The sequence below is a fragment of the Gadus macrocephalus genome, chromosome 11 (assembly GCF_031168955.1).
Source record: "Gadus macrocephalus chromosome 11, ASM3116895v1".
Lineage (NCBI taxonomy): Eukaryota > Metazoa > Chordata > Actinopteri > Gadiformes > Gadidae > Gadus > Gadus macrocephalus.
Genome location: NC_082392.1, coordinates 6,307,840 through 6,550,339, shown reverse-complemented (window position 1 = coordinate 6,550,339; position 242,500 = coordinate 6,307,840). Strand labels below are relative to the sequence as shown.

Here is a 242,500-nt window from a genome sequence, read left to right as displayed (position 1 = left end):
AGTTCCAGGTCTGCTGCTTCAGCTCCCACTGCGTTTGTTAGACTCTGAATGAGACATTAAGGCTAGCCAAACTGGCTGCTGCTGTGCTACAGTGCTAATGCTAATGCTAATTACTGTGATAGCAATATAGCTAAAGTTAGCTAAATGCTAGCTAATAAATAATGCTAGTATTGCTATAATAGCAATATAGATAATGCTAGATAAATGCTAGCTAATAGTTAATGCTATTACTGCTATAATAGCTTTATTATAATGCTAATGCAACATATACCGTGGTTATGGTTATTGGCGGTTAATAATGGTTAGTTATTGAAATTATTCCACTGGAGCTCCTTTGTAGCTATAGCGATCAGAGTGTACAAAAGAAAAAAACCTACTTTAACATACGTTAGATCGTCTGAGACGAGGGTCAGCTCAATGACTGTAAGAGGCGATTGTTTCCCCTCTGCAGGTGTACACACACCTCCACGTGATAGAGGAGAGGATGAACCAGAGTCTGGCTCTGCTCTACAAAGTCCCCCTGCTGGCAGACGAGCTGCACCACGACATTCGTAAGCTACCTCATGCTAACCCTGTGAAATATCATGCTATCCCTGCATCGGTAACCTCTTTAATAGTTGAATAAGCAATGTGTGCGCATCTAATATCAAAACCACCAGACCGCAATGTCGTAAATTATGGACGTTGTAATCTGATGCCCCCCCCCCCCCCCAAAAAAAAGAAAAGCTAAACCATGTCTTGCAACACTTCAGCTCATATCCACTCCAGCCATGAAGAGAATTAGTCGCTTATATATGGCTGAGTAGTAGTTGTAGAGCAGTGACAGCATTGTAAGTAAAACATCAGATCCTTACTTAGCATTCGATCCTTAGCATTATATCCTTCGCATAATATCCTTCGCAGAAGGATATTACCCCTTGCAGAAGATCCTTAGAATAAGATCCTTAGCATTAGATGCCTAAGGATAATATTCTTCGCGTAAGATTCTTAGCATACATTTCTTAGCGTTACAGAACCGGTGCCATTTCTATTTTATGTAAGTGTTTATTTCCCCAAAATTACTTTTTAAAATGTAGACATTTAGCAGACGCTTTGGATGGGCTGAGGGGACCAACCGGTGTGTCTGAACACCAACCCGCTCTGTGGTATCGCTCTCCCCTGGCTGAATGTTGTTGGTATGCTTCGCCGTGCTTCAGAGGAGCTGGTGAAGGCAGAGCGCGGAGACATCAGCGAGCTGATGACCACTTCCTTCTCTGAGACGCGCACCACAGAGGAGCTACTTCCTGCCGAGAGCGAAGAGGAGAAGGACGACGAGGAAGAGGAGGAGCGGGCCTTCCAGAACAGGCCCTACCCTCCCCGCATTGGTACATACACACACACGCACACATGCATACACACACAAACGTACACATACACACACACATACACAAACAGATACATACACACACAAAGACATACACATACACACATACTGTCTCTCATACACACACACAATTTAGGCCCTACCCTCCTCGCATCGGTGCGAGGAGGCACACACACACACACACACACACATACACACTCCCACTCACACTCACACTCCCACTCACACACAAACACACACACACACACAAACACACACACACACAATGTTCAGAATTGCTACAAAGAATTGCTCAATCGTTGATCAATGAAATGAGTTCTCTCTTCCTCTGTGTTTTTCCACTCCATTACTCTATTCACTCCATAGAACCTCAGCCCAATAAGAAAGGTGAGTCCCATATCTCCTCTAGTCCCTTACACTGCCCTGTTGCTGTGTTCTCACAGGACAAACTGTAACCACTCTAAGTCATTCCATTTTGAACGTCAGCTGATCATTGTCTCCGTCATTGTCTCCAGTGTCGGCCATCGAAGATTACGATTACACCACATCCGAAAGAGCCCCTACCTACGAATACGAAGAGAAGGTACACCACTGAACAGGGCATTGATAGGTCATCCTGTCACCCTGAATACAGGCTGAATCCTCCGCTGAACTCCAAATGTTTCCCTAAAGATCCAACGCGTTCCACCTCCTTCTGAGTGCTACTGCATACCCCCTCTCCCCCTCTCTCTATACCGCAGATCAACACCTCAGTGGAGCTAAAACAGGTTGTCTACAAGTCTCCAGAGATCCAGAGAGATGAGTTGGTGAGTGTCCCTAACCCGTCCACCAACCCTTCCTCGATTGGTCTAAATAATAGCTCATACGTCGAAGGCCCACAAACCGCACGCGTGCCGAGTGCTGTGAAGCTCGCCTTTTTGTTTTTTTGACCCTCTCTTCTTCCCATAGCAACCGGATGCCCTGGAGACGTTTAACCGCGGCGCCATGGTGGGGCTGCTGGTGGTGGCGGTGGCCATCGCCATGGTGATGGTGATCAGCCTGCTGCTGGTTCGCCGGAAGCCGTACGGCACCATCAGCCACGGCATCGTGGAGGTACTGTAGGCGCCCCGAACGACGTTCACTAACACCGCCGTCACCCCACCGACTGTACTACCGACGTCCTTGTAACTTCCGATCACGAAAATCACGACACCTGCCAAAATACCTCGATACCGATCGGGAACGGGCGACGCGGCAAAAGCCCCACAAACGTGCAATAACGTACAAATAATTATTGACGTAGAAGAACAGGCCATGATTGCAACTACGTGATTCATCACGTTTTCATTCATTATTCTTGCTTTAGTCGTTTGATTCTTCACCCGTCCAAGGAGTAATACGTTTGGGTCCCAAGTGTGACTGCGGTTCTTTGACTGCTCTGCGGCCCTGGGAGTGCAGTCCTGAAACTGCAGCCTCCTGGGACTGCTGGCAAAAACAGGGCAAAAAACAGGAAACAGGAAATAGAGATATGCACGCACACACACTCACACACACACACACACACTGGCGCCGTTGACGCAACTCAAAGGGAAACAGGGCCTAATGCACTCTGTCATTCTTTGAGTACTGGTACTAATTAAATGGGGGGTTGTTGGCCTCAGGCGACCAAGGGGTCGTTGCGACATCTTAGTTGCAATTTCCTTCACAGAGTGCCCTATTCATGTGAATGTAAGTCTTATCTAGTTGTATTTCATGGTTATAAATCACCAATACTTTAGCTTGCTTCATCGTCTCTGTATGGGGATGCCCCTGGTCTCACTCAAATCAATCTTGGTCTTGCACAAACCACTCATTGTTCGGTGAGTCTCTGATACTTCAGGCGGCATGTGGCTCAGGAGATAGAGTGGGTTGTCTGGTAACTGGAAGGTTGCTAGTTCGATCCCGGGCTCCTCTTAGCAGAGTGTCGAGGTGTACCTGAGCAAGACACCGCACCTTGCATGGCGGACTCTGCCGTCGGTGTGTGAATGTATGCTTGAATGGGTGAATGTTGGGCAATGTTCAAAAGCGTTTTGAGGGGCCACTGGTTATAAAAGCGCTGTATAAATCCAGTCCATCACCTTGAACAATGAACCACTCTTGCAGGTGGACCCCATGCTGACCCCGGAGGAACGCCAACTCAACAAGATGCAGAACCACGGCTACGAGAACCCAACCTACAAGTTCTTCGAGCAGATGAGCTAAGGGGCCCAGCGTATCTTCCCGGTAGTCGTCATGTCCTTTAGTCATTTATATTACCCCCCCCCCCCCCCCCCCCCCCCCCGCGCGCCGCCTCCAGCCCCTCCCTCCTGCACCCCTCCTCCTCTCCTCCACAGCCTTATCGACCCCCTCCCGCCTTCATCCACTCCCTCCCTCCTCCACCAGGGGGAGCTCCAGCAACCCCCCCACCCCCCTTCCACGTTGTAGTTATCATTCATGCTACTTTGAGGTTTCTCGGGTAAACCCGGAGGCCAATGTAATTGTAAATGGACCCGCCCATTGTCACCTGAAATGATCATCTTCTCTGCTCTCTGAGGAGAGATACACCGGACCGACAGTTAAACACACTCAAACTAAAGAAGTGTTCATGTTGACCAGTTAAACACATTAAAACGACATGTTAACCTAATGTTGAAACAGTGCCACTCATCCTTAAGGACATGTTAGTGTTGAACCGTTTAACGCTTTAGAGTAAAATACATTTTTGTTCATTAGTAAGGTTGTTGTTAAAATAATTATGTACTGAAGCTGAAAATATGTGTTTGTATAGATGACTGCGAATGAGAAAATGAGTGTAAAACTCACCTAGCGTAGCTGAGAGACTAGCAGCGATAAGAAGATACATTGTCACGTCAAGCCCACAAATTAGAGCTTACATCTCACTTCTCTGAGCCATGTGGTGGATTACCTCTTAGACTACAACATTTCTATGAAGTTAACCGTGTTCAGTTTAAGTGTTTGAGACACCTAAGTTGGCTTTTGATTCAACGTATAGTTAAGCCGATGATAAAATAACATCCAGTGAAATGTTTTTGGTGGTATTTACAACATTGGGCTCTCTGTGTTTGTGACTTACTGAAGCTGTCATTGGTTCATTAATATATCACTTAGTTGTTGATAGTTTTTTTTATTCTTTATCCTGCTGCCTGAAGACCTGTAAAACAAAAATACCCACAAGTCCATTCTTTTATTGAACGCATGAAAATTTGGTGTACGATACTGCTGTACTTGTGTTGTTCCTGTTATTGCTTTTCGAGGAATTTGGAAACGTCACCATTCCAAAACAAAGTGTAAATAACGTTGGCCGAAAAAATAAGCGTACCAGTAGACTATAATTATTATACATATGATTTGTATGATTTGTTCGCATTGTGTAATGGAAAAAAAAGTCGAAAAAAATGAAAACAAAAGTGCTGTTCTGAGAGGGAGAAACATTTCTCCTAACATGGCTGATTGCAAACGGACTGTTGTAAAAACCAGCACAACGACACAGTTACTTCTGACTGAATGTACTTAGGGAAAAGCGGTGAGAATCACCTTTTGATTTGGAGTAGTTGCGTCCCGTGCATCGTAGAAACCCCCACACACACGTAGTAGTAGGCTAGTAGTAGTAGTAGTGCAGCCCACCTCGGGGCCCCCCAGAGAAGGTCCTGCATGCCTGAGGGCCCCGGGTCCTGGACCGCAGCACCGGGGGGTCCCTTACATCCCCTGGAGGTAACCCGTGTCCCTCTGACACGAGCATAGGCGCGTCACCGGGCGTGGCCGGGCTTGGTCGGCCATAGCGATGGCCCCACCCGTTGTTCCGTGGAACGATCAAACCCATGGTTCACGTACGAGAATAAGAGGCGAACGTGGGGGACAAAAAACGATTCCATTGCTTCATTTGAGGCTTTCCAAAACTGGGAGCAATGGTGTGTGGCGGTGGTCTCCGATCGAGCTCCACAGCCCCCAGCCCATCGACTCGTAGTGACTCACACCTGATGATCAAATAGAAAACCGACGAGCGACATGTAGGACGCTGTCCATACCCCGCAGTGAGTCAAGAGGGGCTCTTTTTAAAAACCAGCTAACGCTATCAGCTGATTGGTCTGTTGACCTCGTCGCTCGAGGGAAGGCCTTCTGTCGTTATTGTTGATGATGCAACAACCTCCGATTCATTTGGTCCGATAAACAAAAAAACAATCGAGAGAATCTTAATTCCATTCCTACGTTCAGCCTTTAATCATAACCGTTTGGGGGGTTGGGAGGGGGGGGGGGTATTTTTCTTCCCACGTTGTCATAGTCACCTTATAAGCCGGAGTAATCATTTGGTTAGGGCTGCATCATCACTTCATTGATCAGGATCACGACAGAGAAAGGGAGGAAATCATTCTTGTATAATTTGTACAGCTTCGTTAGTGAATGAAAATGTATCACAGTGTACTTCAGTGGATCTTGCATTGATACTGAAGGGATAGCTGAGAATAAGCTTGCCTATTTTATCCCCTAACCACCGACGGTTTCCTACCAGCATTTAGCAGACGTAGAACGGTGTATATTGTAGTTCAACAACAGCGTATATTGTAGTTCAACAACAGCGTATATTGTAGTTCAACTACGGTTTATTGTAGTTCAACAACAGCGTATGTTGTAGTTCAACAACAGCGTATATTGTAGTTCAACTATGGTTTACATTGTAGTTTAACTACGGCCTATGTTGTAGTTTAACTACGGTGTACATAGTAGTTCAACAACAGCGTATATCGTAGTTCAACAACAACGTTTATTGTAGTTAAACTACAGCGTGTGTTGTAGTTCAACAACAGCGTATATTGTAGTTCAACAACAGCGTATGTTGTAGTTCCTCTATGGTGTATATTGTAGTTTCACTACGGCATATGTTCTAGTTCAACTACGGCGTATATTGTAGTTCAACTACGGCGTATATTGTAGTTAAACTATGGTGTATGTGATAGTTTTACTCACATTTGTATGTTTGTCCTGTCAAATTCAATACTCCTTTTTGATTGCTGTTCTCTTCCTTCCCCGATGAAATATAACAGTAGTTATTACAATTTTAATTGCTGCATTATTGCCTTTTACAATGCTGTGTTTTGGATGTAATTAATATGTATTTTTTATTTATATGTAATAATAAATTGGATCAAGGGTCAAGCATTTGCAACTGTACTGTAGGATATAGAACTGTATATTAAATCATACAACGTTGACCTTGTGAAACCGAACAGGTCGAGAGCCGCCATCCAATTGAAAAGGTAAAAAGCACAACTCCAGAAATTAATCCAACAGAACGTGTGTGCAGGCTGCTTACAGGCTGCTCACATGAAAACCAAACTCTCCGGTGAGGCTGCGTCTCCTCTGTCTGCTTCCTCCAAAACATCCATGGTATAGAGATGTCCTTATTTTGGCTCATGAAAACCAAAAACAATCTCATTTGGCAAAATTGTTCATGTAATTGTAATAGCAACAGATATTAAACACTGAAATGTGATGATGCTCTTCAAAAATGTAATAAAATTTACAAATGGCCCGTGAAACACTTTTTGCCATTTGTTTTCTTATCACAGCCTCCCACACTCCTCACTCCCATCATGATCCCTGAAGTGTCAATGTGGAATGTTCCCGGTTCACTGAAACGTCTCCGCATCAGACTTCACTGATAAAGTTCAGAACCATGGAAAAGTGTTCACATAGTATGGGATCTGTGATAATGATTTCAAACTAACACCCAGAAGATAGAGACAGGCGGCTGCAGCCAGTTCGCATGAGAGGCTGCCCGGAGACCGACGTGCAAAAGCGCGCAATTTACGCACAAGAGAATAGATTTCGCGTGTCTTTCGGGAGAAAAACATTCATCGCAAGAACACCATATATCCATATATGATGCATTCATAAATCAAGCGTTTGTAAAATGTCAACGCTTTCGTTCTCTGAACAATTGCGCATGTGTCCCCTCCCCTCAATTCTGCCACCTGCCAGCCGCTCCTCAATGATCGGTCCCTTTGAACCCTCCTCACCTTCATCTCTGAGTGAAGGGTTATAAAAGGCTGCAGGGATATTGATAATAAGCTTTTACTCCAGAAGCAGGAGAATGTTTGGCCACTAAGATGACCGGTTTCCTAGGATCCTACCAGCTTACCTTGCTAGGTCTTTCCCTCCCTTTCTCAAATAAGCCTATTATCTAGCCTTTTGCCCTAATGGGTTGTGTGCGTGTGCGTGTGCGTGTGTGTATGTGTGTCAGTTGTCGTTAATGCTTTAGGGTCTGAAACATCTTAAAAAGGAGGAAATTAGTGAGTGTAACACATACAACCTTACCTCAACAATAAGGGGGCTGCCGTTCCCCTGTGTTAGCCACAGCCCTCATGTTGCTAGCAGCTGGAAACCACAAGCTAGGTGACGCTGTGCTGACGGGTAATCCTACCTATTCTGTTTACTGAGAAGACACTGTGACTGTATGGGAACGATGACTCCTTCAAAGTAAGAGCCGAGTGGAGGTCACAGCTCCTCCGGGGGGTTCTGCCCACTGCCCACTGAAAGTTCAACCATGATCATCTCGTCTGATACTGTCTCCTTGTCAGGGTGAATACTGTACTATGTATAGATATACCTATGTCTGAGTGGGTCGCTGTCTGGTGTCTTGCTTGCAGAATGACAGGTGACCCCAACATGTCTTGGAGTCTTGAGTGGAAAACATAAGCAAAAACGATACCGATGTATGTATTGCAAAAAGCAAATTAAACTCCTTAGCGTGATGAAATTGAGCTGCAAAACCTTGCAACCGTGTACTTCTACTGGTGTGCTATCTTGGTCAGGTCCCTTCTTACCATAGATTTGAATCTCAAGGGACTTCCTGGTTAAAGGTTCAATAAAATAAAAAAGGACAAATGTTGGGCTTCAAACAGGTGACACGCTGGGAACCGACTGGATAACCAAGGGCCAAAGACAGATATGAAGATGCCTTCTGCTCGATAATCAATGGAACCATCAGGAAATGATCTCTCTGTCTCTCTCGCAGAGGAGGGACTGAGAAGATAGAGGAGGAAACCAACCTGTCCTTTCCTCACCACAGCACCAAACACAAGTCACTTCAGTGCTGAGGCGGCTCACTGCTCTCCACACAGGACCGCTGGAGTCACTCGCACACACTGGTGAGTCTCACTCTCAGAAACGTCTGTCTTTAACATTCCGCACGCAGACACCACCAGCTGCTCACACCACACACCCCATCTGCTTCTTCTCGCTCTTTTAGTTCCCTTGGACTCAAATGTTGTTTAATTTGCACTTTGCAACTGTGTTGGTGCACTGTGTTTGTGTTGGGGTCAGACCTCTACACACATCTGGGGAAGCCCCTGTGCTAAGCCAAGTGGTGTCTTAATACTGGAGATGATGCGCCCAGAGTCCCCTTCCCACCTGTAGATGTGCTCAGACAGCTCGTCTTTACTTCGCTACGCTGACGAGTGATGTCTTGCAAAACCTTGACAGAAAACAATCAAAGGACCCCTCCTCATTCACTCAGAGACGATGTCGACCAATCAACAGTTTGTACGCTTCACGCTGGCAGTAGTAGACGTTTGACCCTTGACTTCCTTCTGGGTTTGTTCTGAGAGAACTGACTGAAACTGCCTTCCAATATGGTGGGAAATGATTGATTGTTTGATAAAGTCTGTTGCTGCTTTGAGTGATAAATGTAAAGCACTGAACAGAAGTGGAGGCCCAGATTCATGGGGATGCTGAGCGCGGATTCCTCCAATCAAATGGTTGCTTGTTCAATTTCCTATTGTCATCCATTGTTGGTGAGCATGGCGCATAAAACTGCTCCACATAACATCACTTCAGGACAGGCATGCATATTGGAGTGGCTAACGTATATTTATTATATTATTATAATAATAAATTAAATATTATTACCATATTAGTATAGATTTCGATGGATCAGAGGGTTCTGCAGCATTTAAAGGAATATTTCAAATGGAACAAGATAGCTTCCAAAATTTTCCTTCCTTCATTTGAGTTTTAATTTCAATTTCAGTTTTAATTTATTTCAGCCAAATTGACATTCAATGAGCAGAGAATTATCGAGAAGCTCCAACTTTGTAATAATGGGACTACTATATTTGATCAATTAAATGGCTTAATATGGGACCTTTAATTTATTTGTGATGGCCACTGTTGAATCTTTACACAATCATAAAGGTGATGGCAAATAAGTGAATGATTACTTCATAGAAATTGTAAAATATCTTCTAATGTCTTTATATATAAATATATATATATATATATATATATATATATATATACAGAAATATATATATATATATATTTCTATATATATATTCTCTCTTCTCACATTTTCTATTATGACATTTATTGGGACAATACATGGCATTAAATGCGATCTGATGGCTTGCAACTGCAAGTTCATTTATGCTCAGTTTTGAGCATAATTAATCCCGACATTTGCTAGTGAAAAATGTATCGAAAACAAAACAGTGTTTCACAACTTCGGGTTGTTTGCTATTTACCTTTACCCGAGTTGCACTCATTTCGTGGATTTGAAGCACCTCTTGTGTGAAGGTAGTACAGTTATTAGTCATGGTTTCATATACAGTCAAGAGGTTGTGGCTGCATGGTGCGTATAACTGTAGAATATCAAAGACTCAGGATTGCTTCAGCGCTGACACACAGCATTACAAGGAAAACCGTGTTGATCAACGTTTTTCCACAGAACTGAAACACAGATGGTGTGCTATTCACACACAGGCGATGAAGAAAAATAAGATGTAAAAAATGAAATATATATATGCAATTTGTGTCTTGTCATTCTGATAATAAGAGGAAACAACAAGCGAAAGCATGTTGAGGTACAATCCAAAAGGGTCAAATATTGACCTTATACTCAATATGTGGTTTCCGTGTTGATACGCGAGTACAAGTAGGTAATGGCTAAAAAATCCCCCACCCTTTATCACTTGTTCACACTGACATCCACCACTGCTGAGAGTCCGCCCTTATGGAGAAACGGCACGGCTATTTTTCCATCTGCATAAGAGCAGTGATACCAATGATCTCAAATGATTATCTGCCGGAATATAGAAACCAACCTGTTTATCAAATGTTCTTGAATCCTTGGGAGACTCAAAGCTCCCTAGCTTTCTGGAGGAGAACAGTATTCTCCTCAGTGGTCTCGCTCAAGACCTATACTATGAGTTTGTACGTCCTTGCACTCTCAAAATAGTACTTTTAATCGTGTAGCATCTTATCCTACATATCTTTGTGTGTATACGGGGAATGGGTTAACCTAACAATTGTTAGAGCTTGGCACTTGGTTCCATGAACATCCTTATTGTACCGACAGCGATTTATAGTTGTTTCTCCTTCTGATAAATATATTTATTGTAAGTCACTCTGGATAAAAGTGTCTGCTGATGCCCTAAATATAAACGTTAATAAGTTACCTGGACCCTTTACTGACTTGTCCAAAGCTTTGCCTCCGTTGATCAGAGTGTTGTGTTGAATAAGTAACTTGCCCTGGGTTATGATGCTTATAACTGGTTTAATTAATCTCTTACTGTTAGAACGCAAAGTGTGATCACTGATTGAGTTAAATTAACTCAGGTCTCATTAAATTACAATCCTAATATTGTAATATTCATAGTTTACATGGATAGTCAGCCTTTAATGGCATCCAGAAATCCTAAATTTGCATTAAACTCTGAAAAGACACACACTAGTTCACACAGTGTTTATCAACAATTATCCTTTCAATGGTTTTTGGATCAAAATTGTTCCACCCTGCAAATACAGTGGTAGGCATAAGTTTAGGCACCCATGCTAAAGTTGACAAAAATTAAAATACAGGGTGCATAAGTATGTTAAATTCCTATAGAGGCAGCCAGATTTTTATTTTCAAAGGCCAGTTATGTGGCTATTTTAATTCCAAAGGCCTAGCTGAAAGGCCATAGTATCCTGGATCCATGAAATAAATTGCGTTTAAAATTAAAATCTGCCTAAATCTATTTATTTACAATACATCATTCATTCCCAAAGAAAATTGGTGTCCTTATAGGTTTTCCTCATTTGTTTAATTAAGGCATTAAGATCAATTTCCAAAAAATTGGAGTCTTACCAAACTCATGTTGAAAATCTAGCTCATAAACTAAATACTGAAATGTGTTTCCTATACAGAAAAAAGGCTTGACAGGAAAATAATAACACTTTGGACCTAATATGATGCTGTCTAATCTCTTAAATCTTTGCATACTATCTAACAAACTGTCATCAGAATTATTACACAAGACCGATTGCACACCCACATCTCTGAACTATTTCAGCCTTGGTTGTCTCCAGAGGCGTCGTCAGCCCCTTTTTACTGGGGCACGTGCCCCAGTAAAAGTCTCCAGTGCCCCAGTAAAATTCCATTGATCATTATTAAATTCATCTGCAGAAGCGCCGCTCTCGCTATGGAATCGGCAGGATTCATCAAGTGCATCTCCTGCTGCCTCGGGAGTCTTCAGTCGAGTCTGCCTCTTACCAGCCAATCAAAAAACGAAAGGGGCTACATAAAAGCCAATCAGAAAATAGCCCTATTGTATCTGGGTAAGATTTAACGCAACAACCAATGAAAAAAATCAGTTATTTACGGATTCGTCCACGTGACTCTTCTGAAAGTGTGTAAAGTATGACCAAGTGTTTCTTTCTGTTCAATAGTCTAGATAGAACTTTATCAATCCCCTGTAGGAAAAATTTGTTAATAAAACAATAATGGTAAAAAAAATAAGGAATCTCCCACTTCCGGCTTCCATGAAAGAGAACCATACTAATTCACACAATAGCGTTGATGCAAATCTAGCATTAAAGGTTAATTTAAGGAAGTTCTCTCCAGTCACGCTGAAACTAGTTTGCTAGTAGTAGCGCTTTAATTTGCAGTGTAAGAGAATTCTGGGAAATCTGAATGCTGACAAAATTCTCAGAATTCTGACACTGCAATTTATTTGCACGCTACGACTAGTGAACTACTTTTAAAAAAAACTCGACACTGCGACCAGGCGACAAATGACTGGTGAGAACCTTCTTAAATGAACCTTTAATGCTGGATTTAATTATCAGAATTCGGATTTTATCCAAGTATTCTGACTTTATTATCAGAATGCTGAATTTTATCTCACAATTCAGAGTTTATTAGCCTATTCGATTTCTGAATTAAAATTCTTGTGATGAATAATCTACATTTGTACAGTCGATTAATTCCCGTCAACTATGTTTTCTAACACCAGCATTTCCACAACTATGCTCATGTTTGTGACTGCTATACAAAACCATTTATAGTGCATCTATTTTTCTGCTGGGTAGTGATAGTCGCCCTAAATGCAGCTTTAATTTGGGCTCTGATTCTGAATAAATGCCGCTGCTGAACTGTGTGAATAAATAAAGGGAACTGAAATCTAAAGAAGACACGTGGTTTTGATGTACCGTGAATTCCAGCTGAAAGTGGAACATTGCTGCCATCAGGGGAAATGAATGTAACCTAGGCATATTGTAAGTAGCTTTCAATTCCTTGTTTTTTTGTTGATCATGTTTCGTTGGAAACCACGGGAGCTGGAAAAAGCCCAGAGTAACTCATCTCCTTTTTTAACGTTACAACAAATTCACAACTTGTTTGACACAAACAATGACAACTTGATTGCTGTTAAAGAATGTTGCCCACATAATTAGCACCAGTTTTCAATACTGAGCATCTGTAGCCTGTAGTTTTATAGCACACACACACACACACACACACACACACACACACACACACACACACACCATGCGTGCACGCACACACGCGGAAAATGAATAATGAATGAAAAATTGTCTGTCTTCAAAACTTGAGGAAGTTTTAGACAAAAACTTCCTTAACACAAAAAAGGAAATTATGGATATACAGGGTGTTTTTAACATACTGGATCCAACAATGATCCCAACATTGACACAGATAATTCAGATCATTGCACTCACAATTCCTGTAAACAGTTGTAGTTGTGAGCGATCTTTCAGTGTGTCGAGAAGGCTCCACACCTGGCTTAGGTCAACCATGGGGCAAGGAAGGCTTCACCAACTTTCTCTTTTGTCCATTGAAAAGGAGCAACTATGCAAAGTGAGTCAAAGCCACGTTATTGACCGCTTTGCCACCATGAAGGCGCGGCGATACAGCTTAATAGTGAAAAAATAATCATTTAAAAAGGCTCTATGCAGTAGTGTATGGCCTTATTTAGTTTAATTTAAGAGCTTTGATGGTTCTATAACATTTTCCAAGTTGATTGGTGGCAATGAGCCACCTCACCTTAAGTCAGAAATTCTATTAGTTTTAAACCTTGTTTCTTGCCTTTTTAGTACATGTCGTTCTGGCAAAATGATGCTGTTTCCACACAGCTTCTAAATAAATATAGATGTGTAGACTTCTCCTGATAAAGAGGTGAAGGTCATAAAGAGACTTTTTGTTTATTTGTCAGTTACCTTATTTGTAAATCTTTGAGATGTGTATGTGTTTAAATAAATATAATTGTACGGTACTCATGAATCCATCTTTGCGTCTTTAAAAGACAACCATTTTGAAGCTCGTACATACCCTTCTGTATCCATATATTTCATATTGTGCACACGTAAAAAAAAAAATGTTGGCAGTTGGGGGCCTGTGCCCCAGTAAAACTCTAGGTCTAGCAACGCCCCTGGTTGTCTCACCACAGGAAGGTTGCTAGTGCAATCACCAGCTCCGACCTAGCCAAGCGTTTGAGTAGTATTAGTATCCGAGATCAAGACACCTTGCTCCCATTCATAACCCGCATCGTATTAATCGGTGAATGTGAGGCATGAATTGATGTGCCTAGGTCTGAAAAGCTGCTATGTAAATGCAATCCATTTAACCCAATTAAAATGGCACCCACGTAACAACTCATGTTACGCATTATGCACCTGATCTCAGGAAGGAGACAGGGGAATTCAGAATCTTCCATTACTCATAAATGTAAGGGACTTTCAAATACAGTGATAGCTAATAATCTTGACGTGTGTCTGTCTTGCAACAGAGATTTCGATCTTGATGAGACTTCCTGATAAAATAAAAGCAAACCAAAAAACGAAAAAAAACGAACGCATCATGGAAGACGTTGCGATCCTCATCATGCCGTGACATTCACCTGAATTACCAGAGTGCGTTCTTCCCACGGTTGCCAGTGTCACATTAAGACCCCAGCTCCCCTCTCGTCTGTACCCTCCACCAGGACGCCCCCCCCCCCCCCCCCACCCCCTACAGCGCCGCCTCCCCCCAAAGAGATGATCCGCCTGGAGCCCCCCCACCCCTCCCCTCTCCTGGTCCGGGCCGACGCCCTCCGCCACGCCGGCTCCCTGTGTGACGTCGTCTTCTCCCTGGAGGGCCAGACCTTCGGGGCCCACTGCCTGGTGCTGGCCTGCACCAGCCCCACGCTGGCCCCCCGGCTCCTGCAGGGGGGCCCGGCGGACCGTCCGCTCCGCTGCACGCTGGACTTCTGCTCCCCCCGCACCTTCCAGCAGGTGCTGGACTACAGCTACGGCCAGGCCCTGGCCGTGCCCCCGGCGGACCTGGGCCCCTTGCGCACCGCCGCGGGGCTCCTGGGAATGAGGCCCCTGGAGGAGCAGTGCCGCGGTCTCCTAGGGAGCCTGGACTGCAGGGCGGCGGAGGTCAGACGGGCGCTGGAGGAGCTGGAGGAGTCGAGGGCGGGGCCCGGCCGACGGCGGGAGGGACCGCCGTGCCGAGGGGAGACGGGACGGAGGGACTCCTCTGCTGAGGGGGAGACGGGGAGGGAGGAAGAGGAGGAGAGCAGCTGCCCTCCCACGTCTTCTCCGCCGCCTCCCACCGCTACACCTCAAGGCCAAACAAGCGTGGTTCTGTCCAGGAAGCGGGCGCTCCCGTCGTCCCCGCCGGCGGGCCCCTACGCCAGGGACAGCGTTATCAGGGCCTCTTCGCCCTGTTCTCCGCGGGCCTCCGTCACTAGCCATCCTGCTTGGGCCTCCGCCAACCACTGGCACCATGTGACCCTGAGGCTGATGGCTCAGCGCTACTCCGACCTGGTGGCCGAGCGCCAACACCCCTTCTCCCAGGGGCCTCAGTCCGGGCTCCTGGCCCAAAGGGCCCCTGACTTCGCCAATGTTCAGTCACAACGCCCCCCTGATCTGGAGGACCTGGTCCGACGAGACCTGAAGAGAATGGGTGCTGCGAGCGACGGCAGTGAGTCCAGGTGAATACATGTGATGATGTGATGATGGTAGGATTGAATAATAAGCTTGTGTCGATTGATCTGATGGCCCTTTCCAGTTCAGATGATTCAGTGTCGAGAGGAAGATGTGACTGGCCAACACCTCTACTGAAGACCTCTACTCTACTACTCTACTTAACCTCTACCCTAATCAATACTTTCATTGTACATTTTACCACAAAAAAACCTTTTTTGTATTGATTTATATTTCGTCACTGACGTCATTGGAAAGTTTGAATGTCTTTCGTTAACCAATAAGGTTAAATCTCACGTATGCCCCCGTTCTCTTTCACCTCTGAACCCGAGATGACGATCCATCATTCTATCAGATTAGATCAATATCATGAATTATGACCTCAGATAAAACTTACTATTATAATCTTAACATTGAAACCCATTTCTCATATTCTCCCCAATATGGTCCACCGTAGTAACATCTAAAGGGAAGCCCCCTCGTCTTCTCCCTTCCATTGAACACATCACAAGTAAAAACACACCCACGGCGGCGTTTCACTACTAATGCGCTACAAGTGCTACGTCAGATCACTATGAACACGAACAAAAAACACGACCCACACTGTCGCACATCGACAGAGCCGTAGGCCTACGCTTTTCTCCGTCAAAAACGAGGCTGGGTTCTACTGCCTCGAGAGACATATCCTGCCCGTGTGTGTGATCTGCCTGAGCCGCGCACAGAAAGACCTATAAATACTCTGTGGCGAAGGACACAGAGGAAGTAGAGAATGATAAGAGATGAACGGTGGAGGCCTGCGCTCTAACTGGTTGTTTTTGCCGCTCAAAGCAACCAAAAACCAAATATCGAGAGTAAAAACGCTGTTGTTTTCCCGCAGGTACTTAAAGAGAATTCCCGGCGCTCAGCACGTCTTTGTGAACCCCCATCATGCATCCCTGCTGACGGAGAGGTGTACCGCGTCCTCAGGTAAAAGCACCACCCGCACATCCTGGAACAGCAGCACCACCCTGAACATCATCAACACCACCCTGGATGCTCTGGTCCGACACCATCCTCAGAGTGATAAGATGTGAGGGAGTGTGATGAAAAAGTCAAAAAGCTGTGTCTATGCGTGTCAATTTAAATTTTAAATCTAAAAAAAAAGATTGATTAGGTCTCCAAGACTTGTGGGTTTCTCGTGGCATTCTGCATGACAGCACACAGCAACCCACTAATAAGATACAATTACATACAATTTAAAGTAATTTAACAAAGTAGTATGATTTCTGGGTGCACCTTATATGCTCTGTTTCTAGCTCGGCAACGCAGAGGAAGCAGCTAATGAGGGCTGTGGTTAGAGAAGCAGAGTGCAGGCTGAACAGCATTGTGGTTACTATTCATACAGCCATAGTACAGTACGTGTTTCAATGCGCCGTGGTTAGGCACGACAAAGTCAGAGGACGAATGTACCATACTAATGTTAGGTTAATAGTAGCGGTAAAAACCTGAACCGTGTATTAATGGATGTATGTGTGTGTGTGTGTGTGTGTGTGTGTGTGTGTGTGTGTGTGTGTGTGTGTGTGTGTGTGTGTGTGTGTGTGTGTGTGTGTGTGTGTGTGTGTGTGTGTGTGTGTGTGTGTGTGTGTGTGTGTGTGTTTGGGTACAATTCAAAATGAGTCTTAGTGATTCAATGATATCTAGAAATCATTTAAAAGGCGTCATGGTGGTTGAACCACATGTTGTCAACCATAACACTAATTACGCGTCTGTTCTTTGTTATCATTATGTTATGTTAGTGAAGATATGCTACTTTGACACCTCTGTGAAATTATGATAATCTTTAGAAGGCTGTGTTGTTTAATAAATACAAATATGTCTCATATTTTATTATTGAGGAAGGCAAGCAGTGCAGTGACATTAGTTATAGTTTTATGGTTTGGCTTCAGCATATTATATAATAATAATACTTAGGATAAAGTATTAGTATTATTATTGTTGTAATTATTCTAATTATTATTGTCTTCAATAGCCTTAGCATTAATTGTGCATTGATTTTATCGTATTAAAAAATGCTGGGTTAAAGTGAAGACACCCCTTAACTCTTTTCATTCCTGTTGAATGAAACTGTTTAAACCTGAATACAAACTGGAAACTAGTCTGGTTAGTCTAGTTCGTTCTAGGTCTTGGCCAGGAGACTTTTCTGTTAAATGATTGTGATCTCACCGTCAGCTTCACACCTTTTTAGGATGACACCGTTTCCTTGCAGATGTCAAGTCGTGCACAGGAAGTACATCCTTTAAAGGGGACATAATACGAAAACATCACTTTTCCTGGGATTTGGGGTGTTGTTTTGGGTATCCGGTGCTCCCAAACGCATACAAACTTTGAAATAAATCTGTATATGATTTTTTGAGTGAGATATGCATTTCTGAAAGTACCCCGCCTACAGTTACCAAACAAGCGAGTCAGTTTCGGCGCCTACTACTACCTAGGAAGCAGTCACATTTGAATGTTACCAACCCCTTCCCCACCCCCCTCCAATCAGAGCAAATATAGGATTATGTAGACCAGCGGACGAGCGCTTGGCGGAGATGTTTGCGCATTTCAGAAGCAGGGAGATTCCATGCAGAAGAGCTGGGGGGGGGCTCCGACTGCAGCTGCCGGACCGCCGGCCTCCGGGGGTACAATCCCTTTCTCCTCCATGTCGCTGTTCAATCTGAACTTCAGAGAGTCAAAGCCAAAGTTTCTGTCTCCCAATTCTTCTGAACCATTGCCGAGATAACCCCCACTTCGAGTCTTTACTTGTTGTGGAAGTACCAGAAACATCAGACGCAGTCTTTATGATTCATAATATCATCCGAGCGATGATAGCTTTTGGCCATGATATCGGATATGATATAATCTAGGTACCTTTATATTATATTATTATTATCATTATTATTATTATTATTATTATTATTATTATTATTATTATTATTATTATTATATTATATTACATTATATTATATAGATAAAGAGCTCCGGGAGTCCGCATGCGGCAACAATCACTTCTCCTCCATGCTGTGGTTTACTCTGGCAGCTCATTTGTATGCAATGGGCAGCAGCTCATTTGCATTAAAGCTACAGACACCAGAAATAGCACATTCTGAGATGACTGAAATACAGGGGAATAGCACATTCTGAGATGACTGAAATACAGGGGAATTTTTCCTAAAAGTTATTTCCTGCAAACAGCTTCAAAAACATGTTTTCTTGAACTCATATACAATGTTTACTTGTTGGGAAAACACCATAATATGTCTCCTTTAATGTCATCTTAAATGTGATTCCTCAAATGACCTTGTCTTGTCTACACAGCCATGGTTATTCCAGAGCCGGTTATGAGCCCGGCAGGTCATTAAATCACAAGCCAAGTTATAAAGTAACTCATGACTAAAGTTAATGAAGTTAGACATGCCTTTGTTATACAGCAAGTCAAACTGAAAGGCTTGCTGAATAACTGGCTTGTGTTATTATGGCCACACAGAACCGTTAAAGTGTAATTCCGGCGGAAATTGAACCCAGGGTCTTTGTTTTAGCATGAAAACCAATCAAATAAGCCCTCCAGATACCTTTTTCATTGAAAGTTGAGTATTAGAGAACTTTACCTCAAGTCTATCCATATCCACTTGCTGCACTCGTGGAATAGCATTCTTATGAGCCCGGCAGGTCATTAAATCACAAGCCAAGTTATAAAGTAACTCATGACTAAAGTTAATGATGTTAGTCATGCCTTTGTTATACAGCAAGTCAAACTGAAAGGCTTGCTGAATAACTGGCTTGTGTTTTTACGGCTCTTCAACAAGCAAACATCTGTGCACTCTCAATGTTTACAATGTTTACCACAAAACGTTTTGCTAACAAAAACAACTCAAGCCTTGACAGCAACATACCTCGGCAAAATGTGAAGTGTTTCGGAAACACAGACTTCAAATCATCTTAGAAAGAAAAATGTTTGTGTTTTCAATGATCTCACCTTATGTTTGCACAATCTTAGGGTCAGAAGTGCTGAGTGGTGAGGTCATTACATTGCAATGCTTGCTGAACTTAATGCCCATATATTTCATTCATCTTATCGCACGATAGACAGCACTTTATTAATGTGTCTTATTTAGAATGATTACTTTTTAATCTATTTCATTTCAATATACTTTTATGAATTTCTCTTATTTAGATTAATTACCCTTATTAATATATTTTATTTAGATATAAAGCCATTTTCTTTCTCTATATTTAATGTCTTGGCAAATTTAACTATTGGGCTACTTTTTTCTCTTTTGTTCCAAGACCAATAGCAACACAACCAACAAACCGACAATCAAAGCTGGAAATGAACCCCCAACGAGGTGTCCTCTGATTGGTCGATTGATGTACGAGAGGGCGGGAGACAGGTGAGGAGGCCACACCCAGCCTCACCTCCATGTTGTTCTTCCCAGGTGAAGCCTACCATCGCTACAGGACCGGTGGTGAAGGAGGAGGTCTGAGTCCTCCCCAGCCCGGAGCCAAGCCCTTCCAGTGTCTACGGTGTCCCAAGAGGTTCAGTCTGAAGCACCAGCTGGATACTCACCACAGGGTTCACACAGGTAAAGGGCTGATTATGGTTCCGCTTTCACGCAACGCAAGGGGGTTATGGACTCCTTACGTCCTTGCAGACCCTCCTTGCGTTGCACCGCAAGGGCCTGACGTGCGCCTCCCAAAAATGGTAACCTTCCGTCAATTGGTCCGCTTACTAAAACCCGACGCAGAGCCATGAAGGTTCATACCTGCGTTGAAACGTCTGCGTGTCATTGTGTTGCGTGACCGTCAAAACCATAATCAGCCCTTAAGGCCTCATCGCTGAACACGGCGACCACGCCCACGGTCGCCACAAGATATTCCCCTGTCGAGTAATCGTGTGCGTTTTGTATGTGTGTGTATGTGTGTGTGTGTGTGTGTGTGTGTGTGTGTGTGTGTGTGTGTGTGTGTGTGTGTGTGTGTGTGTGTGTGTGTACAGAACAGTACATTGACTGTAAACACACACAGAGTGGTTATTAATCTGTGTACAGCTTTTTCCCCTGTCTGAGAGTAAGTGGGTATGTGTGTGTGTGTGTGTGTGTGCGTGTGCGTGCGTGTGTGTGTGTGTGTGTGTGTGTGTGTGTGTGCGTGGAAAGCCCCCCTAACCCGTGTGTCCTCGGCAGGTGAGAAGCCGTTCGAGTGCCGCCTGTGCGGCCAGCGCTCCCGGGACTACTCGGCCATGATCAAACACCTGCGCACGCACGGGGGCGCGGGGCCCTACCAGTGCACCGCGTGCAGCGACTACTGCAGCAGCCTGGCGGCCATGCAGAAGCACGTGGAGCGCCACGCCCCCCAAGACTTCCCCCCCGACTGGAGCATCCGGCGCACCTACCTGTACACCTCGCACGTCTGACGACAGGAAGTCGCGCGCGGGGACTCGCGCAGGAAGTCGCGCGCGGGGACTCGCGCAGGAAGTCGCGCGTGCGGGGACTCGCGCAGGGACCCGGGGTTGGGACTGGCCACGCAGAACCGTTAAAGTGTAATTCCGGCGGGAAATTGAACCCAGGGTCTTTGTTTTAGCATGAGAACCAATCAAATAAGCCCCTCCAGATACCTTTTTCATTGAAAGTTGAGTATTAGAGAACTTTACCTCAAATCTATCCATAGCCACTTGCTGCACTCGTGGAACAGCATTCTTCTTCAATGACACTTTCTTTGGGTTCTTTGGGTCGGCAGCTCCTTTATGGATGATAAAGTCGTCCTTATCGAAGTGAGCAACGGTGATCCTACTGCATCAGCACGTCTCCTGTCCATATTCAAAACAATAAGCCACTGGTCTACCAGAGATCGGTCATTGTACCGCGATGGCAGTCTATGGAAAGTTTTTGGAGTGTAACTTTCCATTTTTTTCCCGCAGCCGGGCAAAACACGAAACATCTCTCTGTCATGAATTCGAGCTGTAGATGGGTCGTCTACTCCGGTGCTTCAGCTGTCCTTCACATTGTAGCGAACAAATATTTTGTAACTGTGCATTCGGTCACTCTATGTGTCAATCACGTGTGCAATGTGTCTTCTGTCAACAACGTGCCGTGCTTTATTGTAGCGAACAAAAATGTTGTAACTGTAACTTACATATGCAAGTCCTTTCATTTTTGTGTCAAAAACTTTCCTCCTTGAACTGAACTCTGGGGTATTCGGTAATCAACTTGCGTGGACTTCCTGTAAACACAGACCTACCGGTAATGTTTGTTAAACTGTCTTTTTAAATAAACTCTTGGTTTGCAAACTAAGTTGTTGGTGCTTCGTTTTATGTGTAGGGACCCTAGTCATGCTACTGCAGAGGTTTGGTGCTATCTTTAACAATTTTAGTGGTTCAAAAATGCCGATTTGGAAGCGAAACTCTATGCCCCAAGTCAATAACGTGAACGCCAAATATTGCGCCGGGCAAACTCTAATATTCGATTTTCATTGAAAAAGGTATCTGGAGGGCTTATTTGATGGGTTTTCATGCCAAAACAAAGACCCTGGGTTACATTTCCGCTGGAATTACGCTTTAACTATTGAAACCGGTATCTACTCTTTGCACTGGTTAAACCGGGTTCTACATTTCTGGAACCGGGGAGCAAAACCGTCGAATCGCAAAACCAACGAACAAATGCGGTGTTGAACTTCATCCACCAGTAAGACCGGTTGCTTAGTTGATTTATGAAGCACGAATCAAGTTCTTTAAAGAGTGGGGAAATGTAATTGCTTTCAAAAAGGAAAATCGTATGACGGGTTTAAAAACAGAAAAGGTAGAAATGTAAAATACAATTAAAGAAATGTATACTAATGTTTAGCACCCGGATTTAATCGATACATTTGTTGTGCTATACAAAGTTAGAGGCTATGTTTGGATAGCCTAATTTGGATAATTTTTTGGTGTGATATATTTTGGATGATTGACATTAGAAAGCTTATGTTTATTTTCCATAAATGATTTGGATAACTATCAAACATGAACTGCACTTATTGGGTCCAGCAGCAAGGTATTAGGACTATCAGTTCAGCAGCTCTCTTTGTGGTTAGGTAGCTGATATGATAAGTTGCCTAAACAGGATGTGGACATAATAATATAATAAAAATATAAAACACGTTTGTTTTATTGGTTAATTTGTTAAATCAACATCTGGATGCTACTGTAATATAATGTGTGGACAAGTTGACTCCAATATAACGTGTGTACACACACACACGCACACACACACACACGCGCGCGCGCGCGCACGCACACACACACACACTGTGGCATCCCGCCACGTGGTCCTCGGTCTGGACGGGCCCGGGGTACCGTAGAGGACGGGGTGTACCACCCCCACCCACCAGCCGGCGAGAGAGAGCAGCCCTTTCGGCACCCCAATCAGGGTGATTGGGGGACACCTGGCCGAAAGCACGGGGGCCATTTTAAAAGGAGGCACAGCACAGCACAGCACGGGTCGGGAGCAGGAAGGAAGGGCTCGTGGCAAGGAGAGAGCCTAGAGGCCCACGGAGGCCCTAGAGACCGCGACTCCTTCTTTGGTTTGATTGTTTCGTTGTTGTTACGTTGATGTTAAATAAATGCCTGAAATGGCTAAAACCCCACAGCCAAGCAAGTCTTGTACGTGGATTCCGGCTCAACCGAGCACCGGGATACCACACGTGGTGGAGAATGCAGGCAAGAAGATCCCACTACGACCCCCCGCAAGAGATGCTGCTGCCGCCGCAAGAGACGCTGCTGCCGCCGCAAGAGACGCCGCCGCCGCCGCAAGGGACGTCGCCGCCGCCGCAAGGGACGTCGCCGCCGCCGCAAGGGACGTCGCCGCCGCCGCAAGGGACGTCGCCGCCGCCGCAAGGGACGTCGCCGCGAGAGAAGGCCGCAGCGCGAGGCCGGGACGGGGCTGCGCCGCCGGCCGGCGCGGACGTGCGGACGGGTCGGCCCTGTATGCTGGCGACCTGCTGGGCGCAGGGAACCTCTGGTAGTCCGACCATCCCGGTGCGGGTGATGAACCAGGACACGCAGGCCGTCCTGGACACCGGCAGTGCGGTTACCCTCCTTCGCCCCGACCTGGCGGGTGGGAAGGCAGGGGAGCCGATGGAGGTGGCCTGCGTCCACGGGGACACCCGGACCTACCCCACGTGTCACGTGGTTGTCCGCACCACACACGGTGTGTTTACGATCCGGGCGGGGATTGTCCCCCACCTACCGGTCCCCGTGGTAATCGGGAGGGACTGTCCGACTTTCCGCCGGTGGTGGGACCCGGTACTAGAGTCCCGGGGCAGGAGAGATGCGGTCGCCGCCGCGGCAGGAGAGGCAGCTGCCGCCGGCGCAGCGGGAGACGAAGCGGCGGGAGACGAAGCGGCGGGAGACGAGGCAGCCGGAGACGAGGCAGCCGGAGACGAGGCAGCCGGAGACGAGGCAGCCGGAGACGAGGCAGCCGGAGACGAAGCTGCCGGAGACGAAGCTGCCGGAGACGAAGCTGCCGGAGACGAAGCTGCCGGAGACGAAGCTGCCGGAGACGACGCGGCCGGAGACGACGCGGCCGGAGACGACGCGGCCGGAGACGACGCGGCCGGAGACGACGCGAGGGACGCAGCCGGCGCCGCAGGAGACACCCGGCCCCGGCGAGATACCATCCTGGGCGGGTCCCTCGGCTACCTGGGGCTTGGACAAAGGGTGGAGTAGTGTGGCATCCCGCCACGTGGTCCTCGGTCTGGACGGGCCCGGGGTACCGTAGAGGACGGGGTGTACCACCCCCACCCACCAGCCGGCGAGAGAGAGCAGCCCTTTCGGCACCCCAATCAGGGTGATTGGGGGACACCTGGCCGAAAGCACGGGGGCCATTTTAAAAGGAGGCACAGCACAGCACAGCACGGGTCGGGAGCAGGAAGGAAGGGCTCGTGGCAAGGAGAGAGCCTAGAGGCCCTAGAGACCGCGACTCCTTCTTTGGTTTGATTGTTTCGTTGTTGTTACGTTGATGTTAAATAAATGCCTGAAATGGCTAAAACCCCACAGCCAAGCAAGTCTTGTACGTGGATTCCGGCTCAACCGAGCACCGGGATACCACAACGCGCACACACACACACACACACACACACACACACACACACACACACACACACACACACACACACACACACACACACACACACACACACACACACACACACACACACACACACACACACACACACACACACACACACACACACACACACACACACACACACGACTCAGCGGTGGTCTGCGGCATCCGAGAGAAAAAGTTGAGCTGTCTCGGACACTTGTGGTCTTACGCCCCTGTGCGTGTGGATCGCGAGCTCCCTGTGAGCAGTTTACGCCCCGCTTTTCCCTAAAACTTTTAACCACATATACATTATTGTTTTAACCTCATAGTGTTTCCGGATTCCATATGAAGCAGTCCATTCAATGGCACATAATGGTCGACGAGCCAACTTCATAACCCGCATAATAACTTCCAATTATTTTAGCCGGCAGAACGACGACGTGGCACGCCCTATACTCTTCCTCTCATTGATGAGATGATGCGTAGTAGCCTGTCAATTGTTTTTGTCCATTGCAATTTCCAAGTGTAATTTCCTCAAAACATTTTTTTTTACAAATAAACTTTTTGACCGCTGGTCTTGTTCAAATTTCATTTTGTTTTTTGGATTCTCTTGAGCTTCATGCGTAAAAGATATCAAAATAGTTCTGAAATTCTAGTTTTCGAAAGGCAACATCATGAGAATGTTGGCTAGAGGTAGATCGGGTTCACTTGTAACCAGTGGTGTAGTCTATTTTATTGTAGTGGGTATACTGTGATGATTCCCTCCCAGCCTCGTACAATCCCGTCCCACCGGTACGTGTACGTGTGTGGCGCTTATGGGGTGTCGCACCACACTCACCAACGCAGGGGTCTACAACCCACTGATTTAAGAGTATAACGATTATCAACAATCATGGAAAGCTGAGTAGGTTTATCAGTTTTAATAACAGTATGAACAAATAGAACACAAAAATTACGAGTTGTCCTTTGTATATCTATAGTAGCAATAGCACATGCTAAACAAGGACAAAATCTACTCAAAATAATTTAATGAACTCTTTACAACCATGCTAACCAGTGCATGAGAAGGAGATGACAGGAGACTAATGTTTCACTTTTTCAATTGCTCTAATTTGAGCTCTTACTTTTGTTATCTAACATACCATACAGTAATTGAATAGTGTAAAAGTGTGAAATTACTGCACCTTAAAAATGACCATGAATTAGCTATACTCTCATTTGCATAGTGATTAACATTATGAATTTCAATTGTGTATACCAACTGTATGTTGGCTGACATTTACCTAACTCTTTTCCCCTCCACTCTAACCAAGGGTGCCTGTTTTTAAATTCCCTAGCCTGACACCCAGTCTGAAAGGCTGGCCAGGGGTTCTCATCTAAAAGTAACAAGGAGATATAAAGTGGGATTAAAACATTGTCTTCTGTTGACTACTTATTATGTGGTTTACACATTAATATGGGAGGACTGGACACACACACACACACACACACACACACACACACACACACACACACACACGCACACGCGCACGCGCGCACGCATGCACACGCGAGAAGGAGGGGCTCGGCCCGCCAACTAACGTGCAGAGATGCAGTGGCAGCTTCGCGCTTCGTAACAGAGACAGGGCAGAGCGCGAAGGGGGGATTTTATGAATGGTGAATGTAGGAGATAACTTCCCCTGCTTAAAGTATTTTATTGCAGTTATACCCAACCGGTATTTGCGAAAAATAAACACAGAAGTGAAAGATCTGTCACAAGACGATTGATACGTATCCGTGCACATTTTTAAGTGGGTATACGCAAATCCTGGTGCGTTCCTAGTGGGCATACGGCGTATACCTGCGTATCACGTAGACTACACCACTGCTTGTAACTGAAAGGCTGCTAGTTCGATCCCCGGCTCCCCCTAGCTGTGTCGAGTTGTCTCTGAGCATGACACGTCATCCTGATATAGTAGCAAACCTGCAAAAGAATTCTACCAAAAAAAAGTCCTCAGTAAATCATTGCTCCAAGTCTACTTTTAATAATGTGATTGTCACATTAACTATATACGTTTATGTATAGGCTTTCGGGCTATTTTTGGTCTGTTGACATCAAATGTTGGATGACGGTGGCGATTAGTTGAGTTTAACGTGTCATGCAATGTTAGGGCAGGGGAGCTCAGCGACCGCGTTCCTCCGTATGTTTATCGTATAACCCTGCATGCTGCAATACGGATTGCAATCCGCGCTAAAAGACGCCTGGTCGTAAAGTAGTCTACCCCGTGGTCATATTCAAGAACTGTTGGTATAACTCAAATGAAACCGCCAGTATCTTTCGTCGTATCTATGCAGATATGGCGAGCGGCGTATATAGGCCTACATATTAAAAAATTCTGCCCAACTGAAATTTAGGGTCAACGCACACTACTGCCCCGACGAGCTGGCTGTCGCCTTGCATTATTGACTCCAGTCGGTGTGTGAGAATGTGTCTAAAATGTATAATGTACATAAAATGCTGTAGATGTAGATCATAAGAAGATAAATAAGAAGAAGAGGAGGAAGAAGAAGACGATATAAACATAAAGAGAATATACATATATTGTAGGACTACATGATAATATCAGACTTAAAGGGGTGGTCCTACTAGATGACGGAAAGCAGATCTCGATGGACCGGAGTTGAGTTCAAACCTCTCAGTTGACAGCATCACCATGTCCTACTCTTATCTGTGCACCGATCTGCAGACGCATTATAACCTTCACACGAAACAATGTGTATCGTGTGACATGACATGGATAAAACCAGGTAACAATGACGTGAAGGCTTTTAGGACTATTCATTTCATATTGCCAACTTCACCACTTATTGGTCTCCTGTTGCAGGGTACGAGTTCGTCCCGAACTGTGGATACGCGGACAACGGCGGGCGACGAGACAGCCACACTCAGAAGTGTGCGGACAATTACTGGAACGACGGAAAAAGTGGGAAATGTCGAATGTGTTCGGCTTGTCCGACTGGGGTACTAACTGTGCGCCAATGTAACGCAACCGTCGATACGTGCTGCGGCTTTGGGTGAGTTGTGGGGACGCAGAACAAGAAGTTAACTTTGCATCGTGAGACTTTTAATGAGCCTTTTTATTAGGCTTTGTCTCCAAAAGGGTCTACAGTAGACTCCTACATGTTTTAAGAATCTCATTCACTTATCCATCAGCTCGCCTCCAGACATGTAGCCTAGAATAACTGACCAAAGAAAGAATGTGGAAAGTCATGTAGAATAATCTGTCCTACAATCTTTGTTTGGTCCATTTAGTTAGTCAAATAGAAGGAGGATTTACAACAGGTGAATGATCCGGCTGGGTGTCTTTTGGTTTAATATTTCTAAGGTTATTGGTTACCGTTAAAAATATTTTTTTATTAATTAGGTTATTCTACATAACGAAGTAATAAAAGTAGTTGTAGGCCTATTTCTTTACAAGGCTACTATACTTTGTATTTTATTTTAAATGTTTCATTTGTGATTTGTGTGTGTTTATTACAAAGTTAAGGGCTCTTTATGGTTCCACGTTCACGCAACGCAAGGGGTTACGCACCCCTTACGACCTTGTGGACCCTTCTTGCGGACCCTCCTTGCGTTCACCGCAAGAGCCGGACGTGCGCCTCCAAAAAATCTTAACCTTCCGTCGAGGCGACGCCGCTTAGTCCCGATGCAGAACCATAAACGTTCACGACTGCATCGAAGCGTCTGCGTGGCAGCGTTGTCATTTCGTTGCAGTGACGTGGGACCATAAAAATAACTATTTGCTCCCTGCCACACAAAGGGAGCCATCTTTCTGGGCCAGAGTGGTCATTAGCAGAAAGTCAGAGTGGGGATTACGCAACCAGGCAAATGCGAGACAGTGTTTGTTGTGGGGCTCAAATAAAGCGAAAGAAACAAGTTTTAAAAAAACGTACGAATATTGAAAACAACAACTCTTAAAGGTGCCATGTCATGCTATTTTATGGATGCTTTAATATAGGTATTAGTGGGCCACTAACACAGTATTCAAATACTTTCCCGAAATTCAGCCGTGGTGCAGAGTTAAAGCCACTCCGAGCCAGTCGCACATTGAGCTTCCCCCAAATGCTCTGTTTTGGTGTCTGTAGCTATAATGCAAATGAGGAGGAGCGAGGCGGGTCAACGAGGAGGGTGGGGGTGTGGCCCTGAGCAGCTTGCAGCCACGGTACCATGCGCTCTGTTTACAGTGGATGTATCGCAATGGCGAGGCGCACACAGCCTTTAGCCGTGTTCTGTAAATATTCTAGAACACACGGGAGTCCTGGAGCTCTATATCTAAATAATATCATATAGCATACATAGATATCTATATCATATAATATAGATTATCACGGCCAAAAGCTGTGTGAGCCGATATTATGAATCTCAAACGACCGCGTTGGGTTCTCCGACGTTCCTGGTTCTTCCAAGTCAACATCAATGTGAAGTAGACTGAACCGCGACAAGGAGGAGAAAGGGTTTGTTGTGGGCAGCGCTTAGGCACCTCCGCATCCTGCAGCGCCGAGGCGGTGGTCCCTCGGCAGCGGGATGCGGGGCTCAAGCGGGAGACATTCGCCGCCAACAATCCCTTTCTCCATGTCGTGGTTCATGTTCTTGAGGGAGTCAAAGCCAAAGTTCCTTTCCCCAATTCATTCTCAACCATGGCTGAGATAACCCCCACTAGGAGTCTCGTTGTAGAAATACCAGAGCCGAGAGTATGACGTGTTATGCGCCATAACACCAAAAGCAGAACGGTTATCCAAATAACAAGGAAGTGTACAACACTTGCGTTACAGTCCTGGAGCTCTATTTCTAAATAATATCATATAAAACATAGCTATCTATATCATATAACACATATTATCACGGCCAAAGCTGTGTGCGCCTCCAGACGATATTATGAATCACAAACGTCTTCGTCGGGTTCTGCGACCTCTCTGGTTCTTCCACTTTCACATCAATCTGAAGTAGACTGAACCGCGCGCTGCCTGCTGCCGGCTGCCCGCTGCCGGCTGCCCGCTGCCGGGCGGTGGTGCTTCGCGGCGGTGGTGCCTCGCGGCAACCGGCGGCATGTCGCAGTTCATGTACTTCAGGGAGTCAAAGCCAAAGTTCCTTTCCCCCAATTCCTTCTCAACCATGGCTGAGATAACCCCCACTACAGTCTCGTTGTGGAAATACAAGAGACGTCAAAGAACCGACAAGAAACACTTGCGTTACAGTGTGTGTATTCACACACACACACACACACACATGTGGCGCTCGCACGGTAGTGTCTCATTGGCGGGCCAAGTCTCTGGGCGGGCCAGGCACAGTAAGGGGAGGAGCTCACTGCATTGTGACGACATAGGAAACCACATTCCAAATCAGCGAGCTTGAGCCTCCGTTTTTTTCAAAGGCGAGCAGAACACCTAGTGCTCGTTTTACACCGAACGCAAGTTTTAGCCACTGGGGGACCATAGGCAGGCTAGGGGAACTCATATTTATGTTAGAAAACCTCATAAAGTGAGATTTTCATGCCATGGCACCTGAATTCCCCAGCTTTACCCAGTTACAGGTAGTCTGTAATTCTATTGCCGCATTTCCACCGGAGGGTGCGGGTCGGTTCAGTCTGCAAAGGTACGGCACGGGTCGCGTTTCCACCGCCAAAAGTGGGCGTGATCCGGACTAAGCCGTATTGAGCCGTACTCGTCTCGCAGTAGCCTACTCCTCCAGACGGTAAGTAGATTGACGAACACAGAGCTTGCGTGTTGCTGACGGATGTCACAATCTCTGTGTTCGTCAATCTACCTATCGAGTCTTAAAAACAAAATGGCGTCCCCGGGTGATCTACCGATGGTATTGTGTGTTTAAAATGTCCTTTTTAATAAACAATCTGTGCACTAACAAAGTTCTCAATGCCTCGTTTTATATGTTAAGACCCTTATTATACTTCCAAAGAAGTGTCAGGCTACTTTTAGCCTTTTAAGTGGTTTAAAATAGCGATTTAGTTTTTACCATAACCAGTGCCCCCATCGTTCCAAGTTTATAGTGTTTTGATAGAATCGGCTAAAAACAGCAAACTAAAGAAAGCGTCTATGCGGTTTTTGTGCTCCAAAACTAACGTTTCAACTCGTTATCTTACTAAACATATCCCAAATCCATTTTACACTGGAATTACCCTTTAAAGGGGAACTATGCAACTTAGGCCACTTCTTCGCTGTTTTCTTGGTTTGCACTCGCATTGAGCTACCCCTACAGCTTCGGAGGAGATATTTTACGACACTGTCGTAAAAACTCGTTGACGACCCTTCCCCATCCACTTCTATGTAGCCATGTGCATTTGTTTTCAAAGAAGCCGCTGGATGCGTGGAGCCATGTCCGCGGTAGATGTTTATAAAGAGTATACAAGGTTATACATTTTGAAAGGGCGTATGTGTTACAATAAACCCATCCCTTTTTATAGTTGCTGGGGAGATGTTATATCCTAGATTAGAATTGTTTCATCTTTGGTTGTTGAACAGAACGATCAGTGTAAGAGTGTTGGCCAACATAATACATAACGATAGCATGAACAATTTGCGCATCAATCGTACATTTATGTATCTGCTCAAGTACGTCCCTTGTGTACGGAATTACAGGGATTTCTTGGATTTATTAGCAGGCTACACTGTGCCGGGCTGCTATGAGATCACGATGCTTACATAGCTGCGGCTATCGCCAATTCGCCATACGGCTCAAACCTTTAATAGGTCCATGCTTAAACACCGCCCTACTTGTTCACACTACCTCCGACGGATCTCTTTGACTTTGCATGGGGCGCTCGCAAAATGAATTGTGGGTCCGTCCATCCATAGACCTCTGAAGAATAAGTTCCGCCTCCGAGGCTCCTGGTTCCATCGGTTAAATGTCTATGGGAAACAACATTAAACAACGTTAAAGTAGCATTTATAACCGTTGACTACTTACGGCACCGACAAATCCAAAACCCGTGGATTGTCGGTGCCGTAAATCGAGATGGGAAAAGTGTTCAAAACGTGAGCAGCTTTAATTTCTTCGCCACCTATAGAGTTTGTTATGTACATCATTTATAAAACCCCATGTTATTTCCCATAGACATTTGACCGATGGAACTGGAGCCTCGGAGGCGGGACTTTCTTCAGAGGTCTATTTGGCTCAGTGGCCCTCGTCAAAAAGTTGAGAAATGTCCAACTTTTCAGGCAGCACCGGATCCGTTGGCCAATCAGATTGCGTTCTGCAAATAATCTCCACACGACTACTGGATCCATTTTGCAATAACAAGCAGGAAGAAGCAGGGAAATATCCGGACGTTATATTTTTTTCGCCTGTTGTTTGTGTCATCTTCCATTGACTCACATGTGCACTTCTATCGACATCAAAACCAGACCGGGCTCCACAGCAATTAGAGCCAGACTTTAGAGAAGTGTCTGTCCATTAGTGGATTTAATTTTGGAAAACTAGAGCCATGAAGGAGAGAGAGATGCTGTGAAGAAAGGGAAATTATCGGTATTCATGACTTCAAAGTTACGTCTAAATGAAACCTTAGCCTGGGCCAAATAAATAGGACCCTAAAACTGAATAATCCTAAGAAAGGCTCAACAGAAAGACAACAGAGGAGCCTAGCCTCCCAGCTGAAGAGGAAGAGGAACTTGGCCACCAAATGAAAGGCGACCACATCTTGATCTAGCCCACCAAATAATTCCCAGAGGCCTACAGTGGAAACAACCCACTAATGGTGTACTGACACTTGTCTGACATGGAGGAGGGACAGGAAGGCCAGTGGGTTGTATCTGTGTGCATAACACAACTCCCACGTATACCTCAAACGGCTGCATAGCACATAGCAAAGCAAGAGTCTCCTTCACAATAACAGAATGCGTCAGTTGGTGTTTAATACAATCAAGTGGTCCTGGTAAGCATTGCCGTCAGGGCCATCTGCTGATTCTGTGTAACATTTGGTAGGTAGCAGGTTCACCATGCATCCCCAAGGCCACTGTCAAGACAAATGTGTACCGGGTGCCAAATTTGTACCGGGCACGTCATCCATACTTAATCCATTCCAAACCTGCCTGGCAACAGATGATCGCGTCGAATGACGTGAAAGGTTCACGAACATTCGCAAACCTTCTATCTAGCGATCCGTTATCTGTATTGTGCTATTTCGTCCTTGACCTGCTTTAAACACTCAGTTTACTTGCTAAATTTGATTAAACAATTAAATACAATACAAATATAAAGTAAAAACAAGTGTTATCTAGTGATCCGTTTTCTGTATTATGTTATTTCGTCTTTGGCAACATGAGCGCGAATGTTTTTTGAAACCCGCTTTAAACACTCAGTTTACTAGCTAAATTTGATTAAACAATTAAATACAATACAAATATAAAGTAAAAACAAGTGTTATCTAGCGATCCGTTAACTGTATTATGTTATTTCGTCTTTGGCAACATGAGCGCGAATGTTTTTTTAAACCTGCCCGGCAACAGACAACCCTTACGTAATCAGCTGTCCGTTGCCTGGCAACGGACAGCTGATGACGTGCCCGGTACAAATTTGGCACCCGGTACAAATTTGGCGTGACACCACCACCATTTATTGTATTGTTTGTATGCAGAGTTCTGCAGCACGGATTGAAGAGGAACTTGCAATTATCCTTTGAGAAATCTTTTTTTTGTGACATAAGTGGTAGAGCTTCGGTTAACCCCCATGCATTGCGAGGGGGATTCATCTGGAACTGTGAACTATTTTACTTTATGCTAAACTCTGCATAATATGGCATTGCAATTGTTTAGGGAGTTAGAAACACCACTGAATGCCAGTGATACAGCAAAGTCGTCGTCATCCTCTTGTTTTTGTTCTGGGGAATGGGATGAGAAACTTGGCCACCCGTCAAAACCTCTGTGTTTGGGAGTCAACCCCAACTGTTGATCTGTGGCACGCCACCGCGAGGTGCCCTCATCCCTATCATCTATCAGGATCCCACGAGAGTTAGCAAACATGAACCCTGTAATCCGGCTGGCAAGACCGAGCCGCCGTCTTCTAATCCTAGTGGCGCCTCTTCGACTGTTTTGACGAGAGGCTTGTGTGAGGCTTTTGCACGAGAGCAGTCCTGATGAAGACGCCCTCTGAGCTGACTGACAGAATATAATACCTTTGCGGGTGCGTTTGGGCCAGTACACATCCTCGAAGGTTCCTCGAAACCTTTGAGGATCTCATCACAATCTTGCGAGCCTGCGAGGGAGAGGGGGAATTGGCAGTGGGGTCGACCCCCTGACTTGTGCTCCGGTATTCAGCTGAAACTAGGGCTGGGCAATTAATAGAATTTTGATCGCAATTTCGATTTTTGTGTCAAACGATCACAAAACGAATAAAGTATAGTTAAGGTTAGGACAGCTGGATACATATTTGAAAAATTTCTATTTTAGGCTAAAGTTCTCAGTTACAAAGGTTTTTTTGGGAGAGACATGCTGAATAAATACATCATGTTCTCAAACATAAAAATAATCGTTTGAATCATCGTGATTTAAATATTATAGTGATTATGATTTTTCCATAATCGAGCAGCCCTAGCTGAAGCCGTACACAAAGCCGATACCAGGGGCAGCTCCTGCACTGGCCACTCGGTGGCGAGGGGATTCCTTCAAGCACCAGCAAGGGGCTAGAATTAGATCGTCTTCCACTGTTATTAAAATTAACCCTGATTTAGAGAAAACAGTTGTAAAATAATACAAATATATTTCATGAGCAAAAATTTGTATGAATGTATGAGCAATGCCAGTGAAAGTGCAAGGGACTGTCTTCAAAGTGCAAGCAGCATCCTTTGAGGATACTGAACGTAAATGTTGGATGTTTTCACACCAAAAAACCAGAGTGAAACATATCCTTTTACTTCAGATCCTCCGTACAGAACATATTCGTTGGTTCTTGGTTCTTCAATGTTAAAGAGATGGTTGTTAAAGAAGCTTTTTCTCTCTAATCCCATTCAGAGAAAACAGTGACCCAGCAAGGGTGAGTTTAATGGTAATTACTTTTTTAATTACTCTCTTTGGCTTCCTCTGGTTTAAGCATGAGACACTTTTAATTATACATTGCTGCTAGATGAAAGTGAAAGGCCTGCAGTGTTTCTGGTCACACATTCCACAAAGTGAAACACTGTTGAAACACTGTTGCATAAACATAGAAAAATGAATGTACATTCAAATGTACTTCAGGAATATAGACCTACTACAATACAAAGGATTTGAAATCCCTTGTCCATAGCCATGTTCAAACTAATGATGAATGATGATGTTTTGTTTGACTTTCAGGTGGACAATCGGATGGAAATCAGTAAGTCATTCCTACATTCCCAGCTGATTGATACCAGCAGAACCATGTGTTTATTGCTGTGTTTCTTTATTTATTCCAGGGGTGGCTATCATTGTCCTCTTGGCTTGCGTCATGGTGGGCGCGTTAACCTACTTCATCTACAAAAGGAAAAATAAAAGCTGTCAAGGTAGGCCAATTAAAGATGCACTGTGTTTTGTTTATGTATATACTTTTTCTTACACAAGGGTGCCTCTGTATGGGACCCTGCAGTCTCCAATGCTCTTCAAATCCAACGCTTTTTATATTGATCTGAAATGGAATAACTTTACCAGCACAGTGCGGTGAGGGGATGATGACAACAAGCCTTAGAGGGTCATAGTGAAGGGTTTAGAACTGAAGAAAGGGTTAGAGGAAAGGGTTTAGAACTGAAGAAAGGGTTAGAGTAAAGGGTTTAGAACTGAAGAAAGGGTTAGAGTAAAGGGTTTAGAATTGAAGAAAGGGTTAGAGGAAAGGGTTTAAAACTGAAGAAAGGGTTAGAGTAAAGGGTTTAGAACTGAAGAAAGGGTTAGAGTAAAGGGTTTAGAACTGAAGAAAGGGTTAGAGTAAAGGGTTTAGAACTGAAGAAAGGGTTAGGTGAGAGTGGGGTAAGTAGTGCCATTTTTTACTTAAAGTGCCCTTAAAGCACGGGGATAACAGTAATGCCTCCAACTAAGACATCTACATAGTGTTTAGGATGTTGTGCATCCCTGGGAAAAATTACTTTTGATCTTAAACAAACTGTTTGAGAAATACAGCTTTAGAAAAAAAAGTTTTGTGGCACAACATGCCCCCGGTACGGGGTAAGTTGTGCCATTAGAGAGAATACACTGGGGTAAATTGTGCCATTGATAATTTAAGTAAAACAGATCATTTTAAAATCACAAATGATAATTCTATATATATATATAAAAAAAAAAGCAAGACAAATTCAATACAAATTACTTGTTTAACTTTTATTTTAAGTTTTAACAACATCAAAGGCCACTTTTGGTGGAGTTTTCTTCTGAGTTACTTTGCACGTTGTTTTCTTCTTGGTTGTTTTCTTCTCTCTTTTATTCTATTTATTTTCCAGTTCAGCCTTTTTACCTTCTTTTTCTTTCTTTATCTTTTTCTTGTGTGTCGGTCATGATTCTATTTTTCACTTCCTTTTTTACAATTCTGTTCTTTCTTTCTGTGGCTTTTGGTAAGGGAAGAATGACTTCTGGAGACACATAACCCAAGTGAGCAAATTCGTCACACATCTTTTTATGGTCATCCTGCAGATCTTCATCTCCTTTCCAACCTGGCGTATGGTATTCCCCTCTTACTCCTCTTTCACTGCTCTTTCCAACTCCTCTTGAGGAGTTGGAACTCTGTCTGTCTTCCATTTGTATTTGCGTGGCATGATGGTCTAAGAATATCACATAGTTTTAGTGATCAAATGTAAGAATACAATGTACAATAACAATAAAATACAATAAAGTAATATATAGTAGAAAAATCATAAGCTGGGGTAAGTTGTGCCACTGGCACAACTTAACCCAGGCCCTCTGGCACAAATTACCCCAGACCTGCCATTTTGAAAAAAAATGCATCCCCCCGCTGTTTTGAGCAAGCATCATGCTAACTGTATGGACTCATGCTGTAGCTTACTAAAGCAATAAAACATGTGTTAACTGTTTTCAAAGTTGTCTATAATTGTTCAAACACAGCAATCAAAAAACCTTAATCATAGAAATGTTACTTTTGACGGCAAAAAATATTTTTTTTAACTTAAAGGTGCTTACCTCTCAAGTCATGTGTCTCCCATCTTTGCAGGATGAGTGAAATGGATGCCCCTTACAAAAATATGTGGTCACATGAACAACTTCTTCTATGGTTTTCTAGGAAACAGGGGTGGCACTACTTGCCCCCTGGCACAAATTATCCCACTCTCCCCTATAGTAAAGGGTTTAGAACTGAAGAAAGGGTTATAGGAAAGGGTTTAGAACAGAAGATAGGACCATATGCCCTTTGACCTGTCTGTCTTTTCATTGAGTGCTACCCTAACCCTAACCCCAGAGCTGAGGCAGGTGAAGCACAAGAATAAGAGGCTGAAGACAGACGGACTAGCGGCTACGGTCGTATGCACAACATATTTCATCCTGAGCTAATGTTCCCTTCTCCGCGTTGTTTACACGTCACACGTGACTAGGGCTAATTGCAGATGGAAACGGTAATGAGGCTTTTTTGAGTCAACGTGACGGCCAGGAATGGAAAGCGGTTCTAAGTAAGTCCTAAAGATGGCCTCCGCTGCCTTAGCTCAACGCTCAAGCTACGCTAAGCTTGTGCCAAAGCTTCGGGCACACAGAACAAGTCCCGCCGCAGCCATGGAACGCTGCTTTCTCCAGTACTGCCACCATATCGCAGATATTGCGTCACTTTGAAACAATGTCGTGATTGTTTCCAACTCAAAGGGCCCATTTTGTACCACCAAGGTGTCTTCGTCATTTTTCAGGACCAAACTTATTAATGTGCGCTGTCTCAAAATATGGGCCCTTTAAGTCGGATGTATTTTGTGTTGCTACTTATTAAAGACAACATGAAAAAGCTTTTCAGGGATTGTTCTTACTTCCCTAATATGCAGTATGGGAATATCTACAAAAAACGCATTTGGGATTTAAACAGACCAAGCCAAATTGACAAAGTGTCCCCTTCCTCATATAGCTGTCATCAGCTATAGAGGATGAGACATTTAGTGGATGTAAGGTGTACTGTCCGTTTTCATGTTGGCTTTAACGTACGTCCGTGTGCAGTCGCTCTGAACATCCCTCAAGACGCTCGACTTTGAATCTCATTCCACGTGTAATGAAACTAACAGTCCCTGTTTGGTACACCTGTTGAACCCCACCCACTTAAGTTCCACAGGTGACTGCGGCCCCCCTGCGGATGGTGCTGGACGATCTGGACGTCCTGGAGGAGCTCATAATCCTCCTGGACCCAGAAGGCCACGGGGTGAAGTGCACCCGACACCTGGCGTCGTACTGCTCCTTCCCGTCCACCTGGATCAACTACACCTACTCCATGAGGGACAGCAAGAGCCCCCTGAAGACCCTGTTAGAGGGGGTGACCACCAAGTACCCTGAGTGGACGGTGGGGGACCTGGCCCGGTTGCTAGGGGAGATGGGGCGCACCGACGCTATAGTGGTCCTGGCTAAACTCAGGCCGAGTGTACACACCGTCTGAAGGCCAGTGTGTGTTCTTGCGACTTCATCTCGTAAGCAACACAACAGGGGGTCTGCACCACACACAGCCTAGAGACTTGAGTCTCAAGGGCTTGTGGCGTGCGTGTCGAACCAATTCAGAATGTGAATGCAAAGGCCACAAATGTTGCCGACCAGTGAGGGGTGTAGTGAGAGGGAGTGGCAAACATGTACCAGGGGACAGTGGGACTTCATGGTCTTAACTTCATAACATAGCATTGAAAGTAGATTACATAGAAAAAAATAATTACAATTTTTTAAGTATTTTTGTATGTTGTACCAATATTGTATTATTGTATATATTGCAAAAATATATAAATGTATGCAAGTGTGTTTGCAGACGCGTCTACTTCCCCCATACTGTATTGCAGTTACATTTTTTCAAGGTTTTCCAAAACCTTGAAAGAAATCTGAAAAACCTGTATACCCAAAATCTGGTCCACATATTCCTCAATATCTCATCATCATTCGATCAAACACCAATCCGCTTCAAAGCCTCATTAGCCTGACGAGCTAGCATGTTTGCAGAATATTGCTCACATGATGAGTTAGCTCAATGTTACCACAGGCATTTTCTTTAGAAAACATACATACCTAGTTTAGGATGCATGATGCTGAATAATTATCTTTCCATTTTATTTTACAGATTTGTATGCCTTTTTTTATGCGTGAAATTTTATTTCACTTTGATTCAATAAAGTACAATGATACAAAATATTTGATTTGCTCAATGTTTGTTCAAACATCTTTACATCTTTATTAAGCAAATAACATTATAAATAAAAAAGTGCATAGAAAAATTAAACAGGTTTAGAAATATGTATACAATTATTTACAAACTCAGGGTTTATTTGTACAAGGTAACAAAGACACGTTTAAAGTCCACACATTTTTCTAATTTTTATGTCTTTTACACTTTTATACTTTAAAATAACCCTACTATATATTTATATATAATAACATACAGCTTTCTGAACAGATTCTGGGAGCGATGGTCCTGGTAACTTCAGGTTTTGACTAGTGCTTTGCATCCTTCATTACACACACACACACACACTCACACACATGCGCGCACACACATACACGCACGCACACACAGGCCAGCACTGCAGGACATTAACACCAGCCTACTCTTTCATCCTCTTTTTTGCAGTATACCAAAAAGTCCATCTGAACAACTGAGGTAGAATCCTTGAAAGCAGTTGGGAGTGACTCTTGTTTTGCAAATGGATGATTGACATGAACATCTGGGCTCCATCCCAGTGATTGGACATGCAGACCGAGGGGGGGGGGGGGGGGGGGGCATAACACACTTATTCTTTTCACAAGGGACCCTCTAATGGGCTTGTGAATTGGGGGTGTTCCATTACAACAATGTGTGTTGTGGGAGGAAGGGCAAACTGCTCACAAACTTACTCGGTGGGTGATTCTAAAGTTGTCGGAATTCTGTCCAGGAAAACTCAATTAAGAAAAGAAAAATTAAATAAATAAAACATTTTTTTTAAAAGACCTGCTTTAGAATCATTTGTCCATAAATCACAACCAACATCTGACCTGAAGTACGATTCAAGTAAAAGAAAAAAGGAAACAAATAAAGGAAGAAATGCAAAAAAGGAACATAAAAAATCTCACCGAAAATCTCCCATGATGCATCTATACCTACACAGAAAAAAACGCCAATTAGGCCATCCCATAATCTGAATGGAAACATTTATAAATAGGATGAATCCGAATAGTGTGGGTTCACCATCACCACGAACATCGACCCAGAACCACTGGTCCTGGTCAGCCGTAGCAACATCTCTAGACTGTCCTCAGGGTTCTCTCAGGAGAGCCGAGGTCCGTACAGCGAGTCTGTCCCGATACCAGTTTACCAGCCGCGGAACACGCTGGGATTAACATGACTGGTGCCCCGTGATTGGATTACACACAGGGGGGGGGGGGGGCTGCTCCCATTGGTCAGCAGAGATACTGCAGGAAGAAAACAAGTGACATTAAAAAGAACACATCTTAAAAAAAAAAAAAAAAGCGTAATGTACAGATTCGGTCTTGAGCGTGGGCCTGATTGATTAGTGTTTTCTACATACACTTCTTTGCCCTAAAAAGTTACCGATTTTTTAAATGACAATCTCCAGATGAAACCGTTGCACTGAGATAACTCGCTCGTCGTTGACGTTGAGTAAAACCAAGCTGAAATGGGACTGAAATGGGAAGAGGATTATTTAATGCGTATGATTCGAATAAACGGCAGAGAACGACATTGATTTTTAGGGAAATCTCTCGTTAAAGACCCTTTCCAATCTTAGCACCAGTTTCTTGTCATGAATAAACACACACGGATATCCACGAATAAAATGAACTACGACGCGACAAAATGAGTAAAACAAGTTGAATGAGGGGAGGGGGGGGGGGCAGTGGCGCCCCGATGGCGAGAGGAGAGGATGGAGCCCACATGATCAGGCATTTGGCCGGACAGGAACCCAAACAACGACATCAATCAAACATAAAAAAGGAATTCCTTCTCCCCGCCGGTGTACAAGTTATCGTCTGTGATTGAATCAAATAAGGCTTGACGTGTGCATTAAAGAGAAGATCCAGGTTGCAGAAATAGAGACGCTCCGTTGGCAGGTTCATCGTGAACCCCCCACCCGCCCCCGCCCTCACTCGCTGCTATAGCTACCTCCGTCCCGACCGGGGGGTCGCGGCCGTTTGCGCCCGGGTGTGTTGGCAGAGCGGCCGTGGCCACAGAGCGTTTCACCGTCCGCGCAGAACATAAAAGCAGGCGAGACACTCGTCGTCCTCGTCGTCATCAGCAGGTAGGTTACGCTCGCGTTCCTCTGGTCTGACACCCGTCTCCAGCACTGGCCCCCTCCCCGCTCTGCTCCCAGTCTCCCCTCCCAAGTGGCTTACTCCCCTGCTGTGTGGACCAGACCATCCCCCCCCCCCCCAAGAGCCTCCTCCTCCTCCTCCTCCTCAGAGAGAGAGAGAGGCGGGGCCCTCAGTTGAGGTAGCGGCGGCAGCGTCGCGCGCCGCAGTTACAGCCCAGCTTGTTGCTGGCGTCCTCGATGGGGAACTTGTAGTCGTACGTGAGCTCCTCGCCGCGGTAGATCTTGCGCAGGGCGAAGATCACGATGTGCTTCTGGCCCTCCACGTTGATGACGCGCGAGTAGCAGTTGGGCTCGCACGAGTGGTTGATGAAGCGGGCCGCGTTGCCGTGCATGGTGGCGTCCACCACGTCGAAGTCGTCGATGCGGAACATGTAGCAGCCGATGCCCTGAGGGGGGGGGGGGGGGGGGGGGGGGGCAGGGTGAGGATCAACGACGTCGCAGAGTAGATACACACCTTACTCAACGCACACATCGGCCATAAAAAGACACAAACACACAACACAAACACACACCCGCACGCCTCGGCCATAAAGACACACACACCATGGCCATGAAGACACACACACGCCATACATACTTTGGCCATAAATACAGACAGACACACACACACACACACACACACACACACCATACAAACGTTGGCCATTAAGACACACACACACACACACACACACACACACACACACACACACACACACACACACACACACACACACACACACACACACACACACACACACACACACACACACACACACACACACACACACACACACACAAACACATAAACACCGCCGCTACGATTCGCCCTAGCAGGGACTAGCGGAGCTGTCCCTCACCTTGCTGTCGTAGTACTTCTCCCGTTTGTCGGTGAGCACCGAGCGGATGACGTTGCCGGCGTACTCGATGACCATCTCTCCAGCCTCGATGTTCCGTTTGCAGAAGAGGCCGCGGCCGTGGATGGCAGATCTGGGAAGGGGAACCGGGGGTACTCGATCAGAAAAAAACAGCATCTCAAGCAATGGATCCCAATTGGTCTCTTTGTAAATGGATTGCATTCATACCGCGCTTTTCCAACCAGTGGCCCTCAAAGCGCTTTACAATATTGCCTAACATTCACCCATTCATGCACACATTCACACACTGACGGCGGAGTCAGCCACGCGAGGCGATAGCCTTGGGGAGCAGTTAGGGTAAGGTGTCTCGCTCAGGGACACCTCGACACTCAGCTAGGAGGAGCCGGGGATCGAACTAGCGACCTTGCGGTTACCAGCCAACCTGCTCTACCACCTGAGTCACATGCCGCACATTTATCATTTGCTTATCAACACATTGCGACGGATTTAGTATATTTTTGTACAAAGACACGATTGGATGTTAAAGATGAGCTGGTCTAAAGACACACACCAGCAGAGGAGAAGGAGATGCTGACCTGTACACTCCTACTGCCTCCTTGGATGTCTTCTCCAGATGTCTGAAGCGCATCGCCATGGGCAGCTCCAGGCTGGTGGCTCTCCTAGGTGGGGACAAAACACAGGACACCAGCTCAGTATGGTTCTAGAGGACAGAACTCTAGCTCAGTATGGTTCTAGAGGACAGAACTCTAGCTCAGTATGGTTTTAGAGGACAGAACTCTAGCTCAGTATGGTTCTAGAGGACAGAACTCTAGCTCAGTATGGTTCTAGAGGACAGAACTCTAGCTCAGTATAGTTTTAGAGGACAGAACTCTAGCTCAGTATGGTTCTAGAGGACAGAACTCTAGCTCAGTATGGTTCTAGAGGACAGAAATCTAGCTCAGTATGGTTCTAGAGGACAGAACTCTAGCTCAGTATAGTTCTAGAGGACAGAACTCTAGCTCAGTATGGTTCTAGAGTTCTGTAGGTCAGAGAATTGATTTTAAAATCATGTTGCTTACCTATAAATCCCTACATGGTTTAGGCCCAAAATATTTAACTGATATGCTTCCACTACATCAGCCTTTTAGACCACTAAGAAGCTCTGAGACCAATCTGTTAATTATCCCCAGAGTAAACACAAAACATGGGAAAGCAGGATTTAGTTACTACGCAACAAATAGCTGGAATAAACTCCCAGAGGATTTAAGACTTGCCCCAACTCTGAGCACCTTTAAAACAAGACTGAAGACTTTTATGTTTGCTTTAGCTTTCTGCTAAATCTTAAATACACTGCACTTTCTAAAAAGCTTTTTTAACTTTGCCTTTATTTTCTATTTTAATACTAAAATGCCTTTTTAACTTTCTATTTTTTGCACATGTTTTTCTTTTACTTACCTATTATTGTATTTAATTGTATGACAATGTTTATATGTGAAGCACTTCGAGTCTGCCTTGTGTATGAAAAGTGCTATATAAATAAAGTTGCCTTGCCTTGCCTAGAGGAGCTCATGATGGTTCTAGAGGACAGGGCTCTAGCTCAGTAACTAGTCTGATAGGGTTCTAGATGACAGTACCCTTGTCTGATATTGTTCTAGAGGACAGGAAACTAGCTCAGTAATGGGTCGGATACTATCTAATACATATTATAAATCTATAGAACTGTATGATGGGGGCTCCATTGAACCCGTCCCTCACTCCGGCTCCGGAGAAAACCTTGGACCCGTACCTGGTGGACTTGAGAAGGACGTCGTCCTCCTCGTCGTCGTAGAGCTCGATGTCAGGGAGCTGGCGGTGCTGAGAGGCCAGGAAGTTGAACATGTCAAAGGTCGACTTCCTGTTGAAGGAAGACAAAGTAAACACTCAATAAAAAGTTTTCCGTTGAACGGTTTCATGGCCTGTAATTAATAAATACACGTTTATTAATATTTAGGAGAGCGTTTTGTTATTAATGAAAGATACAAATAGAAATAATCCAAAACCACAAAAACAAGACACAACCGGTAGAGGTTGGTGTGATGGAGAGATCTGAGTAGGCGAAAGGTAAAGAGCAAGAAACAGCCACATCCTGTTAGTTCAAGGAGTCATGGGTGAGAATTTAGTCAGCTTCAAAGCTTTTCCCTTTGTAAACGTCACTATAAACAAACACGCTTTAATTTAAAAGGAAGATTCTTTGGAACTCGTACAAGGTCGATTCTTTGGAACTCGTACAAGGTAGATTCTTTGGAACTCGTAAAAGGTAGATTCTTCGTAACTAGATTATTTTGGAACTCTTTGGAATTCTTTGGAACTTTCCATTGTGCACAGAAAGTGCACAATACGGCTCATCAGGTATTAAAAGAATAAAAATATGTTGAAAACATAATTGAGTTACAGGGGTAGGGTAGGACATATGAGGGTAGTACGTAGAGCTGGGCGATATGGCCTAAAAAAAAATCCCCAATTATTTCACAAAATCAGATTTCCGATTTAAATCGATTTACATAAAAAGGCATTATGGCAGACCCTGTCATTGTAAACAGCGTAACGTTTGATAAAATGTGATAAAAAGTAAAATATGAAAAAACACACACGCATCTCTCTCCTTCACTCGTCTGTATTGAATGAGGAAGAGGAGCGCGATCCCCCTACTGGAGCCCCGAGGCATTACCGACAGATCGACGAATTACCAACAGATCGACGAATTATTAAACCACATACATATATTTCAAATGAATTATGTTTACTTCAAAATAGATTATACATATATGAATAAATTGTTGGATACAACTTGTCACACTCGCTACCATGTTTGTGTATCACTTTGGTAAATGCGCGCACTGTGCGAACTACGGGAGCTGAGAGGGAAGCGCTGGCGGACGTTGAAGAGAAAAACGATTTTCATGTAAAACAAGTCGACGTGAGCTACACACTCGAGTTAATCGATAAAATCGGTTTATCGCCCAGCCCTAGTAGTACGGTTGCGAGGGTACAGCTGGGGGTGTACAGGCATGAGGGTAGAGATGAGCGTTGGACCACGTACCTCAGGTAGAGCTCCGAGCGGGCACAGCCGCTGGGGTTCACGGGCAGGTCGTCCTCCTGGTTGAACTGCTTGAAGAAGCGGAAGTTGTGGCGCTGGCAGCGGCCGGCTCCCTGCAACTGCTCCACCAGGAACACCACCGCGTCGTGCACCAGGCCCAGCACGCGGGCGCCCGTCATCCCAGAGAAAGTGAGCTGCCTCAGCCTGGCGATGGCGCGCGCCTCCTGCACGCCCTCCATGACCGCCTTCCACGCCACTGCGGAGTAGGGAGGAGGACGTCAGTGTCACAGAGTGTCGGGGTCAGCCCGGCTATTGCCAGGCCAAGATCAAATCGTAGATTGCACGTTGGTCTGGGGAGGCTGCCGTCATTTTCTTCAGCACAAGAGGCGTGATCAACGGGCCTAGTTCAACTGACGCTGTACACAATTGGCTGCTCGCCGTCGCTTCCCTGTCGTCATGGTGTTAAACCAGCCAATAGCGCGCCAGGGAGGGAAGTCAGCTTGGTTATTGGCTTCCGCAAAAAACGTATCGGAAGCAGAAAGAAATGTATTGCACTTCTCAAAACTCTTCTGCAGGGCGAATTCAAAATCGCCGGCAGAACGGGCTGGGGGTATCCAGTCTATGTTGGGGTCACTGAACGTGTGCAATGGGTTCCCCCACTGCAGGAAACTTGGAACCAGTGGTTGCACGTGTGGCCATTCATTCATTCATTGATCATTGATTCAATGATAAAAGACGAGTTGGTAAGAATGATATCGTATTAGTTTAGACTCCTATTCTGCACCAAACAATGCATTCATCAGTATTTGCAGGGTAAAAATGTATAGATAAAATACTTCAACAAAACGTATTGACTTAAAGGACAATTCCGGAATTTTGAACATTGACCCTTTCTGGTTTGTCTAGGATGAAATAAAGTGGTCAACACTGAAATTTCGAATATTGGTCCCGTCTCCAGTATTTGGCTAATTTCGAATCGCCCCTGCCTGCTTCACAATGGCTGGCTATGGGCATTCACAAACACCCCATAACCTTAGTTTTCAGAAATGTGAAACTCATCGAGAGGTGAGTGGTGTTCGTTGATGTTCCTCATCAAGTATCGTAGCAAAATACCGTTTCCATCGTGTTTTATTTGGCATTTTGTAAATCTGCATTTTGTAAATGAAATGGAAACCGGGCCAGAACCGGAAACAGGGTAGGTTGTAGTCTTTTCACTTGGTTCTCCGTATCAACGGAAGGGCTAGAAACAGGAGAAAAGACTCCAACCACTCCCCGTTTCCGTTTCCAAAATGTCGGTGTTAACCACTCTATTTCATCCTAGACTAACCAGAAAGCTCAATGTTCAAAATACCGGAATTGTCCTTTAATTACCATGGGTATAGGGGTGTACGGTATAAACGGTTTAGAAAGCACCCCGGTGCGAATTTGCGCTACGGTATGGATTTTGACGTTACCGTGTGACCGGTATACAGTGTTGTGTGTAACGCGTTACAAAGTAAGTAACAAGTTAATACAGTAACGTAAATACCTTTTCCAGTAAACAAATGCTACACAAAACTACAAAAAATATGGTAACGAAACGTAGTTCCTTTTTCAATTCGGCGCAATGTTACTTTTCCCAGGGACAGATTTGACAGTGATTCTGCCAGTGCCTTCTCAGGCAGTATGCTATTCTGCAAGCTTTCTTTCAACACCGTAGGAAACAGACGCTGGTAGCGTGAAGCTGTCTCTGCATCTCTTCCACAGACATCGCTTCCGCCGGCATTTTCCAAAGCCAGTCCTTACGACCAAAAAAGCCAGTGGTTGAACGAGATAACAAACACCGTCACTGTTTACCTGTGTAAGGACATGGTTCCATTTCAAAATGTCAATAGAAAGGGCTTTAAAGAGATGGTCAAAACACTCGATCCCAGGTACGCGTTACCTGCCCGCACACACTTCAGCCAAATGGAGATGCTAAAACTATACGGCAAGGTCCGCGAGCAAGTGGAGAAAGAAATCCATACTATTAAACATTAGTGTTTTTCAGAGATGAAAGTAACATGAGAAAAGACTTTGCAATTTTTTTTTCATGCAGTATTAAACCCCTTCAGAAGCATTTTATCGAAATTAGAAGATACAATTAACATACTGTGATATAATACATCAATGCCTCAAGTCATACCGTGATATACATTTTAGTCCATACTGTACAGCCCTACATCGGTAACACACCCACATTAAGATTAAGTGATGCTGACAGATTCTGAGGTGCAGGCTTGGTCACATGAAAAGTTTAAGAAAAAAGGAAAATATAAAAAATAAAATAATGTGTCAAAAAAGTCGGGTTACAAAGACAAAACCTCTAGCCTATTTTGATTCCTCGTCGGGGTCGTGGGTTTCGTCGTCAATTTCCCTGGTGGAGGTCACTGAGGTAGTCCAACATCTGCGCAGTGGCAAAGCCCCAGGGATTGATGAGATCCAGCCAGAAATGCTAAAGGCTCTGGGTGTTGAGGGGCTGTCATGGTTGACACGCCTATTCAACATCGCGTGGGAGTCGGGTACAGTGCCAAAGGAGTGGCAAACCGGGGTGGTGGTTCCCCTGTTCAAAAAGGGGGACCAGAGAGTGTGTGCCAATTACCGGGGTATCACACTTCTCAGCCTCCCTGGTAAAGTCTACTCCAAGGTGCTGGAAAGGAGGGTTCGGTTGATCGTCGAACCTCAGATTGAAGAGGAACAATGCGGTTTTCGCCCCGGACGTGGAACTACGGACCAGCTTTTCACTCTCGCAAGGATCCTGGAGGGGGCCTGGGAGTATGCCCATCCGGTCTACATGTGTTATGTGGATCTGGAGAAGGCGTATGACCGGGTCCCCCGGGAGAAACTGTGGGAGGTGCTGCGGGAGTATGGGGTAAGGGGGTCTCTCAGGGCCATCCAATCTCTGTACTCCCAAAGCGAAAGCTGTGTTCGCGTCCTCGGCAGCCAGTCAGTTTCGTTCTGAGTGGGTGCTGGTCTCCGCCAGGGCTGCGCCTTGTCACCAATCCTGTTTGTGATATACATGGACAGGATATCGAGGCGTAGTCGTGGTGGGGAGGGGTTGCAGTTCGGTGGTCTGAGGATCTCGTCACTGCTTTTTGCAGATGATGTGGTCCTCATTGGATCATCGGCCTGTGACCTTCAGCACTCACTGGATCGTCGAGTGTGAAGCGGCTGGGATGAGGATCAGCACCGCTAAATCTGAGGCCATGACTCTTAGCAGGAAACCGGTGGATTGCTTACTCCGGGTAGGAAATGAGTCCTTAGCCCAAGTGAAGGAGTTCAAGTACCTCGGGGTCTTGTTCGCGAGTGAGGGTACTATGGAGCGTGAGATTGGCCGGAGAATCGGAGCAGCGGGGGCGGTATTGCGTTCGCTTTACCGCACCGTTGTTACGAAAAGAGAGCTGAGCCGCAAGGCAAAGCTCTCGATCTACCGGCCGATCTTCGTTCCTATCCTCACCTATGGTCATGAGGGTTGGGTGATGACCGAAAGGACGAGATCGCGGGTACAAGCGGCCGAGATGAGTTTTCTCAGAAGGGTGGCTGGCGTCTCCCTTAGGGATAGGGTGAGAAGCTCAGCCATCCGTGAGGAACTCGGATTAGAGCCGCTGCTCCTTTACTTAGAAAGGAGTCAGCTGAGGTGGTTCGGGCATCTGGCAAGGATGCCCACTGGGCGCCTCCCTTGGGAGGTGTTTCAGGCACGTCCAGTGGGGAGGAGACCTCGGGGAAGACCCAGGACTAGGTGGAGAGATTATATCTCAACACTGGCCTGGGAATGCCTCGGGATCCCCCCGTCAGAGCTGGTCAATGTGGCCCGGGAAAGGGAAGTCTGGGGCCCCCTGCTTGAGCTGCTCCCCCCGCGACCCGACCCCGGATAAGCGGATGACGATGAGGATGAGGAGGATGAGGTCGGGGTCGTGTCTAAACAACCTTCTTATATACACAAAGCAAGCCACGCTGTTTATCTTCCCACGGAATGCGAAGAAACGTGCCGAGCGAAACAAATAACTCTGAGGACATTGACGTCAGCAAAATTAAAAGTGAGTTTCACCCCGGTTCCCCCCTGTCCTGTCCCCCTCCAATGAGAAAGCGTGCCTGACGGATGACGGGGGCAGGCCTACCCTCTATGCTGTCCGCCTCCACGCTGAAGCCGTCGTCGCTGGTGATCTGGAAGCGCAGATGTGGCTGGTCTTTGTTGGGAGGGCTCTCTTCGTCTTCTTCCGATGGTAGTGGTTCGTCGTCGGAGCTGGAGGCAGCACCTAGCGCAAAGACACACAAACAAGGGCTTTAGACGATATACTTATTGTGTATTTGTTGAACTAGGGCAGGGGTTCTCAAAGTTTCGACAGCTGAGGGCCAATTTAGGAACCCAAAATTTGAGTGAAGGCCGCCAAAGGAAAAACAATTAGGCGGGAAACGCAGTCAGCATCCCAGTGGTGAAAGAAAACATTGCACCGTGGACCTCTGGGAGTGAGGTCTAAATCACGAAACTGAGGTTCATCCTTTCAAAGTAATTTACAGTCGGATTAAAACTAACAACTGTAACAGGATTTAATTAAAAGCTAGAGAAAGTCGACTTTTCTCTTTATATTTATTTATTTATTTTTGTTTAAATTAATATTGATATAATAATCAATTGTTTTCTTTGCTTTTTTAACTTGCATCTGTATGTCATTGCGGGCGTCCAGGAATGTTTCTGCGGGCCGCCATTGGCCCGCGGGCCGCACTTTGAGAACCAATGAACTAGGGGTACCAAGGTACTCCTTGTGTATTAGTCGAACTAACGAATCAACAAATACGAATACACAAGGAGTATTTAAGTAATCAGATGAACTAGGGGTGCCAGAGTACTTCCTGTGTGTTCGCTGAACTAGGGGTACCTGAGTACTTCCTGTATTGGCTGAAACTGAATACTTCATTTTGGTTAGCGGAACTAGGGGTACCTGAGTACTTCCTGTATTGGCTGAAACTGAGTACTTCCTGTTGGTAAGCGGAACTAGGGGTACCTGAGTACTTCCTGTATTGGCTGAAACGGAGTACTTCCTGTTGGTTAGCGGAACTAGGGGTACCTGAGTACTTCCTGTATTGACTGAACCCGAGTACTTCCTGTGTACTATCTGAACTGGGGTTAAAACCCAAGAACTCCCTGTGTGGAGCTGAACGAGGGCTACCTGAGTACTAGGGGTGGGAATCTCTTGGCACCTCACGATTCGATGCCGATTATGAGGTCAACGATTCGATTCTGAAGCGATTATCGATGCAACAATTTTTTTTATGTACGTTTCCATTCGTGATTTTCAAAAATGTATATATTCATCTGGGTTTGCTACTCAGAGTTTGCTAATCACTTCCTACTTTTGTGATGATCATTAAAGACATCAACAGATGACTTAACTTAACTAATATTTCATAAGAGAGAAAGCTTTTGTCACAAATATGACTTTCTATGAACAATGCAATAATCAATGCAGCTTGCATTATAACACAATATGGAAGCATGCAAAAAATAGGTTTCAGTTTTATTTTCTTCCTAATCTTTCTTTTCTATGTCATTAAAGGAAAAGCTGCTCTTGAATTAGGAGTTATTGTGTCTGGCTGTGAGTTTGCGCACATGCCATGCGTAGGCTGAATTGCAATCGTGTCAAGACAAATCAGATTGGCCAATACACACTGAAGATAAATTCAATAATTTTAAAGTTAAAAAAATTATCCCTCTCTGGCGAACAGAATGTTGCAGCAGGCAAAAAAATAAAATAAATCTACATCGGGACAGAATCGTTCTTGCGAGAATCGCGAAGCATCGAAGAATCGATTATTTTTTCCCACCCCGACTGAGTACCTCATGTGAATACTTCCTGTGTACTAGCAGAACTAAGGGTAGTACTTCCTGTATACTAGCTGAACTAGGGGTAGTACCTGAGTACTTCTTCCAGTCCGTGAGCCCGCTGTGTCCGGTGGTCTCCCAGGAGGGGGGCTTCCCAGGGTCGCCCCGAGATGCTGCCAGAGCGTCCCAAGACCTGCAGGTGTAGGACCTTATTGTTACACAAGCAAAGGATATACATTTACATGAACATTTAAAGCATTTAGCACACACTTTTATCCAAAGCGACTTACAATAGGTACATTTGTTGGAAAGAAAGAGAAATTATATACATTAAAGGTCGGTACATTAAAGGACAATTCCGGTATTTTGAACATTGAGCCCCCTTTCTGGTTTGTCTAGGATGAAATAGAGTGGTTAACACAGAATTTTTGTATATTGATCCCGTCTCCAGTATTTGGCTAATTTCGAATCGCCCTTGCCTGCTTCACAATGGCTGGCTATGGGCATTCCCATTGACCCCATAACCATTGCTTTCAGAAATGTGAAACTCATCGATTGGTTAGTGGTGTTCGTTGATGTTCCTCATAAAGTATCGTAGCAAAATACAGTTTCTGTCGTGCTTTATTTGGCATTTTGTAAATCGGCATTTTGTAAATGAAACGGAAACCGGACCGGACACGGAAACGGAAAGGGGGGTGGTTGAAGTCTTTTCGCTCGGTTCTAGCCCTACAGTTGATACAGAGAACCGAGTGATAGACTACAACCACCCCCCCATTTCTGTTTCGTGTTGCCCAAGCCGGACTGGAGCCCGCCGCTTAAAGGTGGGGGGGGCGCAGACCGGTCACAGAGCCCAGAGTTAAAGTTGGTGGACTGTAACCTGTAAAATCCATAGACTAGGAGGTCCCCTAGTGGCCGTTAGCTGTAAAAATCCATAGATTAGCCGCACCGTTATATAAGCTGCAGAATCCAAAAACCCCCTGTTGACGACCTCTGCTCTAGAGTGAAATATACTGCTCTTGATCTATCCACTTTGTAAAGGTGAGTAAAATGCCGCTAAACGCCCCTTTTATGTGAACGCGAATTGTACCGAAAGTAGAAACCTGGATTGACAAATCGAATCCTAAGTGAGCTTCGTAGTACCATATTACTCTTATCGCGGGTTGCGTCCCTGTCGATCCAGGTTTTCCCAAGAAAGCCTGGGTATGTTCAGCGGGGTTCGTAATACAGGGCACTGGTGGAATAATTTATCCCCTTTAAGTCTACCTTAAAATCACGTTTAAAAACCAAACCCAGCCTCACCGTGAGCTGTCCGAGTCGCTGAGCCGCTCCTCCTTCATGGTGTCCAGGTTCAGCACCCCCTTCACCGTGGGGGTTTTGATGCGGACCCCGGACGCCCGGCTGCTGGCGAAGCTGGGCCTGTGGTGGTCCTGGGCCTCCACGGGGGCCTCTGGCTCCAGGAAGTCAACCTTCGACTTCTTGGTGACGGTGCGGTCCGAGAGCGAGGACACCCTCTTCATGCGGACGTGGGTCCGTGGGCGCGACATCGACGACGGTTGGGGCGGCTTCGCAGCCGGCACCGGGGGTTCGATGAGCAGGCCTGGGGGCAGGACCAGCGTGGAAGGACTCAGGGTGCGGGGGCCGCTCCACTTGGGGGTGTAGTTGCTGGCCATCGCTTGGTTGATGATGGCTTGGGCACTTTCACCAGGCGTGATCGGAGGGTTCTCCTTCAAGGGCGTAGGAAGCACTGGATCCTTGACAGTCTTTGGCTTCCTGGCTGCGGTTTGCTCCTTCTTCCTCTTGGGCTTCTTGCTCTCGGGGGCCCGGCCCTCGCCCGACGCCTTTGCGCTCTTCCTCGGCTTCTTGGCTTTAACGGAGGCCGAGGCTCCGTTGCTGTTATGGGTGAGCAGATGAGCGATGGTGGTCTGGTTCTGAACCGCGGGGGTCCCGATCTGGGGGAGGGCCGTGGCAACGCTCGCTCCGGGTGCAGGGGTGAGGCTGGCGGCGCCGGTGGCAGCGGGGGTGAGGTTGCCGGCTGCGGCCAGCGTGGCCGAGAGGGCGTTGTTCTGCAGGAGGCTGGCAATCTGAGTGACGCAGTTGAACGATGCGGAGCCGGTGGTGGGCAGCTCAAAGTTGTTGCTCTCCGGGTTCTTCACAAAGATCTGGCCCAGCCGGTTCACCAGCAGCACGTGCGGCGTAGAATCCACGTTGGGACCGCCCACCTCTTTCACGGTAAGGATGGCGTGGCCGGGCAGCGCCTGGTGGACCAGGGGCTGCTGGGGCTCCAGCGCCGGCCGGGGACTGGCGAAGTTGATGGAGAACGAGGTGGCGGCTTCTTTCTGCAGGGAGGACGTGCTGTAGCCGTTCAGCAGCACGGGACCGGCGCTTGGCTGGCCCAGCGACAGAGTGGATGGACCCTGAGTCAACAGTCCAGTAGGCACAGAGGATATGGAAGGAGAGGCGGAGACGATGCTTATTGCGGTACAACCCAGCGGCTGTGCTCGACTACATGGGTACATGGGCAGAGGAACCGATCCGTATATCCCGACTGAGTGGATGGTGCTGGACGTGGCGGACAACAGGGGGTCGTTTTGAGGGACGAGGTTCAGGGGAATCTGTGTGACGTCCCCGACCGCCGTGAGGGTGGTCAGCTTGTCACAGAAGGATTCCAACGGCGGCATGGACATCGAGCCTTGTGAGGACGTCGAACTCTGGAGCGTTATGTTTGGCAGAGGGGGCTGACTGAAACTAGGCAGTGGTGAAGTCATCTGTGAAGGGTCGACGTTCACTGGAGACGGGTTGGGGAGGTCAGTTGCCATGAGAGACGAGGGCTGCAGGAGATCCAACAACGACCCCGGTTTACTCACGGGAGGACTGGTCAACGACAGCTCTCCGCTGTTATTCGCCAAGTGGTTCATGTAAACCGTCGACACATCGGTGGTTGGGATGTAACCGCTACTGTCAGGACCCAAGAACAGCGGCTTGGAGGCTTCAGATTGGTGGGTCTCCAACTCAGTCAACCGGGTGTTGGGAGAGGCATGGTCGCACCTTTCCAAGAGGAGCGGCGTTCCAGACAGGTCTATACTAGACCCTGGGAATAACTCCTCCTGATACACGCTCCCAGGGCCCTTCATGTTCATGGGGACGATCGAAGAGAAGAGGGTGTTCAGGTCGGCGTTTTTCAAATCCGTAAAGTCCTCGGACTTGGGCGGGTCCAGAAGAAAGGCGTCGCTCGGGGTTTGGCTCGTGGATGACATGGCGGCGGAGGGGGCGTCCGTGAGCTTGGGCAACGCTTTAGGAACCGGGCTCTCCGCGTCGGCACTGGGCCCGTTGCTCGCAGTTGGGGACTCGGGAAGCATCTTGAGGTTCTTGGCCGGGATCTGGGCGTGGCTGGAGGGCTTCAGTTTGTCCGTGTCCTCGCTGTTAGCCATGCTGGCGTCGCTCTCGGTGCCGTCGTCCACGCCGTCCAGCTGGGGGATGGGCCGGACCGAGGGGGAGGTTGGGGACTTGGGCTGCTCTCTGGAGGCGGGGCAGCTGACAATCGTCCGGGAGAAGTCAAAGTAGTGCTCCATGTCGTCGTCCGACGAGTCTTCCTTGACGGCGCAGCGGGAATGGGACGCCACACGTGTCCTCTTGGGCGCCTCGCGGGTCCCCCTCCAGAACTGATCCTGGCCGTCGCCCTCAACAACGATCTGCCCGCCGCAGTTCATGGCCACGCCCTCGTCCAGCAGCGTCTCCTCGATCTCCAGCTCCGTCTTGAGCTCCGAGCAGAAGGCCGCGTCTGGCCCGAAGGGGAAGGCCTGGTCCTTGTGCGCACCCGACCCCCCAAGGGGCGACGCGCCATTCGCTGCCGACACCTCCTCCGGGTCCGGCGACGCCAGGAAGTTGTGCGGCACCTCCACGGAGTCTGGCTGGCCCAGGTCGAAGGTCAGGCGGGGCCGGGGGGAGTGCTGCAGGGCGACCGGGAAGGACAGGCCCGGCGAGGGAAGGCCTTCGGAGCCTTCCTGCCACGACGACGAGTGAGGGAACAACGCTGAGGTAGAGTGGGACATCGTGTTCCCCGGGCAACGGATGGAGGAGGCGGCCCGGCCTCCGACGGGGCGGGGGGACGGAGAGGTCAGCAGGTTGTCAGTAGCACCGAGGGGGAAGGGGGCCGGGAGGGAGGACTTCCCGGTGGCGCGGAGCGTGATGGGCCCTGAGAGGGGGGGCGGGGGGAGGTGGGTTCGGAGCGCAGGGGCTTGGGAGTGGGGGCTGTGGCGCCGCGGCCGGCGCGTCTCTTCCAGGTCGCTTATGGTCAGGATGTGGTGGGGCTTCTTTATCTGGATCACTCCTAAGAGGACACAGGTGTTTATCAAGGTTAGTGCTTATATTTACATTCATGGCATTTAGGAGATGCTTTTATCCAAAGCTAACTATTTACATTTGTCCGAGATAAGAGAAACTATACAATATATCACTCTCAGTCCGCTAAGGATAGAACCAAGTGGCAAGCACTAACAATTAGGGGTGTGACGAGATCTCGTGCCACGAGATCTCGCGAGATTAAACTCGACGATATTACCCGTTGCGTTAACAATCGGTCTCGCGAGATTTGTGATTTATCCAAACTTCTATTTGTCGCCTGTGGGGGCAGTAATGCGCCTTTGCTACATCTAACCTGCCAGAACCTAAAGAAGGAGAAGGAAAAGAAGATGAGGAGAAGGAGGGGAAGCAGGGGAAGCATCGAAAGCAGCCATAAGCTGTGTTCGAAATCGTTCCCTATCACGAATATAGTGTACTATTTAGGGTGCTCGCCATTTTGTAGTGGTGTTCGAATAGTGTGTTTGAATAGTGCACTTAAAATACCCAAAATGTGAGTGTACATACGATGTAGCCTACATGTTACTCCCGTATACCACAATGCAATGCGGTCGTGTTTTTCCGGAGGAGAAGAGGCTGAATAACCGCGAAAACGAATACCTTTAATCAAAGTACATTTTGGGTACTTTGATTTGGTTTTGCACATAATATTGTTTGCAATTGAAAAAAAGAGAATTATTTAATTTAATTTATTTTAATTTAACTTTTATACATTTTAGTTTTAGTTTCAATTTCATGCATGCAAAGAGTTATAATAAAACATTTCAAAATACATGCGCCACTAGGTTAAATAAAAGTCTGTTGGTCCAGTCATATAATTTGCCATTGTAGTTTTCTTAAAATCTCGTCTCGTCTCGTTCTCGTGAACCCAATATCGTGTCTCGTCTCGTCTCGTGAGCTGAGTGTATCGTCACACCCCTACCAACAATCACTAGGTTAACACATTCCCCGTACACAACAAAGATAGCTAGGATAAGATGCTACACGATGCCAAGTACTATGTGATGAATGTTTATGTTGAAGAGATGGAGTCAGGGTGGGGGATGAGGTATACCTGGTGATGGGAGAGGCCGGGACATGCCACCAGCTGGCCTCCTAGCCTGGGGATAACTCGGAATCTTTGGCTTGGCTCCCTGTTCAGGCCGAGGTGGGACCTCCGTAGAAGACTGGATGTCTGCTCCGTCGGGCTCTTGGGCTTTGATTTCTATTAAAGATAAATACAGATTTAGTTAACATTTCTAAAGCCATTCCTTGATTGAAACTAAAAGGGCTGCACAAAGATTAAAGAGATGGATTCAGAAAAGAGCAGGATGGGAAATTACACGTTTGAAGCCTTTTTTATTTTTTTCTCAGATCCCCATTAGCTTCCACAGCTGTGGTCGCTAATCTAATAAGGAGAAAAGTGAGTTCTAAAACAGACAATACGCAATACAAGTTAACATGTACATCAAGTATAGAGTCATTCCTGTTGTGTAGATTCCCTCAGCATCCGTTTTAGTGTTTAGTCTATATTTACCCATTCTTATGCTGATGGAATTCCCAGCTACAATAATAGTCTGCAGGCAACCATTTAATTCCGCTCTCCACAAGCATTAACATATCACGTCGCCACACCGGCGGTCAACTCCCACGGCACACGCAAAAGTACCTGCTGGCTGCGCGCTCACGAGAAACCCTCTAAAAGCAATACAACTAAAAGAATAGAGGCGCCAACAAATTAAACTTATCAATCTCCTCTCTTTAAAAAAATAAAAAATATTTAAACAGTAACAGTCTATAAAGTAAGGGCAACAACCAGAAATGGTTTCAACAGTCATTTGTTTGGTTTTAGTCAGTCTTTTCTCTGTCACAGACTTGGTGGACTTGATGGCATCCACAAGAGAGTAGTTGTCTGTGACACATTGGTCAGCTACAAGATGCCCTTTGTGAAATTTCCTGTGGTGAGTTCAGAGTAGAGGGATGACAGAAATATGGCATGGTCAATCCCATCAGCAAGAGCAAGTGTTTCTCCTGCCAGTGCACTCCGAACCACTCTGCTGATCCTCTTCGATTGCCAGCAAACAGGTGAGAATATCCCTTCCTTGCCCATCAGTATAATGAGATGCCCCCTTGTGTTCCACGTCAGGTAGGTTTTCCATAGAAGCATCACTGAAAACAACAAGTTTCAAAGAGTCATCATCTCGTAAGTTCTGAAATTTTAGGGTTCTTACTAGGGATGGGCATAATTAATCGATGCTCGATAATTGATCGTTAAGAAATGCGTCGATCAATTTATATTGTTATCGATTAAAAGGACGTTGTGTTGCATACTGTGAGTCTTGAAGCATTTAATTTAATATAACCCTGCCGACTGGTGGAAAGTGAATGGAAGAAGGTTCCCCAGGCTGTCAAAGTTAGCGCGACAATACCTCTGCATCCCCGCAACTTCGGTCCCGTCAGAGCGGGTGTTTTCTGCTGCTGGACTGACAGTTACAAGGCTGCGTTCGCGTCTGACCCCCGAGCATGTTAACATGCTTATATTCCTAAACAAAAATATGTAGGCTGGAGTTACTGTATGCTATGGACGACAGTCACCACCGTATGTGAGTCGCTCTTTTCTTTCTTAATGTGTTGACTCTCGCTCCGCTTGGTGCCTCTTGGAGTCGTTACATTTTGCCAAAACTGTGATATTTTAGCAACAAGTCCAGCCTTATATATGTTCAATAAGGTATTGCTTTTAGATAGACTAATTCATGCAATTGTTTGTAAATGGGTGGCTCATCTTTTTGTTGCGAGCCTTTTCCGCGCGCCGGCTGCAGGCATTATATGTCGGCCTTTCCCCCCCCTTTTTTTTCATAACAGTTATACAGTTTAATGCCCACTTTTAGCCTACTGCCTTTGTTTGATTATTGTTGTCCGATAAGTTCGCTACTTATTGTAATTGGAATAGGCTACAGATTTAGTCTTGTTGAATCGTTTCCAAACCTTTAAGAGCGCCTGTAGGCGCATTGTTCGGACTTTACGAGCGCCGCATAGGCCTATAACCTATAATGCCTGTATTTATTATTTTAAAACTGTTAAACAGTTGTAGGTCTTAACTGTATTGTATTAATTTTGGCCCATACATTATTGTTGGAATAAAGATTTCATTGATAAAAACATTAGAAAAAAAACATAGAAAAAAGTTAATGATTAATCGATAATTGATCGATAACTCTAGCGATGCTCGATCAAGAAAATTTCTTCAAATGCCCATCCCTAGTTCTTACTTTAGTTTCTTTATTTGCACAGTACCATGTTGTGTACAGGTGGTGGTTAGTGAGGTCCCCCCTTCACTTTAGGCGTCTTTGAGTGTTAATTATTATTATTATTCTTCATGTTTAACCTCTGTTTTCCTTTTATTCCTAGTCTGTTTTACATAGTTTTGAATGATGACTATATGCTCTGTAAGGTGACCTTGGGTGTCTTGAAAGGCGCCTCTAAATTAAATGTATTATTATTATTATTATTATGTTTTAGGGTGGATGCAAGAATGCACGTATCAAACATGATATCTGGGCTGCTTTGTCTAGCCGCCCATAGCAGCTGACCTATCTTTGACCTCAGCTGGTCAGTCTCACAGTCTGTGACAGGAGAATCACGCTCCAAAGCTCTAGATGAGTCCATGAGAACAGGCTGCAGATTCTTTATGCATACGTCTTGTTGCGAAAGCGATCATACTCCTCACGTCCCACTTGAAAAGCAGTTTTGATCTGAGGAATGACTGTAGTTGCAAACAAGTGAGAGCCCCCCCAGATGAAGTCATCCACGTGACAAGCAAGGATACCATTTACACTACCTTGTTCGTCAAGCCAGTTGAAAACAGCAGGATCCACTTGTGACATTGTGGCCCAAGTTTTCAGCATTGTTGCTTTAACTTTGTTGTACCAGTAAAGCGATGCATCTGCAAGCCCATAGACATATTTGTTGAGCTTCCATACCTTTCCTTTACTTTCGAATTCAGGAGGAGGACGAATGTGAATGTTCCGAGACAGCTCCGCCCCCTGAAGAAAAGCTGACTTGAAGTCCATGGAGTGCAGCGTCCACTGTCTCTGACATATAACTGAAATGAGTAACTAGAGTGACTCCGATGAGCACGTAGGAGAGACTTTTGGAAGATCTGTAGTTTTAAATTCTTCAAAACCCCTAGTGACAAGACGTGCTTTGGGTACTATACCATCAGGTTTTGTTTTTTGTGTACACACCCACCTGCTGGGCACCTGCTTTTGACCAACGTCGTTTACCTCCACAAACACTCTATTTCTTTCCCAGTTACTGATTTCATCAAGTATTGCAATATCAAATCTACTGTGACTAACACATCATTTTCATGCACGTCAGAGCATACTTCAACATTGTCCAGAGGCTCAACCTGAAGATCCTCCACCTGAGTAAGATCAATAAGATGGAGCCTCCCACTCTAATGTCAAGTGGCTGTTGGTCATCTTGATGATTGTCACCCACAGGGTCAGCAACAGTGTCAATGTCCACATCGCTGTCAATAGCAGATACATCAGTATTTCCACCCGTGTCATTTTCTGTAGGTTACTGTGGACTTTCAGCACCAGCAACTTCACTGGAGTCAGTATTAGCCTTGAGCGGTGAATCCTGACATAGGTCCCACCATGACGTGCAAATATCACGACTCCATCTTGTCCCATCATAACTCCAGGGCCTTCCCATTCAACACAGTCCATCCTGTTGTAATAGACTTTGTCCCCGATTTCATAATTCTCATCGTTTGAACAGAGTTGCTTTCTCAGAGGTCTCCTTGTTCTCTCTGAGCACTCTGCCTCAGTGAATGCTTTTCTTGCTGTTATATGTTATCCCACCCATGCACTGATAGTGTTGCCTTCCAAGGCAGGTGGCTTATCGACTAGTACAGATGGAAGATTTGTATTTTGTCCAAATACAAGCTGGTATAGACTGAAGCCGTGGACATTGTGCATTGTGTTCTTCGCCATGAGTGCCCAATCCAGGGCCGTTCCCCAGTCACATCTGTTGTCGCTTTTAACATTCAACAGTGTCTCCATGAGTGTTTGGTTATCGCGCTCCAGCAAACCATTACTCCAAGGGCTGTAGCCAGCAGTAGCCTTTATCTCAATATTGAAATTCTCAGCCATGTCTCGTATTTCTTCATTATTAAATTCCCCTCCATCATCACTGAAAAGCCGCTCCGGTGGACCGTGGACACTAATCCATGAATGAAGTGTTTTACTATCACGCTTGGCTTCTTGGAGGTGACGAGGCTACCAGCGCTGAAGCAACTAAAATGATCGATAATGTGAAGGTACCACACATTTGGTTCTAGTTCATGTAAATCCACTGCTAATCTCGTATCGAGAAGCCATGGGCAGGCACACAGCAGGCTTAGGCTTTGGCTTGTTGTTTCAACATAGTGGCTGCATCGTTCTCCAAGTCTAAAACAGCTCCTGCTCTCTTTAGCAAAGCTTTACTTAGTAGTAGGGCTGGGCGATTTTTTCGGATTAAACGATTAATTTGCATTTTTACTTTGCTACGGTTTGTGAAATGGCTGAACCGAAAAATCGCGTTTTTTTTGGACGTGAAATTTGACGTGAAAGCCTTCCGTGGTTTTCGAGGAAATCGCTGTGTTTCAATCGTCCCGTGTTTCAATCGACCCGGATCTCCCCCATAAAAATGTCCACGAACACAGAGAAGAACTCATTCATAAAAAGGATTCTACTTCAGTTGTATGGAAGTGGTTCGGGTACAAGCAGTCAGACATAGAACAAACTGTTCCGTGTAAGGTTTGTAGAAAGTCGATCGCATTTTACAAGTTTTTCAGGGATGGCCTACAAGATCTTTTTTTTTCAGTTTGATATAAAAAAATCTTTGCACAATAATGACAGCCAAGTGGTGCTGATTTAATTTTTTATCCTCGAACAACTGATGGTTCACATAGGCCTAGATTACTTGGTAATCTCATTTATTTTTATTGCTTTAATAAAGAAAATATGTATTTAAATTTTGCCTTGGTCTTTTTAATTTGTTTAGAGAAAAACAGAAAAAAAAAAAAAAAAGAGGTTTAAATCGTAAATTGTCCATTAGTTAGAAAAAATCGAGATTTTATTTTTATTTTTCCCTACCTTGGCTGGAATTGGCTTCTACCAGACAGGGAAACTAGCTCAAGTCACAAAGGAGATGGAAAGCTATAATTTAGAATTAATAGGAGTGAGTGAAACAAGATGGACTGGTAGTGGAAATAGACAGTTAGCAACAGGGCACCAGATAATGTATTCTGGAAGAACAGACGACCATCATAGTAGAGGAGTAGCCATCATCACAACAAAACAGGTTCATAAATGCCTGTTGGAGTGGAAGCCCGTTAATGAACGGATAATTAAAGCCAGGTACAACTCATCATTCGCAAAGTTGACAGTCATAGTCTGCTATGCGAGAGCACCATGGGGAAGCAAGGTATGGGAGAGATAAATGACAATGGAGAGAGATTAACAGCATTATGCCAGGAAAACAGACTAGTGATAGGAGGAACAATCTTTGAACATAAAAACATCCATAAACTAACTTGGACATCCCCAGATGGTAATACCAGAAACCAGATCGATCATATAATTATCAACAACAGATGGAGAAGTAGCCTTCAGGATGTAGTGGCAAAACGAGGAGCAGATGTTGGCAGTGACCACACACTTGTCGTAGTGTGTGGATGTAGCAATGAATGTAGCAAAACTAAAAGATCCAGACGTGAGGAAATCCTTCCAAACCCAGGTGAAGAACAGGTTTACAGTTTTACAGAACCAGCCAGAACTAGACCTGTACAACTTCAACAAAGCTCTGCTGGAAGCTGGAGAGAAATGGCTAGGACCTAGAAGGAGAAGAAAGGAGGTCTGGATATCAGACGAAACATGGAGGAAGATTGATGAGAGAAAAGAAAAGAAGAAGAAAATCCTAACAACTAAGTCACACAGACAGAAGGCACAGCTACAGACATTATACAGTGCACTAGACAAAGAAGTAAAAAAGAGTGCTAGAGCAGACAGGAAGGCATATATTGAGAAGATCGCAGAGGAAGCAGAAGCAGCTGCCTCAAAACAGGACATGGGCACACTCTACAAGCTAACAAAATCACTTACAAATAGATTTCAGGCAACGGACATTCCAATTAAAGATTCAAACGGAAAAACCATGACAAAAGAGGAAGACCAATTAAGGGGCTGGAAAGAACACTTTCAGAGGGTACTTAACAGAGATGACCCAGCAACTGAGGCAAACATCACGCCAGCAGTAGACCTTTTAGACATAGAAACGGAGCCACCAAATGTAGAGGAGGTAAAGATTGCCATAAAGGGTTTGAAGAATGGAAAGGCCCCAGGAATAGACAGAGTCCAGGCAGAATTGCTGAAAGCGGAGGAACATCAAACAGCACTAGCCCTTACGGAAATTCTCAGGGACATCTGGACTTCAGAAGAAACACCACAATCCTGGAAAATGGGCCTCATCGTCAAATTACCGAAAAAGGGAGATCTGTCAAATTGCAAGAATTGGAGAGGAATCATGTTGCTACCAGTCACCAGTAAAGTCCTAAGTCGAATCATTCTAAATCGACTAAGTGACACAATTGACCATTACCTTCGAAAAGAACAGGCAGGGTTCAGAAAGGGAAGATCCTGTGCAGAACATATATTCACACTGCGACAGATAATTGAACAGAGCAATGAATGGAGGGCAACCATCTACATTAACTTCATTGACTTTGCTAAAGCATTTGACAGCATCAACAGAACAGCACTGTGGAAAATTCTAAATCATTATGGAATTCCCAACAAAATCATCTCTATAATCAAGATGCTATACAGAGACTTTGGTGCCAAAGTTATCTGTGGATCCAATCTCACTGAAGAATTCATTATAAAAACAGGAGTCAAGCAAGGCTGTTTGCTATCGCCACTACTTTTCTCACTTTGCATAGACTGGCTTATGAAAGAAACAAAGGGAAACAACAAAAGAGGAATATCGTGGACAATCACAGAAACTCTGGAGGACATTGATTTTGCAGATGATATTGCTTTGTTAGCCCATCGCCAAAAGGACATCCAAGGCAAAACAGAAGACTTAGCAACATATGGCAAACAGATTGGGCTAAATATCAACAGTGACAAGACTAAAGTCATGAAAATAAACTCAAAATCCAACCAGCCGCTCACCATCAATAACATGAACGTGGAAGAGGTGCAGGAATTCACCTATTTAGGCAGTAAAATAACAACAGATGGAGATTCAGGGGCAGATGTCCAGGGCAGGATCAATAAGGCTAGGGGAGCGTTTGCAGCACTAAGAAAAATATGGAAGACTTCAAAGATCAGCATAAAGACAAAGCTGAGGATATTCAAGAGCAACGTCCTCGGGGTTCTCCTGTATGGAGCAGAATCATGGAAAGTGACACAGACCATCTGCCACAAGCTAGACGTATTCCAGACTCGAAGCCTTAGGAGGATACTGGGAATATTTTGGCCTAGGACAATCTCAAATGAAGACCTCTACAGTAGAACAGACATGAGACCCCTGTCAAATGTTATCAAAAACAGAAGGTGGATGTGGATCGGACACGTGTGCAGAATGGACCCAAGCGCTATCCCAAGGGTGGCCATGAGATGGACACCACCTGGGACAAGAAAACAAGGCCGACCAAAAGAGACATGGAGAAGATCTGTGGAGAAGGAGATGAAACAACTGGGATGGTCCTGGGGCCAAGTGCAACATTGGGCAACAGACAGGCAGCATTGGCGTTCGTCGGTGAAGACCTTATGTGCTACCAAGCACGAAGAGGACTAACTAACCTTGGCTGGAATCTTGACCTTTTTAAAGGAGTGTACAACTTTACTAAAGGCTTGCTGCTCTCTATGTTATTATTGTCATGTCTATTCATGTGACTATGCCTTGAGCCTGTCTGAACAAGCTGTTCTGAAAAAACAAAATCGGGCTTCCTATCAACAACATTAGAAGACTAGATGTTAATTTAGCCTCAACGGTGGGTCAACCATGACAGACTGTTGTGCCTCTTCATGAATTTAGTTCTAAAAGAACATTGAAGATCCAATGTTGCAGCACTATTTAACCATGTTCGCCACTCAAAGTGCTTTACAATCATTGCCTAACATTTACCTCTTCAAACACACATTCACACACCGACGGTGGTGTCAGCCATGCAGGGTGACAGCCAACTCGGAGGGAGCAGTTAGGGTGAGGTGTCTTGCTCAGGGACAGCTTGACAGCTCAGAGCCGGGGATCGACCTAGCAACCTTCCGGTTACCAGCCAACCCGCTCTACCTCCGGAGCCACATGCCGGCAGAGGCTGATTCATTGCATTATCTTTAGGTGTTCTCCACCTCGACGCAGCAGGGAGGAACGTACCAGACGGCAGGGGGGGGCTGTGAGCAGTAGTATGGTTGTGCCCTCGGTCGGGCGTCTCCTCTGGAGGGTGCTCGGGCACGGGGGGGCGCAACTCCTGAACCGTGCAGGTGTACTTACACCGTCGCAGGGGGTTCACTGTGCTCCAGTACAGACGAGAGCACCTGCGGGAGGAGAGACCACACGCATCGTCAGTCATTGGCTGCTTTCTGATCATGGCTGAACGATTAATCGAAGTCAAACAGACATTGCGATGTAATAGAACGCGATTGCAAATCTCAAAGGCTGTGTTAAAAAGTAATAATCGTGAATATGCGAGTAATATGGAGCATAACGAACTTTTAAAAGAAAAAACTAAACTAAATGCAAACTAAATCGCAATTTCAATATTGGTCCAAGTTATTATACTGGGTAGCCCAGCCCATTCTAACGGCGATTTGAGTTCGCCCTGCAAAAGGGTCTGGAGAAGAGCACTACAATTTTTTTGCTTCCGATACGTTTTTGCGGGCTGGTTTAACACAATGACGACAGGGAACGACGGCAAGCAGCCAATTGCGTACAGAGTCATTTGAACTAGGCCCATTGAGCACGCCTCTTGTGCTGAAGAAAATTACGGCAGCTTCCCCAGACCAACAGGCAATCTACGATTGAGCTTGGTCTGGCAATAGCCAGGCTTCCAAGAAATCGCAATAAGATGAATTCCCAGAATCGTTCAGCCCTATTCCTGATGAGACAGAGGAAAGTTAAAGGAGGTGAGTTAACTTACTGGAAGCCTACAGGAAACAGCTTATTTTTACTGGCTGACAGCTCTGTAAGTACGCCAAGCTCTTCAATCTGTAACGAGCCTGAGAGAAGGAAAAGGAAGCAGAAAGGGTTAGCGATGCTTCCTTAATCATAATGGTGTTATAGGGAGGTCCAGAGCAGGAAACTGAAGAGAGGACCCATTGTCGCTTACCAATCACCATGTTGATTGACTCTGGCTCCAGCCCCGTCAAGAACTTCCTGCGGAGGCTGATGCCCTCAAAGTCCACATAGACCCGTCTCTTCACCTCGAAGGCCTGCCCTGTCACCATCTAGAGAAGAAAAGAATGGAAAGAAGTGAGGAACGGCAATGTCCACACACGGATTCTCTTTACATATTCACTGCTTTTAGCTTTTAGTGTTTGGGTGATGTAAGGCGGATTATGGACTACAGGAGCACTTGCTCCTTCGGTTTTTGGTTACAACCCATCACATGTTGTTCAAAAGTAAAATTTCTGTGCTTTTAGCTGCAGAACTGCAATTCCGTTGTGGGTTTTTCTAATGAGAACCGGTAACCATTAATTTACAGTTCATGATCAACTCCTAAGTCACGGGCTGTTTCCCAAAATGCCAGTTCCAGCCCCAGACGGTCGGGGTTAACCCCCAGTAGTAGAACCAGCCCTCACCTTGCCGCTGAGGAGCTGCCGGTGCTTGTAGCAGTACACCTTCTTGTCGTCCTGGAACACACAGTGGCGGGACCGGGCGCACATGAAGTGGTAGTTGCTCTGGCAGGAGGTTAGGCAGCAGCCCACCGTGGCCCCTGTCTGGTTGCAGCGTTCGCATCGCTGTGGAGCATAAATTATCATCAAAAACAGCTCAAACCGGTCAAGTCCGGAGTTCACCTGGACTCTTCTAAGAAGAGTCCAGTACCTTTATTTGTTTCTCATAGTAGACAGTAGGGCCCGACCGATTTATCGGCCTGCCGATTTAATCGGCCGATTATAGCCTTTTTGAAAATAATCGGCATCGGCCAAAAAGACGCAGATTACAACCGATTTTTTTTTTTTTTTTTTTTTTTTTTTTTTAAATGTTATTGCGATTAGTATCCTGCAGATTGCGCTCCTACTCGCCTTGCTAACTAACAACTTTAGCTGGAGTAAAAAAGAGGAGATTGAATTTTACCATACAACATGAAAGCACGCTCGCTCAGGCAGCTGCGCGCTCACCTCACCAATGTACACAAGACGCGTTGTTTGAGCATGTTGTGCCTGTTTTTCTTTAGGTCCCAGGCCATGTTAATTTGTTATACTGTAGACTCTAACGGTGAGACCATAATGCTCAGCACGCACGTGTAAGTCACTGCTCACGAGCGCAGCACATTGGGAGTTAGTTATTTATTTTACATTTTACATTACACTCATTTTTGACTGTAAATGTATTCTATAACACTCAAAGGTTCTGCATTCAATTCAATTCACATATTCGTCAAAAGTGTTTAAAGTATATTTAAGGTATCAAAAACTACGTTTTATATGTTTTTTTTGTTTTTTTATGTTTTTTTTTGTTTTTGTTTTTTTAAATCGGCCGATTAAATCGTAATCGTAATTTTTCTCTGAAAATAATCGGCATCGGCATCGGCACTCAAAAATCAATATCGGTCGGGCCCTAGTAGACAGCGCTCCCAACTGATAACGACCAACTGATAATTATTTCAGGTGGAAATGTTATCTTCTACTTATACTGTGTTCCATGGCTTTATTCACTTTAACCAAGTATTATCCACATTGAATATTTCACTTCAACAATCTATCTTTTGGCACAAAGATGACATCATCGCCCTTGCAGTTGTGGAGATATACTCTATTTACTTTGGGTACGTTCTTTTCTGAAAAAAACTTTAAAGTAAAGTATTGAAGTTAGAAAATCCAGTATCATGACTGACAACACTACTAGAAACGCGATTGTGATTATTCAGTTAGACCTACAAGAAACGTGAAAGTTCAAAAAGACATATCTTTGCTACTACCTTGGACATTTAGTTATGTATATTTGCATAAAATCATGCGGGTCTACATATAACTGGGCGATAGCTTTAATAGGTTGCAACGGTGGACTGAAATCACTTCATAGCACGATGTGCCCATTCGATAAATAAGTAAACAAAGAGAAGTTTGTTATTTTTAAACACAACATGTGTGGAAGCGAACATTCAGCTACAGTCTGAGGTAGGATGAGTTTTCTGAGCCCCCAAAAACCAGGCCGGGTGCCTGGCAAAAAGAGGCCCGTTCACAATTCTGATTATAATTTGGCACATTCACATTCGGGCAAGTTGAACATGACCTGTACTTGCCCGATGGGCAAGTGCTTTTGAAACCTAAGTGTCAACCGCTGTATACACATGCTAACATTTGCATATGGCGATATGTATATGCATAACGGACGTACCATCAGGCGGCCGCGGGTGACAGCGCTGTGGACGTGGAGCAGCGAGCCGTCGTCCTCCTCAAACACCTCCGCCGACCACAGGCAGCAGTTGACGTGGGCCCAGTCGTTCTGGCCCAGGTACAGCAACCGGCCCGCTTCCTTTTAGGACAGACGCACAGGAAGGCAGAGAAGTCAGGGAACAGTATGGAAGAACAAACACGTCCCCTTTGACAGCTGCCAAACTGATTTCTGCTGCATGCTCAACAAACCGAATCACATCATAGGACTGCAGCATGCCAGGTCCGACATGTCTTTGCAGAGCACACATTCATGCACATGATAAAGTCTGTTATTTGTCAATAAAAGTTAACGAGTCCGTCAAGTTCAATCCAAATCGCTCCGACCACCAACCATCAACATCATGACTACAGAAGGAACCATGTTGTATAGCACAGCGAGAGGAGGTTCAAAGCCCGTCTAACGAGGTCTGGGAAACTCACATTGGGTTTGGCGTCTCCATACTTTTGGCACAGGGAGCACTGCCTCTCGTCTTCTTTGGACCACCCGGTGTCGAGGTCCGCCTTCGAGAGCCGACCCCGTTTACCTGCGTAGACAAAAAAACAACCCGCCATGAAACCACTGGCGAAACGCTGACGAGGGGGGGGGGGGGGGGGGAGGGTAACGCATCGCGTTACCTTTGAACTTGAGCCTGGAGGCCTTGCTGTTCTTCCCGTGGGTCCTGAGGGGAGAGTCGCTGGACAGCGGGGAGGCCACCTCCTCCTGCTTCACCTGCAGGGTCTGCAGCACCCCGAGGGGGGGCCGGCACGCCCCGTCCCTCCGGACGTCCTGCAGCGCCCCCAGAGGAGGCCGCGTCTCCTCCCGCTCCTGCCACTGGGCGTACACGTGCTCCGTGGTGGGGGGGTGCACCGCGTGGGTCAGCATGCCCCTGCAGCACAAACACAGCGGGTCAATACGGTAGAGGCTAGACAGAGGGTCTGTGGGGGCCGTCAGGAGGGTCTAGGGGGGCTACAGAGGGCTTGAGGCTGGTTTATCTTCATGTTAGATCGTTAGACCTTTGAATTGAAGTATTGTAAAATAGTATCCTTCGTAACTCTTCAAATATGATACGTTTCTCAAATGATGTTCCTTTTGTTACAGAACCACATTGAACAGTGTTAAAGTGTAAATCTAGCAAATGATTGTCAGTGAAGGAAATATATTTCAGTGAGAAAAAAACGTCAACGCCTGTTTTTCAGTTCAGAAATGGAATCAAAAAAGATAAAAAGATTTCAGTTGAGTAATTTCCCAATAGGCCCCCTCAACGAACAAGTTGTACTTTTCAGTGGTTCAGTATAAAAAAAGCTAAAACATATCAGTTCCTTGAATCTGCCTGGATCATTGGTTCAACTTGTGCAAAGGGAAACTGAAACAGTGAAATTTAATGAACAGAATAATCTGGTTAAAAGTGCCCAGAAATAAATTATAAGTGGCTGTTTAATAATTAAAAAAATCTGACTGAATGTTAAGAAGGCTTTGTGATTTATTTTTCTCATCTTACCCATGAAAAACCCCCCACATTGTAGACCATGACAGCTTATGACTACGCTCATGCTGGTGTGAAATCTTGGCTTGAACAAGGCCTTTCATACAAACTATTCCACAGAAACTTACTCATCGCTATGGAAGGCTCATCAAGACAGCCATTGAAACCATATTTTTGTTTAATCATAAAGCTCCTAAATTCCAAAAAGACCCACAGGACATGTATCCGCCATTGCATCACCACAGAAGAAGAATACTCTACTTTCAAGAGCCTTTGGTAAGAATGAGTAAATGTACAACAAAGCATTGATTCTAGATTTCTTTCTCTATCAAATTTAAAGTCGCCGATATGCGCCGTTTGTCAAATGAGCAGAGATTCCACGCGTGGGCGTTTGTTTGATTCGTTATTAAATTAGCAGGAGTCTACATTTCCTGTATGCACTTTCCCCTTCTAATAAATTATTCTGTCTGTTCTAGCATGTCGCTGTGACTGTGACTAGGGACGGGGATCATTCATATTTATTGATATCGATACCATTTTCAATGCTCCTTAACGATCCGAGTCTTTATCGATACCACTATCGATACTTTTCTATTAATTGGTGGAAATACGACACGTTTTTAGTGATAAGGAAAATATTTAGGAAATAAATAATTGTATTTTAAATTAAATATGTCATTCTTAATAAATATTGACATCAGTAGTTTTAATTATATATACTAAAACGATTAGAGCACTATACAATTGTATTAGTAATACAGAATTACTCATGTTTCTCACCAAAAACTCAATTTACCGTTTCTTTATTTTACATTTGAACGCATCATGATAACCGTTGTTTTACTGAGCCAACCTCAACACATCGTCACGCAGCAAATCTGAAACTTAATTTACTTTTTAAGATAACTAGCTTGTATGCTACCGATTACAACACCGAATTCACAATTGGATTACTATTTTTAACTGACGGGACTAGCGACAATGTCTGTGTGTGCGATTACCGTTCATACTTTGAGTGGATGATTAAGACAGGCCCGTCTGTGGTGCGACAGGAGACGGAGGAGACAGTCGAAGGTCTTTATTTGATGCACAATGCTAATGTGCTTGGCCATTGAGGTTGTGTTCCCCCCTTTACAATGAATGATTTTCGCCCTTTTCAGCCATCCTCGCGAGCAAAGTTAACCGCCAGACTTCACTCGTTTTACTTGTAATACATGTTTTCCGTGACGCAACTCGAAGGACACAACATTACGTTACAGGACAAAAAAAATAATAAATGAGCGACGGGACTCGATAGTGGTATCGATAAGCCCAAACGTTAATGATTTTCGGGTTTTGAAAAAGGAACCGGGTCCTTGACAGAACCGGGTTTCGATCCCCATCCCTAACTGTGACTGCGACTGGTTGCTCAGACCTTCCTCATGGTTAACCGGCCAGCCATCACCGATTTAAATGTTTTCCCTGATCATCCCTGGAAGATCCTCCACTCTGCGTTCCTTCTCAAGATTTCCTCCTTGGTAATTAAGGTTTTTTCTTTCCTGCTGGGGGGCTAGGGTCAGGGGGGAGTCATAAACACACGGCCTGTTAAGCCCTTTCAAACTGGACCTGTGATTAAGTCCTAGACAAATAAGTTGGAAATGAATTGAACTGAGCAGTGTTTCCGCTAGAAGAAATTGGTGCCGGTCATGTGACCGGGAAGGTTTCATTTTACCGGTCAAATTGGAAAAAAATGGTCTAATTGTTTATTGCACTTAAAAAAATTTATAGGCAGGCTATATAAAGAAGAAGAAGTGTGTGGTCATATTTTGATTCGCCATGGTTGTTAAATATCGGTACTCCGCAAACCTTGCCGCCGGCTTTCACTAGCTTGCTGCAGTTTAGTTCATAAACCTACGGTAGTCTATAGCGATCAATTTGAGCGAGTGCACGAAATGTAACAACTTATTTATTTTATCACACAGGCTACGCTACAATCAAAACCCTCATTGTTTTACATGAATTGGCTAAACAAATGACCACTGTAGCATATTTAAACACAATTCAAATGAACACATTCAAAAGTATTTCTGCTCAATTTAAAAGGTTGAATCTCCTCGTGACTGAATGTTTTTATACAGCGCGCATCTGTATGAGCGCAGGTTTGACGGGCTCCACTTTTTTCTGTGGAGAACCAGCGCCTTGAATATTCCACATAAAACGAAACCGGATCGTTTTCACCCGTTTCGGCTCTGTGTGGACGGGGCCTTATTTCCAATCGGTCATTCTGACCGGAGACATTTAGAATACAACTGAGTCTTCAGTGACACAACTTTGCTCGTAAATGTGTGTGGACTCAACCTCTCAGCGTGCGAGTCACCGTCCGGCCCCTTAACGGGGGCCCAGATGACCTCAAGTTTCCTTCAGCACCATCGGCCCCCACAGGGTACACAAGATCATTCCCATCACATCATCAATGCGCTTTACAGCTCTCGTATATCATTCCTAATTGGTCGTGCACTTTGATCATTGTATTTCCACCAGCTGGGATACAGCGGCTCTCCCCTGGCTGGGAACTCCCCTCCCCAAGTGCAGCCCACTGCCATACCACACGTCCACACAGGATGATGAATACAAATGAGTCGTGCCGAGTCATGTTTCTTAAATCCAGAGTATGGTGGAAACTCCCACACTACTCTGGGACTTATACCAAGTACCTATTGTAGTAAGTATAAGTAAAGGCTTACGGGCGTCTCTGTTGGTCTGTAGTGCTTGTGTGCTGATTTACAGTCATGTCGGCCACTAACTCTTTGCTGCCAGACACACAATGATTCTCAGAATCCTAGTTATTTTTATGTAATAATTGGCCTAATCGGCAAAAGGAAGTTGTTCTGACTTATTATATTGTTAATAAAATATAGGGTTAGGTATGCATGTATGTATATATATATTTTTTTTCTTTTTACAATATAGGCCTATTTATATTTTTATATAAGTATAGGAAGTAAAAGTCAAATCTTGTTGTATGAATAAAGAAAATCAACCAATGACAGTTACTCACAAGGGCAATTCTTTGGTGAGTGGGTCCCACACTTTAGGATCCTGGCTGTTGAACCAGTTGAACACCTCCTCCAGCAGCTGAGGAGGAGAACATGAGGAGAACAACATTCAGTCACAGTCCCCAGCGCGGCCCCGGCGTGACTCATCTCACAGTCAACTTTGGGTTTTCCACAAACAAAACAAAACAAAATCGGCATAAACAAGTAAAGACGATTTAGCGGCATCTAGTGGCGAGATTGCAGCTTGCAACCATCTGAATAACCCTCCCCCCCACAATATGACAAGTGATGAGGTGCTTTGGTAGATTGATAAATGTAATAACCTATTTAGCCTGCATAGGTCATAGTTAAAAAGAGAAATAGCGACAAGGTTTGTTACAATTAAAAACACATCTTATCTAGCCCAATGTAGATATCTCATCTCATCTCATTTTCGTCCGCTTATCGGGGTCGGGTCGTGGGGGGAGCAGCTCAAGCAGGGGGCCCCAGACTTCCCTTTCCCGGGCCACATTGACCAGCTCTGACGGGGGGATCCCGAGGCGTTCCCAGGCCAGTGTTGAGATATAATCTCTCCACCTAGTCCTGGGTCTTCCCCGAGGTCTCCTCCCCACTGGACGTGCCTGAAACACCTCCCAAGGAAGGCGCCCAGTGGGCATCCTTACCAGATGCCCGAACCACCTCAGCTGACTCCTTTCTAAGTAAAGGAGCAGCGGCTCTAATCCGAGTTCCTCACGGATGGCTGAGCTTCTCACCCTATCCCTAAGGGAGACGCCAGCCACCCTTCTGAGAAAACTCATCTCGGCCGCTTGTACCCGCTTCACTGATAGTGACAGCTCTTTGGATCTCATGCTGAGAGTTGACAGCTACAGATTCCAAATGCAAATAGCACACTTGAAATTAACTGTAGACCTTTTATCTACTCCTTGTAAATGGGATTATGAGGGAATAACACACACCTGGCCATGGAACAGCTGAGCAGTCAATTGTCCCATTACTATTGGTCCCTCAAAAAGTGGGAGGCACATATACAAACTGTTGTAATTCCAGTAGTTAAAGCACATCTTGTTCGTTTCATTTCAAATTAGGGTTGCCGCGGTATACTATATTTATACTATATATATATTTTTTGTAATAAAAAACAAATTCAGTAAAAATTAATAATATAATTATAATTAAGAAAATAACATGTGTACAATAGGCCACAGTTCTGCTCTGTGCGGGAGAATTGTCGCGCCGAGAATTGACGTGCTTCCTTACAAGACCGGTAACCATAGCAACGCCGGTAAACAAACCCCGCGAAGCCCGATCCCTACGTGAGCTCCCCGCGCTACGGCCATCCGGAGGCACACAGAGCTTTTGGCTGTGATATTATGATATATAAAATTATATTATACTATTATAAGACGCCGAGAATTGGCGCGCTGCCAGCCGCTGTCACCGAGTGTGAGAGGAGAGTTGACGGAGAAGATGGCGGTTGACCTATAGTTTCAAAGTTAATACCGTTTAAACCGGTAATACCGGTGTTGACACAAGCGTATTACTCGGTGTGAAAATGTCCACACAGCGGCAACCCTATTTCAAATACATTGTGGTGGTGTATAGAGCCAAAAAGATTGGAATTTTGTGAATGTCCCAATATTTATGGACCTGACTGTAGTTTCCCGTTCGAGCAAGTGAAGAAAAAGAAGAGCTACTTTCGTATGTTCCTTCAGCATCCAAAAACGGGCATAGTGCCAGGTAAATGTTAAAGAGCCCATGCCATTAAAATCACATTTTTCCTATTGTTTGTTAAATAACATAGGTCTGAATAAGTTTGTGAGCTGTGGTAAGTTTGAAATCTATGCAGTTTGTCTGCTGAATGCAATAGGCAATGAAAGGAAAAAGGCAGAAGAAATGAGCCGATCTGGATAAGGTGACACTGTGACGTAGCGTTGTCAAACTATTATTCATGGCCCTGCCCACTTGGTTGGTTCGTAACCACCCACAAGAATTCTGAAGGAGTCGTGATTGAGCTAGTGCTAAATGCAAATACGTGTACGGTAGTTGCTTAGTTCGTAGTAACAGGCTAGTTACAGAATTTTGAATGCAATGGCAGAACGACATCGAAGTACATGAACTGCGACATGCTGCCTGCCGCCGGTTGCCGCGAGGCACCACCGCCGCGAAGCACCACCGCCCGGCAGTGGGCAGCCGGGCGGTGGTGCCTCGCGCCGGCAGCAGGCAGCGCGCGGTTCTGTCTACTACAGATTGATGTGGAAGTGGAAGAACCAGAGACGTCGGAGAACCCGACGAAGTCCTTTGTGATTCATTATATCAAAAGCTATTATATAGCTTTTGGCCGTGATAATATGTATTATTTGATATAGATATGTATTATATGATATTATTTAGATATAGAGCTCCAGGACTGTAACGCAAGTGTTGTACACTTCCTTGTTATTTGGATAACCGTTCTGCTGTTGGTGTGATGGCGCATAACACGTCGGACTCTCGTCTCTGGTATTTCTACAACGAGACTCGTAGTGGGGGTTATCTCAGCCATGGTTGAGAATGAATTGGGGGAAAGGAACTTTGGCTTTGACTCCCTGAAGTAGGCATGAACCACGACATGGAGGAGAAAGGGATTGTTGACCGCGGTCGTCTCCCGCCGGAGCCTCGCTGCCGATGGACCCCCCGCCTCGGCTTCAGGAGGCGGTGATTAGCGCTGACCGCTGCCGAGGCGGTGGGAAGCAGGGCTCAAGCGGGATACATTCGCGGCCAACAATCCCCTTCTCCTCCATGTCATGGTTCATGTACTTCAGGGAGTCAAAGCCAAAGTTCCTTTCCCCCAATTCATTCTCAACCATGGCTGAGATAACCCCCAATACGAGTCTCGTTGTAGAAATACCAGAGACCAGAGTCCGACGTGTTATGCTCCATCACACCAACAGCAGAACGGTTATCCAAATAACAAGGAAGTGTACAACACTTGCGTTACAGTCCTGGGGCTCTACATCTAAATAATATCATATAATATATAGATATCTATATCAAATAATACATATTATCACGGCCAAAAGCTGTGTGCACCTCCAGACGATATAATGAATCACAAAGGACTTCGTTGGGTTCTCCGACGTCTCTGGTTCTTCCACTTCCACATCAATCTGAAGAAGACGCGGTCATTTGAGATTCATAATAGCCTATCGTCTGGAGGCTCACACAGCTGTTGGCCATAATATATATTATATATTATATGATATAGATATCTATGTATAATATGGGTTTCTAAGAGCCATTGCGATACATCCACCGTAAACAGAGCGCATGGTACCGTGGCTACAAGCTGCTCAGGGCCAGGTGATAATATATATTATATGATATAGATATCTATGTATAATATGGGTTTCTAAGAGCCATTGTGATACATCCACCGTAAACAGAGCGCATGGTACCGTGGCTACAAGCTGCTCAGGGCCAGGTGATAATATATATTATATATTATATTATATAGATATGTATAATATGGGTTTCTACGAGCCATTGCGATACATCCTCCGTAAACAGCGCATGGTACTGTGGCTACAAGCTGCTCAGGGCCACACCCCCACCCCCCTCCCTGACCTGCCTTGACACGCCCACCGTAACCAGAGCGCATGGTACTGTGGCTACAAGCTGCTCAGGGCCACACCCCCACCCCCCTCCTTGACCTGCCTTGACACGCCCACCGAAACAGCGTGTTTGGGGGAAGCTCAATGTGCGACTGGTTCGGAGTGGCTGTAACTCTGCACCACGGCTGAATTTCGGGGACGTCTTTGATATACCTATATTAAAGCATCCATAAAATAGCATGGCATGGGATCTTTAAGGAAGTAAATAATTAAATAAAAACACCGGAAAATGAGACGCCGCCAACAAAAAGGAAACAAAAAGGCAAAGGGAGTTTCCATGGGTCTGTGTAGACAGCCGGTATTGTGTGAAGCGGTTTTGACTACCCTGCAATCTGATTCATCAACACAATTTCAACACATTACGGTTGAGGTGTGTTGAGGACAGTTTAGGAAGCTGTATTGAATAAAATGACAACCATATGTCGCTATCGATATCTGTGCGAGAACCGCACTTAAAATCTACGTTCCTGCTGCCATCTGTTTTAGGGAATTCAAATTATTCTGTTTTAGTCTACAAATTACAACCCACAGACTTCACGTGGAATTGTGTCAGGACAATCACCACAAATCAATAAATATACATACAAATACACATTCTGATAGCTGGAGCAGGTGCCAATAGTGGGCTGTTACTTACTACAGGTAATTATTTGCTGATAATTTTGCATTATAGCGAATCGGGATGCAATTAATAGTTTGAAATATTCACCAAAAATCAATACAAATAAATGTAGTCATTCTGATTGCTGTGGGAGGCCCTATATGAATAGCTAAATTAAATAATTTTGTGGCCCTAGTGTTTCTTCTATTGGTCTTTCTGCTTTGACAGCAATAATAAGTGTTATGTTTTGTATTTGAATAAATTATTATTATTCAACAAATACTTGTTGGTTTTATACATTTTCTTAATAGGCCTACATTTTCCATTTTGGGCAAATATGTTTTGCTATCGAGGGAGTAAAACACAACTTAGCTTAAGAAGCTTAATGTCGAGGCCTGGGGTTGAGTGCTGCAGACAGACGTACCTTTAGGTAATAGGAGCGCGCGAGGGCCGTGGGCCTCCTGTCCATGGGGATATCTTCCTCCTCCTCTTCCTCCAGCCTCTTGCGCACCACTTGCACCACATCCTCATGGAAGGTTTTCTACAGTGGAGACACACAAAAGACACCTTGTTTAGTCTAAAATCCAAAACCCAAACAGCTTGGTGCTGGAACTAAACACCACAGGCACACATTTACAGGCACAGGTAAGGTAAGGTAACTTTATTTGTACCCGAGGGTAGATTTGGTTGCAGATAGAAAGAAAGAATTGGCTGCATACACACACACGCAGACAACATTAACATCATTGACAGACAGAGACATAAAAGTGACATAACAGTGCTCCAGACATAGGAACATGGATAAAAAGCATACAAAAGGTTATTACTATCAAAAGATAGATAAATACTAAATGCAAGCCATCATGGCAGATACAAAAAACAAGGTCAGAATAAATAAATAAATAAAAAGATGAAGAAGGCCATACAATCCATAGGTTAATGGGGCACAGTGGGGCACAAGATTTGACGTCTACGGCGTTCTGTTCAGCCTCTGCCATGAAAGTTTATGAAAAAAGAGGAAACCATGCAGGAAGCATGAGCAGACAAAGCCTCACCAGAGTCGTATAGAGGCCTTTGTCAAACTTCTTCCCAACCGCCCGCAGATCGCAGGCGGGCTGCACTTCCAAGGCGCCGTCAGGGACAACCGAGTTGGCACACTGCGGGGATAAAAGCAGCCATCACCACAATGACTCACTATCAGGATGCGCATCACGTAAAGCCGCGGGTTCATGTCCTCGGATCGCCTCCCACCCCTCATACCCACTTATTGCATGTTGTACGTCCTGGCACTTAATGTGCACACTTATTGTATGTTGTACGGCACTTAAAAATAGTACTTAAGATTATGAAGCATCTTATACAAGCTATCTCTGTCCATACGGGGAATGGGTTAACCTAACGATTGTTAGTGATTGGCACTTGGTTCTATGAACACCCTTACAGTACGGCCGGCGATATATTGGTTATTTCTCCCTCTTCTAACAAATGTACTTGGATAAAAGCGTCTGGTAAACGCCCTGAATGTTAACGTGGATCTGTGCAGGCGAGGCGGATCATAGGGCCTACCTGGGAGCAGGTGACCAGGTGCTGCGTGAGCGTGGAGGAGAGCAGGCAGGCCAGGACCTTCTCCACGCCGGCCCGTAGCTCTATGTAGAGCAGCTCCCGCCACGCGCTGGGCTGCGTGAGGCTGCAGGGCCGGCAGGAGTACACCACGCTCTCGGGGAGGCTGGACAGGATCTCGTAGAGGTCGTCTGTGAAGAGGAGCGCCAGCGTCAAAACCCAAGGTCCCCTGATCGGGGCTTCACACCAACCCCTCTGTTACGCATTCAGCCCATTCCAGCCCCGAATCTGAGCTTCACACCAATGCTGGCGGTATGCGGCTCGGGAGGTAGAGCGGGTCGGCTGGTAACCGTAAAAGATGCTCGTTTGAGATGTCGAAGTGTCCCTGATCAAGACGCCTCGCACTGACTGCTCCCGACGAGCTGGCTGTCGCCTTGCATGGCTGACACCGCCGTCGGTGTGTGAATGTGTGCATGCATGGGTGAACGTTAAAAGCGCTATACAATATTGCTCGAGTGTAGACTGGGTAGCTCTGCCCATTGCTCTTCTTCCGCCCGAAGAGTAATACATTTATTTTTTGCGTCGACAAATATGACTTTCTATGAACAATGCAATAATCAATGCAGCTTGCATTATAACACAATATGGAAGCATGCAAAAAAATAGGTTTCAGTTTTATTTTATTTCTAATCTTTCTTTTCTGTGTCATTAAAGGAAAAGCGGCTCTTGAATTAGAAGGAGTTCTTGTGTCTTGCTGTGAGTTTGCACGCATGCTATGCGTAGGCTGAATCGCAATCGTGAGAAGACGAATCAGATTGGCCAATACACACTGAAGATAAATTCAATAATTTAAAATTACAAAAATTATCCCTCTCTGGCGAACAGAATGTTGCAGCAGGCAAAAAAAAAAAAGGAAAGTTTTTTTTTTTTTTAATTACGATTATTAATTTATCTGCATCGAGACAGAATCGTTCTAGCGGGAATCGCGATGCGTCGAAGAATCGATTATTTTTCCCACCCCTAATATAAATACAGTCCATTTACAAACCGTCCATTACGCATTAGACCATTCAAGGCCCTACCTGACTGCCACACCAACCCTTAATTACTCATAAGTCATTAACTCATTAATTACTCAAACCTCTGCATTGAACTACAGAGGTTTCAGTTAATACCAACACAAGTTTTGACTTGTTTAAATCAACCGATACTCTGGGAACAGAGACATGAGGAAACACGGTGGAATGCATTAACGGTCATGGGGATGGATATCATTACGGTCTTAACGTTAAGATAACATTACCACTTCTCATCGATACCGCTCATCTATCCGGAACTTTGATTGTACTTTTATTGGTTATTTTAGAAGAAAGAACAAATTTAGAAACACCTTATATAAAAATATATAAAAATTTTTGTTGTATTCAATTCAATAAATGAAAATACAGTTACACAGAATAGTGCATCAATTGGCCTAGTCTTGAATAGCGTTAGTTGCCCATAGAAGAGCGTTGCGATTTCATTGAGACTTTCCACAATGTACAAACCGCCTTCTTAGTTTCATGACCATCTGCAGAAGGCTACCCATTCAACAGGGGTGTGTTTTAACAGGGCCGTCGGTTGGCCGTGTTTCCAATGAGCGCGCTCACACTAGCACCACCGCACAGCCACCCTATATCACCTCCAGCACTGCCCAAAGCCTTTATCCATCAACCGCCATTGAAATCTATTGAACTGGAGTCACCAGTTCTCTGTCTACTACGCGTCTACTATTGGCTCATCTGATGTGACACCTGCTTACAGCTCTCCGCAAACTGACACAAAGAGTGCAACTGAAAGAGATTCCTCTGCATTATTTCAATTAAAAACACATTTAAGCAGGTCCTCCAATTCAGAATTTACTGGAAAACACGACGAGGTCAACTAAACGCCCGCATCCCTGTTATTAAAGGTAATAGGAACACGCTGGCACGGCGCCACTTTCAGCCTACATTGTTTGGAGAGAAACCTGATATATGTTTTGCACGGTTGATCGAGCCTGAAAGAATCATTTTCTCTCCTTTGTGAGAGAAGAATGCAACCTCAAATACAGGCACGGACAGGGAGGACTTTTCTCCTTTTCAATTTGTTTTAATTCCAAGAGACTCTGGAATAGCATAAAACGCAACCTAATGCGAGTCGTAAAAACTATAACAACCTTTACCTCACCTAAAAATATTTCCTTAATTTATGTCCCAATATTGTCAGCGGCCGTTGCGTCCGAGCTTATCGATATGCCTTGTGTGACGGCCCTCTGACTGTTTATAGGTAACCTGGGCCAGGTCCTCTGCTCCTCGCCAGGTCTCTCCTCTCAGGTGGTTCCGGGTGGGCGGAGCTGCCCAATCAACCCCAATCAGAGGGTGGCAGATCAATTATGTTTACTTTTCAATCTAAACCTTGGTGTGTCTCCATATTTGTTATGGCCAAGAGCCGGGCCGTGACACTTGTGTAATAACTCCGCCCTCGGGTCCGTTTTGTGTCTGGTTTCGGTACGTCTACCTGCATATGCATTGTCACAATTGAGAGTCACACCTAGGCTTTGGACGCACGCACGCACGGTACGAGTCATCGGTGGCTCAGCAGAATTCCCAGGAACCCAGATGCCTTACCCGTGAGATCCTCGCACTTAGCGTGCACCCAGTGGTTGCATGTGCCGCATTGCATCATCTGGCTGTCGTAGTCGTTGTCCTCGTAGCACTTGAAGCAGATGGGGCAGTAGTTACCTGGAGAGGGAAACAGTTGTTTTGTGTTAGCGCCGGGTCTGGGTGCAGAAAGAGCAGGGCAGTACCTCACCGTTTAGCAGACGCTTTTATGCAAAGCGACCTACAATAAGTACACTTGTCAGAAGTAAGAGAAACAATATATCGCTGTCGGTATGGTAAGGATGTTCACAGAACCAAATGCCAAGCACTAACTATTGTTAGGTTAACACACAATAAGTGTGTAAGAGGGATGTGGGGAGGCAAATAGTCCAAAGAAAGTGTCCTTAAAATTAAGAACATTCAATGCGAGTGTGTGTGGAGGACGGCTGGTTTAAGCAGCCTCATCTGGCCAGGTCTGATTGGACTCTGGGGCTTGCTGAGGCTGCACATCTCTTGCACGTTGAGTAATCAGTGTGCATGGGTTAAACCAGCCATCACCACACACACACACACACACACACACACACACACACACACACACACACACACACACACACACACACACACACACACACACACACACACACACACACACACACACACACACACACACACACACACACGCTAGGGTGAGATCTCCTGGATGCTAGTGCAGCACCCCAAACTTTTGCAAACACCACCAAAATGCTTCTACACATCTGACTGCTGGTAGTTGCATCCTCTGTAATGAAAGACTCGCCATGCTTCTCTTCTGAACAACCCACATGCAATCAAAAGTATATATCGCCCTCTGCTGTTTAAAACTGTGTTTTTTTTTAATGATTATTTATTGCCCAGGGTAACTACCCTGGGCATAACACAGTCTGGACTCTAACCCTGGTCATAACACAGCCCTGACTCTTACCCTGGTCATAACACAGTCTGGACTCTTACCCTGGTCATAACACAGCCCTGACTCTTACCCTGGGCATAACACAGTCTGGACTCTAACCCTGGTCATAACACAGCCCTGACTCTTACCCTGGTAATAGGTCACTTACCCTGGTCGTAGAGCTTGGAGCAGTCTGGGCATAGGCCTTTGTCATGATTCCAGTCTGTGTCCCAGCTCTTCCCTGGCGTGACCCCACAGCTTTTACACCGGATGCACGTCATGCACACCTGCACAGCGGAGCGGGAGGCGAATGTGAGGCGCTGCGTGAAACCTCCTTTCTGCGCCAACTCATACGCTTGTTGGGATTCTCCAACAACAATGCTGCAGACAGTAGGTGGTCCTTTGGCATGCGTTTTGGATTGGTCCTGCGAGTTTTAATTCCCTAGACACTGGGCTGTAGCCATGGAGTTAAAATGTTGGTAAGCAAATATGCTGGTGCCACTGAGATTTTACGACATTCAACCAGACCTTAAATACATTTGTACTGCAGTACACGTCCTTGAATGCTCCCTTGGATGTGACCCATAATGCCGTCAGTCCATTGCTGGAACCGAGTCTTTATACCTTGATCCAACACAGCTGCTTCTAGCAAAAGGGCTTCTAGTCCTGAACTCACCCACGCCTTCCTCTTCTTGTTGTGCTTCGGATAGTTGGAGCCCAGGCAGGAGTCATGGTAGCAGTTCTGGCAGCGATCACACTCCAACAGAGCCTAGGAAAGGGGGTAACCAGTGTTTGATTAGCAAGCCTTTGACAAAGCCTATGATGATAGATCAGCAACATTTGCTAAGAGTCCTCTGGGTAGGCTGGTAGACTGATCTATCTAGCATACATCTAGGTGGACACACCCACTTGTGATGTCACTAAGGAACAGGGAATTGTCAAATGGTCTATAAAGGCTACGCACACTCAAATCTGCTGGCAATAAATCACCCCTTTAAGACACTGCAGAGGCTGGGACAGGTAGAGTATCAATCACAATCCTTTGACAAAGAGAGCTTTTAAACCCTGAATCGGGGTGGCAGCTACAGAACATGATGATAGATCATGTTATGTAGTGAACATGGTGATAGATCATGTTCTGTAGTGTGTGTGTGTGTGTGTGTGTGTGTGTGTGTGTGTGTGTGTGTGTGTGTGTGTGTGTGTGTGTGTGTGTGTGTGTGTGTGAAAGCACCTTTGAGTGTTTGTTCTTCTTGCCGCACACATGACAGAACTTGCACCGTCGACAGCACCAGTTCTCCTTGTTCTCCTCCGACGGCCGCTCGGCCGGGTCGAGACAGAACCCGTGGAAGGGCTCGCAGCACACCTGGCAGTAGAGCATCTGTCCACAGAGCATAGGGCAGCCGTTAAGGTGGATCGATGCTACATTCATCCCCTCTGGGAAATTCTGGCATCCAGTTGCTCGCCAATTCAGTCAACAGACAACAAATGGACAAATTGACATGAACAAAATGGACAAACCGTAAAAGTCAATCAAATAAGTCAACAAAAAGTGAGCAATATTGCACATCGTTGACATTGCATCTAAAAAAAGAGCCAGAGGTAGATGTAAGAAAATGAATATTACGTAATTGCACATTGTCCAGTGTATGGGGGGGGTGGGGAGGGGAGAACGCATGCCAGAACTGTCGTGTTATCGAAGGCCTCTCTGTTTGGTTTGGCATGCCGCGCCACGGGCGACCTTCAACAGACGACGTGGCTCTCCGGCGGGTCTCGGGGCGTTTACCTCGTGTTGTCCTTTGCTGGCGCAGAGCAGGCAGACGCAGGGCGGCAGGGGTGGGCCGGAGGTCAGGATGCTGAGGCCACCCATCGACCACACGTTCTCCAGGGCGCAGTCCTCCTGCAGAGGACCACGAAACACACACAGAGGGTGAGGGAACGGTCCTTCTGGGCCGATCCCCTCACCGCTGCTCATACGCTGTTCTTTACATCAGACTGAGTCGTTTGTGGTTAAAGGCTGGCTACAGAAAAGGACAGCTTCCCAAGTTTTTGTTTCTATCGTTACCAGGCAAAGACAGAATCATTGTTCTTAACCTAACCGCCAACATGTATTTCAAAATTTTTCATATTCTAAATATCTGCATAAAGAAATTAACAGGCGGAGGGCACTTGTTTCTCCATCAGGTGGTTTATAAGTGTCGTCATTTGATTCATGTGATTGGATGATTGAGAAAAACCCAAATGACTGATGATTCGAGTTTTTCTTGAACTCGGGGCATTCAGGGCACAGAGAGAGAGGGGAACGCTTCACTCTCATTGATAACCATCACAAACAGCTGCCCCACGCTGCAGCAACAGAGGCAGAGATGCTGATGCTGACGCTACAGTTAATGCCATTTCCTGTGAATCACTCTTGGTTCACTCTGTGAAACACACATTTACTGTCTTGGATGAATACAAAATATCTTAATTGAAATCAGCTGCGGGGCTCGGATTCAAGCATGTAGAGGGTGAAAAGTCGACACTGCCCTCTAGTGGTCAAACGTATGTTAGGGCTTGAGGATCTACGTTGTTTTAAAACACGCCACTGACCTCTAGTGTTCACTAAATATGTTGTGGTAACAAACGGCAGCGTTCAAAAACTCTGCCAAGCATTTGTCAAATTTACATCAGTGTCAGCAATGATTTACATAGAGCATTTTGAAGGCTAGATTTGAATAGTTTTACATTGGATGCAAATATTGTAATAGTGTTCGAACCCTGATATGAATATAAAAGGAAAGAGACTGATCCTGGTGCAACAAGCATGGATATAAAAATAAGGCACAAGAGTATGTATTTATTGTTGTATGCATGTCAATGACGGCAACCATTGCACTCCTGCCCATCCCTGGAAGGAGGGGTCCCCCACTCTGCGTTCCTTCTCAAGATCTCCTCGCTCATGAAGAGTTTTCACTTGCCCTCAGAGGGGCTAGAATCAGGGGAGTGTCGTAAGCATATGGCCTGATAAGCCTGTTGGGACTGTACCCGTTATCAAGGGCTATACAAATAAAATTGAATCGAATTGAAAAGCCCAATAACCTGGTTATTCCAACAGTAGCGCTATAATGTGACCCTAGCTCCCCCCCTTGTTGTACAGTTAGTTGTACTCATGCACCTGCATCTCCCACCCCTACCGTACACACCTGGGCAGCGGGGGGAAGGGGGGGGGGGAGGCGGCTCTCCTACCTTGAAGTCCACCCGGATCTTATGGGTCGGTTCCGAGGGCTCTTGGTCCCGCTGCTCAAAGCCGTGGGCCAGGGCGGCCAGGACGCTGGGCGGGGTCTCCTCCAGGGGCGCCTGCGGGCAGCCAATCAGACACGACTACATCACACTCCTGTTTTGCTCAACGTATCGACTCCCATCAGATATTTGCAAACCAAAAATGATCCAGAACTGCCTTTAGGCCTCTTATCTAAAGAGGCACTGTGCAAAGACACATTGGGACATTATTCACACACAGCATTCCACGGCGTCATGGCAACGGAGAGAGGGGGGGGGGGGGGGGGGGGGGGTGGAGCCACACCTTGTCGGCCTTGCGGCGGCACGGAGTGACGCGGTGCGAGCTGGACCGGCGGTGACGGACCTCCTCGTCCGAGATGTCCCCCAGGAAGCCGTCCAGAGACACGAAATCTGGAAGGGGGAAACGGGGGATGAGACCGGGGCCCCTAGGAGAGCAAGACTGCTGGATGGAGGACCCTTTAACACCACCCTGGAGCGCACCGCCTTTAACATGAGCAAGACATGACCCCAGAATAGCACGTCTGGTAGATGAAGGACCCTTACACCACCCGGGAGTACTCCACCTCATACATAACATGCTCATAATACTGCCATCACTGTACCGGCCTGCAGCGTTTCATATATAGGATTTATATTGTTTTACTATGGGATTATTTAACGATTAACAGTTTTGGGATTAATGATTGTTTGATACATTGGTCCTCAAGAAAAACTGTTTAATAGGGACACACTGCCCACTGGTGATGTGACTTTTTAAACTAGCTTGATTAAAGCGTTTAATTAACTACCTTGATTAAAACATTTATTAATAACCTTGATTCAAACATTTTATTAACTACCTTGATTCAAACGTTGCATTAACTACCTTGATTAAAAGCGTTGGGTTGTGACTTATTAACTACCTTGAACATAATGCTTAATTACCTAGCTCGATTAAAACGCTGGGCCATGTGACTTAAAAACGACCTTGACGAAACCTTGGTTCGCGCGGCTCGTTAACCGGCTTGATCAGAACGCGGCCAATCAGCTACCTTGGTTGAAGCGCGGCCCGTGGCCCCGCCTGCGGGCCGGCGACGTGGAGCTGGGCGCTGCCTTGATGTCCAGGTCCGAGTCGTAGTCCAGCAGGTCGAAGTAGATGCGGGGCTTGACCACACGCTTGGGCTGCTTCCTGACGGACAGGCTTTGTCCGTCGGCAGGGAGACCCCCCGGGGAGCCCTCGTCCCCCTCCTCGTTACTGGAGTGACCGGCACTCAGCGACGCGCGCCTGCGTTTAGAGGGACCTGGGAGGGGGGGGGGGGGGGGGAGGGGGAGAGAGAGAGAGAGGGCTTTAGGGAGAGCGGTGGCGGCAGCGATGGGATGTTCGTCATGGCAGCTGGGATGTCGTGTACAGGATGCGTCAGGAGAGGAAGTCACCTTTCGGAACGATTTTCCCGCTCAGACGCCGAGCCTTGCGCTCCTCGATCTGATCGCATCTCTTGTACCTTGGGGTGGAAACAACGAGGATTAGAACCCGGCTCAACGTTCACGTGAGGCACGGATCATAACGACTGGAAATCTTTGGAGTTGGACTATTTTTAGCGTTGAGATTATTGTGGTTTAATCATCATCTAAAAAGGCTTAAACCCGTAGACTTACACGCAGCACTGGCGTTTGGTGTTGGGCCCGCCGAACTTGGGCTTGTCCATACAGTTGATGCACTTGCCGCAGTCGTCCTCGTGGTTGCAGCCCTTGCAGATGCCGCACCTCTTGGAGCGGTAGCCAAACGGCCCCAGGCCTTTCCTCTTCAGGAAGCTGGACGGTTTCCGCACCTTGGTGACCTTCTGGTCCGACAGCGCCGGGCTGTCCGACTCCGACGGAGACCCGACATCTGGCGAGAGAACACCCCAAGATGTCAGAGTTTGAACCCACGATGCACGGCGGCGGCCCCGTCTAGCATCAGTCCCATAGTAATAATAATAATACTGGGTTGAATTTATATAGCGCTTTTCTAGACACTCAAAGACGCTTTACAGTGAAGGGGGGACCTCACTAACCACCACCAGTGTGTAGCACCCACTTCGGTGATGCACGGCAGCCAATCTGCGCCAGAACGCTCACCACACACACCAGCTTGTGGTGGAGAGTGAGGGAATTAATGAGTCAGACAATTATAAATGATCAATTACACAGGAGGATGATTAGGGGGCCAGATTGAATAAGCCTGGTTGGGCCAGAACACCGGGGAAGCCCCTACCCTTTGCGATAAGTGCCCTGGGATCTTTAATGACCTCAGTGAGTCAGGACCTCGGTTTTACGTCTCCTCCGAGGGACGGACCTGCTGGCCATCCCCCGCATCAGACTGCGGACCTTTGGGGACAGGGCATTCTCTGCCATGCTCCCACACTCAGCCTACCCAACACATTCATTTTCACAGAGTCTTCTGACCCCTAATCCCCCCCCCCCCCCCCCCCCCACTCCCTGGCCCCCCGATATTTTTTCTAAGCGACCTTGGGTATGATAAAAGGCGCTATATAAATCTAAACTATTATTATTATTATTTTTATTATCCCAGCCACACAGCCGAAACACAACGGCACTGTCGCTGTACCCTTAGCGATGTCTGACGGCGAGATCCCCGTGCGTTCGTGCAGAGGCAGTGCGCTGAGCCGGGGGATGTCGTCGGGCACCAGGGCCCGGGGCTGCCCCAGGACCACCGCCGCCGCCCGGCACACGTGCTTGATGCGTGGCCCGCCCGCCCGGCGGAACTCCTGGCACAGCGGAGACACGATCTGGAGCTAGGGAGGGGGGGGGAGAGACGGTGGACAGTGAATACGGCTTCCTCAAGCGGTGTCCTGCGTTATGATGGGGGGTGTGGGGGTGGGGGATGTTGCGACGCTGCAGAGAAAGGCTTCATCTGTATACGCTTTGCCTCTCCTCACTCCCTGGGCATCGGGGATCAGGGTTCTTACTTGTCCTTGGGGCGGTTCCGTTTTGACAGGGACCTGGTCCACGGGCGGATCCTTTCGATTCCTCCGCCGTCTCTTGGAGGTGACGTCTCTGGCCGTTGCGCCGGACGGGCCTGACAGCAGCTAAAGGGTGGGGAGATTTGCATTTACATTCAGCTGACGCTTTCATCCAAAGGGACTTACAATTAGTACATTTGTCGTAAAAAAGTTTAACAATATATCGCTGTCGGTACAGTAAGGATGTTCATAGAACCAAGTGCCAAGCACTAACGTCCCTAGGTTAACCCATTCCCTGTATACAACAAGATAGCTAGGATAAGATGCTACACAACTGAGTACTATAACTACACAAAACACACAATAAGTGCGTAAATTGATAGATCATGGCTTCGGGAGGGAGAAACTAAAGCATGTTACACTGCCCAAAAAACCTTGAATATCCCATGGTCTTACCCCTGATGATTTGAGCTGCTTCTGCTGGTCGATTTTAATGAGCTGGACCTTGGCCTTCTTCAGGAGGTTGAACATGCGCTTGTTTGCACCGGTGAGCCGCATCTTCTGTGACGCTCCTTTCTCCTCGGACTCAGGATGGCCGAGTCCGTCCGCGACGCCAAACTCATTGGCAGACAGCTCTGTTAAATGGAGGGACAAACACCACTTTCATTGACTGTTGCACTGTTATAACATGGAACGTGTGACACATCACTTTAGATATTAAAAACATGAAAACGTGAAGCATCACAGGCAGGATCTTACCCGTGGGCTCCTCTTTCCCGGTGAAGCGCAGGGGCCCGCTGTCGCTGAGCGCGAGAAGTTTGGAGCCTGTCCGGACGCACACAGACACCTTCCTGACCACGCCGGGGCTGTCGAGGTCCTCGATCTTCAGCTTGGCCTTGCCCTTCTCCGTGTTGGTGGTCCTCTGTCGGAGGCTGATGCTCTTCACCTCGTCGTCCAGCCCCTCCGCCAGGTCGACGGGCGGCGGGGGCGGTCTGCTCCTGAAGCTCTCCGTCACCGCTTTGCTTTTGCTCCGAGGCAGTCCCGGGTGCAGCTTTTTCAGCCGTTTGTAGATCTTGAGGTGGACCGCCTGCTTGTTGAACTTCGACGGTCGCTTCTTCTTCGGGACCGTCTGGCTGTTGCTCGACGGCGAGGGAGGCAATTCAAACGCGCTGGGCGAAAACGTATTCTCGAACTTGCCCTCGGCTGGTTTGGAGAGTGTGTACACCTCCTCCCCGGACTCGCCCGGCACGTGCCACTTGAAGCTGGGGTTCCTCAGTAGTGACCTCCTCTTCCCAGACTTTGCCGTCCTCTTCTCGAAGAGGACCTTCCCACCGACGTCCGCGTCGACTTCGTCCAGGCCCTGGATGGAGAACAGGTCCACGTCGAAGTGAGCGTCTCCCAGGAGGTCTTCCTCCAGAGGCAGGCATGGGGAGAGCTCCCTCGCCGCCTCCGCCGCCTCCTCCTCCTCCTCCTCCTCCTCCTCGTCCAGTTTCTTCACCGGCCGTGGCGGCGGCGGTGGCAGACCCAGATGTAGCCCTTTCTTTGGAGAGTTCCTTCGTGGTAACACAGACATGCCGGCGTCGTCCATGAACCGCTGTGGGGTCTTGATGACGCGGGAGGAGCGAGCGCTGACCACCGGCATGATGAAGTGTTTGATGTTCTTGAGGAACTTTGCTTTTCCGGGCTGAGCATCGAGCACGTCCAACTGGCTATCGTCTACCAACGTGTCGGTTTCCTCCTGCTTCAGGTCTTCCTTGTCAAACACCATTTCTACAATTTTGGATATTTTCTTGGATTGGGATTTGGGCTTTTTGGAGCCAAGCATCTTTAGACCTTTTTGCCTTCTTTTGAACTTTTTATGCACTCCAATTAATTTCGATCGAGAGGACTGCGTCGTGGACAACGCAGTGAGGTCGGGGAAATCCTCAAACAGGTCGAGGTTCTCACTCAGTGGGATCTCAGGGAAGAGGTCATCAGAATCCATTTGTTTCCTGGACCTCTGCTTTTGCTTCGGACGCTGTCCGATCAAACTTCGCCGTCTCTTTTTCCCAGGTTTGCTCGGTTTCTTCGGTAGACATGATTTCTGAAGACCAATGGATGGCGGCTCTGTTGGCACGGCGACCGACTCGATGTCATCGATGGCGTGGATTTCAGGTTCCTCTTTAACCACAGGGAGATCTCCCACCTCAGCCTCCTCAGGCACAGTGTCGTCCTCCTGCACCTCCGTCTGTTCACACTCCTGAGAAACAACAGCGGTGGCTTCTTTTACCTGAGACAAAGCGCTATTACTTTCCACCGCTTGCGCACTAGCGGCCTCCAATGTCGTCGGCTCCTTGGTGGAGACGACCTCCGGCGACGCGGACTTCTTCCTCTTCCTCGACGAGAGCTTGGTTTTCCGTCTCCTCGCTTTGGGCTGCAAAGACTTGACCTCGCTCAGCGGCGGCTTGGCCTCGTTCATCTCAGCCTGCGCTGGGCCCTCCATCAGAACGGGATGAGGAGGATCTGGATCAGGATCCTCGGAAGCTTTCTTCGAGACTGGGGCTTCAGTGACCGGAGCTTCAGGAACGACCGGAACTTCAGGAACGACCGGCACTTCAGGGACGACTGCTTCGGGAACCACGGCCTCCGCGACGACCGCCTCTGGAACCACAGCTTCTGAGAGGAGTGGCGGGGTCTCCTCAGACACGGCCTGGGGACAGGGGACTTCTTGGGGTACGTTAGAAGATGTGTCACCTTCGGTCGGAGCTGCAGTGGAGTTCTCCGCAAGAACTTGGGGCGTACTGTCATCATCTCTACTCGTTCTCAGCCGTCGCTTCGAAGTCAGCGATGTCTTGGGGGCGCTACACTTTTTGGTTGGCAGGGTGAAGGTAGGGTTGGGTGGTCTTCTCCTCAGCCTGCTTGTGGGCAACTCCGGGGGCTTCTCTGGGGCTTCCTCACACCCTTGCTTCTCCTCCTCCTTGACCTCCACGGACTCTTTAACGTCCTCGTCCTTCTCCTCGATGAAAGGGCTGGCTTGCTGAATTAAAAAGGAGGGCTTGGAGCTTTTGTGTTTACCTGGCGACGAGACCTTCTTGATCTGAAGAGGTGGAACTTTCCCACAGTCTGCTTTGGGGCCGTCTTGGGAATTGGAATGGGATGTTTGCTCCACTTCAACTTCCACCTGTAAGGAGGACTTGTCCTCTGACGGTACGGCACTGTTCAGCAGGGAACGGTTCTCACTGTATGTATCCGCTCTGTCGATCTTTTGTTGATCCGAATTTGCTTTGTCTGCATTTTTCTCTGAACCGCCTAAACATTTAATGACACTGGTCTCAGAAAGAGTGGAAGACTTCACATCAGGCCCCATTTTCTCCTCCGCCAATGGAATGGAAGTGTCAGTGTCCTGTGCTTGGCTTTCGCCTTTCACCAGTGTGATGGTCCAGACAAACTTGCTCCTCTTTTTCTTTCGAGCCCTCTTCGCCGGGATGTCCAATTTGGGATTCCTAATTCGGAACAATTTAAATCCTGGTATTCTCATTTCCTCCTTATCTGACAACACATCATCACCAGTTTCATTTCCCTTATCGGGGAACACAGATAATTTATCATCGACGTCTGGTCTTGTGATGTCCTTGTTTAGCCTCTTGCTCTGCCTCCGGCCTTCCCTCCCACCTAACGGTTTGGTCTGCTCTGTCCTGGAAACCCTTAATGTTGATTCAGCCATGCTAACTTTGTTTGTACTCTGATCTTCTGGTTCAACCGCACAATCTACGGCCGTTTTAGGGGCTGTGTTCCTAGCTCTACTCCTCTTACGGAACGGTTTATCCCCATCTGTGATTTTTCCCGGGGTCTTCTGTGATTTCGGCGCGAATTTATCCAAATTCGATTCAGGTTCGGCTTTTCCGCTCTCAGACGCCCGGTCGGGTTGGTCGTCTGGCTTTCCCTCCTCTACTATTTGGTCGTCCACCTCCGCTTTGGCACTCGCCTCGACACCGGGGGACGCCGTCTTCGCTGCAGACCTCCCTCGTCGCCTGGTCGGTTCGGCGTCTTCCCCCCCGGTGTCGTGTCTATCGTTGGGGGGCTCCGTTTTTAATTTGACGTGAGCACTAGAGATCTGGTCACCTTGAATCTCCTTAGCTTGCTCCTGATCCTGAAATCCTTTAATCTTCAACTTCCTCATCGTCTTCTTATGAGCCCCCTTTTCACTTTTCACCTTCTTCTTGGCCACCAGCTTGATGGTAATCCGGGGGGAAGTTATGGAGGCTCCATTTTTGGTGGATTGTCTCTCCGTAGCATTTTTTCCTTTCGGACATCCCTTCCTGCCGTCCTTGGCTGGCTCTGTGTCAGGAAACAAGGTGTAGGCCTCCAGTGCAGGGTTTACATCGTTCTCAGGGTCTTGAACGGAAAGCCCCGTCCCACCTTCCCCCTCGTCAGGCGGGGGCTTCTCTTTCTGCCTCTTAGATTTGGTGCTGACAGGATCACCTAGACAACAGAACACAATACCAACGTATGAGACTAGTGTATTAACTCCACCGATAGGAAGGCCGTGTTGGAGGATTTCCGAATGTGAGATATGTATTTTGCTGTCTGCATGTTCAAACACTTGTGTAATTGTTCATTTAAACATATTGCGTACCTTTAGTGGGGTTCTTTCGTGACCGCAGGGGTCCTTTATACCCCTTTCTTTCAGCTTCAAACCCTCTGAAGTCATCACCCTAGAAACAACACAAAGCCATTAACACGCAAAACAACCCTATATCCACACTGTATGATGCTAATCCTCATAGGGCCATGTAGGATAAACGCCTATGGCTGAAAATGTGCAACAACCAAGTAATTAACGAGGATCAAAATACAAATACAGATCTTATCAGTATTACACGTGTTACAATTAACTAAAATATGACCAATCTAGATGCAACTGGGGGTAGCAGTGTCCTTCTACCTCACACTGCAACACATGAACCGAATGAATGGCTGGATCACATCAGATTCGTTTCCAATGCATTACAAAAACCAACAACTTTTTTACTAATTCATTTGGAAGAGTTAGCCTGTTTCTCAATGCTTTTTCTTAAAGGGTGTTTAGTTATATTTTAATTCAATTACATACATATTTACATTTCAGAGCAAATAATTGTTTTCATTAAACATGCACATTTGCATTCACACACACACATTCTCGCCCCCCTTTATATAAGCTAAAGGCATATAAATACAAGCAGATCTAGATCTAGATGCAACTGCGGGATATAGCCTTATGTCCTTCTACCTCACACTGCAACACATGAACCGAATGAATGGCTGGATCACATCAGATTAGTTTCCAATGCATTACGAAAAGGACTTTTAACGAAATGTCATTATTCCCTCGAAAAGTTATCATTACAACCAATTTATAGTGTTCCCTCCAAATCAGCAGTGGTGTCATATGTGCAGAAGCGGCCTGGAAGCACACAACGTTACAGCCCATGTATATGTGGTACTAACGAGCATATAGCATATAGGTACGAGGCTGTACCTGTAATAAGGTAGAGTTATATGTAGCTCAGTGGATTAAAACGCATACAAACTAGCAACTAACTACAGCCCTTCCCCCTCCACCGAGCCCATTTAAAGTGTTCCCTACTCCAGCCAGGCGAGCTAACGCTGGCTACACACAGTAACGCTAGCTCTGGTACATAGCATGGTGGACTACACTACAATGCATCTTTGTATGTCACCTTGCAAAGTCTGATACGGGCACATGTATGTTATCCTTAGTAAGTTCTGGACAGCATATCTCACAGCTGGACATGGGGTCCCAGAGGGGAAACAACCAGCGTTAGCTTCTGCATCGGCGGTCCACCTCTTTGTGTTGGCTAACGTTAGCGGCTAACTCCTTTAGCTGGTGATACGGTAACGGGCCTATGCGAACCGATTACGTATTATATTAGAAGTCCCACCTGTGTGTACAAACTATCGCTCTTTGTGCATTGCTTAATTAAAAAAAAAAATACTTTTTTTTAAACACGGGGCTAAGTTTGCAGGAAAAAAACTGAAACTGTTGAAACATTAACGCTAAGCGAACTTAATGCCCCGTCCCCTTGAGCCAAGCATGTGTTGTGGTGCGATCGCCTGTCGGCCCACAACTGAAGCAAAACGCTGCTTATAACACGTATAAATACACAACGGAAGACAAGCACATCCACCGTGAGAGGCACGGCGGATCGGGTTCTCCGGCGGGGCTTCAGGCTCAGTAGGGAGCGTCAGCCGCCCGACCAGCCCGGAGCTCCGCCGGACGTTAGCGGGATGATGTTGACGTTTCTGCCCGGTAGTCACGATGTCAGGGGACGGCACACACTACACACTCACACACAGACACACAATGTGGAAAGAATTAAGTAAAGGTACTGACTCCTGAGTGGGTTTGGGACCTCACCTCTTCACTCCCACTCGAGCTGTCCCACCCGGCCTGACCGAGGCGCTTGTGGTCCGCCTCTATCCCCAGCAGGCGCCAGTGAGACGGGTCTTCGTTTAACGCGAGGCACGGCGGCGGGTTGGCGGGCCTCGGGCCTCCGTGGGTCACGTCGTCCGCTTCTGGTCCCGATCGCCCGAGTTGCCATCGCTTGTCGGAGTGCAGACGGCTGCGAGAATAGCGAGGCCGGCCGGGGAAACGACCCCGAGCCGCAGCAGCAGTACCACCACCCTGTCCTCCCACGGCAGCCGCGGTTGCTGGTCCGCATCCCGCTGCCGCCATCATTGCTTCAACAACAACACGGATAGCGTAGCAGTCCGAGGAGACGCAGGAGGGAAGGCGGGAGATGGGCGGGGGGGCAGGTGTTGCCAGATTGGGACCGATTTCCCGCCCAATCTGGCATCACTGGCTGAGGTGGTACTCTCCAGCCAGTGAGACATAAATCGTGCCCAATCTGGCAACATTCGAGGAGGCGCACTGCTTCAAGGGAGAGTGAGTTTTCTTTTCAGTGTAAACAAAAAATGAATGACCTCGAATTGAGTTATGATTAATTATTGTGTTGATTGAGTTTTGATGCGTGACTTTGATCAATTGTATGTAGTAGCGTGTGTTTAAAGGAAACGCCAGAGGGGAAAACATAGATGTGCTGCATCTAGCAGCAAAGTGTGTGTTCTTCACAATAAAAGTGTTTAAAGCGCTTCTAAATTGTGGATAAAGCACTTTCTAAAACGCCAAAATAATTGTCGCCAATCCTAGCGTCTAAAAGTCACCTTTTACTTAATGCCACCATGGTGTACCAGTACAGAATTTGAGACTATTGATGGTAACAACCTTTTAATAAATAAATTAAAGCCCTTCACATCCCAGTATTTCGGATTCATTTTAATGTTATGCACAAAATGAGCATTTAATTTAGAGCTGTAATTCCAATACCCTCTATTGGATATATACTCTATTAATTATATTGTCCATGGTTATTTGTATAGATACAATTGTTTGTTATTGTGTGTTGTTGTTGTTGTTGTTGTTGTTGTTGTTGTTGTTGTTGTTGTTGTTGTTGTTGTCTTATTTGGTTGCATCGAACAATGACCCTTAATCATATATTATATATATACAGTATGATGTTATATATATATATTGTATATGTTATACACTGTTGGAGCTTTACTTCCAAAATAATGGCCAAGCTGCCAATCATCTATTTCCGCTCGCTTGCCGTAGAACCGAGGCGATCACTTCCGTGTCGAGTCGTTGATTTAGCCCTGAATACGAGGAAGTCTTCTGCTGGTAAAAACGCAGTCTAATGAGTTTATATCTTCCGTTCGTACCCTTCCAGCTTAAATCTGTAAACAGGAGTATACACAATTCATTAAAAATACGTTTCTCGATCATCGGCACCAGGGTGAGTGTGTGACCGGGTTGGGCGAATGCCATTGTTGTCTATCTTGGTGATCCCAATGATTGTTGTGATCATTTTCCTATAGGTACCACAGCCTGTTTAACTCATGTCTAGTAACATACTGCTATTTGTGTGCTGTTTATAAGTGACCCTTACAACGATTGTTATCAAAATTAACAATTCCCTAACATTCAATTGTCACTAATTTCGTCTATTTTCTCGTGTATGACTTTCTAGACCACCAAATAGGCCTACAATGAATCTAGAAAGGGTCTCCAATGAAGAGAAACTCGGCCTGTGCAGAAAGTATTATCTAGGTAAGTGATTATTAAACCCCTAATGCTGAACGTTGAAACGTTCAATGGCTTTGATTCCTGCCTTCCCTCTGTTGGAATGGGAAGTAGGCTCCCCTAGACTGGATCACATGACGCTATGAAAGCCTTTATTCTAATCTAGGCCACATTCTTCAAGATGAGTGCCTTTATTGTTTGTATTCGTTTATTTTAAGAAGTAAGAATGGTGATGTGCGCCCTTTTTACACAATTTGAATTTTCTCTTTTAGGGGGGTTTGCTTTTCTACCCTTCCTCTGGTTGGTAAATGTGGTTTGGTTTTTCCAAGAGGCCTTCATTAAGCCTGCCTACACCGAACAACTTCAAATCAAAGCATGTAAGTGTCTAATCCGTTTATGCATGTAATGACCGAACTTCAAGTATGTTGTTGTTACTAAGATATTATGCATGTTGTGTATCTTCCCAGTCTGTTTCTTTAAGATTAGTATGTGGGCATTTGAGTAAGTACTTGAGTATTTAAGCACATTTCCAATACATCTTGGACAGGTTAACCCCCAACTTTAAGCTTGACAAGTTACCCTGAAATGAAAAGTAATACAGACAACGGTCCCAATCAATTATATTTGGACAAAAACACTTAGTTTACACTAATTATTCTTTGAAAGATAACATCTTAAGCTATATGTTAATTCATTACAGGATTATAGTTTATTATGGGCATAGCATCTTGAAGGTGCTCTAATAAGTGTGATTCTAGAGAGAGTGGAAGAGATTCTAAAACTAAACAACCCTAAAAAACGATCTATGTTTCTCCTCCATGTAGCAGTGTTGTATATCACGCACCTGTGATTGACTGGCACAAAAGAAATTCCTGGCTTGGTTAGAAATGATCCGGATGCGGTTTCAAATCTAAATAGCCTCATACAGAGGCAGGCATAGTCCATCTGAACATATGTGATCACAGGGCATTTTACTCACTAGTAGCTGATCGATGGCTATGAAATTTAAAACTCAAATTACACTCTTCCCTACAGCACCTTTCAGTTGTAAGGTCTAACATCCATAGTTTTTAGCTGTAGTTTTACAATATTGTTTTGTTTCATTTTAAATCTCTATTTGTTTATCATTGCCCGTGACAATTTTTCTGGGACATTTGCAACCTTCTCAGCCAATGTTTGTTTCTACAGTCATTGGTTTATGACTGCTCTCCCATGTTTATATAATGAAAATCACACTTTTCCATCTGATTCTGCCTGAATAAGTAAAGGTTTAGTTTTACTACGGTAGTGCTAACAATAACTGAATTCTGACAGCAGGATCTGATAGAGTAAACACTGGGTGTTCTAACGCGTGTCATTTCCTGTCAGATGTGAAGTGGTCGGGCCTGGGATTGGCCATCTGGGTGGCAGTGCTGACCACCTGGATTACCATATATCAGCACTACCGCGCTCAATGGGGCGAAGTGGGGGACTACCTCTCCTTCACCATCCCACTTGGCATTCCCTAAAACAAGAGTGTGTACACCAGCAAACGGCCCAAGCTGTCATTACCTGCCAATACGCATACTTCGAGCGCTCTGTTGAGTTTGACTATTAATAAAGGTTCAAGATGAATGTTGCAGTATGCAAGTGGGAATGTTTATGTGCATAATTGCTAGATGCAATAGATAGTTTTTCCCAAGGTTAAATGACAACCACTTTCCAACTGCTTTCTATTTTGTCAAATCAACGTTTTTGTGTTTGATGGTACCCTTTTTTTTTTACTTGCATAATACCAGTGAATAAATGTATATAAAATGTTGGTCCAACTTTCTTGTTTGAACCAAGATGATAAATGTGGTTATAAGGGGTGTAGCCGCTCAGGGAGACCTCGACCAATCAGGCTGATTGTTTCTAATCCAGTGTTTGACAGGCCAACATAAGTCTTTTAAAAGCATCCATCACATAGGCGCCTGTTGTGAAACTCTATCCTTATGTACGTCTCCAGCTCCAAGGCAAAGTCAGGGCCATTTTTAGACGGGCTAAGGCCTGAGTGACAGCTCTATATGCTCTGTATATGTTCCCCAGAGGAACATTACACTATTGGACACAATAGGTCAGAGATGTCAACAGGTAGGATCAGGATGAAGACTTGGTCATGAAGTGATACGCTGTCTCATACCCCAGCACTGCATGATGACAAAGACTGATCTAACTTGCTGTCTATCCATCTACCGATGGGTGGATTATTCCGGCCTGTGCATGAGCAAATATAGAATTGCGTGACACCAAGGTCACTACAACTTATTATTAGTCTCTGACGTTCGTATTATTCCAAACATTTCTGTTTCATTCAAGTTCTGAACTATTTGGACGGAGGGGGGAGAAAGCGAGAGCGCTTAATGACCTGTGCTGCGGCATGTGCGCCGTGCGCCCCCCTCCTGGTCTGGTTGGTCTGCTATTGGTCGGCTCATCAGGATGAATTTATTCATGCACACACACCCACACATGCACGCACGCACGCACACCAACAGGCGCGCAAGCGCACACAGACACACACACGAAATACAAACGTTAATGTGGTCATCTATTGCAATTTGATTGGTCCACATTTCAGAGCTAAGCCCGCTTTCTTTAGCTAATTTGTCTCATTACCCTGCGACAGCTGCATACCCGCCAAAACAATGGGCTGTCGTCCCGTGACTCAGGCCAAACACCCGCGGGCATTCGCATAATTGCTCCAGAAGAGCATCAAGGTGCCCCACACGGAATTCCCAATTTATTATGTAACCCGAGAATAAAAGCCGCCCATCACTGTGCGTAAGGGGGGCCGGTTCCAGACGGTTCCAGACGGCGCCAGCACGACTCGGTGACGGTCCCACTGGCTGCCAACACATTGCTGGCCGCTGCTTGTATTTCCTAACGGTAAGTGTCAATTTATTGCATCCAGGATCATGACCACTATCATCATCATCACCACCTGCTGACTTCCTAGGAAGAGAGGGGGAGGGTCCTACGAGTCCTGACGGGGCGCAGATTAAATAGCAAGGGTGGAGATGTTGACGCTCATAAAAGTTAGAGGTTCACAGGACACAGGATCCCGAGTGGAAGTACTGGAGTAGCACTGCTGACCACAAGTCTGCCCAGCAACAACTTCCACCACTTCATTTTTTCCAACAGATCTGGAGATGGACTTCGTTCTGCCCGCCACTCTACCCGCTACTGGGATCTCCTGGGAGAAGTTTCTGCCTCCTCTCCTACCGCAGTTAAACGGGATCTATGGACAAGCATCGGAGTTGGGTCTCCGTCTTCCAGAAGCCCGGCAGTCACCCAGTTCCACACAGGTAGGTCGGAGCACTTCATTCTGAATCAGAATCAGAATTACTTTTATTACATCCTATTGTCCACACGAGTAAAATTAGTATGCTTGGTTCCTCAACAACCGCATCAATACAAGATAAAGCAAATAAATATCAGTAAAAATAAAAGAACAGGTAAAAATATATATTGTGGTAGTTTGGTTCAGACTATGGGCTACACGTTACCGTGATTATGTTTATGATTTTAAAATAACATATTTCAGTCTGACACAATACTCCCACTAAAACGACCACCACATTATACAGATCAATATAAATTGTATTGTATAATTTATATGTATTGGAATGTTGTTCTGGTTGTTTGACCTACTGTTTATCTATTTGTATTTTTGGTTGTAATATTGTAATCGGGGCGTCATTTAAAAAGCGATCCTGCTCTAAATGGCCTTCCCTGAATAAATAAAGGTTCAATAAATAAACATTATGTCCAGAAGCCATGACAATGTCCATGTGTGGGCAGGTAAACTGCGACCCCAGCGGCTTCACGGTACACGTGGACGTGAAGCTCTTCAGCCCGGAGGACCTTCTGGTCAAGGTCCGCGGGGACTTCGTGGAGGTCCAGGGGAAGCACGAAGAGAAGAAGGTGGGCACTTGGGACTCATGTTTTTTTTATCACTTAGATAGGTATTGAAAACACTGCGATTACCTTGGTTGGCAACCTCGTACCAGTATAGATCATAATAATAAATAATACAATAAAATAAAGTAAGGATATTAAGAGAAACTAAGACAGTAATAAGTAAAGCCTAAAGTAAGCAAGCCTAAAACAGGCATTTGTGTGTTTGCTTGATGTTTCCTCCAAGCAGTCAGGCTCCTGGAGGAATCCACTACCCCCAAACCAACCCCACACACACTACAAAAGACACTTTAAATACATGTTTTTCTGTAATGCACAGCGTTTTTGCACTAGAATTAACCGTGGCTGGTACCACTACCACTTGATCACTTTACACATCTGCTACTTATTTTTACATATCTGTATTTACTTTATCTTGTATTGTTGTTGCTATGTGGCTGTTGAGGAACCAACGATAAGAATGTGACTGTTGTGTACTTTACAATTAGATGTCATTTAAGTGATTCTGATGTTGTCCCGTGTGTAGAAGGACGGATCCGGCACCATGACCCGACAGTTCAGTCGCCGCTACCGCATCCCAGAGGGAGTGGACACCATGGCGCTGGAGTCCGCCGTTTCCCCGGAGGGCATCCTCATCATCTTCGCTCCGATGCTCCCGATGCAACCCATACAGAGCTAGAGGGGTGTTGACGCTATGCACCAAGACACATCCCTTTTGCTATGTTTTTCAATAATGTGATGGCATATGTTTGGATTTCACACGCGCAAATAGTCCTAGGTTGCCATGACCCAGAACACGGTACACAGAACAGAGCAGCAAGTTCCTGGCACTGCTCAGATATTCCCACTCTCTGACATGTGTATATACTCGCCAGCGGATATTTATGTCAATGTTATAAAAAAAAGTCATTGTAAATATAATGTATTCAGAACTAACAACAAATTGGTTTTGCCGAGACAATCTATGCAATATATTGTTTACAATATGGAGAAAAAAAAGAGATCTTTCAAAAGTTAATGTTTTAATTTATATTTGTCACAGCATCTTTATAAATACATGATACAAATGCACTCTTTATGTATAAAATTAAAAAACAAAAGTATTGCAAGTGCTCCTTGGTTCAAGCTTCTTCCGCCACTGGTGTGAATTCCTCCAACAAGGAGTCCACTTGACTGAAAGAGAAGCAGAAAAACGTCATAAATTCAGCACGCAAATCAACCGTTACATTCCTCAAATGACATTTCCCCACGCACAAAACCTGGTTCATTCCTGGACCATCCAGGCAGGAATGAGACGATGATAAACTACACCAGTATGTCCATTTATAGGCTCTGCTTCGGTTAAATCACCTTATTTGGTCCTTCACTCGCGTCCTCTGCTTGCGTAGCACCTGCAGTAAACCATCGTCTCCGAACTCCTCTCCGTCGGAATCTAAACAAGAGACGCACGATAAATAATAAGGATCGGAAACGATTCCTTTTCCATTTGAGGGCAGTACGGCCACGACTTCCATTCAGCTTACATCCACAGATGATACATTAATGCATGCATTGTATTCAAATCCAACACTGTGGAATGTGTGTGCATAGTGCGGCACGCACGGAGGCCCGGAGCGTGGTGGCAACAGACTGGCAACATGCTTCTAGAATCCGGTCCCTGGTTCTGGAATGTCTGAGAGTATCTGCATCCAAAATATCCTCCTCAGTCAGCGCAAAGGGCTAAAGGTTAGAGCTACCCCCCGCTGGCGTCTCACCCTCGGCGTCGCGGAGCAGCTGTGAGAGGACCTCCTCGGGGGGCTGGGCGCTGCCGTCGGGACCCTGGGGCCGCGGCGGAGCAGGTGGGGCGCACCGCGGGGGGACGGAGGAGGAAGAGGCACGCCGCGTGGGGAACAGCACCTCGGAAACCGCCTGTCCGCAGCCAATTAAGAGCGTCGGCCATTTAGAGATCATGGAGAGTTACCCCAGGTAGAATTACACCACATAGAACTACACCCGGTAGAACTACCCCAGGTAGAATTACGCCACACAGAACTACACCAGGTAGAATTACACCAGGTAGAGTTACACCCGGTAGAACTACACCAGGTAGAATTACACCAGGTAGAATTAGACCACATAGAATTACACCCGGTAGAACTACACCAGATGGAACTACATCAGGTAGAATTACACCACGATTAGAATGACACACGTTTGCTTCCTAAAGTGCAGTTTAATAAACATAGTCCGTGCTAACCCATCACATTCACTGTGTGAATAAGGTCAATAGTACCGTACCTGTCGTAAGGCCAGGTGGACGGGAGACGGCGGGGCACATTGAGCAGAACAGACCCCCTGGTGGAGCGCTTGGCTCTTCCTCTGCCGTGTGTCTTTGTCGGGGGACAACCTTTGAGGCGCGGGCGCTGCCATGCTGTCCGGGCGGGGCCGCGAGCAGCCCCCGGTCTGAGGGCCCGGCCCGTCTCCAGCAGGGCGCCTGCGGGACAAAGAACAGAGCAGTCGGCGAGGGGCTTCGTCCCACGGCTCACGTGGTCCTATGAGACACAGGGTGGGCACGGCGTCGCACCTCTTCTGCTTCCTGTGGGCCGTCTTCTGCTCCTTGGTGTCAGAGCTCCGCTCGTCCTTTGTCGGCTCCGAGGAGCTGGGCGGGGGGGGACACGACTCTGGTTCCCGGCCGCCCGCTGCCGCGGAAGGGTTAGTCACGGTTCTAGCGGTTGGTCGAGAGTGTTTTGGGGCGATGTCGGTCGGGGCTTTGGGTGGCATTGTTGGAAAAGACGATGGCACCGGACCAGGGAATCCATCCCAGAGAGGAGGCTCCCTCGCCGGCTGGTGACTGGAGGCCGTTTGGCTGGACGCAGGACGGGGGGTGGATGTCGAGGGGGGGCCCGCGGTTGGGGGACACGGCCCGTGCGTTCCTTTACTCCCGTGTTGTGGCGTGGGGAGGATGGATGGCGGCGTTCTTTGCGACGGTTCGGGTCCCTGGTCCTGAGGCCGCTGTTCAAGAGACTGTTAAGAGGAAGGCGAATGAGGAGCTGTGAAGGACAGTACATGGGTCCAAAATATGTGTGAGTTTATACCATATGTTCCATGGAGCCACTGACTGAGGGCTGGTGGAGACTAGATGTCTGTCCAGCTGGAGGTGGCTGGTGCAGTAGGAGAGTAGGGTTCTGCCAGGCTGAAGGTGGTTGGTGGAGAGTAGGGTTCTGCCAGGCTGAAGGTGGTTGGTGCTGGTGGAGACTCGGGTTCTGCAGGGCTGAAGGTGGCTGGTGGGGAGTAGGGGTCTGCCAGGCTGAAGGTGGCTGGTGGAGAGTAGGGGTCTGCCAGGCTGAAGGTGGCTGGTGGAGAGTAGGGGTCTGCCAGGCTGAAGGTGGTTGGTGCTGGTGGAAGCTAGGGAACGGTTGTGAGGGGGCCGGGGGCCAGTGGCTGGCCTGCTCCATTTTCCTTCTCAACCGCCATTGGAAGAGGATGTCTTCCTCCGGGCGTTGACGACTAATGGAGGAAGATGGCGTGTAGCTGTTCTGCGAGGGGCCCACAGTGGCCGAAGATGAGCTTTTGTTACCTGTAGGTTCATGAAAAAAAACTGCATTTAGTAATACAGTATAACATGTATAATACACCATAACATAATGCAGTGTGACATTGTGTGTGTGTGGGGATGGCTGGTTTAAGCTGTGCACATTGATTGGTCAATGTACAACAGGTATGCAGCCACACCCAGTCCAAGAGTCCAATCAGCCGGACTTGGCCCAGGTGAGGCTGCTTAAACCAGCCGTCCCCCCCACACACACACACACACACACACATTCCACAAACACATTCAGTACAATATAACATAGTGCAGAACACAATCGTCTTAGGTTGAGGCTGCGGCTTACACGCGGTCGGTTCAATCGGACAGGGAAAGAAGGGTCTTCGGAACGGCTCATTCGCGCTGACGGGGGAGGATAAACCAGAGCCCCCGAGGCCCTCAGAGCTGACGACCAGGGAGCCACTGCTGACGGAGCTCTCACTGAGAGGGAATTTGAGAGAAGATACACCGTTAAGGGATCAAACGCCCCCCCCCACACTCTACCGCTCTGATCTGTGATCTGACAAAAATGATGATTATTGGGCATGATCATTTGATTGAGATTATTCCAAGTGATTAACCGATTTATTATGATCTTGTGGTCCCTAATGTATATAAAGTATATAAAAATGTATATAAAAATTCCAGGGGTTAAAAATCGCGACTTTGGTTAATATGCAATTTATTGTACCGCCCGCACACCCACACAGTGTTCCCACCTCCTCTGTAGCAGTCGGCTGGCCCTCTCCTGCACGCCCCCACTGTCCCAGCGGTCCCCCAGAGAGGAGTCAGACAGGTCCTGAGCAGGGACACAGGATTAACAAACCCCGGTACAAGCATAAGTAAAGTGTGTAACCTACCCACACACAATATAGGTAAGGAATGAACCGTGATGGGCTGTTCCGCGATGCATTGAGCTTATTTCCTGCGCTGTACAATAACACAATAACAATGACTACATCAAGGATCCAGCACCCAGTCTCAAGGGTCTTGAGCTGCTCTTTGGGTTTTGTTTTATGTTTATTTTTTGTGCCAGCAAGGAAACATCTGGAAGTTGCATTTGACCCTTGTTGTTTTGGTTGAATTTGTAGCACATTGATTTTAACGGTTAAAGGAAGAGGTGTCAAATGATTGAAAAATAAATGCACACCCTTGGAATGTTATTGGCCAATCAGAATCAAGTATTCAACACTGATGTTGTATAAATGCATACGAGCGTCAATAAAAAATCCAAATGCTTTTCATAGTAAAAATGAAAGCAAAATTATGCGATGATGAGTGTACATGCCTTTACTGTTATCTTTCCTGCATTTAACATGTTTTAGTTTGAATGAACTTCAAATGAACTCCTGCAGTATAACTTAAACAAGGAATACTAATGATTGATTTAGAAATTCTAAAAGTTTCAAGCTGGACATGTGGCATGGTCGTGGAATTTAAATATTTATCCCCACTAGAAATGTCACCCTTTACGTGCCGGCAGACAATCCAGCAGCAGGCCATAGACGGAACACACTTAGCACTTGACATTTCTCTTGTGTCCTCTAGAGAGATAAGGCTATGATTTGTGGTCGAGTCCATGATTGTATTCTGGGGTGTCCCATCTCACAGTGACGGTGAATCAAATATATTTAGTTACACGTTCACGCAGCTTAATATAGCAGTTGGCTGACCTACCAACGAGCTGATATCAAGTGGTTCCCTGTACGGTCTTGAGGTTCCGAGTTCCCCGCCTCTGCCAGGGTCCTGGTCTTCTTTCAGGGCAGCTGTTTCATCTGTTCCGAAACATGTCAGAAATAGCTCCGGTTAAAGCGGTGTGGTCATCGGCTGACGAGGATCAGTGTTGACATCATGAGGGGGGGGGGGGGGGGGGGGGCTTCGGTGTCGAGAGCCCACCCATGTCTCCTGAGTCTCGGGGTGTGGGACTAGAAGGAGGAGACGAGGGACTCATCCACCAGAAGAGTCGTGCCTCCTCTCTCCCGGCAGCAGGGGACACCGGTCGGCGCTCCGCCCGGCTCCTGGGCTCGCCGTAGCGGAAACGCTGGACGTACCTTCGAACGCAAGGAGACGTCGTTGACAGGAGGGGGGGGTTTTGTGGTGTGGGAGTTTTACACCGGGAAATAAATAACTAGTTCATAGATAGCGACACGGAGGCATAGAACATATTACATTAAGAAAGCTTTTGATTTATATTCAACATATTATATACTAAGGTATAACATGTCATTTCAATTAAGGAGAAATTGATTGGTAAAGGTATTCAGCACTGCAGCATTTATACGTTTCTAGGGAACGACCTGAAGCTATGCTTCATCACCAAAACCAGTTGTACCTTGCCAGAACTGAATCCTGTTGGTGGGGGGAAGACATGTTGAAACCCCCAGCAGAGGGTCCAGGCGGATCCGTGTTGGAAGGGAAGGCCGTCTTGCTGGAGGGAGATCCCTGGTCCGTCGAGGGCCAGGCCGGTCGGTCGTCTGCAGGGGTCTGGAGACGACAGGTGGGACCAGGTTTACTGCTCAGGCCTTGTTATTGTCTTTGCTCTGCTGTGCTCAGAGGGTTGGCCGGCTGGCCGGGCCGTCCAGGATCTGTTGTCTACGGAGTGTTACGGCTGGCTCGGAGGCCGTACATAATATGGGACACAACACGGAGGTTTTAAGTTCTTAAGTGTTGTTTGTTGACAAGTAAACATAAAGTACCTGAAAAACCAGGAAACTAACTACTACGGTGTTGCTGCTGTGAAGATGAGATTGGTTAGTTAGGAGACTAAATGGTCTCAACCTAATTGTCTGCAGGTGCTGACAACCAGGTTTAATCAATCGAATTCACTATGTAACAGGAGACAAAAAAAAGTGTGGTAGCCTATTTACCAAAGGAATACATGAACATGTGGATACAGTTCTATACAAAATAAAAGTTGTAAACATACTTTTTTGGAGCTCTTTTTCTGTGTGAGGTTCTGTCTGCGGGATGGGTGATAGCCAGTCTTCCTGCTCGGAAGAGGTGGCAAGGGATCCTCTCTGGTAAACACAGCCACGCTGTGAACAAACACAACATAACCATCACACCTGGCAAATGGCACCATCCATCTCACCACCGGTAACCTAGCTGAGATGAAGACGCCCCATAGTTCCTACCTGGACTTCATATCGACACAGATACTGCAGAACAGCTGTAGATGGAGCTCAGCATGGTGTCAGACGATTACAGACGCAGTTTAAACGCACATTTCTCATCAGCCTTCCGCGTCTGTTCACTTACTTCACCAAACAAAGTAACCATGGATTTAACCAAAATTCATGTGCATAACCTGGTCCTTCAAAAGGTCTCCTTCGTTTGGAAATATCAGTCAACAACCATTACGAGTTGTGGTTTACAATACATACCGTGGTGGAGATTGATTTATTTGATAAATAAACGACTTGGTATTAGTTCAGAGGCTGTTGTGTTGGACGAACGTTATGACCCCTCCATTAAGTGGGACCAATAGGCATTTGGTTTGCTTTGATGGACGTAGTGGTAAACGAATGACGCGGCGGGACCATGGACGTAGGGCGGGGCCACGCAACACTTGCACCTATCAGTGTAGCGGAAGATGACAGCGCGCGGAAGAGGAAAGTCTCCAAATGTTCAAAACGTAAACAAGCTAGTAGGCTAACCCAGCTAGCTCCACAACGGTAACGATATCTGACTAAGAAAGCTTCATATGAGCCATTTATCTGATTGTCTTTTATTGAATCGTGATTGCTTCCGAGCGTGGAAATAAAAATGTAATATAATTATAAACATATATCACATAATTTACTGTTACAGTTGTGGTTATAGAGTAATTTATGTGAGAAATGTATTGCTAGTCAGGCCATCGAATGGTTATTAATGTCTGGTTTAACTATATACGATTCATTATTCATAAAGATAATATTGCTGGCTTCCTCGCCATCAGCAAAGGAAACTTGACATAATCTCGATTTGTTGTTAAATATCCCAGCTTTGATGAGGTACTGTACACTGCTGTCGGTCGTTGGTTGGTGGTTCTGTGAAGCCTCTGTTTTGTGTCTTATTGTGTATCTTATTGCGTATCTGGTAGATCACCATGCACCACCTCAAGATCAAGACGGAGAGACCTGGTGAGATATGATACGTAACCTGGTTGTAGCTCTCAGATCACCAATCACGTCTGTGTTATCCCACTAGACCTGACCCTAGGATAACCCATCACTCTTCTGTATTATCCCACTAGACTTGAGTTACAACCCTAAAACCACTTTTCTGTATTATCACAGAATAAGAATACTAATCACTCTTCTATATTGTCCCACTGGACCTGAGTTCTACCCTAGGATCACTCATCACTATTCTGTATGATCGCATAGTTAGATCACTTATAATTCTTCTTTATTGTCCCTCTAGACTTGAGTTAAAACCCTAAGATCACTAATCACTATTCTGTAATATTGCATCCTAAAATCACTAATCCCTATTCTGTATTATCTCACTAGACTTACTTATAACTCGATGATCACTAATCACTATTCCGTAATATCGCATCCTAAAATCACTAATCACTATTCTGTATTATTTCCCTAGACTTACTTGAGTTCTAGGCATACAATCACTAATCACTATTCTGTGTAATCTCATCCTCAATTCACTATTCTGTATTATTTAACGAGACTTGTTACCCTAAATTCACTAATCACTATTCAGTATTTTCTCACCAGACTGATGGGATGCAATAATATTGTTTTGCATGAGACTTATATTCTTATATAGTTCTAAGTGACTGTTTAGGATAGATACCATGATATTTGCTGAATTTTACCTGGCTACCATTTATTGCGGATGTAGTAATGTTAACAGAAAGGGCTTGACATGTGTGCAGATCAAGAGGGGAGTGTTGCTCGCAGTCGTTTGGATGCCGTCTTGCAGGTTCTGGTTGAAAAGAATGACACTGAGAGGTGGGTCGACCTATCTGCACATTTCAACATGAATAAAGTTGTTTATGTGGAGTAGTTGGAAGCCAACATGACCTTACTCTGCCTAGTGAGCAGAACGAAGACGATGCTGGGAAGATGACAGCAGACTCTCTCAACAAGTAGGATTTTAAACAGACGTTTATGCAACTTTTATTCAATGTATAACCTACTTCACATTCATTAACCAACGTGTGGTTTTGTTTGCTGCATTCCCAGGGACTTGTCTCCTTTGTCTGCTGGAAAACGGTAAGGGTTTTAATGAGAGCAGATAGCTGTTGCAGATGTATGTTGACAATTTATAACATTTCTCTATTATGGAAACTATTATGGAACCAATTTTTATGGACAACTTGGATAATAACTTTGTTGGCATCAACGCCACAGCTTGGAAGGAGAGAGCAAGAGTGTGTAGACGGCAATTAAACTAGTTTAGTGCAAATTTCTCTCTTATCTCTCTCCATAAGGGTCGTGCATTTCATCATCACATCGTCATGACTGCCAACATTTTAGTATCCTAGGTGTGTGGGGATGATAGTTATTATGTTGGAAGTAGTGTTTCCTGGGGCATTGTTTGGTTATTAATCTTGAAATGATTTGTAATTATGGGGACATTGTTGTTTGAATCTCCAACAGCGTTTCTCATGTCAGAGGTTGCAAATCAACGTTTTCATTAGCCTAGGGTACGGTAGTACACATTTGTTTAGGATTTTACAGTATTAGCATAACTGGTGATTAAAGCGAGACAAGTTTGTATATTCTTTTAATGCTTACCTGGAACTTGTAATATCAACATTAGAGGTCTCACTGACCACCATTTTATAAAAATGTACATGATTTTAGCATGAAAAGATAAAGGGTAGACAGCAGTTAATGTTCCCGGACTCCCCCACTGCAGATCATCGTCTCGGTTCCCTCAGCATCGACGGAAGAAGAGAAAGGAAATGGAGGATGGCCTACCAGAGAGCAATCAGCTCAAACAGAGTGAGCATCACTAGCCGTTTAAATCATGGCCTCTGGCTCATTGCGTGTGAACAGGCGGTAAACATGTATTAAAGGGTCTTAGCATGTTGGAACCCCCCTTTCCTCATGTCGCTGGCGGTGGTTGGATGTTAATATCCGTTGAGGGGAGCTGGACGTTAAGCCAAATAGGCAGAAAGTGTGAAATATTGCCTTGAGGAAGTGAGGCAATACATATACATATTGTCAACACTTTGTAAATTAGTAATGTCTGACTCATAATCATTCATGTGTGACCAATACAAAACCCATCAGTGAAAATAGTTATCTTTCAGTCTCTTTACTGCCGTACAAAATCTTTATTTTGGGTTTAACCTGAGCACTGCATGTTTCATTCATCTTTGACATTTCAACGCATAAACCTTGCATTTTTCTGTGTAAACAACGTCATCCAATCAATGAATTGATCAAATAATCATCCGACTAATTGAGTGTATGAAGTAAATAGTTGATATTTTCTATTCTTCTATTTTTATTTTATTGTTGACCAAACACACTTCAAAAGTAAAATCCCAGGCATTAAGGCTGCTTGGTATCGTCTCCGAGTGATATTTCCTAGTCCCCCCCCCGGTTACCGTCGGTCCTCTGTGGTTCCTCTGCCCCTCAGACACGTACGTCATCAAGCTGTTTGACCGCAGCGTGGACCTGGCCCAGTTCAACACCAGCAGCCCGCTCTACCCCATCTGCCGCGCCTGGATGAGGAACAACCCCGCCGCCCCGGAGCAGCCGGCGTCCCCGGGCCCCCCGGAGCCCCCCGGGGGGGGGGAGGAGGTCTGGCTTGGGAGCAGCGGTGCCCCTGGGGGGGGGGGGGGGGGGGGGGGGGGATATGTGCCTGATTGATTGGTTATTGAAAGAGGAGACCGATGTAATGGATGTTCATGGTGGGAAGGTCGTAGGAGAATGGAGTACGAAGGAGTTTGAACCAATATGAAGGAGTATGTAGGACAAAGGAGTATGTAGGACAAAGGAGTATGTAGGACAAAGGAGTATGTAGGGGTATCTAGAACGCAGGAGTACCTTGTTTGAACAGTGGAAAGGATCTATGGGTCTATTTTAGGTTAGAGCAAAAGTAATATTTACTTTACAATTGTAATTTTAAATTCAAGTGCGTGTGTGTTGTATGTGTGAACTGACGTCCCTGTGTCTGTCCTCCATGGGGGTCGCCAGATAACCGACATGCTGAACGGAAAGCCCCAGGGTGTGTACAGCCTCCCTCCGCCCACCCCCTGCCCCGTCAGCCTGTCGGGACAACCCCTGAACCTCAGGGTCCCGGCCACGGAGAAGCCCACCGTATCCAAGGTAACGCCGGGTTCCGTGGTTCACGTGGTAGAAGCGAGGTGAGGGAACAGTGGTGTTTAGTCCCAGGATGTGTTCTCCGCCCGACAGCTGGCCGTGGATCAGTTTCCTGTTCCCGGCGCCCTCCTTTGTGACCACATGGAACGATGGAAAAAGATACGACAAAAGTAAGTCAGATGTTTAGTTTTGCATGTAGCAGTGTTTTCGGGGTTAGGGATGTCGTTGTTATTTCGAAGAGAGATCAATGTTGTGGCGTGGTGTCTTGCAGGTGGAAGGAATCCTCCAACCGAAACCAGATGAGATACAGCGAGAGCATCAAGATCCTCAAGGAGATGAAGGAGATGTACGATCAATGAGTGTGATTGTACATATATTTCGAGCCTTCAGCCTTAAAGAGCTGATATTGGATTTGGCCCTTGGGAGAAATGGGTGTTCCCATTGAGCTGAGATTGTTTTGCTGTATAAGATATATTGGATAGTATGTGCTGTGGTTAGTGACCAAGTAGATCCAACTCATTTCAATATATTTCCCCAGAAACATTGATGATCACCCCTGCTACATCCAGGTGCTAAACCATTCCCATGAGAAAATAATTATCATGGGCTTGATATACAAACAAAATGCAAACTAGCAATGGGGACTAATGCCGAGGTCATGAGAGTTTCAAGGAATAGCATGTTTTAGTTGTGCTCGTTAACGTATATTTAAACAGAAAAACGACGTATGGGCTGCTGCTCGATGCTTTTTGTATTTTTACATGAATTAAAAATAAATGTTTACAAATATTCTGTTCATTGCCACGCCTTTCAAGTGGAGGATGTTCGTAAAATATGGCGGAAATGAAACACTAGATGTAGTTAGCATCATTTGCAAGATAATTTCCCACTCTATAATATACAGTATTCTACACTGAGACCGATCGCATTGACTCAGCCCCGAAGTGCTGCTTCAGAGCCCATCCTAGTAGACTGGGTTCAGAGCCCATCCTAGTAGACTTGGCTTTAGTAGGTTCTTGTTGGTATATATCTAAAGGTGAAATATTATACCATCAGGTTTGAGTGTGATTAGCTGTTACAAGCAGTTTTAGAAAATCTGCCTCTTCTGACATCACTAGTGTGCGTGTCTCCCTAGATGTATGACGGATATATGAGCAACGTTTGCTACAGTCCACTGGTTAGGCTGGTAGACTGATCTATCCAGCATACATCTAGGTGGACACGCCCACTTGTGATGTCAGAATAGGCAGATTTCCAAAATGGCTTGTAACGGCTAATCGCACTCACCTTACAAGTGCTGAATTAAAAGGGCACACTGGAGTATAAATGGCAGATGGAGTCGTAGCGTATATCATGTCCCAAATGAACCCTAAAAGTCCACCTTTTCCATTCATCCGAATGAGAACAGTCCTGGACTCCTGGCCATGGTAGAACTGGTATTGCAATGTTTAGCTGAATGCGTTGGTCTACTTTTATTTCTTTGGAAATTATGGTGGCCACTAGATGGTAGCACAGTACTTTTGACTACATGCGTGGAGTCAATTTCTACATTTAAGTCAAATTTAGTTTTTTTAAATCGTTGTAGCCCTACATCACCTTGGATTTGAGTGTTTTAATGCATGGAGGGACAATTTCGACATTTCGTACTTTATACAGTTTTTTTTTATGCATGCCAAATGAAATACCACGTTACTATATACTTTACCGTTAATTACAGTGTATGTACCTAATGTGTTCCCCAAATCAGTGGCTCCCAACAATTGACTTCCCGTGTGACACTAAATGGTCATCAGGACCTTTCGCGGACCGCCTCATGCCTTCAGCGCCCCCTTCATACACAATTATGCCGCAGGAAGGCCATGACCAACAATCAAGTCAAGTCATCAATTTGATATCAAGACAAATAATATGATGAACATTTTATTTTCCATCATTGACCGCAGTCTTTATAATGGCAGTCGACTGTCAAACAGCATTTAACAAAGATGTTACAGGTAGAACATTTAGAAACAAATACAATACAAACCATTCAGTGGATTGTGCATATAAACACTTCAAGAGCTTCAAGCACAATATTTAAATGCTTAATACAGGATATGCTTCATAGGCCTTCCTGGTAGCGTTCACTGTTGTAAATGTTTACTAAATTAATTCACATGAATTCAAGCTAGGGGTTGGTCTGTTGTGGATTGTTTATTCCTCACCAGTAGGAACTTGGGTGAAGGTTTCTGCTATGGTTGCAGATGTTTTGTTCTTCCTGTTAGCTGAACCAGACTCAGACCTCCTAAAAAGGCGTGAGGTATTAGATCGGGAATTATTTGTAGCAAAGAACAGGTAGTCCTCAGCCAATGCAGTCTCCAGGACATGAAACAGAGATTGTTTGAGCTTCTTTATAAATTCATCACACATGAAGACGTAGAGCAGGGGGTTCAGGCAGCTGTTTACCGTGGTCAGGTTTGATGATAATGGTCCCAAAAATCTTCGAATTGTGAAAATGTTGTCCTTGTTGCCATATGCTTCTATATACTTATGCACGTGGTAGGGGACCCAGCATACTACAAATGCAAGGATAATGGCAACAATAATGCGGAGAGATTTCCTACTCTTAGCTCGGTTGAAGCGCCTCATTCGCATACCTATGGCCACATAAGACCCCGTTATGGCCAGCATGGGGATGAGGAAGCCCATGAAGAATTGGAAGTGAGTGAGGGCCAGTTTATTGGCCGTCTGGGACAGTGCACAAACAGTGAAATGCATTCGGACGTAAACACATCTAGAATGTCCATAGGGTATGCTGCAGGCCAGAGAAGCCAGCCAGATGCAAACACATATGAGCTGAGCTTTCCGGACGGTCCTGTGGTTCTGGGACCACACCACCACCCATGTGCACAGGCAGCGATCCACACTTATGGCCGTCAGGAAGAAGACGCTGGCAAACATGTTGCCGATGGCGATGACGGAGCTGAGTTTGCACATAAACTCTCCGAAAGGCCAGTGGTAGTCCTTGGCCAGGGAGATGATTAGGAAGATCAGAAAGCTGGTGAAGAGGAAGTCAGCCAAAGCCAAGTTGAGAAACCAGATTGAGTTGACTGTTCTTTTCATTCTGAAACCGGTCACATAGATCACCAAGCCATTCCCCACCGTTCCAAACAGGAACACCAGACAAAGGATGATCAGCGAAATTGTATTCATGTATTTATGAGGATTCGTTGGCCTTTGATTATTGGCAACTGGCGCTGCTGTCGAAGTGAGGTTATCAGTTGAATCTGCCAGCAAAGAAAGGTCTGGTTAGAATAGTGGCAGCCTTCTTTTATTTAAGGAGGGCTTCTAACAGCATATCATATCACTTGCAACATGCACATTTGAGACGCTTTAGGAATGCTTATCATGAGTGTATTTTTTCTAAATCATGTTTTGAGTATCTGGGTTTGTTTATAGTCACCGAGTTAGTTAATGGATACATTTTTTTGTTTGTTTCTAAGCAGTTATATTTAATGTTACTGTAGGTAAACATAAAAAAAACAGTTCAGGTTAGCATCTTAACAATAAAAAAACATTTATATTTCATGTTACTAAAGGAAGACATTAAAAAACATTTATACTTCATAATACTCTAGGTAAACATAAATATAAAAAAATATGGTTTAGACAAACAGTACCTGTTTCCATGTTTCTGTCGATCCACCAACCCTTATCTCAACAGTACAGTCTCCACCACTGAACAAGCCACTTAGTAAAGAGACTCGACAGTCCCTCCTACTAAGTCTCGGGCTACGCCCATACTACCGCTCTCACATTTCACATGTATGCAAAGAAGATGCCAAAAAAATAAAAATATGTCACAACTTTAGAGCCTATTGTGAAACACAATACACTTCATTGTGTTGTGACACTTGGTTGCCAATACACACAAGGGGTTCATCTTTCTGCTGTCAACTGGCCTTCAAAACAAAGCTACAATCTTCTTGGTCTAATCAATAGAAAAATCCAAAGAATTGAGTAGAGTCTCCCTGGTTTTAAATGAATTATCATTGACGTTATAATTATTATTCATATAATTAACCTTGGCCAACCCAGGTAAAAAACAAAACACTTGTTTGGTGGTTTCAACAGTTTTACTTGCAATGAAATTCAAGCATACATCACAATGAACACATGTGAACATTTGGCTCTCAAACGATTTAAACGACAATCGACTGGATGGGTGTCGGCAGGGCCGTCGATAAGGGGTGAAAGGTGATGACAATTCTAGGGGCCCACAGCCCAGGGGGGGCCCACACAAAAAAAATGTTTTTAACAACCAGCCCATATTACTAGCCCCCCCCCCCCCCCCGTCAACAATTGCTCCTTCCACCCCCCCCCCCCCCCCCCCCCCCCGTCAACAATTACTCCTTCCACCCCCCCCCCCCCCCCGTCAACAATTCAGCGCAGGGGGGCCCATCAGTTCCTCTTGTATCGGGGCCCAGGAATTGTAGCAACGGCCCTGGGTGTCGGTCCTACACCTCGTCACGTCCACACGCTGCTCACTCCCTCGGACACATTCTTCAGTTGGACTCTCGTCTTCAGTTGGACGCCACGGTCTGGTCGATCCAGCGGCGCAGGTACGACACGCGTGCGTACACGGCCGGGGTGCGCACGTTGCAGTTGCTGGTTCCCCAGGAGACGATGCCCACCTGGCTCCAAACGCCGCTCCTCTCACAGACCAGCGGTCCGCCGGAGTCGCCCTGGAGAGGAGACGGTACTGTTTAGTCGTCTGCTGCACTCGCTTCTCCTTCAGCTTGTTTACATCACAGAAGTGAAGCAGGCCGCAACCGTATCAATGTGTCATCATCACGTGTCCATGACTACCTGGCAGGAGGATACTCCAGAGGCTCCAGCGCAGATCATGGCGTCGGTAATCTTGTTCTGACCCCAGTACTGGCGGCACTGAGTGCTGCTGAGCAGGGGGAGGGAAGTCTGCTGCAGATAGCGAGGGCTGGCTGAGGACGGGATGAGAGGCAGGGGATGAGGACGGGCTGTTAGTGAGGTGAGATGCCTAGGATAAGGACTGACTGAGGATAGGATGAGGTATAGTGGATGAGGACTGGCTATTGGTGAGATTAGATGGAGAGGATGACTAATGATTATCCAATACTTGATGATCTGTAATGGGGAGTGGGCAGCGATATCCCGTTAATATTGCATTTTCATTCACTACAAAGAGCTCTCAGCTCCCTGGGTGACACAGATTGGGGTTTGCTCGCTGCCTCTCTACCCATAACCCCTCCCTTCCTGTACATCACATAAGACAACACATGAAGAACCCACAGAACCCTGGGATCAGTGCAAACTAGTTCCAGAGATTCAAACTGCCTTCTAATGTGGCTCTTTTGGTTCCTGAATCCGCTGATCTGAGTGTGCGGAGACCTTTGTCAGACGGAGGCCTATCTCAGACGGAGGCCTGTCTCAGACGGAGGTCTGTCTCAGACGGAGGCCTGTCTCAGACGGAGGTCTGTCTCAGACGGAGGCCTGTCTCAGACGGAGATATATCTCAGACGGAGACCTATCGGAGAGAGGTCGGAGGCCAATCTCAGACGAAGGTTCGACTCACAGGTCTGGCTGGTCTTGCCCCAGCCGGTGGTGAAGCAGCGGGTGCCAGCGGCGGGGTCGCTGCCGGGGGTTGCCAGACACACGGGGGAAACGCGGGACGACATCCTGGCTGGGGAGGCCAGCCTCAGCAGGGTGACGTCATTGTTGAAGTTCACCCAGTTCTGGCCGTTGTAGTCGGGATGAGTGATGGCCTACGAAGGAGGGGGGGGGGGGGGGGGGGACACCACAGGATGCAGACAGGGAGAGGGTTACCGGGACGGAATGGACGCTTTGGGTGTCGTAGAGGAGCTATGCCCCTGGTTTGAGTCAATGAAGAGCATCTTAGTGGCGGGGGGATGGGTAGAGAAGCCTTGTTACCCTGGCGATGGAGATGACCTGGATCTGCTCGGCGTTGGACTGGTGGTCGTGCTCTCCCAGGACGACGCGATGGCGACCCGGGCTACAGAGACGGAAAAAATAAGAACCGTGAGGGTTCAGCAGGCGAGAGCTGGAAGAGAGAGAGAGCTGGGAGAGAGAGAGCTGAGAGAGAGAGAGAGAGAGAGAGAGAGAGAGAGAGAGAGGGCTGGGAAAGAGAGAGGGAGCTGGAAGGGAGAGAGAGAGAGAGAGAGAGAGAGCTGGAAGAGAGAGAGAGAGAGAGAGGGCTGGGAAAGAGAGAGGGAGCTGGAAGGGAGAGAGAGAGAGAGAGAGAGAGAGAGAGAGAGCTGGAAGAGAGAGATAGAGAGAGAGGTGGAAGACAGAGCGAGAGCTGGGAAAGAGATGGATGCTGTACTCACTTGACGCGGCAGTGACCAGCGGTGACCACCCAGTTCTGGTTGATCAGAGAGCCGCCACAAAAGTGGAATCCACCGGTTTCCTGAGTAGAGGATTCAGTCACATGGTCATATCATACACGAATGGATCGTAGTAGTTAGTAGTATATTTGTATTATGACTGTTAGATGTATTTTATTTTAAATGCTTTTATCGAAAGATGCTCCAGAGTAAATACAGGTGCATCTTATCAAGGAGCTGTGTGTGTTTGTGTGAGTGTGTGTGTGTGTGTGTGTGCATTGGACTAGCATTGGACTAGCTTAAGCCTGCAGGGCAAACTGGCAGTGCTACCCTTTGCAAACCACTCTGTGTCCCACTCTATCCTCTCAAACACGAACATTGGAGAGGACGTCCTTATCTTTTGCATTAAGGCCCGCTTACAGGTATTGACAACAAAATACAACCTCGCAATCTGGTATCCGTCACAATACAACCCACACTGCATCCTACATCCCACCCCAGACACTAAAGAGACAATGGCTCATATCCTAAACGGCTGTAGCTTTTACAAAGGACTGTACATCGCCAGACATGACCGTCTGGTGGACTTGGTCTCACAAGAACTCAGACAAGTACAGGACAGAACAACACACATGGATAAGCACAGCACTGTGAAATTGAACTGGTTTGATCATAATTGTACTGATAACAACCTACTGTGTAACATCCCAAACACCCCAGACATTGTTTTCATTAACCAAGCCAGAAAATCACTTACCGTCTTTGAAATAGGCTGTGCGTTTGATCTGTATATGGACACTTGCTTCACATCCAAGTTCATGAAATACCAGCCATTGGTAGAATGTATCACAGCTCTAGGATATAACTGCCAATTAATCATCCTTGTGTTCGGAAATTTGGGGCATGTACACAACGTTGTGCTCCGAGGTTTGCAGATGGGTGGACTGCAAAAGGCTGATGCGAAAAGAGTTCTACAATTCTGCTCAGTCTCAGCGACCATAGGCAGCCTCCACATCTGGAAGAGACGTTGTGTTGTCCATCCCTGAATGCCATATTGTCATATGCAATGCTTTAACCTCAGCTCAACCATCATCATTTCATCTCTACTCCTCTGCGTGCTTAAGCATTTTGCACATTCAGTGTCTGGTTAGTTTTCAGATTGAAACCTTCTAATTAATGTTTGGATCAAAAAAAAAAAACAACAACTTTGTTTTGCTTGTAGATCCAAATAAAATAATTTAAACCTGTGTGTGTGTGTGTGTGTGTGTGTGTGTGTGTGTGTGTGTGTGTGTGTGTGTGTGTGTGTGTGTGTGTGTGTGTGTGTGTGTGTGTGTGTGTGTGTGTGTGTGTGTGTGTGTGTGTGTGTGTGTGTGTGTGTGTGTGCGCGCGTTTGTACCTGGAGGGACACCTGCCAGGGCCAGGACCCAGACACGGCGTTCTGTCCGTTCACAATCTTGTGGTCTTCTTCTCTCACCTGGGGCCTGATGGATGGCATCCCACACCCTGAATACAACAATACGTGGTCAACACAGACACCCCCCCACACCCTGAATACAACAATACGTGGTCAACACAGACGCCCCCACACACCCTGAATGCACCCATACGTGGTCAATACATGATCAATACAATGCATGGTCACCACGTCGCCTTCAATGCGCATGACACACACACATCATAGCGTACGCCGTAACTCTCCGTACTTGCAACATGTTAACACGAAGCTAACATTGTGAGCATCGATGGAAGACTCTAGCACTCACCAAGGCCAGAGGCCACCAGAGCGAAACAACTGAGCATCAAAAACATGACTGCAGTAGACTGTATTCCACGTATGTGATGAACCCCCCGTTGGAGCCCTGCTTTTTATAGCTGCCCACAAACCCTCCCTGCGTGATATGTGCAGCAGTCCACATGTTACCTCAGAGATAGCGATGGGAAAGCGCTGTGCAAGGTCTGGCGGTACACAGCTGGGGTGGCGTTCAAGGCCCGCAAAACAGAAGAACATTGCACAATAACTCCACAGGAATTGGAACATTTGTGGTCAGAAAATAAGATATGTAAAACTAAGCTGTGTGCTCTTTGCAATGTACTTGGATGAACAGTTATGATATGGAGAGCTGAATGATGTCCTCTGTGTATATGGATGACCATTTCGTCTGAATTTAAGGTATATCAAGCTTTATTAGGTATTGTAGCGACCCTGGGACAATTAAATAGTTTGTGTGTTATGTGTTGCATTGTATTTCATTGTCCGTTATGCCAGTTGTTCTATGTGCATGTATTGTAATGTTCTTATTGTCAATCAGGGTGGGGGCCTGCACGCGAGTGAGACCGTGTTGCCGGGGTAACCGGGGGTTTGTTTGTGTGTCGGTTTTTCTGCAGTTGTTTACATTGTTACGGGTTTTTCAGTGACCTGGTTTTGGTTGATTAAAAACTACGATCAATTACTAATGACTCGACATGATTATGTCATCGGCGAGGTCGTTACATTGGTGTCAGAAGTGAAACTATTTTATTTTTATTTTTATTTATTTTTTCTCGGTCCTGCTGTGCTCGGCGAGTAGGCTGAAGTTGCGATCGCCGTTAGCTCTGTTTTTGTTGTGGCTTGTTCTCTGCAACAATAATGCTTCCTGCGGACTGTCGGGTGAAGATAGAGATGGACGACTACGGCGAGGGGGCATGTGGAGAAGCCTCGGAGTCTCTGGTGAGGGGTAGAACCAAACGGGAAACGGCCGCCGTGGAAAAATATGATTTTTCACGCATAGTTCGCAGCGCCGACTGCCCGTGGCCACCACAAGACGGCGACAGACACGGCGGCGCCTTTCTTACATCAAGCCCGGTGTCCATCAAGACGCCTAGATACACCGGTAAGGCTGACTGGGAAGCTTTCCACGCGCAATTTGAACTTTTAGCCGATGCTGCCGGATGGTCAGTGAAGGTCAAAGCGCTGCAGCTTGCGATGTGTCTGGCGGACGACGCATTGTCTTGTTTGTTGCTGCTTAGCCCAGAGGACAGGGGGGACTATGTTGCCCTAGTGGGGGCACTAAGTAGGCGTTTTGGACTATGTGTTAAGCCGGGGCTAATGCGCTCAGAACTCTGTAATAGGCGCAGGAAGCCTGGGGAGACGCTGCGGGCACTGGCCAACGATATCGAGAGCCTGTCTCGGCGAGCATACGCCCACATGCCGCCAGCCGTGCAGAGCGAACTCGCTCGGGATCAGTTTCTCCAGGCCCTTTCCCCTACAGAACTACGCATTCAGACCCAGCTAGCCCACCCGCAGACTTTGCAAGAGGCCTTGGAGATGGCCATAGAGAGGGAGCTGGTGTGGGCTGGAGCAATCGACGGTCATCCTGCTCCTCAGCCGATGGTGAGATCGGCGAGGGAGAGGAGTGAGGACTCACAGAAGCCAGCCTGGGTGGACGAGCTCACTGAACTCGTCCGCGCTGTCTCTATGCAGGCGGACCGCCGCCCCCCGTCTCGTCGAGAGCAGAGGGTCTGCTGGGGCTGCGGGCAGCCTGGCCACCTTGTCAGAGAGTGCCCTACAACTGTGAGAGCCCAGGGAAACGGGTCAGGGTCCGCGTAATTGGGGAGACGCGAGGCCCTGCCCCCTTACCCCCGCCGTCGTCGTCTGGAGGAGCCCATCATCACAGCCGGGGGGGCGGAGCTCCACCCCCCCCAGAAGCAGACGACAACATCCCGGAGCCTGTTGTCGTGGTGGGGCGGACCTGGGCGGGGGACTTTTGTCATGTTCCTGTCACTGTTGAGGGGGTGGCCTGTTTGGCTTTAGTCGATACGGGGTCTACTGTGACCCTGGTGAGGCCAGACATTTTGCCGACCTGGACGGTACTCCAACCTACAACCGTGCAGCTCCGCACAGTCACGGGGGAGAGGGCTCCCATGAAAGGGAAGGGGTTGTTGTCCATCTGCGTAGGGGGAAAGACTGTCCTCCACCCAGTGTGGGTAGCAGCTGTGCAGGACCCCTGTATCCTATAGGGTTGGACTTCCTGCGGTGCACTGGCTGCCAGCTGGACCTTGAGAGGGGGGCGATTGGCTTCCAAGGAGGGCCCACAGTCTATATGGCCCCGCCAAACACCTCCTACATCCGCCCCCCACCGACAACAGCTCAGATGGAACAGTCACACGTCACCGGCCCCCTTCACCCCCTTGCAAAGACCTTCCAACCACCCTGTCTTCCCGATCCCTGTCCATTGTCTCAGTCCTCCTCCTGCAACCCTTCCCCCTCCCTCCCACCCCCTTGTGTCAATGTTTCGGCTCCTACAGACTACTCCCTTGCCACCCCAGCACCCCACCCCATGAGCCTGGGCCCCTTCCCCTGCCCTGCCCAGCTTCCTCAGACAGGTGAGGAGACTGTGCTGTCGACTGTGCGGGCAATTTGGCAGGGGCACTGTGATGGACTAGACCCTCAACAGCAGGAGCAGCTGTGGCTACTACTGGCAGAGTTTAAGGACAGCTTTGCCTTGAACGAGAGCGATGTGGGTCAGACGCACCTGGTGCAGCATGAGATCGACACTGGGGATGCCAGGCCCATCAGAATGCGCCCGCGTCGCCTGCCCTTGGCCCGCCAGGAGGCTGCGGACCAGGCGCTGTGGGAGATGCAGCAGGCAGGCCTCATAGAGCCCTCAGATAGTCCCTGGGCAGCAGCCGTGGTGATGGTGCCTAAGAAGGGGGGTAAGTGGAGATTCTGTGTCGACTACAGGCCACTTAACGCAGTGACGAAGAAGGACTCCTACCCCATCCCACGCATTGATGAGGCCTTAGATGTCGTAGCTGGGTCGTCCTGGTTCTCCTCACTCGATCTCCGCTCTGGCTACTTCCAGTGCCCTCTCGCCCCTGACGCCAGACCCAAGACTGCATTCTGCACTAGCAGAGGACTGTGGCAGTTTCGGGTCCTCCCTTTCGGCCTCTGCAATGCACCTGCGACCTTCGAGAGGCTGATGGACAGAGTGGTCGCCGGCATCCCCCGGCAGCAGTGTATCGTCTACCTGGATGATATACTGGCACACGGGGGCTCCTTCGAGACAGCACTTGCCTCGCTGCGTCAGGTTCTGGAGAGAGTAGCTGCGGCGGGCTTGAAGCTCCATCCTGATAAGTGCCATTTCCTGAGGAGAGAGGTAACTTTCCTTGGGCACAGGGTGGGGGAAGAAGGCATTAGCACCATGGAGGACAAAGTGCAAGCTGTCCAGGACTGGCCCACCCCCACTGACACCAGACAGCTGAAAAGCTTCCTCGGACTGGCGTCTTACTACAGACGCTTTGTGAGGGGCTTCTCCTGTGTGGCCGCTCCCCTGTTCCGCCTGCTACAGAAGGACAGGGAGTTTGTGTGGGCAGAGGATTGCCAGTCTGCTTTCGAGACACTCAAGGGAGCTCTCACCAAAGCCCCGGTGCTCTCCCCTCCTGACCCTGCCCTGCCCTTCATCCTGGACACGGACGCTAGTAACGTTGGCAATGGCGCCGTGCTGGCACAGGAGGGGCCGGAAGGGGAGCGGGTGGTGGCGTATTACAGCAGGACATTTAACAAAGCTGAACGCCGCTACTGCGTCACTCGCCGCGAGCTGCTGGCCATCGTTAGAGCTGTACGCCACTTCAAATATTACCTCTGTGGCCGTCACTTCACTGTAAGGACTGACCACTCCGCGCTCCAGTGGCTCATGTCTTTCAAGGAGCCAGAAGGGCAGGTCGCACGGTGGATCGAGGAGCTGCAGTCCTACAGCTTCAGTGTGGTGCACAGGGCAGGGGTACGCCATGCTAATGCAGACGCCCTCTCCCGACGCCCCTGCAGTCAGGATGGCTGCCGCAACTGTGAAAGGAGGGAGAGCCGTGAGAAGGAGCTGTGCAGCCAGGAGGAGGGATGTTCTGCGGTGGAGGTGGCGTCCCCAGTCTGCTGTGAGCTCCGGGAGGTCGACACCGCAGGATGGAGACGGCAGCAGGAGGAGGACGCAGACCTTCGACCAGTGCTCCAGTGGTTGGACCAACAGCGGCGGCCCCCATGGGAAGAAGTGTCCGTTCTCTCCCTGGTCACCAAGGGACTGTGGGCTAAGTTTGAGGCCCTGCGACTGTGGGATGGCGTGCTTCAGCGGGCCTGGAAGGAACCCGCCACCGGAGAGGTGAGGTGGCAGGTGGTGGTGCCTCACTCTCTGCGTGGGGAAGTGCTTCAAGCGGTCCATGGTGCCGTGGGCTCAGGTCACTTTGGGGTGACAAAGACCCTGCGTCGCCTCCGCCTTGGCTTCTACTGGGGGCAGCACAAGAGGGACGTCGAGGACTTCTGTCGCCGCTGTGATGGCTGCACAGCCCGCAAAGGCCCCACGGAAAGGTCCCATGCCCAGCTACAGCAGTTCCCTGTGGGGTTCCCTATGGAGAGGGTTGGGGTGGATGTGGTGGGCCCGCTACCCTGCACAGAGAGGGGGAACAAGTATGTCCTCCATGGCCGTAAAATAGTCACGGCCATGGACTATTTTACCAAGTGGCCGGAGGCGTACGCTCTGCCTGACCAGGGGGCGGAGACCATAGCGGACGCTTTGGTCGGGGGGATGATTAGCCGTTTTGGGGCAGCGGAGTCCATCCACAGTGACCAGGGGAGAAATTTTGAATCCCGTGTCTTTGCGGCTTTATGTAGCAGGCTGGACATGCAGAAGACCCGTACTACCCCCCTGCACCCACAGAGTGACGGCTTGGTGGAGCGATTTCATCGCTGTATGGAGCAGCAGCTGGCCATTGTCTCGGCTGAGCATCAGCGGGATTGGGACAATCATCTGCCTCTGGTGCTCATGGCATACAGGTCAGCTGTCCAGGAGTCGACGTCCTGCACACCTGCTCTGCTGATGTTGGGCAGGGAGCTTCGCACCCCAGCTGACCTGGCGTTTGGCCGGCCGCCCGATTCTCCCCCTGTTCCTCCCCAAAACCAGTTCATAGTTCCTCATGTCCCAAATTAACCCTAAAAGTCCACCTTTTCCATTCATCCGAATGAGAACAGTCCTGGACTCCTGGCCATGGTAGAACTGGTATTGCAATGTTTAGCTGAATGCGTTGGTCTACTTTTATTACTTTGGAAATGATGGTGGCCACTAGATGGTAGCACAGTACTTTTGACTACATACGTGGAGTCAATTTCTACATTTAAGTCAAATTTAGTTTTTTTAAATCGTTGTAGCCCTACATCACCTTGGATTTGAGTGTTTTAATGCATGGAGGGACAATTTCGACATTTCGTACTTTATACAGTTTTTTTTTATGCATGCCAAATGAAATACCACGTTACTATACTTTACCGTTAATTACAGTGTATGTACCTAATGTGTTCCCCAAATCAGTGGCTCCCAACAATTGACTTCCCGTGTGACACTAAATGGTCATCAGGACCTTTCGCGGACCGCCTCATGCCTTCAGCGCCCCCTTCATACACAATTATGCCGCAGGAAGGCCATGACCAACAATCAGGTCAAGTCATCAATTTGATATCAAGACAAATAATATGATGAACATTTTATTTTCCATCATTGACCGCAGTCTTTATAATGGCAGTCGACTGTCAAACAGCATTTAACAAAGATGTTACAGGTAGAACATTTAGAAACAAATACAATACAAACCATTCAGTGGATTGTGCAAATATAAACACTTCAAGAGCTTCAAGCACAATATTTAAATGCTTAATACAGGATATGCTTCATAGGCCTTCCTGGTAGCGTTCACTGTTGTAAATGTTTACTAAATTAATTCGCATGAATTCAAGCTAGGGGTTGGTCTGTTGTGGATTGTTTATTCCTCACCAGTAGGAACTTGGGTGAAGGTTTCTGCTATGGTTGCAGATGTTTCGTTCTTCCTGTTAGCTGAACCAGACTCAGACCTCCTAAAAAGGCGTGAGATATTAGATCGGGAATTATTTGTAGCAAAGGACAGGTAGTCCTCAGCCAATGCAGTCTCCAGGACATGAAACAGAGATTGTTTGAGCTTCTTTATAAATTCATCACACATGAAGACGTAGAGCAGGGGGTTCAGGCAGCTGTTTACCGTGGTCAGGTTTGATGATAATGGTCCCAAAAATCTTCGAATTGTGACAATTTTGTCCTTGTTGCCATATGCTTCTATATACTTATGCACGTGGTAGGGGACCCAGCATACTACAAATGCAAGGATAATGGCAACAATAATGCGGAGAGATTTCCTACTCTTAGCTCGGTTGAAGCGCCTCATTCGCATACCTATGGCCACATAAGACCCCGTTATGGCCAGCATGGGGATGAGGAAGCCCATGAAGAATTGGAAGTGAGTGAGGGCCAGTTTATTGGCCGTCTGGGACAGTGCACAAATAGTGAACTGCATTCGGACGTAAACACATCTAGAATGTCCATAGGGTATGCTGCAGGCCAGAGAAGCCAGCCAGATGCAAACACATATGAGCTGAGCTTTCCGGACGGTCCTGTGGTTCTGGGACCACACCACCACCCATGTGCACAGGCAGCGATCCACACTTATGGCCGTCAGGAAGAAGACGCTGGCAAACATGTTGCTGATGGCGATGACAGAGCTGAGTTTGCACATAAACTCTCCGAAAGGCCAGTGGTAGTCCTTGGCCAGGGAGATGATTAGGAAGATCAGAAAGCTGGTGAAGAGGAAGTCAGCCAAAGCCAAGTTGAGAAACCAGATTGAGTTGACTGTTCTTTTCATTCTGAAACCGGTCACATAGATCACCAAGCCATTCCCCACCGTTCCAAACAGGAACACCAGACAAAGGATGATCAGCGAAATTGTATTCATGTATTTATGAGGATTCGTTGGCCTTTGATTATAGGCAACTGTCGCTGCTGTCGAAGTGAGGTTATCAGTTGAATCTGCCAGCAAAGAAAGGTCTGGTTAGAATAGTGGCAGCCTTCCTTTATTTAAGGAGGGCTTCTAACAGCATATCATATCACTTGCAACATGCACATTTGAGACGCTTTAGGAATGCTTATCATGAGTGTATTTTTTCTAAATCATGTTTTGAGTATCTGGGTTTGTTTATAGTCACCGAGTTAGTTAATGGATACATTTTTTTGTTTGTTTCAAAGCAGTTATATTTAATGGTACTGTAGGTAAACATAAAAAAAACAGTTCAGGTTAGCATCTTAACAATAAAAAAACATTTATATTTCATGTTACTAAAGGAAGACATTAAAAAACATTTATACTTCATAATACCCTAGGTAAACATAAATATAAAAAAATATGGTCTAGACAAACAGTACCTGTTTCCATGTTTCTGTCGATCCACCAACCCTTATCTCAACAGTACAGTCTCCACCACTGAACAAGCCACTTAGCAAAGAGACTCGACAGTCCCTCCTACTAAGTCTCGGGCTACGCCCATACTACCGCTCTCACATTTCACATGTATGCAAAGAAGATGCCAAAAAAATAAAAATATGTCACAACTTTAGAGCCTATTGTGAAACACAATACACTTCATTGTATTGTGACACTTGGTTGCCAATACACACAAGGGGTTCATCTTTCTGCTGTCAACTGGCCTTCAAAACAAAGCTACAATCTTCTTGGTCTAATCAATCGAAAAATCCAAAGAATTGAGTAGAGTCTCCCTGGTTTTAAATGAATTATCATTGACGTTATAATTATTATTCATATAATTAACCTTGGCCAACCCAGGTAAAAAACAAAACACTTGTTTGGTGGTTTCAACAGTTTTACTTGCAATGAAATTCAAGCATACAACACAATGAACACATGTGAACATTTGGCTCTCAAACGATTTAAACGACAATCGACTGGATGGGTGTCGGTCCTACACCTCGTCACGTCCACACGCTGCTCACTCCCTCGGACACATTCTTCAGTTGGACTCTCGTCTTCAGTTGGACGCCACGGTCTGGTCGATCCAGCGGCGCAGGTACGACACGCGTGCGTACACGGCCGGGGTGCGCACGTTGCAGTTGCTGGTTCCCCAGGAGACGATGCCCACCTGGCTCCAAACGCCGCTCCTCTCACAGACCAGCGGTCCGCCGGAGTCGCCCTGGAGAGGAGACGGTACTGTTTAGTCGTCTGCTGCACTCGCTTCTCCTTCAGCTTGTTTACATCACAGAAGTGAAGCAGGCCGCAACCGTATCAATGTGTCATCATCACGTGTCCATGACTACCTGGCAGGAGGATACTCCAGAGGCTCCAGCGCAGATCATGGCGTCGGTAATCCTGTTCTGACCCCAGTACTGGCGGCACTGAGTGCTGCTGAGCAGGGGGAGGGAAGTCTGCTGCAGATAGCGAGGGCTGGCTGAGGACGGGATGAGAGGCAGGGGATGAGGACGGGCTGTTAGTGAGGTGAGATGCCTAGGATAAGGACTGACTGAGGATAGGATGAGGTATAGTGGATGAGGACTGGCTGTTGGTGAGATTAGATGGAGAGGATGACGAATGATTATCCAATACTTGATGATCTGTAATGGAGAGTGGGCAGCGATATCCCGTTAATATTGCATTTGCATTCACTACAAAGAGCTCTCAGCTCCCTGGGTGACACAGATTGGGGTTTGCTCGCTGCCTCTCTACCCATAACCCCTCCCTTCCTGTACATCACATAAGACAACACATGAAGAACCCACAGAACCCTGGGATCAGTGCAAACTAGTTCCAGAGATTCAAACTGCCTTCTAATGTGGCTCTTTTGGTTCCTGAATCCGCTGATCTGAGTGTGCGGAGACCTTTGTCAGACGGAGGCCTATCTCAGACGGAGGCCTGTCTCAGACGGAGGCCTGTCTCAGACGGAGGCCTGTCTCAGACGGAGGCCTGTCTCAGACGGAGGCCTGTCTCAGACGGAGATATATCTCAGACGGAGACCTATCGGACAGAGGTCTATCTCAGACGGAGGTCTTTCTCAGACGGAGGCCAATCTCAGACGAAGGTTAGACTCACAGGTCTGGCCGGTCTTGCCCCAGCCGGTGGTGACGCAGCGGGTGCCAGCGGCGGGGTCGCTGCCGGGGGTTGCCAGACACACGGGGGAAACGCGGGACGACATCCTGGCTGGGGAGGCCAGCCTCAGCAGGGTGACGTCATTGTTGAAGTTCTGGGCGTTGTAGTAGGGATGAGTGATGGCCTACGAAGGAGGGGGGGGACACCACAGGATGCAGACAGGGAGAGGGTTACCGGGACGGAATGGACGCTTTGGGTGTCGTAGAGGAGCTATGCCCCTGGTTTGAGTCACTGAGGAGCATCTTAGTGGCGGTCAGATGGGTAGAGAAGCCTTGTTACCCTGGCGATGGAGATGACCTGGATCTGCTCGGCGTTGGACTGGCGGTCGTGCTCTCCCAGGACGACGCGATGGCGACCCGGGCTACAGAGACGGAAAAAATAAGAACCGTGAGGGTTCAGCAGACGAGAGCTGGAAGAGAGAGAGAGCTGGGAGAGAGAGAGAGAGAGAGAGAGAGAGAGAGAGAGAGAGAGAGAGAGAGAGGGAGCTGGAAGGGAGAGAGAGAGAGAGAGAGAGAGAGAGAGAGAGAGAGAGAGAGAGAGAGAGAGAGAGAGAGAGAGAGAGAGAGAGCTGGGAGAGAGAGAGCTGGGAGAGAGAGAGAGCTGGGAGAGAGAGAGCTGGGAGAGAGAGAGAGCTGAGAGAGAGAGAGAGAGAGAGAGAGAGGGAGCTGGAAGGGAGAGAGAGAGAGAGAGAGAGAGAGAGAGAGAGAGAGAGAGAGAGAGAGAGAGAGAGAGAGAGAGAGAGAGAGAGAGAGAGAGAGAGAGAGAGAGAGAGAGAGAGAGAGCTGGAAGAGAGAGATAGAGAGAGATAGAGAGAGAGCTGGGAAAGAGATGGATGCTGTACTCACCTGACGCGGCAGTGACCAGCGGTGACCACCCAGTTCTGGTTGATCAGAGAGCCGCCACAAAAGTGGAATCCACTGGTTTCCTGAGTAGAGAATTCAGTCACATGGTCATATCATACACAAATGGATCGTAGTAGTTTCATCTGACTGTCACTGATCAAAATTAGTATATTTGTATTATGACTGTTAGATGTATTTTCTTTTAAATGCTTTTATCGAAAGATGCTCCAGAGTAAATACAGGTGCATCTTATCAAGGAGCTGTGTGTGTTTGTGTGAGTGTGTGTGTGTGTGTGTGTGCATTGGACTAGCATTGGACTAGCTTAAGCCTGCAGGGCAAACTGGCAGTGCTACCCTTTGCAAACCACTCTGTGTCCCACTCTATCCTCTCAAACACGACCATTGGAGAGGACGTCCTTATCTTTTGCATTAAGGCCCGCTTACAGGTATTGACAACAAAATACAACCTTGCAATCTGGTATCCGTCACAATACAACCCACACTGCATCCTACATCCCACCCCCGGCACTGAAGAGACAATGGCTCATATCCTAAACGGCTGTAGCTTTTACAAAGGACTGTGCTTAAGCATTTTGCACATTCAGTGTCTGGTTAGTTTTCAGATTGAAACCTTCTAATTAATGTTTGGATAAAAAAAAAAAGAAGAAAACTTTGTTTTGCTTGTAGATCCAAATAAAATAATTTAAACCTGTGTGTGTGTGTGTGTGTGTGTGTGTGTGTGTGTGTGTGTGTGTGTGTGTGTGTGTGTGTGTGTGTGTGTGTGTGTGTGTGTGTGTGTGTGTGTGTGTGTGTGTGTGTGTGTGTGTGTGTGTGTGTGTGCGTGCGCGCGTTTGTACCTGGAGGGACACCTGCCAGGGCCAGGACCCGGACACGGCGTTCTGTCCGTTCACAATCTTGTGGTCTTCTTCTCTCACCTGGGGCCTGATGGATGGCATCCCACACCCTGAATACAACAATACGTGGTCAACACAGACACCCCCCCACACCCTGAATACAACAATACGTGGTCAACACAGACACCCCCCCACACCCTGAATACAACAATACGTGGTCAACACAGACGCCCCCACACACCCTGAATGCACCCATACGTGGTCAATACATGATCAATACAATGCATGGTCACCACGTCGCCTTCAATGCGCATGACACACACACATCATAGCGTACGCCGTAACTCTCCGTACTTGCAACATGTTAACACGAAGCTAACATTGTGAGCATCGATGGAAGACTCTAGCACTCACCAAGGCCAGAGGCCACCAGAGCGAAACAACTGAGCATCAAAAACATGACTGCAGTAGACTGTATTCCACGTTTGTGATGAACCCCCCGTTGGAGCCCTGCTTTTTATAGCTGCCCACAAACCCTCCCTGCGTGATATGTGCAGCAGTCCACATGTTACCTCAGAGATAGCGATGGGAAAGCGCTGTGCAAGGTCTGGCGGTACACAGCTGGGGTGTCGTTCAAGGCCCGCAAAACAGAAGAACATTGCACAATAACTCCACAGGAATTGGAACATTTGTGGTCAGAAAATAAGATATGTAAAACTAAGCTGTGTGCTCTTTGCAATGTACTTGGATGAACAGTTATGATATGGAGAGCTGAATGATGTCCTCTGTGTATATGGATGACCATTTCGTCTGCATTTAAGGTATATCAAGCTTTATTAGGTATTATGTATTAAGTATTGGAGCATTATGTATTATGTATGATTCCTAATGTGAAATATTTGTGATTTCTTTTCTGCTGCTGTTACTCATGCAAAGCATGTTTAGTATAACTTTAATGTCCCAAAAGGGAAACTTGTCTTGCAGTCAGGTACACATGAAAAACACAATATACACAAGGACACACGACAAAGAGATAGACACAGGATAATATAAGTAAAAAAACGGTCATACTTATCTAGTTATCAGATTCAAATACATTTACAGGTATGTGCAAAGAATTGTGCAAATTGAGTATTGCGCTAGGAATAAAATAGTTTTTTGTCCTATTGGACTTAGAAAGAGGGACTTTTAGTCTCCGGCCTGAGGGAAGGGCCCCAAATGAACAATGAGGGGGTGATTTTTACAGTCCAATATAGACATTGTTTTCTGAGTAACCTACTTGTGGATACTTGTGGACAGCCAATCAACTTCGCAACCACCTTCACAATATGGCTGAGGTTGTTTCTGTCCCTAAGGCTGATGCCCCCATATGGCAATACAAGAAAAAGTGAGAACAGACTCAATTAAAGATGTATAAAATAAAGACAACATAACCTTATCGACATTAAAAGAATTAAGCGTCCGAAGGAGGTACCATCGTTTTTGCCCCTTCTTGCAAATAGTATCAGTATTAACGTCAAATTTGAGTTTATTGTCTATCATTGTTCCCAGACATTTATACTGGTCAACCATCTCTATGCAGTTTCCATATATGTAAGTAGGTGGAGGAGAACAAGATGGTTTCTTCTAAAATCAATGGCCATATTTTTTGTCTTTGAGATGTTAAGCTGAAGAAAAAAACAATTGACAAACTCATCAGCATGTCCTTGAATAGCCGACTCTATATAAAGAGACTCACCAGTATAGCCTCAGCATTATAGGAATCATACACAACATTCAAATCCCAATGCATCCTTATCAATGGAAGATGGAAGATGGCAGCCGGCTCTGTGATGTGACAGGCAGGGAAGAGAGAACACATGATGACTAGTGATGGGTCGTTCGCGACCGAATCAGTTCGAATGAATGAATCTTTAACAAGGCCGAAGAATGCGCGATATAAACGATATACGATATAAACGATAAAAAATGGCCTACGATAGAGATTTTAGTTATATTGCTCTATCGCGATAATGTATGTTTGACGCGATCTATCCATGACTCGCGAAATATAAAGAGCCACGAGCTGCAACCGTCTGCAACGCATCGTCCGCGACCCGCGAATTTTAAAAAGAGCCACGAGCTGCAACCAGCTGCATCGCATCATCCGCGACACGCGAAATTTAAAGAGCCACGAGCTGCAACCGGCTGCAACGCATCGTCCGCGACCCGCGGAATTTAAAGAGCCATGAGCTCCAACCGGCTTCAACGCATCATCGTCATCTAAGTAAATATGGCTGAAAGCGAAACGGAGGAGCTGGTGATTGCTCTCATTTCATGTTCATTTCAAAATTATATGCGTTCATTTTCCACTTATTGTTTTATGTTTTAATAGCAAGTATCTGTGCACACACTTGGAAGATTTTTCTTTATTTAAAATAGCCATGCCTAATACTGGACGTATTTCCCTAATTCACAGTATCCGTTTCTTTATTAACAAGACACCACCAATTTTTATTTCATTAAGAGAAGTATACGTCATTACACAGAAGATTTTTTTCTTTTTTAAAGTCTACAACATTATGTTGTATGATTAGTTTTGCCCAATAAATGTTCTCAAAACGACATACATTTAGCAGTTTAGCTTTCCTTAGAGTCTATGTAACCTGTTCTGAAATGGTTCTATTATGATTTATATATCGTGATATATATCGTTATCGCAATAGGTTGCATGTATATCGCAATATGGATTTTAGGCCATATCGCCCATCCCTATTCTTCTCTCTCATTCGTCTCGTTCGTTCTCAGACTTGACTCCTCCCAGACCCACTAGTCGCTGACTCGCTGTTCGTTCACTGACTGTGAGCGGTGAAGAGGGAAGAGGCTTAGTGAGCGAACGTACAATAATACGATTCAAAATCAGGGAAATGGTAAATGCATGCTGTCTTTTTACTTTCTGTTTCATGCCAGATTAATAAAATATTTGTATGTCTCGTCAATCAGTCTATTCTTTAATGGTTCTTTCTCCACCCGGGACCCCCACCATCATTGCTAAATCAAGTCTATTATCTTGCTGATATGTTAAACATCCAATAATCAACTACACCCCCCCATCCCGCTGCGTTTGGTTAAAGTTGTAATGTTGTGTTGATTGATGACCGACTTCCACGATCGTTTGAGAATGAGAACGAGGGAGCTACCGGAAACTCGACTGAACGAATGTCACACGAACGGTTCTGAACGATTTCCTCTTGGCGAACTGATCGACGCGAACTGAATCAAGGAAAACAATCATTGAATCCATCACTAATGATGACACTGGGTTTCAACTGGTTCCTGTCCAGCAAGGAGAGGATGTGGTTGCACTTGTCCACAATGGCCTTGTGGTCCTCCGGGCCGAGTATGTCCTGGAGCTTCTCTTCCTCTACGGATGTTGAAGGCCATCTCTGCCCTGCATGTTGAAAGGCCAGAGATTCCGGAGAGTTATTAGAGGTGACCTGGGCTTCGTCCTCAGCCTTGTCCTGGTCCACCTCCTAGATATATAGATAACAACTTCATTCCTTCCTTAAATTCCTCCTGGTCCATGCGCTCAATGTGATGATGGACAGACACCCTGTGATGTTCATACTGCTCTGCATTCATGTTCAATACGTAGTTAACTAATGTTCCAGTTCACTCAGGTTCCATATGTTATTCATGCGTAGTTCCATCATGTTCCATACATAGTACCCTCATGCTCCATACGTAGTTAATACGTAGTTCACTCATGTTCCATAAGTAATTCATAAGTAGTTCCCTCATGCTCCATACTTAGTTAATATGCAGTTCACTTATGTTCCATACGTAATTCATACATAGTTCCCGCATGGTCCATACCTAGTTTACTCGTTCTATATGTAGTTCACTCATGTTCCATAAGTCGGTCACTCATGTTCCAAACGTATTCAAGAACTTATTTAATTCCACCATTAATTCCGCCTAGTTTTGTTTGCATAATGTTGTTTCTAGATTCATGGGTACTGGCTACAGCATATATCAGGGTAGAGCATACATCGGGTTCCTGCATATATTGGGGTACAAGCCTTTATCATTGGTAATGGTGTTCGTGTTTTCCTTGCCGGTGCTCTTGTCCACAGCAGATACATTCAGGTTGCCATCTGCATCAATGTCAAAGGTCTCCTCTTGGGGAAGGGAGTACCAGTAACGGGATACCTGTCATCTCAAATCTGTCCAGAATTGTATTGTCCTTGTTCATGGCTCTCTCCCCTTCATAGACTTGAGCCCGCCAGCGGTTTCAATTCCCAGGGAGAGGGGGGTGACGTCCAGCAGAAGCAGGTCCTGTACATTCAGACTTATCGCCGGACAAAAGGGCTGCCTGCACAGCTGTGCGATGACATAACCATTGACTGAGAGATTGTGACTGGGAGAAATGAGTTTGGGTTAAACATGATACGGATATGATAATACAGAACACACACATATTGCCTAAACATGTTTGTGACGTGATAATATACAATATATACATGTTGAGTGAAACATGATAATGATTTGATAATACAGAACATATAAACAGGGTTGAACATAATAATGATATAATATATAATATATATATATTGGATTAAACATAATGCTATTATACTATAGAAAATAATACATATTGTGTTAAACTGATAATATGAGACTACAGAATATATAAAAAAAAGGGTTAAACATGATAATTATAGGATAGTACAGTACAGCAGGGACTGGATGCACCCAGCTGCTCCATAGGCCCCTGCCTCATCAGGGTTGATGCTCTTTTTGAGGTTGAGACCGTCCAGAAGCAGCTTCTGGATCTTGGGGACGCGGGTGTGGAGCAGCCCAACCGGTACGATGTCCTGAACCCGGGCCTTGTCCCTTAGGGCCTTCTCCACGGGCGCCAGGGTACCCCGGAAAAGTCTGCATTGAGCTCCTCGCAGCGATCTCTGGTGATGGAGGGGGAGAGGTCGACGCCCTCGTGCTGGGAATCGACCTCAATGCTGCCCTGGGTGCTGCTGGAGAGGGTGCGCTCGCTTGCAGGCGGTGCGGAGACTGTAAATGATTCTTATGAAGGTCTGTTAAAATAACCACTTCCTCCATGCATTTATTTTGATGCTGAGAACCGTGCAATGGCATGCATTCCATGATGCGATTTACCGCTACCGGAAACCAGGCTGAACGAACAAACGATTTGCGAACGACTCCTCCCAGTTCAGTCGAGTTTCCGGTAGCCCTGAGTCTGACTGACTCAGCTGAGAACCGTGCAATGGCGTGCATTCCATGATGCGATTCACCGCTACGGTTCTCAGGTGAGTTAGTCAGAATCAGTGGAGTTAGTGCTACCGGAAACTCGACTGAACGAACGAACGAACGAACGATTCGCGAACGACTCCTCTTGGTGAACTGAATCGCCAGGGTCACGGGTCACGGAAACAAATCATTAAATCCACCACTAATGCCTGCTGCTGATGCTGCTACATCGCCCCATGCTGTTCACATGGAGTCATCGAGCAGCACATGTTCCTGCATGTCACCGCATGATCCACTACGGCCATCCAGGGAGCGGTCTCGTGGATTCGGTGCATTGGTCAAGTACAGTCGCATTCATTGACGCAGAACTGAGTATTACCCCATATTATATGGTCTACGGTACTGCCAATAAGGTGAGCAACACATTAACAGCTTCTTAAACTGAACCAGGGAACATTTAATACTCACCTGCTCATCTACAACGAAGGAACTGTTGATACAAACTTTATACAGACGGACACATTCATGTGGACACTTTATAATTAAGGACATTTAAAAAAAAATTTAACTGCATTTCATGCTATCTGAAAATTGTGCTTATCATGGTATTTACCTGAACATTTACAGTTATTTGAGTGTCTGCACATTAATGTACAACCCGGTATCACGCGATTGCGTGCTCCTGCGCACGAACGTTAATCTATTGAAGCGTGTTCCAGAACACGAGTCCGACTTTTTGCGTGTTACACAGAACGAAATGTAAACCAATGCATTCTGAATGGGAGTGTTCTAACGTGCTCCACAAAACGGTACGAGAGAGAGAGAAAGAGAGAGAGGGAGGGACAGAGAGAGCGAGAGAGCGAGAGAGGCTTCAGAAATGGTGTGCGCAGATAGTACAGTGCACCCTAGTTATGTTTATGCCAAAACCACAAATGCTATATGTATATATATATATTTCCTAATTATATATATTGCCTATATATATGTATATTATATGCAATTAAATCCTTTCTGATTCTGATAGGCTATATATATAATTAGGCTATAATTATATTATTTAGTGTGTAATGAGACAATCTATAGCCAAATTGTCGAAGATGCCCGAGCAGAGGCGTCGTCAGCCCCTTTTTACTGGGGCACGTGCCCCAGTAAAAGTCTCCAGTGCCCCAGTAAAATTCCATTGATCATTATTAAATTCATCTGCAGAAGCGCCGCTCTCGCTATGGAATCGGCAGGATTCATCAAGTGCATCTCCTGCTGCCTCGGGAGTCTTCAGTCGAGTCTGCCTCTTACCAGCCAATCAAAAAACGAAAGGGGCTACATAAAAGCCAATCAGAAAATAGCCCTATTGTATCTGGGTAAGATTTAACGCAACAACCAATGAAAAAAATCAGTTATTTACGGATTCGTCCACGTGACTCTTCTGAAAGTGTGTAAAGTATGACCAAGTGTTTCTTTCTGTTCAATAGTCTAGATAGAACTTTATCAATCCCCTGTAGGAAAAATTTGTTAATAATGGTAAAAAAAATAAGGAATCTCCCACTTCCGGCTTCCATGAAAGAGAACCATACTAATTCACACAATAGCGTTGATGCAAATCTAGCATTAAAGGTTAATTTAAGGAAGTTCTCTCCAGTCACGCTGAAACTAGTTTGCTAGTAGTAGCGCTTTAATTTGCAGTGTAAGAGAATTCTGGGAAATCTGAATGCTGACAAAATTCTCAGAATTCTGACACTGCAATTTATTTGCACGCTACGACTAGTGAACTACTTTTAAAAAAAACTCGACACTGCGACCAGGCGACAAATGACTGGTGAGAACCTTCTTAAATGAACCTTTAATGCTGGATTTAATTATCAGAATTCGGATTTTATCCAAGTATTCTGACTTTATTATCAGAATGCTGAATTTTATCTCACAATTCAGAGTTTATTAGCCTATTCGATTTCTGAATTAAAATTCTTGTGATGAATAATCTACATTTGTACAGTCGATTAATTCCCGTCAACTATGTTTTCTAACACCAGCATTTCCACAACTATGCTCATGTTTGTGACTGCTATACAAAACCATTTATAGTGCATCTATTTTTCTGCTGGGTAGTGATAGTCGCCCTAAATGCAGCTTTAATTTGGGCTCTGATTCTGAATAAATGCCGCTGCTGAACTGTGTGAATAAATAAAGGGAACTGAAATCTAAAGAAGACACGTGGTTTTGATGTACCGTGAATTCCAGCTGAAAGTGGAACATTGCTGCCATCAGGGGAAATGAATGTAACCTAGGCATATTTTAAGTAGCTTTCAATTCCTTGTTTTTTTGTTGATCATGTTTCGTTGGAAACCACGGGAGCTGGAAAAAGCCCAGAGTAACTCATCTCCTTTTTTAACGTTACAACAAATTCACAACTTGTTTGACACAAACAATGACAACTTGATTGCTGTTAAAGAATGTTGCCCACATAATTAGCACCAGTTTTCAATACTGAGCATCTGTAGCCTGTAGTTTTATAGCACACACACACACACACACACACACACACACACCATGCGTGCACGCACACACGCGGAAAATGAATAATGAATGAAAAATTGTCTGTCTTCAAAACTTGAGGAAGTTTTAGACAAAAACTTCCTTAACACAAAAAAGGAAATTATGGATATACAGGGTGTTTTTAACATACTGGATCCAACAATGATCCCAACATTGACACAGATAATTCAGATCATTGCACTCACAATTCCTGTAAACAGTTGTAGTTGTGAGCGATCTTTCAGTGTGTCGAGAAGGCTCCACACCTGGCTTAGGTCAACCATGGGGCAAGGAAGGCTTCACCAACTTTCTCTTTTGTCCATTGAAAAGGAGCAACTATGCAAAGTGAGTCAAAGCCACGTTATTGACCGCTTTGCCACCATGAAGGCGCGGCGATACAGCTTAATAGTGAAAAAATAATCATTTAAAAAGGCTCTATGCAGTAGTGTATGGCCTTATTTAGTTTAATTTAAGAGCTTTGATGGTTCTATAACATTTTCCAGGTTGATTGGTGGCAATGAGCCACCTCACCTTAAGTCAGAAATTCTATTAGTTTTAAACCTTGTTTCTTGCCTTTTTAGTACATGTCGTTCTGGCAAAATGATGCTGTTTCCACACAGCTTCTAAATAAATATAGATGTGTAGACTTCTCCTGATAAAGAGGTGAAGGTCATAAAGAGACTTTTTGTTTATTTGTCAGTTACCTTATTTGTAAATCTTTGAGATGTGTATGTGTTTAAATAAATATAATTGTACGGTACTCATGAATCCATCTTTGCGTCTTTAAAAGACAACAATTTTGAAGCTCGTACATACCCTTCTGTATCCATATATTTCATATTGTGCACACGTAAAAAAAAAATTTTTGGCAGTTGGGGGCCTGTGCCCCAGTAAAACTCTAGGTCTAGCAACGCCCCTGTGCCCGAGAATCTTCGGGGATATCAGCATGGGAAATCGGCGAATCAGACCCATGAACCTATAAAGAAAGACGTCATCTCAAGCGGAAGAGAACGTTTGCGGTGCTGGTTTGTGTCACGTAAGTACAGGGCTCTCATGTCTCATGCATTCGGCGTGACACACACGCAATTCAACCCATGCACACGCTCGAACCTGTGCCGTGTTCCAATACCCGTAGGCCTACTGTCCGTACTTACTAGCCAAAATTTGAGTAAGATCCGGCGAAAAGAAGTATACTTCAGCCGTACTCAAAACGGGCTAATCCTGAAGTGTGGATCGAAGGACACTCCCCGTACTCAACGGCAGCCATCTTAGCTACGTAGCGGAAGAGGCGGAGCCAGGCTGAGCCAAAGTCGGCGCATTTTCCACATAGCCTGCATTAATGGTGTCATTTTGTAGTTTTTATAGTTTTTTATAGCTGCTAGGCGTAAAGAGTTCACCGTTCAAAGCGGGATGTTTATTGCGGGGGAGTAGCCACGGCGGCAGTCGTGATCGTAATTTCCGGTTAGTGCACCACGGAGTACTCAATTTGGAACAGCACTCACATCTGAAAAAATAACGTAGTAGATAGTGCGGATAGTATACTTCCTTTAAGTATACTCATGGAAGTACGGGTACGGTCTCACGAAAATACGTGACACTGTCACGTTATTTAATCTATTGAAACGTGATCAGGGACACGTAGGCCTATTTTCTAAATTGTGTATTTCAATTGGAAGTAGGCTATTTGTCGTGTCACTAAGCATGACTTCCAAACTAGGCTACGTTTACACGATGACGGTCTGAACAGAAGACGCAGAAGTGGCGTTGCGTCTTCACTTTTTATTCCGCGTTTAGACGAGCGTTTTCGGGAGGAAATCTGCGTGCATACGGTGACGCAAAAGTGTGTGGAATTCGATTGGGTATGCATGCCAGGCTGCTAGGTGGTGCTGTGATAGACTATCACACAACACCGCCATGTCTGAGCGCATGCGTAGAATCTTCCTTCTCTTATCCGTGCCGCAAAAAACAAAAAGATCCTTCTCTGTTCAGTAATACTATCGCTAAATATCCTGTACATTTCGTGGAAATACTCCTGTATGCTTGTTAGAGCTGCCAGAGCTGCCAGAGCAGCTTGAAGGTCCGACGCATGGAAATAATCTGTACTGGCACATGTATGTGACGTAAACGCGTACGCGACGTGAGCAGATCTGAGCAGTGTTTTGCGTCTTGGCAGTTTAGACGGAAACGCTACGGCGGAGCGTTTTCAACTTTTCCACTCTGGAGGGTGGTTTCAGATTTATGCGTTTTCATGCCCCCAAAACGCCGTCACCGTCTAAACGAAAGGCACTTCCGATGAAATATTTCGTCGTTTTCACCCGCAAGCGTCCTCGTGTAAACGGGGCCTTAGGTTCTGTCCGGGAGCGTTCTCCCTAATGTCCCTTATGGAGCTCCGTACAGATCATTCATTGTTGAAAATTGTCTGTGATAACTAACAAATGACAGCTTTTGGCCACCCGTTTCTACTTAAAATTGTCTGTGATAACTAACAATATGACAGCTTTTGGCCACCCGTTTCTACTTTCACCTTTAATACTGAGAAATTGTGACAATACACGGATAGGCCTATATTAAATGCAGGTGCGCTGCTCTGTAGGCAAACCGCGAAGGAAAAAAGGGTAGCTGCTTCATCTGTTCTTTTTAGAATTGTATGTCTTGATGTTTAATTTATCTAGCCATCTATTCTCTTGTTTTTGGCTATGTGAATGAACGTCCGCGTCGATGCCTCGATCGCAAGTCCAGTGTCGCGAGCGGACGTTGCCATCACATCTAGAAATCATACCGTATTTAATGGGTTGTAGTGAGTGTAACATAATTCACCTACAGTATTTTGTTATGTGTTGTTCTTTCAATTGTGTTAGGCATGTCGTTTACTGTCTTGGTGGTTCAGGGATCGCTGTCCCTTTTAAGGATTACGAGCGTCTCATGACGTCAGAGCCCATGCGGGATTTGTTTACCTTCAGCACGTTTTGATTTCCCGTTTCTCTCTTACTAAATAAACGAGTCACACAACTGTGTGCTCAACGTGCGAAATTGTGTCTCTCACTTATGGCAATTTCCACAGGGTTATCATTAATATTGATGTGTAGGTGTTGTTTATAACTCGTGAATAATATTGTTTAGACCACGGTCTGGGGGAATACTCTGATTCTGATTGGCTGCAGTGCGTGCATTAACTCCTGATATAGCCCTACAGACACCTGCTAAGTAGTTCCAGTCAGTGTTTAGATTCTCTACCCGAGCCCGAGCCCGACGCGGGCCGATATTTCCCACCACTATACTCGGCCTTTGATCGAGCGTTTTTATTTTTATTTTACCATTGGTTTATTGGCCTAATCTGAGGAGAATCTATGCCATAAACAGAAATATTATAGGCCTTTATTACACGGGTCTTCTCAATGCCGTGGAACGCTCCGTTCACTGGCATGGGTAGTAGTCCGGTGACTTGTCTACCCCAGCGTCTACCGTTGCTAAGCGACGTCACCGTCTTTGCGGACAAATTATTTCTCTGCTGATCAACACTACAAATGGCCAAAAGACTTGTATCCCCCCCCCCCCCCCTTAAATAAATACTATGGCAGAATTATTATTATTATTATTCTCATTCAACTTGAACATGTGTTTTTACAGTAGAGTGGTGGAGGGATGACGTATGTTGGCCAACCCGGAAGTGAGCGTCGCCCTGGATTCCCTCGACAAAAAGCCAACGGATTTTGGATTATTATAAATTGAAACAATTTATTAAATAAATATTTGTGAGATGTCATTACTCATTTGTGAGATGAGTTTGCTTCCTATTTATGTCGAGTATACACCCCTACTGTCCACAAGCATCCCCCCCATATGGATTTGGAGAATTGTTGCCACGTCCCAGTGGTGGAGGTATCATATATATGAAAGAGGGCATTCAATTATACTATAATGATAAATTAGGAGGCCGAAGCCCTAAAGGAAGTGATGCAATAGGTGACTGAGGCGGGAGGAGCGCGAACCCGCTGGGCCAGCGTTCATTGGAGCAAGGGTCATTGAGCATAGGCGCACCATAACGGTCCACTGGTGTATCCCAGACGTTCCATAAACTAATATAGGAGCACTAACCATCCTTTAGGATTACTTGTTCGTACAGACAACGACCTGTCGACTGCATTTATATTTATGCAGCAAAATAGCTGAAGCTTTAAAGCAAAAATAGAAGGTGCACCGAAATACCACAAATTACCATTGTTACCTCGGAGATTGCCTGTTTCATTTTGTAAAATCTGTGTTTTTATTTTTTTGGGGTTTTCATTTGCATCCAATGTTCTTTTTCCCGCTCTTTCCACAACCCTCCCCACCTCCCACCTTTTCACACCTCACTCTCTTCCCCACCTCCCTCCCCGCTCAATTTGCACGCAACTATTGTCGGTCAAATTTAAGTTTTTTTTCTTATTGTTCTCCCTTCCCCACTCTTCCTTCCACCTTTTAACACCTAGTCTGTACCCTCACACTCTCTCTTGTTCAGTCACAGTCCTACCACTCGTCCACAGAAGTCCAGGGGTCGACCAACACCGGGGACTCTGTTGCGTTCAGGAAATTCACATGCCAAACTGAGGATGTGAGAAACCGCCCAAAAAGGACTCTGTGGGTGTGTGGTAGTTAATACTGTCCAAAACAAGACGTAGTTGAATCCACATAAACGTCTTTAGAGGCATAGTTTGTGTTAGGACTAGATTGTCTGTTTTTGTGTTTGTTTGTGTGTTTTAGTGACTGTGTGTGTGCATAAGGGAAGCCATTCTCTAGTTGAAATCTGCAGAACACACATGTATTTTGGATAAATTATAATTACTGTGTTTTTGATTCACCAACATTAATTGTTTTAACAATCTGTAAAAGTATGCATTTTTTTTTCTAAATGTATTCTCTTTTCTCTTCAGGAAGTGGCAATATGAGCAGTGAAGGACGCTTAACACTCATCATTTTAATTGTTTTTCTAGATTGTTGGGCCCGTCTGTCTGTTTTTGTGTGTTTTGTGTATCATGACAAGAGTGCACTAGACACTGGTTGTGTTATGAACATTAATATTAGAGAACCAGGATGGTTAAAATAGACAGGGGGATTAACTACTAAAATAATAAGTTCAATTTAATAAATAATGCCCATGGTTTTCACCAGTGCGCAAGGGGGGAGTTAGGAGTTGCGGCTGATGGAGCTGCTAAAACAGCCTGCCTTCCACGTCACCCTGATTGTAGCGGAAGAAAACGGTGTTAATGGGGTTACTCTGGATCGGAATCCAGAGTCGTTGAAACGTTGTTTCAACGAAATGTTTCACCGACTCTGGATTCCGCGTCTGCTAAATGCCATACGTAAATGTTCATGCGCTCTTTGAAATCCGGATTAATTTTATTGTAGGTCTATGACATGTTTTGATGTGAAGCACATCGAGTCTGCCTTGTGTGGGAAATGTGACTTTATAAATAAAGTTGCCTTGACTCTCCTCCCAATTTGTGTGCAGATAGATACAGGGCTCTCTCTGTAGTAGGCTAGATACAAGGCTCTCAAGTTTTGAACTGAGTTCAGAGTGAGATTGTGTCGGCGGAGGGGAGGGGGATATTAACATGTTGTGACTGCATACAAATGTGTCCACAGACATGGTGACTAATGTATGATAGTAAGCATTATTGTCCCTTAACACTAATATTCAGAAACAACACTGCCTCCAAAGGCTATTTGCTTAAGCAACACCAGTAGAGGCATAGGCCTATACTTTCCCCTGAACTTTTAAACGTTGCAAACGTGCAAAAACATAATTATATATTTATGTGGCATTCAGTCCCATGCTTAAAATAAAGCTGTGGCATCCAGTAGGCCAATGCTGTGGTAAAGTGTGTAAAATATGACCAATCGTTCTTTCTGTTCAATAGATAGAACTTTATCAATCCCCTGTAGAAGAAATTTGTTAATGTTTGTGCCTATAAAACAATAATGGTAAAAAAATAAATACAAAACATGACAGTATGTCAAACCGTCCAATCTGAAGGCTCTACTTAAACACTCTACTCACTTCCACCAATGCAAAGCGAACCGAACTGAGTGGGGGAGGGCTTAAGCCTAGTTCTTTTGATTTGATTATGGATATTATAGCCTAGTTTGTGAACAACCAAAAGAAACGCAACGCAAATTCAATGTGAACATGTATGAGGCTTTAATAAAATCCCGGGCGATTTTGAAATTCCGCCACACATTTTTTTTCTAAAGTGTCTCAAAAATAGGGCATGTCCGTGCAAAAGAGGACGTCTGGTTACCCTACGTACGGGAAACCATTTGATTCCTATCTGTTCCTCTGTTAAAATAGCGGCGCAAGTTGGTGGGCGCTATCCTGGTAATTTCTCTGCGTGAGAAATACGAAGTGCGGCGTGTGAGCGTGTGCATGGGTTGAATTGCGAATGCGTGAGACTTGAGCCACCACATATCACCATGGTAACTTTGTGGACTACATGGAGTAGTAGGATTCCTTCCAAGCACGACATCAATTCAAGATAAATAGACCAGTCATTTGTGCAATTTTATTATGTTATACATTCCAAAACGACACGTTCAATGTCAATCTGATTAATAGGCCTACTTTAAATATCAGTGTGATTTTATATATATCATATATTTGGATATATTGGTCTCTCTATGTCATTGAGAAATGACATAGAGACCAATAGGCTATATCAGATTTTTTCACGCTGACTGCAGAATGCACTTTTTTCACATTAACCGCACCGACGATTTCTCAACCATTTCCTGATAGTTCCTCTTATCGTGTTGCACGGAGCTACAACACAATTGCATCAACATTCGTGAAAATGGGAATTGCAACTTCTCTATCGCAAGAGAGATCACTTCACCCACCGCAACACCACGAGCAGCAACACACGATATTCGAAAACGAAAATAAAAATATTGTTAAAATATAAATAGGGCCTATATTACAACAAAAAAACAAAACTGCAACACAGTATCTTTATAGAACATCCAGTGGACCAACATAGGGGACAAAATTAACCTTGTCCTGGTTGATAAAGAAAGGTTTGCAGCATGCAAGCCCCAACTTGCTTAAATGCAGACTTGTTAAAGCAGGGAGCCACACCAGGTTCTAAATCCAGAATGAAACAGGCAGTAACCTCGGTCTTTCAGGAGATGTTATTTATGATTATTGTTTCCAGTTGCTTCTGATCTCACTGGCCGCTCCGGTCCTTCCCCTCCCGAGAGTATCGGCTCAGTGAGGTGACCCGGCCCGGCAGGACCGTCATGACCCAATCCAGGAGACGGGGGATTCCCCAGACCGGCCAGGGTGTCAGGACGACAGTCGATCAGGACATTCAAGGCAAGGTAAGGCAAGGCGAGCCGACATGAAGCTGTATTGTGCAAACAGTGAAATATATTTTAAAGCAACCTCTGTCCAACTAGAATGACCAATGCATTTAAAAAAAGAAGCAGTATACATTGTACCTACAAACATGATTACCATTTGATGACTACAACTTGGAACCATCAGAATATTCAGGGAAAGTAACTATGAAATATATGTGAAAACATAGATACATATTGCAGGATTGTGACCAGCTGGTTAGAACAGGAAAGGATGTTCAAACCAACACGTCCTGTTGTTGTTAATGGAGTTGCAACATTGGTTGAAAACACCACAAACTGAAACCTCTTTCACTTCTTTTCAACATCCTTTCTGAGAACTTTGCAATTTCGTGTTAATAACCGACCCCAGATCCCCGTCTGAATGCTTACATCGCTTCAAAAGCCTTTATCGCTGTGACCCACATACACACCACATTTCCATCCAGCAAAGTTAAACAACTATCAAAAAGTGACCTTTATTTCAATCGCTTTGTGCATTGTGAAACAATCCTATGGTCCGCACGTGCTCCCCACTGGAAGTCCTTTCTGGTTCCTGTGGCCGGCAGCATTGCATATCTTACGCCAGCAACCTACATTTGACCCCAGCGAGTCAGCAGCTGGTGTAGCACATCACACTCTGTTGTTCTAGCCGCTAGAGCTACATAGAATATAAGTACTGTAGGCTAGGACTCAGGTACTAGGAAGTAGCGCTCTGCAGTCTAGAAGTTGTACTAATATATATTAGTCTAGAAGTTATACTAATATATATTTGTTTAGGATTTTATATATTAGTCTAGAAGTTGTACAAATATATATTCATTAGGAGTTATACTTATCCATACATAAGTACCATATATATATTTATATACAAGATCCATACACAAAGTATAAAAATATTACAATTATTTTTGTGATATATAATAGATTATATCGATTATATAATATTGCAGCTATTTTCAAGGCATAATGAACCAATCACTGAGCGAAACTAAGATGATCAAACTCCTACGACAGAACCTGTTAACATATTTACCATATCCAAATCCCAATATTTACATCCCTCTTCAGTCCATTAACACTGTGCACCAAGTCAGACTTCACGTGATATATAGTTATAATATCCATAATCAAATCAAAAGAATAAACTGCGAAGCGGATAGAAGAAGTCTTCCTTGTTCCCGCTGGGCGGGCAGTCGCCGTTCATAAAGTCCCACGCACAGCGCTTACAGTAGTGGTAGAAGTGTTCCTCGGCCTTCCTCAGGATGCTGTCCAGGTCCAGCGTTCCCTGGAGGCTGCAACACAGGAAGGCCACCTTAAAGCGCTATTCCTGCAAACTCACCCACGCAAATTAGGATCCCTGGAAGGAGGGATCCCTCACTCTGCGTTCCTTCTCAAGGTTCCTTCCTTGCTAATTAAGGGAAGTTTCTCTTGCCCTCTGGGTAAGCTAGGTACAGGGCGGTGTCATAAATAAATGGCCTGTTATCAGTGTTGTGCCTGAACGCGTTCATTGAACGATAGTTCATGAACTCGTTCATATTTTCGGCGAACGTGAACTGAACGTACTGTATTACTGCCTAATGAACGTTACTGTGGACTCGTTCATTCTGGTGTCTGTGAACGGCATGCTCACACGGTTTAACTTCGTTCAATTGGGGGGGTATTTGTTTATCAACACGGCGGATGCGCGCGCAGAATGAGAACATTTGTTTGACCGGTTGCCATGGTTATGTTATGCCCTTTGAGACTACCTGTGAATAAGGGCTTTAAAAATAAAATTGAGTTTAATTACATTTACAGTTTAGGGGACTTTGCTGACACTTTTATCCAAAGCGACTTACAACCATTCATGCAATATCAATGGCCTTATTTCAAACAGGATCATTCCCTTTGCAATATCAATATCTAGTCGGTTGCTTTACGATTAGTTTTGAAACATCTCACAACAGCAGTAAGGCTCAGATGACAACATAGATAAACACTGCTGGATTCTCATGAGAGGATGTTCAAACCAAGACGGGTGTGGAAAGTGCGAAACCTTGCACTTTCCACACCCGTGTTTGTGGGTTACGTTTTAATAACCGTCCCTTTGCTAATTAAGGGAAGTTTCTCTTGCCCTCTATGGGACTAGGGTCGGGGGGTGTCCTACATAAATGGCCTGTTAAGCCCTTTGAGACTGTACCTGGGAATAAGGGCTTCACAAATACAGCTCTAGGAGGGTTAGGGTTAGGGTTTGTCTAGGAGTTATATTTATGTATAATAGTTTAGGGTTAGGGTTAGGGCTCCACGGCGAGGAGGAGCCGGTGATCGAACTAGCAACCTTCCGTTTACCAGTCAACACGAATTGAATTGAATGAGGCTGCGCTCTCACACACACACACACACACACACACACACACACACACACACACACACACACACACACACACACACACACACACACACACACACACACACACACACACACACACACACACACACACACAGGGACGGACCGTGTGGTGAACTGGATGAGCTGCCCGTCGTCACGGCAACGGAGCAGAGCGTCACGGTGGTCGATAAGGATGGTGGCGCAGATGAAGAGCTCGAAGGTGAAGGCCGCGTTGACGGCTCTGGGCGCCGGTGCCGGGGCGGTGTCCTCTGCAAGGGGGGGGGGGGGGGGGGGGGGGAGACACATGGTGAGGCAGCGCCCGGGCAATCGGCTCCTGGTCCTAGCAGTAGGGGGCGGAGTCCCAGCTCCATGACAATATGTGGGGGAGTGCCCTGGAAGTCGCTCCGGATCAGAGTGTCCGCTAAGCGACTCAATAGACGGTATTATACGAGACAATGGGGACACACAAATCAAAGAGGCAGAGAGTGCGGTCAATCCTCTCTACAGACCGCCTGTCGCCACTACAGCTCGAACACAGCCCCTCTTGTGTTCTCCCGTGACATCCTACGTGACCATGTTATTCATTGATTTAAAGGGGACATATTATACCACCAGGTGTGACTGTGATTAGCCTTCCAAGCCGTTTTGAAAATCTGCCCCATATGACATCACTAGTGGGTGTGTCCACCTAGATGTGTGCTGGATAGATCATTCTACCAACCTACCCAGTGGACTGAAGTAAACGTTGCTCATCTACCCAGCACAGATCTAGGTGGACACGCCCACTAGTGATGTCATATGGGGCAGATTTTCGAAACAGCTTGTAAGGCTAATCATACTCACACCTGGTGGTATAATATGTCCCCTTTAATACATTAAAGTTCACATTTGGGGTAAACGTTCCAACACTTGAGGGGTGAGGATGAGGAGGACTGAAGAGGGACCCGGCGGAGGTTAACCGGGTCTAGAGTCGTGAGCTGCACCTGGGCTGTGTTTCTGGGCCAGCCGCTCCCGGTGGCGGGCGCGGTCCACCTGCTGCGAGATGAGCTCCAGGTGGTCGCAGCTCAGGACCTCAAACAGACGCAGGGCATCCCCGTGCTCAAACTCCCTCTGAAAGCCCAGCAGCAGCCATCTGAGAGAAGGGCACACGCACGCACACACACAGGGTTAACCGAAAGGTTGCTAGTTCAATCCCCAGCTCCTCCTAGCTGAGTGTCGATGTGTCCCTGAGCAAGACACTTAACCCTAACTGCTCCTGACGAGCTGGCTGTCGCCTTGCATGGTTGACTCTGCCGTCGGTGTGTAAATGTGTGTATTGACCGATGTAAGTCGCTTAGGATAAAAGCGTCAATATGCCAAATGCCCTAATTCTAATTGCAATTGGGTTAGGGTCAGGGGTAAGGAGTTAGGGGTAGTGGTTAGGAGTTGGGGTTCAAGGCTGTGAGTGAACAATACCTGTGACAGAATGTAAAGCTCTCCTTGCCTTCTGTGACCAAGTGGTCATGGAGCTGAGGGTCCAGTTCCCTCAGGAGAGACGCTGCCAGCTCTAGAACACATCCAGAACACACAGGAAGAACTCTTTCACTGCTCCAGAACACGTCCAGAACACACAGGAAGAACTCTTTCACTGCTCCAGAACACGTCCAGAACACACAGGAAGAACTCTTTCACTGCTCCAGAACACGTCCAGAACACACAGGAAGAACTCTTTCACTGCTCCAGAACACATCCAGAACACACAGGAAGAACTCTTTCACTGCTCCAGAACACGTCCAGAACACACAGGAAGAACTCTTTCACTGCTCCAGAACACGTCCAGAACACACAGGAAGAACTCTTTCACTGCTCTAGAACACGTCCAGAACACACAGGAAGAACTCATTCACCTCTGAGTTCTACTCAGAATAAGCTTCTGAATTGTCTACTCTATAACATAAAGTCATACGGAAAAAATAAAGCTTACCAATATGCATCCTGCAATATCGTTCGCCAGCTGCTGTTATTGCAATTTCTGCCTTTTCCCTTGAGCATGCGTGGATATATTCAATGTGTCACCACACCTATTTTTCGATGGAGGCCATCTGCTCTGAAGTCCTTGGAGAACTTCTCCATGCAGCAGGAGAAGCTCCAGAAGGTGTCAACCTCCGAGTCCAGGACCTCCAGGAAGCGGCTGCACAGGTCATTCATCCCCTGGGCGTAGCTGACCTCTGAACCCCGCCCAAACCACAGGTGAACACAACACAACACATAATGCGGTGGCATATCACAATCGGGCCACCATTTACCAGAGTTTGGATAGACGCCAAACTGCTGCAGCGTGCAGATGCAACTGCATTGAGCAATACAACGATTTCACAATCTGACGGTTGCAATATTTCTACAGCAGCTGTGGAAAATAGCAGAAGCAAGACCCAGCCTCGGCCACGAGAAATTGAATGTCATTGTTTTATCTCACCTGGATGAAAAGCAGCATAGGTGATTAGAATATCTCTCAACACCAGGAGATTTCCAGAACCTTCTCCCCTAGAAACCGATTGCAGAGTCAACACGGAGAAAAAACACTCGCATAAGAAGCAATGAGGCACATAGAAACGTATATAAATAAACATATACATACACGGGTGTGCATGCATCACAGGCTGGGACTTACAGGAAGTAGTCAAGGTCCCGGTCGGTTCGCGGCACGTCCTTATCAATGATCCTGATGGCCTCCTGCAGTTCATTCAGGTCAAAGGTCGTCCGCTCAAACAACACCTGCCGTCAGAGAAGAAGCCCTCTGGATACGTCACATAAACTGGACTCATTGACCTAACGTTTGATAGCAATGGTGTGGGAGGCTCGCGTAATAAGTAGTTAGCTAGTTCGGTCGGCAAAACGAGTTAAAAGGCCTGCACTGTCTGTTCTACGAATACCCTCAACAAACATCGTGTACTTAAGGGAAATGACATGTGTAGACGTTCTCCCAGACCAACGAGTCAGACACGTCCCAGAGTGCCAAAGCACGGTGAAAACACCAACAACAGACATGGTAATGACCTGGGCTTGGAGCTGGAGGAACGCCAGCCTATCGCTGACCTCCCCCCGCTGCTCCTGGGCCTGCAGCAGGGCCTGCCGGCGCTCGTGGTACCGCACCGCCTCCTCCAACTCAGCTGTTTAATTCAGTATTAAACACGTTATTAAATAGAGTTAGTATTGAATACAGTGAGTGTTTAATTCAGTATGAAATACAATATTAAATAGAGTTAGTATTGAATACAGTGAGTGTTTAATTCAGTATGAAATACAATATTAAATAGAGTTAGTATTGAATACAGTGAGTGTTTAATTCGGTATTCAATACATTATTCAATACAGTTTGTGTATAATACAGTAATAATTAAAGTTAGTATTAAATGCAGCATTCAATTCAGTTAGTATTAAATACAGTTTGTGTACAGTATAGTATTAAACAGTACAAAACAGTACGAAAGTACAAAGCACAACACTCATTTCGGGTGTTTTGTTTTGAGCTGGCTTGTGTTGACCTGTCCGGGGGACACCAGCTCTGAGGGGAGCCTCCAAACACACACTGCGCTTTACCGTCGGTGCCGTTGAGTCGCAGGCGCACCGCCTCAGGAACCGACTGCCGCCACTTGCTCTTCATCACCTGGTAGCGCACCGCCATCTGCTGCACCAGGAGGGGGCGCTCGGCCGCCGTGGAGCTGCATGGGTACATGCCGAACAGGAAGCGCCACACCAGGCCGCGCTCCGCGGGAGAGACGCCCCCTGCAGGCAGAGAGAGGAACACACGCTGTTGGGATCCACGATGCAGAGCCACGTTCTTAAACGATGGTTCCACCTAGGGGCGGGACAAAGTATCGATAGGGTGATATATCGTCAGCCTCCTTCATATGATACTAGGATCGATAAACTGGTCCCAAATATGGATTTAATATATCTATTCATTTGTTGGAATGTAAAAAAAAAAAAAAAAAAAAATCGATATTTTTAATAAATTGGGAACTTCTACGGAAGTTTAGACCATGAATAAAGACCGAAATCCAGCACTTCCCCTTTTCACATTTATATTGCATTCATCGTTTGACATGTATCTTGAGGTTTCGTCATAGGATTGTTTAACAATATATTGTTTATCACAGAATCACAATATTATCAGTAATTTGTTACCCTATGATTCCAACCCCTATCGCATATACAAAGGGCTGTTATGATACTTTGTTACTTAGTGATCCTTGAGGTATCACATGTCACTGTGGGGAGTAATCAATTGCCTCTCGTGAAGGGGAACTTTGCACTGCGCGGTAAAAGATGGTTCCCTACATGCTGTTGGAGCTTAAGCTGGCTGCGGTGGAAGAATGTGGGCCTGGGATTGAGGGGCAAAGAAAGGGAGAAGGTCTTTGTTCCCGCCTCAATGACCACAGGGGATGGAGCCAATGTGATGCTGGGGTCGGAGCTTGCTGTCAGCTGGGGCCTTTGGGGCTTCTTTGAATATAATAAGGATCATGTAAAAGGCTCTCTCGTATCAGAATGATTTGGTGGACTAGCTAGGAGGAACTGGATACTGGCCCAGGTTATTGTTGGACAGAATCATAGCCTGTGTTGTTATGGTGCATAACATCTGTGCCAACAGAGACGGTCTAATGAATTATTGTGATACATTCCAGATGTACATTAAGTCCACATGTGGAGTTATTTCAAGGGAATTCAATAATAACTGTAATAAATACTGTATTCAATACTGTATTGCACAAACTGTATTTAATACTAACTGAATTTAATACTAACTGTATTTAAGACTATTTGCATTTATTACTGTATTATTCACAAACTGTATTAATCCAAACTGTATTCGATACTAACTGTATTTAATAATGTATTTAATAGGGCATACCGCAGGGAGCAGCTGTGTGTGTGTTTCTGTGTGTGTGTATGTATGTATGTATGTATGTATGTATGTATGTATGTATGTATGTATGTATGTATGTATGTATGTATGTATGTATATGTATGTATGTATGTATGTGTGTGTGTGTGTGTGTGTGTGTGTGTGTGTGTGTGTGTGTGTGTGTGTGTGTGTGTGTGTGTGTGTGTGTGTGTGTGTGTGTGTGGTATAAATACTGTACACAACGTGACCCAGAAGCCCTTCTGGAATAAAATCATACCTTGTGTTAATGGCTGATCCTCATAATAGTGTCTCTGTACAGAGCTCCTGACCTGGGGCTATATATACCACGGGGTCTCCTCGAATTTAGGACTTTTGACACGAGTTATTCCTCCTTCAGGGGCTTTGACACCCAAACATATAGCTTATTAGACTAAGCTTTGCCTTTTACACTCTGATATTTACATTTTGGAATAATACACCACTCAAATGTAAGGGGGACTTTATATGTTTTATAATTGTCATGTATTTAAAAGTTTCAAAGAGGGAGGCCTATCAATTTATAGGGAGGAAATTAAACAACTATTTGAGGAAGAAAAAAAAAAGATTTACCATTTTTTAAGATGTGACTCCTCAGCCTTGACTCGTCGACCCGGCCCTCAGCATCCATGACACCGGGCAGGCAGAGGGGAGAGGTTGATGGAGCAGGCGGGCTGACAGCCTCCAGACCCCGCCGTGCAGAGCCTTCCGAAGGGGCGCTTGGGCTGCAGTCCGACCCCCGGCACTTCGTTAGTCCGCACTCAGCTCTAGTCGAAGTATCCTCAGAGCTGAAGTCTGTAGGTTCGTCGCTTTCTTCATTGTGCGCAGGTGAGAGGACCTGTAGGCCAGGTTGGGGGGGCTTTAGGTCAGGTAGGGGGACCTGTGGGTCGGAATGCCTTGGATCCATACTGCCAGCTCCGCGGGAGAAGGAAACGCAGCCAGGACGCAAGCACTTCGCGACTCATTCTACGCTGGCTCCATAAAATACACATATAGTGGTTGTTGTTTAACCCTACGGCCTGAGGGTTCAGTCATCCAACCTGGAACTGTTTACAATCATGTGAAGTCATATGACATGACGTCGGCAGAGGGGGGGGGGGCTACATTCCAACTTTGGTTAAAGTTTTTACTTTTCTGATGATTTCTTGGTATCTGGCTCCATCTAGTAGTTGGATGCGGAACAAGTAGGCCTACTGCCACCACCTGGTCTGGAGTGCAGATCGTTATATCAATCTAGATTTTCTCCATTACACCAGTAGACATGCAGACTGGGATTGAGCCCTGTATGTCCTATTCTCAATTGGGTTATGTTGATTCAATCAATATGATTCCTGAGACCCTATTCCTCTCGTTGCCAACATTTATTCTATATGCCTGTTCCACCACAGTCCCAATTCTCTTGCCAGATATTTTTAATATTTGTTTCTGAGCCTGAACCTATATGTGCTTAATGATATCTGTATATCTATCTTCTGCCTTTAGATGGTCTGCTTGGTTAATATCTCCACATTATCGTCGACTCATACATGAAAAGCAAGTCGAAAACAAAAACATCCAAAGTCGAATTTCGAAGCATGTAACGTTACAGCGTGTTAATCTCGTTATCATCTTGTCTACATGATGATTAATTAGGGTATGCTTACCCCAAGGGGTACTTTGGGGTAGTTCAGGGGGTAGAAAAAAAGAAAAAGAAAAGATGGGTTGAATTGTAAATCTGAAAACAAGGGGAAGGGAGAATCTGTGAATAAGAAGCGCATCCAGAAACACCAAATGTCATCAGTTTGAGGAAGAATATATTTTATTGGGATTCCCCTCTATGCTCTTTCCCTCCACTGCAGTTTTGCATCGTGTTTTGAGGGGAAATTAGCCAACAGTTGATTGACGCACAGACCCATGTTTCTCACTCAATTGTGAGTAAGTGCAACCTTTTAATGTTCATGTTTACACTGCAAAATAGAGGGCACAGACAAGGGTGGACTGGGACAAAAATTCAGCCCTGGCATTTTCTGTCCAGAACAGTCCACTACATTATCAGCACTAGGGGTGGGACGAGACAAACGGGAAGAACCCTGTATGTACTTGATTAAAACAATTTAATCAAGTACATACATCAAAATAATAGTACAGCACTGTAACTTACAGTTGTTGCTTTTTTTTGTTTTTGTTTTTCAAGATTGTGTCTCTGGTGCTGCTGACAAGAAAGGTGTGAAACCCGAACAGGAAGTTAACATACCTCCTGTGTGTGAAAATCTTTTGTTGTAAGCCCAGCATTAGTTACAACCAGACTCGGACAATAATAACAAAATATCCTGACAAAAAATTGAAATAGAAACGTATTACACTATCTATGGTTATATTTAGGGCAATATATACATTGCCCTAAATATATGCCCTAAATATATAAAGAGACATTTATGAATTACCAATTGTCATTTTATCACATAGTATGTTTCTTCACATAAACCTTTAAACATACACATATTGCATTCCTCTCACCACACGAAATAGTCATCACCTCAGTAAACAATGAATGAATTGAAAGATTACAATAATTTCAATGGCAAATATTGCAAATTAGACGAATTATTTCTTATAGGTTAACTTGTATTTTGTGCTAAAATTCAAAGTATCTCATCTCTATTTACAATACAGCTTGATTCTGCATCTCTATTTACAGCTCACAACTAGCAGTCTCAGCCCTTCAACTCTGGGCTAATATGTTGTCACAAATGTGCAGTTAATTAGGTCACATCACATTCAATCTAAAGGTTTTCTACTTTGTTTAGGACATGTCTCAAAATGTAGCCTAGCTAGCCCCAGGCTAACGTTACTTAGCATATATGCCTGCCTCCACTCGCTCGTCTCCCGGCGCAGCAGCACCTGCTGGGTTGTTGACCCCGGCAGGCCGGCACCAAATAGGTCTGTCAATTTTGAACATTTAGTGGAGGTAGATTTGTGTCTTTATTATGCAATCAAACAGAATAGGTTTGAGAGCATAACTTTCCACACTGCAATCAAAAAAAATATTTGAGAGCAAAACTATCGACACTGCAATCAAAAAATGTTTTATTGCAAGTAAAATAAATGTGATAAAAAAAATATTAACGGTAATCCAAAAGTTTTGTTTGCAAATCCAAAAGCTTTGTTTGCGAATCCAAAAGTTTTGTTTGCGAATCCAAAAGTTTTGCGTGCAAATCCAAAAGTTTTGCTTCCGAATCCAAAAGCTTTGCTTGCTGTTGAGCTGAATGTCGTGGGCGGGACCTACACCGAAAGATGTAAGACACGTCTCTATTGGCCAGTCTCGATCGGAGCGACAGCTTGGCAACATCCACAGTTAGTAACGAGAGAGGGAGCTCCCGATTCCCGCTCTGTCTCATCATGGACTTCAAAACTCCCTCTCTCGTTACTAACTGTGGATGTTGCCAAGCTGTCACTCCGATCAAGACCAATAGGCCAATAGAGACGTGTCTTACATCTTTCGGCGTAGGTCCCGCCCACGAGATTCAGCTCAACAGCAAGCAAAGCTTTTGGATTCGCAAGCAAAACTTTAGGATTCGCAAACAAAACTTTTGGATTCGCAAACAAAACTTTTGGATTCGCAAACAAAACTTTCGGATTTGCAAACAAAACTTTTGGATTTGCAAACAAAACTTTTGGATTCCCATTAATAATTTTTTTATCACATTAATTTATCTTGCAATAAAACATTATTTGATTGCAGTGTCGATAGTTTTGCTCTCAAATCTATTTTTTGATTGCAGTGTGGAAAGTTTTGCTCTCAAACCTATTTTTTGATTGCAGTGTGGAAAGTTTTGCTCTCAAACCTATTATTTTTGATTGCATAATAAAGACACAAATCTACCTCCACAGATGTTGCCAAGCTGTCACTCCGATCGAGACTGGCCAATAGAGACGTGTCTTACATCTTTCGGCGTAGGTCCCGCCCACGAGAACAGCAAGCAAAGCTTTTGGATTCGCAAGCAAAACTTTTGGATTCGCAAGCAAAACTTTTGGATTCTCATTAATACATTTTTTATCACATATATTTTACTTGCAATAAAACTTTTTTTGATTGCAATGTCCATAGTTTTGCTCTGAAATCTATTTTTTGATTGCAGTGTGGAAAGTTTTGCTCTCAAACCTATTTTGTTTGATTGCATAATAAAGACACAAATCTACCTCCATAGTTAAACAAATTATTAATGGGAATCCAAAAGTTTTGTTTGCAAATCCCAAAGTTTTTTTTGCAAATCAGAAAGTTTTATTTGCTAATCCAAAAGTTTTGTTTGCGAATCCAAAAAATGTGCTTGCAAATACAAAAGCTACGCCGATCGGAGTGACTGCTTGGCAACATGCCAACATCCACAGTTAGTAACGAGAGAGGGGGTTTTGAAGTCCATGATGAGACAGAGCGGGACTCGGGAGCTGAGAGGACAGAAAATCGATGCGCAGGTATGTCTTCCTTCATAGTAATAGGAAGAATGTTATGTTTGAACTGGTGCATGTAGATTGCTTTTGTTTCGATATGCTCAAACTTTTGGATTCGCAAACAAAACTTTTGGATTCCCATTAATAATTTTTTTTATCACATTTATTCTACTTGCAATAAAAAGCAACAAGCAGGAAGAAGCGGGAAGAACCCGGTGAAGCGATTTGATTGGCTGACAGATGCCTCTGCAAAGACTACTCCCCCATCAGTCAGCCACGCCTTCCCACGTCCGTTGACTGACGGTGCAGTGGGCATGTAGCCAGCGTAACGTTGCCGTAACGCGTCCGGTGGAATCAAGCCTTGATGCTGAGGACACGGTTCCTCTAATGCCATATGGCCAAAAGTTAAACAGAGAACACTAAGAAGTGATCTAACTTTCTTCTCTTGATCTGAACGTTAGAGTTCGGATTCCTCATTCTGAATTGTTAGTTCAGGAAGTGAAACCCTCAGATGGGGATTTTTGGGGAACTAATTTTAGCCAAATGTGTTGTTCCGAGAACAGGAGGAGCAGTTACTGCAATTCATTGTTTCCTTATTGTGGACCTACTCATATCATTGTGAAGATGATCATCGTCCATATGGTGGAGGATAATCATAATAAGTCCGCGATACGGCCACTTCTGTTGTTCTTACTTGTCACAAACAACCAGGGAGTATTGGTGAAGACGTGTTTGGTAGGCCTATTTAGTATTTATTTGACCCTGATTCGGGTATCTTAACAGACGTAAGACTCTTTGTCTGTGAAGGACAAGCTGTGCTCAGTTGGACGTTCTCCTCAAACCATAATACAATTTGATACTTGCGGAAGAAGAGCTTTTCATTTGTTTCTTACACAAAAGCACATCATGTATTTCTAAATAATTATACAGAGTTTTGTCAAAGTAAAAAGATGTTTTTGTATCATTATTATTATCATGTAGATGTAACATTGTGAATTTCTCAAAAATGTACAATTATTTTATCTTCAGACAATATGTTACAAAAATAATACAAATGAAACTATACATATTTATTCCCATTTTATTAGTGATATGTACATAAGTCACTCATACTGTTATACAACTGTATAACCCTAACAGGAGATTTTATTTTGTTAATATGATAAGAATAGAAAAACCACATAAGGCACTATTTTTAAAAAATTAAAATTAAAAAAAGGATTTGGACTTGATACTAAAACATTGCTACACACGATTTTCATCGTAGAGGCGGCCCAGGACAGACTGCAGTCTTGATGCTAGTTTCACATGTTGGCATAGACTGCATCATCGTTCTTATAAAGGTTCTGTAAAGGACAAGGCTTAAGGTCAAATAACAGCTCATTAAATATAATAACATGATAAAACTGTACATACCTCTTTGTTCCAACGGGTTGACATATTTATGTGAGCATCAGCAAATGTTGTATTATTTTCGATTTGTTTCCTCTTCCTGAAAAAAATGCACTTATTAAGCAATGATTACAAAAAATAAGACGTGTTCAATAGTGCTAATAATTACTACTTCTATCAATACACAAAGGCACAAAACAATAACATAATTTTCCATACTGTTTTATTTAATTGCGAATGAATGAATGTGTCAACTTACCATTTAATTCCTAAAGGCACCATGACTAGAAGCAGCAGCACACCCGTAGCTATGCCAGTTATGGTTAGCACTATACCTGTAAAGTATGGATACAAGCACGCACACACAGACACACACGCGCACACACACACACACGCACACACACACACACACACACACACACACACACACACACACACACACACACACACACACACACACACACACACACACACACACACACACACACACACACACACACACACACACACACAAAGACACACACACAATGTAGAGAGGTTAACTCCATGATGTTGAGGTATTAACTCCATAATGTAAAGATGTTAACTCCATCATGTAGAGATGTTAAATCTGTAATGTAGAGATGTTAACTCCATCATGTAGAGATGTTAAATCTGTAATGTAGAGATGTTAACTCCATCATGTAGAGATGTTAAATCTGTAATGTAGAGATGTTAACTCCATAATGTAGAGATGTTAAATCTGTATTGTAGGGATGTTAAATCCGTAATGTAGAGATGTTAAATCTGTATTGTAGGGATGTTAAATCCATAATGTAGAGAGGCTAACGCCATAATGTAGAGGTGTTAACGCCATAATGTAGAGGTGTTCCCTCGTACCATTGGGGGGCACCTGCAGTGTGTGTGTGGCGTTCCCCAGGCTGTTGAAGGCGTGGCAGTAGATGGGGTCCGAGGACCACAGGGCCGCCTCGTCGCCGGCCAGCGTCGCCACGGTGATGGAGCCCTGCGTCTCCGAGCCGGTGCTCAGCGGCACGCCGACGGGCCGGGACAGTTGCACCGCGGCCGGGGGGTTGGCCTCCACCACACACTCACAGCTCACCCTCAGGGCGGAGGTGGAGCAGGCGGAGGCCGGGGTCACCTCCGGGGGGTCTGGGGACGCCCACACCGCGGTTAACAGCTGAGATCTGTCAACGTTCTCCTCCTCATCTCCAGATATTAAGGGGGAGGGAGGGGATAGACAGTACAGAGACGGGTCATTAAGGGGGAGGGAGGGGTTAGACAGTACAGAGACAGGTCATTAAGGGGGAGGTAGGGGTTAGACAGTACAGAGACAGGTCATTAAGGGGGAGGGAGGGGTTAGACAGTACAGAGACAGGTCATTAAGGGGGAGGTAGGGGTTAGACAGTACAGAGACAGGTAATTAACGTGGGGGTAGGGGTTAGACAGTACAGAGACCTGTAATTAAAGAGCAGGTAGGGGTTAGACAGTGAATACAGAGATTGGTCATTAAGGAGCAGGCAGGGGATAGACAGTACAGAGACCGGTAATTAAGGTGGAGGTAGGGGCTGGACAGTACAGAGACCGGTAATTAAGGTGGAGGTAGGGTTTAGACACTACAGAGACCGGCAATTCTCTCCCCACAGTACAGAGACGGGTCATCAAGGAGCAGGTAGGGACCTTTGGACCCTAACCCAGAGAGGCCTATCCCCTGCACGGTACATCATTCGTCCCCCCTCCCCTCCGCCCCTCTGCTTACAGGTGACGTTGAGCTGGAACAGGCCGGACTGGACGCTGCCCAGGGTGTGGCGGACGCTGCAGTAGAGGCGCCCCGAGTGGCGGGAGACGTTGGGCCACAGGTAGTGCGGCCCGACGTGCAGCAGCTCCTCCCCCTCGCTGGTCCACCAGTAGCGGCTCGGCGGGGGGTAGCCGTCGCTAAGGCAACGCAGCATCGTGGCCCCGCCCTCCGGCACCGCCCAGGGCTGCTGCTGCACCGTCACGTTCAGAGGGGTGTCTGCGGGGGGGTGGGGGTGTGGGGGGGGGGGGGCAGAGAGCGTTACGCTAAGGGGGGCGGGTGGAGGCCGCTACTGCACCCGCAGGACGTGTGTTGTGCACCACCTGGCCTGGTGGGCCTCCGACAACAGCGGTCCTTAGACGTTGATGTCTCAGAGGGGAACAAGGCTTTTGTCCTTTCTCGTTTTTTTCACATTCATGCTAAAGGTGGAAACATACATACATGTTTCCACCACTTTCACATCACGTTTTCTAATATGCTATCTGCTATAATCTGATATAATTTTCAGAAGTGAAACTTGGTCAAGGTGAAAAAGGTTTAGCTTTACCCTTTACTTTACTTGAGTTTACTTGAGTTGAGTTTAGTTTGATTAACTGGAGAGTGTTGTAGTGTATTGTGGTGGAGTTGAGTTGAGTTGAGCAGAGTTGATTAGAATTAAGTTGAGTGTAGTGTAGTGTAGTATAGTGAAGTGTAGTTGAGTTGGGTTGACTTGAGTTGAGGGTAATTGAGTTGACTTTAAGTGTAGTGTAGTGAAGTGGATTTGAGTTGAGTGCAGTTTAGTTTACCATAGTGCAGTTTAGTTTAGTCTAGTTTAGTTTAAGGGAAATGAATATGACCTTCAAGTTAAGGGTTAGGTACAATATAAAGATACAATATACAATATAACTGTTATGATGTGGTGGTCACTTTCTCTTATTCATATATCTGTAAATAACTATTATATATATATATATTAGATTTTGAATGAAATGTGATAGTCACTTCCTCTGACTTAAATCTTAGGACAGATCTTTTCAACTACATTCAATGTATGATATTTCCCCCCCAACTTGGTGTTAAAGTATGAGGTCATAAGATTTACTTTGTGAATCTACAGAGACAAATTGGCATTACATCTGGAGTATTACCTCAGAACAGTAAAACTACTAAAGTACTCAACAAATATACTGAGAAATGTGACCAGAGCAGGCTTTTGTTGCTCAGATAAATACATGATGAATATAAGATGCGCATTCCTGTCACTGGCTGATGCTGACTCACACACACACACACACACACACACACACACACACACACACACACACACACACACACACACACACACACACACACACACACACACACACACACACACACACACACACACACAGACTCACACACAAACAGGCACAAACACACACACTCGCTAACGCATAGCCACACACAAGCAAGCACACATAAACACGTGCATATGCATACTCACACTCACGTGCACGTGCACACACTCGCTCGCACATACCTGAGCACGCACGTTCACACTCACGTACACACGCAAAAGCATCCACATACACTCACACACAAGCAAGCACACGCACACACAAGCATTTACACATACCCGTGCACACTCACACTAACACCCACACTCACACTCGCACCCTCACTCTCACACACACACACACACACACACACACACACACACAGACACACACACACACACACACACACACCCTCACACACACACACACACACCCTCACACACACACTCCCACCGTATTGGAGGAGGAACCCAGCAGTGACTCACGTTTCACCAGGAGTACCGTGGAGCTGTTGGACCTCTGCCCTCCCCTGAACTTCACTCGGCACGTTAAAGACTTGTTGTGGAGGTCTCGGTCCAGGCGGAAACTCAGCCCGGATCTGCTCTGCCATTGGCCGTCCTTCTGTGGGAGGAGCTCGGAGCTGAGGAGTGCGGAGTGAGTCCAGGTGAAGGTGGGCGGAGCCGTAGGACAGGTGTGAGTGACGGAGCAGGAGGCCATCACACTCTCGCCCTCTTTGAGGTCCTGGTCGACTTCAAAGGTGATGGGTTCAGGGGCGCCTGTATTCATGGCAATGAAACACTTTTGATTGGTTCTCCCAGTGATTAGTGGTTCTAGTGATTAGTTATTAGTTAGAAGTGGTTCTCAGTGATTAGTGGTACTCTCAGGTAATAGCGTTGGTTCTCTCAGTGATTACTGGTTTTAGTGATTAGTTATTTGTTAATATTGGTGGATCAGTGGTTAGTGATAAATGTTGGATCTCTCAGTGATTAGTGGTTCCCTCTGTGGCTAGTGAATCGTTTTGGTTCTCTCAGTGATCAGTGGTTCTCAGTGATCAGTGGTTCTCTCAGGGTTTCTCTCAGTGGTGAGTCATATCAAACCTCAACATCTCATACTTACTTTTCACCATAACAGAGACAGTTTTTTCCATGTAAGAATAATTATTAAAATCTGAGATTTCAATCCTGAAATAGTAAGATCCTTTGTCGCTTTCTTTGACGGGATCAATCATCACGGTACAGTTCTTCCCAGTGATGTCTCCCAGGTAGGACACACGACCCCGGTACGACTCCACCATCATACTGCTGACAGGATGGTAGATGATGTGGTCGTTCTGGTCGAACCAAACCCTGACGAATTCAGTGCTCGGCTTCTGGACAGTGTGGGGGTAGTCGAAGGAACAGGGAATAACAACACAGGATCCAATCAAAGCGCTGATGGAACTGGGAATGTCGGCGGTCCAGGATGAGCTATGGCCTCCAGTAGCTGAAATAAAGAGGAATGTCGAGATAGGAATAGACACCCGGATCAAGGGGAAACATAAAAAGTTAAAAGTTGGATGACATTTATAATTTACATTTAGCAGACGCTTTTATCCAAAGTGACTTCAAATAAGTAAATATGTCAGAAGAAAGAGAAACAACAATATATTGCTGTCATATTGAGTAAGGATGTTCCTAGAACCAAGTGCCAAGCACTAACATTTGTTAGGTTAACCGCCTCTCCTTATACAACAAAGATAGCCAGGATAAGATGCTACACAACTCAGTACTATTTTATTTATTATTTATTTATTATAGTATTTTTTTTGGGGTGGCAGGACGTACAACATACAATAAGTGCCTAAATGAGTAATATTAGTTATATTTACCACTAATATTTATATGAATAATATTAACCCACACAATGGGTGTAGGTAGGGCCTACCTCTAATATGCATATGAATAATATTAACACACACTCTGAGTGACGGTATGCACATGAATAATACATTTACATACAAACTGTGTTTCGATTGGCCTACCTCTAATATAATATTTACAGGCAAATTAGTGTAGGAAGGCCTACCTCTGTATAAAATAATATTATCATCCAAAATGGAGCTTTACTCTACCTCTCAGACAGAGGCCGATGATGCCTAGCAGCGCTATAGGGTGCATGGTGTTCGTGTCCATGTGAAGCGGAGAAGTGACCGAGAACCAAGAACACAAGAGCCTCGCTAAGGGGAAGTCCTGCTTCCGTTCCTGTTCTGACACTCTTTTCCATTCTATATGCATCTGTCCCAGAGTATTTTTTAAAGGCTTCTGTTTACTCATATTCAAAATGAGCAACTTCTGGGAAAAAAATATATAATTCTGATATGATATGTGTTATGTTATTTTACTTTCTCATGAAGATAATGACACCGAAAGCAAGGGGACCGTCATCACAGTGGGGTGCAAAGCGAACGACAGCGAGCATGACCACGTTTCCCGCGGCTCTTGAACATATTCAGCGCTGACGCACCTTTCACCTGCAACTCACAATGCAGTCCTGCAAACAGTCCCCAAATTAGTAGTATGATCATTTGAAGTATCCTAACACGTTCAAAGCCGTAGGTAAAAGGATACCTTGTGAAATTATTTTTTCGTTTGGCAAGTAGCCGCTCATTATCGAAAATAAGGCCCTTCAGGTCGAAGCAAGACGCCTCCGTTTCTCGTTGGTGTCCGGTTTGCCCTGTCTGGGGTTTATTTTCCCGATAATGACCGGCGTTCTAGATTATCCCTTACTTAACGCCAATATTACTCTGTATGTGGAAGGGGAAATAGCTTTATTTGTTACAATATTATGCTGCTGTATTTTCAGCGACCCCCACATATATTTGAGTTTGCTGCTTTCATGGGAGCCAGAACTCTATATGGGAGCTCAACGCGTCTCCCTGCAGTACCCCCTCTCTATAGGGGGTGGCGCGGGTGTCCTATTCAATTGCAGCTCTGATTTTCAAAACTAGTAATAGTAATGTTAATTTCAGAGAGATAATTCAAGTTATGTTGCGCCAGCCAACGTTACTTTTGTTCCTTGAATCTCCGCTGTGGCTCTCCATTCTGTTTAATCTCATACAACTGAAGGAAGTATAAGTAAATATATCAAATAATAAACTCTGGTATTTCACCATCGTTAACTCCCAACCAGTTATATAACCAGTTTCAGGATTCATTCTGTTCGACTTAAACTGTGGGTGTACTGGCAGGTTCCAACAGAAACATAATCAAATGTAGACAATTATACCTTTTGTTGGGTATATTTGGGCCAACATTGACCAGAATACACTTATATAAAGAGAAAACATTGCCTGGATGGATTGAAAATGTAATGCACGCATTAAACAACCCTAGGAAGGTCGTTTAATGCAAGCAAGTGTATAGGTGGTGTTTGGGGTAAAACCTGCTGACCTCTGAACCAATCGACAGGCTGCCCCCCACTGTGGGACTCACAGCGGATCATTCATCATAACTGCTTCTCCTGGGTCTTCTGAGGGCCCTATAGGCCCTCAGAAGGGTCCTAAATGACAAATGAACTAATGTACTAATGAATGAATTAAGGTTCATCGTTCATTGAATGGGGAGGATAGATCAAGAGCTGAGTACCCTAATGGTTTCCCAGGAGGGAGGGAGGGCTTTCGTTTCCCCAGAGAAGGAACGGAGATGTCCTGGGATCTTCTGGAGGAAGTACAGATCAACGGGAGACCTGATGTCATCAGTGTCAGTCCTTTGTCCTTAAAACACACAGGGGTCAGGCTCAGCGGGTTGACTTGTAACCGGAAGGTCGCTAGTTCGATCCCCTGCTCCTCCTATAGCTGCGTGTCGAGGTGTCCCTGAGCAAGGCACCTCACCCTGACTGCTCCCGACGAGCTGGCTGCCGCCGTGTGTGTCTGACGCCGCCGTCGGCCGTCGTGGGGGAATGGCCGTATGAAACGTTGCAAGGCGCTTTGGATAAAGCGCCTGGTAAATGTCCTGAGTGTAAATTTCAGTCAACACAATTTTAAGACAAACCTATTCCTTAATGTTTAATTTTCCCACAGAGGCAGTGAATGTCTAAAATATCATTTTTGACGTGCCTCTTGCAGTGCCTCTTTGTAATCATAAATGATTACAAAATGTATAAGAAAATTCTTTATTTCACTTTTTACATAGATTTAACTTTTTACATACATTTCATGCAGCATCCTAATACATTAAGGGTTATAAAGGCTTCGAGCCTTCTTGGGTAACGTTCCCTTCGTATTTGCCCCATGAATCTTCCTTCCCCAAAGGCAGGGGAAACCAGCTCAGATTTCAGTGACTTCCATGCCTCCACGAGCCGCGCCCAGCACCGAGAGAGTCTGCTGATGAGCACAGTGGAGAGCGGCTCACCAGGAGAGCGGCTCATCACAAGCTCTGATCCGCCTGCACGAAGGCCTGGTTCACCAGCGCCCCCTTGGTGTGCCGCGGGCCACCGGGCTCCGGCGCCTGCAGCTGTTCGTAGCGTACGCTGCGCACCAGGTGGATCTTCCCCACAGAGAGCCTCAGCTTGCCCCTCGGCCTCCAGAGATCCTCTTCTTGCTGGGACAGGAAGTCCTCCAGCTTCACGGTGTCTTCTCCCTGGCCGAGCGAGGTCGCCATTCGGGACTTCGGAGAGAGGAGGAGGCTAGACGTGGAGCTGCCCATGACTGGAAACATGAACACAAATATATTCAGTTATATACATGGATAAAGATATGTATCTATACCTGTTGAATAGGACCTGGAGTGGAAGTCAAGATAGACAGCAAGATAGAGTGAAGCTAACTTGGTTTGTTTATAAAGGAGGACAGGGAGAAGGGAAGAAAGACGCACAGTTTAAAAACTGGGGTATTATTCAAAATTTAGCATACCAGGAAGTTCCTCAATCTTTAATGAATGGATCGTATTAAGGTATATATATTGAGGTATATTAAGGTCTATATCTCCCGATACAGACCCTACCACAGGATGGTGAATACTATTTTTTTGTATATACTTCCTTCAGTTGTATGACATGAAACAGATTTGCTACAAATTTGTAACAAGACTTGTAAAAGATAAATCAAGGCATATACTGCAGGAAAGGCACAGTTTCCTCAAGACGAGGTTGGGGTCAGGAGACTTACCAGAGAGGTCGCTGTTGCTCCTGGCTCACAGCGGTCTGAATGAGAGACGATCGAAGCGCCTTCGGTTTTAAGGCAACACAAGGTGTTTGATCTTTGAGGTCTTTGTTTCCTCAGTAATCACGAACAAAATACATCTCATTGATTAGATTAGAGTGAGGAGCAGGAAGCTTTGCTGATTAATGTGTGTGTGTGTGTGTGTGTGTATGTGTGTTTTTGTGTGTGTGTGTGTGTGTGTGTGTGTGTGTGTGTGTGTGTGTGTGTGTGTGTGTGTGTGTGTGTGTGTGTGTGTGTGTGTGTGTGTGTGTGTGTGTGCTTCCTGGCTTCAGAGCCCATCCTATAGTAGACTGGGTTCAGAGCCCAGACTAGGCTTTAGTAGGTTCTTGTTGCTATATATTTAAAGGTGACAAATTAAACCATCAGGTTTGAGTGTGATTAGCTGTTACAAGCATTTTTTTAAATCTGCCTATTCTGACATCCCAAGTGTGCGTGTCTCCCTAGATGTATGACGGATATATGAGCAACGTTTGCTACAGTCCACTGGTTAGGCTGGTAGACTGATCTATCCAGCATACATCTAGGTGGACGCGCCCACTTGTGATGTCAGAAGAGGCAGATTTCCTGGCTTGTAACGGCGGGGGGGGTTTGTATCGTGAACCTACGGACTTCGGTGACAGTTTCATTTTTTTATACTGCTTGTGATATCTATAGTCAAATATATTGTTTGAGTTATGTCAATAAAATGACAATAGTATAATAATAGTCTGATATATTTATATTTATTTGTATTTATGTATTTATTTCCACGGGGGTTTTTGCATTTCACATTCAGCCTCTCGCCACCAGGGGGGGCTGCAGCCCCCCCACTTCCAGCGTCCCTGCATGTACGTCATTATTTGACACTTTAGTATGGTTAAACATGACTATCATTCATTATAACAACGTTTATTGGTCATAAAAGTCGAAAAAGCATAATAGATCCCCTTTAAGTCAAATTTAGTTTTTCAAAATCGTTGTAGCCCTACGTCACCTTGGATTTGAGGGTTTTAATGCATGGAGGTAGCCTGGCAAGCCAGACCCATATCGGAGAGATATGGGTCTGGTCTCGTACGGTGGCAGTGTGGGCGGGATAAACGGTTGTCTTTCAAGTTCTCTCTGCACGCAATAGGATAGCGCTACAACCAATCAGAGCAACGAAGAAGGTGACGTAGTCAGAGCGACGGAAATCTCCATGGGGAAGTGTTGCGAATGGTTAATTGAGATAATGGAGACCAACGACTGTTGCCGTTTTTGCCAGAATAACCTGAGAATTGCGGGCGTGCTTGTACATTAATCTTTGTTCATTTCTCAAAGAAAATGATAACTTCAAAAATTGAAGAGTCACGGCCAAAGCCTACTCGAAAGACAGCTGTTCGGCAGCAGCAGCAGCCATTATTGTTTACCTCTAACACGGAACCGTCGCAGCTCTGTCGTCATTCGGCTCGATTCCGCCCCTCACGATCTGATTGGCCTTTCAAGTTTTCTGTTTCCAGCAGCGAAAAACGACGACAGAAGGCCAGACCTCCCTGGCTGCAAATTGAATTTGCTGCCGCTAGGGGCGTCTAGATTTCTAGGCTAGCATGGAGGGACAATTTCGACATTTCGTTCTTTATAAAAAAAAAAATGTATGCATGACAAATGACATACCCAGTTACCATTAACTTTACCGTTAATTACAGTGTACCTAATGTGTTCCCCAAATCAGTGGCTCGCAACCATTGACTTCCCGTGTGTCACTAAATGGTCATCAGGACCTTTCGCGGACCGCCTCATGCCTTCAGCGCCCCCTTTATACACAATTTTGCCGCAGGAAGGCCATGACCACCAATCAAGTCAATTCATCAATTTGATATCAAGACAAATAATATGATGGAACATCACATGATGAACATTTTGTTTTCCATCGTTGACCGCAGTCTTTATAATGGCGGTCGACTGTCAAACAGCATTTAACAAAGATGTTACAGGTAGAACATTTAGAAACAAATACAATACAAATCAATACAAACCATTCAGTGGATTGTGCAAATAATAAACACAAAAGCTTCAAGTGCTATATCTAAATGCTTTATACAGGACGCTATGCTTCATAGGCCTTCCTGGTAGTGTCACTGTTGTAAATGTTTACTCAATATATTCACATGAATTCAAGCTAGGGGTTGGTCTGTTTTGGATTGTTTATTCCTCACCAGTAGGAACTTGGGTGAAGGTTTCTGCAATAGTTGCAGACGTTTCTATCGTCCTGTTAGCTGAACCAGATTCAGACCTCCTAAAAAGGTGTGAGATATTAGACCGGGAATTATTCTGCCAATGCAGTCTCTAGGACATGAAACAGAGATTGTTTGAGCTTCTTTATAAATTCATCACACATGAAGACGTAGAGTAGGGGGTTCAGGCAGCTGTGTACCGTGATCAGGTTTGAGGATAATGGTCCCAAAAATCTTCGAATTGTGACAATTTTGTCCTTGGAGCCATATGCTTCTATATACTTATGCACGTGGTAGGGGACCCAGCATACTACAAATGCAAGGATAATGGCAATAATAATGCGGAGAGATTTCCTACTCTTAGCTCGGTTGAAGCGCCTCATTCGCACACCTATGGCGACATAAGACCCAGTTATGGCCAGCATGGGGATGAGGAAGCCCATGAAGAATTGGAAGTGAGTGAGGGCAAGTTTATTGGCCGTCTGGGACAGTGCACAAACAGTGAACTGCATTCGGACGTAAATACATCTAGAATGTCCATAAGGTATGCTGCAGGCCAGAGAAGCCAGCCAGATGCCAGCACATATGAGCTTAGCTTTCCGGACGGTCCTGTGGTTCTGGGACCACACCACCACCCATGTGCACAGGCAGCGATCCACACTTATGGCCGTCAGGAAGAAGACGCTGGCAAACATGTTTCCGATGGCGATGACGGAGCTGAGTTTGCACATAAACCATCCGAAAGGCCAGTGGTAGTCCTTGGCCAGGGAGATGATTAGGAAGATCCGAAAGCTGGTGAAGAGGAAGTCAGCCAAAGCCAAGTTGAGAAACCAGTTTGAGTTGACTGTTCTTTTCATTCTGAAACCGGTCACATAGATCACCAAGCCATTCCCCACCGTTCCAAACAGGAACACCAGACAAAGGATGATCAGCGAAATTGTATTCATGTAATTATGAAGATTTGTTGACCTTTGATTATTGGCAACTGGCGCTGCAGTCGAAGTGAGGTTATCAGATGAATCTGCCAGCAAAGAAAGATGTGGTTAGAATAGTGGCAGCTTTCCTTTGTTTAAGGAGGGCTTCTAGCAGCATATCATACCACTTGCAACATGCACATTTGAGACGCTTTAGGAATACTTATCATGAGTGTTGTTATAGTTAAACATGTTACCATAGATAAACATTTAAAAAACAGTTATATGTCATGGTACTTTAGCTATACATTAAAAACAGTTATATTTAATGTTACTTCAGGTAAACATAAAAAAAAAACAGTTATACTTCAGGTTAGCATCTTAACAATAAAAAAACATTTATATTTCATGTTACTAAAGGAAGACATTAAATAACATAATACTCATAATACTCTAGGTAAACATTAACATAAAAAAATATGGTTGAGGCAAACAGTACCTGTTTCCATGTTTCTGTCGATCCACCAACCCTTGTCTCAACACTAGTCTCTCACCACTGAACAAGCCACTTAGCAAAGAGACTCGACAGTCACTCCTACTAAATCCCGGGCTACGCCCATACCGCCCTCAAGGGAGTATGGGTTGTTCAAAATATTGTTCATTCATATTAAATCTTGTTCATGAATCATCTCATGTTCATGTATCAAATACAGGATAAATGCATGTATGTTACAGAAAATGAAATAATGACCATAGGACATAAACAAGCGCATATGGATGTGTCTGATAATTCGGGGGTGGGGGGGGGGGGGGAGATTAAGAGCAGAAATGTTGCTCATGGTTTCACATACTATGTAAAGAGGGTTAGGGTTAGCTACAATCTTCTAGGTCTAATCAATTGGACTGTTATAAATAGAAAAATCAAAGTAATTGAGTAGAGTCCCCCTGGTTTTAAATGAATCATCGACGGTATAATTATTATTCATATTATTAACATTGGCCAACCCAGGTAAAAAACAAAACACTTGGTTGGTGGTTTCAACAGTTTTAATTGCAATGAAATTCAAGCATACATCATAATGAACACGTGAACATTTAGCTCTCAAACTTTGAACGGCAGCCGACTGATGTTGTCTCTGGATGTCGGTCCTACACCTCGTCACGTCCACACGCTGCTCACTCCCTCGGACACACGCTTCAGTTGGACTCTCGTCTTCATTTGGACGCCAAGGTCTGGTCGATCCAGTGGCGCAGGTAAGACACGCGTGCGTACACGACCGCGGTGCGCACGTTGCAGTTGCTGGTTCCCCAGGAGACGATGCCCATGTGTCTGTGTGCAAGTGTGTGTGCATGCTTGAGTGTGAATGTGTGTGTGTGTGTGTGTGTGTGTGTGTGTGTGTGTGTGTGTGTGTGTGTGTGTGTGTGTGTGTGTGTGTGTGTGTGTGTGTGTGTGTGTGTATGGGCTTGTGCGTGAGTGTGCATGTGTTTGTGAGTAAACAACACGCAGTTACATAGTAGGGGAGACTGGGACAGAAAGTCAGCCCTGGCATTTTCTGTCCAGACCAGCCCACTACATTATCAGCACTAGGGGTGGGACGAGATGAACGGGAAGAACCCTGTATGTACTTGATTAAAACAATTTAATCAAGTACATCCATCCGAATAATAGTACAGGGCCCCGTTTCCCGAAAGCATCTTTAGCCTAAGGGATCGCAGAGTGGGTCTGCGATCCTAGTATTGGATGCGTTTGATTATAACACATTGGTAATGGTGTATCACGTGCGTCTGAGCCTAATGTGGGCCATTATGTTCTTAGTTTGAGAGAGACAGTCCAGGAAATGTTTGAGCAGGCAGGGCACTTAAAATGTGTGAGAGAAAGTGGGGGGAATTTGTGCAGACTGACATAGGCTACTCATAAAACGTAGCCTAAAATAATGTAAAAAAAAATATATATATATATATATATTAAAAAGAAATGCAAAGGAGCAGGCAAAAGGCTGGGATATGGTGGAGATTGGTCACGTTGACGGGAATGTTTAGTGACATGTGGGAGGGTGGAGGGGGTTAAAAAAAAGTCTCAATCACTCTTCGACGTGCATGAAAACCAGCCGCGTAGTTATGAAGGAGGCCGTCCTCATGTGACCGGCTGAATCTGCGTTGTGTTTCTTTTTTTAAGGAATGACGTGACCCACGATCTGTCCGGACTCGGCCACTCCGACGTCCATTTATTCGATCTGAATACACACATGTACAAATAGCTTCTTCTTAGCACTTGTGCCCTCACTCCAACTCCTCTCTTCCCAAGGGTATCGGAACAAAGGGCCTACATACAATATTATAACAAAAAAATTTGAAATAAAAGACATACCTGAATACACACATGTACAAATAGCTTCTTCTTAGCACTTGTGCCCTTACTCCAACTCCTCTACGAAACACACAGGGGGGGAAGGGGAACTAGCATGACTACACGAGGGTCAGGTGTATGCTAGGACATCGGAACAAAACACAAAGTTCCCCAAAACACTGAAATCTATCTAATAACTATGGATAGATATATACCCCAGACTTCCAATTAAACAATGTATAATCAAAATATTGTTCATTCATATTAAATCTTGTTCATGAATCATCTCATGTTCATGTATCAAATACAGGATAAATGCATGTATGTTACAGAAAATGAAATAATGACCATAGGACATAAACAAGCGCATATGGATGTGTCTGATAATTCGGGGGGGGGGGGGGGGGGGGGGGGGAGATTAAGAGCAGAAATGTTGCTCATGGTTTCACATACTATGTAAAGAGGGTTAGGGTTAGCAATCTTCTAGGTCTAATCAATTGGACTGTTATAAATAGAAAAATCAAAGTAATTGAGTAGAGTCCCCCTGGTTTTAAATGAATCATCGACGGTATAATTATTATTCATATTATTAACATTGGCCAACCCAGGTAAAAAACAAAACACTTGGTTGGTGGTTTCAACAGTTTTAATTGCAATGAAATTCAAGCATACATCATAATGAACACATGTGAACATTTAGCTCTCAAACTTTGAACGGCAGCCGACTGATGTTGTCTCTGGATGTCGGTCCTACACCTCGTCACGTCCACACGCTGCTCACTCCCTCGGACACACGCTTCAGTTGGACTCTCGTCTTCATTTGGACGCCAAGGTCTGGTCGATCCAGTGGCGCAGGTAAGACACGCGTGCGTACACGGCCGCGGTGCGCACGTTGCAGTTGCTGGTTCCCCAGGAGACGATGCCCATGTGTCTGTGTGCAAGTGTGTGTGCATGCTTGAGTGTGAATGTGTGTGTGTGTGTGTGTGTGTGTGTGTGTGTGTGTGTGTGTGTGTGTGTGTGTGTGTGTGTGTGTGTGTGTGTGTGTGTGTGTGTGTGTGTGTGTGTGTGTGTGTGTGTGTGTGTGTGTATGGGCTTGTGCGTGAGTGTGCATGTGTTTGTGAGTAAACAACACGCAGTTACATAGTAGGGGAGACTGGGACAGAAAGTCAGCCCTGGCATTTTCTGTCCAGACCAGCCCACTACATTATCAGCACTAGGGGTGGGACGAGATGAACGGGAAGAACCCTGTATGTACTTGATTAAAACAATTTAATCAAGTACATCCATCCGAATAATAGTACAGGGCCCCGTTTCCCGAAAGCATCTTTAGCCTAAGGGATCGCAGAGTGGGTCTGCGATCCTAGTATTGGATGCGTTTGATTATAACACATTGGTAATGGTGTATCACGTGCGTCTGAGCCTAATGTGGGCCATTATGTTCTTAGTTTGAGAGAGACAGTCCAGGAAATGTTTGAGCAGGCAGGGCACTTAAAATGTGTGAGAGAAAGTGGGGGGAATTTGTGCAGACTGACATAGGCTACTCATAAAACGTAGCCTAAAATAATGTAAAAAAAAAAATATATATATATATATATTAAAAAGAAATGCAAAGGAGCAGGCAAAAGGCTGGGATATGGTGGAGATTGGTCACGTTGACGGGAATGTTTAGTGACATGTGGGAGGGTGGAGGGGGTTAAAAAAAAGTCTCAATCACTCTTCGACGTGCATGAAAACCAGCCGCGTAGTTATGAAGGAGGCCGTCCTCATGTGACCGGCTGAATCTGCGTTGTGTTTCTTTTTTTAAGGAATGACGTGACCCACGATCTGTCCGGACTCGGCCACTCCGACGTCCATTTATTCGATCTGAATACACACATGTACAAATAGCTTCTTCTTAGCACTTGTGCCCTCACTCCAACTCCTCTCTTCCCAAGGGTATCGGAACAAAGGGCCTACATACAATATTATAACAAAAAATGTTGAAATAAAAGACATACCTGAATACACACATGTACAAATAGCTTCTTCTTAGCACTTGTGCCCTTACTCCAACTCCTCTACGAAACACACAGGGGGGGAAGGGGAACTAGCATGACTACACGAGGGTCAGGTGTATGCTAGGACATCGGAACAAAACACAAAGTTCCCCAAAACACTGAAATCTATCTAATAACTATGGATAGATATATACCCCAGACTTCCAATTAAACAATGTATAATCAAAATATTGTTCATTCATATTAAATCTTGTTCATGAATCATCTCATGTTCATGTATCAAATACAGGATAAATGCATGTATGTTACAGAAAATGAAATAATGACCATAGGACATAAACAAGCGCATATGGATGTGTCTGATAATTCGGGGGGGGGGGGGGGGGGGGGGGAGATTAAGAGCAGAAATGTTGCTCATGGTTTCACATACTATGTAAAGAGGGTTAGGGTTAGCTACAATCTTCTAGGTCTAATCAATTGGACTGTTATAAATAGAAAAATCAAAGTAATTGAGTAGAGTCCCCCTGGTTTTAAATGAATCATCGACGGTATAATTATTATTCATATTATTAACATTGGCCAACCCAGGTAAAAAACAAAACACTTGGTTGGTGGTTTCAACAGTTTTAATTGCAATGAAATTCAAGCATACATCATAATGAACACATGTGAACATTTAGCTCTCAAACTTTGAACGGCAGCCGACTGATGTTGTCTCTGGATGTCGGTCCTACACCTCGTCACGTCCACACGCTGCTCACTCCCTCGGACACACGCTTCAGTTGGACTCTCGTCTTCATTTGGACGCCAAGGTCTGGTCGATCCAGTGGCGCAGGTAAGACACGCGTGCGTACACGGCCGCGGTGCGCACGTTGCAGTTGCTGGTTCCCCAGGAGACGATGCCCATGTGTCTGTGTGCAAGTGTGTGTGCATGCTTGAGTGTGAATGTGTGTGTGTGTGTGTGTGTGTGTGTGTGTGTGTGTGTGTGTGTGTGTGTGTGTGTGTGTGTGTGTGTGTGTGTGTGTGTGTGTGTGTGTGTGTATGGGCTTGTGCGTGAGTGTGCATGTGTTTGTGAGTAAACAACACGCAGTTACATAGTAGGGGAGACTGGGACAGAAAGTCAGCCCTGGCATTTTCTGTCCAGACCAGCCCACTACATTATCAGCACTAGGGGTGGGACGAGATGAACGGGAAGAACCATCCATCCGAATAATAGTACAGGGCCCCGTTTCCCGAAAGCATCTTTAGCCTAAGGGATCGCAGAGTGGGTCTGCGATCCTAGTATTGGATGCGTTTGATTATAACACATTGGTAATGGTGTATCACGTGCGTCTGAGCCTAATGTGGGCCATTATGTTCTTAGTTTGAGAGAGACAGTCCAGGAAATGTTTGAGCAGGCAGGGCACTTAAAATGTGTGAGAGAAAGTGGGGGGAATTTGTGCAGACTGACATAGGCTACTCATAAAACGTAGCCTAAAATAATGTAAAAAAAATATATATATATATATATATATTAAAAAGAAATGCAAAGGAGCAGGCAAAAGGCTGGGATATGGTGGAGATTGGTCACGTTGACGGGAATGTTTAGTGACATGTGGGAGGGTGGAGGGGGTTAAAAAAAAGTCTCAATCACTCTTCGACGTGCATGAAAACCAGCCGCGTAGTTATGAAGGAGGCCGTCCTCATGTGACCGGCTGAATCTGCGTTGTGTTTCTTTTTTTAAGGAATGACGTGACCCACGATCTGTCCGGACTCGGCCACTCCGACGTCCATTTATTCGATCTGAATACACACATGTACAAATAGCTTCTTCTTAGCACTTGTGCCCTCACTCCAACTCCTCTCTTCCCAAGGGTATCGGAACAAAGGGCCTACATACAATATTATAACAAAAAATGTTGAAATAAAAGACATACCTGAATACACACATGTACAAATAGCTTCTTCTTAGCACTTGTGCCCTTACTCCAACTCCTCTACGAAACACACAGGGGGGGAAGGGGAACTAGCATGACTACACGAGGGTCAGGTGTATGCTAGGACATCGGAACAAAACACAAAGTTCCCCAAAACACTGAAATCTATCTAATAACTATGGATAGATATATACCCCAGACTTCCAATTAAACAATGTATAATCAAAATAACTAATATAAATAATGATAAATTATAAGATGGTCAAAGATTTGATTACAAAATAAATGTACACACCTCTTCCCAAGGGTATCGGAACAAATGGTGCGTTTTAATATCAATCCGTCAAATACGCCGATCTCGCCATCTCGGTTGAACTCAGTGGTGACCGAGCGAAATTCCGAGACAGAATTCAAGATGGCTGCGCCCATTGTGACTTGAAGTATGAACTGTTTTCATTGTGCTTGGACCACTTTGGTGGCTTAAATTGTAATTTCAATCACTCGTATTACTGCAATACCTTACTGCGTCCGTATCTCTGCCTATGTACACAAATATATTGTATTTGTTTACAGCACTTCGGTCAACTACTGTTGTTTTAAATGTGCTATATAAATGAACTTGACTTGACTTGACTATGGCCTATAGCCTACTTATATTGGATCGCCTGGTCCTCTGCCAATGCTACCGCGACAACAGCTTTCCGGGTGGCGTCCAACGACCGAGCAAAATAATAAAACGCTTGAAGTGTGGGCGTGGCGTCAGATCCGAGATCCGAGTCGGTTCTCAGAGAATACTCGAACGCACCAAAAGGGAAGAGGGCAGGGGGCGCAGGAAACTTAAGGGGTTCTCTGGAATGTGGGCGGGAGTACAGAAGGTACCCTAACCAGTGTTGCCAGGTGTATGATAATTATCGTATTTGTACGATAATTTGGCCCTCTGTACGATGTACGATCAATAATCCCAAAAAAGGCCAAAAATACGATAATTTGACCATTCAGTGAATGTGTGGTTGTAATCGGTTGTAATCAGCCTGTCGCAACTGTTTTTTTGTGAACCCTGAAGGCATCTCTTTCCATGTGACAAATTTCAAGCCAATCGTGCTTTTCTAAATGTGAGCTTGTCTCAGAACAACGGCAATGATTGGCTGAATAGTCCGCTGCGCCCGCCCCAGGAAAAAAAAAAAAAAAAGAAAGAAAAGAAGAAGAAGCAGAGACGGCTCGGCCCGGTCTGGAGAAGCGCGGAAAAGAAAATGAAAGAACCTGGAGAGTTCTAGTCATCTATCATAAATGTAATATGTAATTAATCCAAACAATAGTCTCCTCTCGCTCTTCTTCATTTCATTCAGAAAACTGCCAAAGACGGAGACTGACACAGACTGGACAGACAACTCAGGAAAAAAACATGTACCCCTTGGAGTGTTGTTGTTGTTTTTTACTATTAATTTGTTATCTAGGTTACCTCTTTTCCAGGTTATTATATAGCCAGGTTATATATGCACTTTATTTTATTAATTTTTTCCACAATATCTTTATTTGAGTTTTAAGCACCATAGCAAAGAGAAATACGGTCTTTGACATTCCTGCAACATGTCAACATAGTTAGCTGCCTTACTATGTTCAGAACAGAACATAAAACCAAAAATCACATAGAACTGCACTTTATTTTAAGTTAGAACCTGGTGTAGGCACTTTTAAGTTTTCATAAGTGCAGTTTTTGTTTATTTTATGAATTGTTGTCATTTTGAGGACAGAGACAATGTTGTTTCTCTGAAAATAAAATTTCAATATGTGAAACCAGATCTTTATTTTCTTGTCAGTTATCATGAATACTATTTCCCTTTTAAACCTGGTGCTATGTCTATTTCCTAACAGTGGGTGGCCTTCAGGCCTCATGATTTGGCTCATTAGTTCCCACCCGTCATTGTTTATGGGGGACACGTTAGCCTAACGCAACTGTGGGGCTGCTGATGAATCCATTCCGTTTCCATTCCATTCCATTCCAATCCATTCCGTACCAACGTAAAGCCGTGAGTGCCTGTTAGATGCTATTCAACACTCGAGTGACTATATAGCGCATCAATAGACTTGTTATTTTGATTATGACGGGTGTACGATAATTTCCCTCAAAATACGATAATTTTATGTCTCTGGTACGATAATCCTACATTTCCCACCTGGCAACACTGACCCTAACCCTAACCCTAACCAGCCCCCCCCTCTATGCCTCACCTTAGCCGGCTCCCTTATACTGGAGGGACGGACTTGGTGTCCGCCCCTATCCATAGCCCGGCTGAGGTGGGGCCTCCACTAGGAGTGCCTGGATCCCTGAGTCAGGTGGTCTTCCCAAACAGGTTCCCTGAGGGGACCCCTGCCATCAGGAGCGGAGATGTTCAGGGGCAGCAGCCACACACACGCATCATACCCCTCATCAGCAGATATACACAAAACATCATACACATACACTCCAAACTGAAAAACGCATTTACACACGCACAACATAACAATCCCGCACTTCACAACCACAAAATCATCTCAGCCTATAGGAAGAACCGGAACCTGCAAGATGTCCTGGTGCGGGCCCGCTTCTCCACGGACACTGGAGGCGCCCCCTCTCAACACCGAGGCCATTTCCAGCAGTTGGCGGTCATCCGCAACCAGCTCGCCTCCACCTCCAGCCCTATCACACAACAACTCACTATACTGGACAAAAATATCATTTATGCCATCACATGCTCCGAATGCCACATCATCTATGTCGGCGAAACAAAGCACACCATTCTCACCAGACTTAAACAACATTTATATACAATACACATAGGCACACTCAACACTCAACTAGTCAAACATTTCCAAACACACCCCATTACTTCATTATTCATCACCGGGCTGGAGATGAAGGCGTGCTGGTCGGATAGACAGGGGAAGGCAGCGGAGCACAGATGGATAGCTAAACTTAGGACCATTACCCCCTTGGGCCTTAACATCAGGGAGTAGGGTCCGCACTGGACCGTTACTGGGGGCTCTGGGTTGTCCCGGGATTCCTCCCTGGGTTTTTCCCTTTGCGCGGCATCGGGTCGACTGTGCGTTTTAATGTGTTGCATGTTTTTATTCCTTCCGTGTGCTCCCTTTTATACTATTTTATTCCCTTGGTGTTTTCTTTTTTATTACAGGATGATCGGGATGTGTGAATGATTTTATTATGTCCCTTTTATTGTTATTTATTCTTCTATCTATTTTTATCCTATTTATTAATTTTATTTATTGAGTTTGACGTATTTCTTATATGTTCTTACCATGATTTTACATGTGTATATATGTGCATGCGGATTGTTTTATTCATTAAAAGGGCTCCTGCGGTCTTAACAATGAATTCTTTCAAAATTGCAGCCTGCTCCTTTTTATCTCTCTATTTTATATTTTATTTTATATATATATATATACAATTTTATTTATGCGCATGATTCGCCATTTTTATCACAGTATGAGTATGGATGGATAGTATGAGCACGTATGTATTTATTTATATATCTATATATTTATATATTTGTCCCCCTCTATCTTTATTTATGGATTTACTTATACGCATGCTTTGACGGGCAGGGTCCCTGGATCCCCCGCTTTTATTATTAGTATGCACCATTTTACTAGAAGTGTTTTTATCGACCCGTTTGCTGCGCTGACTGTCTCATTATGGGAGGCCTCTCGGGCCCCCGGCCCCTTAGACACTCTGGCGGTGACGGCACCCTGCTCCCTCTGATCCCCCTGGGGGTACAAAATAGACTGCTCCGCGCCTCCTCAGACCCCAGCTGCTGGTCCCCCTGCTCTTCCTTCCCTTCCTCTGTTTTTATTCTTATTTTTATTTTCACAGAAAAAGAAAAGAATACACACCAAAAAATGAAAAATATTAATGAAAAAAAGAAAAAATGAAAAAAAGAAAATACCCAAAAAAGAAATAACCGAAAAAAATTAAAAGAAAAGATTGGGAGATGGTGTGCCAGTGCACCCAGGGTCTATGACCATCAAGAACCGAATGTCGATATAAAAACCTAACCCTAACCCTAACCCTACCAATCTAACCAACCAATAGCGTGTAGCATGCTTTAAACAAGTTACCGCCCGGAAGGTTACCGGAAGGTAAGCCGTCCACGAGCCGGGCATATCAAACTGTTTATTGCCCGGCCTCTCTGTGATTATTCCTTACTTATCCCTCGTCTTGTCGATTAGTTTGTTTATGTGACGATTTCAAAAACTTTTTGGGTTTTGTTCAAAGCATGCTACACGCTATTGGTTGGTTAGATTGGTGGCATGGAAAGCAAATGAAAATGATTCCCGCTTAAATACGAACGTTCTAGATGTATAAATACTCCCGCTTATCATCACTTGGTATCCAAACCACTATGGCGTTTCGATCTCTGAACTGAAAAAGGGTTGGGTCGTACCACACCGGGTGCCCAGTTACAGCCGCGATTAATACTTCAGCCAACATTTTGTTCAGTGAGTGAATAAAGGTAGGTAGGAACTGCCTGCCGGTGTTCCCTGGGATCCACGCAAGCGAAGAGCGTCTACATTCCGATTGGCTGTCAGTGTTTGGCCGCTGAAGTGCGTCATAGGCATTTGCATAAAGTTAAAACGTTTTAAACTTTTTTTTGACGCTCTGGTCGCTCAACTTTGGCCGCTGGTAGCGTTGGTCGCTTTGGTCGCTTTGGTCGCTCTTGCCCATAGAAAGTGAATGAATTCCGGCGATTTGGTCGCTCAATTCGCTTCTGGTGTGGACGTACAGTGAATCCACTTTTCTCACGATGTAATTTTTTGTCAAGTAATTTGAAAGTTGTGTTCAAAAGGTGGGGCTAAAATAATAAACTCAGCTGAATATTACATTTTTTAAGGTCACGTATCTGTTCTAAAAAGGTGTTAAAAAATACGATGACGTCACACATTGTCATACTGTCAGAGGGTCAGAGGTACTGCTTTACGGCAGATTCTGAAGCACTTCCGCATTTCCCGCAACGATAATACCAGCTGTTGGAGGTAAGGCTTTTTCTTGCTTACTAGTTACAGAGTTTTAGTGAGGTAATGTAAAAAAAAAAGAAATGCGCGAATGTTTTACATATGTATATAACTTACAGAGTGTTTTTTTTTAATCCTCACTAGTGCCGATGATAAAGCTTTTTTTTAGTAACGATTATGAGCCATTTCTTTCTCCTGATATAGAAACCTGGATTAGAATCATAATTTTAAGACTGCATCAACTAAGTTTACATCAGTAAACAATTTCCTAGAGAGCAGTGTTCTGTTGTACTCCTCCTCATGCCTCTTCCTTTCTTGATCTCTACAGTTGGACATTGATGCTGTGACAACGGACAAGTCTTCTTCCTCTGTCCTTTTTCCCTGCCTCTGTTCTGTATGTTCAGCGTTGTTAAATCATTTATCTTTTTTATTATTTACTATTAGTTACTGTTCTTATTGTGTTCTTGTTATTGTGATGTTTGAATAAACTTGCCTGTTGCAATGTTGGTATAATGTTTGTATAATTACTGTTATACAACTGTTACTGTTTCAATGTGACCCAGACCATATTTCTCATTCAACAAACATGCGTAGCTTATAATGTGTTGCAAGGCAGAGCAATTATATTCAATGGCTTAAAACAAACCCATCTGTAAAGATCAATGAATGCATAGCAATCAATGACCAGTGGTGGAGATGGTTTTCGCTCTGTGCAAGGTCATTAGCCCAAGTAAGTCCTACAAAAAAAGAACTACAGTAATAGCAGATGTTGAAGTTGTTAAATCGTTAACAAAGAATTTGTATGGAACAATCGGTTAAGGTAAGTTAAGTGCTTGAGTCTCGACACTCGCGATTTTACCCGGGCTCCAGCGCAACTTTCCCTACCAGATGCAGCCTCAGGTAGCCTAGGACCATTCATACAGGAGCAAGCAAGAACGTTACCCTTTTCTGTCCTTGGGAAACGAAAAGACAGACAATCCGTTTCCACTGTTAGAGCAGTTTATCATTGCACATTTACGAGGCATTTCTTTTTTAAACTATCTTTATTTTCGAAAAATACACAATGACAGATGAAATTACATTGACTGTATTATTTAAGGTGGTCATACCGTACCTACCATGTATATAACACATTGAACATTGAACACAAGAAATGGAAGAAATTCCATTATGCCCATGTACTTTCACCATACATAACTATATAAAAAATAAAAGGGCCTGCAGGAAAATATAAATACAGTACGCAAAAAATAAACTTCGACGGAATGTTTCTGATCATGCTTCAGCTTCAGATGCCGTCAAGAGGGGTCTCTGGTCGTAATCAGTCGCAAGTCCGTCCCTGACCAATCAGCATTCATTAGCAGAATGCTAGCGTGTACGGCCAACAACGGCCCAAACTGTAAGAAATCGAAAGGACATAAGTACTCATTCATTCGACTTTTGAACTATAATCTTTATTGAACTTGCGGAATCTACAATAAAATTTGCGATATTTCAACGACAAGCAGGTGAAAGAGACATATTTAGCCGTCTAGCCCCGTAGACTCCCATTCATTCTGGACTCGCCCGCGAGTCCAGAATGAAGTGCCCAGGCTCTTCGCAGACGGGCTCTGCGATTATCCATTTTCAGCTCCGCCCCGACTCCGGCCCACACCATGAGGTCCCGCCCACCCTGGTTTGTGTTGTGATTGACAGCACTGTCAGGGCTCTCTGAGCCTGTCAGCCCATGATTGATTGACAATCATAGACCAATAATATGTGTCGATGCTGGCAACACACTGCAGCCCATTGGCCGGCCCAATTGGAGGGAATTTAGAGAGAGAGAAAAAAACAAAACATAGCGGACCGGACCGGCCCACATTGGGTCAACGGCCCACCGGGACAGTATGCCAGATGGCCAGTCCACCCCTGACAGGGGGTGAGTTGTAACACCACCAATTCCACCAATCAGGGATAAGATATGAGCCATGTGCCAACTCGTTCAATACATGTTACTTATGGTACGGCCACACCAACCGCAAGACGCAGCCCGACTCCGTGTATTCTTCATGTACCTTCACTTGCAACAATGTTCCACTAGTTGGCGCCATTTTTCCAGGAGTTACGAGAGAAATCCTAATTTTAAGACAAATGTAGGCACTTTACCTAAAAGGTCCAGAACAGTAGCTTTAAAAAATAAGAAATTAGTGTTAGGTGCTGAAGAAAAAATGTGTTGCAACCTTACCCGGTCTCCCCTATTTTAGTACAGTTATTCACTACAATATTGTGAACACACGTTTAAATTGTAATCTTTTCAGGCTAAAACGATTTTGGTTTCCTTTGTCATACGAATGTCCTTGTTGTCATGGCAGTATCTTGGTTTTCCCCTAGAGGACAACACTGTTGAGTTTCAACTAATTTACATAAAGAGCTTCACACTTCTACTTTGTCTGGCCGAGGAGAATCAGGTTGGAACACTTTGACTTAATGTTTGATTTTATTCAGAATTATTGATGGTTTTTTATAATACGTTTCCATGTGCATTTACCAACACACATCTTTATTTATTTGTGTTTACTTTTCATTAGTTCACTTATTCATTTTAAAATCTTTACATTGTGTGTTATAATATATTTTATTCTCTGCATTTTGAATGGTTCTTTTAAGTATCTGTATCCCTAAAGTTAATCAGTGAGGATTGAAGCAAGTATGAGTAGAGACACAACCGTCCTGCTCGGGTGGCTGCTCTTACAAGGTAAATGCTTTTGGGTTAACTGCTTTTTGGGTCAAGGGTTAAAATGATCGATGCCACAAATTGAATCAATGTAATTGATCGTTCAGTTGTGGAAGTTGTGGAAGCAAAATACAAAAAAGGCTTGGTAGGTACTTTGGCTTAACTTTAGTTAGGTACCGAATCGATATACTTTCATCCTTTTTAAGTATCAATTTAGTACAATATAGCACAAAATCATGTGCACTTATCTCACATTATATGAAAAATCATTTTTAAAGATCTTTTTCACATTTAAGTTTTGTAACTTAATTTAACCCTCAGCCATAATGACGGAAATAATTGTGTGTTTTAATTAGACCTTTTCATGTGAGCCTGTCAATAACAATAATAATAACAATGACAATAAACAGAAATACAATGTCTGATAGGCCTACTTCCTTTGTTGTAAAGTTTAACGTAAGTCTTGGACATACACAAGTAGGTCTTTCACTGCTAACCCTAACCCTAACACAAGCCTGATGTGTTCCCAGCTACGAGCTGCACTGTGTGGTCAGCAGACTGGAACGCCAAGGTCGTCCGGGAAGTAGATGCTCTGGTGGACTCCTGTGTGGTCATCCCTTGCTCCTTCACATACGGAGAAGGGCTTTCCCGCGCCACGCTCAAAGGCAGCTGGTTCCCGGAGGGGGATAAAGAGAAGTACATCTTCCAAGAAGACATTGCGGTTATCATGAGGGAGTTTAGAGGCCGCACAGAGCTGACGGGACGACTCACGAAAGGGAACTGCACCTTAAAGATAATAGAGGTGAAGGATCACGACGACGGCCCCTTCTGCTTCAAAGTAGAAATGAGTGATAGGACTTTGAAGACCCCTGAATTTGAGAACCACTGCGCTCGCCTTAACTTGCTTGGTAGGTAGTGTCTGAGTAAATGGTAAATGGACTGCATTTATACCGCGCTTTTCTAACCAGTGGCCACTCAAAGCGCTTTACAACATTGCCCAACATTCACCCATTCATGCACATATCCACACACTGACGGCGGTGTCCACCCTGCAAGGCGACAGCCTGCTCGTCAGGAGCAGTCAGGGAGAGGTGTCTTGCTCAGGGACACCTCTGAACTCAGCTCGGAGGAGCCGGGGATCGCCTCACCCTAACTGCTCCTTAAGAGCTGGCTATCGCCCTGCGTTGTTGACTCCGCAGTCAGTGTGTGATCGTGGGAATGAATGTTTGTAAGTCGCTTTAGATAAAAGCGCCTGCTAAATCCCCTCGATGTAAAGGTCTTCTGACTCTTTTGCTTCCCCTCCTCTTTTGCAGCGGAACCCCCCAAACCTAAATTAAATCCTCCGAGGAAGGCGATCCAGGGTGAACCTTACACCATCTCCTGCTCTGTGGCCCACACCTGCCCGGCCCATCGGCCCAACATCACCTGGAGCCGGGCCTCCACGGACACAGGGGTCATCCATATCAACAAAGACAACGGCAAGGGCTCCTGGGAAATGGAGTCCATCCTGACCTTCATCCCGGAGGCAACGGACGACGACTCGGAGCTCAGCTGCACGGCAACCTTCAACGGAGGGGTGACCTCCTCCTCCACGCACCATCTCTTTGTGAAACGTGAGTGCAGAATGGCGTCTTCAATCAAGAGCAATGGTCCATGCCTCATGGCTGTGATGAATGCATGTCTGTGATCATCTTGTGGTTCCCTGGATTCAAGTACATGTGACACTCAGCGGAGGATTGTGGTCTGTGAGTCTCTGTTCATCCGGGACTTGTTTCTGTTCCCAGGTAAAGAGGGGGATTGTTTCTGTTCTCATTGTTTCTGTTCTCTGGTAAAGAGTTGTATTGTTTCTGTTCTTATTCTTTCTGTTCGTATTGATTCTGTTCCCAGGTAAAGAGCTGTACCTGCACATTATCCTTCCTCTCGTTGTCGGCCTTGGGACAGCTGTGGTCTTTGGAGCGCTCTGTGTTCTAATGAAGATCAAATACAAGTGAGTTCCGTCCTGGTGAGAATTCACACAAGCCTGTAGCTCAGGAGGTAGAGAGCGTTGTGTGGATTCTGGTTGCTGGTTCTATTCCCGGCTAAGTGTTGTGAGTCCCTGAGTAGAGCTAACTGTTGGCTCTACCTCCATGGTGACAGCTCGGTCAGTGTATGAGTGTGTTTATGAATGGGTGAATGTTAGCCACTGATTGCATGTGCTGTGAGTGGCCACAGGTCAGAATGGTGAATTAAAAACTGTCCATATACCATATCAATTAGCTATTAATATTATCCTTCTCTAATTGCATAAGGAACCGTATTGCTGATCTTCAAAGCAGAGGAAACGGCAGGCAAGTAAAAGGATATTGTGACGATTAGATCGGTGCAGTCAGGTAAACAGATGGGTTCATTAATTCTGTTTTGCGTTTATATTAGATTGCGGAATCACCTTTCAAGAATATCGCAGAGGTGAGTGAACAAGTCTGATTTGGTTTCATTAAATCATCGATGGAGACACAAATCCATTGAGTGTAAAACATGTTTCATCACCATCCATTGTGTCGGTTGAACATGATCTTATTATCATCCATTGTGTGTAAAACATGATGACATTCAACAACATGTTATCGTTGTTGTTTGTTTCTTCATCTTAGGATGAGCTCCAGCCGCTTCATGCCCTCTCGTCCGAGGTCAGTACCGTCTGGAGATCGGTCCGTTCTCAGACGGACCATGTATACACACAATGTACACATGGAAACCCTCTTCCAAGGCCATGCGTAACCGTTCCATCTGGCGGTGCTGATTACATCGTGGCCTATGTTTAGACCTTGGTTTAAGCCTGTGGTTTCTGTTCTTCTTTCCGAACGAACATGCTTTTCAGCCGGTCCCAGTTGTGTAGAAATAAAGAAATATAGATGAGTGTTGAGATGAGAATAACGTGTTACTCAACCATTCCAACCTTTTCCTGACGATGTCAACCCCCCAACAGGAAATGCGTGGTGGTACTCCATGATCCTCTGTTCTGGGTTATTTCGAATGATAAATCACGTTTTCGTTTTTTGTTGTTTTTTCCTTGCAGGGAGCCGGTAGATTTGAGTGCTTATGATATGTAAGTGTCCCCCAACAGTTCTGTTATTGTAATTAAGGCCCAATCCCATTTCTACACCTTACCCCTTCCCCTTACCCCTCCCCCTTGTTTTGAAGGGGTAGAAATGGGATTGGGCCTCAGTGTTTTGTACCCTTCTTGATCATATCGTTCACTTACAGGCCGAATAACACTGCAAAGAAACAGAAGATCTCGAAACCCCGCTGTCCATCGCCGAAGAGGTACCACAGCTCCCTTCTTCACATTTAGCAGACGTTTTTATCCAAAGTGACTTACAAGTGCATTTGTCAGAAGATAGAGAAACAACAATATATCGCTGTCGGTACAGTAAGGATGTTCAAAGAACCAAGTGCCAAGCACTAACAATCGCTAGATAAACCCATTCCCTGTTTAGAACAAGGATAGCTAGGATAAGACTCTAAACGATATCAAGTACTATTTTTTAAGTGCAAGGACGTCCAACATACAATAAGTGCGTACGAGGGATGTAGGGGGATGGTTGGGGGGAGGGTAAGGGGGGAGGCAATGCAAAGTCTAGGTGAGAGTCTTCTCTTGCGTTCACATCCTCGTCCTGCTGAGACCTCTTAGCCTCCCTGCTGGTCCGTCTAATTGGTGTTTCTAATCAACGCTCTCCTTTGTGGCGATGGTTTCCAGTCAGCCGGGGTCCTTCTCCAATCGAGGGGCGACTGGTCACGACCGGGTATGAAGCAATCAAATAATAAAACGATAATTTCCCCTTAAAAACTGCTCTGTCATCTCTGACACCCGGGTGATGTTGTTTCTCCCAGGGCTTCGGTGATTCCTGTGACGATGATTACACGAACACTGCTGACCTCAACATTTATGGAAACCTCTGAGCACAGCGACTTCCTCCGTGAAGAGATGAGAGGCTGTGCTCCAATCTTTTGTTGGTGTTCAGTTCCACTTCGACTCATTAGCATTTAGGGCATTTAGCAGACGCATTTATCCAAAGCGACCTACAATAATTACATTTGTGATAAGAAGTGAAACAATATATCGCTGTCGGTACAGTAAGGATGTTCATAGAACCAAGTGCATGTACTAACAATCGCTAGGCTAACCCATTCCCCGTATACAGCAGTGATAGCAGCTACTGCAGATGCTACACAATTAAGTACTATGAATCGGGCAGTCCAGGGAATTTGTTTTAGCTCTACTCAACTGATGCTCCTAGGCTTTGATTGTTCTCAGAAAACGTACACCGCTTTAGATAACGACCAAATGTTAACATTGTGTCACATGGTGTGTTATGTTTTGTATGCGTTATGCTGTGTAAACATGTTCTCCGGCCCTGCACAATAAAATGTCCCTTCCATGCTTGAAATCTCGGTCTCATCATTCGTGTCGACTCTAAAACTTGAATCGTCTGGTCTATCGGGTTTAAAGGGGTAGTTCGGAATTTTGGACATAGGGCCTGATTCCCAAGTGAGCATTGGTATTCTATATCACTGGAGACAGTTTTCAACACATTTCATACAGTCCTTCTAGTTGCAGAGTTCGCTCGTGCTAGGCTAGCGCAAGTCAACGGGCAATGCTAGCCTGCTATTAAAAACAGTCTTACCCACTCCACAGTACACCCGAGGTAAATCAATTATAACGCCAGACTATAGATTTAAATGTCTGTGTTGATAGAATAATGTTAGAAATAAAACTAACCTTGCATCGCATGAATCATCGAGGGACTACTCTCTCAGCAGAAGCGGAATTTTACTATGCGCTGGTTAGGTTTGTAACCGAATCACGACAGAAGAACGTAAACAGAGAAGCGTGGGACAGAAGCGCAATTGAACGACTAGGCAACATGATGGTTCAGTGTGCTTTTAGAAATTGTAGAAATAAACGGTACAGATGGGCACCACAAAGTTTCCACCAATTTCCAGTGCGAGATCCAGAAAGGACTCAACTGTGGCTTGTTGCTGCTGGCTTGGACATCAAAACACCGGCTCGTACATGTACGGTTCGTTGGATACAACAAATTCCTCATAATCGTCTTCAAAAGCAGATGCATCGCTAACTCCTCCAAACGTGGGCATATCTTGTTAATTGAATACGCTTATAGAATTCCTTCGTTCACTGTACTCTGCGTTTGTAGCAATGACAGCGGCAGGTAACCTAGGTATCAGTCCGCCGCTGCCGTAGCCTACGTACAGGAATATAAACACTGCTGCTGAGACCACGCAATTCCCTCAAAATGCAATGCAATGCAAGGTTGGTTTTATTTCTAACATTATTCTATAAACAGACATTTCGATTTATAGTCTGTCGTTATAATTGATTTACCTCGGGTGTACTGTGGAGTGGGTAAGACTGTTTTTAATAGCAGGCTAGCATTGCCCGTTGACTTGCACTAGCCTAGCACGAGCGAACTCTGCAACTAGAAGGACTGTATGAAATGTGTTGAAAACTGTCTCCAGTGATATAGAATACCAATGCTCACTTGGGAATCAGGCCCTATGTCCAAAATTCCGAACTACCCCTTTAAGTAACTGAGTTATTAAGCAAAAAGATACTTTATTCATCCCTTTGGGCAAATTCAGGTATCCAGTAGCTCAACAGACAGTAGGCCTACAGTTGAGACAAAAAACAAAATGGACAAACAGTAAAAGTCAACCAAATAAGTCAGTAAAAGTCAATAGAAGGTGAGCAATTAAGGGCTGCTCCAGGGTGACTGGGACACCCGCAGAAGTGATGTGCCATGCTTTTTTAGTAAGAACTTATTCTTTGAGTTTCTTGCTGTTGGTGTCTCCCACCCCTTCTCCTCATAGTAGTAGTCCTCTCCCGAGTCATTTTATGAAAAAAGGTAAAAAAAAAATTGCAACAGAAGCAAACTCAACTGATTTTGTATCCTCAATGTATGTCCTGAGTAAGGAAAAAAAAAGCAGAAGAAACCCGTTAGGGGAAAGTTTAGAAAAAGACCCAGATATATCCTATTCGTACGCATATTTATTATTTTTCTCACTTGAATTGGGTAAACATTTTAACCTTTAGATATCCCCGTGAAAATTACTGAGTTGATTATTTACATCAAGACAAACAAAAAATGTTTAAATTTTTTTTTTTAATTGTTTGTTAACATGGGCAAACAGTGCATAATCTAATTACGTATGTGCTACTTTGCATAAATACAACAACAGATCTAAACATTGGGTATAGCCAGGTGAAAATGTCTTGTAGAATTTGTTGACATATAACAGTAAAATACTTAATGTTAAGGTCCGAATGGAACCCATTTAGGCTACCCATGAGCATTAATACAAAGAGGCAGACAGAAGTACTTTAAACCAGCCTTTAATAAGACAGCTAGTGACAGTTGATTCACAGTTGAGTGGACCTTGAATAAATGACTGAATCTCTGCCCCTTATGGTGACATTTGTTTGCCTCTATAGTATTTTACTGTAAGATGTCCACAAGATTAATTTTCACCTGGCTATACCCAATGCTTAGATCTGTTGTGGTTATTATTCAAATTAGCACACACGTGATAATATTATGCATCGTTTGCCCATGTTAACAAACAATTTCCAAAAACTTTTTTTTTTGTCTTGGTGTAAGTAATCAACCTAGAAATGTTCATGGTGATATCTAAAGGTTAAAATGTTACCCTATTCACATGAGAAAAATAATTAATATGCGTATGAAAAGGCTATTTTGATCTTTTTCGAAACTTTCCCCTAATGGGATTCTTCTGGGATTTATTTTTCTCCATACTCAGGACATATTGAGGAGACAAAATCAGTTGAGTTTGATTCGGTTGCAATTTGTTCAAAGTTTACCCCCATTTTGGCTTAAAATGACTATTGCTCCGGTTATGACGTGGACGTGACGTGAGTAGTCTCAGAACCCATATGCTCCGGTAAAACCTATCATATATATATGTAAACCTGTTCGTTTGATTTTGTGAAAAGTCGTTGTCGAGTGATATAAATGCAAGATGTAAGTAGGTTACGAAATGAAGTTGAGTTAACCCAGTTCAAGAGCTAAAGAAAAGAAGAGAGACAACAAATTGGAGTTAGCTCATGGGCTAGCTGAAGCTCCCATAACCCAAGCTGGGGATAAAGGAATTTTAGAAGCTATACACGCTCTTCGGAAAGAATTCTCTGCCAAGCTCCAAGAAGTTATCACCTCAAGTCAAATCCCAATTAGAAATCCTACCACACTCAAATATTCTTGCCACACCAAACACAATCCTGCATCGATTATTTTCTCATTTCTGGGACTCTTGCGGATCATATACTGGACTGTGGACACAAAGGCATCGTTTTTTCAGATCATGTCCTATTATTTTTGCATTAATGCCTTACTTCACATGCCACGGGCCAAACAGTGTGGAGGCTTAGCCTGAGATGGCTCCATGATCAGAATTTTCTAAAATTTTGTGGAAGGAAATATTGATATATTCTTTCTCTCCTTATGACTGAACTTGAGCGAGATATTAATGATCTAGAAAGCGAGCTGGGAATGTACAGAGGCTCTCAGAATTATGGGCTAAATAATATGATGATGTTACAGCTAGTTAGGCCTTATACAGTATAACTTGGTTAAAGCCGACATACTATGATCAGGGAGAATCAGCGGGTAAATTACTAGCATGGAGGATTAAAACACTGCAAAATGAAAGGGCTAACACTGAGCTTGAAACTGAAAGCATCCAACAGAAATTAACAGAGCTTATCAAAAATAAAATATGAACCTTTATATGTCAGAATCTCTGCACACTACACAATGTCCTACACCCCTTTTTAGACCAGCTCTCTATTCCAGCTTTAGAGAAAAAGGTAAAAGAGGAGCTAGACTCCTCCATTACAAAGGAGGAACTGTTTGAAGCGATGTCTCACATGAATGGAGGGAAGGCATCATGTCCGGATGGACTACCCATAGGCAACTACAAGCGCTTTAAGGCTTGGCTTGTGACACCACTCTTTGATATAGTCAAATCAATTGAAGCCAAACATTTATCATCCTCCTTATCCAATGCTTTAATAAACATGATCTTAAAACTAGATAAACCCCATGTAAGATGTGGGTTGTATCGTCCTATTTCGCTTATAAACTCTTGCTAAGATTATAGAAACAGTGTTTGTGAGACGTCTTGAAAACCATCTTCCTTCTCTGATAGCCCCTGACCAAACCGTTTCATAAAAGGTTGTCAAGGTTTCCACAACGCAACGTCTTCCTGGATGCTGAAAAAGCGTTCGGTAGGGTGGATCATAATGATCTTTTTGAAATGTGGACTTCCTTCTTGGACTTTGTAAAGGAACATCAATTTCTTCTAAAGTGACCTTTACAATCATTAACCCTGTACAACCTTTGGGCAACCCATTGCCTCATTACCCCTTGCCTCTGTACCAGTGAGTCAGTGTGCCATACATTTTTGAGTGTTTTTCGTTTTTTTTTATAATTTTATTATTATGATTATTCTTTATTTTTATTTCAAGTATTTTTTTTTCTGGTTGGTTGTTTCTTGTGTTTACTGTATTTGTAACTTGCTGTTCTTTGAAAAGGATTAAAAATAAAACAAAAACATTTGAAAAAAGAAAAAGACTGGACGATTATAGTGTGTCAGTGGAAAACCAGACGTTTCTCGGAAATTAAGAAGAAGTTAAACCCTGAAAGGAAAGTTTAAAGGTTAAGAAAGGTTGGATCCGCTCCATTTCTCGCGCTCACAGATGTCTTCTTTAGCTTATTGAACCGTGAAACCAGTTCTATTCTGATCCTGTGTGTGTGTGTGTGTGTGTGTGTGTGTGTGTGTGTGTGTGTGTGTGTGTGTGTGTGTGTGTGTGTGTGTGTGTGTGTGTGTGTGTGTGTGTGTGTTTGATGAGTGGAGGGTGATGGGTGGGTGGAGCGCTACACATTAAGTCGACAAGATATCAGGTAAGACGCTCTTTTCGACACTGACATAAATGTTGATAACTTATTTTTTAGGGGAAATAAATCCAAAAGGAGAATCAATTATTCCTCTTATGAATTGCCTGCTATATTTTTTAAAAACAGTTGACATAATTTCATGGTGTTAGGTGTTCATAGGAGGATGGCGGACGTTTTGCAGCATGTTCTTCTAACCATGGTCATTGCAGGTACATCACCTTGTAATATATATTGATATTAAAATCCAAATTTTTTTTGAAAGGTATTAAGGGATTTTGTGTGTGTGTGTGTGTATTTTTGTGTGTGTATGCATATTCATGTGTATCTGTATGTGTGTGTGTGTGTGTGTGTGTGTGTGTGTGTGTGTGTGTGTGTGTGTGTGTGTGTGTGTGTGTGTGTGTGTGTGTATTTTCATCTGTACCGGTATGCGCACATATATGTGCGTGTGTGTAAACAGGGTTCCTAGTCTGTGGTTCCGGGGCCTGGTACGTCAAAATGCCGAGCCACATCAAAGCCCTGTGGAAGTCCTGTCTGGTGATCCCCTGCAGCTTTGACTACCACCAGTCCCCCCCCAAGGTCCCAGGCCGTGTTGTGTGGTACCAGTACGCCCGGTCCAGCTACCCTCTGGTCTACGATGCTAGGAACAAGAGGAAGGTCATTTCGAAGTTCTCCGGGAAGACCAGTCTCGTGCGTCACAGGCCCCGCGACTGCAGCCTCCAGATCTCCCGAGTGGACAGCAGCCTCCACATGGAGAAGATCTACACCTGGGTGGACCCGGAGAACGTGGGGTGGAAAACCTACAAGTTCTACGACACCACCGTCACCATCCAAGTGGAGCGTGAGTGAGGGGAGGGGGCTTTGGACCATTGCAGGGGCGGATCTACTGGGGTGGCATGGGGTGGCAACTGCCACCCTAAAAATAGCCTTGCCACCCCAGCTGCCACCCCAGTTGGCAGCGCAAAATTCCTTTTTTTTTTTTTTTTTACAAGACATTTACAAAAGCGAGTTTCAAAAGTCTGACTGCAAGTGAATGCAACCAGGAAATATTGCCCCATCCCGCCTGCCCCCCCCCCCCCTCCCCGAGACTCCCGCCGGCAATGATTTTGAATACAAGGAAGGCGCGAGAGTCCTCCAAACGAACAAAGCAAGCGGCGCGGCGGCAGAGAGACTACATTCTTGAGGTAATACTGATCAACCGTCTATATAAAGAAATTATAATAATTAGAAAAGAGCAGGGCTGTGTATTACAGAAACATCATAGTTAAAGACTTAAGTTAAGATTGGAATGCCTTATAGCTGCATAGCAGGCGCGTGCCGTATGGGCAGGTGGGGCGGCGAACTCCCTGCAAAAGCATTCTCCCAAAAAAATTGTTCCTCAGTAAATCATTGCTCCAAGTTTATTTTTAATAATGTGATTGTCACATTAACTATCTATAGTCTCTGTAGGCTTTCCGACTATTTTTGTTCTGTTGATATCAAATTGATGGTGGCGATTCTAGTTGAGTTTAACGTGTCATGCAATGTGGGGCGGCGGAGCTCAACGACCGCGTCCCTCCGTATGTTTCTCGCATAACCCTGCAGGCTGCAATAAGAATTGCAATCCACGCTAAAGACGCGCTAACAAAAACAAACCCTTCTACACTCAGCTGGTTTTCCTGACCGTTAACTTCATGTGCCTCCTTTTGTATCAACAGTCATTCGATTTGATTATATTAAACTTTATTGTCATTGAACCAAGTAACAGGTACTTGAACAACAAAATGCAAGTCATCTTCTGTAAATTATTTACAAATGGCCATCTCTAATCTACTTGGTTGCACACCTGTCTCAACTTTTATAAACCAATATAAGTCACCAATAATTAATAATAAAACAAGCTTCACATCAAGAGCAAAAAAAATAATAAGGTAAACCCAAAAGGTCTTAAATACTTAGAAATTAAAGATATAAAAATAGATAGAGAGGGAAATCTTTGATAGCACTTCCCCTGAATCCCCATTTGGCTCTTCCAAGCATGCAGGTAATACACTCTACTTTGGGAGTTATTCTATGTCACCGCACTTTGAGGGTGGCATTGTATGTAAATTATTGGAATCGGTGAATAAAGTGATATTTGCACTCAAGTTGGACTGATGATTGACATCTGACAGGAATATCTCATGGACCAATGCCAACTTATTGTTAACTAAAGTACATATTGCAGCTCTCTTTGCATATATTTTTAGCCCGATGCCCCTGCTGGTGTAATAGTGCAGGTGTTTGTTGTAAGGCAGGTTGATTTTGTAATTATTCAGTAATAATTTATTACATTTTGTCTGAAACCTTTTGTTTAAATGTAAGGCTTTACTCATCCCACAATAAATTAAATATAATGTTATTGAGTCAAAATATCTAAATGTGGGGGCTTTCCAAGTAAATATTGATTGATATGGCTTTAATTAAATCGGCATACTGTATATACTTCTGCCAGAGGGTGCCACCCCTCAAAATCTCCTGTCCCCCTCTTGCCACCCCATGAATATTTTTCTAGATCCGCCCCTGGACCATTGTGTGTCCACGTGTGTGTCCGTGTTGTGTGTGTTCATTATGGGTGTTTATGATGAGTGTGTTCACGATGTGCGTGTTCATGGTGTGTTCTTTCTGGGTTTTCATGATGTGCGTGTTGCGTGTGTCCATTATCTCGGTTCATTGAGTGTGTGGGTACATGATGTGGGTGTTGTGTGTTCATGATGTGTTCTTTGTGTGTGTTCACGATGTTTGTGTTATGTGTGCTTATGATGTGTATGTCCATGATGTGCGCGTTCATTTTGTGCGGGGTCATGTGTGTGTTCATGATGCGTGTTTATGACGTGTGTGTTCATAATGTGTGGGTGTTGATGTGTGTGTTGTGTGTGTTCATGATGTGTTCTTTCTGTGTGTTCATGATGTGTGTGTTGATAATGTCGCTTCATGGAGTGGGCATTCACGATGTGTGTGTTCCCGATGTGTGTGTTGTGTGTGCTTATGAGGTCTGTGTGGTGTGTGTGTTCCCTCCAGAGACAGCCGAGCCCCCAAAGATTAGTATCTACGGGGAGATGAAGGTCGGCCAGTCAGTGACTGTCCAGTGCAGTGTGGTCCACACCTGTCCCACCATCCCTCCCACCCTGAAACTCAACATCGGATCCCAGTGGTCCAAAGTGGCCACCGAGTCGCTGCTGGACGGCACGGCCCGGACCACCCTCACCGTCTCCCTGCGCATCCAGAGCGTCCAGCAGAGAGTGGACTGCTCCGTCCGCCATCCTGGAGGTCTGGAAGCCACGGCGTCTGATAGCTTTGAAGCGGAGTGTAAGTTAACATATACATTTTACATTAAGGCCATTTAGCAGACGCTTTTATCCAAAGCGACATACAATGATTACATTTGTCAGAAGAAAGAACAACCATAATATATCGCTGTGGGTACGGTAAGGATGTTCATAGAACCAAGTGCCAAGCACTATCAATCGCCAGGTTAACCCAATCCCCGTATTCGACAAAGATAGCTAGGACCATAGATTAAACCCTTGTGTTTCCATAGATTAAACCCTTGTGTTTCCATAGAATAAACCCTTGTTGTGTTTCCATAGATTAAACCCTTGTGTTTCCATAGATTAAACCCTTGTTGTGTTTCCATAGATTAAACCCTTGTGTTTCCATAGAATAAACCCTTGTTGTGTTTCCATAGATTAAACCATTGTGTTTCCATAGCTAGAAGGTTAAAACAATGCTAGGTACTATTTTTAAGTGCCAGGATGTACAACATACATGCGTAAGTGTTGGGGTGTAGGGGTGTGGGGGGTGAGTGTAAGAGCTGTTAGCACGTTGCAGACGTCACCATGCTAATCCGATTTATTACTGCAATCACTTAGCTGTTGTATGGTTTCTTACAAGCCACTGGGCGGCATGTGGCTCCAGGAGTTAGAGCGGGTTGGCTGGTAACCAGAAGGTTACAAGTCCGATCCCAGGCTCCCCCTAGTGTGTCGAGGGGTGTCCCTGAGCAAGACAACTCACCCTTACTGCTCCCGACGAGCTGGCGGTGTTGTAAAGTGCTTTGAGTGGCCACTGGTTAGAAAAGCGCTGTGTAAATGCAGTTCATTCCCCGTCCTCCGTCCTCCCAGGCTCCTTCCAGCCTCTGCGCATCGTGCCGCCGTCAGACCGGATGTTTCCAGAGGGAAAGGTGAGCAGTGTCTCCTGTTCCGTGGAGTACAGCTGCCCCAAACACGTGCCCACCCTCACCTGGAACTATGAGGGCATGCCGGCCACCCTGACAGTCTCCATTGTCGGGGGGGGCCACTGGAGGGCGCAGTCCGAGCTGAAATTCACCGCGTCTGCCCTGGACCAGGGTCGACCGCTGACCTGCTTTGCACGCTTCACAGGCGGGCGCCGGCAGGAGGAAAGCATGACCATACAAGTCAAGAGTGAGTAAAGACACGGACACACCTTGTCTAGGGCTCTCCCAGGTCTACGGAGGGGGGTTCGGTCCTCATGTGATTATTATTTTGGAGTTTTGTCTTTAAAGTCTGAATTCTGACTCTAATCTCAGAATACAGAGATTAAAGTCTGAACTAAAAAGAAAATACTAGTTTAATGTTTTTTTTGGAGTTCTGACAGTAATCTCAGATTTCTGACTTTCAAATCTGAACTCTTTTTATTCTGGATTAAAGTCAGAATTCTGACTTTAATCAAACGTCAAAAGTGTCATATCATACGGTTCCCCATCAATGGGCTATCGGCAAGGTTTGAAAGCCAAATGTTAGAATAAATTCTCATACAGTCGTTTAATGTTTGAAGTTTCTTTACTGCAGCTGACTCACAGAACGTTGACTGATGTTGGTTTTTACACTGTGGCCATTTGGCTGTTTCTCCTCCCCTAAAGGGTCCATACTCTCTCGTGACTGGTCCTACGAGACCCCTGGTAGCATCACCGGCCTGGTGGGCTCCTGCGCCGTGATCCCCTGTTCCTTCACCTACACCTCTACCCGGCCATCGGGCCTGGAGGTGAAGTGGTACCTGCTCCAGCCCGACGCAGACCCACAGGTGTTTCCCCAGAAACAGGGCATAGCCGTCAAGTACGCCGGGAGAACCAGTTTGCCTGGGTCGGTGTCCCAGGGGAACTGCAGCCTGTATATAGAGAGGCTGGAGATGTCCCTCGACCAGAACCGACTCTACCCCTGGGTGGATAAGAACCCAATCACGTCCTACCAGGACCACAACCTCTATGATAGAACCTCTCAGCTCCGGGTCACAGGTAAGAGAATCCCTCTGTGTGGTGTGAAGAGATGGAAGGCTGAACCGTAGAAGACGGAGTACTGTCATGGAAATATCTGTTGTGTTTCTGTAGATTAAACATCAATGTTGTTACTATTGATAAAACATCGATGATGGGTTTCTATAGACTAAGTCTATGATATCAATGTTGTGTTTCCAGATTAAACCCTTGTTGTGTTTCCATAGATTAAACCCTTGTGTTTCCATAGATTAAACCCTTGGGTTTCCATAGATTAAACCCTTGTGTTTCCATAGATTAAACCCTTGTGTTTCCATAGATTAAACCCTTGTTGTGTTTCCATAGATTAAACCCCTGTGTTTCCATAGAATAAACCCTTGTTGTGTTTCCATGGATCGAATACTTGTTGTGTTCCCTTTGTTGTGCTTCCGTGGATTAGATCCTTGTTGTATTACCATAGATTAAACCCTTGTTGTGTGTCTACAGAAATCGCTCAACAGCCACAGGTGAAAATGAACGGTGTTCCCCGGGTGGGAGAAGAGATGAAAGTATTCTGCAGTGTCCGGCATTCCTGTCCAGCCGCACCCCCCAACCTCACCCTAGACGCTGCACCATGGGGCCAAACAGGGGGGCGACACTCGGAGACAGAGGTTTCCCACGGCGTGTGGGAGAGGACGCTCGAACTCACCTGGACGGTGCGGGAGGAGGACGTTGGAGTGGTCTGCACTGTGCGGCACCCTGGGGGTCAAACGGCCAAGACCAACCACCGGATGAAGGCCGAATGTGAGTAATGCTGCCGGGAGCTAGCATCAGGTTGATCGGTGTGGAGGCATTCAGACCTAAACCCAGCCATCCACGGGCAGCTTGTGGCTCAGGAGGTAGGGCGGGTCGGCTGGTAACTGGAAGGTTGCTAGTTTGATCCCCCTTCACCTCCTAGCTGGGTGTCGCGGTGTCCCTGAGCAAGACAACTCACCCTAACTGCTCCCGACGAGCTGCCTGTCGCCTTGCATGGTCAACACCGCCGTCCGTGTGTGAAGCATGAGTGGGTGAATGTAAGCCGCTTTGAGTGGCCACTGGTTAGAAAAGCGCTGTAGAAATGCAGTCCGTTTACCATGAATCACCCCTCCCATCAGGTCCATTTCATGAGATCAAAATATCCAAGGAGCTTGGGGAGTTGATGGAGGGCGTGGCGAAGCATGTGACCTGCTCCGTTTCCTACACCTGCAAAAAGGCGAACCTGGCCATCACCTGGAACTACAGTGACATGCAGAGCTCCAGAACCACCCTGGAGACCTCGGGAAACACGTTTAATACCACGTCCATCCTAACCTTCGTTCCCAGTCTTGAGGACGATGGTAAAGACTTGAACTGCACCGCCCAGTTCACCCCTGGCGGTACCTTCTCAGTCGTCTCAAGCCTACGTGTGAAAAGTGAGTTACCGCAAACCCCTTATGTCCCGTAATTTTTGCAAATATACTCATATATACGCACATTTTAAATCATGCGTTTTTTTGTTCATCTTTCAGAATATAAGCAGCGGTTTGTGACGTTGGACAGTATAGATGACAGTAAGTGCATTCATATTCCATTGGGTTATGTTGACTTGATCACAGCACAGTTGAACAGTAGGCCTACAGTATAAGTGACTGAACAGGTGGTATGCCTACAGTATAAGTGACTGTGGAAAGGTATAGTATGACTGATTACCAACAGGATGTAGGCCTACAGTGTGGCTGATTGCCACAAGAGGTTTTTTTTAAGTATGACTTGTTTTTCCTACGGTAAGAGTCATTGCCAAAGGGCTACAGGCCTACAGTTTGACCAATTGTCAATAAGCTGTAGGCATACAGTATGACTCAACAAGCTTTAAGCCTACACGATCAGTGACCGTCCCCAGGCTCTGGGCCTGCAGTTTGACTTGTTCCTCTGATCACAGAATCCACACTCCTGGCTGCTGATGTCCTGCCCAAAATCACAGCGTTACCTCGCTCCTGCGTGGTGATACCCTGCTCCTTCCAGATGCCGGACCACCTCACGACTGGACTGCGGGGCATCTGGTACAACCGGGAAGGGGGCCGTGTCTACCACGGGGGCCAGAGCAAGGTGCTGACCCATTTCAAGGGCCGCACTAAGTTACTGGGCACTGTCGGCCATGGAAACTGCACCCTGGAGATCAATGACATCAAGCCTTTCGACAACGGCCCCTTCTGTTTCCGTGCCGAAGCTGTATCTGGCGAGGCCAAATACAGCTTCAACGACAGTTGTGTGTTTATCGTTATGCAAGGTATTCAGCCTTGTATGTTGTACGTCCAGGCACTTATTGTACAAACTTATTGTATGTTGTACGTCCTTGCACTTCAAAAATAGTACTTAGCATCGTGTAGCATACTATTCTAGCTATATTTGTTGTATACAGGGAATGGGTTAACCTAGAGATTGTTAAGTGCTTGGCACTTGGTTCTATTATCATCCTTACAATACAGACAGCAATATATTGTTGTTACTCTTTCTTATGACAAATGTACTTATTGTAAGTCACCTTGGATAAAAGCGTCTGCTAATTGCCCTAAATGTAAATGTAAACGTTCTTCTTTTGGGGAGCAAATGGTTAATCAGTGTGAATCCGGGGATGAGGAACCATGACTGAGATTCTGTTTGGTTTCGTGACTCAGCGTCCCCAGAACGGCCCCGGCTGACCGCCGCTCCAACCGACGTCGACGCGGGATCAGTGATCAACGCGACCTGCTCCGTAAACCACACGTGTCCCTCACAACCGCCCGTCCTGACGTGGAGCCACCCCACGAATACCGCTGTGATCGGGCACACCTGGATGGGACAGGGCGTCTGGGAGACCTCCTCCACCGTGACTCTCATCCCTGAATCGGGAGATGGAACCAAGAACCTGTCCTGTACCGCCACCTTCTCGAAAAGGAGAGTCCAAGTCGCCATCGTCCAGTTCACCGTGAAGGGTCAGAGCGCCGTGTCTCTGTAGAGATTGGGTATTTTATGCAAACGCACAATTTGATTGTGTTGCTCACGCTTAATTTATTTATGTTTGCCTTGAACAGGGTCGCTGATGTTCCAGTTGAGAAGCTCTATGCACGTAACGATACCAGCTTCTGTGGTCATCATTGTCGTCCTTCTGGCCGCTGTCATCGCAGTTTGCCTCCGGAGGAAATGGTATTGTAACACTTATTTTTGTGTGGTAGCGTCCTCTGGTCACTTCTGGATCGTGGGAACTTATCATTCGGGATCATTCGGGTTACAATAATAAGTACATACAGCTCTCTGCGTTTATATCTTCTTTAATTATAACCAACACGGCAACACACAACACCTGCATGTGCTCGGTCACTCTTCAATTGATCCGCCCACTTAACTTTTCCCCCCAAAACAAAAGGTGGGTAGCAGGAACAAATACCTTCTCAACAAAAGGTCGTAACACTATTTATTTAAATGTTACCCGAAAATGTATATATTTAATAATTATAAAATAATTAATCTCAACATTATAATTTAAAAGAAAATGAAATAATGCAAACAATATGAATTATAACGCGACAGTATGTATGCACACGTTTTTTTTTTTTTAAGTTTGAGCTACATTTATCGATACTCCCATGGGCGTCGCTACAATATATTTTGGGGGTAGTAGTAGTTTGGACCCCCCCCCCCAGCATTAAAATGCATTTCAAGTGACTTCATGAAGGTGGTTGGTCTTTGCAGTAGGGAAGCACAGCGATCATCTCATGTTGGGGGAATGGTTTAAAAATATGGTAAAGAAAATTCTTGAGAGAAAGCGATGCATGCGATTTTTAACAATCTAACAAGACCTGGCACTAAAATACAGGCTAAATATCAATACAGAAAGAAAGCCTTTTCAGCTAAAGCTGGACATTTTGACAGTGACTGATTGCTGAAGTCTGTCGCTGTCGTTGATCCGACTCTCAACATAGGCTTGGTTTGGTGCATGTTTTGAATATGCGTGCATCATGCGGCTGGAAACCAGAAAAACGCGAGTGGATTTCTATTGGTATTTGTATACCCCAGGCCCCCCGCCAAAATATGTCCCACAGGCCAACAAACTTGTTAAATCTATAGCAGGGCTACTTGTTATATGAGATCCTGCTAATGAAATTTGTATTTTTTGTATTTCTTTTAAACTGTATTAGCAGGTATCGGTATAGGGATATAACTATTATTCATCTCTATTTATTTTTTAGCAAGAGACAAACTGAAAACTTTTCGAGCCCCCCTCCTCGACCAGAGAAAAGGTAGGCCGTATTGTAGGCTTATAGGCTTGTACCTTTTAATCGTTTAGGAGAAAGAGTAATGTGTTAAACAACATCCATGCGCTCAACTTTTCTTCCTCCACTTTAAATAGTTTGAAACTGTCAGGGTGTTTTTTACGACCGTATAGGTCGTTTGTACTGCCACGGATTACGACCCACTGGAGCGTATCAAGCGCCTCTACAGGTCGCGGGAGGTATGTATGCCACATATATGACCAACAGGGCATTTGGTGAAATTGTTACGTAGCCATATTAATCGTTATTATCTGAATGGGAAATGCAATATTTTAGGACAGATACACCATTAAACGTGTTTCTAATGACATTTCTAGCGAGAAATGTACATTTTCCTTGCATAATCTTCACTCAGTGAATGTGTATGATCTTTATTAATCTTTATTATCTGAATGGGAAATGCAATATTTTAGGATCGATTCACCGTTAAACGTGTTTCTAATAACATTTCTAGCGAGAAATATACTTTTTACTTGCATAATCTTCAGTCAGTGATTGTGTCTGATCTTTAGTTTTATAGTTATTAGGAAGATTTAATCGGCTCGCTCGCATGTTTCAACGACGTCAGGTTGCGAGGGACGCTGCTTTCGCTAAACTAGCAGCTCACGTGTTTCCTGTGTTTGTGTTATTAAACCGTTACTTTATGTAACTTTTAATGATATTGTAATAACCACAGGCGAGGTATTGAGCGAAGTAAGCTTGATAGCAGGTTTATTGGATTCCACAATCGGACAGGCAGGCACAGCTCCACCGGAAAACTACAACAACAAAAAAAACTCGCCCGGAGGGAAACCCCCGGAACCCCCTCTCAGAAGGCCCGCCCCTTCCTCCCAAACCCTGTGACGTGAAACACGTTTATCTGAGAGCCAACCCAGTCGCATTTCAACATGAAATAGCGTGTTAACACACACACACACACACACACACACACACACACACACACACACACACACACACACACACACACACACACACACACACACAATGCATTTCGCTGCTAAAACAACAGGGCTGCTTCTAGGACATTTTGGGTGGATTTGGAACGGTATGTGGGCAGGACGATTTTTGCAGGCAGGACCTGGCAACCCTGCGCTGTTGCCCGAGGTGCAGAAATGCTCTGGAACAGATCTGGATCCACCATGGCCAAAATAATTGTCATGAATAGCATGAATAGATTCATGCATTATCATTCAACTTGAACATGTGTTTTTACAGTATATAGTGGTGGAGGGATGACGTATGTTGGCAAACCCGGAAGTGAGCGTCGACCTGGGTTTCCCTTGACAAAAAGCCAACGGGTTTTTCCATTGGATTTTGGATTATTGCAGAAAAATTAGCATCTTTGAAGCACCTCCACAAAAACTGAAAATAAATAAATAAATAAAAATAACTGTGCTCCAAAGAACGAAATGTAAACCAATGCATTCTGAATGGGAGTGTTTCTCCGATTTTTCCATGCTACACAGAACGAAATGTAAACCCATGCAAATAAAGACTTCATGGTCATAATAATTTAAATATCATTATTCTCCTCAGTGTGTAGGGTGGTATTCTATTTTTTTCAACGGTGTTGCATCCAGTCACTTGACCGTCATGGTTGCTATGGTGGTTGCTATCGACCCGCCCCTCTAATCCTTACATGGCTCTAAAAACCACGCGGCAAAGGAGCTGCCGTCCATTGTGTTGTTTTTGTCGTAAAATAGGGTCCGATGGTTAAAAAATAGACAGATATTCCAAGGTATCCTTAAAAGGCAGCTTGGTTGTTTTTATTTTCTGCAGTTTAGACTTCTTCTATAACCTATTTTTGAAAGCAAAACACCAAGCTCAATGATTTAACGAGGCAGGGTTATTTGAAACAATTTATTAAATATATATTTGCGAGAGGTCATTCCTTCTCCTGAGTTTGCTTCCTATTTATGTCTAGTGTACAACCCTACTGTCCACAAGCATCACCCCCCCACCCCCCCCCTCCCCATATGGATTTGGAGAATTGTTGCCACGTCCCAGTGGTGGAGGTATCATATATATGAAGGAGGGCATTCAATTATACTACAATGATCAATTAGGAGGCCGAAGCCCGAAAGGAAGTGATGCAATAGGTGACTGCAGGTCGACAACATTTAAGTAAGCTGTACTTTGAGGTCTCTTATAGATCAAAGGGGGTCTCAAAGGACCCCCTGTCCTAGAAGCAGCCCAAGTTGTTGTTTTAGCAGCGAAATGCATTGTGTGTGTGTGTGTGTGTGTGTGTGTGTGTGTGTGTGTGTGTGTGTGTGTGTGTGTGTGTGTGTGTGTGTGTGTGTGTGTGTGTACGCTTCAACCTGTGGCTCTAGCCCTACAGGAAATGACTCGGCAAGTGCTCCATCTCGTTGCACCTGCACCCAGCGGCTCGCTTGCAAGATTTTGGCCTGAAGTTCTTCCCAGACCTACACCGTAGCCATCCAACCTGCATATCTGAGAATCAGGCCTCTCTTTAAGAATGACAAAAAGTTATGAGAGAAACACATATTAACTTTTGTCTCATAAGCGGCGTGGTGCCGGCTCCTTTTGACCTTTTGACCCCAGACTTCTGGGGGAATAGCTGAATCAATTCATTAGTCAATCAGAAGCATGTAAATATCTTCCCGGTGACGGGGCAAACAAGGTGTCCATCAACATCTACGCTTCCAGGCGATTACAACGATGCCACACATGAGCATATTCAAACATGTTTAATTGTAGTAATTAGCTGTCGAAATTGGAGGCCTTAATCAATAATGAGCAGCTATTGATTTGCTTCCCGATAGAAATTTGTGAAAAATGACATGTTATTTAGCATCTACACGTTGAGCTGAGTCCAATGACACCAAGAACGACACTCTAGCTAATGGTAACATGTATTTTACATGGTACACCTAGGTCTAGGACATGATCTCGGTGTAGCAAGAGGCCGAGCTTGATCTCATTGGACTCAGCTTAACGTGTAGATGCTAATTAACATGTAATTTGTCAAAAATCTCCATCGGGAAGCAAATCTATAGCTGGTCATTATTGATAAAGGCCTCCAAAATCGACAGCTAATTACTACCCCGAAACATATTCATATATGATCATGTGTGGCACTGTTGCAATCGTCTCGAAACGTAGATGTCAAAGGACACCTTGTTTGCTCTGTTGCACCACCGGGAAGATATTTTCATACTTCTAATGGATTGATTCATATTTTAAGGTTCTCGGAGTGAGACTTTAAGTGGCTGCAGCAGAAGTGTTGAGACGAAAGATGATATCAAGAGATTTATAGAATATTCCCATTCACATTATGATTCTTCGTCGTAACATCCGACCAAACATCCTTTACATTCACAGAGCGAAGATTATGAAAGTCCAGGCTCAGCAAGTGCTCCATCTCGTTGCACCTGCACCCAGCGGCTCGCTTGCAAGATTTTGGCCTGAAGTTCTTCCCAGACCTACACCCATAGCCATCCAACATGCACATCTGAGAATCAGGCCTCTCTTTAATAATGACAAAAAGTTATGAGAGAAACACACATTAACTTTTTGTTATCTCATAAGCGGCGTGGTGCCGGCTCCTTTTGACCTTTTGACCCCCGACTTCAAAAACGTGGCCACAGGCCAGCTGTGTCTGACCGGGCCAAGTTTCGGGCAGGAAGGGCCCCCCCTTCCTGCCCTCGGGGTCCGACCGGGCCAAGTTTCGGAGCGGAGGTCCAAGTTAGGCCCTAGAATAAGGTATTAAAATTTCAGGGCGGTAGGACCTTCCTATCTCAAAAACTGTTTTTCCACCACATTCTGAACCATTAGGTCTTGCAGGCTACACTTCTGAGGGGCTTTGTCCAAATGACACTCCATTTGGGAAAACTTTTTTTCTCTAAGGGCTAGAACTCCAAATCTCGGATATGTCGTTCACGGGGCCCCGGGAAATGTGTGTAAACATTTTAGCATCCCTAGCTATCTCGAAAAGGTCGGCAAAGGGGCGTGACCTCCAACAGTACAGTAAATGTACATAAGACAGAGGTTAGTTTCTAGTCCCCATTTTTTGTGGGATGGAGATTTACATTTGTGGCTAAAGGTGTGTAGACACAGCTGGCCTGTGGCCACGTTTTTGAAGTCGGGGGTCAAAAGGTCAAAAGGAGCCGGCACCACGCCGCTTATGATAACAAAAAGTTAATGTGTGTTTCTCTCATAACTTTTTGTCATTATTAAAGAGAGGCCTGATTCTCAGATATGCATGTTGGATGGCTAGGGTGTAGGTCTGGACAGAACTTCAGGCCAAAATCTTACAAGCGAGCCGCTGGGTGAGTTGAAACGAGATGGAGCACTTGCTGAGTCATTTCCTGTAGTGCTGGAGCCACAGGTTGAAGCGTATGCGTCCTTTGAGACCCCCTTTGATATATAAGAGACCCTATACAGCTTACTTAAATGTTGTCGACACAGTCACCTATTGCATCACTTCCTTTAGGGCTTCGGCCTCCTAATTGATCATTGTAGTAGGCTATAATTGAATGCCCTCTTTCATATATATATGATACCTCCACCACTGGGACGTGGCAACAATTCTCCAAATCCATATGGGGAGGGGGGGATGCTTGTGGACAGTAGGGGTTTACCCTAGACATAAATAGGAAGTAAAATCAGGAGAAGGAATGACCTCTCACAAATATTTATTGAATAAATTGTTTCAAATAACCCTCCCTCATTAAATCAATGAGCTTGGTGTTTTGCTTTCAAAAATTAGTTATAGAAGAAGTCTAAACTGCAGAAAATAAACACATCCAAGCTGCCTTTTAAGGATAGCTTGGAATATCTGTCTATTTTTCAACCATCGGACCCTAGTTTACGACAAAAACAACCCAATTGACGGCAGCTCCTTTGCCGCGTGGTTTTTAGAGCCACGAGTATTAGAGGGGGCGGTCGATAGCAACCACCATAGCAACCATGACGGTCAAGTGACTGGATTCAGCCCTGTTGAAAAAAATAGAATACCTCCCTACACACTCAGTAGTAGCTTAATGATATTTTAATTATTATGACCATGAAGTCTTTATTTGTATGGGTTTACATTTCATCACGTTCTGTGTAGCATGGAAAAATCGGAGAAACACTCCCATTCAGAATGCATTGGTTTACATTTCGTTCTTTGGGGCACAGTTATTATTATTATTTTTTTTTTTCAGTTTTTGTGGAGGTGCTTCAAAGATGCAAATTTTTCTGCAATAATCCAAAATCCAATGGAAAAACCCGTTGGCTTTTTGTCAAGGGAAACCCAGGTCGACGCTCACTTCCGGGTTTGCCAACATACGTCATCCCTCCACCACTGTATACTGTAAAAACACATGTTCAAGTTGAATGATAATGCATGAATCTATTCATGCTATTCATGACAATTATTTTGGCCATGGTGGATCCAGATCTGCTCCGGAGCATTTCTTCACCTCGGTCAACAGCGCAGGGTTGCCAGGTCCTGCCTGCAAAAAACGTCCTGCCCACATACCGTTCAAAATCCACCCAAAATGTCCGAGAAGCAGCCCAAGTTGTTGTTTTAGCAGCGAAATGCATTGTGTGTGCGTGTGTGTGCGTGCGTGCGTGTGCGTGCGTGCGTGCGTGTGCGTGTGTGTGTGTGTGTGTGTGTGTGTGTGTGTGTGTATGTGTGCTTAGCACGCTATTTTATGTTGAAATGCGACGTAATCCAGTGTTCACGTAAACGTACACTGTCAACGTATGCTTTTGGCTACTGGGTTGGCTCTCAGATAAACGGGTTTCTAACAAGATGATATTTTAGCGTCACAGGGTTTGGGAGGAAGGTGCGGGCCTTCTGAGAGGGGGTTCCGGGGGTTTCCTTCCGGGCGGGAGTTTTGGTTGTTGTAGTTTTCCGGTGGAGCTGTGCCTGCCTGTCCGATTGTGGAATCCAATAAACCTGCTATCAAGCTTACTTCGCTCAATACCTCGCCTGTGGTTATTACAATATCATTAAAAGTTACATAAAGTAACGGTTTAATAACACAAACGCAGGAAACACGTGAGCTGCTAGTTTAGCGAAAGCAGCGTCCCCAACCTGACGTCGTTGAAACATGCGAGCGAGACGATTAAATCTTCCTAATAACTATACAACTAAAGATCAGACACAATCACTGAATGAAGATTATGCAAGTAAAAAGTATATTTCTTGCTAGAAATGTTATTAGAAACACGTTTAACGCTGAATCGATCCTAAAATATTGCATTTCCCATTCAGATAATAAAGATCATACACATTCACTGACTGAAGATTATGCAAGGAAAATGTACATTTCTCGCTAGAAATGTCATTAGAAACACGTTTAATTGTGTATCTGTCCTAAAATATTGCATTTCCCATTCAGATAATAACGATTAATATGGCTACGCGCGTCCCGAGCAACCACGAGCGTCCACGAGCGGCCCCGAGACTTCAGAATGTCGTTATTTGCATGACCGCTAGAGGCGCTAAATACGCTCCAGTGGGTCGTAATTTGGGGCGGTACAAACGACCTATGCGGTCGTATTTTCTAGGAGGACAGGCTGTGTGTTTCCCTGTGTTTCCCTCCTGTGTTGATTACTGTTCCCTCCCCTAATGTGTCTCAGCTGTTCCTCGTTGTGTTTGTTATTTAAGCCCTTGTCTTTCCTTTGTTCCTAGTGCTGTCATTATAGTTTGTTGGTCCTGCGTGCTCTCTGTGGCTACCTGTGTTCCCTTACTCCTTACTCCTTGCTCCTTGCTCCTTGCCTTAGCCTTTTGGCAGAAATAAAGTGCCGTTTCCTTTACCCGTCTGCATCTGGGTCCTACCTGCCTGCCTGCACCCGCAAGCCCCTAACAGAAACTTTGAGTTTGGTTACTTCTTCCTTCCTCAGAAGCCCAGTGGGGGGACGGGTGAAGTGGACTCGATAAAGGAGAATGACGTCATCCTGGGACCTCATCACTGTCTAATAATGTACTACCGACCTAGTCGAGAAAAACCTTCAACCGCCCACAAATTAACATTGAGACATGACATGTGATCCACCATCACATTGCTATTTTGGTTGTTTATGATATTCAGACAGGGGTGCTGCACAAAACTCTTGGTGCCACACAAAGGCGGTCTCTGTTGGCTCTTTTCCTCTCTTGATCCATGTATCTCCACACTTTAATTCTTATTTACAATTAATTGGGCTAACACAAACACCCCGTCTCAGCAACATCAGGAGATGAAGAGGGACACTCTGTGGCTGTTTCTGAAACTAAGGGCCATGCCTCTCATATTAAGCTTAGCTATGTATTTTTCTTTATTTGATAGATGTCTTTGTTATAAAATTGTAGGTATAATGCTGATGCATTTATGATATTGATAAATCAGGATATTCAATGCAATTATGCTCCAAGCTAGATCCCCTGATGACTGCCTTCAATCTAAACTGTTGTAATTAGCTTAAGCCATTCTCAATCAATGACTCTTAAACCGTTGTGCTCAACCATCTTTTGAAAGAATTCAGTTATGAGTTGTTCGCCCTCAACTTGCTTTTTGTGGACCTCGATTTCCTTTTCTTGGGGAAAGACATGACTATTGTGTTGCAAATTAGCGCTCACTCATCCCGCGACTAGCTGCGTTAGTTTTTGGGCATCCTCGCAGCTCAGTGGTGTGATAATCCATTTGGTGCCTTCTGTAAGTGTAAAGTGAGCCTCCACCATTTTGTTTTATAACCAACTCAAATGTTTTATTCAGCCAATTTAAAATTACATTACTTTGAAACTGAATATTGCAAACAAAGAAAAACATTATCACCCTATGCTTTGAGGGAACTGGGTGTGTATATACGTTTCTTGTAATCATTTTTATATATTTTATATCTATAATAGGGTTGTTTTCTTCCTTAGTTTCTCAGTGATTCATGTTTGGTTGGATAATTGTGTTTCTACCTTCTTACACCCTTTAAATGCAGGTTTTCAAACACTCCACACCCATCTTATTTTCTTAAAATCAGTAAAGTGTACAAACTTAGTTACGTGATTTCAATTCGTTTTCAGAAGGTTATTTTTTCATTCAATGCTGGACCATTAAAGCTACCCCCTAGTAAATCAGTCGCTGCGCTTTGACTTGGTCTTAACTGCAATCCTTTAATTAACCTTGACAAGGATGTAGCCTAAACAAATAGACAATAACATCAATACCATTCTCTTCAACAAGAAACAAACTCTCATGAAAAATCGTGAAAGATAAAATTAGTGCAGGCTGGAAATGTATTTCTTGCATTTAACCTGTAGGGGTCTGTATGCGGGTTTTGCACCGCCCAGGTAATATAAGGCCAGGTGTGTGTTTGTCAGACACTGAATGTCAAGGGAAGAGGCGGAGGTTTAAAAAAGTATTTTGACTGCACGCTTATTAAGTCTAGTCCTTTGTTATTTAAGTTTACTCGTTACCTATAAAGGTTTTCTCGTAATATTGTCTTAATTAAGAAGACAGTTTGGTTCTTTTTTGTATGGTAAAATAAACGCAATCATTTATTAAAGTCGCGAATGCTTGAAATCTTTGGAAGCGAGTCGAACTGACCTCGTCTTCTGTACCCACGGCTCAAACGAAGAACGGCCGAGACACCAACCCACCGAGGCTAATTTCATCAACATGGACGTCTTGATGCGCTTCAGAGCCGAGAAAGACCGCCTCACGGAGGAAGTGGACACGGGGATGGTCAGCACCAGGCAGGTGAGGTGATACAGCTGCGGCATGCTCTCAGTCAGCTCTTTAAGTGTCAAAAAGTGCAGCAGGTCTGATTCAATTTTCAATTCAATTCAATTCAATTTTATTTGTATAGCCCTTAATCACCATTACAGTCTCAAAGGGCTTAACAGGCCAAATATTTGTGACACCCCCCTTTACCCATGCCCCCACACGGGCAAGAAAAAACTCCCTTGAATCAGCAAGGAAGAAATCTTGAGAAGAAACGCAGTGTAGGGGATCCCTTCTTCCAGGGATGGTCAGGAGTGCAATGGGTGCCACAATTGGCATACAGGTAAATACATGTACATCATATTTAAAAAGGTGATGGGGTTCTGGCCGGTTATCCATGAGGAAAAGTACATAGTGGGAATGTATAATGTAATAAGAAAAGCACAAGCAAACAGAGTAGTCTTCACTACGCATCTGTTGTTTTCACACTCCAAATGCAAGATTGTAGAGGTGCGTTTTGAGCTTCCCTTTGAATAGCTCCACAGAGTCAGCTTCCCTGATCGCTGATGGCAGCCTATTCCATAAAAAGGGGGCTCGATAGGCAAACGCTCTCTGTCCAGCCGATTTCTTTTTAACCTTCGGCAATGAAAGAAGGCCGGCTCCCGAAGACCGGAGAGACCGAGAAGGACTCTAAGGAATGATCAGGTCCTTCAGGTACAATGGAGATAGCCCATGCAAGGCTTTATAGGTTAGCAATAGCACCTTAAAGTCTGATCTGAAAGTTATTGGTAGCCAATGTAAAGAGGCGAGAATAGGTGTAATATGATCAAACTTTCTCGTTCTGGTCAGCAATCTAGCTGCCTCATTGTGTACCAGCTGTAGACTCTTTGTAGTGGAGTTCGGTAATCCCGAGAACAGTGCATTGCAATAGTCCAGTCTTGACGAGACAAACGCATGAATCAGTGTCTCTGCATCCACTACAGATAACATTGATCTGATTCTTGCAATGTTTCTCAAATGGAAAAAGGCAATTCTAGTTATACTTCTTATATGCTGATCAAAGCATAGTTGAGGGTCAAACAAGACACCAAGATTTCTGACGGATGCACTCTGTGGGATGGCGAAGCCATCCAACCACAGAGAGACATCCTCAAACTTTTCCCGGTCCCGCTTCGAGCCGATAATCATCAGCTCTGTCTTCCCAGTATTAAGCTGTAGGAAGTTTTGTGACATCCAGCCCTTCACAGCAGCCAAACAGGACTCAACCTTTTGAATCTGGGCAGAATCCCCGGAATCTACAGGAATGTAGAGCTGGGTGTCATCCGCATAGCAATGGAAACTAATTCCGAAGCCGCGGATAACGTCACCGAGGGGAAGCATATAAATTGCAAAAAGCAATGGACCAAGAACCGACCTTTGTGGTACGCCAAAGCGCAATTTACAATGCTTCGATTCTGCACCCTCATGAAGCACAAATTGGGTTCTATCTGTGAGGTACGATTCAAGCCAACCAAGAGCCGTACCCCCGATACCAACATAGTGTTCAAGACGGTGAAGAAGAGTGCTATGGTCAATCGTATCAAACGCAGCGCTCAGATCCAACATCACAAGCATTGTGCTTGTATTTTTATCCAAAGCAAGAAGGATGTCATTTACAACTCTTGTAATAGCAGTTTCAGTTGAGTGGAAATTCCTGAACCCCGACTGGAAAGGTTCGAAGAGATTATTCCTCGTCAAATAGTCAACAATTTGCTTTGCTACAATCCTTTCCTGTACCTTAGACAAGAAGGGCAGATTCGATATAGGCCGATAGTTCCTGACTAATTCAGGATCTAGGCCAGGCTTTTTGAGTAGCGGTTTTTACACCGCAGCCTTGAAATTGGAAGGAACAATTCCTGTTGAAAACGAAAGATTCATAAGCAAGAGGATAACAGGCCCCACCGTTGGAAAAAGTTCCTTAAGAACCCTAGAAGGGAGCGGATCCAACATACAAGTTGTTGGCTTTGAGGCCTTTATCACCCTTTCAAGTTCCACCAAGGAAATCGCCTTAAACTCCAAAAGAGTTGCGTCAGAGTTCACCATCCTACTTGGCAGAACCCCATCCTGCCCCACAGGATGTGTAGGATTAGCCGCCCGGTAAGCATCAATTTCCTCTCTAATTGATTGAATCTTATTCTCAAAGAAATCCATGAATTCACCTGCCAAGATCGAGGAGCCTACGGTCTGATTCTGTTTCTGAGTGAGACTCCTCACCGTGTCAAAAAGAAATTTAGGATTATTTCTATTCAAATTAATGATACTAGAAAAGTAGGCGTTCCTGGCGATAGTCAGCGCACCCTTATAGGTGATCAGACTATTATGCCATGCAAGATGAAAGACCTCAAGTTTAGTCGATCCTGCAATTTCGCTTCAAAATGCGAGTTTCTGCATTAAACCAAGGAGCTGGTTTTTTCAATGTTCGTTTTTTAGTTACGTACGGAGCAACTGAATCAATGGCAACAGACAAGGCAATGTTGAGTTAATCAGTAAGGCACTCCACAGAACCACTATAGTTACAGAGAGGTGCAAGTGAACCAGATAACTTATCTTCCATAGCTGTAATGGTTGCAGGTGTGATGCGGCGACAGCTGAAAGTAGCTTGCTGATCGTCGCAGGGGCAGGATACCACCACCTGGAATGTGAGCAAAAAGTGGTCTGATAAAGCTGAGGTGTAGGAAGAGACCACTAGCTGCGAAATGTCAACACCGCGGGTCAGAACGAGATCCAACGTGTTTCCACCGATGTGGGTTGGTTGCTGGACGAGCTGTTTGAAGCCAAGCGTATCTGTAATGGACAGAAAAGCCCTTGTGAGGGCATCAGACGGGTTATTCACGTGAATGTTGAAATCCCCAATAAGCAAAATATTGTCTGAATATGTAGCCAAATCAGCTGCAAAGTCAGAAAACTCATCCAGAAAAACTGAATACGGTCCTGGAGGACGGTATACTACAGCTAAAACAAAAGAGTCTGGAACTCGTTTTGCTTCTCGAGGAGCTGAGGTGCAGAGCGCTAGCACCTCAAAGGATCTGAAAATATATCTATTCTTTGGCTTTAAATTAAGCTTAGAATTAGATATCAGGGCTACTCCACCACCTTTCTTAACTTCTCTAGATACTTGGGTGCTAACGTAATGGGGTGGAGTAGCTTCGTTTAAGACTAAAAACTCATCTGGTTTTAACCAGGTTTCAGAAAGCCCCAGTATGTCGATCTTTTTATCAATAATTAAATAATGGACCAAGAGCGCCTTCGATGAAAGCGACCTTATGTTCATGAACCCTATTCTGAGTACTTCCCTTTTATTATTTTCAGAGGGAGTCTGGTTAACACTCAGCTCTGAAGCGGTCAAGGGGATACCGCGGTTTCGACATACTGGTTGCGGCCCTCGTCTGCGGGTTTTACACCTCGAGACAGCACGAGGCCGCACCACCGTACATATAGGTACAGGGTTATTTTCAGAGGGAGTCTGGTTAACACTCAGCTCTGAGGCGATCAGTGGGATCGCCAGAGTTGGACATACTGGTCGCGGCCCTCGCCTGCAGGTTTTACACCTCGAGACAGCGCGAGGCCGCACCAGCGAACATATAGGTACAACACTCTCTGAAACAAAACCAACACGCTCTGAGACAATTGGTGCAATAGATACTGGTTCAGCTAACCCATCTGCTATTCTAGACTCTGCAACGTAAACTATCATGTTGCTAGCAGGTTTGCTAAACTCCTGCAGCCCAGCGTGCTGTGAGTGGATGAGTCACGCCTGACTAAGACATCTATCTATGTTTTTTGATGGGCTCCTTGATGGGCTCCTTGCCTCAAAGTTCTCCATGTTGTGCATGACTGTCAGTTCAGTCTTGAGCCTTGGGGGGTCAAAGTGCAGCCCGTAGTTTTCAGCGAGGCTCTGAAACTCAGAGCTGGGGAAGTTTTCTCTGTATGAGGCAAACTTCTTGGGGTCGAGAAGGGCAAGGAACATCATTCTTTCATGATCCTTGAACCTGTTCCTCAGCTGAGTGAGAATGTTGTCCAGGATTTCACTCTGCAGCTGCTGATACTCTGTCCGCATGTCTCCAACTCTCCGTGCCCTGCGCCCGCTGGGAGCCCCGACTTCGCGCACCGTGTCCTCAAATTTGACCTTTTCTCTCTCTGTGGTACTGCAAAAGTCATCAATGCTGTACAAACAGAACTGCATATCACAATCCTTATTCTGCAAGATCCCAAAGAGCACATCGGAGTAGGCAAACACTGAGTTGAATGTGGCGAGGAGAAAGCTGAACTCGAAGCCCGTCAGCAGTGCGATGTATCCATCAGCGCTATGCACAGCCTCATCATCAAAATTATTGTGGTTGTCCACAATGAATTCAAAGAGCTCCAAGAGTTCTTCTCTCCGCCCATACACAGTGCAAACCAAACGTGATGAAAAGTTCAGACTTGTTGAAGCCACTCTGGGCAGTCTCCGCTGGCATATTTCATCCAGAAGTTTCGGGCGTTTGGCTGACCTTCAGAAAAAGGCTGTGAGGCCACTGAGGTGTGAGAAAAATATTTGGCACTCTTTCATTTGTCCATATTGTGCCTGATTTAGCTGTCATTTTTTCCCATTTCTCAGAGATCCTTTTAATCTAATTTCTGAGCAACGGATTGTCTCTACTCAAAATTTCTACTGCTGTTGGTGCCATTTTAAATTATTATTATTATTTTTATTTATTTTTTTGAAATACACTATTTATTAATACAATAAATAGTTTGTTTATTGTAATAAAAAACAGTAACCACAAGGTGGGCGCTTTATATGGAGATGCTGAGTGACACAGGTGAACTAAATTAAGAACTAATGAGATCAATAACGTGATTGGCTGTGAGCGAGAAGCTGGAGGCGAAAATTGGCAATGGCAGCATATGGAACAACTGCAGAGAATAAAAATCTGTGCATGGTTCGTTCTTTGAATATTCAGATTCAAAACAAAATCAGAAAAAACAATTAACAGTCGTTTTTTGGTTTTTCTCATTTGGTTTTGAAATGGAAAAAGGGCAAAAGGAATAAACAAATAAACTGCATTTTTCTGTTTTTTTAAATCAAAACGGGAAAACTGAATAATCCAGTTGCTTGTTTTGTTTGCGTGATATTTAGATAAAACCGCAAGTCTCTCGCATTCTACAATGGCCAGCTTTATTGTTTTCCGTGGGAGCCGGCGACTTAGTCTGCGAGTGGACGATCTGAAACTAAATCGGAAACTAGATTTCTTCGAAGGTTGTGCTCCACACAGAACCTCCTCACCGTCATAACGGAGCGCTTCGGGGCCCCAGATTGCTTTAGAGCGGTACTGTTCGCGTCGTGTGTCTTTCCAGTGTCAAATAGTTCACGAATAAAATCACCATAAGGTTCAAGTGCGGCCATAACTAAGGCTAAATATAATTCAGCCTGTCCTCCTAGAAAATACGACCGCATAGGTCGTTTGTACCGCCCCAAATTACGACCCACTGGAGCGTATTTAGCGCCTCTAGCGGTCATGCAAATAACGACATTCTGAAGTCTCGGGGCCGCTCGTGGACGCTCGTGGTTGCTCGGGACGCGCGTAGCCATATTAATCGTTATTATCTGAATGGGAAATGCAATATTTTAGGACAGATACACAATTAAACGTGTTTCTAATGACATTTCTAGCGAGAAATGTACATTTTCCTTGCATAATCTTCAGTCAGTGAATGTGTATGATCTTTATTATCTGAATGGGAAATGCAATATTTTAGGATCGATTCAGCGTTAAACGTGTTTCTAATAACATTTCTAGCAAGAAATATACTTTTTACTTGCATAATCTTCAATCAGTGATTGTGTCTGATCTTTAGTTGTATAGTTATTAGGAAGATTTAATCGTCTCGCTCGCATGTTTCAACGACGTCAGGTTGGGGACGCTGCTTTCGCTAAACTAGCAGCTCACGTGTTTCCTGCGTTTGTGTTATTAAACCGTTACTTTATGTAACTTTTAATGATATTGTAATAACCACAGGCGAGGTATTGAGCGAAGTAAGCTTGATAGCAGGTTTATTGGATTCCACAATCGGACAGGCAGGCACAGCTCCACCGGAAAACTACAACAACCAAAACTCCCGCCCGGAAGGAAACCCCCGGAACCCCCTCTCAGAAGGCCCGCACCTTCCTCCCAAACCCTGTGACGCTAAAATATCATCTTGTTAGAAACCCGTTTATCTGAGAGCCAACCCAGTAGCCAAAAGCATACGTTGACAGTGTACGTTTTCGTGAACACTGGATTACGTCGCATTTCAACATAAAATAGCGTGCTAAGCACACATACACACACACACACACACACACACACACACACACGCACACACGCACACGCACGCACGCACGCACACACACGCACACACAATGCATTTCGCTGCTAAAACAACAACTTGGGCTGCTTCTCGGACATTTTGGGTGGATTTTGAACGGTATGTGGGCAGGACGTTTTTTGCAGGCAGGACCTGGCAACCCTGCGCTGTTGACCGAGGTGAAGAAATGCTCCGGAGCAGATCTGGATCCACCATGGCCAAAATAATTGTCATGAATAGCATGAATAGATTCATGCATTATCATTCAACTTGAACATGTGTTTTTACAGTATATAGTGGTGGAGGGATGACGTATGTTGGCAAACCCGGAAGTGAGCGTCGACCTGGGTTTCCCTTGACAAAAAGCCAACGGGTTTTTCCATTGGATTTTGGATTATTGCAGAAAAATTTGCATCTTTGAAGCACCTCCACAAAAACTGAAAAAAAAAAAAAAAAATAATAACTGTGCCCCAAAGAACGAAATGTAAACCAATGCATTCTGAATGGGAGTGTTTCTCCGATTTTTCCATGCTACACAGAACGTGATGAAATGTAAACCCATACAAATAAAGACTTCATGGTCATAATAATTAAAATATCATTAAGCTACTACTGAGTGTGTAGGGAGGTATTCTATTTTTTTCAACAGGGCTGAATCCAGTCACTTGACCGTCATGGTTGCTATGGTGGTTGCTATCGACCGCCCCCTCTAATACTCGTGGCTCTAAAAACCACGCGGCAAAGGAGCTGCCGTCAATTGGGTTGTTTTTGTCGTAAACTAGGGTCCGATGGTTGAAAAATAGACAGATATTCCAAGCTATCCTTAAAAGGCAGCTTGGATGTGTTTATTTTCTGCAGTTTAGACTTCTTCTATAACTAATTTTTGAAAGCAAAACACCAAGCTCATTGATTTAATGAGGGAGGGTTATTTGAAACAATTTATTCAATAAATATTTGTGAGAGGTCATTCCTTCTCCTGATTTTACTTCCTATTTATGTCTAGGGTAAACCCCTACTGTCCACAAGCATCCCCCCCTCCCCATATGGATTTGGAGAATTGTTGCCACGTCCCAGTGGTGGAGGTATCATATATATATGAAAGAGGGCATTCAATTATAGCCTACTACAATGATCAATTAGGAGGCCGAAGCCCTAAAGGAAGTGATGCAATAGGTGACTGTGTCGACAACATTTAAGTAAGCTGTATAGGGTCTCTTATATATCAAAGGGGGTCTCAAAGGACGCATACGCTTCAACCTGTGGCTCCAGCACTACAGGAAATGACTCAGCAAGTGCTCCATCTCGTTTCAACTCACCCAGCGGCTCGCTTGTAAGATTTTGGCCTGAAGTTCTGTCCAGACCTACACCCTAGCCATCCAACATGCATATCTGAGAATCAGGCCTCTCTTTAATAATGACAAAAAGTTATGAGAGAAACACACATTAACTTTTTGTTATCATAAGCGGCGTGGTGCCGGCTCCTTTTGACCTTTTGACCCCCGACTTCAAAAACGTGGCCACAGGCCAGCTGTGTCTACACACCTTTAGCCACAAATGTAAATCTCCATCCCACAAAAAATGGGGACTAGAAACTAACCTCTGTCTTATGTACATTTACTGTACTGTTGGAGGTCACGCCCCTTTGCCGACCTTTTCGAGATAGCTAGGGATGCTAAAATGTTTACACACATTTCCCGGGGCCCCGTGAACGACATATCCGAGATTTGGAGTTCTAGCCCTTAGAGAAAAAAAGTTTTCCCAAATGGAGTGTCATTTGGACAAAGCCCCTCAGAAGTGTAGCCTGCAAGACCTAATGGTTCAGAATGTGGTGGAAAAACAGTTTTTGAGATAGGAAGGTCCTACCGCCCTGAAATTTTAATACCTTATTCTAGGGCCTAACTTGGACCTCCGCTCCGAAACTTGGCCCGGTCGGACCCCGAGGGCAGGAAGGGGGGGCCCTTCCTGCCCGAAACTTGGCCCGGTCAGACACAGCTGGCCTGTGGCCACGTTTTTGAAGTCGGGGGTCAAAAGGTCAAAAGGAGCCGGCACCACGCCGCTTATGAGATAACAAAAAGTTAATGTGTGTTTCTCTCATAACTTTTTGTCATTATTAAAGAGAGGCCTGATTCTCAGATGTGCATGTTGGATGGCTATGGGTGTAGGTCTGGGAAGAACTTCAGGCCAAAATCTTGCAAGCGAGCCGCTGGGTGCAGGTGCAACGAGATGGAGCACTTGCTGAGCCTGGACTTTCATAATCTTCGCTCTGTGAATGTAAAGGATGTTTGGTCGGATGTTACGACGAAGAATCATAATGTGAATGGGAATATTCTATAAATCTCTTGATATCATCTTTCGTCTCAACACTTCTGCTGCAGCCACTTAAAGTCTCACTCCGAGAACCTTAAAATATGAATCAATCCATTAGAAGTATGAAAATATCTTCCCGGTGGTGCAACAGAGCAAACAAGGTGTCCTTTGACATCTACGTTTCGAGACGATTGCAACAGTGCCACACATGATCATATTTGAATATGTTTCGGGGTAGTAATTAGCTGTCGATTTTGGAGGCCTTTATCAATAATGACCAGCTATAGATTTGCTTCCCGATGGAGATTTTTGACAAATTACATGTTAATTAGCATCTACACGTTAAGCTGAGTCCAATGAGATCAAGCTCGGCCTCTTGCTACACCGAGATCATGTCCTAGACCTAGGTGTACCATGTAAAATACATGTTACCATTAGCTAGAGTGTCGTTCTTGGTGTCATTGGACTCAGCTCAACGTGTAGATGCTAAATAACATGTCATTTTTCACAAATTTCTATCGGGAAGCAAATCAATAGCTGCTCATTATTGATTAAGGCCTCCAATTTCGACAGCTAATTACTACAATTAAACATGTTTGAATATGCTCATGTGTGGCATCGTTGTAATCGCCTGGAAGCGTAGATGTTGATGGACACCTTGTTTGCCCCGTCACCGGGAAGATATTTACATGCTTCTGATTGACTAATGAATTGATTCAGCTATTCCCCCAGAAGTCTGGGGTCAAAAGGTCAAAAGGAGCCGGCACCACGCCGCTTATGAGACAAAAGTTAATGTGTATTTCTCTCATAACTTTTTGTCATTCTTAAAGAGAGGCCTGATTCTCAGATATGCAGGTTGGATGGCTACGGTGTAGGTCTGGGAAGAACTTCAGGCCAAAATCTTGCAAGCGAGCCGCTGGGTGCAGGTGCAACGAGATGGAGCACTTGCCGAGTCATTTCCTGTAGGGCTGGAGCCACAGGTTGAAGCGTACACACACACACACACACACACACACACACACACACACACACACACACACACACACACACACACACACACACACACACACACACAATGCATTTCGCTGCTAAAACAACAACTTGGGCTGCTTCTAGGACAGGGGGTCCTTTGAGACCCCCTTTGATCTATAAGAGACCTCAAAGTACAGCTTACTTAAATGTTGTCGACCTGCAGTCACCTATTGCATCACTTCCTTTCGGGCTTCGGCCTCCTAATTGATCATTGTAGTATAATTGAATGCCCTCCTTCATATATATGATACCTCCACCACTGGGACGTGGCAACAATTCTCCAAATCCATATGGGGAGGGGGGGGGGGTGGGGGGGTGATGCTTGTGGACAGTAGGGTTGTACACTAGACATAAATAGGAAGCAAACTCAGGAGAAGGAATGACCTCTCGCAAATATATATTTAATAAATTGTTTCAAATAACCCTGCCTCGTTAAATCATTGAGCTTGGTGTTTTGCTTTCAAAAATAGGTTATAGAAGAAGTCTAAACTGCAGAAAATAAAAACAACCAAGCTGCCTTTTAAGGATACCTTGGAATATCTGTCTATTTTTTAACCATCGGACCCTATTTTACGACAAAAACAACACAATGGACGGCAGCTCCTTTGCCGCGTGGTTTTTAGAGCCATGTAAGGATTAGAGGGGCGGGTCGATAGCAACCACCATAGCAACCATGACGGTCAAGTGACTGGATGCAACACCGTTGAAAAAAATAGAATACCACCCTACACACTGAGGAGAATAATGATATTTAAATTATTATGACCATGAAGTCTTTATTTGCATGGGTTTACATTTCGTTCTGTGTAGCATGGAAAAATCGGAGAAACACTCCCATTCAGAATGCATTGGTTTACATTTCGTTCTTTGGAGCACAGTTATTTTTATTTATTTATTTATTTTCAGTTTTTGTGGAGGTGCTTCAAAGATGCTAATTTTTCTGCAATAATCCAAAATCCAATGGAAAAACCCGTTGGCTTTTTGTCAAGGGAAACCCAGGTCGACGCTCACTTCCTGGTTGGCCAACATACGTCATCCCTCCACCACTATATACTGTAAAAACACATGTTCAAGTTGAATGATAATGCATGAATCTATTCATGCTATTCATGACAATTATTTTGGCCATGGTGGATCCAGATCTGTTCCAGAGCATTTCTGCACCTCGGGCAACAGCGCAGGGTTGCCAGGTCCTGCCTGCAAAAATCGTCCTGCCCACATACCGTTCCAAATCCACCCAAAATGTCCTAGAAGCAGCCCTGTTGTTTTAGCAGCGAAATGCATTGTGTGTGTGTGTGTGTGTGTGTGTGTGTGTGTGTGTGTGTGTGTGTGTGTGTGTGTGTGTGTGTGTGTGTGTGTGTGTGTGTGTGTGTGTGTGTGTGTGTGTGTGTGTGTGTGTGTGTGTGTGTGTTAACACGCTATTTCATGTTGAAATGCGACTGGGTTGGCTCTCAGATAAACGTGTTTCACGTCACAGGGTTTGGGAGGAAGGGGCGGGCCTTCTGAGAGGGGGTTCCGGGGGTTTCCCTCCGGGCGGGAGTTTTGGTTGTTGTAGTTTTCCGGTGGAGCTGTGCCTGCCTGTCCGATTGTGGAATCCAATAAACCTGCTATCAAGCTTACTTCGCTCAATACCTCGCCTGTGGTTATTACAATATCATTAAAAGTTACATAAAGTAACGGTTTAATAACACAAACACAGGAAACACGTGAGCTGCTAGTTTAGCGAAAGCAGCGTCCCTCGCAACCTGACGTCGTTGAAACATGCGAGCGAGCCGATTAAATCTTCCTAATAACTATAAAACTAAAGATCAGACACAATCACTGACTGAAGATTATGCAAGTAAAAAGTATATTTCTCGCTAGAAATGTTATTAGAAACACGTTTAACGGTGAATCGATCCTAAAATATTGCATTTCCCATTCAGATAATAAAGATTAATAAAGATCATACACATTCACTGAGTGAAGATTATGCAAGGAAAATGTACATTTCTCGCTAGAAATGTCATTAGAAACACGTTTAATGGTGTATCTGTCCTAAAATATTGCATTTCCCATTCAGATAATAACGATTAATATGGCTACGTAACAATTTCACCAAATGCCCTGTTGGTCATATATGTGGCATACATACCTCCCGCGACCTGTAGAGGCGCTTGATACGCTCCAGTGGGTCGTAATCCGTGGCAGTACAAACGACCTATACGGTCGTAAAATTTTGCGGACTTGTTGATATAATTAGACAGTCTATTGCTGGTTTAGGTGGTTGGCTCTTTTTTCTTCGCTGCGTTCTGCCTTCTGGTGTAACCTATAACTATAAATGTATCTATTTTGTTTTTGTTTTTCTGTTTCGGGTATAAAAAACCAACACACAAAACACACAAACACAAATACAGTGCTGTTTATTAGTTTATTCCTTTTGCCCTTTTTCCCATTCAAAACGACTCTGTTAATTGTTTTTTCTGATTTTGTTTTAAATCGGAATATTCAAAGAACGAACCATACACGGATTAATAAAAGCTCTGAAATTACCATTTGTCATTGTTTTTTGGGATGCAGACGAGATGCTATCAATTTATTGGAGGCATATGGAAATTAGATTATTGCAATTATTCTTGTCTACCGTTTTAATTGTCTTTCGTGTCAGGCTGGAATCAGGCCGTGCTGCGCTTTCCAAACATGATGGCAATAAACATTGTATCTTTGTTTTCTTGTCATCATATTATTTCAATGTATTATGTTTCTTTCTATATGTCTTAATGGCAATACAATCCAGTGGAAACATGGATTTACACTGACATGATGCTTTAGTTACATTATACCTAACTATACGCATAATGTTTGGCTATCCATAATGACATCTTGTTGTTCATTACCATGGTTATGTTGAATGTGATGAAAGGCTTCACCTTTATCATATTAAACATAGTTATCTTTAGCATTTCATACTGATAGAGAATGAAATACCCCCCCATGGCAGAAGGCTTGGCTCTCTGTGGAGCGCTCACTCTGCTGAAGGAGAGAGGACAGAGGGCCCCTGGTCTCAGGCCAGCAACCGGCTGTATTCAGCCAGGGCCGAAGACTCCTGGGGAGTAATGTTCAAGGAGCCCCTGCTGATGCTGGCCCCGCCTCCACACACTTTTCCCTCCCCTTGCTGACTCTGATTGGACTTAACGCTCATTTGATTATTTACCCCATCCAGACTGGTTGGGTTCAAAAGGGAAATGAAATATGGAAAACCTTGAAAGTTACACATGCAAAGCACATAGATACACATAAAAGGTGGCGTCACAGCTGATGTTTATCCCCTGTAAAAGAATTAAAAAAGAACACACACCACTAACCGACAGACATAACTGAGGAGATCTCTCGCTATTTTGACGGGTAGATTAAAGTTGTTTATTTTCTGTTAACTGCTCTGCTTTCAACTGTTGATGTTGAAATACTCTCAAGTTTGCCTTTCTTTCAAAGTACATAAAAAGCTAAATTGTATGATTACATTCGCCCATTGTCTATGATTAAATGTTAAAACACATTCAAATTACATTTTATTGATACAGAGCAAAACAGGTACTACAGCTCATTATGCAGCACTTTTCCTCTGATAATAAATAAGGATACATGGTTGTGTGACCTTTTTTCACCTTAAAGGTGAAATGCAGCTAAACATTTGAATAAAAACTAAGCTGATTTGCTTACAACAACAACAACAATTTGAGAAGTGTTGATTATAGTCAGGACTCTTTCTATGCTAAGCATGGTTATAAGGATTTGAATGAAGCAATAATAAGCTCAGGTTTCCCAATTGAAGACACAGATAGATAAAGATACAAAAAAACCACATAAAAAATATGTTTCATACTAACGTTTATCAATATATATGCTCCTGAATTATACACAGGGATAAGCCTAGGACTTGCATTGTTATCAGCGAAATAACAGCTATTTTTTTATATATATTTTAAATGAATGTACTGACAAACCATTATCATATGATTGAATACATTTGTCAAGCTAAAACTGAGATCCAATATTCAAGGGAAGCGGGATACAGTGATCAATCCTAGCTGTGCTACTCTGTTCACCTAAGTTCTGCCTTTTCCATTATTCGTTTTCAGTTCTGTTGGCTCTGGTTGAAGGTGGTCTTGACGCTGATTTCCAGAGCTGAAGACATCAGAGCAGAGGAAGAGGGATCGCATACTTCTTCATCAGCTGCGGCTGCTGGCTCTGGTTGCCTCTTTGGTGGAACACTCCAGCTCAGGTGGAAGTCAGTCTTTCCAGCATTGGTCAGAGTGGCGCCAAACTAAGGAGAGGATCAGGGATAGTATATGTTCTCATTCAACCTTCTCTGTCTTCATTTTAACACCAATACCAGAGAGAACTTTAAAGTTTAACTGTTCACTATGCACATGACACGATTTGAAAATTGAAGTGAATCAAACAAATGCAAACTGCTGACTAGCTTGCACAAATAGTTCAAAGTTAACTAAAATCTGTGTTCCATGTTCACACACAACTCATGCCAATCAGAAGGAAAAGGGTTAAAGGCTAATTGCTTTGAAACATGAGCAGTGGACAACCAAAACATGCTCATTAATATAAGTGGAGGTCCTGGAATATTGATGTTGAGTGAAGGTATGAAGCCATACAACGGGGGTAAAAGGGTATAGGTAAAGAACAGCGTCACCTGATTCTGTTACTCCTGAATACCAAGGGTTCCACTCAAGGTGATTATGATTTTTGTTTTGAATACAAGATGCGTGGAGTCTTACTTGTTGTAGGATGTTGTCCTGAACGTTCGGGTCTGTCAGATCCAAGTCAGACGAAATTTTTATCTTTAGTATGGTCTGTTTCAGAGCTGGGAGAGCAGCAACCCACCAAGAGAAGGTGAAACATTAGTATTCAGACCAGAACCACCCCCGGTATGACACTGTTCGAAACAAGATAACAAATGCATGGTGAGCGAATGAGATGCATTGCACGTTTCTTCCGCTGCTCACCTCTGCTGCAGAAGAACGGATACACATTGCTGCAGTCAGTGCAGATAAATCCATCGGGAACTAATTTGACGCACATTGCATTACCGCCCATGTTGTTGGGCTGACCTGGGGCCCAGTGTCTGAACTCGCTGAGGCTGCCGTCTTGCCAGGCCCAGGGCTCTCGGTAAAGGCCGATCCACGCATAGCTGGAGAGTTGCGTGAACAGGAAATAGAATTTGGACTTGGCATGATCTTTGTCCTCCTGAGACCCGATCACTGCAAGGTCGACAAACCAAAACCGGCAGTAGTCCCTGGCGTCCTCCCACGTCTTCATCTCTAAGACCAGATGGTAGTCTGGTTTTGATGGGGAGCCTGAGAGGAACATAGTGTCCAGCTGTCACAGTTAATACGGTAGCAGCAGCAACAACGTGGAATAATAAGTGTGTGTCTCAGAGAGTGGTCAGTGTCTCTCTGGGACCATTGGTCAGAGAGTGGTCAGATAGTGACCAATGGTCAGATATACACTCTCTAACCATGGTCGGAGAGACTGTCTCTGACCATTCTCTGAACAACTCTCTTGTGAGAGACTCTCTTGATACAGGACTCTCTCTGTCTCTCTGACCATTGGTCAGAGAATGGTCAGAGAGACACTCTTCGTCACTCTCTCTCTTGTCAGAGAGTGTCTCTCCGATCGTTCTCTGACCAATGGTCAGAGAGGGGTCAGAGAGCGGTCAGAGAGTGACCAATGGTCAGATTTACACTCTAAGCATTCTATGACCATACACTCTCTAACCATTCTATGACCAACATTGGTCAGATAATGATCAGAGAGACACTCCTCGCTACTCTCTGACAACTCTCTTGTCAGAGAGGGTCTCTTTGACCATTTTACAGAGAGACACTCTCTGACCAACAGTCAATGATCAGAGAGACACTCTCTCCGACAGGTCAGGGAGAAATTGAAACAAAATCACATTGATACGAAATCTTCTATTACCGCTGAAACAAAGAAAGTGTCTCAGAGAAGAACACTCTTGGTCCATCCAGCCGCCGTCCGAATCCATCCTGACACATACCTCCTCGTCGTTTTTAAAATCAGGCTCGCCAAATTTAAAATTAAGATACTCTGACGCGTACTCAAAGGACCACTTCCACGAGTTGGTGTATACGTCGATGGTCTGCATGCTGGTCGCCGGGTCATCGTTCAGCCCGATCCAACGCGTGGAGTTGCTCCTCATGTCGTGGAGCTGCTGCAAATCCTGGGCGTCCCTGAGGCTGGCCAGGTCCACGTGATTGCTCCTGCAGTATTGCCAAGCGTTGGTCATGGTCATCGGCGTATCCACCGCCACAAACCGGTTCAGGTTCCCGGCGCCAGAAAGGGATAGTCCTTGGTGTGAAAAGAAGAAGTGTGTGGATGCTTAGGTGGTTATCCAGAGGTTATTATGAGACAGGAAAATATAAATATGGACGAAGACAACCGTGGCAGACGAAGACTTTATTAAACTTTTTTTTTCTTAACCATATAATAGTGGAAAGGCAAACGTTGCCCATGCAACGAATCGTAATCTGACTTTAACCACAAAATTGACTACATTTAAAGCTGACCGAAAGGTAAGTAGGATCCACACATTCGTTAAGTAGACCTGAATGATAATTTAATGATATAATAATTAATTCATAGAGAAAATGCCCCTCACTGGATCGTCTCGTTACGTGTTATCATCGATACCTTTTCTAGTTCAGATGTTTCCAATGGCTGAGGTAGAACAGTGACACGGTGCAGGTTTAATGATGGCCTAGTTAGTCATTCAGAAAATAACTTTGTAACTAATAACTAATAATAACTCGCAGGCCTACCTGAAAGGAGGTGCATCAGCAGGACTTGGGTATCCATACTACTTTGCTGTACTGCTCAACGAAAAAAAATCCTTTAATTAATCACCATTGTTAGAGTTTCAATGCATAAATATAACATGGTATGGGAACTGTGTCCATCTTACAATTAAAATACTTGCCGCAAAATGAACTCTCCGTGGGAGAGGTAAGTCTGTGTGTGGACTTCTTTGTCAAATTGCAATTTGTGTCATAGCTAGTGTGCCACAATTTGTCAAATCATATCGTTCAGCTTAAACCTTTACTTTCAGTATACACATGCAACTACCACACACACACACACACACACACACACACACACACACACACACACACACACACACACACACACACACACACACACACACACACACACACACACACACACACATTTTCTTTTCACAAACCCTAAGATTAACCTGAAAGTTAATTTATTAAACTAACAAACATAATATAGAAGTTCCATGCAAGATCCATTACGCTACAATGTTAAGGTATTTGCTTTGAAAAATCAACAACAGTGCTCAAGCCATCACTAACAATTCAGAGTTTAACTAGTGATTATCTCATGAGTATCATACGCATCAATAACTGAACCTATGAATAATAACTACATTGGAGGGTAGGCCTACTTACGTGTCAGTGCTCCAGTCTGCTAAGTGCCTAACTGAAACCATCAATAGTCCGATAGAGAATCTAGCCCACTACTTGCAAACACAGAAGGGAGGACTCTCGGGTTACTGATTTACATAAAGGTTGAGGATAAAGTGATTCGATTTAGAAATGCCTAACATGTAACCCAAGTAGTCGACTATAACCGTATTGATACAATTACTATTATAGACCATTCAAAAAATGCAAAAATAGAACATTTATTTAGAAAGTTACTTAACTTTAATGTGCAATTACAACATTTGGACAAATTATGCAACAACGAAAGTCTTTATAGTTGGGTTTGTTTGTTCACAAAAAAGGGTTGTTAGAACGGCATATTTTTTTTTTAGAAATCAATCTGCTATTTATATTTATTGTCAAAGTGATGAACTGCAGTTATCAAAAGGTACAGAAATCCAAATGACACTAAATGTTTCAAATTACATAATAAAATTAGGCCTATATCGTTACTTTGATAATATTATATTGTATATTTAATGAGCCTTCCAATATATTAGTCAAACATTTACATTGTATTAAATATATATCTGTACATATTTTACACAAACAAAAACAATGTGATGACATAGTCTTCATACATCATATATCTGTACAGTCACACCCAATTCATAAAGAAGACATTTAGTCCCAGTACATTACACACAATGCATGGACAAACAAATAAAGAACAAACAATAACGAATTTATTGTATTTTTTTAATGAAAGTAGTAATAATTACATTCCCCCCCAAAAAAATATAGATTGCGTTTCATATGAAAATACTAATAATAGTAATTATTCAAATAATAATTATAAATTGAGCTTGTTCGTTTTTAAACGGAGGCGGTTTTGAACTTATTGGGAGGGTTAGTGAACATGTGTTAATGACCTTGAACCATACTACCCACACGCGTCCCCCTGGCTCCTGAGCCTTCGTAGTATCGGCTCTCCTCCAACACCTCCTCGATGACCGCCTGAAACGTACGAGAACCAACCATCCCGGAAGTCATTCACTCATCACCGATTCTTAAGTTGTTTTACTCCTCACTGAAAAAAGTCAAGTCAAGTCATATTGCAAGAAAAATGAATGAAGATCAAGGCAATTGTTGTTGTTATGAACTACTTCCACTGAATGCTGCTCCTAAATGTTGTTTTTTCTATAGCCTTTTGCTTTCGACTCGTGATTTTTTATGTATAACCCCAGTTTTTTCTTTTTCTTTGTGACGTTTCTTTTCAGCCAGAATTACATTTGTATTGCACCTGATTGAAGTATGTTTTCTTCTCTTACGAGAGTTTTGTACTTTGTTTATGACATGGACCTATTAAGGAATGATTTATGCTTAATAAAAAAAACACAATAACGTATCCCCGGTTCAAACCGTAAACAAATCCACATGAACCAGAAAGAACGATTCAGACCAATCAACAGTGGTTATTAAACCAAACAAAAACATTGGTGCACTCTGCATCAGTGTGTAGAGACTCGTGTGTAGAGACTCGTTGTATGAATGCATCTATCTCAGCCAAACTCGAAGGACGCTTTGCATGAACGCTTCAGCTAAATGATCAAATGGAAATGTGAAAGCAATGGAGCAAATCCAAGACTGATCTCTCGGAAATCCAGCGAGTCTTACTGGTAACCTAATTTTGTCTAGACAAAAGGCCATTTATAAAGCCTCCGATATGTAACCAAACGTGTTAGGCAAATGTGTATTAAAATGATCATTCAAATGGGTACGGCAAAATTGTTTTTGCGCACGTAGTACTAAGCCAAATTGTATTTATTTGGCATGCCAACAAGAATGGCCTTGAACCCATGGGTTCTATGCCCACATTATGTCATTATCCCTTCTCTGTATCAGACTACTTTCCTGTCTGTTTGCACTGTTCAATCTATCAAGAAATAAAAAAAACAAATAACTCATAAATACAGAAATCTAGAAATCAATGACATGTATGCACTCTCAACGTTGTGGGACGCTTTGGAAGGAAACGGGGAGCCCAGCAATGTGTAAAAACAGACCTGCATTTGTTCGTAAGACACACCGTCCCTGAAGGAACCTTCGTCCATCGTCTCTGAGAGCACAGAGAGAATGTACACTTTAAATGATGCAACGTATCGTGGGCGTGTGCTGTGCTGGCGCGCCATGTCGCCAGGCAGGAGTGTGCGCGGGGTGATGGCTGGTTTAACACTGACTGCTCAATGTGCAACAGGTGTGCAGCCTCACCCAGCCCGATCATTTGGTCAATACTGAACAATCATGCAGCTGCAATGTTTGCATGTTTTTATCTTGCATTTACAATAACATTGCTACTTCTCGTATTGTATACATATATATTTTCATTTTGTACTTTTTTAAATGAGTGATATTACGCCACCAGGTGTGAGTGAGATAAGCCAAAATCTGCCCTTCCCTGTGCCTTAATGACATCACAAGTGGGCGTGTCCACCTATCACTTGCGATGTCACTAAAACGCAGGAAAAGGCAGTTTCAAACGTCTCGTAATGGTTAATCACACTCACACCTGGTGGCACAATATCATCCCTTGACTCTTTTGATTGCGTTAAAAGTTCCTTACTCTCCATAAGTACTTCTGTCCTGTATCTTCTGCTGTGGCCCCCTTTTCCCCATCTCGGATTAATAAAGAACAATCTTATCCTATCTTAATGTAACCAAAGAACAACCGGAGATGATTTGAGCATCAGCCAATGGGAGCTTTCTGAAGACCACAGGGGGTTTAAATCACATGACCTGAAGTTCCAAAAGCACCCTCCAAGCCGCCATCTTGGTACTTTCACATAAAAATAGTACTTAGCATTGTGTAGCATCCTATCCTAGCTATCGTTGTTGTATACAGGGAATGGATTAACCTAGCGATTGTTAGTGCTTGGCACTTGGTTCTATGAACATCCTTACTGTACCAACAGCGATATATTGTTGTTTCTCTTTCTTCTGATAAATGTACTTACTGCAAGTTGCTTTGCTTTCATAAAAGTGTCTTAATGCCCTAAATCTAAATCCATATCTACTTATTCCAAGTACTTCCAAGCTCCCAGGCAACCAGTCATTCTTCTAGAAAAGCGGTGTGGACTAAAACGAGGGATTTTAAATAATAATGGTGAAAAAAAGTACAAGATGGCATCATGTGAAGCCCTCCTACAGACGGTGTTCTCGACAGAGAACCAGGCTCTGTGTTCACAGAGACACGGTGGTACCTGGCTTATGAGGAGCGTTCAGTGGGGCCTTTACGGAGAGACTCTGCTGCCACCAGTCGGAGCTGGCTGAGCCCAGTTCCACCGGCTCAGAGGAGCCCAGGAGCACCTGAGGGTTCAGAACAGAGCCAGGGTCAGAGCCAGGTGTACCTCCACCTGATCCATCATCACCGTTGTCATATTAACATTACATTTCGGGTGTCTGCATTTAGCAGAAGCTTTTATCCAAAGCCACTTACAATATGTAGGTTTTTCAGAAGGAAGAGAAACAACAATATATCGCTGTCGGTACAGTAAAGATGTTCACAGAACCAAATGGCAAGCACTAACAATCGCTAGGGTTAACCAATTCCCCGAATGATAGCTATCAAAGAAAGCTAGGATTAGATGATACACAAACTGGTTGTGGTGGTGGTGGGGGGGGGGGGGGGGGGTGCAGCTCACCTAGACTTTGCAGTCTAGGTGAGCTCTGAACCAATGGGTCTTGAGACTTTTGAGGAAGCTGCTCTAGCTATAATACAGTCAATATCAGGTGAAGGAATGGTGATATCCTGTTTCGTTCATCAGGGCTGGATCACATGTGGTAGGTGATTTGGTTTGTTATGATGAGTGACCCGCTGACCCCTGACCTTGCTGAGCGTGACCTTCAGGCCGAGGGCGCTGCTCCCCTGGTGGAACAGGGACTTCTTGAACCTCTCCACCAGCCGCCTCCCGCGGCCCCTGCTGTGAGAGGCTGGAGGGAGCTGGGGAGGGAAGAGGCCACACACACACACACACACACACACACACACATACACACACACACACACACACACACACACACACACACACACACACACACACACACACACACACGTGTGGTGCATGCTTGGTAATGTAGGTAGTACCTGGGTGGTGAATGCTGGGTGATGTAGAGATTACCTGGGTGGTGCATGCTGGGTAATTGAGTCATTAGCTGGGTGCTGCATGCTGGGTAATGTAGTCATTACCTGGTTGATGCATGTTGGGTAATGTAGTCATTACCAGAGTGGTGCATGTTGGGTAATGTAGTCATTACCAGAGTGGTGCATGCTGGGTAATGTAGTCATTACCTGGGTTATGCATGCTGGGTAATGTAGTCATTACCTGGGTGTTACAAGCGGTGTAATGTAGGCATTACCTGGGTGATGCATGCTGGGTAATGTAGGCATTACCTGGGTGATGCATGCTGGGTAATGTAGGCATTACCTGGGTGATGTAGATGATTTTGTGCAGCAGGACCAGGAACTTCTGGATGGGGTCGTCCAGCTCTCGGAGCCTCCGCTGGGAGATGGAGATCCCTGCGGAGGCTGAGGGAACGAGCAGCGAGGGAGGGGGGCGAGCGAGATGCGGTTCATGTCCTCAACAAAGTGGCTGAGCAGAAGGCAGCGTCTCTGAGTTATTGAAAGGGTTGAAAACGCTGTGTGGTGCAATGGTGAGTTACCTGGTCGTGGCTTAGTCTTTGGAACAGCGCAGTTGTCCCTTATCATGAAAAACAAAAGAACAACAATTCAATTCTGTCTGTCTCATTTTTCTCGGTCTGTCATGCTTAGTCAGTCTGTCCTGCTTACCCAGATAGAGGGGTGTCTGGTGGGACCGTGTTTCGGCCAGACCCTTTACATACAAACAAACAAACAAACAAACAAACAAACAAACAGACAATGGGCTATAGCGTTCAGGCTTCAGCACCCGGACAAAACCAAGTGAATCCTGGTTCTGGAGAAACAGGATCATATCTTAAGATATGCCTTGGAATAGTCCTGCTCTCTGACCCCAGTTCTCTGACCCAGTTTCCACTAAGACATGCCGACTCTGTGTGATCAAACGACTAAATCAACTCACATTCAGGTTTCCTTGAGAAGCCATTGCTGCTTTTCCTGCCAACATCAACAACATCATCTGAGGCATCCGCTGATGGAAATAACACACAGGAGAACAATCACTAAGCACACAAAATACATCACAGAACACATTGACCTCGTCAGCATGTCGCAGTTAGCGAGTTGGTGGATGTGCTTTGGGTCATGTGATATGTCAGAGTTCTCCTAGACTCTGAATAGCCTCCCTCCTTTCCCCAGACCCCCCCCCCCCTTACGCACCTATTGTTTGTTGTTATTCCTTGGACTTAAAAATAGTGCTAGCATTGAGTAGCATCTTATACTAGCTATCTTTGTTGTACATGGGTAATGGCTAACAACTGATAATGCTTAGCACTTGTTTTTATAAATATCTTTACTGTACCAACAGCAATATTGTTGTTTCTCTTTCAATTACAAGTAGGGCATTTAGCAGACGCTTTTATCCAAAGCGACTTACATCGGTTAATACACACATTGACACACCGACGGCAGAGTCAACCATGCAAGGCGACAGCCAGCTCATCAGGAGCAGTTAGGGTTAAGTGTCTTGCTCAGGGACACATCAACACTCTAGGAGGAGCTGGGGATCGAACTAGCAACCTTTCGGTTACAAGAAAACTGCTCTAGCTCCTGAGCTAAACCCGACCTGGCCTGACCTCTTTCTACTGACAAATGTACTTATTGTAAGTCGCTTTGGACAAAAGCGTCTGCTAAATGCAAATGTGAATGTAAATGAGTCATGTTAACAGGTCCTGTGACGGGTGATGTAATGACCTTGACCCCCATCCTGCTGCGGTTGGTCTGAGCGGCAGGCGGCAGAAGGAGGAGCCGGTGTTGTGGTCTTCATGGTGGCCTCCTCTGGGCCCTGGGGAGCCTGAAAGACCCGTTTCATTCATTAATGTCCTAATTCAAATGTTTGATCTCTTTTTATTAACTATGCCGTCATGCAGATCTGCCGCTGAGACATGCACCCAACTAGGATGAATAAAGTGAAACAAACCCTTCTCTTCACATCTGGTTTCATTGGGATCCAGCTGGGATTAGATTATGTGAGATACTACCTCAGAAAGTAACAAGAAAAAAATACTGGGTTTGATGCCCAATGTTCCCAACCGGCTGTGGGCATCCTTAAACAACCCTACCTGTTTCATAATGAATCATGAATAATAATAATGATGCATCTGAGCAGACTTTGTATCAGAGCGTATGGTTCTGGACAAAAGCGTCTACGCAGCGACTAACCAGTGAAAAGTGACTCACTACCTGCGGAGGGCTTGAGATCAGGCCGCCCATCTGCCCCTCGTGCCGCTCCAGGAAGTACTTCTGCGCGCGCTTCCTGTCCCGGTCCGCCCGGCGCTGCAGTGCATGATGGGAGGCGTAGAAGCTGTCCATCAGGCTCATCATGATGTCCGAGATGCTGGCGCTAACCTCCACCACATCGGGCCGCCGCTCGGGGTCGGGGCTCAGACACCTTGGGCCACGGGGGCCGAGGAGAGGGGGAGCAGGGCGTGGGTCTGGGTCTGTAGAACGTCAGGGGCCTCTGAGGGCCCCTGCTTTACCACTAGGTGGGATGTGGCTCAGCTGTTAAAAGCATTCAGTAAGTCTAGCGACATCGACTGGCATCGACTCCCCCTTGTCAACGATGGACACGTTTGGGAATGAAGGGTTCAACGTGAACCAAAATGGTGGATGGTAAATGGACTGCCTTTATATAGAGCTTTTCTTACCAGTGGCAACTCAAAGCACTTTACAATATCGCCTTCAACATTCACACAACGACGGCGCTGTCAACCATGCAAGGCAACAGCCAGCTTGGTAGGGTCTTGCTCAGGGACACCTCGACGCTTGAACTAGCAACCTTCCAGCCGACCCGCCCAGCGTCCTGGGCCGCATGCCGCCCACCCGGAAGGGGGGCTGAGCAGGTGGGTTGGAGGAGACCGCAGGACGCTGGGTGTGTGCTGTGAAAGCAGGCGTTGGTCTCTCACCACTTGATCATGCCGGTGACTCTCTCTGAGAACAGTGGGTCCTCCACCGGCTGGTACACTGCCTCCACGATCTGAACACACGACCAATCCCACGGCACTTCAAAACAGCATTGTGGGCTGTTTTGAAATGCCGTGTGATGTATAGTTTCTGTGTGTGTTCGCGAGTGTGTGTGATTGCTGTTTATGTGTATGTAAGTGTGTGTGTATGTGTGTTTTAATGTGTTTGTGTGTGTGTGCATGTGTGTGTGTGTGCTTGTGTGCGCAATAATTGTGTTTAATAATTAATAAGGGCCAAATTGTATTAATTAAAAGGATGCGTGACTGTGTTTGTGTGACTGTGTGTGTCTGACTGTGTGTGTGTGTGTGAGAGTGTGTGTGTGATGGTTGCCTTGGTGGCCAGAGACAGCATGTTGGTGCTGTAGAAGGGGGTCCGCAGGGTGGTCATCTGGTACAGGATGCACCCCAGGGCCCAGATGTCGGCCTTCTCCCCGTAAGGCTCGCACTTCACGATCTCTGGACTAACACACACACAGACACACACAGACACATACACATACACACACACATACACAAAAATTAACACACACACACACACACACACACACACACACACACACACACACACACACACACACACACACACACACACATATACATACACACACACACACACACTCAAAACACACAAAGACATGAAATGTCATTCAATCATTCAATGGCCAGATGTTCCCACTCGTCTATTTGAATGTTAACGACCTCAGAATTCATCCACAAACACACACACACACACACACACACACACACACACACACACACACACACACACACACACACACACACACACACACACACACACACACTCTCACACACACAGTTGCTTTTCCCCTACCATGTAAGGACTCACCAGGAGTAAAGAATGGTGCCCACCACTGATGTCAGCTTGCTGCTCTCCTGTTTCTGTTTAGCCAGCCCAAAGTCCGCTTAAACCGGCGGGAAACACGAGTTACACAGGTGGGAGTGGAGGAAGTGTGTGTGTGGTGTTCAGAGCGGGCAGCGTGGTGACTGTGCTGGGCTCCTCACTGATCGTAACCTTGTCCCGGTCCCCCATCATGATGTTGTTGGGCGTGAGGTCGCGGTGGACGATCCTCTTCTCCTTGTGCAGGTACCTCAGCGCAAAGCACATCTGGAAGTGGAAGCAGGGTACAGAAACCAGCAGACAGCCTTTCACTCTCACTGATGTTCCAGACCCTCTGCTCACATGTACAGTCTAGTAGTTTAGCAGAGGCTTTCATTCACAACAACTTTATTGAACACAGACACACGTCATTATGGAGCAAGCAGAGGTTAAGGGAAAGCTGCGCAAGGATACCTGAGGTAGGCTGCGGACGTTGGGGATCGAACCCAGAACCATTTGGTTGTGAGTCAAACACCCTAACCTCCACACATCTCATTAAAATAAAGCACACTTCATGTTCAAGACGTCCTATTTGTTAAACTAAAGTGGGTCCCATCCATCACCTTCGCCACTGCAGTTTGCTGCCGAGGTGTGAAACCCAAAGGGGGGATGTAGGCGGACCGATACCTGGACGAAGATGTTCCAGACCCTCTGCTCGGTGAGCTTCTGCTGCTTCTCCTTCAGAGCACTGAAGAGGTCGGCCAGCGTCACGCCCTCTATCAGCTCCATCACAATGTACAGCCGGCCCCCTAGAGGGCAGCAGACTCCGGGTCACACGCTGGGACGCTAGGCTATGTGCCTGGCCAGGTGCCCGTTTTCTAAGGCCCTTCTTTCGCAACCAGGTGTACTCCGTGGTCATGGTGGGCGATCTTTAGTGCATAGATGAACGCTGGCCACCTATCCGCTTGCATGGCTTGTGAATGACCTCATGCTTGGTTGCAAAAATAAGGGTCCTTTAAAATGAATGCGTTGGGATGCAAACAATCATGATTATCGTATGGAAATAGCTTTCCTCACCTTCTAGAAACGTCTTGTAATATTTTACGATGTTGGGATGAGACATCTACAGAACGAGAAAACCAAGAGCGTGCGTTCATTAAATGAATAACAACACATTATTCATTACTGTTTAGTAGATGAACCGACACTTTCAAAGGGATTTACAGTGAATTTGTTTAAATATACGTTATTCATTTATTCATTCATGAGCAGGTAGGGGTCAGGCAGACTTAATGTACACACTTACAGTATGTTGTACGTCCTGTCACTTAAAAGTAGTCACTTAGCATTGTGAAGCATCTTATCCTCGCTAGCTTTGGTTTATAAGGGTTAATCCAGTGATTGTTAGTGCTTGGCACTTGATTCTATGAACATCCTTACAGTACCAACAGCGATATAGTGTTTCACTTTCTTCTGTTCTCATGTAGTCCCTTTGCATATAGGTGGCTACTAAATGCATACAGATCTAACGTGGAGAGTTATGCAGATGGGAGTCCGATCCGACCACTAGACTCCAGACGCGGAGTGTGTTATGTAAAGCAGCACCTGCTCTCTAATGATGGTGAGCTCAGAGACGATGTCCTCCACCGTGCTGTCCCGGGAGCGCTTGTCCTTCCCGAAGGCCGGGCTGAGGAGGTTCACCTCCTTCAGAGCCAGCAGGTTCTGCCCACACTGCTTACGCACCTGGCCATGGACACACACACACACACGCGCGCGCGCGTTCGCGCACAGGCATGCACAGGCACACAGGTATATACACCCACACCCACACACACACACGCACGCACGCACAAACACACACACGCGCACAGGCACACACATGCATATGCACTCTCACACACACACACGATTGATATGTCAATGCATTTGCAAGTATTCGTTACTTTCCCCTTATTTTAAATGTTAATTTCTGTGACTCATTGTTTTGTTGACATGTGCCGCTGCCCAGCCACATCTCATGCTCTGCTAGCCATCCCTGGAAAGGAGACTCCCCTCTGTCCCTTCCTGTACCTGTTCACCTTGTTAACTGTTTTTCCTGGTCTGTTTGAAGGCTCAGGGTGAAGGACTGCGGTTTAAACAGGGCCTAAGACCATCAGTGCTACCATAGAGACTCAGAGACTGAGGTCGGAGTGTATGAAGGGGCGGCAGGACCTTGAAGACGCTGCCGAAGGCCCCAGTGCCGAGGTGGTCCAGCACCGCGTAACCGTTGATGACCCTGATTGGCGGGCAATTCTGATTGGAGGATTCAATGCCCTCCCTCAAAGCCCGGAGCTCCTCCTCCTGCAACAGGTCACAGCCAATCAGTACACACCTGAGCAGAACTAGACCTTGATACAATTGGATTAGAAAAAGGGGGAAAGTAGAATGGATCCAAATAGAATAGAGCAGAGCAGAAGGAAGTACAGTAGAATAGAAAGAATATAGTAGAACATAACTGAATGAGATAAAACACAAAACAGGACAGCATAGATATGACACAACTAAAGTAGAATAGAGTAGAATAGAATAGCACAAAGTAGAATATAACAGAATGTAAGTGAAGCAGACTTTAACAGACTGAAAAATTGTATAATTTAACTAAATAAAGTAAATAGAGTATGATATTGATCAGACTTCAACAGGGCCAAATAGACAAAATAATGGAATGAATAATAGCATATGGGTTCTGCTCACAGTGTAGAGGGAGACTGCGGCCTGCAGAGCTTCGTATGCTGTCAGGTCTCGGATGTAATGTCCAACATCAATAAACATCTCAAAGAGCTCTGTGGGAAAAAGCCTGCAACGGAAACCAATGGGGATTCCTCAGAGGAGAGTCGCTCCAAAACAAACGTTTGCAGTGATAAGAGTTTGTTCCGCTCTCCTGCGGTACATATTAAAATGGCACATCTTTGAATACGGCTCGCAGACTTAGGCCCAATCCCATTTCTACCCCTTACCCCTTCCCCTTGCCCCTCCCCCTTGTTTTGAAGGGGTAAGGGGAAGGGGAAGGGGGAAGGGGTAGAAATGGGATTGGGCCTTAGGCCCCTTGCCCCTTAAAAACAAGGGGGAGGGGTAAGGGGAAGGGGTAAGGGGTAGAAATGGGATTGGGCCTTAATCTGTCGAATATAAAGCAGGGATTAACACTAACATTTTAAGTAAAGGTCTAGGGGCCATCAAGCTCCAAAACTTGGCGGCCAAAAATTGTAAAAGTGATGTGGTGTTTCCTGAAGGCATTGTTTCTAGGGCTGGGTATCGCCACTGATTTCCCAAACCTGAAAATAACTCACAAAAGAAATGCTGACGTGTCCGTATGTTTGGTGTCAACCTCACCTTCTGAAGAGAGCTCTGTTCCTCTCCACGCTGAAGAGGAACCGTAGGGTCCGGAAGGCGTAGCACTGCAGCAGAACCAGACAACACGCACGTTCATCCCTCACCGCGTCACGCTCACATCGGCCTCTGTGGAGGTGCACGCACGACGCCCTGTCTCCTACCTGTAGAGAGGCTGCCTTTACTGCAGGGTCCTGGGGCAGAATCAGCTTAGCAACGACGTAGATGCCGTTCTCCTGCAAGCACACGGGTTCCAGTCCAGTCTTTGACACTGCTTCAGTACTTTACTGTTATATCGTACAAGATTGACGGTTTGGTCGTTGGGCAGATGTTTTTATCCAAAGTCCCCCCCCTCCCGACCTGCGAGTCATACCTGGCTGTGCACCAGCGGTCCACAGTGGGTGTCAGTCTGGGGTGCTCATCTTACCTGAACCAGGTGATAGGCGTTGGAGTCGTCCAGGACAAGCTCCGTCAGAGCTGCACAGCATGCTGGGAAATGATGGAATCATGAATATACTTCATAACAATTGTAACTATGATTGTTTTCCCCTGTGTAATGAATTGTAAAGTACATAGATTTATAGCATCAACATTTTTCCCAGGACCGGGAGAAAACGTGTTTTAGATTAGAACCTTCTAGTTCTGGTATTCTCTAACGTTGTAAAACGCTGCAGCAGAATATAAATGGACTGCATTTATGGAACACTTTTCTAACCAGTGGCCACTCAAAGCACTTGAAAATATTGCCTAACATTCGCCCAATCATGAACACATTCACACACCGACGACCACCGTCAACCACGCGAGGCGACAGCCAGATCGTCAGGATCAGTCAGGGTGAGGTGCCTCGCTCAGGGACACCTCAAGTCTCAGCTAGGTGGAGCCGGGGATCGAACTAGCAACCTTCCGGTTACCAGCCAACCCGCTCTACCTCCTGAGCCACATGCCGATATACTGCAGTTTTAGCTCATATTCTGCATGGCGCTGGCCTCACCAGCCTGCAGGGCCAGGGTGCTGGCCTTCTGCTCCGCGGGGGGGAGCTCCTCTGAGCAGGGCGGTCCCTGGAGGCGGCCCGCGGCGTTGGCGCTGGAGAGGGCCTCGACGGAGGAGCGGTCCGACACGAACGTCCCCTCGCTGCAACACGCCATGAGTCATCACACGCCAACAGTCAAACAGAGCCCGATGTCTGCCCAGACCCCCCGGACAAACAGCCAGCAGAACAGCCAGCCACAACAACAGTCAAACAGAACACAAGATCCATCAAGACACCCAGACAAAAGAGCCAGACAAACAGTCACACACCCAGACAAACAGCCAGCCACTAACAGTCACACAGAACCCAATGTCTGCCCAGACCCACAGACAAACAGCCAGCAAAACAGCCAGCCACAACAACAGTCAAACAGAACACAACATCCATCTGGACAAACGCCCAGCCACTAACAGCCAGTCAAACAGAACACAGCATCCATCCGGAGATCGTGCTAAACAGCCAGCCAAACAGCCAACCACCAACAGTCAACCAGAGCACAACATCCGTCCAGAGACCCTGCTAAACAGCCAGCACAACCGCCAACTGTCAAACAGAACCCAATGTCTGCCCAGACCCCCAGAAAAACCGCCAGCAAAACAGCCAGCCACAACAACAGTCAAACAGAGCCCACATCCACCCAGACAAACAGCCAAACACCCAGCTAATCAGCCAGCCACACCAACAGTCAAACAGAACCCAATGTCTGCCCAAACCCCCAGACAAACCGCCAGCAAAACAGCCAGCCACAACAACAGTCAAACAGAACAAAACATTCATCCAGACACCCAACCAAACAGCCAGCCACTAAGAGTCCAACAGAACCCCGCATCCACCAAGACACCCAGACAAAGAGCAAGACAAACAGTCACACACCCAGACAAACAGCCAGCCACTAAGAGTCAAACAGAACCCAGCATCCAACCGGAGCTCCAGACAAACAGCCAGCCACAGCAACGGTCAAACCGAACCCAACATCCATCCAGCCCCCCAGAAGACGATCCACCCCTCCCCGCGGGCGGTCCACCGGCCTGTTGAGGAGCCGGAGCAGCTGCTGCAGGCCCCCCCAGCTGCGGACCTCTGCGCGGGCGTCCGGGTCCTGGCAGAGCTGCACCAGCACCCAGGCCGAGCTCCACAGCAGCCGCAGGTGGCGGCCGTGCAGCAGACCCAGCAACACCGGCAGACCCTCCAGGTCCCACAACTGCTGCCGGACCCCCGGCACCGGGGCCAGCAGGCGCAGCAGCTCCGCCGCCATCCTGGAGGGGGGGGGGGGGGGTTCGGGAGTCATCGGGGGGTTTACGGTGTTTTGTTCAGACAGGGTAGTGTCGGGTTCATATTTTTAGATCTGTATCCACCTAGATGTAGGCTCTTGGTTTTCTCGTTCTAAAGAAGTCGCATCCCAACATCGTAAAATATTACAAGCCAGGAGAGGTTGCCTAAACCAGCCATCCTCCACACACACTCCCACACATATATTCTTGAGCCTACATTTGAGACGGTCAATACTGTAGAAGCTAACAACAAGTAGCAACATGTAGCTAATAACATTGCTACTATATTTTATTTTGTACTTTGTACTTTGTGGTGATATTATACCCCAAGGTGTGAGTGTGATTAGCCATTACAAGTTGTTTGAAATGCTGCCTTTTCCTGTACCTTAGTGCCATCACAAGTGGACATGTCTACCTAGATGTCTGATGGATAGATCAGTCTACCAGTCTACCCTGTGGATTGTAGCAAATGCTGCTTATCTATCCATCATACATCTAGCTGGACACGCCCACTTGTGATGTCATTAAGGTACAGGAAACGGTGTGTAATGGTTAAAATGACACTCTGTGGGTATAATACGGTCCCTTTAAACAGCGGTACGCCTTATAAGAACATTGGCCATTATACATAATCCTTTCTAAAGTGATTCAACCTCCTTACCTCTTGGATAAGGAGTCGTACTCCTGCAGGATCACCAGCAGGTCTTCCACCAGGGGCCACTCCCCGATCTTCTCCCTGCCCTCTGGGCTGCGAGGAGGAGGAGGAGGAGTAGGGGGTAAGGGGGGTGGGGCCTCAGGGCTGTGGGGTTGGGCCTCAGGCCTGAGGTGGTGGGGCCTCAGGGCAGAGGGGGTGGTTCTTCAGGGCTGAGGGGGCAAGGCCTCGGG

General features: G+C 45.3%; 18 protein-coding genes, 2 long non-coding RNA genes and 1 pseudogene across 36 annotated transcripts in view; 10 read left to right on the top strand and 11 right to left on the bottom strand.

Moving 5' to 3' along the window:
- The window catches only part of aplp1 (amyloid beta (A4) precursor-like protein 1), a 38,274-nt gene extending 31,359 nt beyond the window's left edge, over positions 1-6,915 (top strand). The window contains 8 exon segments of the mRNA XM_060064324.1: positions 1-8; positions 452-551; positions 1,197-1,364; positions 1,730-1,750; positions 1,879-1,946; positions 2,104-2,169; positions 2,312-2,455; positions 3,485-6,915. The exon segment at positions 1-8 is cut by the window's left edge and continues 121 nt beyond it. Coding sequence (XP_059920307.1) covers positions 1-8; positions 452-551; positions 1,197-1,364; positions 1,730-1,750; positions 1,879-1,946; positions 2,104-2,169; positions 2,312-2,455; positions 3,485-3,583 — 674 coding nt within the window. The 3' untranslated portion in view covers positions 3,584-6,915.
- Positions 6,916-14,355: 7,440 nt separating this feature from the next.
- On the top strand, positions 14,356-23,044 carry zbtb32 (zinc finger and BTB domain containing 32). Its single transcript, XM_060064280.1, has 4 exons — positions 14,356-15,630; positions 16,500-16,588; positions 20,077-20,223; positions 20,818-23,044. The coding sequence occupies exons 1-4, from the start codon at positions 14,690-14,692 to the stop codon at positions 21,045-21,047; spliced, it is 1,407 nt and encodes a 468-aa protein (XP_059920263.1). The 5' UTR covers positions 14,356-14,689; the 3' UTR covers positions 21,048-23,044.
- A 4,299-nt stretch (positions 23,045-27,343) lies between these two features.
- igflr1 (IGF-like family receptor 1) lies at positions 27,344-39,013 on the top strand. 4 transcript variants are annotated; one of them, XM_060064298.1, is made up of 7 exons: positions 27,344-27,504; positions 27,582-27,771; positions 34,717-34,738; positions 35,038-35,059; positions 35,139-35,225; positions 37,251-37,325; positions 37,956-39,013. In XM_060064298.1, the coding sequence occupies exons 1-7, from the start codon at positions 27,411-27,413 to the stop codon at positions 38,279-38,281; spliced, it is 816 nt and encodes a 271-aa protein (XP_059920281.1). In that variant the 5' UTR covers positions 27,344-27,410; the 3' UTR covers positions 38,282-39,013. The 4 variants fall into 4 exon arrangements, with proteins under 4 accessions (XP_059920281.1, XP_059920280.1, XP_059920283.1 ...); XM_060064297.1 differs by having other exon boundaries at positions 34,717-34,750; XM_060064300.1 differs by lacking the exon at positions 37,251-37,325.
- Positions 39,014-39,015: 2 nt separating this feature from the next.
- kmt2bb (lysine (K)-specific methyltransferase 2Bb) lies at positions 39,016-94,786 on the bottom strand. Of its 2 annotated transcripts, none has more exons than XM_060064242.1 (36): positions 94,405-94,786; positions 92,644-92,722; positions 88,788-92,489; positions 88,485-88,663; positions 88,035-88,154; positions 87,674-87,860; positions 86,722-86,953; positions 86,500-86,567; positions 86,118-86,366; positions 85,370-85,476; positions 85,033-85,143; positions 83,591-83,704; positions 83,039-83,185; positions 82,484-82,576; positions 81,977-82,094; positions 80,904-81,017; positions 78,262-78,446; positions 77,751-77,852; positions 77,120-77,236; positions 72,447-72,523; positions 68,562-68,812; positions 68,367-68,470; positions 67,888-68,025; positions 66,129-66,287; positions 65,657-65,774; positions 65,468-65,546; positions 64,705-64,865; positions 56,348-56,497; positions 52,237-55,264; positions 51,030-51,130; positions 49,235-49,372; positions 45,102-45,354; positions 43,809-43,916; positions 42,619-42,702; positions 42,026-42,155; positions 39,016-41,572 (listed from the first exon to the last, which is right to left on the bottom strand). In XM_060064242.1, the coding sequence occupies exons 1-36, from the start codon at positions 94,747-94,749 to the stop codon at positions 41,297-41,299; spliced, it is 11,724 nt and encodes a 3,907-aa protein (XP_059920225.1). In that variant the 5' UTR covers positions 94,750-94,786; the 3' UTR covers positions 39,016-41,296. The 2 variants fall into 2 exon arrangements, with proteins under 2 accessions (XP_059920225.1, XP_059920226.1); XM_060064243.1 differs by having other exon boundaries at positions 94,429-94,786.
- Positions 47,327-49,104, top strand: LOC132467181 (uncharacterized). Its single transcript, XR_009527961.1, has 2 exons — positions 47,327-47,462; positions 49,022-49,104. It is a non-coding gene; the product is annotated as an uncharacterized LOC132467181 (long non-coding RNA).
- An 889-nt stretch (positions 94,787-95,675) lies between the features above and the next one.
- psenen (presenilin enhancer, gamma-secretase subunit) lies at positions 95,676-97,954 on the top strand. The gene is made up of 4 exons (XM_060064320.1): positions 95,676-95,866; positions 96,101-96,180; positions 96,426-96,530; positions 97,522-97,954. Exons 2-4 carry the CDS (start codon positions 96,120-96,122, stop codon positions 97,659-97,661), a joined length of 306 nt encoding a protein of 101 aa, XP_059920303.1. The 5' UTR covers positions 95,676-95,866; positions 96,101-96,119; the 3' UTR covers positions 97,662-97,954.
- Positions 97,955-98,905: 951 nt separating this feature from the next.
- Positions 98,906-101,194, top strand: hspb6 (heat shock protein, alpha-crystallin-related, b6). The gene is made up of 4 exons (XM_060064315.1): positions 98,906-99,057; positions 99,313-99,476; positions 99,973-100,095; positions 100,616-101,194. Exons 2-4 carry the CDS (start codon positions 99,321-99,323, stop codon positions 100,766-100,768), a joined length of 432 nt encoding a protein of 143 aa, XP_059920298.1. The 5' UTR covers positions 98,906-99,057; positions 99,313-99,320; the 3' UTR covers positions 100,769-101,194.
- proser3 (proline and serine rich 3) lies at positions 101,095-107,139 on the bottom strand. 4 transcript variants are annotated; one of them, XM_060064259.1, is made up of 14 exons: positions 107,038-107,139; positions 106,789-106,911; positions 106,581-106,689; positions 105,987-106,138; positions 105,551-105,705; positions 105,332-105,429; positions 104,374-104,453; positions 103,962-104,095; positions 103,164-103,645; positions 102,653-103,092; positions 102,367-102,562; positions 101,844-101,997; positions 101,440-101,521; positions 101,095-101,262 (listed from the first exon to the last, which is right to left on the bottom strand). In XM_060064259.1, exons 2-14 carry the CDS (start codon positions 106,797-106,799, stop codon positions 101,211-101,213), a joined length of 2,145 nt encoding a protein of 714 aa, XP_059920242.1. In that variant the 5' UTR covers positions 106,800-106,911; positions 107,038-107,139; the 3' UTR covers positions 101,095-101,210. The 4 variants fall into 4 exon arrangements, with proteins under 4 accessions (XP_059920242.1, XP_059920245.1, XP_059920243.1 ...); XM_060064262.1 differs by having other exon boundaries at positions 103,164-103,345; positions 103,418-103,645; positions 106,789-107,123; XM_060064260.1 differs by having other exon boundaries at positions 102,653-103,080; positions 106,789-107,123.
- A 74-nt stretch (positions 107,140-107,213) lies between these two features.
- lin37 (lin-37 DREAM MuvB core complex component) lies at positions 107,214-111,311 on the top strand. Of its 6 annotated transcripts, none has more exons than XM_060064308.1 (11): positions 107,214-107,328; positions 107,567-107,649; positions 107,739-107,778; positions 108,534-108,609; positions 108,696-108,746; positions 108,844-108,873; positions 109,523-109,608; positions 110,252-110,415; positions 110,812-110,943; positions 111,031-111,107; positions 111,209-111,311. In XM_060064308.1, the coding sequence occupies exons 3-11, from the start codon at positions 107,745-107,747 to the stop codon at positions 111,294-111,296; spliced, it is 738 nt and encodes a 245-aa protein (XP_059920291.1). In that variant the 5' UTR covers positions 107,214-107,328; positions 107,567-107,649; positions 107,739-107,744; the 3' UTR covers positions 111,297-111,311. The 6 variants fall into 6 exon arrangements, with proteins under 6 accessions (XP_059920291.1, XP_059920290.1, XP_059920292.1 ...); XM_060064309.1 differs by having other exon boundaries at positions 107,269-107,421; XM_060064307.1 differs by lacking the exon at positions 107,567-107,649 and having other exon boundaries at positions 107,223-107,328.
- A 1,533-nt stretch (positions 111,312-112,844) lies between these two features.
- Positions 112,845-114,726, bottom strand: LOC132467159 (C3a anaphylatoxin chemotactic receptor-like). Its single transcript, XM_060064289.1, has 2 exons — positions 114,597-114,726; positions 112,845-114,203 (listed from the first exon to the last, which is right to left on the bottom strand). Exons 1-2 carry the CDS (start codon positions 114,604-114,606, stop codon positions 113,131-113,133), a joined length of 1,083 nt encoding a protein of 360 aa, XP_059920272.1. The 5' UTR covers positions 114,607-114,726; the 3' UTR covers positions 112,845-113,130.
- Positions 114,727-115,030: 304 nt separating this feature from the next.
- LOC132467163 (chymotrypsin-like protease CTRL-1) lies at positions 115,031-119,203 on the bottom strand. 3 transcript variants are annotated; one of them, XM_060064295.1, is made up of 8 exons: positions 119,060-119,203; positions 118,693-118,799; positions 117,300-117,379; positions 116,872-116,965; positions 116,528-116,696; positions 115,786-115,952; positions 115,417-115,661; positions 115,031-115,133 (listed from the first exon to the last, which is right to left on the bottom strand). In XM_060064295.1, exons 1-7 carry the CDS (start codon positions 119,103-119,105, stop codon positions 115,500-115,502), a joined length of 825 nt encoding a protein of 274 aa, XP_059920278.1. In that variant the 5' UTR covers positions 119,106-119,203; the 3' UTR covers positions 115,031-115,133; positions 115,417-115,499. The 3 variants fall into 3 exon arrangements, with proteins under 3 accessions (XP_059920278.1, XP_059920277.1, XP_059920279.1); XM_060064294.1 differs by having other exon boundaries at positions 116,528-116,717; positions 116,884-116,965; XM_060064296.1 differs by having other exon boundaries at positions 115,786-115,916; positions 116,528-116,717; positions 116,884-116,965.
- Positions 119,204-124,787: 5,584 nt separating this feature from the next.
- LOC132467160 (C3a anaphylatoxin chemotactic receptor-like) lies at positions 124,788-126,655 on the bottom strand. Its single transcript, XM_060064290.1, has 2 exons — positions 126,542-126,655; positions 124,788-126,148 (listed from the first exon to the last, which is right to left on the bottom strand). Exons 1-2 carry the CDS (start codon positions 126,549-126,551, stop codon positions 125,076-125,078), a joined length of 1,083 nt encoding a protein of 360 aa, XP_059920273.1. The 5' UTR covers positions 126,552-126,655; the 3' UTR covers positions 124,788-125,075.
- A 320-nt stretch (positions 126,656-126,975) lies between these two features.
- On the bottom strand, positions 126,976-130,530 carry LOC132467166 (chymotrypsin-like protease CTRL-1). The gene is made up of 7 exons (XM_060064305.1): positions 130,383-130,530; positions 129,972-130,078; positions 129,119-129,198; positions 128,553-128,634; positions 128,217-128,397; positions 127,448-127,578; positions 126,976-127,323 (listed from the first exon to the last, which is right to left on the bottom strand). The coding sequence occupies exons 1-7, from the start codon at positions 130,426-130,428 to the stop codon at positions 127,162-127,164; spliced, it is 789 nt and encodes a 262-aa protein (XP_059920288.1). The 5' UTR covers positions 130,429-130,530; the 3' UTR covers positions 126,976-127,161.
- Positions 130,531-134,082: 3,552 nt separating this feature from the next.
- Positions 134,083-135,691, bottom strand: LOC132467500 (heat shock 70 kDa protein-like; annotated as a pseudogene).
- A 9,887-nt stretch (positions 135,692-145,578) lies between these two features.
- On the bottom strand, positions 145,579-153,499 carry si:dkey-238d18.4 (TBC1 domain family member 15). Of its 2 annotated transcripts, XM_060064272.1 has the most exons (10): positions 152,981-153,498; positions 151,066-151,251; positions 150,523-150,635; positions 150,137-150,240; positions 149,942-150,009; positions 149,547-149,693; positions 148,942-149,032; positions 148,470-148,618; positions 147,611-147,755; positions 145,579-146,410 (listed from the first exon to the last, which is right to left on the bottom strand). In XM_060064272.1, the coding sequence occupies exons 1-10, from the start codon at positions 153,312-153,314 to the stop codon at positions 146,251-146,253; spliced, it is 1,497 nt and encodes a 498-aa protein (XP_059920255.1). In that variant the 5' UTR covers positions 153,315-153,498; the 3' UTR covers positions 145,579-146,250. The 2 variants fall into 2 exon arrangements, with proteins under 2 accessions (XP_059920255.1, XP_059920256.1); XM_060064273.1 differs by lacking the exon at positions 149,547-149,693 and having other exon boundaries at positions 152,981-153,499.
- Positions 153,500-157,900: 4,401 nt separating this feature from the next.
- On the bottom strand, positions 157,901-163,574 carry LOC132467148 (sialic acid-binding Ig-like lectin 14). Its single transcript, XM_060064269.1, has 8 exons — positions 163,425-163,574; positions 162,431-162,796; positions 161,800-162,090; positions 159,984-160,238; positions 159,107-159,376; positions 158,487-158,562; positions 158,252-158,327; positions 157,901-158,181 (listed from the first exon to the last, which is right to left on the bottom strand). The coding sequence occupies exons 1-8, from the start codon at positions 163,483-163,485 to the stop codon at positions 158,140-158,142; spliced, it is 1,437 nt and encodes a 478-aa protein (XP_059920252.1). The 5' UTR covers positions 163,486-163,574; the 3' UTR covers positions 157,901-158,139.
- A 4,946-nt stretch (positions 163,575-168,520) lies between these two features.
- LOC132467162 (C3a anaphylatoxin chemotactic receptor-like) lies at positions 168,521-170,176 on the bottom strand. The gene is made up of 2 exons (XM_060064293.1): positions 170,114-170,176; positions 168,521-169,721 (listed from the first exon to the last, which is right to left on the bottom strand). Exons 1-2 carry the CDS (start codon positions 170,121-170,123, stop codon positions 168,793-168,795), a joined length of 939 nt encoding a protein of 312 aa, XP_059920276.1. The 5' UTR covers positions 170,124-170,176; the 3' UTR covers positions 168,521-168,792.
- Positions 170,177-182,890: 12,714 nt separating this feature from the next.
- LOC132467158 (myelin-associated glycoprotein-like) lies at positions 182,891-188,021 on the top strand. Its single transcript, XM_060064288.1, has 12 exons — positions 182,891-183,328; positions 183,528-183,615; positions 184,125-184,502; positions 184,908-185,207; positions 185,482-185,581; positions 185,883-185,921; positions 186,007-186,039; positions 186,225-186,260; positions 186,650-186,679; positions 186,838-186,897; positions 187,331-187,376; positions 187,465-188,021. The coding sequence occupies exons 2-12, from the start codon at positions 183,570-183,572 to the stop codon at positions 187,531-187,533; spliced, it is 1,137 nt and encodes a 378-aa protein (XP_059920271.1). The 5' UTR covers positions 182,891-183,328; positions 183,528-183,569; the 3' UTR covers positions 187,534-188,021.
- A 4,309-nt stretch (positions 188,022-192,330) lies between these two features.
- On the top strand, positions 192,331-210,612 carry LOC132467139 (uncharacterized). 2 transcript variants are annotated; one of them, XM_060064253.1, is made up of 14 exons: positions 192,331-192,569; positions 192,723-192,772; positions 193,021-193,401; positions 195,600-195,887; positions 196,700-196,999; positions 197,458-197,829; positions 198,295-198,591; positions 198,942-199,238; positions 199,335-199,376; positions 199,745-200,092; positions 200,481-200,777; positions 200,877-200,988; positions 202,032-202,082; positions 208,974-210,612. In XM_060064253.1, the coding sequence occupies exons 2-14, from the start codon at positions 192,727-192,729 to the stop codon at positions 209,008-209,010; spliced, it is 2,868 nt and encodes a 955-aa protein (XP_059920236.1). In that variant the 5' UTR covers positions 192,331-192,569; positions 192,723-192,726; the 3' UTR covers positions 209,011-210,612. The 2 variants fall into 2 exon arrangements, with proteins under 2 accessions (XP_059920236.1, XP_059920235.1); XM_060064252.1 differs by having other exon boundaries at positions 192,713-192,772.
- Positions 193,715-194,686, top strand: LOC132467182 (uncharacterized). The gene is made up of 2 exons (XR_009527962.1): positions 193,715-193,744; positions 193,796-194,686. It is a non-coding gene; the product is annotated as an uncharacterized LOC132467182 (long non-coding RNA).
- Positions 210,613-228,658: 18,046 nt separating the features above from the next.
- Positions 228,659-242,500, bottom strand: part of nek10 (NIMA-related kinase 10) — a 17,984-nt gene continuing 4,142 nt past the window's right edge. Inside the window, exons 11-35 of the mRNA XM_060064323.1 lie at positions 242,277-242,363; positions 241,376-241,600; positions 240,309-240,448; positions 239,742-239,803; positions 239,479-239,550; positions 239,318-239,382; positions 238,682-238,784; positions 238,160-238,288; positions 237,554-237,691; positions 237,026-237,071; positions 236,636-236,757; positions 236,134-236,236; positions 235,958-236,033; positions 235,442-235,571; positions 235,054-235,124; positions 234,329-234,539; positions 233,843-233,942; positions 233,052-233,120; positions 232,781-232,823; positions 232,654-232,691; positions 232,419-232,519; positions 231,821-231,934; positions 231,195-231,300; positions 230,001-230,053; positions 228,659-228,951 (exon numbers count right to left, since the gene is read on the bottom strand). Of these exons, the coding sequence (XP_059920306.1) occupies positions 228,859-228,951; positions 230,001-230,053; positions 231,195-231,300; positions 231,821-231,934; positions 232,419-232,519; positions 232,654-232,691; positions 232,781-232,823; positions 233,052-233,120; positions 233,843-233,942; positions 234,329-234,539; positions 235,054-235,124; positions 235,442-235,571; positions 235,958-236,033; positions 236,134-236,236; positions 236,636-236,757; positions 237,026-237,071; positions 237,554-237,691; positions 238,160-238,288; positions 238,682-238,784; positions 239,318-239,382; positions 239,479-239,550; positions 239,742-239,803; positions 240,309-240,448; positions 241,376-241,600; positions 242,277-242,363 (2,497 nt within the window). The 3' untranslated portion in view covers positions 228,659-228,858. The remainder of the gene's footprint in view (positions 228,952-230,000; positions 230,054-231,194; positions 231,301-231,820; positions 231,935-232,418; positions 232,520-232,653; positions 232,692-232,780; positions 232,824-233,051; positions 233,121-233,842; positions 233,943-234,328; positions 234,540-235,053; positions 235,125-235,441; positions 235,572-235,957; positions 236,034-236,133; positions 236,237-236,635; positions 236,758-237,025; positions 237,072-237,553; positions 237,692-238,159; positions 238,289-238,681; positions 238,785-239,317; positions 239,383-239,478; positions 239,551-239,741; positions 239,804-240,308; positions 240,449-241,375; positions 241,601-242,276; positions 242,364-242,500) is intronic.

Coding starts and splice junctions, on each gene's coding strand:
- zbtb32 (XM_060064280.1), top strand. CDS start 14,690: ATGATCCGCCTGGAGCCCCCCCACCCCTCCCCTCTCCTGGTCCGGGCC. Junction 15,631..16,499: donor AGCGACGGCAGTGAGTCCAG/GTGAATACATGT, acceptor GTTTTCCCGCAG/GTACTTAAAGAGAATTCCCG. Junction 16,589..20,076: donor GAGGTGTACCGCGTCCTCAG/GTAAAAGCACCA, acceptor TGTTCTTCCCAG/GTGAAGCCTACCATCGCTAC.
- igflr1 (XM_060064297.1), top strand. CDS start 27,411: ATGTCCTACTCTTATCTGTGCACCGATCTGCAGACGCATTATAACCTT. Junction 34,751..35,037: donor CAGCAAGGGTGAGTTTAATG/GTAATTACTTTT, acceptor TTTGACTTTCAG/GTGGACAATCGGATGGAAAT. Junction 35,226..37,250: donor GAAAAATAAAAGCTGTCAAG/GTAGGCCAATTA, acceptor ACACGTGACTAG/GGCTAATTGCAGATGGAAAC.
- kmt2bb (XM_060064242.1), bottom strand. CDS start 94,749: ATGATGGCGGCAGCGGGATGCGGACCAGCAACCGCGGCTGCCGTGGGA. Junction 83,186..83,590: donor CCAGCAAAGGACAACACGAG/GTAAACGCCCCG, acceptor CTCTGTGGACAG/ATGCTCTACTGCCAGGTGTG. Junction 56,498..64,704: donor CAGCCCCCCCCTGCCGTCTG/GTACGTTCCTCC, acceptor TATCTTTAATAG/AAATCAAAGCCCAAGAGCCC.
- psenen (XM_060064320.1), top strand. CDS start 96,120: ATGAATCTAGAAAGGGTCTCCAATGAAGAGAAACTCGGCCTGTGCAGA. Junction 96,181..96,425: donor GTGCAGAAAGTATTATCTAG/GTAAGTGATTAT, acceptor TTTCTCTTTTAG/GGGGGTTTGCTTTTCTACCC. Junction 96,531..97,521: donor ACAACTTCAAATCAAAGCAT/GTAAGTGTCTAA, acceptor ATTTCCTGTCAG/ATGTGAAGTGGTCGGGCCTG.
- hspb6 (XM_060064315.1), top strand. CDS start 99,321: ATGGACTTCGTTCTGCCCGCCACTCTACCCGCTACTGGGATCTCCTGG. Junction 99,477..99,972: donor AGTCACCCAGTTCCACACAG/GTAGGTCGGAGC, acceptor ATGTGTGGGCAG/GTAAACTGCGACCCCAGCGG. Junction 100,096..100,615: donor GGAAGCACGAAGAGAAGAAG/GTGGGCACTTGG, acceptor TCCCGTGTGTAG/AAGGACGGATCCGGCACCAT.
- proser3 (XM_060064259.1), bottom strand. Junction 105,706..105,986: donor CAGGATTCAGTTCTGGCAAG/GTACAACTGGTT, acceptor TTGCGTTCGAAG/GTACGTCCAGCGTTTCCGCT. Junction 105,430..105,550: donor CCGAGACTCAGGAGACATGG/GTGGGCTCTCGA, acceptor GTTTCGGAACAG/ATGAAACAGCTGCCCTGAAA.
- lin37 (XM_060064308.1), top strand. CDS start 107,745: ATGCACCACCTCAAGATCAAGACGGAGAGACCTG. Junction 107,779..108,533: donor GATCAAGACGGAGAGACCTG/GTGAGATATGAT, acceptor ACATGTGTGCAG/ATCAAGAGGGGAGTGTTGCT. Junction 111,108..111,208: donor TGGAAAAAGATACGACAAAA/GTAAGTCAGATG, acceptor GGTGTCTTGCAG/GTGGAAGGAATCCTCCAACC.
- LOC132467163 (XM_060064294.1), bottom strand. CDS start 119,105: ATGTTTTTGATGCTCAGTTGTTTCGCTCTGGTGGCCTCTGGCCTTG. Junction 117,380..118,692: donor CCTGGCAGGTGTCCCTCCAG/GTACAAACGCGC, acceptor TCCTCTACTCAG/GAAACCGGTGGATTCCACTT. Junction 116,718..116,883: donor AGGTCATCTCCATCGCCAGG/GTAACAAGGCTT, acceptor CCTCCTTCGTAG/GCCATCACTCATCCCGACTA.
- LOC132467166 (XM_060064305.1), bottom strand. CDS start 130,428: ATGTTTTTGATGCTCAGTTGTTTCGCTCTGGTGGCCTCTGGCCTTG. Junction 129,199..129,971: donor CCTGGCAGGTGTCCCTCCAG/GTACAAACGCGC, acceptor TTCTCTACTCAG/GAAACCAGTGGATTCCACTT. Junction 128,635..129,118: donor GCTGGTCACTGCCGCGTCAG/GTGAGTACAGCA, acceptor CCGTCTCTGTAG/CCCGGGTCGCCATCGCGTCG.
- si:dkey-238d18.4 (XM_060064272.1), bottom strand. CDS start 153,314: ATGGATCCAAGGCATTCCGACCCACAGGTCCCCCTACCTGACCTAAAG. Junction 149,033..149,546: donor TGGCCTCCATCGAAAAATAG/GTGTGGTGACAC, acceptor GATGTGTTCTAG/AGCTGGCAGCGTCTCTCCTG. Junction 148,619..148,941: donor AGCTTTACATTCTGTCACAG/GTATTGTTCACT, acceptor CCCTTCTCTCAG/ATGGCTGCTGCTGGGCTTTC.
- LOC132467148 (XM_060064269.1), bottom strand. CDS start 163,485: ATGGACACGAACACCATGCACCCTATAGCGCTGCTAGGCATCATCGGC. Junction 162,797..163,424: donor CATCGGCCTCTGTCTGAGAG/GTAGAGTAAAGC, acceptor TCTTTATTTCAG/CTACTGGAGGCCATAGCTCA. Junction 158,182..158,251: donor CAACCCGTTGGAACAAAGAG/GTATGTACAGTT, acceptor TGTCCTTTACAG/AACCTTTATAAGAACGATGA.
- LOC132467158 (XM_060064288.1), top strand. CDS start 183,570: ATGAGTAGAGACACAACCGTCCTGCTCGGGTGGCTGCTCTTACAAG. Junction 184,503..184,907: donor CGCTCGCCTTAACTTGCTTG/GTAGGTAGTGTC, acceptor CCTCTTTTGCAG/CGGAACCCCCCAAACCTAAA. Junction 186,680..186,837: donor GATTTGAGTGCTTATGATAT/GTAAGTGTCCCC, acceptor GTTCACTTACAG/GCCGAATAACACTGCAAAGA.
- LOC132467139 (XM_060064253.1), top strand. CDS start 192,727: ATGGCGGACGTTTTGCAGCATGTTCTTCTAACCATGGTCATTGCAG. Junction 195,888..196,699: donor TGATAGCTTTGAAGCGGAGT/GTAAGTTAACAT, acceptor CCGTCCTCCCAG/GCTCCTTCCAGCCTCTGCGC. Junction 197,830..198,294: donor CTCTCAGCTCCGGGTCACAG/GTAAGAGAATCC, acceptor GTGTGTCTACAG/AAATCGCTCAACAGCCACAG.